General features: G+C 32.3%; 16 protein-coding genes across 30 annotated transcripts; 9 read left to right on the plus strand and 7 right to left on the minus strand.

Annotated features, from left to right (window-relative positions):
- The first annotated feature begins 18,222 nt into the window (after nucleotides 1-18,222).
- On the plus strand, nucleotides 18,223-61,282 carry LOC140052679 (kelch-like ECH-associated protein 1). 4 transcript variants are annotated; one of them, XM_072098360.1, is made up of 5 exons: nucleotides 18,223-18,288; nucleotides 55,325-56,756; nucleotides 56,868-57,073; nucleotides 59,062-59,238; nucleotides 59,658-61,282. In XM_072098360.1, the coding sequence occupies exons 2-5, from the start codon at nucleotides 55,396-55,398 to the stop codon at nucleotides 59,846-59,848; spliced, it is 1,935 nt and encodes a 644-aa protein (XP_071954461.1). In that variant the 5' UTR covers nucleotides 18,223-18,288; nucleotides 55,325-55,395; the 3' UTR covers nucleotides 59,849-61,282. The 4 variants fall into 4 exon arrangements, with proteins under 4 accessions (XP_071954461.1, XP_071954459.1, XP_071954460.1 ...); XM_072098358.1 differs by lacking the exon at nucleotides 18,223-18,288 and adding an exon at nucleotides 33,213-33,512; XM_072098359.1 differs by lacking the exon at nucleotides 18,223-18,288 and adding an exon at nucleotides 46,768-47,056.
- A 1,198-nt stretch (nucleotides 61,283-62,480) lies between these two features.
- Nucleotides 62,481-72,879, minus strand: LOC140051531 (uncharacterized). Of its 2 annotated transcripts, none has more exons than XM_072096775.1 (9): nucleotides 72,744-72,879; nucleotides 72,084-72,165; nucleotides 71,321-71,493; nucleotides 70,404-70,681; nucleotides 69,267-69,411; nucleotides 67,938-68,038; nucleotides 67,524-67,645; nucleotides 67,242-67,376; nucleotides 62,481-63,363 (listed from the first exon to the last, which is right to left on the minus strand). In XM_072096775.1, exons 1-9 carry the CDS (start codon nucleotides 72,813-72,815, stop codon nucleotides 63,221-63,223), a joined length of 1,251 nt encoding a protein of 416 aa, XP_071952876.1. In that variant the 5' UTR covers nucleotides 72,816-72,879; the 3' UTR covers nucleotides 62,481-63,220. The 2 variants fall into 2 exon arrangements, with proteins under 2 accessions (XP_071952876.1, XP_071952877.1); XM_072096776.1 differs by lacking the exon at nucleotides 62,481-63,363 and adding an exon at nucleotides 65,025-65,207.
- Nucleotides 72,880-73,760: 881 nt separating this feature from the next.
- Nucleotides 73,761-79,261, plus strand: LOC140051227 (uncharacterized). Its single transcript, XM_072096362.1, has 4 exons — nucleotides 73,761-73,882; nucleotides 74,756-75,442; nucleotides 76,098-77,935; nucleotides 78,259-79,261. Exons 1-4 carry the CDS (start codon nucleotides 73,819-73,821, stop codon nucleotides 78,484-78,486), a joined length of 2,817 nt encoding a protein of 938 aa, XP_071952463.1. The 5' UTR covers nucleotides 73,761-73,818; the 3' UTR covers nucleotides 78,487-79,261.
- A 909-nt stretch (nucleotides 79,262-80,170) lies between these two features.
- LOC140051996 (delta(24)-sterol reductase-like) lies at nucleotides 80,171-87,147 on the plus strand. 3 transcript variants are annotated; one of them, XM_072097365.1, is made up of 9 exons: nucleotides 80,171-80,453; nucleotides 80,767-81,038; nucleotides 81,662-81,923; nucleotides 82,621-82,739; nucleotides 83,241-83,510; nucleotides 84,178-84,318; nucleotides 84,606-84,803; nucleotides 84,970-85,148; nucleotides 85,635-87,147. In XM_072097365.1, the coding sequence occupies exons 2-9, from the start codon at nucleotides 80,799-80,801 to the stop codon at nucleotides 85,786-85,788; spliced, it is 1,563 nt and encodes a 520-aa protein (XP_071953466.1). In that variant the 5' UTR covers nucleotides 80,171-80,453; nucleotides 80,767-80,798; the 3' UTR covers nucleotides 85,789-87,147. The 3 variants fall into 3 exon arrangements, with proteins under 3 accessions (XP_071953466.1, XP_071953464.1, XP_071953465.1); XM_072097363.1 differs by lacking the exon at nucleotides 83,241-83,510; XM_072097364.1 differs by lacking the exons at nucleotides 80,171-80,453; nucleotides 83,241-83,510 and having other exon boundaries at nucleotides 80,699-81,038.
- Nucleotides 87,148-88,534: 1,387 nt separating this feature from the next.
- LOC140052032 (uncharacterized) lies at nucleotides 88,535-95,638 on the plus strand. Its single transcript, XM_072097403.1, has 3 exons — nucleotides 88,535-88,642; nucleotides 93,940-94,099; nucleotides 94,398-95,638. The coding sequence occupies exons 1-3, from the start codon at nucleotides 88,561-88,563 to the stop codon at nucleotides 95,191-95,193; spliced, it is 1,038 nt and encodes a 345-aa protein (XP_071953504.1). The 5' UTR covers nucleotides 88,535-88,560; the 3' UTR covers nucleotides 95,194-95,638.
- Nucleotides 95,639-97,594: 1,956 nt separating this feature from the next.
- Nucleotides 97,595-128,995, minus strand: LOC140051938 (serine/threonine-protein kinase PLK2-like). 2 transcript variants are annotated; one of them, XM_072097289.1, is made up of 14 exons: nucleotides 128,750-128,995; nucleotides 125,488-125,646; nucleotides 115,495-115,602; nucleotides 109,144-109,260; nucleotides 105,854-106,071; nucleotides 105,145-105,240; nucleotides 104,247-104,649; nucleotides 103,654-103,753; nucleotides 102,994-103,083; nucleotides 102,056-102,224; nucleotides 101,685-101,814; nucleotides 101,154-101,198; nucleotides 99,668-99,817; nucleotides 97,595-99,516 (listed from the first exon to the last, which is right to left on the minus strand). In XM_072097289.1, the coding sequence occupies exons 2-14, from the start codon at nucleotides 125,581-125,583 to the stop codon at nucleotides 99,310-99,312; spliced, it is 1,929 nt and encodes a 642-aa protein (XP_071953390.1). In that variant the 5' UTR covers nucleotides 125,584-125,646; nucleotides 128,750-128,995; the 3' UTR covers nucleotides 97,595-99,309. The 2 variants fall into 2 exon arrangements, with proteins under 2 accessions (XP_071953390.1, XP_071953391.1); XM_072097290.1 differs by lacking the exon at nucleotides 101,154-101,198.
- A 4,281-nt stretch (nucleotides 128,996-133,276) lies between these two features.
- On the minus strand, nucleotides 133,277-141,736 carry LOC140051993 (uncharacterized). The gene is made up of 15 exons (XM_072097355.1): nucleotides 141,672-141,736; nucleotides 140,991-141,065; nucleotides 140,468-140,515; nucleotides 140,082-140,160; nucleotides 139,273-139,474; nucleotides 138,573-138,682; nucleotides 138,118-138,257; nucleotides 137,937-138,003; nucleotides 137,045-137,205; nucleotides 136,674-136,790; nucleotides 136,136-136,228; nucleotides 135,832-135,913; nucleotides 134,120-135,212; nucleotides 133,896-133,983; nucleotides 133,277-133,731 (listed from the first exon to the last, which is right to left on the minus strand). The coding sequence occupies exons 2-15, from the start codon at nucleotides 141,060-141,062 to the stop codon at nucleotides 133,684-133,686; spliced, it is 2,400 nt and encodes a 799-aa protein (XP_071953456.1). The 5' UTR covers nucleotides 141,063-141,065; nucleotides 141,672-141,736; the 3' UTR covers nucleotides 133,277-133,683.
- LOC140051995 (E3 ubiquitin-protein ligase RNF220-like) lies at nucleotides 140,725-207,597 on the minus strand. Of its 4 annotated transcripts, XM_072097360.1 has the most exons (13): nucleotides 206,998-207,108; nucleotides 203,030-203,678; nucleotides 191,066-191,192; nucleotides 190,274-190,313; nucleotides 188,926-189,043; nucleotides 186,766-186,896; nucleotides 183,161-183,284; nucleotides 179,227-179,407; nucleotides 177,805-177,863; nucleotides 176,890-177,068; nucleotides 176,616-176,690; nucleotides 175,742-175,857; nucleotides 140,725-140,734 (listed from the first exon to the last, which is right to left on the minus strand). In XM_072097360.1, exons 1-12 carry the CDS (start codon nucleotides 207,019-207,021, stop codon nucleotides 175,786-175,788), a joined length of 1,779 nt encoding a protein of 592 aa, XP_071953461.1. In that variant the 5' UTR covers nucleotides 207,022-207,108; the 3' UTR covers nucleotides 140,725-140,734; nucleotides 175,742-175,785. The 4 variants fall into 4 exon arrangements, with proteins under 4 accessions (XP_071953461.1, XP_071953462.1, XP_071953463.1 ...); XM_072097361.1 differs by lacking the exons at nucleotides 140,725-140,734; nucleotides 206,998-207,108 and adding an exon at nucleotides 207,522-207,597 and having other exon boundaries at nucleotides 173,463-175,857; XM_072097362.1 differs by lacking the exons at nucleotides 140,725-140,734; nucleotides 206,998-207,108 and adding an exon at nucleotides 207,461-207,576 and having other exon boundaries at nucleotides 173,463-175,857.
- LOC140051510 (uncharacterized) lies at nucleotides 142,066-146,419 on the plus strand. The gene is made up of 9 exons (XM_072096751.1): nucleotides 142,066-142,107; nucleotides 142,378-142,452; nucleotides 142,662-142,767; nucleotides 143,248-143,316; nucleotides 143,568-143,632; nucleotides 143,754-143,856; nucleotides 144,429-144,556; nucleotides 145,076-145,171; nucleotides 145,523-146,419. The coding sequence occupies exons 2-9, from the start codon at nucleotides 142,387-142,389 to the stop codon at nucleotides 145,637-145,639; spliced, it is 750 nt and encodes a 249-aa protein (XP_071952852.1). The 5' UTR covers nucleotides 142,066-142,107; nucleotides 142,378-142,386; the 3' UTR covers nucleotides 145,640-146,419.
- LOC140051512 (uncharacterized) lies at nucleotides 146,375-148,664 on the minus strand. The gene is made up of 4 exons (XM_072096752.1): nucleotides 148,579-148,664; nucleotides 147,907-148,089; nucleotides 147,450-147,534; nucleotides 146,375-146,653 (listed from the first exon to the last, which is right to left on the minus strand). Exons 1-4 carry the CDS (start codon nucleotides 148,598-148,600, stop codon nucleotides 146,473-146,475), a joined length of 471 nt encoding a protein of 156 aa, XP_071952853.1. The 5' UTR covers nucleotides 148,601-148,664; the 3' UTR covers nucleotides 146,375-146,472.
- LOC140052105 (TM2 domain-containing protein 1-like) lies at nucleotides 148,698-151,652 on the plus strand. Its single transcript, XM_072097511.1, has 6 exons — nucleotides 148,698-148,737; nucleotides 149,355-149,485; nucleotides 149,732-149,808; nucleotides 150,252-150,351; nucleotides 150,968-151,133; nucleotides 151,453-151,652. Exons 2-6 carry the CDS (start codon nucleotides 149,388-149,390, stop codon nucleotides 151,579-151,581), a joined length of 570 nt encoding a protein of 189 aa, XP_071953612.1. The 5' UTR covers nucleotides 148,698-148,737; nucleotides 149,355-149,387; the 3' UTR covers nucleotides 151,582-151,652.
- Nucleotides 151,984-155,996, minus strand: LOC140052103 (tRNA:m(4)X modification enzyme TRM13 homolog). Its single transcript, XM_072097510.1, has 9 exons — nucleotides 155,812-155,996; nucleotides 155,411-155,477; nucleotides 155,042-155,101; nucleotides 154,788-154,857; nucleotides 154,469-154,654; nucleotides 154,080-154,168; nucleotides 153,448-153,595; nucleotides 152,534-152,963; nucleotides 151,984-152,167 (listed from the first exon to the last, which is right to left on the minus strand). The coding sequence occupies exons 1-9, from the start codon at nucleotides 155,994-155,996 to the stop codon at nucleotides 151,984-151,986; spliced, it is 1,419 nt and encodes a 472-aa protein (XP_071953611.1).
- On the plus strand, nucleotides 157,157-172,490 carry LOC140051583 (uncharacterized). Of its 3 annotated transcripts, none has more exons than XM_072096839.1 (12): nucleotides 157,157-157,384; nucleotides 158,882-159,048; nucleotides 163,599-163,747; nucleotides 164,118-164,219; nucleotides 164,490-164,612; nucleotides 165,810-165,845; nucleotides 166,819-166,977; nucleotides 167,387-167,575; nucleotides 168,295-168,426; nucleotides 168,634-168,883; nucleotides 169,424-169,651; nucleotides 170,038-172,490. In XM_072096839.1, exons 1-12 carry the CDS (start codon nucleotides 157,209-157,211, stop codon nucleotides 170,277-170,279), a joined length of 1,953 nt encoding a protein of 650 aa, XP_071952940.1. In that variant the 5' UTR covers nucleotides 157,157-157,208; the 3' UTR covers nucleotides 170,280-172,490. The 3 variants fall into 3 exon arrangements, with proteins under 3 accessions (XP_071952940.1, XP_071952942.1, XP_071952941.1); XM_072096840.1 differs by lacking the exons at nucleotides 157,157-157,384; nucleotides 158,882-159,048 and adding exons at nucleotides 161,024-161,378; nucleotides 161,924-162,063 and having other exon boundaries at nucleotides 170,038-172,489; XM_072096841.1 differs by lacking the exon at nucleotides 165,810-165,845 and having other exon boundaries at nucleotides 170,038-172,489.
- A 62-nt stretch (nucleotides 207,598-207,659) lies between the features above and the next one.
- On the plus strand, nucleotides 207,660-221,463 carry LOC140051994 (CAP-Gly domain-containing linker protein 4-like). Of its 2 annotated transcripts, XM_072097356.1 has the most exons (12): nucleotides 207,660-207,751; nucleotides 208,335-208,594; nucleotides 212,649-212,904; nucleotides 214,358-214,704; nucleotides 216,284-216,419; nucleotides 216,893-216,982; nucleotides 218,263-218,394; nucleotides 218,923-219,051; nucleotides 219,342-219,465; nucleotides 219,847-219,926; nucleotides 220,200-220,275; nucleotides 221,032-221,463. In XM_072097356.1, exons 2-12 carry the CDS (start codon nucleotides 208,340-208,342, stop codon nucleotides 221,315-221,317), a joined length of 1,911 nt encoding a protein of 636 aa, XP_071953457.1. In that variant the 5' UTR covers nucleotides 207,660-207,751; nucleotides 208,335-208,339; the 3' UTR covers nucleotides 221,318-221,463. The 2 variants fall into 2 exon arrangements, with proteins under 2 accessions (XP_071953457.1, XP_071953459.1); XM_072097358.1 differs by lacking the exon at nucleotides 216,893-216,982.
- Nucleotides 221,464-225,124: 3,661 nt separating this feature from the next.
- On the minus strand, nucleotides 225,125-230,568 carry LOC140051997 (glyoxylate reductase/hydroxypyruvate reductase-like). 2 transcript variants are annotated; one of them, XM_072097366.1, is made up of 8 exons: nucleotides 230,409-230,568; nucleotides 229,805-229,935; nucleotides 229,439-229,511; nucleotides 229,232-229,348; nucleotides 228,834-229,024; nucleotides 228,196-228,331; nucleotides 225,903-226,033; nucleotides 225,125-225,703 (listed from the first exon to the last, which is right to left on the minus strand). In XM_072097366.1, the coding sequence occupies exons 1-8, from the start codon at nucleotides 230,471-230,473 to the stop codon at nucleotides 225,582-225,584; spliced, it is 966 nt and encodes a 321-aa protein (XP_071953467.1). In that variant the 5' UTR covers nucleotides 230,474-230,568; the 3' UTR covers nucleotides 225,125-225,581. The 2 variants fall into 2 exon arrangements, with proteins under 2 accessions (XP_071953467.1, XP_071953468.1); XM_072097367.1 differs by having other exon boundaries at nucleotides 230,500-230,566.
- Nucleotides 230,569-230,865: 297 nt separating this feature from the next.
- LOC140051517 (prefoldin subunit 1-like) lies at nucleotides 230,866-233,503 on the plus strand. Its single transcript, XM_072096761.1, has 4 exons — nucleotides 230,866-230,991; nucleotides 231,605-231,771; nucleotides 232,157-232,241; nucleotides 232,775-233,503. Exons 1-4 carry the CDS (start codon nucleotides 230,965-230,967, stop codon nucleotides 232,862-232,864), a joined length of 369 nt encoding a protein of 122 aa, XP_071952862.1. The 5' UTR covers nucleotides 230,866-230,964; the 3' UTR covers nucleotides 232,865-233,503.
- Nucleotides 233,504-241,928: the final 8,425 nt, after the last annotated feature.

Here is a 241,928-nt window from a genome sequence, read left to right on the forward strand (position 1 = left end):
GTAATTAGTTAGAGGGCAGACTCCATCCCAAGTAAGCTAAAAACGAAAGCCAACGTAGAGAGGAACCATCCAAGATGGCTGCATCACATCAGCCAATCAGAATACCCCAGTTTAAAACCGAACCCCTACTCAGTCATGAACCAATCTGCCTCTAGTACCCACATGTTGCGCAAATCAACCCAAGCATATTTAATCTTTATATGAAATTATTTCTTTTATTGCCTTTAAAAATACAATTAATTAAAAAAATCTTGCTATTTGTTTGATTCTTTATGATATTTTTAATTAATATGCTAATAATATATATTTTGAAAAGATATTGTAACCATTTTGAAGTTGTTCCATCTCATTTTCTTTTCTTTTCGCCTAGTCAGTACTCTATCATATTGACTGACAATCTTTTTTTTTTTTCAATGGTATCATTTTTGGCATTTATACCTTACTGAATATTTTCTCGCAATAAACATGCAAAAAAATTATGTGTAGAATGAAAACTTCATCATGACTCATGAAATAGATAGATAGGTCGTTTATATTTATATTCTTGGATGGCTCCCAAGCTTAGCAACTTTTATAAAAAAAAAATGTATTATTGGAAAAATATTACTTCAAAGGTAACACAAGTTTATAAACATTGAACATGTGAAACGATGTAACAATTAGTTAGGTTCTTCAGGTCTTCATATGTTCTTGTATGTGCTAGTATAATATGCACTTTCTCATTTTTTATGTCTGCCTTCAAGGTATAATAAATATATAATTTACAATAAAACAGTTATTTCATTTCATTTATTTTGTCTCCATAAAAATACAAAAAAACATGGACAAAGAACAAAAAACCATCACACAAAACCAGGCAGAGACAGGATTCCTAAAAAGCGAACTTAAACACTATCTAGTAGGTCTCCTATTGCGCTGATTGTATAAAAAACATTTAGAATAAAATTTTTAAATGCATATAATACGTCAAAATAAATTAAAATATAAATTGCAATATCACTAAAAATCGTCAATACATAGCAAAATCCTACTTAAAATATATTTTATATATAAAAGTCTTAATACCTGTATTTAAAATAATGAATCTGTTATTTGCAAATCCTGTTGTGAGAAATGGAATTCACTATAAGATGAGATCATCTCTGTACTATACAATTTTTCACAAAAGCCCTGATGTAGCAATGTAGACAACTAAAATATTGATGAAATGGTAGGCATACTTTTGTGGGTATAGTCTGAGGACCTTTTGTCACTTGTTCAGATTTAGGATGTGTTTAGTCTTTGTCTTGAATTGATATAAACTAATTTTTTAATACTGTATATTTCTTGAAGGTTTGCATGGCAAAATCAATATGAATTGACATAAAGTTTGTGGTACATCACGTGTATAAAGTTCTTATAAAAACTGTTGAGTTTCTCGACGTTTCGATTAATATAGGCCTACTTCAATCGTCCTCATACTTATTTTTTTTAAACAAAGCGAACAAAAATGAGTTTGGTGAAAACATCACTTCACACTATGCATTTTTCTTTTCCACTAAACTCTGTAAATGTCACAGTTTTTTATAGGACTTTTTGTGCTGAAAACTTTCAACAGGTTTACTAGTATTTCAATTATTATTTTTTATGTCTTCAAACATTTATTCTGGTCCTATTTTCAGAAATAAGATTTCTCTATAAAACATGTTTAAGTTAAAACTGTTATTCAGAAGTATCTGTACACTACATTCTGATACCCACTACAGCTAGATTAAAAAAAAGTTAATTACATTATGTGCATTCTTAACATGTTAATGTATTCATGTAGTTGATGGGGTGAATGTCTTGTTGGTTAATATAACAATTCTTATTTTGTTTGTAATTTATATTGGCAGCTTGTATATAGGAAATAGGATTTGTAGAAGGAAGTTTTCCAACATCAATGCAACACGGCCTGGCTTGCGTCAATGTAGCGTCGTCGGTGTAACAAGACGCTTTGTAACAACACGCCAATAATCCAACATGTGTTTACAATAAGCGTAGCATTATCGGAATTTCCCGACATTTTATAGCATTAAGATCTAAACGCATCGCTAAGCCGGCTAATGAAAGGAAACATCGCAAAATGTTTAACATTTGTTACGATATTGTTACTGTGACAGAATTTTTTCAGTTTTAATATTTAATGTGTAAAATGTAGATTAAAATACATTTTGTAGCAATAGATGCATTCAATATGAAATAGCGTGACCTACTGTACGTTTGGTCCGATAAAGTAAAGTAAAGTAAAGATAGATTTGATGTGGCTTGTTGCATGAAATCTGGACCAAAGATGAAGAAAGTTTATTCTATATTATATAGCTAGCTCTTTACACTAGATGTACTGTATTATGATTGCTTTATCCCTGCCCTGTATTTTTATTTGTAATTGTATTGTAAGTTAACATGCTGGAATGGTGTTTGGCGCAGTGTGTTGTACGCTGGACTACTGATCGTAAGATCGCAGTTCGAATCCACCTCTGCCGCATTGCTTGTATACTTACGTTTGCCTCTCTCCACCCAGGTGTATAAATGGGTACCCGGTTTATAGATCAAGACACAACTTTGAGCTGATTACTAGCTGCATTATGGACGTATGTTTCCAGACGTGTTTAATGCAAAAATGACTGGGGTAATAATGTTCAGCGCTTAGAGGTTTCACAACATAAAACCAGGATATTGTTATTGTTAATGAATATAAACAAATGAAACATTAAACTACAGTTAATCAAGTTATTTTTCAGAAGATCATGGTATTGGAATAGCTAATATATAAACAATAAATAAGAATTATATTTTATTTACTTCTTGATTGAAGGTTCACATAGAAGATCACGTTATTCTGAATGTGAACCTAGCTAGCTATTGGCTTAGAAACGAATCGGCTATCTGACTAATGAAAGGAAGCACCCCAAAATGTTTTACATTTGTAGTTGATTATACATCAATAATAATTGATTTTCTTGTTTTTCGTGGTATCTTTCAACAGATGCATGATGAGTTTAGTTGAATTTGATGTTTTAAGTGACTGCTAATTGTGAATACTTCCTATTGTTGCGATGATTTTACTATGCAAAAGTATTGAATTTAAGAAGAAAACATAAGATAATTCTGTTTTATTGTCAGTCATTACCTAATATGGTCATTTGAATGTTTTTCCACCTTGTTGCATCTCAGTATTTGTCAGTACATGGAAAATCTATTTTTAATTTGATTTTGTTAATTGTATATTGCTGTGTAACACTGCCTTTGTTATTATAACGCCATTCTTTCAGGTTTTTCTAAACAGTGGAAAAACCGTGGGTTATTAGGCAGTGGGTTATTAGGCAGATCCAAGGGGGAAAAAATAGGACTTTGGATAAAGTTTAGCACTCAGCACCATTTTAAAATCCTGGGCCTTCCTTATTTAAAAATAGTGGATTTGCCACAGTTGGTAAATGTAGGCATATTATCCATTTTAACCAGATTTTTTTGTTTCAATCAGAATTGTGGGTTTCGCAGCTGGCCTCATACAATCACACCGTCAATCGAAGTTTGGTGCAGGTCAGGGTCTTGAACAGTTGGTAGGCACCTTTTGCACTGCATGCTCCGTCGATTAATACTGATTTTTTATAGGTGTTGGTACTGAAAATACACCCACATGTGTCCAATTAGAAAACATGTTGGCGAAAAATAATCAAGTCACTCTTCCAGGTGTGTATGTATGAGTCGGCTGTATGTACATCTCCCAGAAGCTTTATATCGTAATGATGCGAATAGGAACCTTACGTCGAAATTATGGAATTAGTCTGTAGTAATTAAGTACATCGTTCCACTAGCAGGATAATGATTGTCAGTGTAGGAACGTCTAATGAGCATGGATAGGTGAACTGCCTTTGGGGGGTTCAAACTTTCACTGATCTGGAAGAGTGAACTTGGAGATATCCGGGGATTCAGTCAACGAAAAAAAAAGAAATCTACAAATGAATATTAATTATGTTCAGAAGCCTCATTTCTTAAAGCCAATTTGACGTCCTAGAGATTTCAATCAATTAAAATTGCCTTGTGTGGTATTTGTTTTATCCATACTAAACAGAATAACAAATTGAATGAATTGTTATTTTATTCTTATATCTATAAAAAGATTTTGCTTCATTATTTCTTACATTTGCTCTTCAAGTTTGACATAAATTTCATACATCTAAGCTATTTTTCATTCTAATCGGCCACAAGTGTTGCCAAGACCTAACTAACCTACAGACACTCCAGTTTGTGCTCCCAAAATCTGCTTAAATTCCACTTAACTAGTTATTTGAAATTTGTCCTGTTTCTGCTTCCACGAAAACAGCCCCAGATTCTTTCTCAATATAGAAAATACATTCTAAAACTCTGTTCAGCCAAATGTCTGAAAGTAGACTGTCATCTCCAAAATTTAGCATTAAAATCAGTGAATCTTAATCAGACAGTATTTTGAAAATCTGCATGATGAAATGTTCTGTGACCTCTCGCTTATTTCAATGTTCATATTTTTTGACATGTGAAAGAGATAACAAAATAAATGTATGTATTGTTCTTTTCATAGTGAATTTGTCATACAGTATTTGGCCCAGGCGGCAGTCTCTGTCTTCTGTAAAAATTATTTCATTGATGGATTAACTTAAATTAGGAGGATGTTGGCATGAATCCCATGATTATTATACCCAGTGACTATTTTGACAACAAGATTTGAGTTTTTAATCTAAATAACACTTGAAAATGTCATTGTCTGGCGACTATTGTATGCCATTAGTACAAATTACAATTCATGTTGTTTCCAGCAGTGAATGATAGAAGAAGAACATACATGTTGTCTGTTTAAGACTGTCATAAAACTGTTGATTGATTGACAGGAATGATTGTGTATTATAAAGCAGTATGGCGTAATGGCAATGGGTGTTGTACTAGCATTGAGAGGCATGGGTTCGAGACCTGTCTGTGCCATCATTGCTTGTGTGTCCTTTGGCAAGATTTATCTTATCGCTTTTTACTTTGGATGGGGGATGTAAAGCTGTTGGTCCTATTTACAATGATTGACAGGAATGAATGTGTATTCATATAAAGCGTAATGGCAATGGATATTGGACTAGCATGTGAGAGGCATGGGTTCGAGACCTGGCTGTACCATCATTGCTTAGGTGTCTTGGTTTTTCTTCATTCTTATTTCTGTGTCCTTTTGCAAGATTTACCTACTTCATTCTTATTGCTTCATACTTTGGATGGGACGTAAAGCTGTTCGTCCTGTTTACTTAAACTTGGTACAGTATTCAAAAAGAGTAGGGAATCTTTCGGTGTGGTTGTCATGGTCCTGTACTGGTCCCTCTGGGAGAACAGTTTTGTACTAAATAGTTTTTTTAAAGACGTGCTTTTGGAATCAAAACAAAATCCAATATGTATGATTATTGACACTTGTAAATGAATAAATAATTATTTTATAATTTTAGGATGTAAAAGGCTATGATCTTGTTACGCATGTTTCTTGAAGACATTATAAAACGACGCTACAAATAGAATCATTGAGCTGTAGATCAGAAAAATCAATAAAACGATTATGACAGTAAAGGTGAAAGACAGTAAAACCTATCACACTATAACATGGTTTGTATTTCGTTATACATGTTATCATTGATTGATATCAGCTTTTTATAGGATAGTCATAATTACTACGCATGTCCCCAATTCCGCTGTTGTATGCCCTCAATTACAAAGACCCCGGGGAAAATGTTGAAGTCATCGTCGGCTACATAGGTACTGCATGCACATGATTTGATGCTTATAGTGTCCCAGAGGTCATATTTTGTTTTATATGTAACAATCGGCTCGTGTTGCGTTCATTAAAATGAACATGGTTCATACCAGGTACCGATTTGTTCTTGGAGATCAGTCAACCCCCCGTTGGAACATGGTTCATTTTACTACTTGTTATCTTTCCTTCCTAATCATGATGATTTAACAATATCATATTAATTCAGTGTAATAAAAATACTTCATTATATAAACGTTTGTTAATGAATCAAATCCAGTTTGATACTAAAGCTCTGTCTACATTATCAAACTAGTTTGACAATAAAAGTGTGATGTGCCCAAATATGGCAGTGATATGCTTAAATATGGTAGTGATATGACATCATTATATGAGCCCATCACATTTTTTATCACATAAAGTTTGATACTGTGTTTACAGAGCTTAACATAAAACGCTGGGAATTATTGGATAAGGGTTGATCAAATGTGACATAAAATTTTAAATCCTGGTAATTATAATCAGATTGTATTCTCCTTCTCAATCTTGCCCTAAACATTTAATAGTGTAGAATTAAAAATAGCCTTGGTTAGTTTTAATTGTTTTTTTAATTTTAAATAATTTGATAATACATAGAAATTAAAATAGCTTTCCATTCTCTTCACAGATTGACTGTTTATGCATGAATATCTATAATTTCTTAATAACCAACATCTGAATTAGTTGTTGGTGAAAACTAGTATTTTTCATTGTTTTTTACACATAAAATCAAATTACTAAAAACTAAATTTATCGAGAGTCAACCTGTGGTTTCAGACTTTTAGGAAGTAGCGTTTAAATCTCTTAAGTTAAACGAATTAATTAATTTGAGTTGTTTTCGCCGACTTGTTAAATTACGTTATTAACCATGATCACCTTTGTCAATAATAGAGGTTAAATGGAACCACTGTCCTAGTTCAATGCCCTAGAAAAAAAACAAAGTCATTTGATCAAATAAAAAAATACTAAAATACATTTATTTATTTTTCATTTTGCATCTTAATGCTATTGATTCCTTTATTTCATTACCATACTTTTTTTATTCAATTTTGAGCAATTTTTTTTTGTGCTGATAATTTAAAGTTCATTTAAAAATGTAAGCACATTGTTGTCTATGGTGTAAATTTAGTGCCCAACACATTAGTGGAAAACACTACTGTATAAATGGTGAAAATGATTTTATTTATTTTTGTTTTTATTTTTACTGCCATTTGGACAACTGATAAATTATATAGTTGATTTTAATTATATAAATTTTAACCTAGTAAATGCCCTCTTCAACCTGCTTGTTGACATTATTCCACATATTGTGACAAATGATGAAACCTCATCTCTGTCAGCAAAAACTGATTTGGATGACATCCAAACATGTAGGGAGGTGATTTCTTGGTCGAATAATTTTCCGCAGTTGTCGCCCAGCTGGTTTTGATGAGTGTTCGCACACAGTGACACGCTGCTTACCAGATAAACTGCTTTTGCTGATTATATTTGAAAATGCTTACAAGCTTTTGGTTGTATATTATTTCTGAGATACTCCCAAGTTTCATATCCCTCCCTTGACTCCCCTGTAGCGGCAAAAAGACCTTGATTTGGTGATGTAAGTTTATTCAGGTGACAGACTGCTCTACCTAAACTGTTTTTGACGCGTCTTCTCAAAGCTATGCTTTAGTGAGAGCTAAATGATATACAGTAATAATTTAAAAGATATAGGACTAGAATGTGATGAACATTGGTTCGAGACATGTCTGTGCCACCATATTGCCACGTCTTAGGCAAGGTTCCTTTCTCTTTTTGTCGTCCTTCGTATTGGGTGTAAAGATGTTGGTCCCATGTACATACAATACAAAGCACAATAAAAAGAACTTGTTACACTATTCAAAAAGAATAGGGGATCATCTCCTGTTGTGCTGATCATAGTTGGAGCGGCAGTATAGATAACTTAATCCAAATTAATATTCAAATTTACCACAGATTAATATTGTATCTCTATTTTCATGTAACTATTAATTACTGATGTTATTTTGGAGTTTGTAATCTTTTTTCCAATTTTCTACAGTTATTTTGAATGTTCACAAGTACACACATTTAATAAATCACTCACCATGTAAATGTGATTTTTTTAAAACTTTTTTTTAATAGTTTTGTTATTGCCTTTCATACTAAACTTTACAATCTTCATCAACCTACATAAGAATCATATGACATAATTCTCAACCTACACTTAAAACTAGTTCAAAATACAAGTTATTTGTGGTTTGCGAGAATTAACTAGGTTATCCTGACACAGTATGGATAATGTAATTCAATTCAATAATGAAGCTATTGCATCCAGCATATCTCCCACATTTGAGCTGGGTCATGTGTCCCCATATTAAAATTATTTGCTGTTGATATTTTGCATTTAAACATGTCTTGTTTTTACAGAGAAATAACAGTTTTGGATTATGAGGCTGGGAAATAACATCTATTGTAAGATTTGTACGTTTTTTTCTTTTTATTTGGTTTCCCTTCATCAAACCTTCATTAAGTTCTGTCTGTAACATATTATTTTTTTTGTTTACACCTGAAAGTATCCTTGCCATTCGATTGGTTAAATACACATCACATGCCATTCGGTAGTTCTGCCTAATGTAAAAGTGATAATTATCGTGAAAATTCCATGTGAAGCTTTTTTACAATTAGAAACGAATTTAGGGAAAAAGACTTGAAAGATTAAATGTCCTATTTAACCTGGCTCCACCTCATTAAATAAATAGTCAACTTATGAAATATTTTTACTATTCAACTCATAAAAATTCATTATTTTTACTTTCACATGATGTAATTTTTAGTAACATGTAATAATTTAATATTTCAGGATCACGTTTGACTCAATGTTTTTAGATTTGAGAAATTGAATTTCATGTCTACATTTTGCTGTCTGGTTTAGTGAACCCAAAAATTGATGGTAAGTTTTCATAATGTCCGCTCAAATTCCATAAATCCCTCTGGTAAATTCCGCCCTATAGTAATGTCCCAAATGAAATTTACCTATTCTGTTAAATTACGTCAGCAATTTCGGGCAATATCCATTGCACACCTGGTAAAAATATCTGCCAATTTACCTGCTGAACTCTAGTAACGCTGCAGGGGGTGAATTTGCAGCTTTTCCCGTCACCTATATTAAAAGTATACTAAGTTCAACTCTTTCATTAATTTATTCGTGACCACTTGGGAATACAGGTGAGTTCATCTATTGTTATTAATTTATTCATAGACACCTGGGATTACAAAGTTATAATTTTTTTTATTAATTTATTCATATTGACCTTTTGTCTAGGTGAGTTGCAAATTTTTTAATCAATTTTTTTATCAGGCATTTTTTAACACCGATGATTTGCATATTTATATTAATTTATTGTAAGTCACCTGTGAAATTCCATCATTTTTCATAACTTTTTATTTGTAACTTTATTGTTATCATCAGTGGTAAATTAATTATCTGGGGTTTTTCCCAATTTAATTGATATTGTTTAGTCTGTATAAAAAATACTGTCTGAACTCAACTCATGAAGATTGGGAACATCTATGTAACTGGGTCTATAGTATTAATTTCCTAAATAATAACTTAGAAGAAAAAAGAACTGTTTACTCTTCTGAACTTTTTTCTTACTGACCGTGCCCCCCCCCCCCCCCCCCCTTCAAGACAAGTATACGCTTATTATTTTGTACGATTATTATTTTAATAATTTTTTTATTTGTAACTGTTGTTATATTATCAGTCTTAACTTTACTTAGAGTTTTCCACAATTTAATTGACATTGTTTAATCTGTGAATAACTTAACTGTCTTAATTTATATTGTTTATTCTGTAAAAAATACTGTCTAAAAATGGAAGATAAATCATGAAGATTGGAAACATCTATAGTATTAATTTCCTAAATAACCTGGAAGAACAGTTTTTTTCATCTTTGGCACTTCTTCCTTTAATACTGACAATACCACACCCTTATCCCCTGGTTCTTAAGCTCTGTCTGCACTATCAAACAAAAAAACGTGATGTGCCCATATATGGACATGATGATGTCATATCACTATCATATTTGGGCACATTTTTTTTTTATCAAACTAGCTTGATAGTGTAGACAGAGCTTTAGAGTATGTTGATTTCAAGATCATATTGGGATTTGAACTTATTACCTACAGTCTTGATAATATACCATTTTAGCTAAACTAGTGAGCCCAAGATTGTCTTTCACCTGTACTCACTTGTTAAAAGCAGGTGATGGTAACTAATTTATTCGTACCTTACCTTTTCAGGTGAGTTGCAGTTTTTTGTTTGTTGATCCCCAGTCTCATGGGAGAGCTTGTACATTTCTCTCGTCATTGTTGACTGCTTGTAAACCTAATTTGTTAAAACTTGATATGCTTTGTTTTGCCAGACAGCTACCTTTGTTACCTGTCTAGATATTCAATTTGTTGGTAATACATTTGTTACTTATTTTTGTCTTTGAAATATTTTTTATTTGTCAGAAAAGTATGACATACTTTACGGGCTGGCATTTTCCATCTTTTTTCTTAAGTCGAAATAGTTTTAATTTCTTCATACTGAGGCTTTATTTTTCAAAATTAATTCAAGTTATTGTCAGAAAATGGAATTCATCATCTAAAAGTTAAACAAGAACAAATTTGAATTTGAACTTAAGCAAATTTATTGAATTGAAAACAAAATTATGATAGCTTTTTTGGCTAAGCATGTTTGATATTAAATCTAACCCATGGTTTTCAAAAAAAGAATTTAATGACAGTGTAAAGTTGACACAACATAGAGTAATATCTAGGTCTACTGGACTATCTGAAGTTTAGTTATGAAGCGCATGCTTAGTTAATCATATTTTTATGGCCAGGAATATGTTGAATTTGAACATAAGATAAAAGGATCACAATAAAACATATAAATACAGAATGAAACAATTATAAAGAAACACAAAAAAATAAGTTTACTCTTACATAATTATTCTAAATTAACAGTATAAGCTATAAGCAATAAGCTATTATTTCAGCAACACTACCAATATAAAATTTCAAGGAAGACCGAGAACCACCCTACCAATAACTCTCAGCAACGACCTACTCACCCTTTATAAGCATAACACAGACATTAAGTATCCCGGACAATTGAAAACCAAGAAAGACATGAAACAACTTAAAGAACTAGCCACTGAAAGATCAGACTGGAAGAAACTGGTAAAAGAGATTTACGAAGCAGCGGAAAGGCAGTAATAATAATATAATAATAACAGTATAATTTGGACACATCTTAGTTAAAAACAATACTTTGGGGGTTTTTTCCTGTTTCTTTCACATTTTTTTTATTATCTATTTTGGATTCTTTTGATACAATAGGCCTGATTTGGATAATAAAAATATTAACATAAAATATAATAAAATAAATAATCAATAATCATAAAATATTAACTCATTTAAAAATTTTGCCTTTTTGTGTGTTTTCACTCTTTTATAACAGCATATTGTTCATATTAATCTAAATGTAATCTGCTAATTAGGAACCAGGGGGACTGAATGACCCAAAATAATACAGCATCTGACATTCCTTTTAAAAAAGGTATGATAATGCAAATTTGAACATATGGAATTAAGACTGCGTCAACTTATTACAGTGCTATTAACATTATGTGTAGGCTGGCATATTTCCTAAGATAAGAAAACAAAATCTCCACGATGTAGGCTTCATATGGATTTTGAATTTGGTATGCTGCCAAGTTCCGCAGGGGGTTGACTGCAATATGCAGGGGGAGAAGTTTGTTTTTCCTGGATAGGTTGCATTGCAATATGATTTGGTAGGCCTACAGATGGAATTCAACATTGTGTGTGTGCATGTTACTTACTTTAACAGTATAACTCTGTGTAATGTATCTATACATAAAGTTATTTTTGTACAGTGTTTTTACCAGGGATGGCAAAAGCTTGCAACAACTGGTCTCCCTTGGGGGACTGGGTGCTAAAAATGTTTGAATACACCTGGAGACTCGTGCTTTAAATTGATACAGATATGAAGATGATTCAGTGTGTTTTCTCAACATGTTCAATATAAAGTGTAAAATGTAATATAAATATCGCTGCAAAAAAACAAAACAAATAGATTTCTTAAAGGTTGTACGAATATTCCAAATCTGAAAGAAGTCTTTCTATATATTAGTATTAATCACTATTATAAAACATAATGTTGAATCTATGCTCACATCCTACAAAATTATGCTTGTATTCTATTCATGTGCAAGGGTAAGACTGAATCACAATCAGAGAGTTTAATATTCTAGATAACAATTTGACTTAATGTTCATGCAAAATTGTTGGAAAACATGACATGCCATACTTACTGGAGCTGAACTCGTTTAAAAACTAAACATTTATTGATGGCGCTTGTAAACTGATCCTAAAGCCCTGTCTATAACTTTATGTGACAAACAAATGTGATGTACCCATATATGGACATAATGATGTTATATCACTACCATATGTGATTATATCACTACCATTTTTGGGCAAGCCACACTTGTTTGGTCAAACTAGTTTAATAGTGTAGACAATGTGAAAAGAAACAATTGCTCCTAGAGGCAGTCTAAGAGTACCAGATTAATGTACAATAACAATACAAGAGTTATACATCAATGAAGTGGCGTGCTCATCAACACAGAAACTGCAATTGTCGAAAAAAAATATATTTTTGTATAAATGATTAAAACTATGCTTTGTATCTTACCTTATATCAAACAGTGCCCTCAATGTTGGGTTTAGAACTTGAGAGTCTAAAGAAGATTCTATGAAAGAATTGTTTTGGAGAAAACGTGAAGATAAAAAGATATATATTAGAATGTGATAAATAAAATAATGAGTCAATGTGTACAAAAATTAAGTTTATTCTCTCAGGGGTAGGGATTGCATTTTCAGTGATGGGGCGTCCTGTATTTAATCTGATTAGTATGAAGGTCAAAAAAGTAATGACAATTAGAAAAAAATTATCTGGTCATATGACCCCATGTATTGGATGATCTTGTAAAAAATACACATATGCCAATCATTCTGTGACCTAGTTAATACAATGGGTTGCTTGCTGAACTAACATGAAAAACGATGATCGAGTATCTCGATACACAGTCGTTGTGTTCTGCATGTCACGTGCCTCACATACCGAGCTGTTTACGATAATCCCTGAAACGTTGTCAATTGCCCATGTAACGGATTATCGGCGCTAATTTTGTGCTGACAGTGTTTTGAGATTGTTTAGCGCTATCCACCTGCCCCGAGCCTTCCTATAAACTTGTTCTTATCTGTGAATCAGTCAGGTTTTTTTTTTCACGCTTCGACAAGTGGAACATGCTTTATTTCCTGTATCACACATTTGATCTAGTTTTATATTATCTCAAATTTAAAATGTTTAAACTTTGGTTGTTGTTAACCACTACGCTTCCTTCAAAGTGTGTATGTAGTTTGTTGCTTTGGAAAGAAATAGTCCATTTAATTAACGATTAAATTGACCTAACTTTGAGTCCGACATTGTATAATAGAATACGCTTTTTCTCACTCAACCTCCTGTGAGTTTTGTCCCGAACAATTTGGCTATTACTTTATTTTATGCATGTGTTTTTTTGGTCTTGTTTAAAAAAATAGTATGGTATGTGTGCATAGTATGTATAATACACTAGTTACATTTTAGATAGTCAAACAATTATTTCAACTTTTTAACTTTGAATATATATACCCAACTAACTTCTACTTCTGATTGGTCAGATGTTTGCCCTACTGTGATGTGTACTCCATACTAAGTACCATATGAGAATACAGTGGTGTAGCCACAATAAATAAAGTGGTGCGGTTTTTCGCAATTTCTGTTCAAGCTACTGGGTTGTCAAAGGCCTGTGTGAAAAAGTGGTCAGGTTGGAACTTTGCCAACTGTACTGGTGGCTACGGCCCTGGAATACTTGCGAAAATCAGTAAATTTTGGGTGATTCTCGATAGCTACTTTGTAGTAATATACAATTACTTCTTGTTTGCTACTACTGTACTAGCATTTTAAAGTTACATTGTTTGTTTACTTTTTTGCCATGTTTCACTTTCTCTTTTTTCAAAAGACCCCCAATAAAATGACAATAATTGTACTTACCTTATTATATATAATTGTGATGCTTTTCTTCCTTATATCTATATTTTTTAATTTATACTAACAAATATCTTTTTTATTAATATAATAATAATAATATATCAAAAATTTATTAAATAATATTCATCGCATAATATGCAATCTACGATAATTTAATTATTTGATATAACAAATTTATTAAATACATAACATCATTGGAATAAAAAGAACAAATCACATATCTACACATAATCATAACATCGTATACTCTATCTCTAACAATTTATTCAATCTTCTATCGACTAAAGCCGAAGTATAGTCGTTATCTCGGGACCGTTCTATGGCCACCACCAGGTAGGCTTACTTCATTAAGGCTTCTATGAATGGATGTACTGGTTGGGAGCAGGAACGCTAGTAGACCAAACCCAGTACCGTTTTGATTACGATCAATCGGGAAATTACCTCATGACGTTGAAACTAATAAAGTTCAGGAACAAATGAAAGAGAAACATAAAAGACTAAAAACTTTCTTTTACATTTTGACATAATTTTTCTTGAACTTCTTACATTTTAACACGAAAATAGATTTCCTCATTAGCAAGATTATATATCATTTTGTGTTCCTAAATTTCTATTGTATTAGTATGTTGGAATATGATTATTTGAAGGAAACTTTTGTTACAATGAAATAGTATACAAATAATGAATGTTTATGAGTGCAATGGTACAAATAATGGCACGAGGTGAATGATGAAAGGTTATATCAACGAGGCAAAGCCGAGTTGATATAACCTTTCATCATTCACCAAGTGCCATTATTTGTACCATTACACGAATACAAAACATTCATTATTTGTTTTATATAACATCTAAATAACAAACAAAAATGTTTCAAAAAGTACTATTTAACGATCGTTGAATAGTGCGTACTATTGCACGCCATGTGACCCACATTCGTCCAATCAAATGACAGGAATTTATATAGGTGTTATATAAACATAATTATATAGCACACATTAAAAATTATGCATTCTAGTACAAATTAAAAATGGTTAAAACAATTATTTTGATAGTATAATGAATTTCCTCCTGTTTAAATTTTACTTTATACAAAAATTGTAATTCTTTGACTGTACAAATTTCACTAAAACTTGTTACAGAAATCCTGAATACATACATTCCTACATACATACAAAATTTAATTCAAACATGTTTTTAAACATTCATTTCAAGGAAATTTGATGTTATATCCACAAAACAATATTTTAAACAATATATTTGTAGAAATTTGATTACAATTTATTTTGAAATGTCATGAATTATTATAAATTAAAGAACAGACAATTAAATTCATTTCTTAAGTTTACCGTAGTGTGTTTTACGCTGAACAAAGAGCAATCATTTAGTACATCTGTGGTTTTCTATATTTCAATTTCTGTTCTCCATTGATAAAAAATATTAATGTCAATCTTTGAAGACAGTTGAACAGAATTAATAATTTCATTACAACTTTGCAGTCTGCAGTCATCATCTAATAACTCGATAAATTTTCATCATGACTTCATGCAATTTTTTCCAAAATCATAGTCATAGTTTTTTTCTATTTTTATGTCATGTTTAATTGTTCAAAAACTAATTTTCTACTTATTTTTACATTTTTCTTAGCAAATGTTCAATACTGTTAGTACATCTACTTTAACTTTCAAAGTAAGAAAAGTTATAGCTTAAAATAACAGGCTCCTGGGTTCAAGTCCTGCCTGATTCAAGAATTTCCATATACTCATCTAAAACAAAGATTCAAAAAAATATAGTATTAATAAATTAAACAAAGTGACTTCTGGAAATATAGTCTTCAGGAATTAATTTCCAAGTCATCTTTCAATAAACTTTTATTTTGCTGGCGGCAGTTTTGCGATTGTGGCAAGGAAATTGGCATTAGATATGTTGGTCTGTGATTAGTTCTTGCCTCTACTTATCAAAAACAACCTGAGGGAGAGTTGAGTGGAGGAACTTATTATGACCTTTGACATTTTGGTCACGTTTTCTCCTAAATATGATCCAGTAAATCCTGTATGTAATCTTGAGATTGAGCTCATTTTCAGACATCAGTAATAAGGTTGGATGACAGTGTAGTCTTCTCTGCTGTCACAGATTGTTATGTCTTACTTTATCGATAAATTATCATAGGTTAAAACCCCACCTAGTGGCTGTACGTTGATGTTGGTGCCTTCTATCCAGGCCCCACCATCAATTCAATGTGACAAAATAGAATGTTGCCTTGTTTCTGTTTTTTAGTTTTTTTTAATGTTGTTAAACTACATATTTCTGATCAGTAGTTTTTATACTAGAGTCTGGTTTACCAAACATGGTTCATCAACTTGCTTAAAAAGTTTTCAAATATGTGTAAATTTCTTTTCCTTCAATCTTAGATGACAAAGTCAAATTCTTAAGATGAAAATAACTATTTAATAAATGATGAATAAATCCAAAGTTTTCACTTTTTCTTCAAAAGATTGATAAAATGCCAGCCCTGGTGTTTAGGTTACTAGAGAATTTTATGGATACTTTATCATTTTTGTTATCATCATCTACAGTGATAAAAATCATTTACTTGGAAATATTGAGGAACATTTTTAGTAATTCCATCTTCTTTATTTTGCATTTTGTACATACAGAAACTCTCTGCAACTTAATTATAATTTGCTTCCTAACTTATCATAATCACTGCGACAAGACTTGATCTGTTTCTCGAATGATGGTTAATGCCGTCTGCCATGACAAACTTGGCAATCTGCCTCTACAATGAGTGTGTAGAAATTTACAAACAGCAGTTTAATTTTTCATTAGAAAAATGCTTATACGTCAGTTTTAGTAGAATTTTATATTTTAAAGGATTCTTGGAAAAGAAAAGAATAAATCATTTTGTTAAAAAAAATAAACTTGGAAAATGGAAGTATTGGAAAAACACACAACTCGAGTTTTTGAAAGTTAGCCATCCTTTTGTCTGGGTTAGTCCAGTGGGTTATGTAGTGTTCTACAGTAGGCCTACCTACAACTGTAGTCTGTCAAAATAAAAGTATTAAGTTTGATGTCATAGTCTTGGCTATATACTGTTTGCAATATAATATTGCTATGTTTTTACCTGCAGTCTCAATCCAAACTCACCTTATTATTCATCAACCTTTCTTATTATGTATCAACATTTCTTAAATGATTTGTTTGGATCTGTGCTATCCTGAATACTAAAAAAAAGTATGGCACTCCTACGTATTGATTTATTATTGTCATATTGATGTGCAACAAAATATTATATCTTTTTTTGTCTTTTGTATGGTTTCATTAAAATGTATGAAGTATAGTCATGTGGCCCACTCACAGTTTAATATGATACCCTTTTTTCTTGAAAGTATTTTGATTTCAGAATTTCTTTAGATCACATGTACTTCTTATGCTTTCATTAATATTTATGAAATGTTAGCCAGGCACCCTTGTATTTTATTATGTTTTATTAATATATGATTGTATGAGTATATAAGCAATGGTTGAAAAGTTATGTCCTTTCTAACTTTATAGACCACATGTTTATACTTCTTGTTTTGTCATGTATTATTCATAAAAGGCTAATAAAACATCCAATTGAATCTTACTATTCAGTTTACATACAAATTGAGATATAAAGTAGTTTCTCAGAATTAAACTTTTTTTTTTATATTTAATTCTATCTACTTTCACTTTTGGAAAGTTCAGTTAATATTTCACAGTGTGGCAGGTGTCATGATCTGTGGCCTGGTCAAAATCATTCGTTTGAGATTCATGTGCCAATAACCCAGATCTACACAAATGTTTGTCCTGGACCCAACTTCCGCATATCCTGTTAGTAGAACTAATTACTCCGCCTGGCTACAAGCATTTATTCTGTTACAACACAGCAACTTGCTCTTCCATGGCTTGTCTCCTATGGAATACAACCTGCATTCCTTCACAAACTAAAAGCACTCTTAATTTACGATTCGTTAAAGAGAAATATTATCTTCCTAACTTCAGGAAACGTCTAGAAAAGATAATCTGGAAAAGTTAGGAGCGTATTTCAGACAACTCTGCTTCAACTGAAGTAAAGTAATAACTTGTAGGTAGTGCGAATTCCCTGGTTTAATGTTTAAAGTTCAGATTTATACAAATGTGACCGCAGACAAGAAAATGAACATTACTCATACTGACCGTAATTTATTACAATATTAGATTTCTTGTAGATGATTGCACTTGTAGACAGTCAGTCAATATGTTGCTACTTGTCAGATTCTATTCAAACAAGATGAAGACCATTTATTATCAGGTAAGATTCATTTTATACTAAAGATGCTTGCAATTTCGTTGACAAAGCTACTATAAATAGTTTAAAGAAATGTTCAATTTAGTTTGCATTCATTTATTCAAGTAGTACAGTACATACTACAGGAGAATCAATAGTGTACATAGTAGTACCCCACTGTGTCAAAGTTCAAAGTAGTTTAGTGTAAATACAGCACCCAGTTTTAAAAACTTATGGTGTGATTGGTACAATTACTGTAAACGTCTGTTATAATCTTGATTAGAAGCATGCAAAAAAAGGATTAAAAATATTGGTACTGTATAGAACATTACAGAATGATAGCCACTCAAAAGGAGATGCGCACTCTTCCAAAACCGGGCATCCTGATGTCTGGTTCTAGGAAGTCCAAAGTTGCTTTGTTATGTGAACTATAAAAGCACCCCATTTCCTACCCCATTGCTTCATAAAGTTATGTTGTAGCAATGAATTAAAAGTGAAAATTGGTTATCTTTCACCAACCATACCGCCCTAAAAAACTGCTGTTGCATACTATACTATATTGGATTGTAGCTTAGCAAGGTGCTGAACTATTCAAAAATCACTTGAAAATTATATTACAGTTTTGTGTCTTTGTTTATAGTGCTATTAAATATTTCCATCTGTGATTCAAAGTTAACAGCCCTTTATGCAACTACATGTGACTTTTGCGCATTTGTTAAATTCCACTTTATTTTTAGCCTATCATTTTTTATTATCTAGACAATTTATGGTTTTGCTTGACTTGAATTCTTCTCCAGATATATAAAGTTGAAAATTTAAAAAATATTTTCTAACTCATGCCATCTGAAAGATTAATAACCATACATAACACATTTATCAATTGAAAATTCTGTCACTATTAGCCAATGACATCAAATCATGTTGATGTTCTTTGGAACACACTCATCTATCTTAAACCTCTGTCACCATAAATGGGACTTATCTAGACTATTATTCATTGACATAAAATCAAGTTGAAACTCTCTCAGACATATGAAAAACACTATGGAACATACACTATTTATTTATCTAGAATATTATCTAATAAAAAAAAATTATGTCATGGAACTTCTATGAAATGCCTGGCATACTCTATGAAACTTGTAACCATACATGGAACATTTTCAAACATATGGAACACACTCATCCATGTTAAACCTATGTCAAACCTATGTCACCATATATGGAACATACACTATTTATATCTAGAATATTATCTAATCAAAATCATGTCACGGAACTTCTATAAAATGCCTGGCATACTCTATGAAACTTAATTATAACCATACATGAAACGAATTGTGGAATGTCTTCATTTTAAGCTCTGTCAACACTATCAAACTAGTTTGACAAAAAAGTATGATGTGCCCAAATATGGTAGTGATATGATGACATTGTGTCCATATATGGGCACATCACATTTGTTGTGACATAAAGTTTGATAGTGTAGATAGAGTTTTAGTTTACTTCCTAAAATGTGTCTACTATGCATTTCACTCCCCTCTGAAACTTGAGTAAAATACACGCGGAATGTTTTTTCTATATTATTTGTCCATTCACGTAAGTCCTTAACATTTTGACTACTTCATCTCCGTGTGTAATTATGACAGAGCATCCTGTATGTGACAAGTACCCATAAATCTGTATGTGCTGAATATTGGCCTTGATATACTAATTAGCATAAAAATTGTTAATTACTAATTATGCTGATGACAAAAGCTTTTGTTATGTGATTAATGATTACAGTACATTTTTTGATTGTCACGGCTTAAAATAATTTAAAACAATGCAATAATATTGCTGACTAAATCAGCATAGCTTTTGCAACCTCACACAATTTGTTGTAGTCACAGAAGCTATCATGGCACCTATTTATGTGAGCATGTGTAGATACTCTATTGATTTCATAGTTTTAAAGTTTATGTTTCATGTTTAGGTTATAGTTTCTGGTTTTTACATATTGCAATTAGACATTAACTATGAACTATACTATTAACTGAATTATAATTTAGATTTTGTTTGGTAATACAATTTCTCGTTATTGTCCATAATTTTATTATTATATATGCAGTAATTCTGTCAAGGTCTGTCAAACTAGAACAGCCAAATTAGATTTTTCTACATATTTTTCAATTTATAAATGGCTGGCACATTTCCCAATTTACAGATTTAAAATATATTGTAATTTAAATGCAGAATAATTGCTTAACAATTTGTTCCATCCTCATAATTATGCTAAAAAAAGAAACATTTTTCTCAGTTTGTATGTTTGTATTTCGTTTAATCAAGATGTATTTATGGTTTAATGCAAATTATTTGGAAACAATCTAATTCTGTAATTTCCCTGAATAAAAGGTTATCCAAAAATTCTGGGAAACAAGTTTATTTGATGTATAAATAAATTGAAAATTTGTATTGACAAGTCGAGAGTACGGTAATTTACTTTGTAGCCTTTGGATAATGGCTTTAGATATTTGGATACAATACATTTATTGCTTTAAAACAAATACAATCATCCACATTGAGGACCCAATAAATTGTCCTAATAATAGCTGGGGTGCCCTCTGAATAGTTGTTGGCCATAGAGTTTAAACATATAATCTTTCCTTCATTTAGGATGAAATGTCCCCTTAATAGAGGATGGCCCTGAATAAGGGTCCCCTGAATACGGGTGTCTCAAAGGAAGGGTTCTACTATGTAAAATATCAATATTCACATTGACAACTTGACAAAATGTTGTATAATCATACAACCATTGGCAGTTGGTCCGTGGAGATTAGTAACACTTGCTTTTTCACACTTATTAAATCGGACCTTTCAACCTCACGTTGTCCAAACCATTCCCATGGTAATGTTACGATGTACTGTAACATTCAACATATAACTGGTGAATATTTATTGACACAGACAAAAGTTTGAGAATTACCAACTGTGCGAAAATCCCTGTAAACCTTAATTGACTGCTAATTGTGGCAAACAGGTGACGTTTCACGGCCTTGACGGCTCTCATACGCGGTAAAGAAATCTCTAAAACGTACGCTGCAACATAGAACATATGAACAGAGATGAAATCCAAGATTATGGACCAGATTTTCTTGGGTTTGTCAGCAATTTGTATTGAAAATTGGACATGATTATGCAAACTATTACTTGACACTTCTCGCCGGAACAGGAAATGAACGACACCGCAGTCAATTAGCCGCAAAACACCTTCACCGAACAATCACTTTTGTTCGACAACGTTTTTCGTGTCACTAGTAATCAATGACATGCGTATGCTAGCCTGTATAGTTGACTCACTGCCATTATTTGTTACCTGACCCTAAATCTTTTTGACGTGGGGCATGAGGGAGACGGCTGGACCATCTGTAATTGTTATCCCTTGGCGGATATTTCAAATCAGATAATGTGGCTGCATATGAAATTGATACTTCTTATTCGTAAGGATGATGGCTAATATGTCTTATCGGTCTTGATATGGCTGGTCAGTTGTTGATGTAATACACATATTATGCATCCATCACAATTCAACTTTACAACTGTATTCAATTGATGGTTAAATTAATAATATAATATATAAGTAATATTTTTTTAAAGTTATGAAATCAGATGTCAACACATTTCAAGTATTACCAATACTATACATGTTTGTTGTCTTAATACATCATGTTTTAACCATCGAGGTATAAAATTAGAATTTTATACCGCCATATTTTAACATTTTGATATATTAAGTGTTGTTGCAGCTATGAAGACCTATACTAATAAACTGTACCTGCAACAGCAAAGTAGATGACTTTAATCTATAAAGGTGGTGATAGCTTTAGTTGCAGAGATTTATGAAGGTGATAATAACCTATTGCAGTGACATGGTAACAGACTTGAATCAATGGAGGTTACAATATCTTAGTTGCAATGTTAACAGTTTTGAATCTATCAAGGCATTCATAACTACGTGTTGGCAGAGCAGACATTTTGAATCTATGAAGGTGATAATAACCCAACTTTCAGCATCAGGTCGACAGTTTGTACATTAACCAATGTGCTTGATTACTAGTGACAAGTTAGGTTACCTTTAACACATTGTAGGCCAGGATTTTATTAATCACACACAGCTATATTGTCCCTTGGCACAGACTATAGTGACAACAGTAAAATTGAGGATAATGACAGTACGCTGTATAAATTAGATCATGTTTGTTGTATCCTAGGCCTCAACATCAAACACTATAGTTGGCCTCTTTATAGTGTTTCTGCTTAATCAGCTTATTAATGTTTTTCATACGCATATAGGCCTGATCATGTGGTCATACTAAAGTCTGATTGATTACATTTTCACTTGTTGAAAATAAGTGATAAAATCATTTGTATATAATTCTGCCTACGTACAGTCTGTTAAAACTTTGTGTGCAATTTTCTTTTTATTGATACAGATAGAGATCCAAATCAATTTGAAATTGCAACGATCAGCATCTTTACATGCAATAGTTATACCAAACAATGCAAAAACAATTTAAGCAACTTTTAAAAACTCACCTCTTTGACAAACACTTCCATTTTCAATATTCAAAAATAGATTCCAGTAATTGATTTTTTAAATCTTGTTTTCGGTTTGTTTTATTATTAAACAATTAGCTTTAATCTGAAGAGCGTAGTGGCTTTATGTAGTGTTTACAAATTAATTATATTATTTTTATGCTACTCTGAATTTTACTCACATAGAGGAAAGCATTTCTCTCTCATTTGGTACAGTATTATGCAAACTATAGTAATGCAAACAGGATCTAGAATGGTGTACAACAGATACAAACAGATACAGCTACTTTGCCCATGGAGGTATAAAAGCCTCCTCACCCACCAATACAAGTAGCTTATTTATACACTCCTCTTTTGTTGTGTCTTCTTACCTCCTAAATTTGAAAGAGCAACAAGTTCATCCTAGGCTGAAAACCTTCGTTGTTGATAGTTGTTCCATAGCCGAATAAACTGCTTAAATCTCCCTCAGTGACAACCATCAGGTTAATCAACATCATGGCTTCATTCATGCTGCCAATTATCATTCTAATTTTCTGCAGTTGCAACATGCAGTCCTGAGTCAACTGATATTATATTTAGAATAACGTGTAGAACATATTTTTGTGAATGTCATGATGTACACAGTTTTTTCTGTTCTATTTTTATTTACTCAATTATATTCCTACAGTGAAGAATGACTATATTGTATGTTTCCTCCATGTTGTGACCATGTTTCCTCCATGTTGTGACCATGTTTCCTCCATGTTGTGACCATGTCTCCTCAATGTTGTTACTATATTATTTCCTCCATGCTACGATCACATTTCCTCCATGTTGTGACCATGTTTCCTCCATGTTGTGACCATGTTTCCTCCATGTTGAGACCATGTTTCCTCCATGTTGAGACCATGTTTCCTCCATGTTGTGACCATGTCTCCTCAATGTTGTTACTATATTTCCTCCATGCTACGATCACATTTCCTCCATGTTGTGACCATGTTTCCTCCATGTTGTGACCATGTTTCCTCCATGTTGTCACTATATTTTCATTCACTTCCTTACCACCAGTGCTCAACAGTAACTTTTGTATTGTCATTTTTTGCATGTATTGAAATAGATTTGAAGTTTTGTAGTCTCATTCTGGGAGTAACTGACCTAATTAAAAATTGTAGGATTTTTATATTTATAACAAAATATCCATTTTTAAATTAATCTATGTACTCTTAACTCTGTGGGATCTGTTTCTGCTGCGAGCAAGCTGTGTGACCTGGAGTCAACTACCGTAAAATCTTTAAACATTAGCTGAGCACATTTGACGTTTAATGTTTTTTGTTGACGAGAGCCCACCGATTTGGCTGGTTTTTTTTTAAACACAATCAATTTTCTTTCCAAATAACTATGGGGCAGTTTTCAAATGTACAGTGGTTTCAAACCTTCACATCATAATTTCTGTAATTTTGATACTCCATGTATGTGGATACAGTAGAAAAAAATATATGTATATTACAAACAATCAAAACAATTTTCGCTTGTAATGTATTCTTTAAATGGATCTCTTAAAAATTGTTTTCTTAATACATCATAGAGGACAGATGTAAACCAGTCCTAGTGCCCCTCACTAAAGGTTGGACATTGCTATCAAATTACAATCTAACCAAGAAGTGATGATATCAGTTGTAGGAATCAGATTGTCAAGAAAGGTTATGGAAAGGTATTACCCCATCTCTTTAAAGTGAAATGCTAGCGTCCTCTCACTACACATAAATTACTCTCAGGTTTTTTCATGAATAGACATTTTATGAATGTCATTGCCCTTCAACATTATCTCTATATTTTATTCATTACGCCTATGTGATCATCGACCTATAACCATCACTTTAATAGGCTATCATTACTCATATCACCCTTAGAAGGACAACAATAATTTGTGAGTACATGTCATAAATGTGAAAACAATATTCACATCATTCATCATGAGTTTGATAAAAAAAAAATTCCTTTAAAAAATCATCAAGAAATAAATATTTGTATATTCTTTTCTTTAATCTAATACCAGGTTCAAAAATCTTAAGATACTGTATGTAATTGTACTGTAATGTAAGATATTGTAACAAATAATGTTTACCTTGGTAAATGAATAAGTTTAAAACATTTCCATGTTGCCTTCATCGGAGTAACACAGTGGTAACTGCGGGTATCTTTATAAAGAGGTTTTTACACTGTGTAAAGCTCTGTCTTCAAACTTTATGTGACAACAAAATGTGATGTGCCCATATACGGACATGATGATGTCATCACTACCATATTTGGGCACATCACACTTTTTTTGTCAAACTAGTTTGATATTTGTAGACAGAGCTTGACAATATTATTAAACCATCACAAACTGAAGTAAAAGCATTTTAACTTAGTAAGATTATTCCATGAGATTGATGTAGAACATTGTTACGTTTGTGTCAAGGACTGATCCACTGAGCGTTCCCGTGAATGAAATGATAAACTACTACTACGGTATTTTTTTATAATATAAAATACTTTAATTTTAAAATCTTATTAATATTTATGATAGGGCTTCCCTGTGTTTACATCTGAATCAAACTGGTTTGACAAATCAAGTTTTTCACTTAAGCACTATCTTGACCTAAGCAGAATTACTGATAAATGCCAGTCCAGGTAAATGTTCTATTTACTGTAAATTTATTTATTCAAAAAAATTATTTTATTTACATAGGAAATGGTTTTATATTATTCATAGAAAATAGTAATCTAATATAAAGAAAATACAGGAAATGTTTGATTTCAGGAAAAGGGTGGAACCACTACAATGTTGTTATAAATGGAAAAAAAATCATGTACATAAAATGTTGTGTAAATCTTAAACCTAAGGATGTAATAGGGACCATGACAACGTTGTTCTACTGCAGTTACTGCAGATACCTAAACTAAATTTAAAAAAAACACTCTTTAAATAGTAGTGGTTAGGAACTTCTAGAAAGTCTGGTTTGTTTTTTTCCACTAGTCCAATTTCTGGAGAAAGACAACAGTTTATGAAATTATTCAGCAAACATTTTGGGCAATATACACACTATATTGCAATGACTGCCTCAAGCTTCTATATTTATTTAAAAACTTTTCTAAAATCTGTTATATAAGATTAAAATAGTGTAGTCTAATGTAGTTAATGCAGTAATTGCAGTATAATAGTTTATTACATGATCACTTAGTTAAATGATGAATTGAAAAATTGTATATACACATTGCCAGAACCATACTTAAATGTAATTGATTTGCAACTGTGTTTACTATGATGTGATCTTGTGTCATGAAGAAAGATAAAATCAAAATGTAATCATGAATAATAGAGCAATGGCATTAGTGGCATTAAATAATTTATAATAATTAAAGGAATATGGTTCAAACTTTTGCAAAATTAAGCAGCCTGGAGCTAACCCCAAAAAAACCTCTTTAAATAGTAGAGAAGTGGTTAGGAATTTCTAGAAAGTCTGGTTTGGTTATTTTCCACATTAGTGGAAAAATGAGCGAGTCATATGGCCGAGCGGTTAAGGCAGGGGCGCCGTTTACCGTACCTAAAGAGCCAATAACAACATCGGCAAGGGTTCGAGGCCGACTCGCTCCTAGTTCTGGTGGTGGAACAAGTCTTCTCGGATAAGGACTATAAACCGTAGGTCCAGTGTACACAGTTATAACCTGTGTGTACTTTAAAGAACCCAGTTCATTATTCGAAAAAGAGTAGGGGGTTACCCCGGTGAACTGGTTCACACAATAGCCCCTGTATCAGGGGGATTACCACCTATCTGATAGGACAGTGATTAATTCACTATTGGTAATCCTTGGCCACATTGCCTAAAGACATAAAATTAAAAAAAATAAAAGTCCAGTTTCTGGAGAAAGACAACAAACAGACTATTTCTTGTGTCATGATAATTAAAAACAATATGGATCGAGTATGCTAATTCTAAATTATTAAAATTGTTACTTGATCCATAGATCTATTGTAAATCTTGTTAACTATTTTCTTCTTGATGTAGAATATTAAACTTTATCAATTGAGATAAATTACATATTTAAATTTCTAAAGCCCTGTCTACACTATCAAAATTTATGTGACAATGTGATGTGCCCATATGTGGACATGATGATGTCATATCACTATCATATTTGGGTATATCACTTTTTTTAGCAAACATCATGACAATAAAACAAATAGGAAAAGACTTATCATTAACATTTTGACACATTTGCTGTTACATCAGCAGACTTAAAATTACTCTCGCTGGAAATGACATCAAATTTTAAAAATGAAAAAAAAAAAGAGTTTGAAACTTTGGCGTCATGGAGTAATGCTTTTCTTTATTATCGGCCACACTGTTTTAATCAGTCGTTTCCTGAAACACAAGAAATTGCAATTGTTGTTCAATTAACTAATTAAGTTTCTGAAATGCCTTAGTCACTTGCATGTTAATTACAATCTCTTAATTCTCAGTTGAGAATGTAATGTATCCCCTTGTGGCATAGCAACCCCTTCATTCTCACTTTCTATTGTTTTTCTCAACTTTTCAATGCCTTTTTTTTGGAACAGTTTTTCAAAGCTGTTTCAGTTTAACGTTTTGCAAATCACATTAATAAAATTTGTTTTGAGTTTGGCTGTTTGATAAAAAAAAAGAAATACTGTAAATGTAATGAAATTAAAATAATAATGAACATTATTAATTCATAATTGTTTATATATTTATTCTATTATTTTTAAATAAAATGTTTAAAACAATTTATAATCAATAACTTTATTATAACACTATCAATGTGAGTTTTCTGTCTTGTATTTGTTTAAATGTTATTTTGAATCTTTATTATAGTATCTTCTTGCATCTCATGCAATGTTTTAAATATTTTCTTTTTGTATTTAAGAACCAAAATGGAAATAAGTTTTTTTCTTAAACGTTCTTCTTTACCCAATACAAGTTTCAGTTGATTATTTTCAACCATTCTTTACTTTTGGGGTTTTCCCTCTTCTAAAGAGATGATAGAAATGAATGATTCTTAATTGATTAATTGACATCTGAGAGTATGCTAACTATGTGATTTCTATCTGGTTCATTTTGTATATCATGCTGTTCAATATTAGTTCTGCCAAGCTGTAAAAGATATATTTAATGGTTATATTGCATGATTAGCTTTTTATAAACATTTTTTAATTTTGTGCAACGCAAATCTTGTGACTTTCAGACATTTATAACTCTGCGGTCAAAATCCAAGTGCCACCCTATTTAATTGCTTTTGACATTGATTGAAGTTAAGCATCGGATTATTGAACAAAAGTTCAATTTAGAACAGACAGTAGGTGTACGCTTTGTATTTGTTGAATATTTATTTTGTTAAAAACTTAGACAGTCATTATTTGAACATATGAATTAAGCATTCTCTCTATTCAACAACTCATTAACATTCATTATTTGTATACTGATGTTTGGAAAAAGTATGTTTACCTCTAGCATGCAGTGTTTTCATGTTTCCACTTCATTTTACACAATGTTATCTTAATTATTTATTAAGTAAACAAATTATTAGGCAATCGTCCTGTCCTGCTTATACATTTAACAAACAATAGGGAACAACGAACTTTGGCATCTATTATTTACGTAAAACTATTTTTATGTGATTAACATCAAGAAGAATGAGGTCCTGCTTAATTTAGAACTGGTGGTAGGCGGAAAACAAGATGACAAACAGAAATTAAAGCACAATTGCACGTTTTAGAATTTTTAAACTGACATGTAATTTTGTTTTAATCTTCCATTTATCTTATCTCTTCTTTTTAATTTCTAATAATAATAATAGTTCATTCTTATATAGCGCATATATAAGCAAGCTCTCAATGCGCTGTGCATAAATTAAAATAGACAAGAAGTGGCAGTAATTTAAATTAATGAAAACCTTGAAAAGGAAAGAAAATCTATGGGGTCTTGAAAGAGTTTAGAGTAGTACACTGTCTGATTGAAATTGGTAGGGAATTCCACAGTGTTTGGAGATGCCACAGCAAAGCTCTTCAACCAATGTAAATGTCCTAGTCTAGTTTAATTACAATGAAGTTATTGACACTAGTACCTCTTCTGGTGTATTTTTGATTATGACTCAATAGATGTGTTATGCGAAGACTGTTGTACTTTATCTATCTCCCTCTTTCTTGAGACTTGAGGCCTGTTCAGACCTACTGTACAGAGTTATGCTTTCATATGATATGCAGCATGAACTCCAAAGGTTGAACCAGGAAAATATTGGAGGAAACCATTTCTTACGACACTTAACTTTTTGTATATTACTATTGCATATCCGATGGCGTTTATCATTACCAAACATGTTGAGTTTTTTTTAGTAATAAAGGAAAGGAAATAGACGAATTAATAATCAATTCAATTTGATAACTACTATGTTACTGTACTATTCAACATCAGGATACATATTCTCATAATGTCATCCTTTTTCCCCCAAACTTGTTGTACCTTTACAAATGATTGTTACTTGACGTCACCATCGTTCTATAGGAAGCTGAATTGGGAAATAACCTGTGTAATTTTAGATTTGGTACAACCATGTGAAATAATTAAAGTTTCATATTGTGTTATAGTTAAGAAAAAAACAGGATATAAGTATGAAAATAATTGAGGTAGAACGCAAATATTAGTGCTTTGATGGAAATAAGGAAATACTTCTTTATAGAATCCTTTTTTCCTTTTCATTTGTTACAGTATATCTATTTTTAGTATTCTTTAATTCTACATACGGTAACCACAGAATAAAATTCCTAAAACTATAATAAGCATTTGAGGATGTATTGTCCAGCTTATCCCTAGACTTTTTTTTCCACCATAACTTTTGTCAAGCTTGCTAGAGCATGCATATAAAGTAATTAGGCATTATTACACCTTATGGTCTTAATGGTTAGAACCCCCTTCACCAGCTAGAGCTAGTATGAAGTCTGGCACTATTACAGTACTGTATTACACTCTAGCCATGTCCAAATGACCCATGTTGACGTACTTAGTATGAAGTCTGGCACTATTACAGTACTGTATTACACTCTAGCCATGTCCAAATGACCCATCTAGACGTACTTAGTATGAAGTCTGGCACTATTACAGTACTGTATTACACTCTAGCCATGTCCAAATGACCCATCTAGACGTACTTAGTATGAAGTCTGGCACTATTACAGTACTGTATTACACTCTAGCCATGTCCAAATGACCCATCTAGACGTACTTAGTATGAAGTCTGGCACTATTACAGTACTGTATTACACTCTAGCCATGTCCAAATGACCCATCTAGACGTACTTAGTATGAAGTCTGGCACTATTACAGTACTGTATTACACTCTAGCCATGTCCAAATGACCCATCTAGACGTACTTAGTATGAAGTCTGGCACTATTACAGTACTGTATTACACTCTAGCCATGTCCAAATGACCCATCTAGACGTACTTAGTATGAAGTCTGGCACTATTACAGTACTGTATTACACTCTAGCCATGTCCAAATGACCCATGTTGACGTACTTAGTATGAAGTCTGGCACTATTACAGTACTGTATTACACTCTAGCCATGTCCAAATGACCCATCTAGACGTACTTAGTATGAAGTCTGGCACTATTACAGTACTGTATTACACTCTAGCCATGTCCAAATGACCCATGTTGACGTACTTAGTATGAAGTCTGGCACTATTACAGTACTGTATTACACTCTAGCCATGTCCAAATGACCCATCTAGACGTACTTAGTATGAAGTCTGGCACTATTACAGTACTGTATTACACTCTAGCCATGTCCAAATGACCCATCTAGACGTACTTAGTATGAAGTCAGGTACTGTTACAATGTTACTGTACACTCTAGCCAGGTCCAAATGACCAGCAAATCCTCCTTCCCCATCTATACCTACAGTAGTATGAAGTCCGGTACTTTTACAGTGTTACTGTACACTCTGGCCAGGTCCAAATGACCAGCAAATCGTCCTTCCCCATCTATACCTACAGTAGTATGAAGTCCGGTACTTTTACAGTGTTACTGTACACTCTAGCCAGGTCCAAATGACCAGCAAATCGTCCTTCCCCATCTAGACCTACAGTAGTATGAAGTCAGGTACTGTTACAGTGTTACTGTACACTCTGGCCAGGTCCAAATGACCAGCAAATCGTCCTTCCCCATCTAGACCTACAGTAGTATGAAGTCAGGTACTGTTACAGTGTTACTGTACACTCTAGCCAGGTCCAAATGACCAGCAAATCGTCCTTCCCCATCTAGACCTACAGTAGTATGAAGTCAGGTACTGTTACAGTGGTACTGGACACTCTAGCAATTAGGTCTCAATGATTATTTGGTAATTCCTCCATGACATATACTATGCTGTCAGAGTACAGTTACTGTAAGATATGCCACAACGGTGATTTTGTCAAACTAGTTTGACAAAAAAAATGTGATGTGCCCAAATATGGTAGTGATATGCCCAAAGATGGTAGTGATATGACATCATCGTGTCAATATATGGGCACATTTTTTTGTCACATAAAATTTGATAGTGTAGACAGAGCTTAAGTGTAGTTTAGTTTTTAGGGAACATCCTGGTTATTAGACATGAAAATTAAACTTAAAATGACGATAGCAAGAAGGAAATAAACCTAGATTGTTTAATTCATTTATTCCTTTCGATTCTTCTATTGATATCTTATTTAAATCTAAAATTTGTTTGAGTGCTTTCAATTGTTCTTATTGTTGTTCTTGTCATTTCCTCTTGTATGTATTCCATTGAGTGAGATCCTTGCTTTTAATGTGAATGAAATACATACAAAAGTACTATGCATCAGTATGTTCTAAAATAAATGCATGTTCAAATTTCCTTAAAATTTATTGAGTTACAGTATGTACTAATTTGAATCGTTTTTTCAAATTATACATTCAATAATTAATGCAAAATGTATAACTGTCAACCGCAGAAATACAGTTATCATCAAATCCAACCTGAAGCATACACCATAGAGATATTATAGTGAACTATAATATCTCTATGCATACACCCACTGTTTAAAAAAAAATAGCTTTAAAATGTTAGTGTTGGTTTAATTCTTAAAAGTTGGTCTACTTTAATAATGTACATTTCATTTGCCAGACAATGTGTACATAGTACATTAAAGTTCAAAAATCAGACCATTAAATTTATATATTTCCTACTGTAGTGTAGGTGCTATGTGGTTTACATCTTTAGCATTAGTCAAGGGAAATGATCACCTTCTATGGTTTAAAAAAAAAGTTGTTTGCTAAACGGAAAGTACTTCGGTGGTTGATATCATCACTTTAGAAAGTTTAATAATGCTTTTCAAACAGCAGACTTTTTTGTGTGTTGCAGACTTGTTGGCAGAGGAATGTTTTTTCATATGCAAAAGCCGGTTTAGTTTACAAGTCCTTATTTTATTTAAAAAGTACCTTTAGGATTTTATTCCAGCTTTGTGACCTATATGCATCCTTCTAAAATTATGTATTGGTTATTATTTAAAAGGAAAAGAAAATGTACTTGTTGTTAGAAATGTAACTTTGTTACGTGAGTAGCTCCTCATATAATATTTCCAAATTAAAATGCTTTCGCACACTGGTTTGTCAGGGTATAATGTAAAGTTCTCTCTACACTATCACACTTTTTGTGACAAAAAAATGTGATGTGCCCATATATGGACATGATGATGTCATATCACTACCATAATTGGGTATATCACTACCATATTTGTGCACATCACACTTTTTTGTCAAAGATATTGTAGACAGAGCTAGGTATACATAACCATGGAGTAAGGAACTCCATGACATAACCCATGGAGGTAATTTTACCTCCATGCATTGCATAACCACTGTATCTCTGAGGCTTGTACTGACTTTTTCCCGAGAATATACATCAATGTAAACATGAACAAAATTATTTATGTTAAAAGAAAAAAAATACCAATAAAGAATAAATTTTTTTTAAATTTTGCGATTTAATTTAAATTAATCACTCATATAAAGTTGATTAATTAGTAGTTAAATCCAGATTATATTTCACCTTCTTACCATATATAATTTAATCAATTACTTTAACAATAAACATTGACATAATAATTAGACGGAATACTTGTATTATTTGACAGAACACTTAACTTTTATGAATGGATTTAACAGACATGCTCACTTACAATAGATGTCCCCATCTTATAATGGAACAGTCCTCTAGCAACAACACAATAGGTTAGATTCAGTAGCAAATGATGACTATGCATAATTTCTGCTTTGAAGGTCACTGCAGTCACCCTGTTTGTGTTCTCATGCTAGCCACTAAGTGTGGGCACTTAAACTCAACAAAATATTGAAATTGTTATAGAATTCTTCACTTTCTGTTTTCAACTAATCTTCTTCACCCACTATCAGCTGTTTATAGACGACCAGAGACATCAAGAACGATTTGTAGTACTGAGTATAAACTCGCGTTCACTGTAGCATTGTATTGGATATCTTAAAAGCATAGCTGATTTGTCTTGGTATATTTGTGTTGTAATATAATATGATGGAATTTATAGACAAATGAACATGAATTTAAGCATTAAAGATGTTCGTTTACATAGAAACAAGACAGACTTTATGACAGATGCTGGTAAGTATAATTATGTATGGATTGCTAATATGTTGATTTGAACTCATGAATGATATTATTGTGAGTCATAAATGGTCTTTCCCTATTGCTATTACTGTTCTAGTATTTTTGCTATGGCGTGGTGTTAACTGTAGCATGGTATTTTCTTAGGAAAGGATGTGGTAATATTTCATAGTATAGTGAGAACCCAGGTTGTGAAATCGTAATTGGTTAAAATCAATTGTTCCTGGTATCAATGAATATTTAATTAAATCAATTGAAGGAAGACTAGCTCATTATTGTGGTTTAGGACGTGTCGTTGGGCTTAATATAAATATACCTGTAGTAACATATTTTCTATTCATAATGCACTCAATAGATACAAGACCGGCTATATTAGTTAATCATTATCCATACAGGTATTTATAATTATTCATTGCTAATGACCACTCTCACTGTTTTATATGATGGCCAAGTTAGATCGGTCATTTATCGGTTTTATTTTTGTCACAATAAAATCTCATGGTATTTTCTAGATGGTAGTTTAGTAAAAACAATATTATCAAAGGCGTAGCTGATCTATTCATAAGAAAACAAGGCTTCCTTTAATGTGTAGTCCTAACAGGCTCTTTGGGCCTGTTTCTGCTGCATAGAAAATAACCGGTTAAAATCGGTGTGAATAAATTAAAATCGGTGTGAATAAATTAACTCCATTTTCTTGGCAGCAGAAACAGGACAAATTTGGGGTAACCGGTTAAAAGGCAGCGCAAAATAACCGGTTAAAAACACCAATTTAAATCGGTGTTAGAACGCCGTTTAACCGGTTATCGCTGAGCAATTCTTAGCTGCAACACTAAATAACGGTTATTTGATTGACAGTTGTGACCCCGGGTCAGATACTACCGTCGCATACGATGTGTGTTTTCCTCGTGGTTTTGACAGTTGAACGAAGAAGTGAACATGTATGTGGATGAATGAAATCACAAGATATGTTATTCAGTTGTGGGGGGAGAGAAAGTACGGGGAAGGATGGAAGGCAATAGAAAAGAATCACAGATAATAAATAAGAGCATTTTTGCGAAAGTAAAATAGAAATTTGGGGTGGAGTTAAGCAATTTGAGGCGTTATTAGGTACACGCTCGCGAAGGGAATAAACACCAAAACGGAAAAAAAAGGGACTCAGAATGTTGCAAATACCTACCAAACGAGAGTAGATAATGGTTAATTAATTATGAAAACCCAAATTTTATAGCAAAAATCATCCGAATTTATGTTATAAACGATGAATTTAGCAACAAAAACTTAATCCAAACGAGCGTATTTATGGCACGGCCTTAGTGCCTTTCATAGGAGAACAATGAACAATCTTACTTTGATCGTTTTACATATAATTTGTTTAGAAAAACATCACATCGACCAAAAACAAAGGTTATCAGAGCCTTTGATAATATATTAAATATGATTTTATTAAGCATAGAAATGTGTTATTATTTATGTTAGTACATAAATATACGAAACAATGTTTAATACTCATTATTCTATTAAAGGCACTATGTGCGTGCGATAGGCCTATTCTATGACTTGGATACTCTCGTTTGATTTAAGTTTTTGTGGCTAAACTCGTCGTTTTTAACATAAATTCGGACGATTTTTGCTATAAAAGTTGGGGTTTCATAATTAATTAACAATATATCTACTCTCGTTTGGTAGGTATTGCAACATTCTGAGTCTCGTTTTTGTTTCCGTTTGGTTTTTTGTAGGACCGGGCTCGCGAAAGACAACAGTCGTTCACGTGGGAAGGGCCTTTGTTGAGGAATTAGGCTAGATAAAAATTATCCTAGGCGATCGGGCGCTGCACGACCCTCCCCGTGTTATTGAAGGCGCCATGAGAATTAATTTTATTAACGATGGTAAGTAGGCTTTACAAAAAACAAAACTTGTAGACAACATTTTATTATGTTAACATGTTTAAGATGGCGATATCACACACGTGTGTACTGACGTCGATGTAAACAAACAGCCAACTTACTACTTCCGTCTGAGTGTATTGCATTTTGGGTAATGATGACGTTTTGCTCGACGACCACCCATAGATTTAACCGGTTATTTCGGAGCACAAATTGAGCAGAAACGCGGTCTTGTTATTGTTATCTATTTTTAATCTATTTTAAAATAACCGGTTAAATTGCGTTATGCAGCAGAAACAGACCCTTTGTCTTAGCTAGGCTACCACGAAATTACTGGAATTTCGCACCTAAATTTTGAGGGTTGCTGACAAGAACTAATATGGCCATATACTGTATGCCATCTGTAAAGAAAGAGTCTGATACGTGCTGTGATAGAAATGGCTTTAGGGTGTCCGTTATAATTTTTACATTGTCTTACTAGGGCGCAACACAAGGACAAAGCGACAGCTACAGTAGTTTAGTGATCTGTTGCAGTGAGTGGCCAAGCGGTTAAGACAGTGGAACCGTAATACCATATTAACATTGGCAAGGGTAGCCTCACTCACTCCATGGTTCTGGTGATAAAACAAGTTTTTTCGGATAAGGACTATAAACCGTAGGTCCAGTGTACACATCTAACTCATGTGCACTTTAAAGAATCTACAGCAGTACATCTTTTGAGACGAGTAGGGGTTACCCCAATGTACTAGTATACACACAGCCACTGTCACTCATCAAGAGGGCCCCTTGATTTTCAGCATACGCTGTTTAGGGTAACCCTATAAATAAGGTGTAATAAAAAAAAATTTAAAAAATAAATTTATTGTATGAAAATATTTCTAAAAATTGTTAACTGTTGTTAAATCTCGATCTCACACCTCCCGCCCCCTCCCCCTCTGCTTATGTCAATTCTCTCACTTTATTATTCAAATTTTATAGATTGAACACTTCTATTTCTACACTAAAATCATTTTGCGGTTTACCACCATTTAACGGCTAATGATTAATCCTATAAATTGGAGTAATCACATTAGATTTTATTGTATCAAGAGGTTCCGTTTTTATTCAGTAATATTTTAAAACTGACCTTGCACAATAGATAGATGTCTGTTGTCATCATAGATACACAGCTGACCTACTTTTTCCTTATTATAATTAACTAACTTTTCACCTTTGACCCATCATGTCAGCAATACACCGTGACATGATGGATACAGTGCACTTTAAATATCTTTATATAATAATTTATGGTAAAAAATATGTTCAAACCTAAAACTTTTCTGAATACAGTTAACATTGTTATACTTTTTATCTAAAACGTAGGGGGAATAAATTTGATTATACATATTACATCCAAAAAAATAAATGCCTCCCTTGAATAAACGCTTCCCTCGAATAAACACCTCCCTAAAAAACTCTCTAACATTAAATAAAATCCCTGGGGTGTTTATTCGAATAAATACGTTATTTTATTTGTTATTTCTCAGGGAAATCATTCACATGTTTAACAATCCCATTGTATTTTCATTTCCAATAGTGCATGTCATTTACATATATTTGTTGAGCATAAGGAAAGTGATTTAGCATACAATACTGAACTTGTCAATATGGCACACAGTTTACTTTATGATAATAAGATGAATAATGTTGCATAGTAACAATTGTTACCATCCCTATTATTTATACCTGTATTGAATTTATACCAAAATAATAAATAACAAAATCTAAGTATAGGTATATAATGCATAACATGTAAGTTGCTTCTGTTTCAAAGAAATCGGAGTCTAAAAAGCACATGGAAAACCACCATTTTCACTTGAAAGTACAGTAGCAGTAGTAGTAATAGTAGTAGTAGTACAGTAGGTCCGTCGTTTCTACAGAACATACAACAAACTAATAGACGCCAACCGTACAAATTAAAATCTGATAAGTTAGATTTTTTTTTTTTCATTGTTTATTTCCGGAAAAAAGAATACAGAGTACAACATTCTCCATTAAATGTCTACATTATTATAAATATAAAGAAAAACAATTATAGCCTGGATTGACCTGAAAATATTTCAAAAACATACTGTAGGCCTATAATACTATCCTACATATTCATTAATCTATATCCAGATGTACATTGCATTGCAACTGCGACATGCATAACTTTTTTTGGATCACAGATTATTAACCTATGAAGTCAGAATTACATGCTGTGATTGGATGCTGTTGTTGAAGGTGGCCTATCCAGTTTCAGTGAATACCCGGATGGTTAAGGGCCCTCGATAAAACATAATGTACTGTACATTAATCATATTAAATATTCAAAGGTATAATATTAACTAAAAAATGATAAATAAACTTTGAGGTTGAAGTAGATGGTTGAAACTACTGTACAGTACAGTAAAGTCAATGTTAATTTGGAATTTTATTCAAGTACATACAGTACTCTAGTGTGTTTCTTCACTCCTACCTCAACACAGTTTTGATGGTGTGGACACATTGATTGACCTGACCTAGTTAGGTCATCTGTCCTTGCAAATCAAAACTCCCTATTATTGCTTTAATATTCAAGGAACCATTTTGAACGACTCTTTTAAATTGCAGTATACAGTACTAGTATTACGGTCTGCTGAAAGTCATGTGCAGAAGTAGAAATGTTTTGTAATGTTGTCTTTAAAAAGTCATTTAATATTGAAATCAGACATATGGCAGTACGCACTTGAAAGAGACTGTATTGATGGAGCAGCGTACTATGAACTGGTACTATACTTATGATGATGTTTTAAGTATCATCCTGTAGCACTTGAGTACAGAAACTAAAAGTGTGGTATACATGTACTGTATGCATTCCCGACGACGACTAAACTGCACATGGTTTATAGGTTCATGGAACTCTACGTACACTACCGTACACGAGTCAGTAACTTTTATGTTCGATAGGGCTTGTTATGTTTTTTTGGAGGGGGTTGTTTGCAGTGTTAAGCAAATTACCCAAGCCTAAACGGTACTACTGTAAACTACTGCATTCAGCTCTTTGTCTTTCTTTGTAATTTGGTTACCATCTTTTCTCAAACACCCAGGTTCTCTCCACAGTACTCCCATTTGCAAAGGATTATCAGTTGTTTGCTGTCCAGTACAGTACCTGTGATTGTGAGTTCACAAACAAAATAGACTTTGATTATTAAACACTACATACTGTATCGTTGATACCTGTACAATCATGCTGAAATAAGTTATTCTCCTAATATCAATTTATGACACATCTGTTTAACTACAGACCTTAATTGCTTTTTATGTTTACCAGTTCAGTAAAGTTTGTAGCATATTAGTTTGAACTATCGACTGTTTAAATACAGTATGTTAGGATTTCTTATCATAGATAAATAAAGCATTCACAGCTTATATCCAGACTAATCTGGATTTAGTTTAGACCATGAAGTCTTACGAAATGTACATGAACAAATTCTAGAAATAAGCGCAGTCATTTAAGTACGTTAGTGGTGAACTTAGACCTTGAAAGCTCTTCATGTTTGGTATTGGGCACTAGTTTTGAATCACTTTCATTTTTATAAGCATGTTCCAATGAGATGAAAAGTTGTTGGTCCTGTGCTGTATGAGCAATTTCCACTTTTAAAAACGCAACCCTTTCAAATTCACTAAAGTCTAATAGAAGTTCTCTCTTTGTGTATATGCTGCGAATACTCTAGATAAAATTACTTGAGTTCATCCCAATCCCAGATCTTATACAAACCCTTCAGGACCCAACAAAGGGTCCCCTACAGTAATATCAGGAGATTCCCCTGAATAGAAAGTTAGACATAAAGTATTTTCAATCATTAATTTAATAGGAAAGTGTCAGACTCAGATTTGACAGGAAAATATCTGAAAGGTATTATAACTCTCTTCAAGAGTCATACAGTGAATGATAAATATGCTGTTAATATTCAGGTAGAATTTGTCCTTTAATGTGCAATACCACTCGATTTAGGAAATCATTTGTCCACAACTCTAATTCATGTTTCCGACTCAACATTTCAAAGATAGTTGTTTTTTTTTATTCCTTCAGTAAATATAACTTGTTTACTTTATAGTTTTAATGTATTGTATTGATATTGTTTAATGTTTTATATATTGTATGTGTTTTTAAGCATCAAGGAAAACCAATTTCATGTTCGCCTTGTTGTGTAAAGATTTATCATATCTTATATTTCAGGAAAATTAATACAGTATTTTCAGATCCTTCTGCCTTCAAATTACTAATTGTCCCTGACTAATGTATTCAATATTGTATAATTTAACCATGACCGAATTTTAACTCTATTGCATGCCCACTCCTTTCTTTCTATCCACTTTCACACTATCTTTCTCGCCCACATTATTTTTTATGAATCCTTAGGAAAATGTCTTTCCTGAAAAATGACCACATCAACAATTTAAAGTGCTTATTTGTGTTTATTTTCCTCACCATTGTGGTTACTTGTCTTTCTTTAATTGTACTTAAAACTTGTCCTTGGTATTAATTCTATACTTAACAGTACTGTACTGTTGTTTACTTTATAGTCATTTACTGAAGGAGAGCAAAGAAATTAGTATGTTCAGTTCCAGATTCTTCTAACTTTTTAGAAAGGATTTGGAACCAATTATTTTCAGTTCAACTTTTTTTTTGTACACACAGTTTAATGAATTTTAAATTAACATCTAAAGTTCCATAAAATGGAAGAGTTGGCCATTTTATTGTACAGTAGCATTCAAATCTGTAGATTGACACTGGTATTAACATAATCATCAAGCTAGAGTACTTAAACCTCCTTGTTCAATAAATTCATTTTTTCTTCAACATTTCCCTATAGTACTAAAGTAACAAATGCTTTGTTATTCTATCTACTATATAGTACAGTAGGGAGTACCCTCACTTTTTTCTGTTTGCATATCATGTGGTAGGATGTCATAATGTGGTAACCCATAAAAGCAGAAAATTGTCATGAGCTAGGCTATTTTAGTAAGCTTATTTACTTTATTGATGGACAAGTATTACATACAGATATACAGTAGCATACCCTCTTTCAGATGAGACGTTGAGCCGTTGGTCCCATGTGCTACGTGGCTCATGTGCACCTTAAAGAATGCAGTACAGTCTTTGATTGTCTCCCGGTGTACTGCCCGATTCACCAGCAGAAGGATCCTACTGGTCTACAGACGTACATTAGTGGGCTATCCTTGGTGTGTATCAATTCTGCTGCCTTTGTGTGTACAGTTTTAAAACAACTGGAAAAGGGGAAGGGGTTCAAAGCTTTGAAACTTAGTTAGTTAGTTGTCTATTTAAATAGCTCTAATTATAAAGACTGCTCAATACTGTGTTATGAATATAAATGAATGATAATAGTATACAGTAACCTTAAACATATTTATTCATATTTATAACCACAAATTTATATGTGCTACCTGTAATCAATGTGGCAAGAATAAAAGAATTAGTAAAGTTTAAAAAGTAGCTTATTAAACTCATGGGATATTTAAAGATTTAAAATGAACAATAGAAGGGATATATCCTGAACGGTACCTATATTATGATAATCTAAAAAAATGGTTGATACAGTACAACTTAATAGAATGATTTAAACTGCAATGCTGTCCAAAAACTGTCATTCAACAATTGTGGACCAACAACAAATGTCTTTAGGAAAGGTTCTGATACCCTCTCTTTTTTACTTAATGCAATTTTCTGCAAGTAAGCACTTTTTCTAGGCTAATGTCATGATACAATAATTACCCTATATTCCTCTATGACTGATAGATTTGATCTTATATGCTTTAAGGCTAACAAAGAAAATATGACAAATAGTGTATTGGATCACTGACTACAAAATGGTTTGACCCGATCATACAGTAATAACAAATTTCCTGATAGGGTGTTGATGACTTGCTTGAATAAGGCCGCTAATTAGCAACGCTTCGTTTAACAGCTGACTTTTTTTATGTACAGGATTCGTATTGACTCGTCCTTTGAGAGTCGGAAGAACGAAAACATACGCCGCGAGGTGTGTTTGATTCGTTGATATCGCTGGGTGGTTATTGTCTAGTACCTGTATCATCATGTGGTTGCGAGGTTGGTTTACCCCTCATGCTGCTGACAAGTGTTGTACATTAAATTCAGGATGTGTGGCCCAGATAAATCTTGTTCTGTGTCAACTGGTCCATATTGATTATCAAACCCTGGTTATGTCATGTATTTTTTTTTTTAGCAAGTAAGTAAATAAAATTTAATAATTATACATCATTCAAAGTTTAATTTTATTTATTAATCATTTTTTTGGATAGGATACAATGTTTGTATCCTGCCATTTGTTTACCAGGTGTATGATACTGTATAGCACTACCATCATTTCTTAAATTAAAATATTTAGTAGGACATAAAAATAGGTCATTTGGATGTGTAATGAACGAAGGTTAGCTTTGCCAACTATTAAATCAATAATTTTATATTAATAATTTTATGCTATGCTAGGGAGCTATTCAGACCTGTTAATTGGTTATTATACTTTACTACTTGTATGCTAGAGGCTGTTCAGACCTACTAGTACTATTGATGTTAATGGATCATATTGTACACAGTGTACAGCTATATCACTGGAGATCTGAACTTAAGTGGGATTAGTGTAAACCATTCAAGTATATTATGAAATTTTAAGGTACCAGCATACAACACTAATATTGTATATACGAAAGGCTCCTTTTGGCTTCTTAAAAACTACAAACCACACCCCTGTCATACCATCTGCAGATGATTCTAAACATGTTTGTTGTTGAATTCGACACATTAGTTAAAATATAACCTCACTAATTACATAAAACCATATTAAATTCAGTTTATGAACATTTCAATGCAATGTTTGTAATAGATTATTTAAAATATTTGATTCCAATTGAAATACTGTAAGTTTCTAAAACTCTGACTACACTACTGTAGTTTGACAAATAAAGTAAGATGTGCCCAAATGGTAGTGATATGACATCATCATGTTCATATATGGGCACATCACATGTTTGTTGTCACATAATATTTGATAGTGTGGACAGAGCTTAGCTGTTTAGGCTTATCCTGTTCGGCCTATCTTTAATGGTTTTTTTATTTTATTTTCCATATAAATTCAAATGTAAAATATACAAGGAAATACCGGTTATTTATCAGTTTGTTTGAGGCATGAATACATAATAAGCTTATTTTACAAGGTAAATACAGACAAGAATACCTTTTGAGGCTTTTATTTTTGGCGGACACAATTTAGTGTACATACTGTAACTGCCCAATAGTACAGTACTGTCTATTGTTATAGTGTTTTATATTCATGAAATGGTACAAATACAAGATGAAAATTTGTTATACTTTCACTTAATGAAGTTTATGTACCATTTCACTCATATAAATTCATTACTTGTATACTGTACAGTACTGTAGGACCTTATACAATAGGTTCTATTTTCTTTGGGACTACATTAAAGTGTCCCAATTATAGGGTTGTTCCCTGAATACGATTTGACTTTATAGCATTAAAACATATATTTCCCCATGTTAGTTTCACAGGAAAGTGTCCCCTTGGTAGAAGTGTCTTCTGAATAGGTAATCTAATGTATATCCACAACAAAAATTGTTTCCATTCATATAAATTATGAAACGTTTCTTTTGTCGGTTTATGTTGAATATATTTATATACACAAATGAGATTTTTCAAATGCTAAATTCTGTCAGTTGATAAAGAAAATAAAAAAAAGTTTTAACGAACAATAGACCATCCAATTTATGAAGTCAATTTCAAGATCAGAAAAGAAGCTTTTAAGAAACATGAAAAGCCATGGAACAATAGACCATCCAATTTATGAAGTCAATTTCAAGATCAGAAAAGAAGCTTTTAAGAAACATAAAAAGCCATGGAATTACATGGCACTAAATAAAGAAACTTGCACTATTGTTAGGTCAATGTCTTATATATTATAATTATTAGGAAGTTGTTGGTTCTAGTCATTGATGGTGCTTGACTTTTAATTCAATGATTATTACCCAGAAAATTCAAGGATTGATGATTGTTCATTAACAATTGACTTTTCAGTTATTATTAATGCATGATAATTTTGTACAATTATCCTATTGTTATTAAGTGTAACAGAAGTGTGATAGTATAAAAGAAAGCTAACACAAATAATTTGTATTAAATATCAAATGTATTAAGCTCTGTCTACACTATCAAACTTTATGCAACAAAAATATATATGGACATGATGATGTCATATTACTACCATATTTGGGCACATCACATTTTTTTGTCAAAATATAGTTTCATAATGTTGACAGAGCTTTAGGCTTGGTTCTTACTTGGACGCAACCCAAAGACATAAGCACGCTGTAATTAATTTGACCAATCATGATGCAATGGATTTTCTAAACTGTTGCTTGTGATAGGTCTACTCCCTGGCGTTGCGCCTACTTCGTTGCGTTTCATAAAAGTGGGATTGTTTTTTTAAAGTACAATTAAGTCATAGAATACACGATTTACATAGGTACAGTACATTAGGATGTTTTAAGTACATTTTGAGTAAAAATTAATTTGCTGGTAAGGTTTTATAAAACTACAGCACAAACTGCACTGGTTTCAAAGAAAACCATTTAGATTTTGTTATTTATTTTTTCAAAATGCTTCCCTCTACAAAGTACAATTTATTAATGTTAATGGTATTACTGTACATCTGTATGGTCTGTACCATTCTACTATACACCATTCAGCCTATTGGACTGAAGAGAAAATACTTCCTCTAAAATGTATAATTAATAATTTTTATAATGGTGGTAAAAATGTGTAAAGTATACTGCCTTCAATGTGTGTGATTTGACACGTAAACCAATATTAGGAAAATTGGATAATGATAAATCATTGAGGTATTAGATATACATCAATAGATCTAAGCCTACTCAAATATAAAAACATTGTTAATCAGTAAATCTACTTGTAGTTTTTATCAACAGACGTCATCGGTGTGTCGCCAGCAAACCTCGACGTTTTAATCTTTACCTTGCCATTGTACGTCATTGTTTACTAATTTTATATTTGTTTAAGCTTGTAAAATACAATACTATATCAAGCAAATATGAAATTGCTCAGCTCATTTCAAAGGAACATAAACACAACATAAATTTAATGATCAAAATTTATGACAATACTACTTTATTATTATTATTTATTCAGGCAAAAGATACATTTCCAAAATATAATACAAATTAACAAACACAAGCAATGAGAAAATATAAAATCATAGTCACAAGCTGCCAGGAAAGCACAAAAGCAGCCTAAACCACTGATACCAATTAGGTGTGTACCTCTTTAGTTTATTTTTAAATCCTAATTTATGTATTTAGTGGTAAACATAAACAATTTATTGCATCACTTTCTGGGTTTTCCAACTTGGCATAAATTCCGTCAGACTACAATTATATATTCTGCTTCACTAAACAAATTTGATATCAATGCAGCATGTGGTTTGACCATCTTTTACTTATCACTTTTAATCAATTATATAAAAGCATTGTCACCCACACACATCAACACCCTCTTTTACAGTACAGTATACAGTATTGTTCCAAAAAATAAGTGTACTATCATATCATAGTTTTTAGAAAGGTTAATTTAAAAGAGCTACACACAGGTGCATGTAATTTACCAACTGAAATTACAATGACTCCCTGTTAAATTATAATTTATACTGATACTGCCTTAAAAGATTTGAATATCTCACTTGATAAATCACTGCGTAGTGGAAAACAGGCTTAAAAGACGATAGAAAGGTATTTTTCGGCGTAACCCCTTCTAGAGTTCAATGACATTCAACTATTTAGATTTAGGGGTGTGGTTTGCGTCATGTGAACAATTCTCAGAAACCATGCAGACATTGGCGCCTCCCGAAAGACTTCCACAAGATTTGAAAGTTTCCAGTAAGGGGAATCATCCCTATGACCTAAAAAGGTCATGTGTTGAATCTGTTAGCTATGGACCAGTCATGAAAGTAAAGGCATGATATTGATAAAGAAAACCTATATTCTATCATACCTCCTCTCCTTCATGCAGAGTTATGACAAATTTCAGATAGAATAAAAACTGTACGCTTAAAGTGCATTCACATTTAGGCTTGTTTACAAAAGGAGTAGGTACATTATCACAGTGTATATTGACCCAACAAAACATTCCTATTTAGGCAACGGTGTTGGGCTAAAGCTGTCCTAACCCTTGTACTTAATAAAGACAATGGTGAGTAAATTATGAATATAGGTGTTCATAACAGTTTTCCAAAATGACTGCTGGCTGAAATTATGAAACATGGACACATCATGGACACACCAATCCAAGGGTCCTGGGTTCAAGTTCTGTAACATGTCAGGATTTTTACAAATGACAAATTACAACTCCATCCAATAACTTGTAACTTTATTTATGTATAGCATCGTGTGTATGTTTGTCTTGTGAACAGGACTGCCACCTTTAAGAAGGATAGTGAATAAATTCGACAATTTGCCTAAAATATATTTTTTAAAAACAAACAAAATAACATTTTACCAATGTACAGTATCAAAATTTTAGATTTCCATCAGGTTGATGTCACCATTAATGCTTTATTTCTGGATTAATCATTACATGACCCTGATTACAATCATGTACTATCAATTGGAGTAAGATTTGGTAAAATATTTCCTTATATGTAAAAAAAACATTTTCATGTATAAAAACATTAGCAGTGTCCTGAAATTTTTACTTATCATTGTGCAGGAAATTTAATAGATCTTGGGTGGAAATAAACATGTGTTTTGACATTAGAATGTGTGAAGTACGTATAATGACCCAAGTTCTTAATACGGTTTGTGGTGAAAGATTAATCAATGTAATAATATTGAGGCAAGTAACTCAGACAACAAAGAAAACATGCATCAAGAAGCATTAGAAGGTCATAAATTTTAATATTAATTCATTAAGATACAGTACTTGAAAGTCACGATGAAGAGAAACGATCGTTTTTTACAAATGCTTTTATTGCATCCTACTTTTAAATAATGTTTATAAACGATAAAAATAGTTTGTAGGAAATTTAGAGATTATAATGACTCGGCAAAAATCATGATCATTAAACTTGGCAGGTACTGTTATTACCATACCAGGTTGTTTACTATTATCGTTTTTTATTTACCTTTTGTACAGATTTTGGTTTTAGCTACATTGGAAGCATAAATGTGACTTAAATTTATTTGTAACAATACCATGTGATAAGCCACAAGGAGGGTTAAAATAACTCCTTTGTGATGTCACTGGTATTAACTACCACAAATAATATTATATAGTGCAACACACTGTATATTGGTTTAGTAGAAACTGTTTAGTCATTTTGCTTTTGGACTATTCCATTATTTTGACAGATATAATGAGCAAGTCTGACTAGGTCTATGACAGTGCAGGATATATCTTTGGTGTTACTAAACAGTAAAAGTTCTTTAAAAAAGGACTTTAAAGAAGACAGATTTTATTTTGGACTGGTGCAGACCTTTTTCTGTTTTTGGATTGTATTACAGAGGAAGGAAATAATTGCCTAATTTTTAAGGTAAATGAAGCTGAGAAAAATATGTCACACTGTACATGTGAAATGTTTGAATAGTAGGTCATTATATTGTATTAGATGTCAACTTATTTATATTTCAAAGTTGATATAACTGAATATTAATATTTATTATTGTGTGTCTACTATTTTTTGCTCATTGGTTGAAATTTATGTCACTGTCTAATTTAAATGTTCAAACAAATTTTTAGTAATAATTTTATTAGGGTTCTTTGTCAATAAGACACCAATTGTATTAATATATTACATAATAGCTTTAGCCTCAATGATACAGCAAAATAATTAAATGACCCACAATAATTAAAATCTTGACCCGTAACTAGGACACAAAGAAGACACTGTATTCATTATCATAGGTAAGTTTACTATTATATGTACATGTACACTACTCACATTGACTTCTGACCTGCTACCAGATAATCAATGTAACAAATTAGTAGTTTCTGTCTATTTTTAGAAAATTATTAAATACCAAATAACTAGTTTTATTTTAGCATTTTGCTTCACTAAATAACTGGTATGTTTGTTGTCAGTGGTAAAAGTTATTGAATATTGAATACACCAAACCTTTTTTAAGCCTTGTCTACACTATCAAACTGTATGTGACAAAAAATGTGATGTGCCCATGGACATGATGATGTCATATCACTACCATATGTGGGCATATCACTACCATATTTTGGCACATCACACTTTATTTGTCAAACTAGTTTGATAGTGTAGACAGAGCTTTACAAATAACCATTCGTTTGCATTGCAGCTGAGGAGTTGCATTAGTATAAAAGTTCTATAAAAGATCTCTTTCCAACACAAAATTGATATGTTTTTAACGATTATTCACTTTTCAAAAAGTTTAGATACCAGTAAATTAGATTTCTATTATGTCCTCCTCACAGCAGAAACAAAACATTTTGTCACGCCTTCATTCAATCTACTCAAATGTATGTACAAAGTTGATATCCATCAACACTCCTTAATCATTTGCTTCCTTTTGTCAAATCGACAAAAATGTTATAATTTAATATAAATATACTAAATATAGATATGTAATTGTATAATAATGAATTGAAAGTGATGCCTCATGGCCACTGTTTTTATAAAACAAACAAATTTTATGAATTATGTTTTTTAATATCTTAAACTTTAAAATGTTATAATTTTAAATATTTTATATTTGATGTTTAAATTGTGATGTAATCCATCTCCTTTCCACATGAAGGATAAAATATATATTATAACCAATGAATTAATTGTGTCCAAAATGAGATTTAACGAATACAAAATATTCTAATAGACTATTTCATTCAGATATAGAAAAATATACAAAATATAGCTAAGGGATATTTAAACAAATTGTTGTTTTTGTACTTTACTGATTAAATTAAACAAGTCACTTTGTCGGTGTTACAATATTTGAATAACACTAATATAGTAAATTGAATGATTTCTGAACTGAAATAAAGGTAAATATGATAATTAATAGCATTAGGTAAATGCTAATTACACAATTTATGAAGATGAGTCTGCAGAATTATAGATTTTTTTTATAAAACAGATATTATTAAAACCAACTGACCATATAGAAATACACAAATCATTGTCAACCACGTCACTATAAAAATCACTGACAAGAAAAATTGTCTATCTGATAAATGAATAATATACTGTAATAATGATATAAGTCTATTTATGCTCCAATATGGAAGTGGTATTATTCGTATACAGCCACCATTGGGCTGTTTTTCTAGACATTCTGGTATCCTGAATGTGTTTTTAAATGGAAAAAAAAAAATGTTGGCTCATTTTGAGGCTGGTTGTTAGACTTTCCAATTTTCAGATAGTTGTGAGAGAATCTATCTAGAGTGAAATCTTTAGTTGTTAGACTTAGGTGAAATACTTATTTAAGAGGAATATGTCTGTGATTGGTGATATGACCGCATTGGCCATATTTACCATCACACATAAGTGAGATATTTCCCTTAACAATTAAATAATTACCGTAAGTGTTTAAGTCAATACATATTTAAGAATTTTTAAAGTATAAGGGTTAAGTATTTCCCATAACCTAGTGTTAAATAGTGAATAGTATTGGAAGATTTAACTGCTTGATAGAGGAATAATTCTGTACAGTGCCTTTAATGAAAACTAATTAATGGGACATAATTTCAATGTACAGCGCTTTTGATGATGGTTTCATTCTAAAAATAAAAGCACTACAGTATATCAAAATTGTAATGAAAACTTGGCACTGTCTCACAAAACAGGACAATAGAGCTATAATTTTAATACCCAAATAACCAATGCAGTGTGTTGGAATGCGCACCCATGATCAATGGAATAACAGTCAATTGTTTCTAAATTAGGAAATATTGAAGCACTGAATTGGTCAATGTAGTTAGCCCTGTAATCATTCTGTACTAGGTCAATGTAAACAAAGGTATCTTTCGTTCCTTTTGATTGTTACCGATCATCTGGTGTTGCGTAAGCTGGAATCGACAGTGTGTTGGTAGATGACAGAAGTGACTAAGCATATTTACAAGGTTGACAAACTTTCCTATGTTTACCAATCAATAGTACTACACATTAAGCAGGTATACTATTGCAGTTTGTTCTGATGACCTACAAGATTGTCAAGCAGGACTTGTTAAAAAGAAACAGGATACTTGATTAGAAATAATTAAAAAGATAGTATTTAATGATGATTATTACAGTATAATGATGATTAATAATTACAGTATTAATATAAAGTTGATTCTCTATCAGAAATAGTCAATTTATGACATCATTAAGTTGTTAATCTATCAGAAATGGCAGTATTGATATAAAGTCGATCCTCTATCAGAAATGGTCAATTTATGACATACCCATGTACAATTATACATTATGTTGATAATCTATTAGAAATAATTAATTTACAACATGATTGATAGTAAGTCGATTCTATCATGAATAACGATTCTATCATGAATTATCAATTCTATCATGAATTATCAATTCTATCAGGAATTATCAATTCTATCAGGAATTATCAATTCTATCAGGAATTATCAATTCACATACAGTTTCAGTCGATATAATCAATATAAATAACAGCATGCTCTCTGTATTTAGTAATACAGTATTAGTTAATTATCAATTCACAACATACATAAAAATACAGTAAGTATATACTCTAACCAAAATGATCAATTTCCATACAGTATTTTAAAAATAAGTACAGTATTATTATCAATGTACAGTACATTTAATTATTCAGTAAAGTTGTTTCTATTTCTATTAGGAATTTCTGATTTCAGTTAATTTGTATCATTTCTTTGAAATTTCAAGATTGTTGTTTAAACACAAAATCGTAATACCATTGTATACCATTGGTCTTTTTAAAAGTATTGTATCACTGATTGGAATATTAATGCTTTCATCAAATTACTATTAACATAAAAATATATTATCATTCATTATCTCTGGAAACATACTCTAAATTCCAGTAAGCACCATGAAATGTAAACATTGCAAGCATCACCAATTGCATGGTAGCTAGTAGCAAAGACTAATTACAAGTTCCAAGATCATAACTGAATATGAACATTTGGAAACGCAATCAATGCTGAACACAAAACATGTGTACGTCATCCTGATAAACATTGACGTTCTCAAAGAAGGCCATATTTAGTGAGTTCATATACTACAGAACGTTGCTATGTTGTTGTTAGTGGTTGTATAGTAAATTTACTCATGTGTTATGAACAGTGACGTTATGCACAGCCTGAAAGAAAATTCATTTTTGTCACGCTATGATTAGCGTATTCAAAATAATAATAATACTACTACTACGGTATTGTGATTTTGATGAAGGTGGTTGTGAGGTAAATACCCCTTGTTTTATGGTGTTAGAAAATATGGTTAGTAGAAAATATATATGTCTTTATGTAAAACAACTCGCTGGTTGAATTATCAATATTTTGACCTGGCGCCTGCGAGTCTCTAATTGGCATTTTACCAATCAATTAGTCAATCAAAATAACATTATTTCTGTTTTGTTTAATAATACAATGTGGTAGCACGTTTTGTACTGCAACACTTTATCTCAGCACTGTGACTTTTGTATTAGACCTTTTGTACTGCAGTAACTATGATAGTTCAAGACTTTTATTGTATTAGACCAGAAATATAATTTTTGAACTTACTACTATTACTATATTACTACTCTTTTTTTATAGTTCTAACTAAATTTATATTCCAGTTCCACACATATCTATAGTAGGTACACTATGTGGACAACAACTGCTCCCCTTAATGTCATTTCTATTCATCCGTAATTTTATTCACAAATTTTTATGAAATTTTGAACAATTTATTTGAGGAGTAGCTGACTCATTTGAGGTACAGCGATGTATTTTGCTTAAGCTGCCCCTGCCTAGCATTTTTTCATCTTTGTTGTTTAAAAAAAAAAATATATTGTATTGATTCTATGCTGGTCAAATAAATAAACGAAACGAACATGTGCTCTTTTCTATCTTAGGGTATGTTCAGACTCACGGAGTTACGGTGGAGTTATGTACGCGGCGTACATATTTTTGTGTCTGAACCATGCCGCGGATTAGCGTTAGGGAGCTGTTACTCCGCGCCAGTGGCGTTAATAACTCCAGCGGGAGAGGGTAGATTTCATAAGGCTAATCCATTGATGCATCAGTGATTTCAACCTCCGGTCAACGTCAGCCAATGAAAAGACACGACCGCAATTAGCAGCAGTCTATTCGCGAGGTTTTTTTTAATAGCAAAACAATATAGCTATTCATCGAGCTAGCCTAGATCAACAGCAACATTCGAATTAAAATGAAACGTGTTACATGGAAAAGTACAGAAGTGGCTGATTTGATTTCATTATGGGGCAGCCCTGAATTTATAGACAAGATAGAAATTAGGAACTGGAAAGCTAGCGCCGGCAACAAGATGGCTGTTTTTAAAGAAATTGCATCTAAACTGCAAAATTCTTCCTGACGAAGTTGGCGTCGGCGACATGATTTCACAAAATTAATTAAAATCATACAAATAATGGCAAAGTCATTGTCCGTGTAATAATTATGTTCGAAATTACTATCTTCTGTAAGGATTTGCAAAAAAATCGGCAAAAGAACCATTACATTTGAAGGTAACATTGTATTATATTGCTAGGCCTAGCTAGTGTTGTAAACTTTCGCGCGTGTCACTCTCAGCTCTCTGTTGTGTTGTTGTTGTGTATGTATCCCATCGGCCGTTTCGGTATGACGGAACTTCCGCTTTAAACGCAAGACGTTTGGAATGCTAATCGTTGTGTCTGAACACCTTGACTTTTAACGCCACGGATTACCGTACGCCTTGCGTAGATAACTCCACCGTAACTCCGTGAGTCTGAACATACCCTAAGACAGTGACCGTCGGGCCCTACACATCCCAAAAAGTGTGTTGTATTTTATAAAGTGCACATGGACAGGTGTGTTGTTTACTAGACCAATGGCTTCAGTCCTTATCTCAAGCAAATTGTTCAAATACTACAACCATAACAATGGAGAGCATTACAACCTGTTTTGTGTCTGTTATTTACAGCGCCTGTCTTAACCATATCAACTCGCTATCGGCTAGAGCATAATTGATTTCGTATACAATGGGAGGAACTAGAGCTCAGTTTAATAACCTACTCCCTAATATTGTGTAGTTTATGAGGAAATAATTAGATCTACTTTTGTAGTAATGTAATATTTATAGGCCTTATGTAATGAAGTAAGCACAGGATTTGAACTTCGTATAAAGTGACGGTACAAACTTAAAATGCTTTTTTTAAAACTTTCTGTACATCCGTGTCAACTATTTTTGGTGGAAAATATAGCAGTACTTTAAACTAGAACAGAAACAAACGCTGGTTGGTATTTTACCTTGTGTAAAATTCCCTTTTTTTCATGTGTATAGCACGTACTGTGTGTACGCTTCATGAAATAATGTTGTTGGTTGTAAATGACATGCATACCTAGGGTAGACCGGAATGACGCTCTTGGCTGGATTAAGTAGGTGAAACTATAGTTGTATGGTTTAAGCAGTTGTCCCTATTTCACTGTCCTTGCCTAAGTATATTACAAGACGATATCGTCTAGACAATATACGTAGCTATCTCAAGGGGTTAACAAGTTGCTGGCTGCAACGGAAATTTCACTCGCTATCTTTGACACAGCATGTCTTTATAATGAGGATTGAAGACGCATCAGCATCTACTTTTCACGTACGCCCAGTGTTTATATTATAAGATATACACTAAATCATTTGAGATCCAACAAATATTGATGATAAATTATCGACTTTTTAAAATGAAAACTAGATTAAAAAATATTGATTGATGACGTTAGAATATCCATATTCTTGATATCCATAATTTGATACCAGCCACTTTAAAATTTCTTTCCATGGGTGTTTAGTTATTAGCTTGTCTAGTATTACAATACAACAAATTTAAAGCATTTATTGTAATGTTACAGGTGAAGGGAACATTGCTTGTATGTTAATTCAAAATGAATGCAACATGTTTTTATTTCAATCAATTTTCTATGATTTTATCATAATTGTAGTGTTAACATTTTTAATTGTAATTATAGTTACAATTTTATAATAAATTTATTGTACAGTACGCAAATGTAGGATTACCCTATAGATGCAATCATTTGGAAGAAAATAACATTTACAAAATAAACAGATGCGAAATAAATTTGTGAATTTTGTCAATTTCAATTAATTGTATAAAAGTATACAGTACAGTTTTTGTAACTGTCGTCGTTTGAACATTGTCTAAAAACCAAAAACCACTGGAAAGCATAAAGTACATTTAAGGAGTATCGGATATTAATATAAAATGACCGCCGACACAACATGCACTTAGAAAAAAAAAATCTTTTTTTCTCTGCTTACTCAGATTGTGGACGTTAACGAATGAATTTCCTTATATGAGCAGTCTAATCATTACGATCTTCCTCTTTCCTCTTATTTTCACAGTCTGCACCGTCACTTTATGATCACTACGACAGTTGATCAGCTTGTCGATGACGCTGCAGAGATCCTTAGCGCGTCGTCCAATCAAAACAGTACGTTCCCAGCCAAGGTGCAAACAAAATTGTGCCAGTCATTTTACTAAGCTGTATTGATGTGTACTATTTTTAGGGTAGTGATTCGATGATGATTTAGCATTGTATATGTTGTAGTGTGTAGTTGAGATTGGCCCAGGTTGGGTAGCTGGCTTACTGAGCCTGCGTTTTGAGGGTCATTCAACCGGAGGGGTCAAGGAGGAAAATGGGCGGATTAGATTACAGGTCAGGAATTGTCACTTTTTGCTAATTGTCTGAACGCTTGAATTATAACGCGTGTTCGCAACAACACTCATTGTTGTATCTGACAGTGTGCTGAACAGATCGTAGTAACTTTTAGTAAACTTTGTGGATGTTAACATGTTTGCTTGTTAATCAGGATTTTATCTTGTGTGGTACGTATGTACAATCACTCTCAGTATTCAACTATTTATTTATTGATAATTATTATTTCAATTAATAAGATTTTAATTACATTTTTTTTCCACAGCATTTATATTTTATTTTCCAGATAATTTTAAACCTCATTCATTCATTTGTGCTTTTTTTGTGTGTTTGTTTAAATTGTACAAAATTTAATTTACTATCAAATATAAATGTATTATTTATAAAATGTTATGTTTTTATCTATCTTGTTGTGTATGGAATATGGTAAACCATATCATCTGTGTAAACACATGTATTCATTCATTTTTATTCAATATTTCTTTGAAAGACTGTGACTGAATTATTTAATAACAGAGGAATTTTATTTGCCTTCATGCAGAATCATAATATGAATAAATTTTCTTGCGAATGCCTGATAAGCATGCGGTTAAATACTGTATACATCTGTGCTTTAGTTTTATTACTCAGCATTATATGCTATCATCAGCTTTAGTTATTGTGTTGAAGAAAACTTGATGATAGACAATCAGCAGTTTGTTGCTAACTTCCTACTACAATGAAGTAGGCTCGTTTCACATACTTCAAATGTAATAACTATATCACATGTTTTAAATGTGAAATAGAAACTATGTACTGTAAAGAGCGAAAGTTTTATGTAAACTTATACTATGATTTTAGAAATGTTTTTGCTTTTAAAATTGTATTTATATCAAATGAATTGTCATATCACATTTATTTATTGTTTGTGGTTTTTGTTATACAGGCAGCGTCTTCCCGTAATTTAGCCAGCATTTGTCATAAGTCTGTCATCTGTGGATCCACAAAAGCATTTTGATGCCAGCAACTGTGTGTAACTGTTTCGTTGGAAACTCGTCGCTTGGTGATGCGGCTGAAGCTTGTCATTGCGGTCCAGACAAGATGGCAAACCCAACCCCGATACGTTCTAAAAAGGACGTCATACCTTGCACCCCGACCGGGGATCAAGAGGAGAAATCGCAAACCGAAGATATCACATTTCGAAAGGCTTGCAACGGCTCTGTAATATTTAAAAGCAACAGACATCCAAACAGTGCATTCAAGCAATTGAATGAACTTCGACAGTCTAAAACATTATGCGATGTGACATTAGTGGTGGAGACTGTAAAATTCCATGCACATAAATGTGTTCTTGCAGCATCAAGCCTCTACTTCAAAGCGATGTTTACTGGTGGATTTGATGAATGCGAGAAAAAAAACATTGAGTTAAAAGATATCCACCCGTGTTGTTTTTCACAGATTGTTGACTTTATGTACACCTCTGAAATCACGATAACGGAATGCAATGTTTTGGAGTTGCTTCCAAAAGCTATTATGTTCCATCTGAAGGACATTATCGATGCATGTAGCATGTTTCTAGAACAAGAACTCGATCCAAGTAACGCAATTGGTATTTCACTATATGCACAACAACATGGTCTCATGGACTTGCAAAAAACAGCTCAGGAGTTTGTCTGCAGGAATTTTACTAAAGTCAGTGAAAGCGATGAATTTCTTAATCTTAACTCACGGGAGATTGTAACGTTAATCAAATACGACAAACTGAATGTATGGTGCGAATCTGAAGTATATAACGCATGCATTCGTTGGGTGAGGCACGATGAAGGAAAACGTAAAGCATGTTTTGACAAACTATTAGGAGGTGGAATTCGTTGTGAACACCTCACACCAGACTTTCTCAGAGAACAATTAGAAAAATGTGACATTCTCCATTCTGAACCAAAATGCAAAGACATTCTTTCAAAATACTTTAAAGAGTTAACTTTACATAAAGCACCACCAAGACCGAAGAGAAACCCAATTGCAGCTTGCGTAATATATACGGCTGGCGGGTATTTGCGACAATCGTTAACAAATATGGAGTGTTATTGTCCAGAGGATGATCGTTGGTACAGGTTAGCATATCTTCCAGAACCGCGTAGTGGTCTTAGTGCTGCAACGATACATGGATTTTTTTATGCCGTCGGTGGTCGAAATAATACGTCAGAAGCAAACACGGACTCAAATCGTTTAGATGTTTATAATCCATTAACAAATCAATGGCATAGTAGAGCCCCAATGTCAGTACCAAGGAATCGTGTTGGTGTAGCCGTACTCGACGGGCAATTGTACGCTGTTGGTGGTTCGCAAGGCTGTCATCAACATAACTCTGTTGAAAGGTAAATTTACCAAAAACTATTCACTTATAAATTATAAATAATAATTCTATGTTTATACTTAAATACTGTTAGTTTAGTTTTTAGATAAACATATGTATTTGTTCACTATAGGTATGATCCTGACCTGAATAGGTGGGAAAACATAGCATCTATGAGGACAAAGCGACTTGGAGTTGTCTGTGCAATTGTAAATCGTCTCTTGTACGCCGTAGGAGGATATGACGGCCAAGAAAGACTGTCTAGCGTAGAGTGTTACCATCCAGAAAATGATGAGTGGATCACTGTTTCACCAATGAACACGAAGAGAAGTGGTGCTGGTAAGTGTTTCTGTTTTTGGTTTGTGGATATAAATGCTGCAGGGTGACATTGAATGGGAATTTCTAAAACTTGTAAAATTTTATGAAAACTGAAAGGAGGAAGTGCAATTTTGAAGCATCAGAGAATACAAATTTGAATTACTTTGTAATTTATTAAAAGTAAACATTTGGGAGGTGTAGATATTAAGTGATGGCTTCAATTCAAGTCAATTTTCTTGCAGTATGTAGAATTAAAAATTGTGGTTTATAATATAAATGCCCTTTAGGCATTTTAAATATGTTGATAAAGCCTTCATAAGAGGAAAGATCACTATGACCCAAGTATTTTGTTGTCTTTCTAAAACGGAATTACTTAATTATGTTCGTTTCTTGAACAAGATTACGACTGGCTTACTATCAACTTTATTGAAAAATTGCTGACACATCGTATCACCAGCTAACTTGCTCTGTTTAATTTGCGAAGTGTCAAAGATTGCTTTAAACCAAGTCACCGTAAAAAACCTAATTTGAACAACTTTATTCTAACCAGCAAACCAAATTCATGTCTATGATATTCCACGGCGGCCAATTTGTTATAATTTTCACAATAATATCAATTTTAGGTCATTCAAACAAAAATTGCCAGAAATAATTTGACCCAATTTTTAATCTATAATCAGTTTGTTATTTTTGGAAACTTTTTTTATAGAAGTGATTCATTTTCTGCCTTAGTGGCCCAGTTGTGATTGTCCCAAAAATTAATGACTTGTTATATATATATTTATTTGATATTTGACAAATCAAACTAAGCCTATTTCGTGTAATCTCACTAATACTAATTCATTAAAGCGATTTGTAAATAGTCGTTTACCAGCATGTCAGTATAATCAAATTGCATGATTGTGCAGAAATTGTTCCTGGCATGTCTAAGCACCGGAAATTTACAATTTTGGTTAGATAATAGAGTTAATAATGATGTGGATAAAAACATTATTACGTCTTTTGTTAAAGAAACAATCTCTTTTAGACAGTTTATAACAAGTTTCAGATGTATGTCAATAATATTTAGATCTTTTATAACGTCAAGTGATGTAAAAGATATTTACAGCAAAAAGTTCTGGAAAAAATTAAATTAAAAAATCTATTAAACAATTGCTCTCTGACACCTTGTCAAATTCATGTCTCATTAGCAGTAATGAGAAAAGTTAGAATAAAGCTCTGAAAAAGGACAAATTTAAATAAAAAAGTAAAAACCATTTTAAAACACCCTTATTTTTATAAGTTAAATTACAGTTACAATACTTATGGCAAACAAAATATTGAATTTTAAAATGTAACACAGACAGAGTTTTTAGAATTTGTTTAATATTTCTCTGAGATGTTTGAATTGCTATCAATTGAAGAACGTAGGCTAGCTGACACACACGGGAGCAAGCAAACTGATTGAATTTCTTATGATTTCCTTTTCTGAAGAGCCTTCCTATAGGCAATGATTGAGTGTATGTTACTAATATAATATTGTACTATTATCTGAGGCTTTAACTTCTGTCACAAGTTTGCTATTAAATAGTACACAACTCTGGACATTGTTAACAAAAATATTACAACATTTTAACAGCAAATTAAAGAAATCTCGGTTAAATTAATTCAGAGTATTAATTATAATTTTAAAAGAGCATGAAAATAAACACTCGATAAAAACCACAATATTTTTAAACAGGATATTTGATGATTAACTGACAAAAAGAGGAAGTATAAACTGTTAATTGATTAAAGTATTGTTATTTTACGTTCTTTATAAGAATAAGGAAACCGATATCCATAAGATATGACTAAATTTCATTTGTCATTTTAAGTCATACAACACAAATCCATCTAAAATTTTTCATTTTTTTTGGTCAACATAAATATTGTTTATTCAGTCCTTAATAAATATATTAATTGTTTTAAGAAAAGTAAATAAATATAATAAAATGAATTAATAATTTTATTTATTTTTCTTCTTTCAGGAGTGACAAGTCTTGGCGATTATATTTTTGCCGTTGGTGGATATGATGGTGTTAATCAATTGAACAGTGTAGAACGATACGATGTAAAAAAAGATACATGGGAATTTATTGCACCAATGAACTCGAGGCGTAGCGCCCTCAGTGTAGATGTGGTTGGCGGAAAGCTATATGCTTTAGGTATGTTTTTATTATTGTAGTAATGTTTTGATAACATAATGATTTAAGTATGACTTATTCCAGTATTGTTTAAATAAAGTATTTGAAGTAAATACATTAAATCTATAAATCCTAGCTCTTTTAAATTCTGTAAATTCTTGTGGTGAAAATCTTACAAAGTGCAGATAATGAATCTAGCAAAGTCATTCACGGATGACAACATTTAAAAAGAAAGTTTTTATTGAAAGTTAGTGCTAATTAGATGTTACTCATTTCAGTATGATTTCTAAACCAAACTTTCTAAACTTTAGAGAGGACCGTTCACTTTCATATTATGTATCTATGGCAAAAAAAAGTATACTAGATATTAACCTACTTGCCTTAAAATTATGTAAACATATACATGGTCACTTATCAACGATTTTAATTTATTTTCATAGGTGGTTACGATGGGCAAGAGTTTTTGAGCTCAGTTGAATGCTACGATCCTGAAACCAGTAGATGGACGATTGTTACGAATATGACATCAGGACGTAGCGGAGCGGGCGTTGCAGTTGGTATGGAGCCTTGTCGGACTGGTTTATGCGGAGTCCGTCGTAATGCAGCTCAAGTGATGACAAACGCATCATAACAATGGGCTTTTTTGTTTGCTTCTAGACATCTTTAGACATCTTTTGATCGTACACTGCTGCTTGTGAAATCTACATGCATTAGTAAACTTAATTCGCACTATATAATAATAACACTGCAAAACAGACAATTTAATAGTTCTCCTAATAAATTTTAAAATAACCTCAAATTGAAAAGTGTTGTTTCGATCATGCAATGGTCTTTTGTTTTGGAAGAAATTATATTAAAATCACTTACCGTTGCGATTTTTACTATTTTTCAAATCATTGGTTATTTTATTTTTAATTGGGAAAATCAACAATTTCTTAACAGTTAATATTAGGTATCTTTGCAGAAAAGTGTTGAAATTATATTTGTTTTTTTGTTCCAAAATTATGCAATATTTAAAAAAGTTTATTTAAAAAATGCTATTTAGTATGCCGTATACCTTGATAAAAAAGCACTCTTCCATGCGGAAGGGTTTTAATGATTTAAAATTTGTTTGACTGCCGCCCTCTAGGAGTTTGTTATAATATTGTTTGAAGGTGTGATCTCAGTTTAGTCTTGAGTTTTAGTATCATATGAGGAAGGAAATGAAAGTGTTTTTTAGACAGTCTAAAAAACTAATATTATTACTATAGTCAAATTAAAATATACAAGGCCTTTAAAAGGTTTTCAGATTACATTTACAGTGTACTATATTCTCTAGCAGTACAAAACACAATATAATATACAACTCTACTCTAATTCAATCCGTTAATTAACTATTAGTGAACTATACCCCTTTAATACCATCAGCAGTCATAAGTACATTTGTAATTGGTTTCTTAAATGTTTAATTAATAATATGAAAGTGGTGTTTGCCAGACTTGCCAATCTGTTTTTGGTGATTAATAATGAATATGTTTATAATTATGTATGTTTAATTTACGTTAATTCTGCTTTGCTTGCTGATTTAAGAAATCAAAATGATTGTGTTGTTTTCTAGTACCATTGTACAAGATGGCAATAAACAATATTTGTTTCTATACGATGACAGGTTGTGCTTAATTTAATTGATAGTTTTGTTTAGAAGCATTGTGATAAAAAAAAAAGTAAAAGTATAAAAACATGTACTGCCAATATTTGAGCAGGAGGATGTGGTGCTTGAACTGGTATATTATTTATATAACATATATATAAATATCTATATATATATTTCTTGATTTTGTTATGGATGATATCAAGATGTGTTGAACGATGCAACCAATTTTAAGATGAGTTGGTGTTAGGGGTGTAGATAAAATGTGTATGTAATTGTTGTTAAATAATCCTAAAATGTAATATTTTGTACATTATAACCTTACAAGAGCTTTGTTGAGCTCAATATAAAAGCTCTTCCATGTTTGAAAATTCATATTATGTAAGTTATCTTTCCAGTGATGTTTAATCAAATAAAAAATGCAATTTAAAATGATCCTCTTTGCTTTGTATGTATTGTGATGACTCTGAAATAATGCTTGACGACGATGATTTCAGTGGGAACAGAGTTTAGAAAACTTGAATGCTTCTTAATAAAATACTTAATTTAAATGGTTTTTATGCTTGACTCCGATGATTACTGTGGGGACAGAGCTTAGAAAACTTGAATGCTTCTTAATAAAATACTTAATTTAAATGGTTTTTATGCTTGACTACGATGATTACAGTGGGGACAGAGCTTAGAAAACTTGAATGCTTCTTAATAAAATACTTAATTTAAATGGTTTTTATGCTTGACTCCGATGAATAAAGTGGGGAGTTTAGAAAAAGTTGAAAGCTTCTTAATAAAATAACTTAAATGGTTTTTCCCTAAGATGTACTAAAGAAAAAGGTTCCTGACTAATGTTTATTTTGCTTAATCCAAGACAGATGAATAAAGAAGATGAAACAACAACAAAGAAAGTGGCTTTGGTATGTATTATATTAAAGTACACTGCTAAAATGAAATAGAAAAATGTATAGAATATCACATTATTGGTGTACAAAATGAGCTCATATCATATTTATTTATTAATATCAAAGTTAACATCAAAATAACTGAATTCTGAGCTTGTAACCCAGTGGCCGTATTCATCAACCATACTGTGAGATATTTCTCTTAATACTTAATATTTTAAAGTATTTTCCTATGGTGAACACAGCCACTGGAATACAATGCATCCACTTTACAGGCCTCATGTATTAATATTACTGTATTACTATTTTATGATTTTTTAACAATTCCCTGAGCTATAGCTCAGGTTTTTGTTTAAAAATAAGCAAATGTCGATCCTCTTGTAATTTGATACAAATTGGTTGTACGACACCATACCTGTATACAAGTCCATGCACAATATTAGCACATAATAAATTCTGAACAGTCCATATTTTGGGTGATTTTTTTTTAATCACTGAGCTATATATGCTGATGTTTTTTTTAACACTCTTGTATATCGATACAACTTGGATGCATGACACCATAGAATGATGAAAGCACAGAGATGATATATCCCATAATAATTAAATTTTGAAATGTTTATAAACCTATCAAGTTGGATTTATACACATGCTCACTTTTTTCAGACTAAACAAAAAACGATAAAACAACTGTTACACAAACTATTAATTTAATATAGTAGCCATATAAATACATATAAACTTTTTGATAAAAAAAAAACATCTAAGTCTAATGCATATTTCCAATGCAAAAAATATAGTTACTGATCAGTACTACATTGTGAACATTACCAATTATCACTTTTAAAATCATCATAAAGTGCATATCTCATTTACATACAACATGGCTAAAGCTGTCTACACTACTAAACTAGTTTGACAAAAAAAAGTATAATGTGGCAAAATATGGTAGTGATATGCCCAAATATGGTAGTGAAATGACATCATCATGTCCATATATGGGTACATCACATTTTTTGTCACATAAAGTTTGATAGTGTAGTCAAGGCTTTATCACGTTTTGAAACACCGGTTCTCGTCGGATCATAGAAGTTAAGCAACGTTGGGCCTGGTTAGAGCTTGCATCTGGGAATATATATGGAGCTGGGGTCCAAATCAGCATTGCTGACTCCTATGGCAGCCCCTGCATCTAGTATCTGCCTCAGACGTATTGGCCCATGCTTTTCCTCTGGTCAAGGTGGGCACTGGACGAGAGAAGCCCTTGATCAATGTTAGGACCAATCAAGGTGCTTTAAACAGTCCTGGCTTTGTTTGTATCAAACCTGTTAGTGGCAGTAATTATCGCTGTTGGTTTTGATTGAATAAAATAAAATAAGATAAAGACACATGTTCCAGTTCAACAGTAAAGTAAACAGACATTACTAGCAACAAGTAGATCACAAATGGGGACTGCAAACCAAAAGCAAGATGTCACTACTCAGAATAAGTCATCTTCAATGTCAAGTGACGTAAGTGATGGAGAACTAAGAAGATCATCATCATCATCATCCTCCTCAACACCATCTGGAAGATCTGAACCATCTGGTAGATCTGAAAGGGAGCTAAGAGACAGGGTATCTTCTGAAAGAATAAGAGTAAATAAATGGTTTATTTAAATGATCTATAAAGGACCATGTGATTGTAGTCTGGTTGGATGAATGAAATTAGAAAATAAGAACAAAATTAAGATGATGAAGATGTGATACATTTAAAACCAAGTCTTTTGGGTTTGGTAGGCCAACATCTTAACTACTAAAATCTATATAATATGTTAAATTTTAAAACTACAATAGACAATATCATTACCTAATATGGAAACATAAAATGACATGCCCAAAAGAAAGTAAAATTAAGATATCTTAAAAAGGAATACGTACAAGGACCTAAAATAACATCTTTTTTTTTTATATCATATCCGATAAACAAAAATTATCATGACAATGTTAATTACCATCTACATTGAGAAAGTGAACTATAAAAGAATAACAACACACAACGAATAAATCTGTTTATTCATTATGATCATCCATATTATTCTTAGGGAAAAAAATCTTTCTTTTGTGACCCATCTAAAAATGCTACAGGGAAAAGCGTGCCTAATTATGTTCCCAATTATGTCTCAAATTTTAATTAGCAATTGATGTCACAAACATTGCATCCTCCTCTTGGGATCGACGGAGGTGAACAGAATGATACATGAAACTCTCTAGAGTAAGGAAGTTCGCTAATTACGAACAAATCACGACATCTAGGGTAGATTATGTAAGTCATGTAACTCACGGCATGAACCGTGTTAAACAATAATTTGCATCATTAAACACAAATCACATGACATGCTAAATTGTATGATTAAATAGAATAGAGCTTTGAGGATAAAGCAAATATTTAACTATATTCTATTTTTATATTAACAATTATAAGTTAAAAAACCAAAGCATAAACAAGACCAGAAACAATTAATATATGTTTGCATTTGTAGGTTTGTTACGTTTTTTAAAGACCTTTATTAAAGACCTGATTAAGCGATGGGTTAAGAAAGGGGAATGACCAGTGGCGTAACGACTATGAGCGCTCACTGGCTAAACCCAGGCAGGGCCCCAGCCAGAGCTTAGAAGTGTGCGAAAGAAAAAACTTGTATTAAAATATGTCGAAAAAGTCTCAAAACGTCCGAGGTCTCCTACGGTTCCTAAACCATGGGGCCTTAGGCCTCTGCATTACGCCACTGGGAATGACCTCTCCAAAATCCAAAAAAGTATTATGATAACTCTATTATAAAGTATTACTACTGTATCTACCATTTTACATTTGTAGGTTTTAGCTTTTCTATTGTTTTTTATTCATATGTTGTCATATGTTCCCCTCTCTACATCATGTAAAGCTCTGTCTACACTATCAAACTTTATGCGACAACACAAATGTGATGTGCCCATATACAGTATAGACATAATGATGTCATATTACTACCATATTTGGGCATATGACTACCATATTTGGGCACATCGTTTTGGGCTTCATGAGATTGCTTTCTGTTTACTTTTTAACTGAATATGTACAGTATTTTATAAATGTTTTGGAAAACATTTTAAAATGTATAACAAATATAACAATCTATATTTGCAGAACAGGACTTTTATTATCATGTAATATGAATAGTTGACAATTAAAAATCCATGTACATCAAAATTAATTAATCAATAAAACAAAGTCATCTAATTAAAATGTACAGAAAAAGTGTAAAACCAAAACCATCTTACAAGTCCCTAACATGTCAAGGATGACTTTCCAAACTCTATCAGCCACAAGATAAAAATCTGATGTTCATTATTTTTTGACACTATCATCTTGTCCCCGATTTCCTTCTCAATTTTTTCCATTTGTAATTTTAACAATAACATCTGCTTGAAACGGGTTCGCGACCTCAGATACTGAAAGCAAAAATCTGATTGCTCATCATTTTTTTAAAAGAACAATAGAGAATGGAAGATGAGACAACTCTTTGCAGTTTTCAATTTCATATGGTTATGTTTCGATACTCTACAACTAATGACATGTCTCTGTCATTCAGGGTTTGTCACTAATTAATTGCCAGGATGTTTCAAACTTTATCAAAAATGATAACAGACAAATCAGGGCATAAGGGCATGAGTTTATTAGGTCTGAATCTGATACAGCATTCTAGATGTTAATTCATTTATTAAAAAAAAATTTGTTGCACATTCAACCTCATGTTTATGGTGACCATATAAATTAGATTTCAGGGGACACCCCTATTAGGGGGACAATTTTTGTGTGCCACGGGGAAACACTTTGTTGGGTTGTGGTGTAATTTCCCCTTAATGGAGTTCTTACTGTAATTGATATCAATCAATTTATTGTAAAGTTTATCACCGGCACACAGTGGTACTTCTAATAGAGAGACACCATCGTCAGCATGATTAATGATATATTATAACTGTAAAGTGTAGGGAAGATGTTTTTAAGTTTAGTTTAACTTCAGATTGCAAAACATCTTTTTGTTTGTCACTATGTGGGTGATGTGTAAGGGAAGGGGTGACAAATAGATTGTTTTGATGCCTTAAAATGAATATTTTTTTTGTTTTATGTTATGTTGACTCTGCAAAATAAGACTTGATACGTGATAGGGGATGGGGTGGGAGAGGGATGGATTCCCATGTATTCTAGTGGTACAACGGTTGTTTTATAAAGTATTTACTGAACTATGCAGAACTTAATAGTTACAGTCAACTTGCAACTCCGCATGACTTTAAAACCATTTTGCCTCCTCGTGTGAAAACACACTTCCCTTTCTGACACATCGTGACAGATGAGTGATAGCTATAGTCTTATCTAAGATTTAGCAATTAAATTTTCATCTATTTTTGTGTAAATCTAATGAAAAATACAATGACAAGCAAATATAAAATAATGCAATTCCCCAGAAGAAATTACATCCAATTGTGATCTGGCAATTTTTTTTTTTGGCACTATAATCCTTTTTTGTTTGATATAACCACAATTTTATTTCACAAAAAACAAAAGCGTAAAAAATAATCATGTAGCGACTTTTCTCGCTTAGCGTCTGGCATGGGATGACCTCGATAAGTCTAGTAATCTTTTTCAATAAGGAATTCATGTTTAGGTAATCGCAGTGCTTAAGTTTGTCTGAAAATTTGTTTGACCTTTTAGAGTACATGCACTGAATTTGAGAGATATTTGGTAATATTTTGAATAGCTTTCATAGCTGTAATACACCTTAATGCTGTAGTTCTGTAACTAATTATCACAATCACCTCTGAAAGATGTGTTGTAGTATGGTAAACAAGTGTAGGCCTACATTTTTACCAAGTTTATTTTATTGCTGTACTCTTTTTTTAAAAACTCAATGACATATACATTTACACTAACAATGAACTTTTCCATGTATGTTTGTTTATATAGTGTGCTCCCTATACTGTACAAAGCTTTTATTTTGAGTCTGTTTTGTTTTAACCCGCTTGCACATTACTAAAGACATTCTTTTCTTTTCATTGACTTAATTTTACAAACTAATTGTTAATTAATGTAAACCTTATTGTATGTGTGTATTACTGTAAAGTAACCCAAAAAACCTGATGGGGTAAACCACAATAGCAGAGATATTACTGTACCTTTATAGGTCCATGATATAATATTGAACCTCAAATCAGAAACTTGTTTAAAATGTCAACAATAAACTATAGAGGGTGCTCTTGTGAAAAGACTTGTTTGGTACAGTATTTTATATCAAGAAAGATAATCGCACTGCTATACCCAGCACAAATGTTTTAATAATATATTTAACTGCTAATATGAATTTCTTGTAACATGTTAGAATCCTGAGTAACTAAAGTTTCACACATATAAACATTTAAGATGGGAGGTAATATAAATATTTTAAAAAGCAGGTTTTTTTTGTGAGTGACCATTGTTGTGCTACTAACCTGTTTTGATTGCTCTATGGACATTGATTGCATTGGACATTAGAACTGGACTCTTGTCCATGTCAATACTTGTATCGTTATCACTGTCTTCGATTGATGAACCAGAAAATAGATCTTTTTCTCGTTGTCTTGTTCCTAAAAATTAAAAAAAAAATGATAAAGTAATCTTGTTTAGACTTCCGAAATTAAAAAGATAAAAGAAAAAAATACAATAACAGGTAGTCTAGAAGAGTTATTTGCTATAGTATTTATGAACATATATTTAAGTATATTATGCTATACCATGTTGCTTTGTTTTTCTGTGTGTTTTCTTGTTTCTTTTTGTATTTTTTAAGCTACTTGTGAAACTGTGACTTCCACTTTCTAATTTGCTTATGGAATCTTGCAAGCGCTCCATCTCCGACCTATGAAAGCAAATGAAAATAATGGTATGAATTAAGATTCAAAGATTCTATAAAGCTATCATACCACTCAATTTATTCAACAGTACTGCAAACAAATTTTTAATAGAAAACAACTAAAAAGAAAAACAAAATTAGAATGAAAGAAACAATTAACACTGTAATTGAAGATTCATAATAATATATTTTAAATTTACATGATTTTTATGACTAAAAAAAAAACACCTTGTCAGTTGGTTGCTTTCTAAAGAAACTTCAAAGTTTATGAGCTAGCATTAGTTTTGATAAACTTTACCTTATTTGGTTTATTTCTTGTTTTGCTTGTTGTTTTTCTCTTGTAGTTTGGCCTAGCTCACGTATATGTCTCTGTCCTGATGCTGATATCTCAGATACGCCCTACAAAAGGAATTTGTGGAGATATTATGGGGAGAAGGGAGGCACATATTCAGATTATGATGTACATATCTTTGTCAGCAGTTTTATACGGCTATATAGTAATATTTATTATCCTGACCATAAGTCACCTATTATGTTTTGGTTTCATTCAATAAACAATACAGTATATTGATTATTAATGAATAATTATTTAAAATATGAAAACAATTAAAATTACTTGAATATGTACAGTACTTAAATATTAAATAAGTACAGTACAATCTTTATATTTATATGAAAGAGTTGAGTGTAGTGTCAAATCGAGTGTAGTGTCAAGTTGAGGGGCCAAGCGGTTAAATGGCAGGGGTGCTGCAAACCGTAACAATACGATCGGCACAGGTTCAAGTCACTCCTTGACTATTATTGCTCAGGTGGTAGAACAAGTCTTCTCGGATAAGGACTTAAAACTGGAGACCCAGTATACTAATCTGGCTTGTATGTATCTTTCTGAAGAGTAGGGGGTTAACCCTGGTGTACTGGTCCATTCAGTCCCTGTCATTGTGGACAGACGTTTGGTGGCAACACTCGACACAAAGGGAACCTTAGAGAAGAAAGTTATTGTATGTGCTGTCCACTGTGCGCAATTCAGCTCAGTAGGCTGCGAGTCAGAGGTTATTCTCCCATTTACAAAGGTAAATCACATATACTGTAGTATATAACACTTTGGATCCATGTACATTTAAAGAAAAGGTGTGAAGAAAAATGTGTACAATATTATGCTCAAGAAAATGTTTTATTTTATAAACAGTTTATTAAGAATTGATTAATGTTGATTCAATGCAAGTTACATAAAACTTCATACCAGCAAATTCAATTCATATCATAATAAAACTCTTAATTTTTTCTTCATGTAATACTGATACCAAATCAAATACTCTTCAATATAATTTGACACCATCTAGCCATCAGAATTGGTATACTGTATATTGTAAATATTCAGAATTAAAAGGTGTTTACAAATGGAATTCTAAAATTGTTTGAAATGGTATGATGATCGTCATCATAACCAACTACGAACATTGAACATCAAAAAGGTAAGAAAAAGATAACTGAATATTAATACTGTTAACATAAGTTTATTTTAAATAATAAATGTCCTTGCAATGATCCTAGGAAAGAAAGAAACTACAAAAGCTAATTAAATTTAGAATAAAATATACTAAAAGTTTAAATGATAAATGAACTTTACCCTTTCAACTCTGTCAATTCGTCGCATCACTTCCTTGTTGTCCCCAGCTTGACCTGAGAGGTCAATCTCAATCTTAATAAGACGAGTTCGTAAACTCTCTATGTCTCTTCTTATTGTGTTTGAATCTTCTTGTTGATAACGTTTACTAAAAAAGACAAAACATTGTTTTAGATTTTGTAGATTGTAACAGCGTTATGTTGGTACATCACAGCTAATACTAGTATAGTAAAGCCCCTCATGAACATGAACAATTCTTTTATTTTATGTCTTTGGCACATGTGGCCATGGATTACCTTTAGTGAGTTAATCACTGTCCTATCAGATAGGCTGTAATCCCCTGATACAGGGGCTATTTTGTGAACCAGTTCACCAGGGTAACCCCCTACTCATCTCAAATGATGAACTGGGTTCTTTTAAAGTGCACACAGGTTTAACTGTGTACACTGTTTTTAAAAATTTTGTTTTACATGATTATTTATTTCAGAATTATCGTGTAATGTTTCTTTCATATTAATTAATGTAATAATCTCAACCACTTATTTCATATCAACAATTTAGGGTTTAGTGTAAATATTTCCCTCAAGGGTAATTAATGTTGATTGTTTGGCGTCTACGGATTAAAATGAATGTTATCATTAGTATCAATGTGTAATTTCATAACATAATGGCGTCATCCTTCAACATACAGAACAATGTGAATATGTATTAAAATGGTTAAAATACTGTATTTAGTCTACATGATTTAAATATTGCGCATATATCCACTACATGTGTTTACTAATTTATTATCCATTACTAGTTTCAATTAAATTACAATATTAAATTATGATGGCTGGACAAATAAAATTTGGTTAAAAAAACAATGTAAGGTAGCTTACCAAATGGAACTATATTTTGTAGCAATGTAAAAACAACATAAGTTTTACTGTACAAAGACTATTTCTATACTGTTAGTAATTAATCGGCCAGAAAGCAATATAAAAATTAAGGTCATTATCATCAATTTATATCACAAAAGATAATAACAAACACCTTCAATTAACTTCAAAGCCTATTAATGATACCTGAAACCTAAATTAGTGAAGCAGCTTTCATTAGCTGTTCCCATAGGAGCAACTGAATTGATGATCAACTAACCAGTCAGTAACATCTCTCATTAGGTTCATAGCAATATCATCATTGACTGCTACCGTATCTTTACTCTGCATTTTCACTTGTGTTTGAAGGTCTCCAAGTTCAAACTTCATTTCTCGTTGTAAGTTTTGCAACTTCATTTCGGTTTCTAGGTCAACACCTTTTTCCGCTAGACGTCGATTCACCATTGAAAGGTCGCTTTGTAACTGTTTAACCTGGTTGTTGGAACGTTCACGGTCATTTTCAAGCGATTTAACCTGCAATGCTAATGTCTGGATCATCTACAATGAAAACCAAATATTCAAAGGCTGGTATCTTTATTTTCTATTTCTATGGAACCACTTGCGTGACGGAGAAAGTAAAGTGTGGTAATAGGTCACATCTTAACACAGTTCTCCCCAAATATCAAGTGGTCTTTAGATTACAGTTAGCTATTTGAGAAAAACAATGCATTGTAAATTTCATTTAAATGGGGTCATTAAATTGCTCTATAAATTAAAAAGAAATATTTTATTATTGCTGTCAATATTGCATTTTTCATTGACCTATGTCAAAGGTCAAATGCTCAAAAAGTGCAATTCAGTGACCCCTAAAGTAAACCCCACATATACGGGCCTCATGTCCTGGGACAGTAAATTACCCCATATGGGATACAGGCCACGTCTTCAAAGGGTTAAGTTTTAAACAGAAAGGTGTAAATTGTAATTGTTTAAATTCATTAAAATATTTAATGCCCAATATGGGAATCGAATACATAACATGAGAAAAATATGTCAGAGCAGGACAAACATCTGATCAATTAACTTACAGTAGCTCTGTCTCTCTCGCAAGTATTTATACAACTATCATGAGAAAAAAAGGTCATTTTTATATTAAATGTCTCCAAATTTTTACAATTTATTCTGTTATCCACCACCAACCTTGTTTTGGTTTTCAATTTTTTCACTAAGCAACGCAACTAATCCAGGAGTGTTGTCTGTTAAATTTAAACCATCAGTCGGCCGGTAACTTGTGAGCGATGAGTTTAGATGAGCATCGATGTAGTTTGATGGAGAGGATGGACTATATGGATCACGCCTTCCACGATAAGATCCTAATAATCAAAACAAAATGACTATTATTAATAATACAGTCACCCCTCCAAATAATGGACTCTCTGAAAACCAGAAACTATTCCAGACTTCTTGTGTTTTCCAAAAGTTTTAAATTATTTAAACACATTAAAAAATTATATACTATAGTTATACACATACTGTAATATGCCAGCTTATGGATGTCTGCTGGTATCGGGAGAATTGACTGTATCTGCCGGTTTTTAACCGTTATGCAAAATAATCAGTTTAGCATTTCTCGCACTTAAACCGGTTACACAACCGGTTCTGTCAATCAGGCACTGCATGCTTTAGAATACTGTACTAGATTGCAATTAGGAGTCAAGTATTTATATGTATGTACATACTTATTTCATACAACACAATATTACATAAAACAAAAATATGTACAAATGGATGAGGATGAGCAAATAAAAGGCAATTTAATGCTAAATAAACTATCTTTTGAAGTTTCTTTACAGCAAATGTGCAAAATATAGAGTTGTTACTGTATCCAAGGTTTAAAACCTCTATGCTGTATAAATTATACGCATTCAACAATCCCTTGTCCCTTGATGTATTATTACTTTACCTGACGAGTGTTGAGGCTTGGACCGTCGACTTTCTTTAAACGAATTGTATACACCATGATGAGATGAACTATCCAAACGATTCTAATACAACAAAATAAACAATTAATTAATAAACAATTACGTTCTCGGCTTGGAATCAGGTTTCTCAGCCTACTGTAGGGCTACGCAAATGATTATTTATATTTTTTTTAATAATATACTTCCATAACTCCTCCACACTTTTGCCTAGCTAGTAGGCTAGTACATAGTACGTAGGAAACAGACAGTTTCGCACCTAAATAAAATAAACTGGGCATAGGCCTAAGTAAGACTTCACGGTCACTCACCATCATCACAGCGCGGCGTGTGAATGTGAATTGGTGAATGTTTTTAAATTGGGTAAGGTCGAGAGATTGTGGTGCAGTAACACCACCAGGCCTCCTAGCTCTTTTTAGGCCTAGGTAGTAGTAGTAGTAGACCTAGTCCATCTGTCATTTGCTTAGGCCTGGGCCCTAGCTACCTAGGCTAGTAGCTACCCAGCAGAGTGAAGAGAGGGTAGAACAAGACTAGGGTAGAGGCCTCTATTTCTAGGCCTAGAAATAGAGGCCTAGCCTAGCTAGTTTAGTTAGTAGCTAGGCCTAGGCTAGATAAATACAGTCGTGTAGTCTTCAACGACATACTCTAACTTTGCTTAAGTTTGCCTCCGTCTCTCTGACTATATCTGAAAATCTATTCTCCCATTCTCTTGGCATATTTAATGATCAAAACTTCAATTCTCTCACACGAAAGTGAAGCGTTATGTTGCGAAGGTAATGAAAATCGGTGATAAAAATAATAAACGGTAATCGACTATAGAGGGCGCAGGGTTAAAATAAGGTTCAGAGCCATCAAATATTATTTGATATATCGCATAATATATATAGATATGTCATCAGGTAAAGTAAACAGATTGAAAACACAACAAATTTATTAAAATTTCTCACAGGGTGATGATAGAGATGACTATATAGGCCTAGTCTTCTTGAATTAACAAGCCTATGGTGAGAACAAAATATAAATTTATCTTAAAGATAAAATATTTAAAAATATCATAATTTAAAATAGTAAAGATCGATATACAATATATATATATGGCTCTGATAGGGTTCAGTTTCAGAACTATGTAGTAATTGTATTCATTAGGCTTAGATGGTATATTGACATAAAATGCAAAATTTAGATCCATTGAGCGAAGAATGTTACCTAAGCGAAGTTTGTGGGTCCGAGTAGTTCCACACGATACTTTTTTTTTTCAAAAAGCTCAGGGTATCCAGTAGGCTCCTATCTTAACCAAGATAACCCACAACATAGGACTTTTCGTAAATAATATCATCACTAAATATGCAAAGTATAATAACCAAGATAACTACAATATATAAATTGTTGTAAATAATTGCTTAATATGCAAAGTATCATTTTATTTTCACTCGATGCTTTTATTAAACGGATGTAGTAATTAGACTGGTATTAAACGTCCATGAAGGTTAAAGTATCTCAATATATATCACTAAGTTTAATACTTGATAATGGGTTTCATGGAGTTTTATGAATAATTCATGTCTTTTTCATTAAAATAGTTTAATAAATACGTGATTGCTTGTCCTTTTAATTACTTGACAGTATATTAAACGTAGGTACATAAATTTAATACATTTATTCATTTTATCACTCAATGAGCGTCGATGAGACTGAAGCTGATCATCAAAAGTCATCAACATGAAGTGGTGGATTTTCTTCTGTTGTTTTGTTTTTCTCATAGACTTTGGAAATTCACAAAACGGTAAGCCCAATACCAATGTTTATCTTCAACTTTTAGAGCAACTTTTAAAATTTGTTTGAAATAAAAACTTCTCGGTGCTACATGGTTTTGTGGTGCTATAAAGATAACCGTAAGATTACCGTTTTTTTATTTTATACTTCTAATTTCACTACTAATCCCGTCAACTGCGTAGGCTTAATTACAAGTATTTTCTGGAAAAATTGATTGTTCTTTGGATTTATTTACTTTATATTATGCTTTAAATATACATAAATCAGAGTGAATTACAACTTTTAGCACTAGAAAGGTTCTATAACCATCACTTTTAAAAAAGGACTTTTATTGTACGTGCTAGTTCTGTTGAACCACTGTCGGAAGAGGTTACGATAAATGCATGTTTTATATTTGATAGATATTTGAAAGGAAGAAGAATGCCATTTGACCATTTTACTTATTGGTCTATTTCGCTATAAATATTGTTTTCATATTTAAAAGACAAACAATATAAATATGATTTGGAATTTAAAAGTCTTACTAAATGTCCAGTGGGTGTTCTTAATAAATCGTGGAAAAAGAAAAGCATGGATTAATCTTCCAATATAACAAGTTAATTAAACAATTTTTTTTTAATGTAATCTTTTTATTTAATTTTCTCCATTTTTCCTGTTTACTGGACAATTGTTAGCTATTTTTTCCTCTTTGCAATGTTTTTGTATACCTTTTTAAAAATGTTATTTGATTCACTGTGATGGAAAGTTATCACACAAAGCACCGTATAAATAAACGTTTTTATCAATAATTGTCTTATTGCTTATAGAAATACAATGTTCTTTGAATTCTAAATTACTTAATGCAAAGTAAAAATAATGTCGTAAGATGATTTAACTTTTACAGTTTCAAGAGAATTCCCGCCTCAAGTACTTGAAGAAAAATATTTGAACTCTTGCAGAAATCGCTGTCAGACATCTTCGACGTTTAGTGAGTGCGCCTGTGATGATTCGTGCCTATTCTATGGCGACTGTTGCAGAGACTATTTATACTACTGTGGCGATGATTACAAATTCAAGACAATGGAATCGTCTTTCAAAAATCAACTCGCAATTTCAGCAGATCCAACAAAACCTCGATGGAATTGTGTCAATGATCCCGAGGGCATTCAGCCATCTTTTGAAGGAATATTAGTCGTAGTCACTTGCCCGCCGATTTGGACTATTGAAGACATCAGACGGAAATGCGAAGAAGGAAGACTTTACGTAGCAACGGAAGATTTGGTATATGATTCCAGAGGTTATGTGTACGTAAACCAATTCTGTGCCATTTGTAATATGGATACTGCATTTAGGAGCAACAGTACGCTGAACATTAATGGCACATTTAACAGCCTATTAAACACGACAGAGTTTGTGGTTGAAGGAATCAGCGCAGAAGCTACCCAGTTGCGGCAATGCCCTTTATTTCTTGACGATACTTGTCTTCCGAACCATCCAGACAGTGTGGTGGTGTTTGGTTGTACTGCTTTTTTGGAAGGTTTCTTATGGTATAAAAATTACATGTGTGAACAATGTAATGCATTTGTTATAGGTAAATCATAAATAATATTTGACAGATATTTTAAACCCGAAAGTACTCTTTAATAATGCCATTTGACCAGTTTACTTATTGGTCTATTTCATTATTAATATTATTTTGATATTTAAAAGACAAGCAATATAAATGATTTGGAATTTAACAAAGGCTGCAGTCGCGTGCGCAAATTTGAGTTAGTGTTTACCGACCGACCGACCTACCGACAAACTGACCGACATTGTAAGCTACAGAGTCGCGTTGCACGACGCGACTAAAAACCTTACTAAATGCCGAGTGGGTGTTTTCACTAAATCGTGCAAAAGGCCTGGATTAATCTTCCAAACAATATAACAAGTTTAAACAAAAAAAAACTTATTTATTTTTCTCCATTTTTAGTCGCGTGTTAGTCGCGTGCAAACGCGACTCTAATAGCTCTCTATGTTGGTCGGTTGGTCGGTCGATCGGTAAACACTAACACAAATTTGCGCACGCGACTGCAGTCATGTATGGCCTTGTTCCAATTATGTCATCTGTTATCCACTGTGTATGGAAAGTTATCACATAAAGCACAGAAATAAATCACTTGTATATTGCTTAGAAAAATACAATATGTTTTTAAAATTCTAAATCAAGTAAAAATAATGTCGTAGGATGATTTTAAATTTTACAGATTCAAGAGAATTCCCGCCTCAAGTAATTGAGGAAAGAATTAGGAACTCTTGCAGAAATCGCTGTCAGACATCTTCGACCTTTGTAAGTGAGTGCGCATGTGATGATTTGTGTCTATTCTATGGCGACTGTTGCAGAGACTACTTATACTGCTGTGGTAATGATTACAAATTCAAGACAATGGAATCGTCTTTCAAAAAACAACTCGCAATTTCAGCAGATACAACAAAACCTCGATGGAATTGTGTCAATGATCCCGAAGGCATTCAACCTTCGTTTGAAGGAATATTAGTCGTAGTCACTTGCCCGCCGATTTGGACTATTGAAGACATCAGACGGAAATGCGAAGAAGGAAGACTTAACGTAGCAACGGAAGATTTGGTATATGATTCCAGAGGTTATGTGTACGTCAACCAATTCTGTGCCATTTGTAATATGGATACTACGTCCAGTAGCAACAGTACGCTGAACATTAATGGCACATTTAACAGCTTATTAAACACGACAGAGTTTGTGGTTGAAGGAATCATCACAGAAGCTATCCAGTTGCGGCAGTGCCCTTTATTTCTTGATGATACTTGTCTTCCGAACCATCCAGACAGTCTGGTGGTGTTTGGTTGTACTGCTTTTTTGGAAGGCTTCTTTAGTAACAATGGAGCGTATAAAAATTACATGTGTGAACAGTGTAATATATTATTGATTACAAGTGAATCAGTATGGCGTGATGATACAACTAATAGTATTATTGGTTGGTCGCCGCCAATAATTGAAATATTTTACTTACCACCGAAATTAGAAATAATTGAAGTGCAAAAGTGTAATGTAAATGAGTTTTATGACGACAGTATTCAACGATGTCAGAATTGTGAAAATGGAACAATCATTACAGAGTCTGAATACCTTTCTGCTCAAAATGCATTGGACATCACACTACTTGTAGACTCACGTGACGACGATGGCAGTGGTTATAATTCTGTAACCAGCAGAGAAGAACCAAGAGATAGTAACGATGGCAGAGCACCATCTTCTGCCGACACATTTGTTTGCATCACATCTTGTAATGTCATTGAACAAGATGGTACAGAGAATCAACCTACTGAAGACGACGGTTGGATTACCTTGTCAACAAACGGTTCAAAACTTTCGTGCCGCATTTTAAAGAACGATCTTGTTAATGTGACAACTGGACGTCTGTTTTCATATGACAGCACGATGACTGTTCTGAACATATTAGTTTGTGTAATATCATTAATAGCGCTATTTGTGTCCATTTTAACTTTATGTTGTTTTCGTTCATTACTTAATCTACCCGGTATCTGTCGTCTTTGCCTCATGATATCAATTTTCTTTGCACAGTTTATAATGCTAACTATTGCCTACATAACTAAACCACGACAACTCTGTACTGGGACAGCCGTTGTAATGCACTTCTTCTGGCTAGCCCTTTTTTCATGGAGCAATGTTCTAGCATTTGATTTAGCACGAGTGTTTGGAACTCAGTCATCAAGACCTAGTACGTCGAAGAAACGACGTCTGCTTGGCTTGTATGTGCTTTATGGCTGGGGACTTCCTCTGATCATTGCAACATTGTCCACCGGCCTTCATTTTAGCGGTAAATTTGATTTTAGTTACGGAGGAGAGACATTTTGTTGGTTTTCGGATAGACACTCACTCCTACTCGGCTTTGGTATTCCCGTATCAATTTGTATTGCTTTGAATTGTGTTTTATATTTGATAACTGTTGTCGGAATTTGGAAGGTTCACAGAGTTACCGAATTTGCTGTTCAAGAGAATCAAAGAAGAAACAAACGAAAGGATGAACTCAAACTATATATTAAGGTACGTATACATAATTATTGTATTTTTGTTGATTGAACAAATGCGTTGTTTGATAGCCTTGATTGAACGCATTCAAATTTTAGGGACCAACTGACTGACTGCCTTGATGCCTTGGTTGCTAAATGTAGACTTAAACAGACAACTTATTGACTTGACGTAGTCGACTATCGTGGACATTGTCTTTCTGGAAATTCTTAACAAAGTCTGCGTCTGTATATAGAAAATAGAATAAAAAATAGATGAATAAAATTAAATTGAAAAATATAGAGAAGGAATTGATACTGCTACATATTGTGATATTCAAATTTCATTCATTAATTCAGTTATCTATTTTAATGGGAGTGACGTGGAGTTTGGTATTCATCACTGTATATACCGATGAACCTGTTCTCTGGTACATCTTCATAATCCTCAACGGACTACAAGGATTTTTTATATTTATTGCGTTCACGTGTAATCATCAAACGCTGGCTATGTGGAGAGGGGCGTATACTACACACATTGCATCACATTCAAGTTCTCGACAGTTGACGAAAAGCACGTCAGTATAAACTCGAGTTCTCGACAGTTGACGAAAAGTACGCTGAACAAGTTTCTATTTTCTTTGAAGAAAATTCTAGTTATAAATTAATTATGAATTGAAATAACAAACTATAGGACATGTTGACAATACACACTCTTTCTGTTGATAGCTTTGTTGTACCCAGAGATTAATGTCGTTACCATTGTTGTTGATTTATTGTCTTATTCAGCATAGGCCTAACTTATTGAAACACTAAAATACAACAAACAACTTTCCTTATTAATGACAAATTTTTGCGTTGTGTTTAGTTTTGTATTTTTTTTTTTTTTTGTAAAAACATTTGTTGCGAAAATTAATTTAAAAATGAATAAATCTAATTTTGTTCTATATATTATACGTTATGTATGTTTGATTTGACGTTATTTTTCCGCCGGTAAACACATTTGCGTTCAATGCTGCTAACGTCAATGGGTTCTCCCGAACCATAAAAGCCTGAACAACATCGCTATGAGTGTAATTTGGGATGGACCTCTTTATATTGTTCTTTCTGTTATTCCAATGTTCATTGTAAAAGTTCCCACCGCCGGTACATTAAAGTTCGCAGTTTTTCAGTCAAGTTAATGCAAAAGGCATTAGCCGTTGACATGAATAACACCAATTGTTAGTTGTCACTTGGGGCTACTGTCTCGGGCAACTTACAGGATAGAGTTGCTGTTATTGCTGTTTTAACATTCTATACACATATGCGGACAATGTCCAACAACTTTTATTCGTATGGCTTTTCACATGAATACATTTTTTACCCCTCCTATTTGGTGTCCCCCGGGAAAATTTACAGGATATGACCCGGCAGCAATATTGATTATTGAATCTTATTCATATATCTACATAATCAGCCCATCAAATCTTTTATAGCTGTTCACATGAATACATTCTCTGGGCGCCCGGTCTAAGTTGGTAGGTTATTAAATCAACGTCCTTAAAGGGGATTCCCCACTTGTATATTAACAACGAACTATGCGTCAAAAGCATCCATTGCTCCGTCGTCGATTCCCAATTGTGTGTCGCCGGACTCGCCGCACGCCACATAGGGAAAAACTGTAGATGTAAAATGTAATCATTGTTGTAGATTCTACAAAACTAAGAACATTTCACATATAGATAAGTGTATAATTGATAAAAAGTTTCAGTATCGTATCGTAGTATTAATTTTTGTTTCGCGACCCATAGGTTGCGGAACAGCGAGTTAAAGTCTAGGTCGTACGGCAAAACATTGTGTTTGAACACATTAATAACAATCTCTCTCATAATGAGTTTAGATAACGTTCATATGAGCTCATTGAATAATTAGCATCCTGTGTATATGACCGTAACAGTTGGCCAGACAAATGTGATAAGTAAGAAAAAACAATTACTATGAATATGATCTATTCATTGCAATAATTCGGACAGAAACAATGTCATGTTTACTAATAATCTTGCGTTCCGGCGGACCAGTTATTTTTTTATTTGATTATAACTATAAAAATAATTTATATAACTACGGATAACATATTCAACAACGCCGTTGGATATTCGTCCACCCCAGTTAAAGTTTTTGAGTATGGATAAATTATAAAACATGCATGCCTGCCTGCATACATGACATTGACGCGCAACTTAGTGCGCATGGGACTATTCCATTATTAATTTAGGAACATATCATGTGGACATTGTCACAAATATCAAAGAACCGTGCATGAACTATTGTGCAAGAAATTATTTTGCACGTTTGGTTCTAAAAAGTATGCATATCATTTCAAGTATCCAAATTCAATATTGATACGATGAAATTAGCAGGTTAATATAATATGCTTAGTTGGTACTAGAAAAGACTAAGTTAATTTAAGCACCTGACTAGACGGAAATATCGCCGTTCGAAGACTTGAACAGGTTCTGTGAGTATCTCCTACTAAGGCAACTTGTAGTTGTGGCAGGATCGTCTATATATTATTGGTAAATATGTATATATTACTTACTAAAACCCTAGAAAACTCCTAGGCCTTTGGACTTAACCCAACATCATAAATGTTTGGAATGCTCCAGGGTTTAGTAATCTCAGTCAGGCAGGTCATTGCAGTAAACATTGTGGATAGCTGACCTAGGCCTAGCCAATATCAATATCTCTTTATTAAACAATAAATATTTTCTATCCCAAAATGTTGCATATTTAGTTAAAATTGAACCAGAATCTACTTTTATTATTATTACTTTAAGATGCTCACTTTTGTAAATTTTGATTTTTGTTCATTCAACCTGTTTTTTTAAGCACTGACCAGTATAGGACACATATATGGTCAAATGATGGAAACCATGCTTCTAGAAATATTAGGTACAGTCATTATTCTTGGCGTAATATGGGTGAATGTAAAAGGATTGGAACATGTGCTAATCCACCAACGATGGATCTTTGTCTGCCTCTTCCTCCTACCAATGTCTGTCATCTTTGATGCTTTTTACTTTGCTCGTAATTGGTTAATCTTCAAAATAAACAGCGCACCTAAAATGCATTTACAGAAGGTTAAGAAAGTTCAAAATCAGGTATCGGAGTACGAAAATTTATAATTCATTTTTATACCATACCAGTAGGCCTATTATTTGTATGTCTATTTTCAAAAGGCCTATTCATTCAACAGAAAAAAAAATATTTGATGATTTTACAATAAGATCTACAGAATAGTTAGTTTAAAAATGTTTCCTAAATATTGGCATTATATTTTGCTGGTATTGGTATTATATTGATTGGATATCAAATGTATTACTTAACTTAATTTAAAGGTTAAGAAAGTTCAAAATCAGGTATCGGAGTACGAAAATTGATAATTAATTTTTATATCATACCAGTACATTATTTGTATGTCTATTTTCAAAAGGCCTATTCAACAGAAAAACAATCTTTGATGATTTTACAATAATAGATCTACAGAATAGTTATTTTTAATGTTTCCCAAATTTTGGCATTTATATTTTGCTGGTATTGGTATTATTATATTGATTGGATATCAAATGTATTACTTTACTTTTACTTTGATAGGTTTCTGTACATTTGTTTTGCTAAACCTCTCTATTAATAATTTGAAAATCATGCAGTCAGAAAGGTCAGATAAAATTTATTACAATAAAAATATGTAATTCATTTGCATTCATTTACAAACTGTTTTCAGGTAAAAGAATGGAAAGATGGAGGGCGCCAGATTAAAATGTGCACTGCTCGCCCTGGTTGGCAGACGGTCAGTCCTCGTGTTGGACGCTACAAAAATACGCACTTTAACATACATATCAACTTAATGGACATATTGGAAGTGGACACAAATAGGCGAGTTGTAACAGTTGAACCACTGGTCACTATGGGTCAGATTTCAGCCACTTTAAATCCTCTTGGATGGACGTTGCCAGTGTTGCCAGAGTTGGATGATCTCACTGTTGGTAGGCCTATGGTAATTTTTCTTGTTTTAAAAACCCTGCAGTCTTAATCCATCGGGCATGTTTAGACTAAGTTACCAACCGTCTTCCACCATGCAGGATGCTCCTACATTTTTTTTAAATATGAAAAATATGCAAAAACATAAGTGATCACTATTTGTCACAAATTTAGCACTATGTATGAGTGAAAATTGATCATTTTAAAGGAAATGTATTTAAAATTATGTTATGATTCTTTGCGTACCTGGTAGCCCATCTATCCCCCAAATTGTGGAGTCTGTCGCCATGCAGTTAGGTATTTCTGCCATTCACTCAAACATGAATATAATATAAGTTGAATCACGGCTACCACCAGTCATCTCTGCAATTATGGTAAGGAAAGATAAAGTCGAAACGACCGTGTTGCCCATCTCCATTTCTTTAGTGTTTGGGCCAGACTCCACTATGTGGTTTATGTTTGTTATGTTTCCTGCACAAACGAGTGTGATTTACCTTCCCAGTACTTTTTACATACCGGTACCCATTTCTATCACCTGGGTGAGGAGGAATAATGTGGATAATGAATCTTGCTCAGGGACTCAACACTGCAGTGACCAGGCTGGGGCTTGAACTGGCAACCTCTTGATTGCAAGTCCAATGCTCTAACTACTGCACCACAGTATGTTAAAATACTACAGTATAACTGTACTTTCTCCTGTAGGTGGACTTATAATGGGTGTAGGTATTGAGTCATCATCTCATAAGCATGGGCTATTTCAGCATACCTGCCTGGCCTATGAAATCATCCTTGCAGATGGAAGTGTTGTTAATTGCTCTAAGGTGAGTCAGGAGCAGATCCAGGGGGTTGCACCTTTGACAGCTAAAATAAAATTATAAATTACTTTTGGATATATTTTGACACACTATTAATATTTTATGTTAGGGCTCCCCTGAAAAATCCTAGATCTGCCTCTGTGATACCATATAATATGCTAGCCATAATTCCATTTATGGTCAATGCATCTCATATTTGGTAAGTGTATTCCATGATAATTTTATTAATTTCTTTATTAGTCATAAAAAAAACTTTAAAAACACATGTACATTGTCTGAGAAGGCAAAAAATGACCACAGTTGAAGTTAAAAGGTTGTCTCTCCAGGCCGTTCACTCCGTAATCATTCAATGGTATTTACACAATGATCAGAGATTCTCCATTTTGTATCGTGCACTACCAAATATAAAAATGATTCCTTATCGAGAAATATAAAATGAATGGAAGTGTTTTGTAGCACAATACAGCAAGACCTCAATTTTTACTCAATCTTTACTCAATCTCACAGGATGAGAACCCAGACCTGTTTTATTCCATTCCATGGTCCCATGGCACGTTGGGCTTTCTTGTGGCTGCAGAAATCCAGATAGTTCCTGCGAAGCGCTACGTAAAAATTGAGTACCAACCAGCTCATAATCTCAAAGAGATTGTTGACGTGTTTACGAGAGAGATAATGCTAGATGATGGGAACGCTTTTGTAGAGGGCCTGCTTTTCTCGGAGCAACAAGCAGTTATCATGACAGCTAATATGACAAACAACGTTGAGGATGATGGGAAGGTAACTTACGTAAAAGTATTTACAATAAAAATTCTAAACGGTATATTGGTAGTCAAGATGGTTTGATAGAATAAAAACTGTAATTGGACAACCTACAATTATAATATATCAACTTACTGAAGATGGGGTGAGTGGCCAAGCTGTTAAGACAGTGGAACCATAATACCTTGGCATATTAACATCGGCAAAGGTTCGAGCCTCACTCGTTCCATGGTTCTGGTAGTCGAGTCTTTTCGGATAAGGACTATAAACCATAGGTCCAGTGTACACATCTCGCTCGTGTGCACTTTAAAGAACCTAGTACATCTTTCGAGACGAGTAGTGTACTAGTATACACACAGCCACTGTCGCTCATCAAGAGGGCCCCTTGATTGTCAGCATACGCTGTTTAGGGTAACCCTATAAAGAAGGTGTAATAAAAAAAATTAAAACAACTTGGCGATCCGTCATTGTAGTAATGAGCCGTCAGCCATGACGAAATCAAATGATTGGTAGACCTAATATCATAAAAGCATTTTTTGCATAGTATTTTCTTTTTTTCAATCTTTTTTATTATTATACAGTAAATAACCATGTACAATATAAACTGAAATATAACTCTGACTTTTAAATGCAATAATATAATAATAAAGATTCATAATCTTACTTAAATTTAATTTTCTTTTAGGTGAATGAAATTGGACAATTCTGGAAGCCATGGTTTTTCAAACACGTTGAGCAATATTTGGAGACTGGCCCTGGTGTAGAGTATATACCATTACGGCATTATTATCATAGACACACTAGGAGTATATTTTGGGAACTTCAGGTAAGATTAATAAATTAACAAATAAGTTTCGCGCTCCCATTATTATTCCCAATTTTTTTTTTAAATGGTCGTATTCAGTAAAGAAGTGAGAGAGTTTTACATGATTGTGTGAAAGTAATAATTAGGCCATTAAAATTTAAGATTGTGTGTTGATCAATGCTAGCATTATTTTTGCCATTAAAGCAAAAAAACAAAAAATTACTTTCTTATTTATTTAGCTAGGTGATACAATCTTTAGCAGAGTCCAGTCACTTATTTTGCATATTATTATCATTTTTTTTCTGCAGAACATAATACCCTTTGGAAACAACCCAATCTTCCGATACCTATTTGGTTGGATGGTTCCTCCCAAGATATCACTAATGAAACTCACACAAACTGAAACGATGAGAGCCCTCTATGAAAAAAAACATGTGATTCAAGATATGTTAGTACCATTGAATGTTATGAAAGAGGCTTTGAAAACATTTGACAAAGAAGTAAATGTAAGTCATTGCATCCTTGTTTCATGAAATATGTAATTTGTAGAGAGACAAAAGGGGGCGTTCGGGGAAGGTAGACGATCAATACGGTATTTAAATTTAATTGAATACTGAAATACAAGCAGAAATGTCAAAGAAATAATAACGTTCTTATGTTTCTATTCTTTAGTTGTATCCACTATGGATGTGTCCAATGCTTCTACCAAGTCATCCTGGAATGGTACATCCAGATGGTGTTGAGGATCAGATGTACCTGGATATCGGAGCCTATGGAACACCTCACAAAGAAGGTTTTCACTATAAGGACACCACTCGTAGACTTGAACAATTTGTTCGCAATGTCAAAGGGTAAGAAATGTTGCTAGATTCAACTAATTTTGATGAACATAAACTTCAGTGGTGTAAAGGTATGAACGCCAGGCTAGTGAGCTGGAGGTTGTGGGTTCGAGTCCCACCCGAGAATTACTTGAATTTTTTCGCAAGTCGCAAGTCAAATGTACTTAGAATAAAGTAAAAAATTAGGTCAGAGTAGGGCAAAACATCTGACCCAAAGCTACTCCAAAGTAGTTAAATACAATTACAACCCATAAACTTTGTCTTATACAGTAGCTCTTTATTGTGGTACCGGTAGTACAATCATTTGTCTTCTAAACCGTCATGCTCAATGTTAGATGCGAAAGCTCACTAATAATTCTCTCCATTATCAAACACCTGAACCTAATCCTCCACACGCTAAACAAATGCACCAAACAAGACATGTTCTGACAAGCAATCATAGCTTAAATGCACTTTAAAGTTCATATTCATATTCATTCATATGTTTACATATTACAGGTTTCAAATGCTGTATGCAGATACATACATGACAGCTGAGGAGTTCAAGGAGATGTTTGATCACGCTCTTTACGACAAGTTGCGATCGCAGCTGAAATGCAATGAAGCATTTCCAGATGTCTATAGCAAAGTTTGTAAAGCAGCAAGATTATAAAATAACATTTGTGATTGAAATATTAAACATGAATGTATTCTTGTGAGAATGTAGGTAATTTGGATATGCTGACACTAAGTATGATATCTATTGGTGTATGAAGCTTAAAGTCCATCATCCCTGGATAACTTAGCCATTATCCTTCTTAGAATCTAGCCTTCATGGGCTGTAGTGACCTGGCAAATTTGCAGGGTACAGACCGCTACTTTTTTAGTGTAGTGATCGTTCAGATATAAACAAAGAATTTTAGGAGAGCTACTTTGGTGCAAAAATTGATTGTTAACTAGTGAAATTCGGTTTTCATGATTGGCTGACTCGATTTGAAGATGTTTTTATTCTCTGGCGGCAGTTGCATGCTCCGTCCGTGTGCTTACAAATTTTGTAAACACAGCCTGTATGCCTGATTTTTTAATTTGACTTTTTTGTGGAATGTTGGTTGATTGGACTGTTAGGTGCTATAATAATTAATGGTATTATTGTATTACATAGAGTATGATTGACAGCTAATAAAGGGTAGGGAAGTTATTTTTGACTAAGTGTTAACATCACAATGAAGCCATTGTTTAGCTATCTACCATAGTATATCCATGGAGAAATATTTCTCCATGGTATATCCATGGAGGAATTTTGATAAAGTTAGTTATATTTAATATTTAATAATTCCATCATGGTATAGCGTAGCATGTCATGATGCAAAGCCATATTTTTAAATTTTTATTAACCAAATTATTTATATATTAGAATAGATATATTAGAGGATATATAAATTTACTTTAATTAACCAAGTATGCATGTCACGTAATAATAAATTAATTTATGAATGTACTTTCATCTAGGCCTAAATGATTATTGTTTTTCATATATTATTCATGACGCTAATAAATACAGTAAACAATAGGCCTACCCATACAGAAATACCACTCATCACATCGCACTTCCCTAGAATGTACTTGTAAAGTAAAGTTGAATTTACTAAATTATATAATTCTTCAATTAGGCCTATATTCAATTTTATTTGCAGATATGATATTGCAGTACATATTAATATATGTAACCAAAAGTATTCAGTGTGCCTAGTACGTGCCATATTTTTGGGGATTTTATTTGTTTTACATGAGCTTGTTGTGTTACACAGTAAAATCTCTCTTCTTTTGTACACAAATTTTGTAAATAGAGAGGCATTTTAAAAAGCTATAAAAAATAAACGGTGTGGTAGAAAATGTTATCAGATGACTAAATATAGTTAATATAACTTGAATTTTACATTTCTGGTATTTTTATTCAACTTCAGATTTTTATTTTCATGCTATAGCAAAAATTATCCACTGTATATCCACCATCTTTTTTCACCTTCTAGGGAGTCACCAGACATGTTTATTACATTAGGTTAAACTACCTAACTATTGAGAAAAAGTCTTCTTGGTTTTTATGGCAGAATTTTTACAAATTTGTATTTGACCATATTAAGGGAAATTCATGTTTTTTTCGTCTTGATTTCTGTTACAAATATTTGATTTATGTACAATTAGCCAGATATTATATTTAAAATGCATACCTGTACCTGGCTTTAAACACTCTGCACCCAACTCGACTTATGTATTTTTTTCTGCAATAAATTATACAGCACTATAAAAAAAACACAAGCGAATTTAAATCTCCGATCATAATGTATTGATTACTGGTGGATCTGCATCTGCGGTGGCTACCACGGTCTTGTTCCGTCACGCTGCGCTCCTCGCTATGGTGTTTTAAAAATCTGTTTGAGAGCTAAATTTTGAACATTTTGTAATTTATGTTGTCTCAGTTTTCTTGACACCAACAACATTGATAATTATTATTTAAAAACCCGATGGTTTGAGAAATAATTTGGGTAACAGTTTTCATTTAAACTGTAGACAACTCACAAAGTATAAGTAAAAGAGACAGAATGCATTGTTACGAAATACTAACAATGTACTGGTTCTAAGAGTTGGTGTATAACAATCTAGGGTCTTATCTATAGTTCTAAGTAAAACAAAGGTGTGAATTCGTAAAACCAGGGAAGAGTTAAATTACAACTCTTCCCTGGTAAAACAACCGCGGAAGGGTAGACACCTTCCATCGAGTTATCTCTTAAAAACAATTTTCCAACCCTTCCTTCCTGGTTTGGAGCACAGTATAGGTAAGCAAGAATATTCAATGTGTACAAACAATTTTTGAACTCTACGATTTCTTAATATTTTCTACTGCTGTTCGTTAGTGGTTTTAATTAAGTTTGTTACGTTAATGGTTGATGAAGTTTGCATTCTGTTACGTTAGTAGTTAAACTGTTGTTACGTTAGTGGTTAATGGATTGTTACATTAATGGTTGATTTTTGTTACGTTAAGGGTTAATTTTTGTTACGTTAGTGGTTGATTTTTGTTATCACCTGTAATCACCTGTCTTGTCGGGCTGGTAAGTAGACCATACATTTCTGTATGGTACATGTCATGTCCTCCCAATTTCTTCAAGTCATCACTGCATGGTTTTTTTTTAAAGTTTTTTTTTAGAGGTTAATGTTAAATGAGTGGTTGATTGTTACGTTAGTGAGTGATACAGGGCCTACCTTTCAGACATTGGGTAATGATCGTGGGCAAGAAGACTATTCGATTTATCCCGCCCCTTTCTTATTTTAAGGCTCCGCCCATTGCCCTGAAATGAAGACTTTTACGACGAGCTCGAGTGTATATAAACAGATGACAGAGCAGAATATATCATTTCTACTTCTGATCCTCTTAAGAAGACACATCTGAATGGCCTTCAGTAAGATGATTCTCCACTCATGGTTAGTGTTACTTCTCTGTGTTGCATGTAATCTGCACACCTCTGGAGCTGGTAAGTTTGAACGTAGTTAAGAATTAGTTAACCACTATAATTATAGGGTATTGAGTCAAGCATGATGACTCGTTTCAATAACTTACAGATTTTGAAAATCTCGGAAATTGCATTTTTATGACTAGAGAAATAATCTCAGTAGGCCTACCATTACTAATTTTAAAGGTTTAAACACGGACCACACCAAGGTGATAATTACGCTCTTTTCAAATCCATCACTATGTTTAAAGAAAGTATAATAGGCTATAAATGCCCAGTAAAATTGACATTTCGCGCTCGCCACTGTTGATATTTTTGCTGGCTTCCTCCTCTTTGTCAACAAGGAGCCGTGCCCTTGAAAAATTACAAACCTCTCTCTGAGTGACAAATGGGCACTGGTTTGATGCGATATGTTTTTTTTCTAAGTTCGTAAAATTCTTAGGCCTCAATGTCCTTTTAAAATTACACTCATCAAAATCTTAGTACCGTCACTATGTTGAGCAAGTAAAGGCCAACTCAGACAGCGTCGTACGACGAGGCCCGACGACTCTCAAGTTGGTCTTAAAACGCCAAAAATTAAATGGCACCTCTAGTTGGCCGGAAATGACACTCTAATAATAGCGCGATCGCAATTGGCACAACGATCGTAGCCAGCTACTTTTTCCGCCGGTAAACACATTTGCGGTGAATGCTAACGTCAAGGGGTTCTCCCGAACCATAAAGACCTGAACAACATCGCTATGAGTGTAATTTGGGATCGACCTGTTTATATTGTTCTTTCCCAGCTAGCAAATTGGCGTCGGCATGCGTCGGCAGACGTCGATAAAGTCGCGGGCAAATTATCGACGTTGTTACAACGTTACGAAAACGTTTACCATAAGTCGTGAATTTAATGGTTGTTAGTCTAACGTCTTGCCGACGTCGTATTTCCGTTGAAAATGTGCCGACAAATGTGCCTTGCGATAACATAAATCCAACGTCTGTTTGACGTCGTTATCATTGGTTGGCACAACGTCTGCAAACGTCAACATACTATAGTCGTTGTCAAAATTCAAACGTTGTCGCAACGTTTGAAATTTGACATTTTTTTTTTTTTTTTAATTTTCAATCGTTCTTTAATACATCGGAATACAAAAAAAGCAGACATCAAACAGAGTAAAAATAAAAAAATTATACATAATCAATTCTCCTATATAAAAACCCTCTTATAAACTTATGGAAATACAGTTGTGCACGTCAAGTCAGCATATAGAGTGATACAAATATATGTTATAGAAGATTATCCCAGGCACTCCACTCTTCCCATTCTTCGGCTCTATTATTAATCAAACATCTAAACTTTTTAATTGTAAAGTAATATTTTACAAATCTTATGAGGCCGGTGGGTGAGAGGAGGCCCGAAAACTTACTTCTATATATATAAAACTTTAGTATTGACAAAAGTAAATTAATCCTATTGGATGGTGTATTACTCAAAAGAAGTTCACTTTCCAATACAAATATGCGAATATCTAGATTTCGAGAACACCATTGAAAAAAAAAAAATTGCTTATCCATCTACTGATATTACAGAATAAATGATAAACTGTTTCTCTTTTAATGTTACAAAAGGAGCAGTTCTTCGTCAATGTACTTAGTAATCTTAAGGTAAACTTTAGTTGTGAGGATACTGTAGTTAAGTCTATATTGGAACCATCGTAATTTTATGTTGTGGGTCACATTAAAAGTTGCAACATTAATTCCTTCCCATTCATGTTCCGAGATTTTACCCCACTTTTGTTTAGCTTTACAGTTAAAGTCTTTGTTTTGAATAAACTTATTATAGAAAGCTTTACATCATGTTTGGGGTTTGGTTATTGGTTCAAGTATGGGTAAATTTATTGGGTTTTGTAATTTAGTATTTATTTCTGTACCCAAAGAAGGGTATTTAGTTGCATAAATTGGTTATCCGCACTTGGCGGATAACCCCTTGTTATTGTCAGGATCTTTTTTTTTTTTTTTTTTTTTTTTTTTTTTCTTTATTCTTCTTTTTTTCCACGAATTTTGTCCGCAGCATATCTCTATCTTCTGGCTACCATAAGATAGTGTAAATTTTTCATAACATTGAACTATAGCTGTAGATGTGCAGCCAAGATTTTGGACAATTTTGGAGTGGCGCAGCGTAAGTTACGCGCGATTTTATGAATTTCAATGATTGATCATAGATTAAAAACCAAAAGTCATTTTGTATTGAAACTTGGTGAACATTTAAGTCATATCATGCGCAAACTTTCTATGGATTAAAAATGGCATGTTTCACATAAAGTTACGAGCGCACGCGCGTTTAAAATTTCAAAATGCGTAAAATCAATTTCTAATCAACTTTCTACGCGTTTCAGGTCATTTTGAGCATTTCAAAAATTCCCACACATGCGCAATTTTTTACGCGCGCGTGCGCACTTAGCGCAGAAGCCTCTTTTTTTTGCTTGATTTTTGTTTTTTCAGCCTTTTCTAGTAAATTTACCAATTTTCAATCAATTTCGACTTCAAATCACGTCATACGAGCACGTAGAATTGAACAATTTGCGCGCGTTTTTGATGAAAAAGTTCAAAAATTCGTGAAAATTATGCCTTTTTTTAAAAAGTCATAGATTCTAAACTCCGAGATGAAAATTTTTAAAATTTCAGATTCTGGAAGTAGATGAGTTATAGATATCAAAGCATGCTTCGATATGGCTAACCGGACATTGTGACGTCATCGTATGGCCACTCGAATATAAAATATAGGATTTTTGTCTCTTTCGCATAGCTCATCACATTTAATAGAGCGCATCTCCACTTATCCGTATTCCATTTCCCTCCATTTTGTTATATTATCTAGGCCAATCAATTATCTTTCGCATAATCTACCATTTTTTAAATTGTGATGACATCATCATGTCCAAAAGCGTCAATAACTTTGGTCACTTATTTTCACCTATTCTGCACTGTATGTAGTACGTATACAGTATATAGTGTATACCGTATATACTCAGACGTGACGAAAAATAGAGAGCGCACTGAAATTGTTGCAATGCCTTAATCGTTTTTCTGCGCGCAATATTCTAACGTATGACGTGCACGTGGCCTTTGCACTGCGGATAACCTAACTCGTCCGTAGTGACGAGTTCAAATCTAGTTAATCCTTAGTATTTAAGGAAATTTTTTTTTTTCAACTTATAGTGTGTTTTGAAGTTTTCATAACTAAGCAAGGTTCCTCTATCCGAGATTAAATCATTTATGAACCTTACGCCACACTAATAATAATTGGTGTAAAAAATTGGAAAGTTATTGATTAGAATCGAATCATTCAACCATATTGGTTCTTTTAGTACATTATAGTTTGTAGATGCCGTTGAATTATGAATAGCAATAAACTAGGACCATGAATGGAGAACATCTCTCCAGAAAAAATTGTTCATATTTTTCGACAGCCTGTGAATCATGCATGAGCCGTATTCAAAGATTGATTCAGTTTTTTTACCATAGCATATTTTGTTAAAAATACATTGAGATTTCCAGTGTTGTTACGAATTCTTCGCATCCAACTAATCTTAACTGCCTTTATGTAACTTCGCTCGCTCCCCCTCTAGGAAGAAGTGTAGACGATGGTTCTCGGAATGATAATGACCCGTGTAAAAAGGACGTTCTCCTTGTACGTTTTCTGTCGGTTACCATTATTGAAAATGTTTGACATTCGTAAAACTAAACCTACTCTTTTTCACAGTGTCTTAGGTGATTAATAACATTTTAAAGTAGGCCTATATAGTGTGAATATTGTTTGGTAGGGCCCTTATAGGGCTGAGGTGGGGAGGTGGAGTTCATTTGAGGGAAGTGCTTATTCAAGGGATTTGTTTAACTTTTTAGTTTTAATAAATGGTAACATTTATAATCAAATAAAATCCTCTAATAGATATAGGAAAAGTGGTAAAAAAAGAATAACAAATGCTTGGTAAATTGTAGATAACAGTGTGATGAATTCGACTACAAATAGTATCATTGTGTTACTATAAATATATTTATAATACAATATTGTGTGTATAAATGTGGATGGGCGTTTATTAGATAGTTGGGTTTGGGTGCGGGTGGGGGGGGGGGGGAGGGAGCGCGATTATTATTCAAAGTTATGTTTTATTTGGGAAGGCGTTTATTAAAATAAATGTCAAATGCTTGGTAAATTGTATATAACAGTGCGATGAATTCTACTACAAAATAGTATCATTGTGTTACTATAAATATAATACAATATTGTGTGTATAATTGTGGATGGGATCGATGTGGTTATGTTTTTATGGTGCGGAATCAAAAATTACGTGGTCTACGCACGATTTAACGAAATCACGTTTGTAATCATGCTTCACAAGCATGAATCACAATTAAAATAAAATTTGGTACTCATAAATTTCAGGTCATATTTCATCATATGGAAATACAATTACGTGCGTAGCGCATATAACGCACGTTTAAAATTGTCAAAACTGACAAATTTATTTTAGATGAAATTAGAGTACGTTTCAGGCAATTTTAAGCGTTTAAAAAAATGCCATTAGTGCGCAGTTTTTTCCACGCGCACTGCGCGTTAAACCTTAATATGCACTCTTTTTGCCCGATTTCTGTTTTACAACATTTCTTTAATAATATTATCAAGAATCTCCATGTAGGAATATTTCTCTTTCCAGCCCTTGGTTTTCTCTTCTTGCCACCTCTTCAGATAATCTATAAGATTTCCTTTTTCCATTTTTGAACAAACTTTCCGTTAGAACGAATATTAACATGCATCTCCCAAATAATTTGACACTAAAATTATTTCATTTAATCTAAGCGTTGCAAAGATATGACCATTTTGTTTTCAATTGGTCAAAACATTCAAATTGAGGTCAGAGGTCAAAGATGAATTTTAGAAATTTGGGTTTGGGAAAACATGGATTTTTATAACCAGCATGATTCAAATATTCATAAAACACAATGTTTACACTTTCCCCATGATCTGCACACGAAGGCACTTTTTTTGACACAGGGATCTGGACTAGTGTATAAAAATGCAAAAAGCACGTTAAACATCATCTGATACCGTAATTCCCGAGGGAAGGCGCTTTTATAAATTGAAAGTAGCCCTACCTCTAAAACCTAAAATAAAGTTAGGCTACTGTAAAATGTGTTTGAAGAGTGGACGGGCGAGTGATTGGCCGGTAACTTGAATAAGTGCACAGGTAAACATTAAACAATCATGATAAAAACTAAAAATGAAATGAATGTGTGTGTAATTTCAATATCTTCTTTTATTTTTGTCACATTAAAAGATACTGTTGATGTATTCGTGGGTTCGGCGTGGAAACAAACTATGGGACTTTGTAAAGGATCGCATTACCAGGTATTTGCTGGGGATTTTAATGGAGATGGCAGTCAAGACGTGCTCTGTCACAACACCAAAACTGGCTCCAAAGAGATATATTACTCACGGTAAAAAACAAACACCGTCCAAATACATTTCAAACAACAAATAATAAATGTGGATCTACTGAGCACATAATGCGTAAATCCTTTATGCGCTTCGCATTTAAAATAACAAGTTTTCAGTAATAAAAAAATAGATTAATCGATATTAAAAATACCTTACAAAATCGTATATACATACCCAAACCAGATTTAACACAAAATGAATGTGTGATTTACTCGATAAAGCATTAATCTTGGAAATGTATAGGCCAAGCTGATATCACATTATTTAGTTAAATGTAAGAACTATTCTTTTTTAAAGGAGCGATGGATCTTTGATTGCCGAGCGTGCATGGAAAAAATATATGCAATGGTGCTACCACAACGGGGCTCAACTTTTTGTAGGTGATTTTAACGGTGACGGTCGCACAGATATGCTGTGTCATGATAGTAGGGGTTACAAAAAGGTTTCTCTAGCTCAGCCTGGAGGTGTGTTCTTGGGTACATCTTGGGAGAGAAATGTAGGTTGGTGTTTAGATGATGGTGATATTCTTGTCGCCGACTTCAACGCAGACGGCCGAGACGATATGCTGTGTCAGCGCAACCGTGACGGCTACAAATGGATATCATATGCCAACCAAGACGGCAGCTTTTCAGGTACTAATTGGTATCGAGATATGGGTTGGTGTACGGGCACAAACGGCCACCTTTTCACGGGAGATTTTAACGGAGATCGTAGAGCTGACCTTCTCTGCCATGACCATAATAACGGGTATAAGTGGGTAGCATTAGCGACAACGAGCGGCACATTTACTACAACATCATGGGAAGGAAATTTGGGATGGTGCTACCACCGTGGCGCAGAGATCTTCATCGGCGATTTCAATAAAGATAAACGTGACGATATGATTTGCACTGATGGCGCTGGTAAAAAATGGATAGCCTACTCTGGAGTAGATGGTTCCTTTACTGGAACAGATTGGAAGCGAGAGATGAACTGGTGTACGTCTGGTAATAAGTTCTTAATTGCCGATGTGAATGGAGATGGTGGAGATGATATGGTGTGTCATATCCCATCCAACGGCTATAAATACATAGCATTTAATCAAACTCCATAAAAATAGATTGATATTTGTAATTATATACTAATTAATTTCTAACAACTTTTTTTTAATAGGCCTATTTGAATGTTAATCTTTGATAACATGTTTTCTGCTTTTAATGGAAAGGTTTATACCTTATTATTCTTAGTATATTGCTTAATCTTCTCATACGATTTTCTATTTCTATTTTGATATTGTAATTGTTTTTATCAAATAAATGAATGAATTAAAGAATAGATATTTAGAAACTTTTGTATGTGTTAAGATAATGAATCTTCGCATTATTATACTGTTCGTCCGCCGTGTGATGACACGAATTCCTAGTCGCAAAATCGCATTTGTGTGTAACTAAGGCAATCTAACAACAGGACTGAAAAATAAAAATACAAACATATCATAAATTGTGGTGAAAAAAATTAAGTACTATACCTATTAATTAAGTACTCTACCTATTAATTAAGTACTCTACCTATTAATTAAGTACTCTACCTATTAATTAAGTACTCTACCTATTAATTAAGTACTCTACCTATTAATTAAGTACTCTACCTATTAATTAAGTACTCTACCTATTAATTAAGTACTCTACCTATTAATTAAGTACTCTACCTATTAATTAAGTACTCTACCTATTAATTAAGTACTATACCTATTAATTAAGTACTATACCTATTAATTAAGTACTATACCTATTAACTAAGTACTATACCTATTAACTAAGTACTATACCTATTAACTAAGTACTATACCTATTAATTAAGTACTATACCTATTAATTAAGCACTATACCTATTAATTAAGCACTATACCTATTAATTAAGCACTATACCTATTAATTAAGCACTATACCTATTAATTAAGCACTATACCTATTAATTAAGCACTAAACCTATTAATTAAGCACTATACCTATTAATTAAGCACTATACCTATTAATTAAGCACTATACCTATTAATTAAGCACTATACCTATTAATTAAGCACTATACCTATTAATTAAGCACTATACCTATTAATTAAGCACTATACCTATTAATTAAGCACTATACCTATTAATTAAGTACTATTCCTATTAATTAAGTACTATACCTATTAATTAAGTACTATACCTATTAATTAAGTACTCTACCTATTAATTAAGTACTCTACCTATTAATTAAGTACTATATCTATTAATTAAGTACTAAACCTATTAATTAAGTCATATACCTATTAATTAAGTACTATACCTATTAATTAAGTACTATACCTATTAAACCTTCATGACACATTGGACTTTTAAAAGTACCAAAATAAAATAATGAAACGTATGGTGCCAGAGAATTCGATACAAAACTATTATGAATTTGTCGCAGCCAATCATAGAATCAAAGGACTTTTACGAGTTCCTATCTTGATAAGGCAAGCTCGTCGTTCTGTTGTTAGATTGCCTTTGTCATAATATTTCAGAGTAAAAACATAAAAATATCTACAAACGTAACTAAATAAGAGAGACAATGCGTCCGTTCAGTATAAATATTTTTAAAACTTTTCAAATTGTTTTAAATAAACTTTTTCATCAACTGTGCAGTGCATTGAGGTTTTAATGTAATGCGCTCTGTAAAATAAATAAATAAAATGTTAACATTATTATAATAAAATCATCGATACGAAGGTTGACCCGCCGTCTAGTACGATTTTCTCCCGCTTTCTTTGCTAAGCGGTGTAAGGTGACGGGACGTTTTGACAAACACCACTTCGCCGACAGACAACTGGTACACAAACTATTTGCTGACTGGACGTTTCACCGACCGAACCTTTCGCCTACCGGTCATTTTCATCGACAGGACATTCCACTGACAGGAAATTCTGCCGACAACCATTTAACTGGTCGCAAAAATGTACACACATTTACGTTGGTAATTGATCATATTGTACTAACATGTATGGTTCTCCTTTATGGTCTAATCGTTTTAAAAAAGATATCAACCGACTTAAAGTTTGTTATAATGATGCTTTCCGGATGTTGTTGGAACAAACCAGATTTGTTTGTGGAAAACAATATTCCATCATTTTATGAATATTTGAGGATTTCGACTTTCCGATTTCTTACAAGAATAATGAAAAGCGAAAACAGAATGTTAATTTGTATATATAAATATTTGTTAATGGATTCAAACATGTACTACAAATGGAGAGAGGCATTATATACCAATAGATAAAAGTTTTGGTCCTCTCTCCTTCATCTTTTTTTTTTAATGTATTATACCATATGGACAATTGTCTGAAATAAAAGTTGAATTGAATTGAATCCCAATTTCAACGTTCCGCCGGCCTTCTGAACGGTTCTAACTATGTATCATTTTTTTGTGGAAGAAAAATCACCTGGAAAAATACAAAAATACAAATGTAAATAAAAATGGAACAAACATTTGATATTGCAGTAAATTTTAATGAGAACCAAAAGTATTCTTAACTTGTTGGTCCTCCTTTCATATCAATGGTGAACAATTTGTACAGAACTCTCACAAAATTTTTTAGAGAAAAAGTATATTGAGAATAAGATTACTCATAATTATAATGGTACTATCAAATGGAGTTGGATAGCCGAGTGGTTAGGACACTTGACTGTCATACAGATAGACCCGGGTTCAATTCCCGACAACTCCCAGTCCACTCAGCTGTAAATGAGTACCTGGTTGAAAATACTAGGGAGAAAAGGCGGCGTGGAAAGGAACTACCCTACCCTACCACATAATGCCGAGGCTTAGTACAATGAGCTCCTAACAGCTCATTCCCCTACGTTCAGAGAACACAGGACTCGCCTTTACCTTTTACTATCAAATGACGATTCTGGGATTGGATACATACGGTAAGTAGTGTACCCAATATACTGATTGTAATGACCTCCAGGAAGGATATTAAGGGCAATCTAATTTATAGGATGGGAAACTATATCACAAAAACAAATATTCACACATTTTTTAACACAGTATATATTTTATACATAATTGTTTTAAACAAACATATTTTTTACACTTGCATTTCTATGAAAATTTATTACAAACATTTGTTGTTCTTTAGGTTCATTTTACTGTTTCATCATATTATTTTTGTTCATCTTCCATGATTGCTTGATTTGATTATATTTACTATTTACTGGTATCTACAAATACCACAATGTGATGACATAGGGAAGACATTTATGAATGTCCATGCTCAACAATATCATGAGAATTTTTTTAGGGAGTGTGTTTTACAAAACGTTCTTTAGCAGTGTCAGTTTTAAAGCCATTTACAAAAATAATATACAAAATATACAAAAATTGAAATGCAACTTAATACATACAAATTAATAAACACAAAGAAACAAAAAAAAGTAACATATTCCACAATTTTTAAAGCTATATAATAAACAAAATAATATATAGCTTCATTCAATAAATTCTTGATAATTCATTTAAACTTTCGTAATAATACTGTGAAATGAAATGCCCATATTTGGCAATTTAAATGTATAGTAGCACGGCACACACATTAATGGCATATAGTTATTTTCCTGAGGTAAGATTGAGGGTGCTATAGTAGAGTACATGACTGTATATTTTAGCAACAAAAGAGCCATATTTTTTTCATTGTAGGACTACATTTTTTGAAATTTTGTCAATTATTTTTTTTTATTGTTTACACCAGAGACGATGAAAAACATTTGTTTTCTGCATTTTTCGTAGAATGCAAATAATTTCTTCCCTTCTGGATATCAGCCCCTGGCTGCTATAGCAACAAAGGTGGATTTGACCAATCACAAACATGTATTACAACCACTGAAAATTTGATGATTTCAGGCCGATTAGTTTGACCAGGGAGGTATAAAAATATAAAAATACCTCCCTGGTTTGACCCTCTAGTTGGCTTCTTCAAATCTTGTACTTCATTATTAATTATTATTAAGAATGATCACATTTCCCAAACAAATTAATTCTACACTTTATCTTCTTCATTTTATACTGGTCTAATATTAATATATTAAATTAATATGCAAATTAATATGCAAATTGTATGCAAATTATTCAGAACGAAAAAGGGAAGTTTGGGCAGCATTGAAACATCAGTCTTTGCACAATTTATTTCGTCTTATCTCGTACAAGAGAGTCACTCCTCTTCGGAAGTTGCTGACAATTTATCGAGTACCTCTCGCATATAGACAAGACGGGAAGAAAGTTCAGCACTACATCCGTGGTGCGCAACGTGTAGTAGACGATAAGTACTTGAAATACGATCTTGGTTGATGTATGTCAACAGATGATCACTGTTGTTATAGCTGAGGATTACTTTAGTATGATCCTCAAAGAAATTTAGCTGTAAAATAAAACAATAAATAAAAATTTTTTAAATTATAAATTATTATATAGTGAAAATGAGATTAATTAAAGTACTAATAAGATACTTATCTAAATAGAGACAGTATTTTTGAAATACAAAATAATAAATCCATTTTTGCTTGCCATACCTGGAATGTTCCATTGCTAAGATACATTGCTATTGCCTTATCAGTCCTATACCATTTCACCAAATAAGGTTGTAATGTCGGAGTTGGACTTGGCGATGGTGCTTTACGTTTAGGAATAGGTGACATCGCATCCCATACCAAATCTCCACCCTGGATAAAATTAAAAAAAAGAAATATTGTCAAATTATTTTTGATTGAATATAAATTCAATACAGTAATCATTACCAACCACCGACCAGCTACACCAACAGTAGTATCGTCTTCAGCACAACCACTTGAGGGAGCTTTTGATTTGCTATGGCCGACGACCTAGAAACAACTTAGGACATTTCAATTCATTGCGAGCATGCAAGGAATCTGGGATGTGCTTCCTCGTTTTATTCTTCAACACAGTTTTGTTTTTTTCTAGTTCCACTACTAATGATCTTCCTCATATATTATAACCAATTTCATTCATATCATTACTGTAAAGCATATTCATAAATAATTTCTACGTAACAAACATCAATATTTATTACAAAGCTAGTTTCTATCTAATATTCCTTATAGCATCGTAATACTGAACTAATAAATATTGATTACTAAAAATCACATTAAAGTAGCATGCAATAAAAGCCTGTAATAGATGTGATAAAATACAATACTCAGAAAGTATGAAACCATTATAATAAAAAATGTTTTAGACCATTAAATATATCGCGAATGTGAATATGACAAATGAGATCGATTTACTATACTGACATGTGTAAAACCACCACCAACTATAAAACCAACCCAGAGGTCCATGATACAAATAAGCAAAATACATGTATTGAAATTGTTGAATAGGCCAACAGTGTTTTGTTAGCCTAATAACAGTCAACTCCCCCAATACCAGAGACCGTGAAATGCCTAATATGTCAGTAACTAATACAGTATCCTGAATGTGTTTTTAATGTTAAAAAATAAAGAATTTGAGACCTTATATATGAGAAAATGTATATGTATCATATCGCAAGAAGATTTATATAATACCATTCTGTGCCCAGTTCTACCACACATCATGAGGCGGTAACATGTAAAATGCATCTGATGATGTGATGTAAATGACCCCAAAAGGCTGTGGCAGGGCCTTATATAGTGCTGAGGCAAGGCGAGCACACCATAACATCTTTTGTGAAGGACCCTAATGATTAGCTTCGGCTGGATGGACCACCCTCGTAAAATATTGTTGAAATAAAAAATAAATAAAAATAAAGTTTTCTGCTAATGTGTGTGAATTTTGATAAAATAAATATGTGTATTTTCTTTTATGATGGTGGTATGCATAAATATATATTTTAATAAATTAAGAACAAAATTGAAAGCAAAATTAAAGCAATTGTCTAAATTTTGCCATAAGTGAATAAGTGAATACCATGCATAATACACATAAGCAATAATAAAGAAACAAGCATTTCATGCAATACACATATGAACATGCAACCCCCAACAAAATGGTATAGACCTTTGCATCCTGTGGTGTCATTACTGTAATGCCAGTCTCTGGACCCTTCCATGATGCAAAAAAGGGGTGAATGGAAACGAATACAAATTAATACTTGCGTGGTTAGTTATATGATTCAAATAATGTAAAGGGTTTTGTTTCATTTAAATAATACAATTAATTATCATTCAGGGTGTTATTCATTCAGAAATAAACATTATTTTGCAAACATTATGGCAAAGAAAATATGTATCATGATTTTTCAACAATTATGCATGAGATAAAAGCCAAAACTTTTGTAAAAAGATTAAGCAAATTAATTAAGAAACTATGTTCGTTTAAAATAAGTTGTCAAAGGTTATACAAGTTATCAAATCACTAATTTCATGTTAATTGTATATTAAATATTGGTATACAAGCCAACCCCCTTTCTCACTCTCTTTCTCTCCCAACTCACCCTGTACAGTAGATCAAATAGTAAAACTTAACAACCATTTGTTAATGCTGCAAGGTCCGCTACGTTCACTAATTGTCGTTATTAATAAACTTTACCTTTACTAGGTGTTCATCCATGTATGTGGAGAAGTAGTCGAGTAGCGTGACTTTCTTGGATAGACGTGGAGGAATAGCTGACATCTTGAACGTGTGTACTCTGTGATCGTTTGATAAATATTGCACTGAACTAAAAAAACAAAGAAAAGGGCTTTACTTAACCTAATAAGTACTATTTAATCAGAGTCAGTCAAATGTTTTGCCCTACTCTGATGTGCAATTAATTCATGGGAGGCACTAGAACTAGTGGCCTGCAGATTACCAGCCTGGCATTCATACCTCGACCACCAAGCTTGTACTGAAGACTAGGGTTAATCAAACCTTATTTGAGAAACAATGTGGACGCAAATTTCAAAGTTAACTGTACTTACATGCGATCAGGATGAAAACATATTCTTGACTTATCATTGAATATAACGCCAACACTCTTATCTGAAAGTTGGTGACCGAAGCCATACTTGTTTGAGTAGTCAACCCATTTTGGCACCCATAGCACCTCATCACCAATAGCCTTATACCTAGGTGTGTGCAAGTACTCTTCTGTTTCATCAAAATAAAAAAAGTTTAGTTAAATATACGATCATAATCAGAGTTACCTACACAACTGTACCTTGCCATTTGAATGGTTAATTTTGTATCATGGGTCGCTGTTAGTTCTAATAAATAGGAAACTGATATTTAATGGCGATGCTAGATGGTTCTATTGTATGTTCAGATTTTATAATAATTTTGAAAATTTTGTGAGGCTGTTGGCTTGAAAAAACCGGCCTAGCCTTTAAAAAAAATTTTCACTTAATCATGAAACACTTATTTCCAAAAAATGGTGACAAAAATAAACATAAATATATATATATATCACAAAAACAATAATAACAGTAAAAATGATTCATGGTAGTGGCAACGGACTAATTTATTTAATAAAAGTATTTTGTTATAAACCAAACACGATTTGTATTTGTTAAAATACTACTCAGCTCTGTCTCATTAAATAGAACAGTTTACTCCTAATTCAACTCTTAAACATTCATTATTTGTAAATTTTAATTAGTAGACCAGTTTTATGGACTGACAGATGTCACTTTTATTTTTCCATGTAAAATTCCTAACAATTTTAAGGGAACACTACTATAAACTCAGTTGAACTTCAACTTTTTCTTTGATTGAAACTCATAAAGAAATGTCATCGATACAGACATTTCAATTATGTAATAGTTGAAGTTTCAGAATCAATTTCAGTATAGTTGATTGACTAAATTTTTAAAGTAGAATATCTTCTCAGATTTTCCTGTACAATGTGTAACAGACTAACCAGTTGGCATATGGCGTAGACAGGTCCGAAGCATCTCACTAACTTCAACAATAGAAATGGAGTAGTTAGTCTCGGGAACAGGTGAACTACCTAAAGTCATAAATGAGAACAACATTCAATACTAAAAAGGATATAGCAATTAAATATAACTAATTAACCATAAAGTTAAAAACTAATTAGTTGCATTTTAAATACAGTATAACCTCTATTAGGGGACACATTGAGGACCAAACAAAGTGTTCCTTTAACAGGGGTGCCCTGAACATTTTTAATTTTTAAGTCGCCAAGGATTACCAATAGTAAACTAATCACTGTCCTATCAGTGATTAGTACTCCAATTGATACAGGGGCTATTTTGTGAACCAGTTTACCAGGGTAACACCTACTCGTCTCGAATGATGAACTGGGTCCTTTAAAGTGCACATGGGTTATAACTGTGTACACTGGACCTACGGTTTATAGTTGTTCCATCACCCAAAATATGTGTTGGCTGTAGTGTTAAAACATATTCCCGTTCGTTTTTGCGAAAGTGTCCCTCTTAACAGAAGTTTTCTGAATAGAGGGTTCTGCTGTTATAGGACAATAATGGTGTGGTTTATAGTGGTGAGGATGACTATTAATCTTGGGTGAAAATTGAAGATAATGAAGGTAGATTCTCACTAGATTTTTCACGGACTGCATCCATGCTGACAGACCTGTTTGTAGGAATTGTTACGTGAAGTTTGGGACGTAACCTTGGAGTAGTGCTGGTACCAGACACCTACAAAGATAAGATGTTAAGTTAGTTAAATGAAAAAACCATTAGGGATCCTCAGAATTCAGAATATTCATTGTAAATATTATTATCTCTTGTGAGTATTCAATCCATCAAAAAAAAACAAAAACTAATGGATAGGCACTTTTCATAATTATTCTTATTGAATTCTTCAAAATAATAACAATATCAGCTTCCAAGTTGGTGAAAGTTGATTAGAGGTTTAGATTTCATAGTAGTCTCTCTGGAGCTACTTTATGAGCACTAGTAACAGTACATAAGAAATTCAAATCATAAAATATCAAACCGTATTTATTCGAATAAATGTCATGCTTTGAATAAACGCCTCCCTCGAATAAACGCTCCCATACAACATCATTTGGAATAGCCACACAATATTCATATTATATATGATCTACATTTTATTAAGCATTTTGATTTTTATTCGAATAAATACAGTACTATAAACAAGTGTACCAAATGCGCAAACTATTCTTACCAGGTGGCTATTTTTTTCACGTGCTGCCCTCATTTCAGTCATGGCAGCTTCCATATTGTCATGTTTCATTGTACTTTCTCGTCGCAACCTACAGAACTCGTTGCGCACAATTTCACCGGAACTATCACTCATCAGAACCTTGGTGGTAGGAAAATGAGGCGCGGTCGAAAACACTGTTGGTGACAGCACCTCAGGTGTGTATCCACTCACAAAGAAGTCGTGAAGAAGAATTTCTTCTAATGACGGTCGGTCTTCAGGTTCAGAGGTCAGCAGTAAAGCGATGATATCCTTGGAGTCATATGAAAGCGTGTCGGGGAATGTGTACTTATTGTGTTTGATCCGTGTGTATGTTTCTTTTAGACTGGTGGTTTCAAACGGCGGCCTACCTACAAGCATCGTGTAACTGAAAAAGATCATGTACAGTATGCATTGTAAATGAATTAAAAGTAAAACTCCTTTCGATCTCAATATAAAAATTCTGTTGCAATTTATTTATTATTTATTTGTTCTAGGTCCATTGGTATGGACTATAAATCTCTGTCTACACTATTAAACTAGTTTGACAAAAAAAAAACAAAAAAGTGTTTTTTGCTCAAATATGTTAGAGATATGATATCATGGTGTCCATATATGGACACATCACATTTTTTTGTCACATAAAGTTTGATAGTATCAAAGTTATTGTCTTAGTTATCTGAAGTTATCTATTAATTATTTTCATGGGTGTATTTTTATCACATTTACATCTACCACTAATAGTACATACAAATACATATACAGTTTTATACGTCCTCAAGACAATTAATGGCTCATAAAACTACAGTCCTAAAGAACATTTACACAGATATAGAAACACTTGTACTAACTACTAACTAACATAAGTTCCTTCTAAACTTACAACACACAGCCTAAAGCCCAGACATCTGCCTCAAAACTGTGACCAATCTTTCCCAGTACCTCAGGAGCTATATAGTTTGGTGTTCCACACATCGTCCTATATATAAAAAAAAAAAAAAATTGAAGTAAATAATAAATATATTTTAAATGTTATGGATTGATTCATTTAATATTTACAATGTCTATTACATCAATCACCATAGAGATTGCATAATAAAATTTTAATTATTTATTGCTATGTCACACTCATAGCTTGTGTTAGAAAATATGACCCATGAACAATATTGTGAAAAATTAAAATATAGCTTTAAAGGTTTAATTTATTCTAGTTGAAAGAATAAAATATGTAGAAGTAATCGGATGGGTATAACAATTTATTTAATCATTACGTATTTTATGTACAGTATCATTGTGATGTAAAGAATATATTTAAGAAATTGGTATTGATGACGGTTGTGTGTTGAGAATGCTCCCACTTGATCAGGAAAAAATGACTGGGGTAATAATGTTCAGCGCTTAGAGGTTTCACAACATTAGGTGCTATAGAAATCCAGGATATTATTATTATTATCTGATAGGCGTTTAATACAATTTTATATTGTAGTTGTAGCTCTCTTCTTGGTCTCTCTGAATATACAGTATAGAAGGTAAAAGAAAGGAATTTGGTAACAATAGCATCTGTAAAAAACCTTAACATTAAATTTACTTACCGTTTCCTATCACCATTAAATTCTAATTTTGCAGCCAGGCCAAAATCTCCTATTTTTACTTCCATATTATCCGTCAAAAACATGTTTCCTAGTTTAAGATCACGGTGAATAACGCTACAACTGTGCATATAGCGCAGACCCTCAATAACTTGCTTCATAAAATATCGCACCTCTGACTCGGTTAATGTTTTACGCAGCTTTAACATGTGCAGTAGAGACTGTAAGAAGAAAAATTGTAAAAAATAAACAATGTATAAAAGAAATATTATATAACAAACTGATTTCATAAAACAAATACATGTTTATTTATATTAAAACCAATAGATGCACTGATTATGTTTAAGTAACATAGTATAAAACTGACTCCAAATAACAAGAGGCAAGCCATGCTTCAACGTTTCGATAGTCTTTATTTGATCTTCATCAGGAATGATAACTGTCTGACTTTGGAATTATTTATTTCTGATGATGATCAAATAAATATTGAAACGTTGAATCATGGCTTGCTTTTCGTTATTTGGAGTCAGTTTTATACTATGTTATTTATTCATATTAGTTATAATGCATGAATTATTAACATTTTTTCCATAAATAATAATTGTATTGTAATTTAAATTATTAATAAAAACAAATTGTATTGTTTGTTATTACCAATAATAACCCTTACCTATAGTTTCACATTGAACTACTAAGAAAATATATTCAGTAGTTTGCAACGATATACTTGGAGAAAGTCAACTGTCCACATAATGTATTATTTTCTATGAGCACAGTTGATGTTTACAGTGATGTAGCCACAAGAAATAAAGTGGTGCGGTTTTCGCCAGAAAAGGGAACAATCTCTGTTCAAGCCACTGGGTTGTCAATGGCCTCTGTGAAAAAGCGGGTCAAGTTGAAACCTTACCAACCGTACTGGTGGCTACAGCCCGGGTTTATCTAACTGGTTCTGATAAGGTGTGCATGGTCGAACACAGTTAAACTTGGAATTACTAGATGGCACGCTCGCTTCGCTCGCGTACCATCTAGGTCGTGCCCACAGATGGTTCTCGAATACACAGTATTTCCAGCGAGAAAAAGATGGAGATTTCAAATGTACGTACCGCAGGACTATAATACATTGTCGTTTACAGAAACGAATAAATATACACAATGATTTATGTAGTCAACCAAAATTAGCACCCTGGGAATTACTTCCGAGAGAGAAACAAATTTTTTTATTTGGACTCATTTAAACAAACCCAATTTGTGTTTTGTATGTAACATTAAGGGTTGAGGGATGGGGGAAGAAGATAGGTACAAAGAGGAAACATTTTAAAATATATTCTTATCCACTCAGTAACGAAATATTGTTTTTAATGTTTTATAGGCCTATAAATAATATACCACTAAATACAGTAAAACATTTACGATTTAATACGGTACTTTGTTAAAACTCTCACTGTCATAGTCGATTGAAATAGTAAAGTACATGTAACGATACACCACTACGACGTTTATATATTTTTAAATTATTAATTAATACAAACGTTGAGAAGCAACTGTCAGTAATAATAACGTTTATTTATTTGTATATTATATGTTTATAATCTAACAGTAGGGCCTACCCACACTCACAGTAATAAAGTTTATTACCTCCGCCAAGTAGGTTATGTTTTCACCCCTGTATGTTTGTGTGTGTGTTTGTGTGTGTGTTTGTGTGTTTGTGTGTGTGTCTGTGAACAGCCTGGAGGCCACAGTTTTTATCCCATTCTAACCAAATTTGGACACAATGATCTATGCCCAAAAAGCTCGGACGAGTTCGAATTTGAGGGGGAAAGGTCATAGGTCAAGGTCACAACTAACAAAAAACTATTTTACTGTCTAGAGACCACAGTTTTGATCCGATTCTCACCAAACTTAGCCACAATGATCAATGACACATCATATAATTGTGGTTACATTTTGAAGGGTCTGGGTCAAAGATCAAGGTCCACCAAAAAAAAAAAATAAAAAATAAAAAAATAATTAAAAAAAAAAACCCTCAGTGGGGCTTGAACCAGCGACCTCAACTGTGAGAGGCTGGATACATAACCATTACACCACACTGTCATCCACAACTTTGTAGTGTGCAGTTAACATATTTACACTTAGAACTATAATAAAAAAAAAATGTTTAAAAAAAATATTCAGGGGGCATTTTATGTAGAGGAATTTTACAGTAGGCGGAGGTTTGTACTCTCGGAGTACCCTCTAGTTTGTATATATTTTTATATTACATCTAACAGTACCAACACTCACAGTAAGAAATTTGCGATTCAAATTGCGATCAAAAGTGGTTAATACCTTAACAGTATTGTACAGCATTGCAATACTATTTATGTTTATTCTCCAAGGGGGCCCATAAATCTAAATCTATACCTCTATGGTTAAACCAAATAATTTGGAATGGTTATTTGTATATTATATGTTTATAATCTAACAGTAGGGCCTACCCACACTCACAGTAATAAAGTTTATTTGTATATATTTTTATATTACATCTAACAGTACCAACACTCACAGTAAGACATTTGCGATTCAAATTGCGATCAAAAGTGGTTAATACCTTAACAGTATTGTACAGCATTGCAATACTATTTATGTTTATTCTCCAAGGAGGCCCATAAATCTAAATCTATACCTGTATGGTTAAACCAAATAATTTGGAATGTTCCATTCATCACAAATCAATACATTTGTAAAAACGTATATTAAATGTATCAAAATAGTATTTTTTAAAGAAAATCGGCCTGTCTTCAACATTATGATGCTGTACTCGAACTGTTCAACCGGTTTTCAGCTATTAAAAACAATTATCGTAGGAGGAGATAGAAAAATGCGAAGCCTCCTCGCATTTTTGTGGCGGGTATTTTTCAAGATGGACATCGATTAGACAGTGTATCGGAAAACACCCCTATTTGGGGCAAATCTTTGAACCTAAATTCGTTTTAATCGTCAATAACTAATTATCTAACTTAATTTAATTAGTAAACAGGGTTACATCAGGTGGTTAAAATCAGTACCGAAAGTACGAACCAACTTTACATACCATCGAGTAAGAATTCTAAAAGTAAGGCGCGATTTACCGAATTTTGCCCTTACGTAAATTTATATATAGATTATGTAATATGTCATGTCCTTGTGATATCAGTACTGTAGTAGTTGGTTTTAATCCTGATATCTTATAATATGAAACTAAAATTGAAAAATTAAATTGGATGTGCGATTTACCAATAAAAACAACTGAATATTTTCAATCTTAAGTACTGTACCTTTTTATTGCATAATTCCAGAATGACATAAACATTTTCATCGTCTTCAAAGTGTTTATGAAAACCGACAACATTCCTATGGTCAAGTTGTGAGTGGATATGAATTTCACGTTGCATCTGAAAACAAATATATTGATAATATATTGTACTATCTAGAATTAATATTTTATTTCTGTATGATGCTTGCCAATATTTACATTAATTGCCAATAAAAATATATACACACGACACATGTGACAGAAATTATTGTACAATTTACAAATACAATATCCACTTGGGATAACATTAACAAAATCATAATATTCAACTTCAATTAATTTTGTTTATTTATTCGGCTAGCAACACATTACAATACATCATAAGCAAAATACATGGCTGTGAAGATCTGTCTACACTATCAAACATTATATGACATAAACATTTGATGTGCCCATATACAGTATGGATATGATGATGTCATATCACTACTATATTTGAGCATATTACTACCATATTTAGGCACATAACACTTTTTTATTTGATTTGATTTGAATTTATTCGGAAGTACACAAATATACATTACAATTGGTAAACAAGAACAATTAAAACATACGGTAGTCTTCCATGGATAACCCAAAAAAGCCGGTAAATATCATTCCGGCTTATTTCCATTGGGGTCCATTTGTTAAACTAGTTTGATGGTGTACACAGAGCTTTACTCAGATATCTCTTTATTGCTACTCATGCCATTGTGCCAATCTGATTTAAAAATTTCATTGTACAGTTTATAATAAATGCTTATAATAATAATTATTGTACAATACAATAGAACCAAGTAGATTATTAATAGAATTTATTCAATAAACAATATTAGACGCATATAAGCAGATTAAAATTGACTCGTTAACCGTCAAACTGGCTGTCGAATTGGAATATGTAAATAAGAATGCCATCTTTACGGCGCCATCTAATCGTAGCAATTACAAAGGTGTAAATATGTTGATAATCCGACTGGAAAAAGCTTTATTCCCTTGGGAAGTGTAGATTGTGATGAGAAGACTGTGTTGGATGGACAGCTTACATGTTATGAACATCACAAAAATGTTCAGCAGGGTGTGTTCATTGAATTTCTTAATGCTCAATGATTGAGGGAAAAAGATGTATTGTTATTTCCCAAAATATGAAAAATAGAGATAAAATAAAGAATAAAAATAGTCCATTATGTATTTTCTATTTTTTTTTTATGAACAAAAATTCAAAAAAACCAAAACACATATACTGTATATTTATTCATAAAATCTGGTTGACTTTTTTTTCTCTAAATTACGGTTTTATCAGGTAAAAACTGAAAGTTGTTTTCTTATCTAATTTTTGGTCTAAGTGAAAAACTACTTTATGACACTAAAATGGCTTAATAGATATTTTGGCAACATTTCACTACTATGAAAAACATTTTAAAATGGCTTTTTTATGATATTTAATTTGTATGCAATAAAAAAATCTAAATTTATAGTACTGTATGATGGATAAAATGACACTAATAATAATAATAATCAGATTTCAATTAATGTGTAAAAAACAGACATTAAAAGTAACACAATTCAAATGAGATGTTTTTAAGATGTTAATGACATTCAAACAGCCTGAGGCAATGGAACTTTAAACAACAAATGCGATAGACCTAGATGTGCAAGTCATGTAGTGAAGGAAAAATGATGGTCACTGTACACATTGCATACGGTAATAAACTTGATATGCTAATGACAGAACGACGAATATGACTTCCTGAAAATGTAATTGAACTTAGAGAGAGAGAATAGTAACTTGCTTATCTTCATAATGTAATTTTATTTAGTAAATCCTTCCTTTTAAAAATGAATGTGACACTTATTGGGAATATATAAGAAATATTGTCATGAAGATTGTTGGAGTATTGTGGGTCACTTGATGTTCAATACTCTATTCAATGCAACATCAAAAGTGCATTTTTGAAAGTACACATTTTAACCCTGCGCATTTATTCTTGTTATCAATTGCGAACTTAAAATAAAAATACTTGTTTATTAGTATTCTATCCAGTTCATATTTAACTATAGTTAGTATTGTATTACCAATAATAAACTATTAAAATAACATATCTCCGAATGATTAATAAATTTCTGTAAAATATGCATAATTTATTACGTACATAATTTTAACACATTCTAAAATCAAAAACTAAAATTACTATAACCTAAATAGTATAGATGTAGCTCAAGATTAAAGTGTTTCTGTAATGTGTATAATTTTATCATAAATTATTTTTTTAAACCAAAAATTAAAATTACCATTACTAATAAAACAGAATATACTAAAGTATATTTTTTTCTTTATGAGAAGCTGTAAACATAATGTTTTGAATACAGTAAACGAAAAATCAAAATGCTGTACTGTACTAATATTAGACTAGAGTTAGCTTCTATTAAAACAGTATTCCTTGAAATTGTTTCGTTAGTTTGTTTGTTTGTTTACAAACAAAGATCAGTTTCATGATCTTTTTTGTGGTTTTAGCATTTATACAGTTTATAGAAAAGAAAATACATTTGTCAAGAAATTGTTATTTTTCCATTCTTTTTTTTTAAACATGCTGATTGAGTCCAAAAATATGTGATAAATTAAAAGAACCAGAAATAATGAATAAACCGTTTTTTTGATGATTGACCTTTATTGTTAATAAACTAGAATGTCTACTATATTGAAATTCAAAGTAGCAGGTCTATAAACAAACACACTAGAAAAAATAAAAATTATAAGTTGCCAAATATATACAATATTTATAAAATCAATTATCCAATACAAACAAATATTAAAAATATCTTAAATATTTACAATATTAACAAAGTATTGAATTACCATCCAAATTTGCCATAAATATTATGTACAGTAGGTGAATTACGAATTAATGTAAACAGAAGACACTTTGCGTGACAATAATACAGCAGTAAAATATGTCGTTAATACCTTGTGGTTGTGTTTTTCTCAAAGTATTACATAAATCTTAGGCGGCGGAATGTAATATCTTTGTGGAATTATTAATGAATTATGGTACTAGATTTAATTTTGACACAAATATGTATTCTGTAAAAATAAATTTTATCTTAAATCATAAATTCATCATATCTCTAAATCTTTGTTCATACAGGGTTGTGTGACTGTGTATTGCCATAAATTTATAAGGTTGGTTCAAATGAGATAGTAGCAACAAATCTTTGACCAATCGCCAAACTAATGAAAATTTGGATATCTGTTGCTTGTAATTGGTCAAACCGTTTGCATTGTATACTACGGTATACTGTATCCCCGCATTTCATCCTAATAGAAATCAAGCTGTATTGTCAACTATGCTAAGTAGTTTTATTTTCTAGGTACATATGAGAACTAGTAGTAGAAGTATGCAGATTAAATTAGCATGGTATGAACTTTCACTCGAATAATTACTATACGTTAAAGCTGCTTTCAAATAGCGCCTGGATTCAATCCGGGGTTTTCGACCTCTTTGATCAAGCATCCTCTCTGTTAACACGATCACATTAAGTTGAAGTGTCCTGCGAAAACTATGATGGAAAATGGGTTCAGTGGTAAAGCATAGGATCGTTCACACCAAATTCGTACAATTTGAATCTGTACCGGATTCGGACTCCAAATTCGCAGCGAATTTTTTTCTTTTATCCAATCAGCAGTGAGCATGAATGACCTCGTTTGACAATGGATAACCAAATTCGTGCTTGATGTAAAAGCACGCTCAAAGCTCACAATATTTTTCTCAGGGCGTCAAACCAATTTGGGGGCGATGTGAAAGTAGCTTTATTATGATAATATAGCCAAACTATTCAATAGCCTGTAAGATCAGCATAATAGCTTATAGTAGCTTAGTGGTTGCTTAACACCAGTTGACAATCTCTACAAAGTTTAGCTAACAACAAAAGAAGTAGATCTCTATTGAATCACTTTGTTGTTTACAACCTTTTTAATTGCAACCAAAGTGTAGGTGGAAGTACTGCACCATCAAAGGTGGTCTCATCTTTCTCACGATAGCAAAATGTGTCAAAATTATTAAAGTCATTGAATAGGGATATAAACAGGATTTAGTGGATATTCTTTGCCCTCTGCCAAATAAACTAATGTGATCAACATTGACAGTTTGTCCATTTCAAAATATTGTTATGTGCTGTATAGACAGAGCTTTAGTTTTGCATTATTCATCCTCAAATAAGGAAATTTGGATTAGGCCCTCAAATGGACGTTACTTATAAAAATTGCTCAGTATAATTTTATTTATATTGTACTGTATTACTGTATCCTTACAGTATTCTAATAATAATTCTAGTAATCTAAATTTGACAGAAAAGCCTCAATCAAACACACTCACATGTACCTCTCCCAGGCATGTTTGTTGATAGTATGCTGGTAATCATTTTGACTGGCTTGGGAATAATGCCAAAAGAAGCACATTCAAATGTTTCAAATAGTGTTAGAGGTTTTAACCAGTACAATATTAATTCTTGTTGTCTCTATCAAACTACACTGTTTATGCTGACACTATTTGAAACACGTACTGTATCTGTACTGTACTGGTTACTTTTTTGTGCTACCCTGAATTTATTCCTGTACTGTTTTTTAATGTTATTTTGTTTTAAGTTGAATTCGAATAAAGAAATGGAATTAAAATGAAACTATATATATAGTATTTGGTAAATATTGTGGAAAATTAAATTCTTAATTCTCTATGTGTGATCCTCACAAAAAAAATCAAACAGAAGGTTCAGTGTTTGAATCTCATAGATTTTCTCATTGTTAATGTTATGTTTCAAATTAATTAATATTCAGTATATCACCTGGTGGTTTAGAATTTGTTCAATACAGGAATGGTTCGGCACACACCACAAGACAGTTCTTTTGCTATTCCTCTACATTCCTATACATCTATAAAGGTATTGTATACTGTGTATGTAAATTATACAGACACTGTAGTAAATACAACTTATAAATTAATTTAATATTTTGCATTGTTCTAAAACTTGAAGTTCAGTTGACACTTCTTAATACAAAAGGAAAAATTATAAATTATTTTGTGTTTGATAATAGATTTTTTCAGACTTTATTTTCCTATATCAAGTGTTTTCAAGTGGACTGTAGCCTAGGCCTAAATCACTTTCATGATGTAAGTTTTACTATCATTTTGTGATCATATAAAGAAAACATCCGCCTCTGGAAGCATATTTATTGCTTAATTATAAGCAAATAAAAAAGTAATAAGAAATCTTGTATTGGGTACAATGAACTTAAAATTCGGTAAAGCGTGCAGTATAGTGCTATCCATTACAAGTAAATCACTAGGCCCATGCTGAGTTATTGTAGTAAACTTGAAGGTTTGTTTATCCTACTAATGAATGGTGCTTTAACGATCCACTAGATTGGGCTACAGATGAGTGACCAACTTGAATAAACCAATCACAAACTTACTCTCATATTACAGCATCCTTTCTATGATATTTCACCTGTAATTTATTAGTAATTCAAGTAAATTTTCTAAGGTCAAACACTTTATGTACCAGCTTTTTTTTTGTATCTTTATTTAATGTTAATCTTTATTTCAAAACTCAAGAAATATATTACCATTTTTTTTTATTGGTACTTTGTTTTGAAAGAAATAAATGTTAACTTGAATTTAATTAAATGGAATATACTGTAGTACTAATAGTATTCAGATAAAAATAATATTTAATTTATAAACAAATTTTGCTGTCAAAAATAAATATAATTTCAAATTAAAATTGTTATACAGATAATTAAAATAATATCTTTTTGATTTTCCATTTCAATTCAATGTGGTCCTTATTGCTCCTAAAAGTTTTTTTTTTCTCATAATTACAATTTTAAACAGCAAACAAAGCCTTGTTTAAAAGCTTGAAAAACAAATTAGTGTAAATTGGAGAATATCTTGTCTAATTATTGTGTGTGGTCTTAAATGTAGTTATTTTAATTAGAAAGTAGTGCAAATTAAATTGTCTAATTAGGATAGCAACATTCAAAAACAATGAAATAATAGCTTGTTGAAAAGCAATTTAGTTTGTAGCGATCATGCCTACAGTACTACTACTATTACTACTACAATCTAAGCTTAAATTATTTTTGAAATTCTTTTGTTAAGAGTATAATATGAATGAAACAGAAAATTGATATCATAAAGGTTATTGTCCAGAAATATAAAAGAAAAAGTACAGTCACATCAATCCAATTTAAGTATATTAAATCAGAAATGTGAACTTGTACTATTATATATAATGCAATGAAGATAAGCAATTTGGGAGATGTACAATTGATTTTTCTCACCTTTTCCCATTGACTTGGTTTCGCAATCCTGGCTTTGGAAACTATTTTGCCTGCGTATAATTTGCCAGTACTCATCTCGCAAAGCTCGTAACATCTTGCAAAACCACCCTGTTTAGATGATAGATAGATAATAATAATTAATTGAAAAACCACTTTTTATTTATTATATAATATTTATACACATTTTAAATACTTTAAAGTGGTTTAATTAAAATATTTTACTTAAATAATCCAATATAAAATTCACTGTATCCATAAAATCTAAATGAAATATAAATTACTTTATCTTATCTTACTTCTTTCTTTCCTTGTTTTTAAAATGTGTTTATTATATCAATTTGCAAACATTTCAAAAAACAGCAATATAGAAATCTATATTGATATATTTCCTGGTTACTGGCTTAAAGCTGAGTATTAATTTTGTACGAGATCGTTACTATAGTTGTAAATAATTTATACAATCTGGATAGATGAATATGGATAAATCGTTAAGTATGAAAACAACAACCTATACATAGTAGGGCCTATACTGTTTAATGATTTATATTATTAATAAATGACATTAATATGCAATATGTTTCCAATATTTCTAAGAACTACAATATTTTAAATGTCAAATTATCAATATCCACACATTTTTATATTTATATTTTCAAACAATTATTGTAAATGAGTGCCCAAGTTCAACTAAATGATTCTCTAATGAAACGTTTTTCGTCACTCAGACATTACGCTTTCCATGATTTGTTTCCATATTTTTCTGTTTTAGGCAGGATTGTTTGTTATTGTACTATAGTCTACATTTTTTCCTTTTAAATCGTTTTATTGGTTTATCCAGTTTTATTTTGGTCTTCCTGGTGATCTTTTTACTTTGTTTTTAGTTTCCTTCATTGCTTGTTTAATTAGCATTCATATCATCCGGTATCTAATCAGTGTTCATACTATTTTGATCTTTTTCATTTAAATCTTTTACTCCATTCTTCTTGTTTTGTTATTTTGTATATTTTCACATTACTCCACTCTATCTAAATTATTATTCATTATCTTTCGCAACATCTACTACAGTATACTGTCCTTCCTAAATGGTTGCCATTTTTATTATATACTATTTGTTATGTTTTATTGAAATAAAGATATGTCATATATACTGTACATTTGACACTTGTTTTAGTATCCTAAAAGAATACTGACGTCAAATGATGACTGCACTATATATAATAAATAATTGTTTTCTTTTCTTCTAGCTATAAAATGTAATATCTATATCTTAACACCTAATATAAGTACAATTTGAATAGCAAAGTCAACAATTCATACTGTGGTCGCATCTCATTGAATGGTAGACGTATGCTGATCTAATTTCAATGATATTGATTGAGTTTGTAGTCTCCAATGATCTACCTCTTCAAGGCAATAATAACATATCTTAAAGAATTTATATTGGAAAATATATTAGTAAATAGAGCATTGTGTTATTACAATCCTATTATAAGATGAACAGCTATCTTAGTTATACTGTACAATCAGGTATAATGATGCCTGAGAATGATGATCAGTCGAATGCAATTACCCAAACAGAGGCCTTTCCCCTGTGTTTACTCTACTGGCATACTACAGTAATAGAGTCCCTGAACAGTGAATTGAAATGGCAAAAACTATTTATTTTTAATGTATTTTTTTTAATGTGACCACATTTCTGTTAAGTAGACGCAAATCTTTAAAATGCTGAGCATAATTGGCCTATCTTTTGCATTGCAATCTAGTATCATAATTGGCCTATCTTTTGCATTGCAATCTAGTATTATAATTGGCCTATCTTTTGCATTGCAATCTAGTATCATAATTGGCCTATCTTTTGCATTGCAATCTAGTATCATAATTGGCCTATCTTTTGCATTGCAATCTAGTATCATAATTGGCCTATCTTTTGCATTGCAATCTAGTATCATAATTGGCCTATCTTTTGCATTGCAATCTAGTATTATAATTGGCCTATCTTTTGCATTGCAATCTAGTATCATAATTGGCCTATCTTTTGCATTGCAATCTAGTATCATAATTGGCCTATCTTTTGCATTGCAATCTAGTATCATAATTGGCCTATCTTTTGCATTGCAATCTAGTATTTTTAATAGCCTTTTTCAACTGGGGTCCCTGGGTTCAGCCAGTGAGCATTCATTGCCACCGAGGGTCACTCTTATGTAAACAATCGATTATCATTTATGTTTTGATAAAATAAGTTGGGCATAATAAATATATATATATATATATATGGGTCACACTGTTATCATTGTATGGTTAGGACTTGAGAACTATTGATAATGACATTACAAAGTTCTTTTTTTAATGATCTGTAACTATCCAACTTACTGTACAGTATATTCATATTATTAATTATCAGAAATTCATTTTATTTTTGTATTTTATCAGTAGCGTTAACCTTGGAGATGTTATTAGAAAAGTATAAACATAAATAAATCTATAAAATATGTATTGCTATTAATAATTTGAAAAAAAAAATGTAATTTTTCTAGGTAAACTAGCTAAGAGGGAACTTTATAAAGTAAAAATAATTTACAGCTTTGACCTTCTTTTCTATAACCAAAGTCAAAATGTATATTTCAATCTACAAATTTAAGAATTAAATTTAAAATTGTTGTAATATTAGACCTGGAAATACATTAATACATGTACCTAGAGGTTCAAATAGTAATATGTTGACCTTTACAATAATCAATAAAAATATTCTCCCAGAGAGAATAAGTGTTTCAATCCAGGAATCTGTTTGGTTGCACTTGCCAATAGTGTGACAAGTCTTCTACTACTTCTTATTAATATGACACAAAACGATGTTGTATTTGTATCAAATTTAGGTATGTACTTGTAATATATAGCACGTCCCATTGGAGTTGTTGCCTATATTAATTAGCATAGTCTCTGAATATACAACAATATCTTTTGCAATAACAAATCACTCGGGGCTTAAGTTTGTCTATAAAAATAAAGGTTAATGTGAAATAAGGAAGACTAGGAGATTTGTAAAGCTTTTGTGATTTACATTCTGCTTAATAATTCAAGGAGATGCCTAAATAAATGCTTGTTCTGATACTAATTATAAGAATGATTGGTGGTATTTTTTTGTCAGAATATTTTAGTGTTTGTAGAAAAAACAATAATGTTAGTCATGTGCAGTCTCATCAATTACGATTAAGTATTGCTAACAAGGATTCAAGTAGAGTGGCCGAGAGGTTAAATCAGGGCACTGTGATGGAACAAGTCTTCTAAAAATTGGAGGTCCGGAATATATTTATGCATGTGTACACTTAAAAGAACTCAGTGCATCTTTCGGAGAGATTAAGGGGTTACCCCACTCGCCCTGCTGTATCGATCCATTTGAGCCCCTGTCGCTTATGACCTTAATTGAGAAAATTCGGAGTATATGCCCTCAACGGACCCCACAGCAGCCACAGTGTAGCACCTACCATGTCACAAAGGTTTTTGTACCACAAGAAATTCATTACAAGACATGTAAATATCTTCCTAGACAGCAATATACATATACCGGTGTTGCATAATATTATGATAAATTTATTTGCTATCATTCACAACCAATATCATCATATGTACATAAATTTCCATCATATCAATAATCTTAAAAAATTAATACCTTATGCAAACAGACTAATAGAGAATCGGATGAAAGTGACTTCACATTTAAGCTAATTATGTGCACTGACTTTGAGAGAGACGCTATAGCAGCAGTACAGTAGGTTAAAGTATACACCTGGTAAAATACTACATGACTCATGCCGTATGATAATCACCGGTGAGCCTATGACCGTAAGCCGGTAATCGAACGATTCTAATGCATAGCACGCGCTATCAAAATCATATGTAAATACAGGTCGTAGGGGATCTCTCTTAGAATTTGTTATAATGCTTTAAGACTGCAATGACATTCATTGATATGATAATTTGAAGGAAATTAAATAGCAAATTTTTATAACTTATCTTTTATGTAATAATGACTCAATTTAAAAGCACTTTGCTTAAAAATTGTTCATCTAATTTTCCTGCAATTTAATTTCAATTAAAGTTAGATAATACTATTAAGATGTCAAAGAATTTTTGTATGAGTTAAATATTATATTATATACCGTACTGTATTATTTCATAGCGATTTATGTTAATTCTCAATGCAATTGATAATATAATAATGTTACAAATAATAATACAATTTACAAAGAAAAGGTAATAGCCTAAAAGAGTGATTGAAATAGATTAAAATCTAAAATTTTCTTAAGAGATTAATTAATTTTAAAGTAAAATTTTACAACTTTTATATTAAAACAATCTTATCAAATATGTTATAAGATTTTTTTATATTTTGCTATTTATTGTTGTCTATTTTTACTGATATTGTAATCAGATTTTATTAGAATATTTTTTACCAAATGTATATACAAATTGTTATATTATAAATGTTTGTTTGGTGGAATAGGACACCTACAGTACTAGATAATTTTAGGAATCCTGTCAGTCTGTCTGGTTGTGTTGTATTTTTCTTGTTTTTTGTCCTTGTTTTCCATTATTGTATTGTATTATTTTCATGTATTGTTTTGAGGCAAAACAACTGAAATGAAAATGAAACCGTGAACATCAAAATCTTAATAAACGTCATGTCATCTCATTACATTAACACATACAACTTTTTTAATAACTTGCTCCAATGTCAACAACCTTACGCCAACACCGGGAATTAATTATTGTAAATCCCCAAATTAATCCCATTGTGTAAACTTAATTAGCAAACAGCTTAGTATACAATTAATTTTTAAGTTTTTAAACTTGTAGGAAAGTTCAACACTCCCATGCACTGACTCCCACCAGTGCTTGATTACACCTATTGTTATGTAACAAAGTATGACAGTTGATTCTAAACAATACTGAATATAAATGGTAGGTTTTAATCTTTTGCACTACCAGGAACCAAAGTATTAAGTTTCTTACTTACTGTATCTGGAGCATGGTCATTGTTTAGAAGAACAGTGATTTAAAAACCCTGGGATTATAATATCATTGAAATATTAACTAATTGGGTATGGATTTTGTTTTATGTATACATTAACAAGTATTATTTATACTATGGTTCTGTACTACTGTACGCTTTCCCCTAATTACAGGAAAAATAGTACTTTAATAAAAAAAAAAACGTTTTTATATTGTGTTTTAAATTGTATTGTTTCTAAGCTCAGGAAAACAAATATTATGTATGTTATATTATGTGACAATAAATTGAATCTTGAAACTTTGAAACAAACTCATATGTTATGTTATTAAACAAATGTGGTTACTGCATGAATTGAATAAAAATAATTTTGACATGGTTCCTAATTAAAGAATAAAAAATCTATGCTTTCTAAACTAAGTTTAATGAGAGGTATCCCCAGTAGTTTGAACCTAAGATGATGACACTAATAAGCACCAAGCTACCGTGCCACTAATAATACCAATACAAGTATTTCTTTATATGTTAAAATCAATATATCCTTGACATAAATCATTGCATGTACAAAATCCCTGTACTGTTCTATGGGAGACAGAATGGCAACAGAGAAATGAGAAATTTCATAATCATCTTAGGGTAAATCTCAGTTTGTATGTATGGCGCGCAGTCAGTGCGCTACAAATCACATTTCTATTAGGGATAATTAAGTAAATCAGAGTGGATGACTGCATCATTAATCATATCAACTGGATTTGTACATTTTGAAACATTGAAATAAAAGGAACATTTACTGTTTATTATTATCAGATGGAATATTTGTACGCTGTAGATGTAACATTTTTGGGAAACTCTTCATTTAATAGAAATGTGATTTATTCTTATTTTTCCACTTAAATTTATACTTCTATTTTATATTTATTTATCGTATTGACTCGTTGGTGCTGTCCGAGTTGAATCCAAATGAAACAAGCCGTCTTGAGATAGCGTCGGGCATAGGTTTTTTGTCGTCGGGAGAACATTAAACATGTTTTATAGTATGACGCTGTCTGAGTTGGTCTTTAGATTAACAAGTGCACTCACTGTAGAAGTATTTTACTTAGAATAAAAAAAAAAGCATCTATATAAATAATATTAATAGTAATATACTTTCAAAACCAAATTTGCTTATGAGACAATAGAATAGAAGATAGCATGTTATTATACATCCTGACAAACCCTTCCTGAACAAATGTTGTTTTAGTTGTATCATCATAATGTGTGACTTGTTGATTTAACATTTCCTCAACACCCTAAAGTGTCATGTCAATCTGTATAAGTAAAGTGGTTTGGATTATAACCCTGGAACTATATAGTTAAGTCGAAGATGCTCTCCAGGTGGAATGTCATCCTGAGATGAGTAGTAGTAATTAGTCTTGTTTATTTTAATTCATTTATATGTAATTTTTTACTTTCTATGGACCAGATTTTCCGAAATAAAAGATTGAATGAATAAATGAATACAAAAAGAATAGGACTGCAAATAATTTCTTTGAAATATAGACCTGTCTTTATACAGTAAGTAAGCGTTACCACCCAGGGCAGAGAAGCTTAGGAACAGATTATTAAAGGTCTTGAGAATTGTTTTATAATATTCCCTCAACAACAATCTCACTTTCTTTGATGATTTTTCATTTATACCCCTGGCAACCCCAGCAAGCCATACCACCCAGGGCAGTGGCGAAATACCACCCAGGGCAGTGGCGAAATACCACCCAGGGCAGTGGCTTACTGGTGAGAGTGGATTAGATAGGTTAAGCTTAAGTTAATCTTATTCTTGTGGGTTTTTATTACCAATAGAGAAGTAATTATTACTGGACATGAAGTAAAGAAAATTGTACTGTGATTTATGGTCAATGAATTTTGAATAAGACATATTTGGACTTCCTGGATTAAGCTGTACAATGGTAACGGATGGCCTGGAGTAAACTGTACACAATAAGTGCAAAACAAGGTTATATAAAGGTCAGATATTACAATATGGACAAACCGCACAGATTGGATAACAATTAATTGTAATATTACACTTGTATTCTATTCAATACAATAATTAATATTTATTTCAGTTGTCTTTTAAAAAAAAGTTAGAGTAGCTTCCTAAAATGACTGAAGTTTGTTGGTCAACATGCTTACTGTAGTATGGACTCACAGACCAACAGTAGGTCCAACTTTTCCCATTTCCAAGCCCACCGTAAAATGATTTATTTTTGGTAGATCAAGAACCAAGATCAGAAAACAAGCCTGGAATCATCTTCAAACCACTGCTCTTTAAATTAATTAAATATGGGTTGAAACTTTTGATGTAAAACCCCAATTAAAGGGGACAGCTTTGGGACTTACAGTATGTGTCCACTTATTGAGGATTAACAGTACAGTAGTGTTAAAACATTTTGCTTATTATTCATTTTACATAAAAATATCTCCCTGAATAAGGGAGTTAAATACTACAGTATACAGCCTTGTTCTTCTAAACTATTGTAATACTCAGTGGCACAACGGCTATGAGCGCCCACTGTCTAAACCAGGGGCCCCTGAGCAATGCCCAGAAGAAAAAAACAGACATTAAAATATGTCGAAAAAGGCTAAAAACGACTGAGGCTTCCAGCGTTGTTCCTAAATCAGGAATCACTGATTATAATGTAGGATTATTGGTTAAAATTGTTTCCAAATCGCAACATGACAATACTACAGTACTGTATGTGTGATGTAGTGTTATCCATTGAAATCACCTTCTCTAGACCTCAAGACTTAAGAACATTCAACATTTCAATCAACCTGGTAGATTAAAGTCCCTGGATGGATAAACATTAATGTCTGTGATGATCATGTTGAAATAATAATGTATAAAACTTTTTACAAAAAGTGAATCTAATGTAATGATGACTATTCAAAGAATCTATGGATGTACAACTACGGTATAAACTATTCTACTAATTCTACCTAAGAATTCAAGACAAGTTTGTTATTATGAGGTAAAATTAGTAAATTGCAGGCATAGTTCATGGACTATACCATTTGTGGAGATGGGGATACAATGAAAATGTCTACTTTTCGAGTTATATCTCGCTCTTGGAGGAGCAAGGGCTATTGTTGGTTTATCCAGGTAAGCTAGGCACGAAATAGACAATAAATGTTTATGAATTGAATAGGGAGAATATTTTAATATAATATAATTTAAAACTATTTGATTTAACACACCTACTGTTAGGAGTTCTAAAGTGCCAATTAAACCACCACGTCTATATATCTTAAATCAAAAGCCTTGTCTACAATATCAAACTTTATGTGACAAAAAAATGTGATGTGCCCATGGACATGATGATGTCATATCACATGTGATCTGAAATCAACCAATCTAAAAAAAGTTTTAAAGACTTAACCGCTCTCTTTTTTCATCATAATAAGACTGTTGACAATGATGATGTCATTGTTTATGCATGTAGGCTACAGTAAGTAAGCTAATTACCCATCATACACAAATATTATTTACCTGGTTCTGCCATAAACCTGTAATTTAATGACTTATCTTGCTTACTAATGGAACAATCATTCTTATTTGAGATTAAGATATTTAAGTTTCTTAATTAAAGAAAGTAAAAGTGCAGGGTGGTGTTACTAATTATAGCATTAATGGTGAGACCAATAAGATTTTGAAAGACTAATTAACCTTCATTTTGATTAAATAATTACATTTCTAGGTATTTATATCTGTTAATCACATGCTTATTTATTTTGAATGTTAATGTATTGCCCTGAGAACTATTGATTTCTACAAAATTATTTTGATTATCTATTCTGTAATTTTATTCTGTATTTTGACAGAAAAGGGGGAAAAATAATGGTAATTATTATAAATGCTTTGGATTTCTTTACTAAAAATATTGTATTAGTCTTCAGAGATAGAATGTTCTAAGGAATGTGAACAAAATGTTGAATGGACGACGGTCAGGGGGTGTGTTGTGTGAATGGCCGACGGTCAGGGGGTGTGTTGTGTGAATGGCTGACGGTCAGGAGGTGTGTTGTGTGAATGGACGACGGTCAGGGGGTGTGTTGTGTGGATGTCCGGTGGAGGAAGAGAAACACTTTTTGTGATGAGATTCTCGGTACTGTATATATAATTTGTCCAGTATCATAGCTATTTCTGTAATATACCGTCACGTATGTATCAAGATTCAAGATTCAAGATTCAAGAAATTTTATTTGTCCATAAAAATGGAAATTCACTTTGCTTGGTAGATTAAAACAACAGTATTGCAACCATTTAAAAACGTGCAGTATTAAACAGATTAAAAATACAAGATAAAAAGTAAAAAATACTGTTAAAAATGTAAAACTATTAAAAATTGCATTAACGTCTTACATTAGAATTAAAAATATGAATGCTATTTACAACGAAGGATTTTCTAGTTCTACAAAGATTTGCTCTTGGAGGTCGTAGCCTAATGCCTGATCTATTTAAGTTATAACAGTAATGTAACGGATGAGTGGGGTCTTTCATAATATTGTTTACTTTTTTTAGAATACTCTTTTCATAGATAAATGAACAAGGCGTTAGATCAGCTTTAATAATACGTTGTGCAATTATACGTGGTCTCTCAATATTTTTCTTATCATTTTCAGTAAAGTTACCATAAAAACATCCAATGCTAAAAGATAAAATACTTTGAATAATACTTTGATAAAATAGAATTAAAATAGTGTTATCAACTCTAATTTGCTTGAGTTTTCTGAGAAAGTAGAGCCTTTGAGATGCCTTCTTGGGAATCATGAGAGAGTTTGACTCCCATTTTAATTACATGCCTGTATCATAAGCTATAAGCCTAACCTAACCTTAACATAATACAGGCTCCACATGTCATATGTGTGACACACTGTATGACAGAATTTGCATTTACAGAAAATGTGTTGATCCTGCGGAAAAAACCGCTTGATTGTCGAAATAAACCTACCTTTCCAAGAAGACGCCCTTTCTTGTATTTTTCTCCCGACTCGGGATTGATCACAATATCACCAACGATTGGTTGCGGCTTCTTCTCCGACCCCATAACTTTATGAAATGATCTTGAAAAATGTATAATTTACAAAGAACCAATCATTGCACAGGTATTCTATAAGGAAAAAAAAACAATACTGCTAATTAGTAACAATAAATATTGATTATATTTAATAAAAATTAATTATCTTCAAAAATATAAGTATTGACAATTAATTAATTAATAATAAAACAAATTTGAATATTACAAATAATTAATTAATAATAAAACAAATTTGAATATTACGAAAGACATTACAATAAACTAATGTAGAGCAGCACCTTAACCAACAAATTGAATTATAGTTGTTTTGTATTGTTCATAACATCCACTAACCTACCCATGTCTACACTGTTCAGTGAGTGAGACTATGTCTGGTTTCATATTGAGTTTTTTATGTCTTATTAAAAAATGAAACTCATTCTAGAAAATAGAACTTGTGTAATGACCACATGCTGGGTATTGACTTTAACGCCTTAAAATTACAACAATCTCCGAATGATGCAAATACAGTAATAAAGTTCTTATAGATACCATAAGATTTATATACAGTACAAAAGGACATTCAAGCAATGAGAGTAAAGCTCTGTCTACACTATCAAACTAGTAAAAAAAGTGTGATGTGCCCAAATATGGTAGTATACTTAAATATAGTAGTGATATGACATCATTATGTCCATATGGGTACATCACATTTGTTTTCACATGAAGTATGATAGTGTAGACAGCGCTTAAAGCACCTTGCCTAGAAATCTCTCGAACCTGACTTATGCTACTCCTATTCCTTAACATTAACAGGTAAATCGCTCGCCCACATTTTGAGAACAATTCAGTGAACATAAACAAGTAAATCAGCACACTCAAATAACGAGGAATATAATTTAAATACGAAACATCATACCTTTACAAATATACACATTTAAATATCAAGAAAAAATTGTTAATATGTTTAAAGCACTCTTAGCTCAATACATTTTGAGATTATCTTACAGCTCAATTTCTGGGCTGGTCTAGACAACACATCAGGGTGCATCAAATGGCCGACGTTATTAACCGCTAAATTACAGCTCATCATGATTGTTTTAGGCCAGCGGGCAATAAGCTAATGATAGTGTTATTACCAATAAATTGTGAAATATTTTCCAGGCTTCAGGGCTCAATCTATGACGTTAGTAAAATAAGAATCCGGTTTGTATACCAAGAAGCCTTAACACTAAATTAATAAAACATTAATATGTTTACAATACCTATTTGTTTGCATTAACCATTAATATGCATAAAAATAATAGCAGTATCATCTCACAGTAACAAAATGGAACCTCAATGGAAACTAATCTTCTGTCTAGGAGTAATTTGGTCGGTCGTCCTAAATCTATTGAGTTTATTGTAGTTTTACTGTAATTATATTAACTTCATATGTTTGTAGATTATAAATATTATAAAAACAAACAAATTCAATTTTCTAGAAAACTAACTGAATCCTATTTATTATTACAATTTTCTTGGAATTTATAATAAACAATTACTTCATAGTTTTCACTTTTCTCAACTTGTGAATTTCTGAAATTAATTATTTTATTAGCTTCAATTAATCCATAAAACCGGACCGGACAAGTCCAGTTTATAGATTAAATTAATGAATGATACATTTTAGTTTACAGTTAGCATTAAATTTATATCAATATAAATCATAGAATGTTCAGGTGGGACATTTAAAAGAATAAATATTTGTATTTATTTAGGCTTACTGTCACAGCTTTCGAATTCCTATATGTCATATGTATATGTCATAATATGAAAATTGTACAAGACTATCCTATATATTAATTTCATGCTTGAATGATTACCTAATAAAGGTATTGTACAGGTAAATCCTACAATAATCAAATTTTCAAGGTTTTTATAACAATAGATTAGAAAAACAAATTTAACCACAAAGTTTTTAAAATAAGATCGATATTGTGATCCAACGCTATAAAACACCTTTTAAAGAATTATAAATTGTATGTACGGAAATTAAAATAACAATTTCTCTGAATTTCATAGATGATCAGTGAGTAACTGAGTCAGAATCTGATATGCAAATCTAATAACACAAACATCAAGGTCTATTATCATTACACTTTAAATAGGAGTCACAAAAGTACAACCAATAGACTACAGTATAATCTATTTTCTACTTTAATCTAAACTGTGTAGCAAAGTAGAAATGACAATGGACTGCTTTACATAACAAGCATATTATGTGTGGAAAGTGATTTCAAATATTATTCTCCTAAAATTCATGCATTTGCATCTCAATAAAATTTGTCTTTTTCCTTCTACATGTATGGGAACTTTGGATCATTTCAATATTTTGGATCTGCTATTGATGCCCCCTAGGACCCCCAGCGATGTAAAGCCATTTTTGGGGATTTAGAGGCTATGGTACCATGCAAATGATTTTTTTTTTGGTTCGCTTTTGTCTGTGTTTGTGATTGATAGTATAGTATAGTACTGATGCTCACTATAACTAGTTCACACAGACACTATCGAGGATAGATGAGGGAGGGACCCCTAGAATTGGAAGCACTGACATGACGTGATTCTTAAGCTTGACAATGACAAGTTTGAATAACTCAGCGTTTGTCATTGGTCAACTAACCAAGCATTAGAGAATAAGATGCACTATATAGTTGAAAAGTATAACATTAAGTCCACAGCGACATGAGAAAGCATATTAAGCGATCTTTCTCGGTTTTCTTGGTTCTCTCCCGAGTGTTCAAATGAATTATTGCAAACGGAAGATCACACATCACATGCGCAGCCGGTTCTTGATGCTGCCACATAAAAAATTTACAGAAGCTGATTTCTTAATGTAAAATTTATTTTGACTTGACTCTGATTTTTTTTGCAGTTTTTTTATTATGTTTTCTCGTAAAATATACTGGAAAACAGGCTTTATTAGTGTACATATTACATACAAGCAAGAAATAAGAATCTAACTTTACCTCAAATAAAATAAATGTTTAGGCCTACCTTGAGAAACAGGAAACAAGCTATAACATAAGATAATATATTACAGTAGCTGCAGCAAGGATGATAGGTAGGACCTACCAACCAACCAAAACAACCTGCTCTGCTGCTGCAAACAATCCAGGGTTCATTCAAGCACACTTGTCAAACACGGTAAACTCACCTCATCTGCCTTTCCAAATTCATGCATCCTCAAGCTGAAAAATGAACTTGTTGTATAACTGTGAGGAGTTAGCTTTAAATAATCACAATCTACAGCAAACAAACTAGTATAGTCAGCCCGAATTTAGCCGTTTTACTGCTTTAGGAGCTGTAGTTTGCTTATACCAGTCCCAGCCTGGAGCCGGGTAAATACAATAGAGACTAAGCACAGCACTTTCTGCCTTGGAATTATGTGTGCGATTCGCAGCAGCTAGCTAGCAGACTATCATCACAGAGCGAGGTCAAGGTTTATAAGCCCCAAGACAAGCCAAACGATTGGCTGATTTACTCAAAACTCTTAACCAATCATGGGCCTTTTAAATTTATTTATGAATATGAGTATGAAAAATACTGGTTTTGTACAATATAGATTTGTGTTCAATCATTCCTTTATTCGTTATTATTGCTATAAAAACAGCCTTGGTGCCTATTATACTACCTCTGATCCATTGTTTCCAGGCCCCTTGGTGCCTATTATACTGCCTCTGATCCATTGTTTCCAGGCCCCTTGGTGCCTATTATACTGCCTCTGATCCATTGTTTCCAGGCCCCTTGGTGCCTATTATACTGCCTCTGATCCATTGTTTCCAGGCCCCTTGGTACCTATTATACTACCTCTGATCCATTGTTTCCAGGCCCCTTGGTGCCTATTATACTACCTCTGATCCATTGTTTCCAGGCCCCTTGGTGCCTATTATACTGCCTCTGATCCATTGTTTCCAGGCCCCTTGGTGCCTATTATACTGCCTCTGATCCATTGTTTCCAGGCCCCTTGGTACCTATTATACTACCTCTGATCCATTGTTTCCAGGCCCCTTGGTGCCTATTATACTGCCTCTGATCCATTGTTTCCAGGCCCCTTGGTGCCTATTATACTGCCTCTGATCCATTGTTTCCAGGCCCCTTGGTGCCTATTATACTGCCTCTGATCCATTGTTTCCAGGCCCCTTGGTGCCTATTATACTGCCTCTGATCCATTGTTTCCAGGCCCCTTGGTGCCTATTATACTGCCTCTGATCCATTGTTTCCAGGCCCCTTGGTACCTATTATACTACCTCTGATCCATTGTTTCCAGGCCCCTTGGTGCCTATTATACTACCTCTGATCCATTGTTTCCAGGCCCCTTGGTGCCTATTATACTGCCTCTGATCCATTGTTTCCAGGCCCCTTGGTGCCTATTATACTGCCTCTGATCCATTGTTTCCAGGCCCCTTGGTGCCTATTATACTGCCTCTGATCCATTGTTTCCAGGCCCCTTGGTGCCTATTATACTGCCTCTGATCCATTGTTTCCAGGCCCCTTGGTGCCTATTATACTGCCTCTGATCCATTGTTTCCAGGCCCCTTGGTGCCTATTATACTGCCTCTGATCCATTGTTTCCAGGCCCCTTGGTGCCTATTATACTGCCTCTGATCCATTGTTTCCAGGCCCCTTGGTGCCTATTATACTACCTCTGATCCATTGTTTCCAGGCCCCTTGGTGCCTATTATACTGCCTCTGATCCATTGTTTCCAGGCCCCTTGGTGCCTATTATACTGCCTCTGATCCATTGTTTCCAGGCCCCTTGGTGCCTATTATACTGCCTCTGATCCATTGTTTCCAGGCCCCTTGGTGCCTATTATACTACCTCTGATCCATTGTTTCCAGGCCCCTTGGTGCCTATTATACTACCTCTGATCCATTGTTTCCAGGCCCCTTGGTGCCTATTATACTGCCTCTGATCCATTGTTTCCAGGCCCCTTGGTGCCTATTATACTGCCTCTGATCCATTGTTTCCAGGCCCCTTGGTGCCTATTATACTGCCTCTGATCCATTGTTTCCAGGCCCCTTGGTGCCTATTATACTGCCTCTGATCCATTGTTTCCAGGCCCCTTGGTGCCTATTATACTGCCTCTGATCCATTGTTTCCAGGCCCCTTGGTGCCTATTATACTGCCTCTGATCCATTGTTTCCAGGCCCCTTGGTGCCTATTATACTACCTCTGATCCATTGTTTCCAGGCCCCTTGGTACCTATTATACTGCCTCTGATCCATTGTTTCCAGGCCCCTTGGTGCCTATTATACTGCCTCTGATCCATTGTTTCCAGGCCCCTTGGTGCCTATTATACTGCCTCTGATCCATTGTTTCCAGGCCCCTTGGTGCCTATTATACTGCCTCTGATCCATTGTTTCCAGGCCCCTTGGTGCCTATTATACTGCCTCTGATCCATTGTTTCCAGGCCCCTTGGTGCCTATTATACTACCTCTGATCCATTGTTTCCAGGCCCCTTGGTGCCTATTATACTGCCTCTGATCCATTGTTTCCAGGCCCCTTGGTGCCTATTATACTGCCTCTGATCCATTGTTTCCAGGCCCCTTGGTGCCTATTATACTGCCTCTGATCCATTGTTTCCAGGCCCCTTGGTGCCTATTATACTACCTCTGATCCATTGTTTCCAGGCCCCTTGGTGCCTATTATACTACCTCTGATCCATTGTTTCCAGGCCCCTTGGTGCCTATTATACTGCCTCTGATCCATTGTTTCCAGGCCCCTTGGTGCCTATTATACTGCCTCTGATCCATTGTTTCCAGGCCCCTTGGTGCCTATTATACTGCCTCTGATCCATTGTTTCCAGGCCCCTTGGTGCCTATTATACTGCCTCTGATCCATTGTTTCCAGGCCCCTTGGTGCCTATTATACTGCCTCTGATCCATTGTTTCCAGGCCCCTTGGTGCCTATTATACTACCTCTGATCCATTGTTTCCAGGCCCCTTGGTACCTATTATACTGCCTCTGATCCATTGTTTCCAGGCCCCTTGGTGCCTATTATACTGCCTCTGATCCATTGTTTCCAGGCCCCTTGGTGCCTATTATACTGCCTCTGATCCATTGTTTCCAGGCCCCTTGGTGCCTATTATACTGCCTCTGATCCATTGTTTCCAGGCCCCTTGGTGCCTATTATACTGCCTCTGATCCATTGTTTCCAGGCCCCTTGGTGCCTATTATACTGCCTCTGATCCATTGTTTCCAGGCCCCTTGGTGCCTATTATACTGCCTCTGATCCATTGTTTCCAGGCCCCTTGGTGCCTATTATACTGCCTCTGATCCATTGTTTCCAGGCCCCTTGGTGCCTATTATACTGCCTCTGATCCATTGTTTCCAGGCCCCTTGGTGCCTATTATACTACCTCTGATCCATTGTTTCCAGGCCCCTTGGTGCCTATTATACTACCTCTGATCCATTGTTTCCAGGCCCCTTGGTGCCTATTATACTGCCTCTGATCCATTGTTTCCAGGCCCCTTGGTGCCTATTATACTGCCTCTGATCCATTGTTTCCAGGCCCCTTGGTGCCTATTATACTGCCTCTGATCCATTGTTTCCAGGCCCCTTGGTGCCTATTATACTGCCTCTGATCCATTGTTTCCAGGCCCCTTGGTGCCTATTATACTGCCTCTGATCCATTGTTTCCAGGCCCCTTGGTGCCTATTATACTGCCTCTGATCCATTGTTTCCAGGCCCCTTGGTGCCTATTATACTGCCTCTGATCCATTGTTTCCAGGCCCCTTGGTGCCTATTATACTGCCTCTGATCCATTGTTTCCAGGCCCCTTGGTGCCTATTATACTGCCTCTGATCCATTGTTTCCAGGCCCCTTGGTGCCTATTATACTGCCTCTGATCCATTGTTTCCAGGCCCCTTGGTGCCTATTATACTGCCTCTGATCCATTGTTTCCAGGCCCCTTGGTGCCTATTATACTGCCTCTGATCCATTGTTTCCAGGCCCCTTGGTGCCTATTATACTGCCTCTGATCCATTGTTTCCAGGCCCCTTGGTGCCTATTATACTGCCTCTGATCCATTGTTTCCAGGCCCCTTGGTGCCTATTATACTGCCTCTGATCCATTGTTTCCAGGCCCCTTGGTGCCTATTATACTACCTCTGATCCATTGTTTCCAGGCCCCTTGGTGCCTATTATACTGCCTCTGATCCATTGTTTCCAGGCCCCTTGGTGCCTATTATACTGCCTCTGATCCATTGTTTCCAGGCCCCTTGGTGCCTATTATACTGCCTCTGATCCATTGTTTCCAGGCCCCTTGGTACCTATTATACTGCCTCTGATCCATTGTTTCCAGGCCCCTTGGTGCCTATTATACTGCCTCTGATCCATTGTTTCCAGGCCCCTTGGTGCCTATTATACTGCCTCTGATCCATTGTTTCCAGGCCCCTTGGTGCCTATTATACTGCCTCTGATCCATTGTTTCCAGGCCCCTTGGTACCTATTATACTGCCTCTGATCCATTGTTTCCAGGCCCCTTGGTGCCTATTATACTGCCTCTGATCCATTGTTTCCAGGCCCCTTGGTGCCTATTATACTACCTCTGATCCATAGTTTCCAGGCCCCTATATGGACTTTAGTCTTTAATAAAATATTTAATAAGAATTGAATAAAATAGGCTATGTAGTGGGTCTTTTAAAATAAAATGCTTTTTCTTTTCCATTGCATGTTCTTTAATTTCTGATACATATAGTCACATAATAAGTAGAATAACACCAAATCAGACAAGAAGTAAAGTTATAATATTTTAAATAAATGTAAAATATACAGTAAATATTTTTATACAGTAGTTTTTTTTTTATATAACACTTTTCTTTTTTAAATTATATAATATAATTACAGTGCATACACTTTAAACTTTTATATTTATAATTAGTAAAGTTCATAATTTGTATTGTTGGACATTTTGTGCAAACAAAAAGTACAACTCTATTTTATTGTGCATTTGACAATACACACAAACCCTAATGGAATACTGTATGTCAATTTATCCATGCGCACTAATAAACAATATATATTTATCTTTTTTTACTGGAGATAATCTCGCCATAGAGTATGCTATACAGTATACTTCATCATCAATTATTTTCCAACATGTGCTGTTAGTGCAAAGAATCCTTCATCTGTTCCCTATTTCCGAGTGGTTAAAAATAAAATAAAAATGAAGATTAATTCATAAATATATTTAATTAATTTCATTTTACAATTAACAATTTCAGTAAGTATTACTTAATATATGGCAAGTTACACTTGTCATGTTTGAGAGATATGGCACTTTAATTACAGTATCTTACTTTTTGCCTTGAAGCTGCTAGAGGTGTGCTCCCTTGGTGGATAATGTTTTTATTTTGTTTGGAAGAACAATCACCACTTGTGCTTTGCCTGAAACAACAATGAATCTTATATAAACTTGGTACAATCTTTACATCCAAGTATATACTTTGACACATCAGCCTAAACTAACTGAGCACTGTCTATAAATTGTATTTAATTTGTATTTTCAATTACTGTACTATACCTTTTGATTAGGTCACTTAGATTACTCTTTGGAGATGGTGTACTGGTGGCGGAGATCTCCAATTCTTCAACCCTTGGAAGAGATACAGTTATCTTTTGTGCTTGAACAGCTCCAGCAGAAGATGGATGATTCTGGGTTTCAACTTCAAAGGGAATCGGTGAAACAGCTGGTGAGAGTATAAGAGATTGTAGATTGGTAGATTTCTCCTGGAATGCAGGTAAGCCCGTCTGAAGTTTAGCCAATCTTAACTGAGCTTCAGCATGCTCCTGAGAAAGTGCCTGCATTTTGCGGTTGATGTCCAACTGTGCTTCCGAGACTTTTGTTACTTCTTTTAAAGTTGTTTGAAGGATTGGAAAAATTCCATGATCATATTTGATTTGCTGATAATGACCTGACATTGATTCTGGATGGTTTATAGTTGTAGCGAATGATGTAGGCTTGGTAGAAAAATTTGAGACGTCAAAAGAATTTGATCTAGTGTTTTGTGTACGAGCGTTAAATGCTGCAATATTTTGTGTGGGAACTTTAGCATTTGGAATATCTGTATTGTATATACCATCCCCTGCATACTGTGGTTGATTAAACTGTACATCATCGTTTTCAGGAAGATTCCCGTGGAGATGTCTCATACCTTGTGGTTTTGACAGTATGCTTCTGTCCTTTTGCCGTGGTGGTGACAACATCAGAGCAGTCATTGATGGTTGGACATGACTAAGACTACCAACGTATGACAGATGTGATTTCTCAGGTAAGGATGGAATTGGTGGATCTGGAATAATTCCCGAAGGAACTCCATCTGCATGACTATGAGAAAGGTTATCTTGTGAAGAACTAAATAGTTCTCTTTGATTAGCTGTCACGCCATCTCCAGACCTTTCTGGTGCAGCTGTGGGCAAACCATCCATGCTTTTCTTGTTTGGCAAAGAAGGTTGCTGTTCTTGATCGCCTGGTCTATTCATCACTCGCCTGGTGTCTTCTGTCTTGTATGGAAAAGAATGTTGGTGGTTTGAGTCTTGCAGACTCTCTTGTTGTCTACCTATTTCCATCGTCATGCCATTTGCATTTTGTGGTTGTACATGTTGCTCATGCAGCCCTGATGGAAGTGAAATCAACAAAATAACCATTGAAAATGAAATAAAACTTCATTAAAAAAACAATTACAAAACAAATTGTACACAATATGATTTAAAACCAAAAGGGTGATGATCTATAAGTTTTTAACAGTTATTTTATTTTATTTAATCGAAACCAACAGCGATAATTACCACCACTAACAGATTTGATACAAACAAAGCCAGGACTGTTTAAAGCACCTTGATTGGTCCTAACATTGATCAAGGGCTTCTCTCGTCCAGTGCCCACCTTGCGGGAGGAAAGGCATAGGCCAATACGTCTGAGGCAGATACTAGATGCAGGGGCTGCCATAAGAGCCAACAATGCTAATTTCAAATGCCTAACGGGACCCTAGCTCCATATACAGGACCCGGTATTCCTACTAGATATTAGATGGTCTCCCATCCAAGCTCTAACCAGGCCCAACGTTGCTTAACTTCGGTGTATTACCTATATACACTAAAGTAGGTAAAAGCACATTATAAAGTTTTCATTTCCGCAACCAAAACATATTATATTACTGCACTTATTATTCAATTTAATTATCTTCAGCATATTTTTCAAAAATAAAAATGAATTAAAAATAAATAGATAATTACTTGTTGAAATTTGATGAACCTGTTGGTTAGTTGCAGCCTGTGAAGTCAATTGAAGCAACAAATCTTTCATATTCATAGCATCCTAAAAAGAAAGAAATTGTGTTATTTTCATTTCTTGTACAGTATTAGTTTCTATATCACACACAGGGTGGTTGAAATAAGCCCTTTTTGTTATTATTGTGCATTGTATAAATATATTGTACGTCTGTTTTGCAATATAAAGGGAATGTTTAATATATGTTACCGCATCATACTTATTATTTTAATTATTTTAAATTGTACTTGAAATAATTAATTTATTTACTTCTGTAAGGGCATCAATAAGAGATTGTTGTTGCTGCAACTGTTCTTGCAGTTTAATTCTATGATTCTGTTCTTCCTTTAGATAAACATCATGCTACAAAGAAATTAAGAAATTAACTGTAATTCATAATCAGGTTCATTTAACAACGGAGGAGGAGGGAGGGAGGCTGGAGTTGTAGTTGTAATATTTATAAAATGTAATATTGTTATAATATGTTAGGAGTAACAACGAAACATGTTTGCAAAAAAATGTTCATGAGCAGGGTTCAGAGGAAGAAAACAGGCATTAAAATTTGTTTTTCCGGTTTGGAAATCAATAAATTTCTATTGAAAGTGTAACAAATAAATGAATAAAACCTTTAATGCTATGAAATTAGTAATATTACCAAGCCTGTAGACAGGATTTATATTAGGGTTATTTTTTCCACAATGGGGACAAAAATGATTATTAGCTAGGCCTATTTAAAATGACTTCCACTACTGGAAAAAAAGGAGTTCATTCAAACCATACTAACACCCCTGACTATGGGCTTGATTACCTGCGTTATGCAGTTGTCTAGTCTCTTGATGCTGTTCAACAGTGTTGTGGTGTATCCTTTACTTTGTGATGTACCAACATGTCTATCAGATGCAAATACATCTCCACCCTGCATAACCTTATCAAAAAAGATATAAAATATATTGACCCTATCACTTATCATGCTACACTGCGGCTCTATATGACCCGCAAAATGATTTCTTAATTACAAAACTGGCCCATACTAGAAAAATGTTGAAGACTTATCTAGATAGTGAAAGTTGCTTGACCAAGGCAATATAAAACCATACTGCTGTACACCTGTAAACACATTAGTATTTTCTGTGAGAACAAAATTTTAATTTTAAAATCTTAATTTTTTTAAATACTAACCTTTCTGATGTCAATTCTATTTGTTTCTGCCTCTGTTTCTTCCTGATCAATCCTCTTTCTACTTTTTTTCTTCACCTTTGTGGTGTCATTAATGGCCAGGTGTGGCATCTCAACAGATGTATCAAATGATACATCAGATGCACTAGCTGTTTGCTTAGCATCTGGTAAAATATTGTAAACAATAGATATATAAAAATTAAAATAAAAAAAACTAAATAAAAAGTTAGATTTAATTCCTCAATAAAAAAAATGATAATTTTAGGTATCTCCCTTGTGAACTGCAAATCATTAATGATGGGGTGATTATTCTGGAACCTCCCATTAGCAATCTTTCGTTTTAAAAACTTGCAGCTGTCAAGTTGAAAAGTCATTTTGCGCAAGCTCAGAAACACACACAGAATGACTCTAAAGGCCCATTTACACTAGGACGATAACGATCGACGATAAATAGACAAATGTGCATTTTTCATACATAAAACAAAATAAATTAGAAAGGTTTTCGTTCTAGAACTATAGGATAATCATTTATGCTGTCTTTGATAAAAATAATATTTTTAAAATTCCAATCAAATGACGTCATGATAAATAAAAACAATAAAATCGTTGTATTGTCACGATATTATTGCTCTTACTAATCATGACGTCATTTGATTGGACGTGTGAAAATATCATTTTCATCAAAGGAAGCATAGATGGTTATTCTATAGTTCTAGAATGAAAAGTTTTTATATTTCTTTTGTTTTATGTATGAAAAATGCACATTTGTCTATTTATCGTCGATCGTTATCGTCCTAGTGTAAATGGGCCTTTAGAGTCAATAGACTTAATATATATATGTTACAACAAAAGGTCACTGTTTTAATAAAAATTCTACTTTATATTATTAACTCACCATGAGTTTTTCTCATGTTGCCATGATCATGTAGAATTTTGTTTCTTGGTCCTCTCTCGGGACGCATCTACAAAATTGTTAACCAAATAAAAAACCTGATAAGATATCTTTATTATCACGTTTTCAGTTATTTATATACATTAGCTAAAAACAAATATACTAATCATTAAACATCCATTACCTGTATATCTGGTTTTGATGGCTTTTGTTGCTGTGAGGCAATGAATCTGTGAAATCTGTTCATGTCAACAACACTCTGTGGAAAGTTCAAAGGAACGTTCTCTTTCTCCTCATCTGAAGATGCTTGCTCCATCGTGGAATCTAATAATAAATTAACACATTTTTTCTGGTTTAAAGTTTATGTAATGACTCACTCGCTATCTACTTTGCGGGTTACTACTAAAAAGTTAATTTTTAGATATACCAGTTCATACACCTATCCACCAGTAGTAGGAAAAATTATTTTATTTAAATTCATTTACACCACAATCTGTGTTAGATCCATCAATTGGACAGTAGATTCAAAACCAAATATATTAGGGGAATATCTAGAATGTTGGGAGCAGGAGCTTGGTGGTTTGAAGGCACTTGGGTAGAGGAGTTATGGGCAGGGGGGAATAGTTCTAATAGATATACCTTGACTTGAACTTGTGACATCATTGAGAGCGTAGCGATCCATGATAGTATCACTGAGAGCAGAAAGTTGACTTTCTGAGTGTGGTCGCATGTATACTGGTCCCTGTAGACTGAATAAAAAGAAAACAAATAAAAACAACTCATATTGAAGTGATTCAAGTAAACCTTGTTAACTAAATACTGAACCCTGCAATCTGTATTATAATAATTAGAGTTTAGATCTGAAGACAGTTTTCCCAAGTTTCTAGAAATTTGTGGGTTTTCAAGCAAAAACCAACACGTCATTTTATTTAATTAAAACTGCTTGCACTGTTTCCAACAATGTCATCTACATATCTTCAACAAATGTTTTTATCTGGTTCATATGAAAACTATCTGTATTTAATTCTTTACGTTAAACCATTCATGAATACGTAGGTTACTAATAGGGGGCACTGCTCTACAACTAGCAAACCTACAGTACTCCTAGCAACCACTAACATCTAGTCATTGCCAGATGAAGATTTGTTGAAAACAATTCGAAACGACACACGTACGTATTCATGAATGGTTTAACGTACAAAATTATATACAGATAGTCCTCTACATACATTCACAATTATTAAAGATACAACATTCTATTACATTCAATCAAATTTGAAAACTATTAAAAATCAAACAATATTGAAAAAAAACTTAATAAAGGAAAAACCAACACTACCTTTGCTGAACGTTAGACGGCTGAGGGGCAAGGGTGACATTTGGAAACGCTTCACGTCTATGAGGGTCATCCGCAAACAGATCTTTTACAACAGACATGACACGATCTGTGTGGGCAACAACATCACTTAGTTGCGTTTGATCGTACAGAATCTCGCGAATAAATGCGCTCTTGGAGGAGTCATCCAAACTACTGGCATTTGCTGAAAAAAGACAAGCGTATTACTGTATTATTATATATGTTTTTTAATTTATCTTTATTTTTATTTTATTCTATATATCATTTGTATTAAAATAAAAAACATACTACATATATATGTACTGTATTGTTGTATATCCTTTATTGGTTATAAAGATAAAAGAAGCCGATGCATGTTTTTTTTTTAATCTGTATTTTATTATTATTATTATTATTTATTTTTTATACTGGGTAGCCTCTTCAATCAGGTAAAAGACTGTTCTCTCAGAGGGCCCAGTGTGTATAAATATATGAAGAGTTTGTGACAGTGGCTGTATGTTAACTGTTACACCAGGGTAACCCCCCTACTCGTCTCGAAAGATGTACTAGGTTCTTTTAAGTGCACATGAGCCAGATGTGTACACTGGACCTACGGTTTATAGTCCTTATCCAAGAAGATTCGTTCTACCATTAGAATAATGTAGCGAGTGAGCCTCGAACCCTTGCCAATGTTATGGCTACGTATTACTGTTCCACTGTCTTAACCGCCCGGCCACTCATTCGTATACAAAACGGTATTTTGGCCTTTGGAATTAAGTACAACCTAACATAACATGACGCCAAGGCATTACCTCTTCTAAGTGATCTCTCTGTCTGTTCTTTCTTAACTGCTTCCAAATTACTTGACCTATGAACCTGTTTTCTTCTAGCCTATTACACAATATAAACATGTTACATTAATTCATTTCAAGATTCTAAAAAATTTATGTATATTTTAGAGTAGTAAATACTAGTACTGTATCACCAGCATTAACAAATCCATCCGGCAATTTAATTAATTAACTCTTTTCGAGCAATTAAAATGTTACTGTTTATAGCTCATTGAGGCTTTTGCAATATAAGGCTGGATTATCAATCATTATTAAACAGTGTTTATGTCTCAGAATAAAACATACTTAAAGCATCTTTTCTTTCTCATATAATTATTAAATGATACTTTTTATATACAGTATCTTACCTGTTCTTCTGGGCTCATTTTATGAACAGTGAGATCTGAAACAGTGGCCTGAAAATAAATATAAAAACAGTATAAACGATAACAACATTTATTAACATTTATTTAGTTAGAATGTTCAATTAAATGTTCAATAGCCAACAATAACTATCAAATGCTTATTTTTAGTAATTTTTTAGGGATCTTGTGATTTGCGACGATCGACAACCAATCAAGATCAGGTCAATCAATGTATCGTCAATCGTCAACTGGACCATCAAACCTGTGTCAAGGCGAGAAGTGAGGACACACGTCTCAATATTTTCGCATATGCACACAAACATGACATAGTTTGGTTGTATTTAGTTATGAAAAAACATAATATAAACATATTTCTCCAATTTTGAGGGCTCACATTTTTATTCAACAGCAATAATAGAAAAAAATATAAAGGGCTAAGATTAGAAGTATGATTTTTTATCAAATATTAGACAAACATTTATTAAACAATACTGTAAAAATAAATGATATAAAAAATGGCACTAACATCCCATTCTGGTTTCTTGGTTCTCTTCTTATGTTTTAAACTTGATTTTTTATTGATTCTTTGAAAAGACATCTTCTATATTGAAATTGAACATTTTTGTTATTTTTCTTTTGAATCATATAAATACAAAAAGCACAATAGATTAGGACGACACAATAACCCTTGTGCAATTTCAAATTGCATAAGTAACTTTTTACGTTGTTGTGGGATAAATAGGATCGTTATTATTCTACAGAAATCTTTTCAAGTACAGAAAATTGAAAAAAAAAATCCACTCCACTCTAGTAGGAGATTTATGCGCAAGACTTTAAATTGAGTAGAGTTAGTAAAGACCTCTTATAGCCCACAAACTGCCCAGGCCTCCTTGCTAGCTAGGCCTAGTAAGCACACACTACTCATCAATAGTCTCCTAGGCGTAGTCTGTACTAGGCCTAGATAGGCCCTGTCTGTAGTAGTGTAGGCTTAGTAGGGTATCCTGGCCCTGTAGAAGCCTGTCTGTGTACTGTGTGTGTGTAGCATGCAGTAGTAGGGGGAGTAGGCTACTAGGCTAGGTAGGCCTAGGGCCTACTACTCTAGGCCTAGCTAGCTAGGCCTATCCTAGATTATAACATTAAACCAAAAATACGAATGATATTACTAATTCATATAATTCAGTTAGGGACAATGCCTAAATAATATTACTTTTGTTTAATACATAACATAATAAACATAAAACAACAACAGATTTGTCTCCGCGACGACGATGATTTTCAGGTTTCGCGGGTTTCGCGTTGCCAGGTACATCACATTATTTGAAATAAATATATTCTATGAATCTATGGCACTACTTCATTCAAACATGGATTAAAGAATATTCTTTAATCCATGATTCAAAGCACAATTTTAAAATCTTAGGCCTAGTTAATATTTAAACAGTACAAAAATAGGTTCACTTTTTGAAATTACTAATATGTAGTATTTTATATTGAGTTTTTATTTTCATTATAAATAAAATGCTTCTGGAAATAAAAATTGATTAAAATAGCGCGCCCTCAACGGAAAACTTTAATAGAAAACTTTTTTCCTTTTTTTTTTGGTGTTCCTAATAATAAAATTATCAGCAAAAGAGTAAAATTAGGTAACTTTTGAATTACTACTATTATTATTAAGTTTATTTTGTAGGCTAGTATACTATACTATATGCTACTACACTCATTGCATGGTCTCCCAAATAGAGAGGCCTATTATTTATTTATATTTTATAAGCCTCTCTAGCCTAGCTAGGGCCGGCCTATAGGGTAGGCTAACTGCATTATCCCACCCCACACCATGCACCTGGCTAGCCCTCTATTTATGGCCCTGCTGCATGCTGTGCTGATTTATCATCAGCCTGAACTAATTTTTTTAGCATTACAGTATGTCCCTATTAAGAAGAAATGTAAATCTTGATGAACTCGTACAAGACATTCACAACTGGCAAAAGGTAGTTTATGATTTATGAATGAATTGAATGTTTTTGAAGGCAGTCATAGAATTAAAACACATAATTTCTTCATATAATAATTATTGTCAGAGTTTGTAAAGAAATGAGTGATACAAAGCAGTCATTAAAATTAAAACATGATTTCTTCATATTATATATTATAATTATTAGGCCTAGGCCTATATACTAACATTTTATTTTTTTTATAGCAAATAGATGAGTTATGGGAAACTAATCAAAGGTATGAACTAGACATTAAGTCAATGAGACGGCAATGTGAAACATGTGAAACGAAGGAGAAGAACGCAATTAAAGGTTTGTGTTCACAATAAATAAAACAATCAAGTTGGAAAAAAATGTATTTACCATAGATAGGATATAACAATAAAGTTACTCTGCACTCTGATTTAAACATTACAAAAAAAAACATAGATAAATAAATGAATGACAAAAAAAAAACATATATAAATATAGCACTTCTAACTTCTCTATACTACTAACACTAATAAAATGTACATCTTCTAGATTTAGATTCATAAATGAAGTTAAATGTTTACTTTTACAAAAACATTAATATTATCGCTTGTTTACTTTATTTCTTTTATATATTTGTTTCTTTCTTATTGAATTATTGTTGTTAGATAAAAATTTATTTTGACTAATTTATTTTTTGTGACAGGACCCAAAACTTGATTAGAGAAAGCTATTTTTTTACTCCTTTTTACATATTGTACTGTTTGTATGTATGATGTGAATAAAGTTAAAAGTTAATCAGTATTTCTTTTTTATTATTAGATGCAAGTGAGATGCATACGTTGGTGGATAAACTTCAAGATATCCTGACAACAAGATGTCATATAGAAGGTACAGTACTACAGTGTAAACTAGTGCTACTAATGTGTTTTATACAAAACTTGTTTGTACACTATTTCAATGCAATACAGTTTTAATACTTTAGTATGTGTAGTTTAGTGTTGTACATTGAACAGATGAGGAGAATATTTCAAAATTTAATGGTATTGCAAAATGTTTGCTACAGCTTTTTTTTAACATTTAACTGTATTGTCTGATAGGTTAAGCATCTTCGTTTAAACATTTTAATATTAATTTTAAAGTTCAGAATAGAACATTAAAAGATCAGATTGAGGATTTGAAGAACACAATAGCAAGGCAGAACAAGGTACCTTTATCTTGTTTTAATTTTAACAAATTCTTTATACTTTCAATATTAAGCCTGTTGTTTGGTTAAATTTTGATTTATTCTTTCTTTTAAATATGTTGTCCACTACTGTATTTTAAAGGAAAATAAAGAAAACGAGGATAAATGGAAAAAAGAAAGACAAGATATGATTGACAAGCATACAGAGGAAGTAGCCAGTGTAATCCAGGATGGCCAAATAGAAAGTAGGTGTATATCTCCTATAAAGTTGGATGGTGGATGCCATAAACTATCACTTAATCATCTATTACTAAATAAATACCGTATTTAATAAAAATAAACTCCCCAGGGCGTTTATTGTTCGGGAGGGTTTTTAGGGAGGCGTTTATTCGAGGGAGGCGTTTATTTTTTTTAATGTAATATGGTAAAATGTGTTATAATCAAATAATTTCTCCCTAAATATGAAAAAAATGACAACAACATCAATATGTATTAAAAAGTGATACAATTAAGTACAAAATCTATTAAAATACTTGGTAAATTGTAGATCATAGAAGTCAATGAATTCTACTACTGTGCAAATAGAAAAGTGTTTTAATACAATATTGCGTGTAGTGGGGGCGTTTATTTGAAGAAAAAAATAAAAGCTCCCGTTTATTCCAAAGGATGTTCTATGGGGTGGGGGACCTTTATTCGAATAAATACAGTATGTGTCAGAACATACACCTAGACATAACGAACCAAAAATTATACATCCACCATCAAGTAGGACTGATAGACATGTTTTTAGAGTAATGCTTTGTGTATTTATTTCTAGTGCAAAAAGAAGTTTGTATCCTTGAGAGAAAATTAGATGAAAAGACACAAAGTGTGAAATCACTTCAGAAACAAATGGCAGATGCAGAAAAAGCCAAACATACAGAGATTGTAAAACTCAAATTAGAGGTTAAACTGCAGACTGTTGGAAGCTTGATGTTAATTCTAAAGCTCTGTCTACACTATCAAACTAGTGTGATGTGCCCAAATATGGTGGTGATATGCCCAAATATGGTAGTAATATGACATCATCATGTCCATATATTGGCACATCACATTTTTTGTCACATAAAGTTTGATAGAGTAGACAGAGCAACACTACTTCTCAACAAGCAACTAATTCTAAGCTCTACCCCATTCTTGCCATCCTATATTCAATGCAAAATCTAATATAATTGTTGAAGCATATTATGTAATGTGAATTAACCCGGTTTTAATCTCCACATGTGACTCAATCTCTGCTCCTTTTGAGAATTATAATAATGCTATTACCTCAGTGCACCAGACTTTGTCAGTACAGTTGTTGGTTACATCACACTTGTCAACAACACCACATAATTGACCCCCGAACCCATGCATACTGAATAAATAAAACAGTAATAATTAAATGCTAATTCAAAGTTATTTGAAGGGAACTTTGTTTTGCAGTATGATGCAAAAATGTCCAAACTACAGAAACAGGCAACGAAATCACAGCAAGTTGGCAACAGAAACGCCTCTAGCAACAGTGACATCTTTAGACAGGTCTCATTTCTTATAGAATTTATTTAACTGTTAGAAATTATTTTGTGTAACTTATTTAAATTGTAAAAATTTATAGAACTTCTTTTTCTATTTTGCTATTACCCATGCCCATGGTTTAAGGAAACTATCTAATGATAGATGCCTTGGGTGCTTTTATCATTTTTCTACATATTTTAATACCCTTTTTTCTTTCTTTGGTTTTTACCAGTAAGTGCTCATACATAGCCGTTTTTCAAATTACCAAACTACAGTACTGTATTATGTAAATCTGGGTACCTAAAAAATATGAAATGAAATGCGTTTAGAAATATGACAAATAATTTATTCATTTTTTATTTTATGTTTTTGTAGAAACTTAAATTTGCAAAGGAAGCATCGGAAAAAGAAATCTGCACATTAAAAAGAACAATCAGCGACTTGGAAAGAAAATTGATCAATCAGCAAGCATCAAAAAGAAAGAAGTTTTAGACAAATATTGGATTTAAATTCTTCAAACAATCACTATAATATAAGTAAAGATTTAGGTTTTCAGAATACAGCATGTACTGTATTTAATATTTTGATTTCTCATATTTTAATAAATATATATTTTTTTTCTTTTGAGCCCAAATTCAACTTGTTAAATACATGGATAACACCACCATATTGGAAGAACTCCTACCAGGAGCGAGGAATGATAAAATGGCGGGCTCAATTGCCGATGTTTTTTTATTCTATAAATATTTCATTAATAGTATTACTGCCATTTTAATTTATGATTTTTAAATTACTGAATGTGATTGTGCAATTTCTTTATTTTTTAGGCTTAAATTTGTAAATATCTTTATAAATGTATATAAAAATTCTCTTATAATTTTTACCTAATTAATTCACACTTAAATTGCATTAATTTGTTAGTTTTTTGTGTGTATGTAATCTACTTTTTGCTTCTGTTTGATTTTTGTGTCAAAGATGATTATTAAACTTCAATTTATGATTATAAATTGCTATAAAATTATTTGTATTCTTGGAAAACTTCTAAGAGACTACTGTGACTTAAGATTTCAGAAATGTTAATGTTAACAAAATTATACTACAGTAATTCATACCAGGGAAGAGTTAAATTCATATTTTGAAAATGACAGCATCACACAAGGACACAAGTATTTTGGAGTATGTTTCCTATTACAGTACAATGATTTTAAAACGTACAAACAAAACTCGTCATTTTTTATCATTATTTTATTTGAAAATTTCAGTAGAAAAAATAGACCAAAACTCCAGAATGTTGTTGATTTAAATAAAAGCACTTGTGTATAAGCCTATTCATCACTGTCGGAATGTTTTCTTTTTTTTTTTTTGTATCTTTTATGTTTTGATCGATCTTTACTTTTGTGCTTGGATTTCTTGTGTCTGTGACTTGATCGACGTTGATCTGACTCGGAATCACTGTCATCATCCGTTGAACTTTCTGAGGAATGTGGACTACGAGAACGTGAACGTCTGACAAAAAAATAAAAATACTGTTTATTAGTTACATTTCAATGTAAAATCTAGAATAGTAAGTAAAGAAAATTCCCTGGTGGAGACAATTTATATTGCTGATGATGACAAGCAAACTGAAACTCTCAACTTCCCAGAACCTCCATAATGTAATTGCAGTAGTAGGAAGTAATATTATCAATCAACCTTTATTTTCCATCATAAAACATAATCTAAAAAATAACGATAATGGAGAACATACAACAAAGACAATATCTACTACCTTTTTATACTGTATAATGAAAACACATATAAACATTGAAAAAAAGCAATTTTAACAAAAAGCGTGAACTATGATACAATATAATATTAAGGGGACAGATTTAGGACAACAAAAAAGTGTCACCTTAATAGGGATCGTCACATACTGTAAAACAAAACAATTTCGCGCACATTAAATTAAACAAACGAGTGATTGAAATTCGCGAAAGTTTCATGCCACGAATAATTTTAGAGTGTTCAGTAGGCCTATGTACCTTACATATTAGTGTCTTTATAACACAAAGGTTGCGCAATCCATACACGATCTTATTACAGTATTTACTTGTAATTTTATTTTTAATTCGCGAAAGTTTTATGTCACGAAAATGGCCGATGTAACCAATTCGCAAAAGTTTCTGGTTTTACAAATATGGGTTGGCGGTAGTGTAAAAAAGTATTGCCCCTTGTTTATTTTATAAAAAGTATCCAAAAGGTTTGTTCTACTGTATATTTATAACATGACCAAATAACCCATTCATTGTTTTTCTTGGTTTACCTTTTACTGTGTTCTTTCTTCTTTTTTGATTTCTTATGTTTTTCTCTTGATTTGTGTTTAGATTCTTTCTTCTTTTCTTTTTTATCTGTATAAAAAAAATACATATTTAAACAATTACACTTTTTTGCATTTTTATTTTAAAATATAGTTATTTTTCTTTTACATTGCATATTGAAGCTACAAAAAAAAAAATGTGATATGCCCCATATATGGACATGATGTCATATCATTGCCATATTTGGGTATATCACTACCATATTTGGGTATATCACACTTTATTCAAACTAGTCTGACAGAGTTTAATAGATAAATTAATTAACAAAGAAGATTGTTAAGCTTTAATGTGCCGCTGTCAAACAAACCAATAGGAAACAGTTAATAATATCCATATCACTGGCTTAAGTGAGTCAAACCAACCATCCAATAGACAATCAACAGTTTGTCTTCCAATACTTACGTTTTTCTACGACTGGCTTAAGTGGCGTTTGATAATCCTCTTCACTGCTCTCACTACTAGTACTGCTGATATCTAACGTAACATTCTTTTCTGGGTCAACTTGCAGAAAATTACGACATTGAAATGTCAAGTGGCCAACATAACCACATTTCTTACAGGCTATTCGGGAATTATCTTTGTTTGCTGTAGAGGGTAGAGGGCGACATTATGAATATAAACAAAAATTATACAAATCTGTTTTCGGTTTGTTTTCAGTTGTTTTCGGTAATTATTATTAATAATAATATTATAGACTGACCGAAAATATAATTATATAAGAAATAAGTACATTTGATTGCAGTGAATTGATAGTACAGGCACAAGAATAGGCCTAGCTAGGCTAATACTAGTAGTAGCACCCGGCCCGGGCCCCTTGCCTCCTTTCTAGCTAGACTCTAGTTAGCCTAGGCTAGGCCTAACCCCGCCCCCTTAGTTTAGTTAGCCTAGGCCTACGTACGGTTAGACTAGCCTACGGCCGGCCTACTAGTAGTAGTACTACTACTACGTAGCTAGGCTAGGCCTAGTTTAGTTAGCCTACCACAGCCCATTACCTAGGCCTAGATAACTATGGTAACAGGTAAAGCATTAAGTACTAGATAAGCAGGCGGGATGGAATTTAGTAAATTATCTTACCCGGTTTTCCCAAAACATTCATTTTTTTTTTTTAATTCAGTTTCAGATTTTTGCGTTTTTAATTTTGATGGTAATTTTTCTTTTCGACGCTGGTGGCGTTTGTTGTGGCAGCTTAAGAGAGAGGGCGCCGCGCCATTACAGAGAAAAAAAACAACAACAGTAAAATTGTTTCCTATAATTTTAAAAAACTGTTATTATAGGCCTAATTAGGCTAAGGATATTTGTAAAATTAGGTAGTTTCTTAGTGTTTAGTCTAAATAGGTAGGATTAATAGGCCCTATGCCTTATATAGTAGCCTTACTACAGAGTACTATATTGGGCCTACTAGAGGTAGTAGCTAGCTAGAGTAGAGGAGGTAGTTAGTTTTAGTAGGCTAGCAGGGCCTAGGCCTATATGCTAATGGTAGCAGTACTGTAGGCCTACAGTACTAGAGTAGTACTAAGCCTATGCTATGGCCTAGTAGTAGGATTTTCGGTACAATCCAAATTATGCAAGAAGAATACAATTTCAAATTGCGCAAGAAAGAAAAGCTGTTCTGCAATTTATACTTATCGTGTGAATACAAAATAATTAAGAACGTACTTGAATAAAGCGGAATCCCATCGCATTTCACTTGCCGGGCCAATCTCACTTTGCCTTTGCAACATAGACTGCAATGTATAGAATGACCCCTCAAGTAGTAGATTCCCGATTCTATTTTGGATACCAAAATGAATGAGACTGATTTTAAATGCGACTGATCGCAAACATGAAGTCTCTTGTGTTTTTTTTCTCAGATTTGATGTATTGGTGAAGTACTAAATAATATAATGGAAATCCTGTACATCTTACTATTCTTGGTGCAGCATGTAATATTATGTTCATGTGAAGACCAACCACTACAGTGCAGTCAACTTCAAGTTGGACAATATCCTTTAGTATTGTACTTATGGAGTACTATATTGCATAAGTAAAGGTTTTTGTGTCTATAAGTTAAGCAAAAAACATTTACCAGTTTACTAACTATAATTGTCTTCTAAGTCATTCTTACAGTTACTGTTTTCTTATTTTTATAATTTCTAATCTGTAAGAAATGATATGTAAAATAACAAATAATCATAAATTATAGCATAGAGCCATCTTCTTTTCAGTAATCCTTAAATTGAATATGTACGTATAAATGCAAAGAGCCTGAGATTGATGATTACAGGCAGTCTGCTGTAAACTGTGATGTATCGAGGAAGGTCAAAGGTGACTATATAATATCGACTTTGTGCTAGCAGCAATAATAAAAACCCTACTTCATTGTAATCACTTTTGGAGAGAGGCTGCTGTAGATGCAGGACTCTCCATCTAAGTGCAAAACTTATACTGGGTATATATTCATAAACTACTACCATATATTCAGGTCTAATCCCACCCTCTACTTTATGTCTGATTTCACAAACAGGCATCACCGGGTATAGTCCCAGTATTGACATGATCTGGATGTAGGCCTCTCTCTATCCAGTTCAGATGAGTTTTACCAATCATTTTTTCGATGAAACAGGCTCTCCCTGGATATAGTCCCACTCCCTAAGTTGGCCCAATTTTGTGTTCTAGGGGGTGGGATTATACCAGAGGATATACGATATTTGAAAACCTAAAACTGTTTAGTAAAATTTATGCAAGAATATCAACATTTTGTTTTGTAGTTGAATGTATGCCTGTAGCAAATATCACATGTGATGACGTCATGTACAATGGGACAACAGTTAGCAATAGCATAGTGAAAGAAGTGGACTGTAGATACACGTAAGCAAAGAACTTGTAACACAAGAATCTCCTGTTCTTCAATTTGCATTCAAAACACAGTATCGGAAGTACAGGGTTAAAAGGTCAAACTGGGCGACGCCATTTCACAGCAGGAAGTCAAAACTATTAATTCCCATAGAGGGCTCAGTCAATTATTCTATCCCCTCTACAGTATAGCAAAGATTTTGCCTTTCTAAATTGGTGAGGGCGTGCTACTTCATGGCTCACAATGCTCTATTCTATCCTACAATGCCTTTCGAAATTGTTACACGCTTTGGACGAACAGGAGATTCTTGTGTTATAAGTTCTTTGACGCAAGTCAAATATACTATGGCCAACAACCCCTATTAAAGGGACACGTTGTTGGGTCCCAAAGGTGTCCCCTAATAGGGGTCTCCTGTAATTATGCATAACAGTTACTATACTTGAAGGTAGTTTATATTATAGCTCTGTCTACACTATCAAACTTTATGTGACAAAAAAATGTGATGTGCCCGCATATGTACATGATGATGTCATATCACTACCATATTTGGGGATATCACACTTTTTTGATAGTGTAGACAGAGCCTTAATGTAAAAATATAGTAAAGACACATTATATAACATTTTTCAGAACCCAATATTCTTACACAACATCTTTGCTACTGTCAATATTCCTCGGCATGTTTGGTGTGGACAGGATGTATCTTGGCTATCCAGCTCTTGGGCTTCTCAAGTTCTGTACTTTAGGATTTCTATTCGTTGGCCAGTTTTTAGATATCATCTTAATTGCAACACAGGTAAGTTCTTCTCCCCCGGTTTTTAGGGAATCCTATTTTGTTGTGCTTATTAATACGTCTGTGGTTTTGTTAAACTACAAAATCATTTAAAATGGTATTGCTGTGATAAACATATTCTCCTTATATTAATTGTGTATAAATGTGTGTGGTTATTGGCTCATATAATTGGTTGTTATGATCTGATAGTATTTATTGTCAATTAAACAACAAGGTAAAAATGATATTTGATTGGTTGAATTTAAGCAATTAGACAATACAATATATAGAAGTAGATCTTTATATCTTTGGATATCTGATTTCTGTATTTCTTTTTTTTTAGGTAGTTAAACCAGCAGATGGTTCAGACTATATTATCAGTTACTATGGACCAATGCTAAACAAGATGGAAATTAATAACAATACGTATATTTATATATATGCCACCACCAACGGCAAATTATGTGGATGAATTATGACAGAGGCAATTATACCAGCCATCTTAATTTTGTATAAATTTATTTAGATAATATCCGGTTGTTATAGACATTTTAAAGAAGTTTTCCAACATACATTTTCAATAATAATTATTTAATAAATCTATTAGAATTAAAATACATATTTTGATATATAGACCTACTGTATACGGAGAAAATCCTTTTGAGACGTTTATTTTTCATATCCAATAGCATGTGGAGAATTAATTGAAATATCGGGAGACTTGAGAGGTCTACTCTAACAAAGACTATTGTTCTCTAGACCTCTGTCCACACTATCAAACTTTATGTGACAAAAAAAATGTGATGATGTCATATCACTACCATATTTTGGCACATCACATGTCTAGTTTAATAGTGTAGACAGAGCTTAAGATTCATGTTTTGACACTTTTGCTTGCGATAAACACAACGTTCTCCAAAGATATTTCTTGCTGTATATAGTAAACCAAGTCTACATTAAATCCATGACCCTGCATGTACTTGACCCGACCTAGGTCAATGAGGCGTTTACACTGCCTTCCAATTTCAGCTCTTTCCTCAGCATTCATCCCGTCTGACCTGTGTAGTATAAAAATTATTGTTGTTATTCTTATGTTACTAAATATTGCAAAGGATTTGGATATATTTAAACAATTTAGCATGTGCTTAATAAAATAATTGGGGGATTTTTTTGGCTATAATTTTATCAACAGCATACAAATTTAAAAACAATTTTATCTAGATTCAGTGTTGAGCGTTTTAGTTAGCCAATCAGCTCAAACAATTACCCATTACTGTAGTAAACAAAATATTTTTCAAAGAAAGAATATATATTATGGAGTTTTGACCCAGTTGCAGCTCAGGTCATAATTTGTTTGTATATATTATGTAATATTTTTACAAATAAATTAAAAAGAAAACATTCACAATGTTTGAGTTTCTTACTTGCTCATTGGTTGTTTAGAGTTTAGAGATGTCTGTGCAGTTTCAGATGTGTTACCCTGATTGTGTGATTCAGTATCATTTACTAAATGATCAGACTCGTCATTTTTTTTTGTTCCACAAACAGCCCAACTAGTTAATCTGGTCATGACCCTAAATTCCTCTGGACTAAAGCCCATCTCCTTGAAGAACTCTTTCCCGACGTAGTTTTTCCAGTTGCACCGATGATGGCAACATAAAGCAAAGACAGTTCCAGACACTTGTCTTTTATCTGGTGTGTCTTTGGAAGAAGCACATAGCCGTTTGGCTATAGGTTCGTTGACCTCTTGGTCATTAACTTTGACATTCTCTTCCTTTGGTATATCACGTTTTGATTCAGATGTACTTCCATTATTATCTGTGTTAAAAGTAATTAAACATCGCAGCGCAAGATCTGAAATTGAATCGTTATATTAGTGAGTTAAAAAGAGATTCCTTCGATTCTCTGGAAAAAACACAATCTTGACATGACAATTACTACATGAAATTACAACTATTTTGAGAAATGTTTAATCTTTTCCATTTTAGTATATTGAGTCAAAAATGACTGGCAAAATCTGTCCTACAGTAAATAATACTCAAATTAAACAGTCCTAGGAGGCCTTGACATACTGTAAACTTAAAGCTCTGTGTATCAATCTAGTTTGACAAAACAAAAAAAAAAGTGCCCAAATATGCCGGGTAGTGATATGTCATCATGGCCATATATGGGCACATCTTATTTTGTTGTTACATAAAGTTTGATAGTGTAGACAGAGTTGTAGACTGTGTAAAAGTTAAATTGGACACATTCAGAAGCAATGCTTGCATCATCCGTAGGTCTTTCTATATATTTAACCTATGACCTTCTATATATTCTATTTATAAAGCTCCAATACCTGTTGCTGCACCACACAGATGCTTGCTGATGCCAACAATTGGTTGACTTTTGTCCTTGATCCCTGGAACTGACGCTAGGTCAAGGTCACTAATATCGAGGTTTAGACGCTCAAACTTCGGCCCATGATTACGATGGTAACAATCCAACTGAAATTATATAAATATTTACAGTAACTATAGAATACATATACAGTATTTCATTAAATTGTGAATATTTACTATTCCAATCACTGTGGTATTGGAACAACTACTAGCTACCTGGAAAGTAAATTCCTAATTCCCAGGTACCGGTAGCCAAATTTATACTTTGCTCAGCATACTACTTGGGAACCAAGGTTTTTTCATATTTACTATTATAATCACTGTGGTATTTGAACAACTACTAGCTACCTGGAAAGTAATGAGTACGCTGTACGTTTCTGCGAGTACGGTTTACGTTTCTGCGAGTACGTTGTATATTTCCACGAATATATTGTATGTTTGTAATTGTATTTTTGGCGGTGATTGCCTTCCATATACCGGTACCCAAATTTATACTTTGCTCAACATACTACTTGGGAACCAAGGTTTTTTCAATAATTTTTGGTCAATAAATATTACGATCATTGCAATAAAACGGTAACTGACTGACCTTTCTACGGTTGTGACCTCTATCTATCAAAATGAACTTTACATCTGTTGAATCGGAGAGAGCTTTCTGTAACCAATGAGACAACTGACCTGAGACAATGTTCAATTTAAAAGAAATGACAAGGATATAAAGTGTGTTAGGATATAAAGTCCATTGATAAAATAACAAACTGAAAAAGTAAAAAATTAACCATGTATCTTCAGGGTAGCATAACACATGCATAAAAATGGCATATGAAATTTAATCTTTCCATTTTTCTTTGTTATATTACAGCATTAAATACAATTTTTGCGTTTGCATCAAAACCTTTTAATACAACTATATGTTTTAGTTCAAAATTATGATAATTGTACTAGATTTATCAAATACAACTATAAAGTAGATCTTACCTCTACCTGCTCCAAATTCAATAAAACAGGTATTATTTTTAAGAAACTTTTTCTTTTTAAGGTGTCCCAGCAAAGAAGATTGCTGTAATAGATGTTTCCGTGCAGATATTCCATTCATAGAATTATCTAATTCCTCACGGAAAACTTCATGATCCAAAACTTCATCTCGCAACATAATCTTTGCATCTAAAATTATTGAAATTGACAGTAATCAATATGTAAAAAAAACACGGATAAGCAAAAACATACAATTTTTTGTGCAATTAGTGTACATTTAATTTAAAAGTTCACATTTACAATACAATAATATTAGGTATACCTTTGTGACATTTCTTCACTTTGAAAATGATGGAGTTTAAATGGTCCTGATCCATTGACGAGATCGATACCTTTAAAAATAAAAGTGATATTGAACATTTTCTCAGAAAAAATGGTAGTAAAATAAAAAAAAACATGCATCTTTTTTTTATTTTCACAAAGACTATAGAGGACACTTTTTAGCATGAATCGTAATTTAATATAAATTAATTATCTTTTCTAGTAATTATCAAAATTTGAATATGAAAATAATACCTCACTTTGTTCCAATGCATCATCACCAGAACCAGCATTTATGTCTTTTTTATAATATACCTGAAAAACATATTTAAATACTAATTGCAATAATAAAAATATTATAAATAATATGGAGTACAGTTTAAAAAAATCGTATTCCAAGAACATTAAATATTAATTTGTTTAATATAAACATGGAGGAAAAAAATCCTCCATGATATAAAGAAAATTCACAATACAGTCAGTCAACTATTTCATTGCCTTAAAACTATTTTAAAACATAACATTTAAATAATATAATTTATAAATAATAATAAATACAACAGCCTATCTAAATGAAATTGAATTGTAATATAAAAACAAAACAGCAACAACTTTTAAACTTACATAGTTTTGTTTAACTTTCGCATTGCACTTTTTGAGATGTTTCTGGAGCTGGTCTTCGTATATTGTACTAAATATTTAACATAAATTATAAATATCCTAGACTAGAGTAGGGTTAGGCTAATAGTAGTAGTAGGGTAGGCCTCTAGCATTCTTCAATATTATTTTATAAAAAAAATTATTTTCTATTTTAAATTATGTTATTAGATAACATAGTTTTTTTAAATTATAAATTGAACCTGTACACTTTTAAACTGCAATAAATAAACTGAGTTGAAAAATGTCGCGGCTAGGCCTACAACACACATAATTCAATTGCGCACTCCAGGCGACGAGGAGGGGCATCATCACACCAACCACGCAGTATGACGAGTGGATGGGCTTTTAGGCCTAGCCCTACTTACTGTTTGTGGTCGACAGGACAGGGAATTCGTTTTCTGTCACTGAATTCTATTACATTTGACGAAAATAATATATGTTCACCACAGTAGTTTTTTCCTATGCCCGGAATAAGCTTACAGTATCGTTTTTTCCTTTCTACAAAATATTGACATCGTCGTTCTTCGCCAGCTTCAATGGGCGCAGCCATTTTGTATTCTAGTTTGTATTTTGTTTGTTTGGTGGCGCCATTTATACTCTAGTTGCCGTTTTTATGCGTTATTTACCTCCCTCCGCCAAGGAGGTATAATGTATGTATCTCTATGATGTAATTTACCTCCGCCAAAAGGAGGTATAATGTAATTGACCTCCGCCAAGGAGGTATAATGTAATTTACCTCCGCCAAGGAGGTATAATGTAATTTACCTCCGCCAAGGAGGTATATGTAATCGGTCGCGCGTGTTTGTCTGTTTGTTTTTTTAGCAGGATTAGGCCTACTCAAAAAAGTAATTACAAGATCTTTACCAAAATGACAGATAAAAATAGATATGTGGTCACTGGACCATTCCATTAAATTTTGGGACCATGGTCCCAATTTTGGACCACTTTTTAGTATACTTTTCAGACCTTCTAGTGTTAAAAGATAGGACAAACTTTTTCAAAAGCCGGTGAGCAGTCTTAAAGTAACAAGTAAACTAAAATTGCATTTTCTCGAGAACTACTTGTCCAAAAAACTTCATTTTCGTACAAGTGGCAAGAGTTATAATTTGTGATTTGATGCCAATTTTAAAACATAATTTGATTTAATGTGCACCTTTTTTGATGCGAGTAGTTTAAAAACCTATTTCTTTTCAAATCCCACTTGTTTGATTTTCGCGTTGCTGTTCTATTGTTAATCAACTGAAGCTATTGTTAATTGAAAGGGTTCTTACATAACCATTACACAAAACTCGCATACACATGCTTGTAGTGAAATTAGCCTAAATCACAAACAGCATTAATACACACACAAATATATATATTAATATATCCAATCAGACAGTACTGTTCCGATCTTATTAGATCTCGTCAGTGCAGCTCAGGTTTCGAAAAATATATATATATATATTTTTTCCCGAAGAAATCTTATGTAGGAGAATTTTACAGTAGGCGGAGGTATGCATTCTCTAGTTTTAATTAAAAATAATAATAGATATATAAATATTTCAAAATGTTGAAATGTTAGTGTCATGTGCTTTGGTGTGATGTTGAACAACTGTGTTTAAAATCAATGAGATGGTGATTAGAATCATTTAAATAACAAAAGAAAGACAAATCAATATTTGAAAATATTTTCCAATCTGTTTCAATGTAATTCGAGAGAGATCACGTAAGTAACTAAATACAACTGGTAAACACACAGGCGTATTTAAATAGAAAAATAATGTCCAGAGGAACGACTTACGGAACTGCTCCCCATTCTCAGTCCGTCGACATGGAAGATAGAGAAGCTGGGAAACAACTTCTGCCGACTAATGCCATGGGTAGCGATGACTCGGATGACTTGCAGGAGTTTTCGTTGCCTCCACCCAGGAAAAGTGCTGTTCGGCATAATAGAAAGTAAGTTACTTTTGGGTTAGTTTTGATAATGATGACGAAGGCGATGAAATATTTTTTATGAGATGATGGAGTGGAGTGATCTAGTTTGGAAACAATACGACTGAAAAAAAATCTGAAAATGTTTTTACTTAACCTATAACCTAACCCTAACCGTTGTCGAAGACCACCACACAATTCTATTCAACACTTGTACCTACTTAGGCCTACCCCAAAAAAAGTGTTGCGCGTGTAACATTTTTCTTCGTCTGGGGCTTTTATGGAAGTAAGTATGATAAGTTTAAGTGGAGAGATCACCTCTCGCTAAACGACGAACACGTTTTCAATTCATAATAAGACACGCACGTTGGTACAGAATTCCATTTTATTGAATTAAGATCACACGACAAATTTTTAAACCAAAGGTATGTTTCATTTTCTATTTGTGAGTGGGCTCTTGCACCGGTATACCTGCCTATCATGCAAAAAGTTTGTTTGTATATAGGCCTAATAGAATTTTAAAAGGCATGTTAAATCTTCATTCAAATGATATGTTTATGAGCCTATTATTAGTAATCAATTTGTCTAATGTATAGTACGGACTAAGAACATCAAAATCGGATTTCTCGTACAAGGCCTACTATTTCGGTGGTGGTGTTGGGCCAATACATTCAAATTAAGTACCAAAATAATCAGATATTAGCCTACACGTCCATTTTGTTTAGACCGATTTTTCACAAGTGCATTCACGATGTGCAACAGGTGTCAGTTATAGATTGTTTTATCGATTGTGACGTCTCTGTTGAGTAATAGGCCTGGCAGACCACCACCTATTTAATTGATATTGTTGTGTAATAAAGGATAAAAGTAAAATCACCACAACCGATTGCTGCTAAGCACGCACGTTGAGCTTAATATTGAATCACTAACCACACCGCCCGAAGCGCGCAGCGTGTCAATTGTTGTGCGATTCGTCGTCGCGAGATGGATTCAATTTGGGATATGAACAAAAAAATCAGAACTTTAAAACCTCAAATAATCTGTCATTCCAAACAATATCTGTTTCAGTTTCGGTTTTGGCTCTGAAAAAAACCTCTCATATGCTCTGTAGCTCTGTCTACACTATCAAACTTGTGACAAAAAAATATGTGATGTGCCCATAATGGACATGATGATGTCATATCACTACCATATTTTGTGCATATCACTTTCATATTTGAATTACCTTGAAATTAAGGCTAAAGCAAATTGCTTATTCGCCTCTCTGGAATTACATATTTGGGCACATCACGTTTTTTTTGTTTTAGAATAATAATCCTTAGCAACAACTTTGATACATTAATAGTCTCACTCTCTTAAGTTAGAACGAGCGTTGAGAAATAAGCCCGCTTTAAAGATTGTAGGAATTTTGAGATGACGTCATCATAAGTGGGAAAATAATATTGTGGAGTAGAATAAATGCACTGATTTCAAAGTCATGAAACAACAATGATTTTTTTTTATCCTTTTGTTTTTTTCCAGAAAACTGTCGAGTCGAGCGGTTGGGGATGACATTTCATCATTCAATGTTGTTGTTGCCTTAAAATTCATGTTGGTTGTCTTTATGCTAACGTGTATGTGTGGATTGTGTATAATATCACTGAGTCTGAAAACTGAAATCGAGAGTTTGAAGAGCAAGGTTGATAACTGTAAGTATACACTTCTTAAAGCTAAAAGTTAGCCCACCGTAGCGACGCAACGTAACGCAACCTACGCAACGTAAAGCGTGGTTCCCACTAGCGACGCAACACAAAGACGTAACGCAACGCAAGTGAATGGTAAACGATGGTTTATTCGCTTGTCTCTAACTTTGCTTGTCATTGGGTAAAACGCTTGCGTTGCGTTTACGTCCTTGCGCTACGTTCTAGTGGGAACCAAGCTTTAGAAAATGCTCTTCCAATAATTGTGTTTGCCCCGCCTGCGTGAAATCAAATCTGCGATGCAGTGCAGAACTATTGCGTCGTCGGTTCCCACTTGTAATTCGCAATACAACACGACGCTGTTACGTTGCGTTCTAGTGGGGAACCACGCTTAGGCATACGAACCTCAGGATAGATATCATTCACAGCACAAGTTTAACATCCATGTATTCAATAATAAATATATTATATATTGTGAATGAACAAACTAACATTAATATTGATACCGTAACTATAAATTGAAGACATTGTTTCGACATTTGCATTGTATGTAAATTGTGATTAGGCCTACATAGTTTGTTATCTTAATTTTTGTAGGCTGCCTTGAATAAATTGAATATTACAAGAACACAGACTCCGATTGTATCCGAATAATAATAAAAAATATGTAGGTCTACAACAAAAACAAAGTAAAACATTATATCAGTTAAAGTAACAAACTTATAATAAACTAAATTGGCATAATGACAATGATAAAAGTCACAGTTAATTGGTGGTCTAATGACAATGATAAAAAGTCACAGTTTAATCATAGAGGATTTTTATACCTCCATGGTTTAATATTGAATTTAGGCCTAGCTGATAAGTCTACCACTAGGCTATATAAACAGGCTTAAAGTCACAACGGAATCGAAACAATCAAACCCTGAAACCATTAGAATTAATATAGGCCCTACCTACTAAGTAGGTCTCTGTAATAAATTACCATTCCTTAACATATACAGTAACATCTAAGAAAGTATCTACATGAACATTCTAGAATAAGATGTTTTGATTTAAGAAACCATGTATAATTAATATAAGAACAATCAGGAACATTCCAGAAGTGCTAAGGAAGTATAAGGAATGATCTTATAGAAGGGTGAACATATTGTATATAAGGGGAAGTATGAGAATTGTAAGAAAGGGAGAAGGATTTTTTGATTGAAGCATTTATTTTTTTGAAGAAGGTTGGATATTAGATTGTAAAAGTTCTTGTGAAGCTGTTTAAAGTGCTTACTGGATTCAAGATTCAAGATTCAAGATTCAAGAAATTTTATTTGTCCATAAAAATGGAAATTCACTTTGCTTGGTAGATTAAAACAACAATATTGCAACAATTTAAAACGTGCAGTATTATAACAGATTGGATTGTTGAAAGTTGAAGTTGATTGGAATTAATGCTTTGTTTTTGAGTTATTTTACAACTTTTTGGATTTTGTGTGTATACTTTTAGAGTTCCTAAAGTATTTTCAACCGCTCGGAAACATATGTAAAGCCTAAAGGGAGTTCGTGACAGTCTCCCATAAACGGTAGCACACTTGCCACGTGGTTATATTGCTATGATAACTAAAAAGTTAAGTTCATGTACTGTAAAAGAGACTTATCCATGTTCATGTAGGGTGTTTATTCATCATCAGCTACAATTTTGCTTTTTTTTTTTGCATATAAGAGTCAATAAAAATACAATGTTTAAAATGGTGTTTTACATTCAACTTATGCAACTACTTTAAAGATATAATATAGTAGGTTTTATTTATGTTTTCTGAGAGGTGGTGAGAAGGATGGTGAAGGATGAAAAGTGGAATATTCCAAAATACCTTTTCTCATGTATAACAAGGATTCACATTGGTTGGAATTTTCGCTGTGCCGAGCATTATCGAATCAAATTCACTGTATTGTAATTCATGTGAGGGTATACATCATCAGTATTCCGTATCTGACGTCTAAACATGGCAGAAGAAATTACAGATTATACGAAAGAATCGTTTGAAAAAGCAGTAAACTAAGCAAAGAATAAATACTGATTTTCTACAAGTTTTTTTAAGTTATTAAGACGCAACCCTGGATCATCAAAGCAAGTCAAATGGGTTCTCAAAGCCTGTTAAAAAGATGAAAAAACGGAAGGAACTGGACGCCCTTGTCACAAACGGATCCCGTACAAAACTGTCCAACAACAAGAAGAAAACTATGCCTTCTCACAAAGAAGAAGGGCACGAATTGCTCCTAAATATAGAATCTGACAGCGGGTCATCGCTGGACTTAGATTTCTCTCCACCTAAAAGAACATTTGTTAGGAAGTAAGAGACGTGTTATTTAAAATGTCATTTGTTATAGAAAGAGTATTCAACAAGAAGAAGTCTTCTTTTGCCGGGACCAGGTGACTCGGCGGCGGATCGAGTACTACTGAGAGACGCTAGCCTAGGCATAGCTTAGCTAGCGATCCGACTAGTCTACTAGTTCTAGCCTACCCCAAGTCCCGCGGTAGGCCTCGTAGGCGCCAATAACAACATTTGTTGTTATCATTTCCTCACCTAGCCTAGTATGCCTAGCTAGGCCTAGGCCCTAGGCCTATCTTTTATTTTTGTATGAAATGAATATATTTTTGTCATTTATTTGTTTGTTGGCTTCATCCGCCCACACTTTATAAAACTGTGTTTTAAAAAATGTGATAAAATTATGTTTAAATATGCGCCCCAGATAATATAACTTATAAGTGGGCTTGAATATAATAAGATTCCCTATATTTGATGTGTAATGGAAATCTGAAGTTCAATTTGTATGTAAAAGCAGATCTTATATATTGTACTATGATGATAAACGTTTTCTTTTACTCTACCACCAGACCTAATGTTTGCAACATTTGTCTATCTGGCTGTGTCTTAGTTTTACTTGTTGCTTCACTTATAATGTCTATTGCACTCCTTTGGATGAACTTTGATCTGAAAAATGATGTAGATGGTCTAAGGCAAAGACTGGAGCTTGGTATGTTTTGCAACTCTCTAGACTCTATGTGGTCGTTGAATAATGTGTTTGTAACTGTAATAGCCAGCATGAGGCAGACATCGCACTTGCCTATGTTTATGAATCAAATGAATATTGGTTGTTAGCTTTAAGTTATCCTCCCACACTTTAAAATCAAATTCATCAGTAGGTGTTTTGTTTTATAATGAAAAATGTATGTTAGAAGCTTTTTTAAAACCATAACTAGTACCGGTAATAATATTTTAAAGGATAAAATGGAAAAAATATAATAATGGTGAAGAAAACATATTTTTTACTATATTCCAAATTCAAACTTCCTACTAACTAAAAACACTAAATATACTTGCTCAATTTAAATATTATTCTTCAACATGTTTATGTTTGATTTGGGTACTGTATATACCTGTTATATAAGGTCACATACAAGGTCATGCTGTTTATGTCTGAAACAACACATGTAATTTGTCAAAAGAAAGATAAATGTGCACGTTATTTGAAATACGATATAAAGTAAAATGTATTATATAAGGTAAAGTAATAATTTTAAGTTTTAATTGATAATTAATATACATTATTATTATTTGTAGTTAGTGGTTTAAACTTAATATAACTTATTATATATTGTTTAAACTTACTGTATATATTGTTTAAACTTATTATATATTGTTTAAACTTATTTACAGTATTATAGTTTAACTGTAGGAAAGACCATTTAAAATAATGTTTAATGTAATATCTCGTACAGTAGGCTTACTTAGATTTCTCATAAAACAAAATTGAAACATTTCAGTTCTTTTATTGCTATTATAAAATAAGAGCAATAAAAAGCTCAGAATCATATTTAATGTTACAATTGTTTGTACAGTATATACATTGAATTTGAATGGTAAATGCATTATAGCATACAAAAGTGATTCTGTGACTCATTGAGTTTGTATTACTATACAATTTATACAATAAGTGTTTTCAGTTTTATAGGTAAATGTATAATTTAAGTGAATCTTTATCAACTACTAAATTATGCATTAATTAATGTTTATTTTGAATAATTAATTATACTATTGTAATAATTCACCATGGTCCAGGCATACCATGATCTATATTTTATCATGGTATACACTTACCATATTGCGGCCACCGGTGATCCGTTTAAAATAGGGAAACCAAGCATATCCAGGAATGTACTATAAAGCTCTGTCTACCCTATCAAACTAGTTTGACAACAAAAGTGTGATGTATCTAAATATGGTAGTGATATGCCCAAATATGGTAGTGATATTACATCCCTATGTCCATATTTGGGACATTATTGTCACATAAAGTTAGTGATAGTGTAGACCAGGCTTAATGTTTATGAAAGTACATTTTTTGTTGTCATCAAACATGGGGGACAAGGCATATCTCTCCTTCCTACAACTACAAGATCTGTGCATATTTAGTGCATGCAGAAATAAAATGATAAACTGCATGTTTTTAGGGATACTGGTGAAAATATAATAATGCAAATAGTTATGATATTTTATTTTATTATTTAGTTGAGAAAGAAAGCAGCACATCCAAATCACAGCTAGATTCGTCAGGCGCATTAATTAATGGACTGGAGAAGAACATTAATGATAGTCGGAATAAATTAAAAGAGAATGTTGAGAGGCTGGACATGAAATTGGTAGAAGTTAACAATAAGGTTGGTCCTTTTTCCTTTAATTCTACGAAGTAAATCAATCTTCTTTTTTTAAAAATCTCTTTTGGTTCATAGAAAGTAAAATTATATAAATGAATTCAAAATAAAAAAAGACTATACTGATTACCACTACTCATCTCAGGATGGCATTCAACCTGGAGAGCATCTTTAACTTATATAAGACGTTGTCTATAATCGTTGAGACTAAAACATTTTTTACTTGAATTGAGTCTACACATCTGGCCATAACCGGTTAGTGGCGGTTTCATCACTGTTGGTTGTGAACAAAATAAAATAAAAATATCGATTTTCTATTAAATTGTTTAGCTTGGGATTATTATTGTTATATAATATATATATTTTTGTATTGTAGATAGTAGAACTTAATACTACATCACTAGCATTGAAGAATAAAGTACAAGCATTGCTGACACCGAAACAAGCAGTAGCTGCTGATGACCCACAATTGCAGAAGGTAGAAACTTTTTTTTTTTTTGGATTGCTTGCATTTTGAAATGAGAAGTCTAAAAACCTGAATAAAACGCCTTTTTGTGATATTTAGTTATCACCAGATTTTAGATCGAAGTGTCACATCACTTTCGTACGGTATAATGACGAGCATTCATTGCCTGAATGGCAGCTGGATAAAAGCTGTTACAAAACATTTGTACAAGTAATGATGGACCGGTAACATCTACCGCTACGTAAAACCACAAATACTTTTTTTTTATGTGTATTATTGTAGGTTGTTGCTGGTTTGGGTAGTGAAGTTGAAGAATTGAAAGGTACAGTACAAGTTGTACAGAGTAGTCAAAAACAGCAACATGAAGACATTCAGTCCCTGAGCAAGAATGTAGCAGATCTGCAGGTAAGATGATTGCATAAGCCGTACCAAAACTACCATATCTAATGTCTATAAAAATGGATGTGGCTATCTCCGCGCTCAACCATTCGTGTATAAAGTTTTATATGGGCATGGTCGACTGTAGATGTAATTTAGTATTTTCTATTTGTACGGATGGCCGTGCTCGATAGTCAAAAATTTGAGGTGGTGGCAATCATTGGTCCTTATAACCAATGTTAACCTATCTGTAAGGTTGATCATGCTTAAATCGGTCGTATAATAGGGAACTAGATGCCCAGTCAACTGTGCCAATAGAAATGTTTACATTAGACACACGGTCTACCATACCGATAGAAAATAGTAAATTATAATGGCCAGTTTCTATAACCACACTGAATATTCTGGAAGTGGTTATAAAAGAATGTGAGAAGAAACATGGTCATGAATATAACTGCATGCCTCTATGCTATGATTACATACTTAACATTATATATTCATAGATAATTTGCATGTTAATCGACTATTTACTTTTCTTAACTATATAGTCAAGAAAGATAAAATTGAATTAATATACCTCCTTGTATATTTCATGTTGCATACTAAATATATGATGTAATGTGGCATAAAATAATGCAAACATTGTGAAAAATGTCCTTGTTGTACATATAAGTGGAATTGTTAATTGGTGGTTAAAGTCTTCATATGGCCAGTTGAATTAAAAAAGTTGTATGGCTTTAAAGATATTACTGCATCTTTTAAAAAAATAGCGGGGTTACCCGGTATACCGCTCCATTTCCGCCCTTGTTTAAAAAAAAGAAAGAAAGCCGTTTGGTGGAAGCTCAACACAAAGGGAAGCTTGGGGAGATGAAAGTTGTTCTTCACACCTGTGCCAAATTCAGCCCATTTAAGACACAGATTATTTCCCCACATTTAAATGCTTGGCTACCAACTTTGTTTGACAAAAATGTGTGATGTGCCTAAATATGGTAGTGATGTGCCTAAATATGGTAGTAACATGACATCATCGTGTCCATATATGGGTACATCACATTTGTTGATCATATAGTTAGAGCTTAAGACTTTGTTTATGTACTGTACACAGTCTTCTGTGTGTATGTTCTAATGTAGAACATTAATTACTTTTGTTTATTACCAGTCTTTGGTAATACTCTTTAAAATCACAATCACCAATCACAGCTGACCAATTGATTGCATCCCTAGGTTAATGAAACTTTCTTGAACCAGTCAACCATAGCGGTAAGAAGTAGAATTAACAAATTATGAAAACTCTTAATTTGACATTTAATTTCTCAACCTTATCTTTTTGAATTCTATAAAATGCATGATAAAATGTCTCTTGGAAGAGTTGTGTAAAACTGTTGGGTTTTCTATGTTTTTTTTCTGTTTAAGTTTTTACTGTATTAATAATTTAAATTTAATTAATTATTTTGATGATGTCTCTCGGATAAAATCATTTTCTTATTCTTACTGCATGTTTTTGTAGACTGGTAGATTACATTATTTTACAGTAAAGATTACTCTATTACTCGGACTGGTGAATGGGTTAGGAAAATGTATGTGTTATTCATGCCTATTCAGGATTCTTTTTTGAAGTTTTGTTCCTCTTCATAAAGATGTAACTCAGAAACTGAACAAAATACTTGGCAAATGGAGGGCGGGCTATTTAATATTTTGTCCCGTATTTTACAGATTACTTTTCTTTTATGTGAAGCGCATAGAGGCTTTTGCATTATGCGCTTAAAAAGTGTATTATTATTATAATCTTTAATAAGCAGCAATATATCGATTTTCCTGAAAGAAAGGTTATGCATATAAATTTAAAGTATGATGATGTACTCGGAAAATGCATTTGAAGAATTTTTCTTTGTATAAAAATCAAGAATAGAAACATGGAGTTAACAGTCCTATTAAAAGATTACTATAATAAATTATGAAAACTAAAGTCAGTACAAAGGCACATGCAATAGTATTAGTAGTAATATTAATTAATCTGTTATACTTTTATCTTCTCGGATAAGTACTATAAACCATAGGTCCAGTGTACAAATTTAGCTCATGTGTTCTTTCGAGATGAGTAGGGGCTGACCCCGGTGTACTAGTACATCAAAGCCCACTGATCATAACTGGCCCCTCTGGGAGACCAGTCTTTGACTGAACAGTTTAAATAAATAACTAAATGAATGATAACAAACAAACCTTTTGATTTCAGAGTACTGTAGCATCCATGACTCAGGCATCACATGAACAAGGAACCTCAGCACCGCCTCTGGTGCACCCATCAGCTATACCTGCTTCTAATGCCAGTGTTACCAAGGCTTCTAACAACACCCAACAGCCTGATGCAGTTGTTGCAGATTATTTTGAGCAGGTTAGTAGAATTACATTTATAATATGTTTTCCTTTAGATTGTCATTGTTTGTATAATGTAGTATTAACATTAGCAAGGATTCAAGGGTCACTTGCTCCATGGTTCTGGACGAGTCTTCTCGGATAAGGACTATGAACTGTAGGTCCAGTGCACACAAAATGCCATGTGTACTTTAAGACCTAGTACATCTTTCGAGACGAGTACTAGCTCACATAGCCAGTAGTTTTCAGCATTAACATAAGGGAGCATTAGGGAAGAAGAATGTTGTTGAAAAGGTGTAACATCCAATTCCATTAGTGCTATTGTTATATATGGCGCTATATACTGTATATCGCCATTATTATTATTATTACATATGATTTTACAAGATTTATCAATTAAATAATTAATTATACTTTTATTTTTGCAGGAATTAAGAAAATTGTCCAGTGTTATAGGCGCATTAAATGCATCGTTATTTACCGTTGAGCAACAGCAGACAGACTTCTCAGAGCGGTTGAACCTTATTTCAAGCAGTATCCCATTGGGAGTACAAACTGCTAACAGTACTGTGAATTTGATAGACATACTGAAACTGCAATCAGATGTTAAATCACTGGTAATGTTAATTATATCATCATTAATAGCTGCATTAGAAATGCTAGCATTTAAGTTATTCATTTTTGATTCATCTTTTTTTTTTTCGGAATACCATGATTACACAGTCTATTTCGTGCCTGCTTACCTGGATAAACCGACAATATACCCCACTCTCTCCGATAGGGGTGCTAAACGGATTTTCCTTTTTTCGTAATTGTATCCTATCTTCGGATAGTGAGGGCTATATTGTTGGTTTATCCAGGTAAGCAGCACTCATAGACTACCAACACCACTGTTGGTTTGTGTAATATATCCATACCATATAAAGAAGGTTAACATAAGAAATCACTGTACACACTTAAAAAAAAGAGTTGAGGTTGTACAGGATAACAGACAAAATATATATATAAAGTCAACTCAAGGCATTCCACTGTATATGCATTCTTGATGCATTAAAGAACCTGGCGATTAGTGGCCATGATCAAAGAATTAACACTTGCGTTCACACAATTTTTTAATGAACTCATCAAATGATGCATGTATTTAACTTGTCTAGTAAAATATGGTTCCCAGTTGACTTCCAATGCCTCTACTATTTATTACTGTATTATTACACTAATATTTGTGTGACACATGTGTGATAATAACTGTTGTGCACATGGAGGTAATGGTTACCCATTTGTTTCCAATTCCCTTTCCTATTATTACACTCACAGATATTGTTTTTTAATTTCTTAGATGGCCCATGTTGGTAATGAAAACAGCAGTTTATCAACTGGTGATTCCAATGCCCATGATGTTATGATGATGCATGCTCAGATTGCTGTGCTACAGTTAACAGTGGATACTTTGACGGACAAAGTGAAGCAGGTATGTGACTATATGTTTAAACACTCCCTGTCTGAACAATAATCCTTGTAGAATATTTGAGAGGATGTAGTTTTCACACAAAGTGACAAAATAACTGTATGTGTCTTGCAGTTAAACACTTCCAGTCTGAACAATCATTCTTATGTAGAATATTTGAGATGATGTACTTTTCACACAAAGTAACACAATATAATTTGTTTCTTGCAGTTAAACACTCCCAGTCTGAACAATAATCTACTGAACATGAATACAACGCTAGGCATTCAGACAATCATGACCAATTCATTGAACCATTTTAAAGAAGAGAATATCCAGAATCTAAACGATGTAAAGTTTACCCTCAGTCAAGTACAAATGAAAACAGAGAATCACCAAGAATCTATTGATGCTCTGCAGCGCCAACTACAAGACATGCATAGACTTTTGTTAGATATTATTAACAATTCAAATACCCCAGGTTAGTATACAAATAATGTTTATGATTTGAATTATTGGAAGATTATTTCATGAGTTTACCATTAAATAGGATGTGAGGCTTTCAATCAGTGAAATATCCTCACCATTCATTAAATGTAAAAAAATGTGTTTATAACATGCTTACTGTTTTTAACCAATTAATATCCACCATTTCCAACTTAAATAAATGTCGAAGAAAGGGTAAGCTCTGTCTACACTATCAAACTTTATGTGACAAAAAAAATGTGATGTTCCCATATATGGACATGATGATGTCATATCACTACCATATTTGGGCATATCACTACCATATTTGGACACATCAAATTAGTTTGATAGTGTAGACAGAGCTCAAAACTGTTGTACTGCAACTTTTTATTACTGCAAACTATTATCAAAAATAAACTGGCATTGGGTAAAAAAATTAGGTTTCAACCATTTTTTGTTTCACTTAAAGAAATACTAGCCCCCTGTGGCTAGTACAAAGCACATTGGACGGCCGGTCTATGAACTCAACACATTGTTTCATTGTCTTACACAGTTTCAGTAACAAATAAAACCATTGTTACATCAGCCCCACCACCAGTGAATCCAACAAACGCAGTAACACCAACCATGCAGCCTCCTACTGAAAGTCTGCCTGGCGCTACAGAACTTGGAGATACACTGTACCCAACAACACCAACGCAGGCTGTGAATGACACGTTTCAAGACTTGTTGCCACCACCTTATGGCTATCTTGAACTGCCAGGGGTTAATAGTATTGAAGGTAAAGGGTTTACAGAATATTTATTTTATACTAACTCATGGTATCTTTTATTTCCAAAAAATATGGAAATGCTAATGTTAACCCATAATAATTCTTTTCTAAAAATATGTAGTGTGTGAAAGAATTTAAAACAAAATTTAAAAACCTTGATAATAGAATTATGCAGAGCAAGGCTATCAGCTAGCCATATGCAAAGAATACATTGGAACCTCTATTATGGGACATCTTTCAGCCCAACAAAATATCCTCTTAACAAGGGTTGGCTATAGTGTTTAAATGCTAGAAAGTGTCCCCTGAATGGGGGGAACCAGAAGAGGGGCTCTACTGTGTTTGTTTAATTTTACTGTATCAAAAAACATTATTTTGAATGATTGTTTTTAATTTAGATGTAAAAGCTCGCTTCAGAATCTGGAATATGGAACGAGGATATGTAACATTTGAAGAAATGGAAAATTTCTTAGGACCAGGTTTTAAAGGAACATCTCAGCTTGAGCAGTTTGACTACGATCGCAATTCACAGTTGAATGAAGAAGAAATTGTGGAAGCTTTTGGTTTTCAGGATGTGCACAACCGAAGGAGATTTCAAGAAGGCCCTCCAATCACCACCCCAGCGCCAGGTGGTGTATAGAATTTAAGACAATCCAGAATCACTCAGTGATTTACATATTTTAACGAGATCACCACAATCCAGTGGTGTATAGATGTCTAGGTTCACTCCCTCTAGTCACCAAGTGATGTATAGACTTTACGTTGACTAGGTCCAGCCATTACAGAGTAATCTAGTTATGTATAGACTTTACTTTAACTAGGTCTAGTCACTACAAAATCACCCAGTGATGTATAGACTTTAAGTTGACTAGGTCATGTCACCAGAATAATCCAGTGATGTATAGACTTTAAGTTGACTAGTGATGTATAAGTTATATATGGTACAATTTTTTTTTATGGAAAACAATATTGGATATTTGTTTAAATTCTCTAGACTGCCATTGGACAGTTGAGTTTATTTTTAATTAAAAATACCCGATTCTTTCAAAGTAAATTGGATTTATCAAGCGATGAACAAAAATTATGGAGTGTTATATTATTATAGTACTGTAGTAATATAATTGATTAAGAAAACAAATTGAATATAGGTTCCAAATTAGTCTCCATTAAGAAATAATTTGTGAGTGATACTTTCATTAATCTTATTATTTATTTATATAAAAAAAACACATAAATTTAAGATATTAATTTTCATGAGATTAATCATTTTAGTTGATATGTATTTGTCGCTCATTGTATAGTGTATATAGAAAGAAGTAACTGAAGATTCCCGACAGATTTGAACATTAAATCTAATGTTCATATAAAATTATCTGTACGAGACATTAAAATGTGAATGTGGCTAAAGCTTGGTTCCCATTTGGATGTAACGAATTGACGTGCAATCACAAGCGACATTTCGAATGATCCACCTTTACTAACGCACTTGAAAGAAAAAGTCGTACAAATAACAGGAATGGCCATGATGTTATATTACCAGTATTAATATTAATATATGATTATTAGAACAATATTTTCATACATGATATTATATGAATGATACACATTGTGTTGGGTATTTCTTTTTGTTGCACTAGTATTCTGGACAACTAGTTTTTATAACGGTAAACACACTTGTGTACCACTAACCAATAGTTTTTTGTAATCAAAATCGGTAAAGTTATTATTTATGTTATGTACATCATATTTATTTTCATTGTATTTAAGTTTCAGAGTCAGTTGTGCGAGACATTAGGTATTTTTCAGCTAACATACAAACCAATAAAGCGTAAAAAAACATTTGAGCATGCTCATTAACTAATTGGCATTGTGATAGTTTCCAAATTTCTGAACAATGATGATTAGTGACATGCATAATGTAGTTGTTTATGATTGGTAGACTTCAATGCTGAATGGTCCAATAGAATTGTCCCTATTATATCATGACGGGAAAACCCTTATTTGGTGTGTACTAGTATACTGTGTGGTTTGTCTGAATATTAGAGAAACAACGTATCACCTTTTGTACTTGTAAATTCTTAGTTTAGGTCAGTACTAATATTAGGGTTCAGGTGTAGTGCCAAATGGTCATTAAGGGAAGGGGGAGGTGGCTATCAAGGTAAATACATTGTAAGTATTTAAGTATATCCAAATATATCCATTTTGACTGTGTAAAGGGAAAATTCTTAGTACGGATAAAAAAGCAGTTAAGAACAAGGTATACAAAAAATCTCCCGGTTTGAAAATTGGATTATATTAATCACAATATATCCTGTATATAACTTTTTGATATTGTAAGGATTAAAAATGCATTTGTATTTAATGCTGGCCCCCTGCTGCGAAACACCACGTCTTGAGTTTGTTGAAAACACAAAGTTATTCATTCTTGTAAATTGTCAAACTTGCTAATTAAATCTATGCACATTTAGTTAACAGTAGTTTTGCTTAGAGTATTCAACAAGTTATTTTTAGAATATGATGTAATGCTTTAGGACATTCTATCCTTGCTTAAATAGAAATAATATAGTATATTTCTGTAAGTTGTTTTCTTTTAATTTTAAAAGTCTAACGTAATCTAGCCTAATCCTGGTTGCAGAAACAATGGTGAACTATAAAATATATTTGTATTAAATTTCTTTGGTTTAATTATATTGTTTTAACCTTGCTATTCATATACCTTCCTACAACTCGTGTTATTTTTCGTTGGTAATTTCTGTCCAATAGATGTAGAGAAAATGCTATTTTAAATATGTACATTGTTTGAATTTTATCAGTCAGCAATAAAGTGTTAATAACAGTTTTAAAAATTGAAATGTTTTGTGGTGTTATTGATAAAGATGATTAATCAATTTGATACAGATTATTTCAATGGTAAATAAAGTAATTAGGCAAATGTTTACTGTATTGTAAACACTAGTAACATTAATAGTGGAGATTGAGGCGCTCAAGAAGTGGAAAGGTGCATAATACTTTAGTAAAGATGGGAATGCCAACTGACCAGTTTGCTGTCATACCACTGAGGCTTCCCGGTAGCAATTTTTTTTTCTTGTAGGTAAAAATGATGCAAACATGAATTATTCATTATTTTCTATGTGAAGGAATTACAAGATAGCTACCTACTTCCTAAATATAACATAACACTCTAAATAATCTCTTACCAAAAAGAAACTGCTCACAGGATTCGACCCAGTACATCGCCATGCAAACCCACAGTCTAAGCCATTCGACTACACAGAACACTCGACAGAAAGCGTTTGCATTAGCGAATTGTAGTCGGTCATACCTTAAGCTCTGTCTACACTATCAAACTAGTGTGATGTGCCCAAATATGGTAGTGATATGACATCATCACATTTTTTGTCACATAAAGTTTGATAGTGTGGACAGAGCTTAATGCACATTTAATAAGGTAGCAGAATATAACTAATGAATAATTCATGTTTTCTGCATCACTTACCTAAGAAATATATATTATGAAGACTCAATTAAAGTGCAAATATTTATAGTCTCAACGATTATAGGCAACGTCTTATATAAGTCAAAGATGCTTCCCAGGATCGGAGGAATGCCATCCTGTGATGAGAACTAGTAGCAGTCTTGTTTATTTTTAATTCATTTATATGTAATTTTACTTTCTATGGACCAGAGATTCCGAAATAAAAGATTGAATATTAGCTTCCTGATATGGTCAAATTTGCAACTCTTCTCTTCATCCTAATTGAAAACTGTGGAAACATAATATGTCAAGAAAGAAAAACATTCTGATAACACAACATTGTTCAGATTCAGCTTTGTTTATTGTTGCTACAATTTATAGGTGTTAAGAATTAATCCAAAGGTAAATTGATTAGGTTATACCACAAATTATCTATAAAAACTACAGGAATTATGATGAATTACATTCAATGAAGAGAGTCCTACGTCTAAACAGAATGTCAGGCAGATTATATCCCCCAAATTGGTACTTTACTATTACATTGTGTGTTTGTGTGCCCTTACACATACATTGCATATGGAAATAAGTTTCTCTATATCAAAACCTTTAAATATTCTATATTTAATCACCATGAAATAGACATTCTGCTCAACTTGCTCAAAATGGATCCGTGGTTATTTGCCAGATGGACTCATTTGAATTCCTTATGAAACGGAATCGGATTGTCAGGGGCAGATCTAGGGAGAACATTAGGGACACACGCTTGCCTGCTTCAGTGACAGTTAAAATGAAAGTATTACCTACTTTTGATATCTATTATTAGATATTATAAAATATGTTAGTGCTCCCCAGTTTAAAAAGTATTTCTAGATATGCCTCTGAATGTTACACAACCATATGATTACTGAAAGGACTTCGTTCATCCACAATGTCTACCATAGACCTAGGCAAAGGTAAAGGTGAGTCCTGTGTTCTCTGAACGTAGGGGAATGAGCTGTTAGGAGCTCATTGTACTAAGCCTTGGCATTATGTGGTAGGGTGGCCAGTTCCTTTCCACGCCGCCTTTTTTCTCCCTAGTATTTTCAACCAGGTACTCATTTACAGCTGAGTGGACTGGGAGTTGTCGGGAATTGAACCCGGGTCTATCTGTATGACAGTCAAGTGTCCTAACCACTTGGCTATCCAACTCCTCCTACCTAGGTAGGTATGCAAATAAGTGCTCGCTTTTTTGGACAAATTCTATGCAAGTCACCATAGAGCAACAGTACTAGAAACCAGTGTGGCAGTAAAGGTAAAGTGTTTTAGAAGTTAACTCTGCCTGACATACTGATGAGAATTGAGAAATAGACACAGACATGAATTTTTTCTAACTAGAATGAATACTATTTATAGTTGTCAAAATGCTTATTAAATTCAAAAAGAAATACTGTACTTAAAATTGGAAAATTTACATTGCTATGAATTGCATTCTTTAAAATTGCCATCCATCAAATGCACAAATAAAAACAATAAACATAAAATTATTTAAATTAATAAAAGCAATTTAAAATAACTGTATCAAAAAATGACTTCCATGAATGTATTTGAATTGCAAAACAAAAACTATTTTCTTGATTCAATGTTTTTTATATATCTTCAGGCAGAAATTTATATTGCTACTGTATTTACATTTTTTACATATAAACTGGTATAATAGAGAAACACTTTGTGTGTGTCATTTTCAACACATTTCAACTGCATCCTTGCACATAGAGGAGGAGGAGGAGGAGCTGTAAACGCATTTTAAAGCCTACAAAATTGTTGATGTTACTCAATTCCGGCCCCAAAATTGTTACCCAAATTCGACCCCAGAATTTGATAAAATCTAAGGTCGGGATAGATTTATGCAATTGAGCCTTTAATTTTTTTTTAGTAGAAATTGCATGCATGAGCGAATTTTCAATAGCAGTCTCTATTTTTGTTTAGATTTTGGCCAAATAGAACAGCTATATAAATATTTATATCATTAACACAAATCAGCTAAAAAAAAAGGCGGATTATTCAATTAATTGCTTAGGCAACATACATTTGGGCCTTATTCCAAGATAGATACAATTATTATCTAAAAAATACTTTGTTAACCTTTTTTTGAATTTATTCATGTATTTAAGAACAAGATTTTACCCAGTTCTGTAGTCTGTAGCTGCGACTGTTTGAAGGCAGTTATAAATTCCTTGACATTCCTACAGCATTTTTAGTAGAATCGGTTTATACTAGTCCTATCATGTACATACTTCAGTATTGATAATCACACAACAAAAAAATCAAATCAGTTACAACTGTTCCAATTTTGTCAAGGAAAAGGAATGCAATTATTACCATCAGGTAGCTTCTGTACATACAGGTACATTATAAATTACAGATTTTATTCAGATGAGCCCAAAAGAATGTGTCCACATTGTTGCATCACAAGGCGTGTTGGTATCGTAGACTAAGCCTAAATATCATAATACTGGAAAAACAAAATGTACTACTGTAGATGCCGATTTAAAAAGTTCTAGGTCTACTAGGTTTCAAATAAAATCTCAATATTTTCAGCTCATTTTTATGTTACATTTTTATATTCAGTTCCACATGATTGCGTTCCTGTAGACTGCGCTAGCACATCAAGGTGACGACGATCTTTAGATCTCTACAGGTATATCTTGCGTAGCTGGGCTGGAGCTGTGATCATGTTGCACTGGGGACATAACTTCTTTGCACCCTACAAAATATAAATTTTACATAAAATAATATAGTAAAGGAACAAGTTTATTATTTACTACATGGTTTTGAACAGGGTAATCGGTGTGGTTTTGGTTTGAATGTATGAATAAAATTTTAATTTAAATATTTTATTTATACTGAGCGACCTCAAAACTGGTCTCCCAGAGGGCCCAGTTATGATCAGTGGCTGTGATGTACTAGTACACAAGGGTAACCCCCTACTCGTCTCGAAAGATGTATTAGGTTATTTAAAGCGCAGATAACTAAATTTTTATATATAGTATTATATTTTATCATTCCCATATCATTAATTTACATTGTAATTGTATTTTTCAAAGTTGTATTGTAATATATAGTTGTATTTTTATATATTTTAACTAATTTTTTTATAATGTAATGCAAACTTTTTATATACCATATTAAATAAATAAAATTTAAAGAAAAATTAAACTAATACAATATTTACTTACACAAGAAAATAGTATCAACAACAATAGTTATTGATACAGATGGGTGTTAAATACACATACATGTTAAAGTTTTGTCTACACTATCAAACTAGTTTGACAAAATAAGTGTGATATGCACAAATATGGTAGTAATATGACATGATCATGTCCATATATGGGCACATCACATTTTGTTGTCACTTTAAATGTGATAGTGTAGACAGAGCTTTATATTCGATATCTATAATTTTGGTTTTTATCTAACAGATTTATAAAATACTAAATACTAAAGAGGTACATGACTTACTAAGGTTCGCAGCCAGCATTCTTGGCAGTGGACATGCCAACATTGGACAGACACCAGAGGCGTTGTGTAACCCTCCTAGAAAAAGAAAAATAGACGGTAAAGCTATTAAATACACAATCGATGCACAATTATTACAACAGCAACACTACCATTATTATTATATAAAATAAAGTTTGCAGTCTAAAAAAAGAAAAAAGGAAATAAAGTCAAGTTGAGAATGTTTGGAAACACATGGTGTACCACAAGTCTTACTTTACTAGTGTTATCAACTTACCATGCATATAAGACATTTCATAGACTCTTTCTTGTTTTCTTTCATATCTTGTAGTTGACATTTTAAGGATTCAATCAATGTATTTGCACTTGGAGGAATGCAAGAGCTGCTGCAGACCCCATCTTCACCATCACCGCTATCTCTTACTATCTTATCTGCTTCTGATGAAGACTCTGGTGCTAAAAATATATTTTAAAATGTTATCTCTGAAACCATCAATAGGATAGGAATCAAGATTAAGAAAGAAAAAGTTCATGAGAATGTTTCATATAGTTGTAAGGCTTAAGAATATTTTTTCTTCATTTCCCAATTACTTTTAGTAGGGAAAAGAAAGGCTTTTGTTATTAGGCAAACTAGAGGATAACAAACAATACTCAACCTACTGTGTAAATTATGACCCTATATTGTATGTGCTTAAATATTTTTGAACCATCATTAACATAGCTAGTTGTCCTCAAGATGGGGTGTGTAGCTGTCGTAGATAATGCCAAGGATGTGGAGTAGAGAGTGTTAACAAAGCCACTGCTTAGTTCACATGCAAAGACGTAGGCCATCAAACCGTACGTGTGAACATACCCTAATAGTATTTACGTGTTAAGCTCTGTCTACACTATCAAACTAATTTAACAAAAAAATGTGTGATGTGTCCAAATATGGTAGGGATATGCTTAAATATGGTAGTGATATGACATCATCATGTCCATATATGGGCACATCACATAAAGTTTGATAGTGTAGACAGAGCTTACCACTAAAGGAAAGCTGCTACACACTTTTCCTAAGGAAATTACTTACTTCTGTAAGTAATTGTTTTTTCTGATTAGCATTAAGTTTCCTATGTCTTTATCTTCTTCCTATTATACTTCCAATATCTATTAATTACCAATTATCGTTACAATAAAAAATACAACTCACCTGGTTGTTCCCACTTGCTCTTTTCCAAGGAAGGAGACCGTGAACTAGACGCCTCACCCCTGTAACAAATGTTTACAAATTATTAACTTTCTCTAAAGCCTGGTTTCCATAAAATCGCTACACGACAGAGCGTAGCGATTCTATGGAAACGCTAGAATTTATCGGGGATCTAGTACGCGAGTGCTAAATATTCTTTGGTACGCGTATTACGATTCATCGCCGACAAAATCGGCAAAGTTGAACATGGTTGAACTTTGCCAATTTGACTGCGATGAATCGGGGAGAATTCCCGATTGCGTCGGCGACATCTGCGCGTGTAGCGATTTTAATGGAAACGCTGTAGCGATTTTAATGGAAACCAGGCTTTAACTACACTAAATTCTTCAACTAAATATGGTATTCTTCAACAATTCAAGTAAATATGAATTATCAGCAGTAGAAATTGAATTATAAACCAGATTCATCAAGGACATTTTATTTTATTAAAAAATTAGACAGTTATTAAGGAAAACTAGACATTTTGTGCTTTTAGCCCAAAAATATGTCTGGTAGTTTTGAAAGAGTTCAATGCATTTTCTTTATTCTTATAAATCAGAGAATTTTTATGACAATGGATAGCTTATTATTTAAAATTTCATTTCTTTTCAATATTTTTTTTCATTAATTTCTTTTCTATCTCTAAAATTAGATGAAAAAAATTCTAAAAGATAATCATAAAATACAGCATTAAAATTAAATAGATTTACAAAATATGTGGGAATACCACCACATGTGACTATAAATATAGCATATTTTCTTTTTGTTGTAAACAGCATTGATTTTTTATACGCACTAAACAAATTAAAATCATTTTTATATTCAGGCAATAAATCAAACGTACTACATAATATTTTGCAATGCTGCTTAAAATTAATTTTGTAAAACTAACATAAAAATCTGATTCTTCATTATTTTTTTATTTGGTGAATTTAATTCACTCCAGGGACGTATGTTAGTTATATAGGCGGATGTCAGTTGGTACGGAGTATTGTTTGATTTTACGAGCAAATAAAACCATAACCATATTTATATAGATTTTCGCATATGCTACGAAGGATGGAGAGAACATTATCAAATTTACTTTGTTAATAAATAACAGTGGTGTGCATATTTAATATTTTTATACATTTTATAAAATACATAATAATAACTGTATCATTATTCAGATCATTAAAATTAGTCATAAACATATGTTTTGATTTGTAAGAGTACGTTTATAATAGTTCTATGAACTTTCATGGTATTTAATATAAAAGTTGCACGTGATATCAAAAATTATTATTAAATTAAAATTAAATAACAATGAAAGCACTCCGAAAAAAAGCACTGCAACAACTATGCTTATTCATCATGCGGTAGCTACTTCATCTGAAGGATACTTACGTAAGGAGGGCACCTCTGATGGCCTGTCTCTGGCGTTCCTCCGATGGCTCATCTGATGAGCATGGTATTATGTCAGCCTCTGTGAACTGTGCTTGTCCATACTCAGCCGTATCATCTCCGTCCACATTCAAGTTCACGTCTATGTCTTCTTCTGTGTATGTTCTTCTCTGGAAACCTGTACCTATGGGAAATACAGATTGCGCAATAATTTAATGATACTTTAACGTCTAAACCAATACAAGATAAAACACTTTGGATGACCAGCAAAATGGAATATTTAATAAAGAAACTGACAGATGTCTTACGCTATGGCTACACTATCAAACTAGTCTGACAAAAAAGTGTGATGTGGCCATATATGGTAGTGATATGGCCAAATATGGTAGTAATAAGACATCACCATGTCCATATATGGGCACATTACAATTTGTTGTCACATAAAGTTTGACAGAGCTTTAGTAAAAGACACTAGTTATTAATAACTCTAAAAACAGTGAAGTATATAAATATCAATACCATTGATTTCACAAACATTTCACAACTCAATGTAAAAATAAATATAGGAAATGTTCTTAAAAGCTAGTTGAAAGTTGATCAATTTGATTCTGAGTAATTTTAAACTTTATTATATATTATTTATATTTTAAACTAATACATAATGTCAATATATATATCAGACGAAGGAAGGAAAAATAAAAAAAAGTTGAATATATTTGGATGTGTTATGGATGTTGCAGTACTGTATCTGTTTTTATGTTGTAAAAATTGGGTTTTTTTAAATCGTTTTAAACATTCACTTATAAGTTGTAAGAAATTATATTTATGTTTGTTTCTGAATGAAGGAAATAAAATGTTATTTTGATTGATTGATTTGATTAAGTCTGAATAAAAAAAAAGAAAAAAAAATACAACATAGTAACTTTATATGGATAAACAACTTAATAGATCTACGCTCGCAGACTCATAAATATGATTGTTGAATTATTGGTGGCGTAAAGGGCGAAGAATAACGTAACATTGTAATTAACATTCCATAAATTATTAGTTGTTTCGGGATTGAGCATCCATTACCGACGATTAAGACGTTTGACAGATTAAGTCAACGTAGGTGTTATGGTAATCCTTACATTAGCAAGATTCTCAATCTAGAATTAGAAGATGATTAGACCGTTTTAGTTACCAATTTTATCTTTTATCTATCGGGTAATTATAATCGTAAAAAGAAGAACAGTGCCATCAATGTTTGAATTTTAATAACCACTCGAGTAAAAGTATATTTCAGAAAAAAAATATGGAAAAGGGGGCAAAACTTGACACCAAGATGAATACATGGTATATAATATTTATTCAATAAATTAAATGTTAACTATATTATAAAACAGGATTGAACAGAAAAACAAAATGTTGCACTGTACATGACATGATAATTTGCCCTAGGTGTTAAAAAAAATAAAAATCAAGATTGTGTTGATAGTTTGCCAACAGGCACAATGTCAGTAATAACTATATCAAAGTGGACTGCATCTTTCGCAATAAAAACATAAATTGATTTAGCAGTCCCGACATAGTATTTACAGACTATCCACTAAGCATATTAAAAAAACAATTTTTTCCACTCTGGCATGATTTTAAAATTTATTATACATGAGCATTTAGCAAATAATTTTCAGAGAACTACAAGTAGTACTGTACAAATTAAGAGAGAACGTGCCCTTGTGTAATATACATAGTTCAAATTATTGAACCAATTACATGATCATAAAAACATTTAAACACTTTGAATTAAGTAGTACACATAATGTATGTATTGCTAAAACCTACAGTTGACGTTCATTGTATTTTTTCAAAATCAAGATCTCTTTCTTTTTTATTTAAAAATAAGTTCAACAGCAAACACATGCTTAAACCATGGACCTATAAATATAAATTAGTATATATTTATAGGTCCATGCTTAAACTATAGGACGCGAAGCAAAGAAAACAATGCATGCTATTATCAAAGCCTTGTTTAGTTTCACGTACGGAAATGGCGTCAAATTCTTTTTGCAATTTGTGGTTCCAATATTTCAATCCAATTAAATTTTAATGTAACTTTATAATCATTTTTTGCTAAAACTAATACCAGCAAAATGTTTTTCTTATAAAATAGACGAAACAAAACTAATAAGGTTGGTGTATTACAATCTTTGTTTCTGTCATGTATTTTAGTACGATTCAAATTCACGTCTAATAAAAAATCAATATTTGTATAGAACTTTTGTATCAACAAATGTAATTCTGAAATAGCTATAAAAATGAATGAAAAACAAAATCATCAAAATTATGGATACAAACAATTCTATCTTTGTATGTTTTTTTAATATTTTTTGTGAGTATCAGTAGCTGGATCTCAATGGAGATACAAATAAAATACAGTAGGCAAAAATCTAAAGTAAATGATAAAGTAAAACAGTGTACGAATACCGCAGTACCGCAATAATACATAAACAGCAGTGTGATATCACATGTGATATCACATGCCTAATCACTTCTATTAAAAATCTAATAAAAAACTAAATAATAAACTTAAAATTATAAAGAAAAATAATTTGTTTCAGACACACTGAGATTGTATCATGTTGAAATCGAGTATTTTAATTGCTTTGGATGTTCGTTAGTTAAGATCCATTAAGTTCTTTGTCTAACTCATTAAGGCAGGTTAGAAATCAACGATCTCAATGTGTTAACTGCTTAGATCATTCTGTCACTACCAACAATGTATCTATAAATTTTGTTTTCAAGCTGTTGTTTTAGTCACATACTAAAGAAGGTATTTCTTTGTAACAATAAGCTTATGATTGCTATATTCATTTTATATGCTTTGATGAATGGGATGTATTTTAAAATTGTTATTACAAGTTATCTTATGACGCACTGTCTCTGCTGAATTCCACGAAATATTTAAGTAAACAAATCAACATAATTTATCAACTTTTCAAATTGAAAAAAAAAAGATATTTTAAGCTCTGTCTACACTATCAAATTAGTTTAAAAAAATGTGATGTGCCCAAATATGGTAGTGATATGACATCATCATGTCCATATATGGGCACATCACATTCTGTTGTCACATAAAGTTTGATAGTGTAGATAGTCGATTAATTAATACACTACATATTTTATTTTATAACTAAAGGATAGAAGCATAGAATCTAAATAGGTCTAAATTAAAATAAATAATTGATTAAGTCTGTGAATTTCAAATCCAATTGTCAATAATATTATCAAATATTTAGACAATTTGCACTTTATACCAATACTAAATACAGTACAATAATTGTTTGAATAAGTTATAATCCAGTACACATTATACAGTATTGTGTTTGTTAAACAGCAGCTGTATATTAAATACAATATTAGGCCTATTACCAAGAATAGGCCTAATTAAACTTCAATTGATTTAAAATTACAATGATTTATTCTAGAGGATCATTGAACTTCATAAAGATGGAAATTTAATTGGAACATACTACATTACTACAGCCTGCAGCATGGTAGTAGCCCTAATTCTAAGTCTGTCCATACCATGTATATTTTACTCCTTACCTTGTAGTAGCCCTAATTCTAGTCTGACCACACCATGAATATTCTACTCCTTACCTTTAAATCCAGCCTGCATCATGGTAGTAGCCCTAATTCTAGTCTGTCCACACCATGTTTATTTACTCCTTACCTTTAAATCCAGCCTGCAGCATGGTAGTAGCCCTAATTCTAGTCTGTCCACACCATGTTTATTCTACTCCTTACCTTTAAATCCAGCCTGCAGCATGGTAGTAGCCCTAATTCTAGTCTGTCCACACCATGTTTATTCTACTCCTTACCTTTAAATCCAGCCTGCATTATGGTAGTAGCCCTAATTCTAGTCTGTTCACACCATGTTTATTCTACTCCTTACCTTTAAATCCAGCCTGCAGCATGGTAGTAGCCCTAATTCTAGTCTGTCCACACCATGTATATTCTTCGTACTCTTCACCCTCCACGTCAACGGTCATATTCTCATTTGTTGGTAAAATATGATGCTGTAAAAAAAAAAAACAAAACAAAGGTTACTACATTTAATAAATGCAACATATTATTATATAATTTGCCATTTCTTTGCATAGTTTGGCAGCTAAACAAATAGGTTAAAAATACAAATTATTTTTAAAAATTGGCCTTTATTGGTTGTTTTGTTAAGATTTTTAGAAGATTTATAAAATATGTAATGTAATGCGACATTTATATACAATTTCTTGTAGATGTTGTAATTGCAGATCAAAATTTGTAATAATTAATTTGTAACTGTTTAGTTTTTCCTTGCCTTTAAAGCTCTGTCTACACTTTATCAAACTTTATGTGACAAAAAAATGTGATGTGCTCATACATATGGACATGATGAGGTCATATCACTGCCATATTTGAGCATATCACTACCATGTTTGGGAACATCACACTTTTCATTTATCAAAGTAGTTTGATAGTGTAGACAAGGCAATTGGCAGAAATGTTAAAAAAATGAATACAATGTTCTCACAATATAAATATGGAGTTTTACATGTTACTATTCAAATACATCACTTGAAATAGTTTGGATTATAATAATGTTCATGAAGTTATTTCAAACCCACGCATGTTTTACTGCCACATACTAATTGCACATTTTGCAGTTTATCTCTAAGTGGTAAAAATGTCCCATAATAAAAATCTAGTGAGTCCCGCTGGAGTTTTTTTCAATGTTACTTCATCCTTAAATATACATTTGCTTTTCTTTCCTGACTTTTAATGTGTTTGCGAGACCTTTGTACTTTAAATGTCGGTAATCTCTGAGTGAAATTGTATAATCGTAAAAAATCAAAATAGAGTAACATCTAAAACAAGTTATTCAATACATGCACTCCCCGAGCAAAGAGCATCTTCGGCTATATCCACATTTCAAATGGTTTATAAAAACATTTAACTGGCCTGCAATTGGCTTAATAAATCTTCCTTTTCCATTTACAGATAAAAGACTTCCTAAGAGATTACTGGAAGATCTTAAGACAAGGCCGAAAAACAAGTACGGAGGTCTTTAATGGATCATGTTATCTGTGTTCGATGCAGTTATATGCCGAGTCCTGCTGATTGCGAGTGGTAAACACACCACTACGTAAAACAAAGACAAGTACTCATCCTCAGGGTTGTTTTATAAGAATGTTATCAACATTATTGCTTTCAATAATAAGCCAGACAAGGTTGTTTACAACGAGATGAAGCGTTTGTTTTTTTTTATACAATTAGCGGTAACTTAAAGTACTTCAGTTACGAACACGATAGTAATATAAAACGTACATTCCCACTACTTGGAACCTGTATCGTTTGCCGTAGGCAGGTAGATTTTCGCGAGATTAGCAACTGTTGTTGACTAGTGTAATGTCGGCGATAAGTAATAAATCTTAGAACAAGAAACAGAATGCTACTAAGCGATTTACTTAATCATTTCATTAGCACAAAAACTAAGCACTGAAAACTCGTAAATAACTCTCTAATGCTCTTTCAACTCTCAACTTTCAAAAAATATTTTTAACTGTTACATAAAAGTCAGTTAAACACTTTATTTTTATAATTATTAATTTATCTATCGCTGAAAAATGTTGAAGTAAATAGTTATTAGTCAAAATTTACTGCTGCATATAATATTCGTACAGTAAAATCCTAAATTAAGGATTTTTTGGCAAAAAAAGAGTAAAATTTGCAAAATTAATAAAATTAAAAAATGCATAGTTACAGAGACTTTAAACTGGATGTCAGTGTACACATCTGGCTAGTGTGCACTTTAAAGAACCCAGTACCCAGTACATCTTTCGGTAGAATATGGTGGTTATTTGGGCGTCCATCCCCGGTCCCGGACATATGAATGCGTGCTGTTTGGGGAGATGAAAGCTTAGTGTGCTTTATTATAAATATGAATATATCGCTTTGATCAGTTTATTATTTATACACTTTTAGCAAATAATAGCATGATACTGTGGGTCCACATTCAAAATAAATAAAATTGAGTTTATGTATATATTTTAAAACTAAAAATCATTGTACTATTTTATATGTTATTGTAATACTAAAAATGTTTATTATACTTTTTGTAAACAAAAGATGGGTGAGAGTACAGAAATCAGATTTTGGACACTATATAAAAAAAAACCAGTCAATACAACTTGGACATTTCATCACAACAATCTTAGATGATAAAAAAGTAATGGGAAAAAAAATTTACCTTGAGACGATTTGCAGTAAAGTGTCTGCAATTACAATTTTGATGGAACGACTTAAAAAGTGTGCCAAAAATGACAAATATCAGTCACTTTGCATCATCCGCTGACTGCTAATGTTCTTGTTTAAATCTTATGATCAAATACTTTAAAAGTTCCTTCACTTGCATTAAGAAGGCAACAACTTTAGCAATATAAAGGCTAAGTAAGATTCAAGAAACCAATCAACCACTACTAAAACTACATGACAAATATATTACAGAAACCAAGCGGAATTTTTACAGAGTTAAATCACTTCACGGTAAGATTCACATACACTAATGATCATCTTGGAACGGTGAGAGCACCGAAAAAAGGTCAACGGTAATGCAAAATAATCTTTTTTCGCAAGTAAGGTTGTAAATATGAATTCCGACTGTGAGCTTATTTGCAAAAAAAGTAAAGCAAGTCAGACGGAGATTCATTAGCTGTAAATAACGCGACTACTTCGTTATGAATCCGTAAAACGAGTTACAATTCAGTAAGTCTTAAAAAATTTATGAATTGCTAAGTAAATCACAAATTGTAGCAAGTCACAGAGCTTCTCTTTTTATTACGTGAAGACTAAAACGTTTTTATAGAATTTATATAACAGTCTTTAAAAATGGTTATAAAATATTTTTATTGAAAAATATTACAGCAAAAAGAAATCTGTAAACAAGTATCAACTAAAGTTTTTATATATAAATTATTAATAATTTTGTGTTAAAGATACATTGTCCTCGTGAAAAGAATTTTTTTAAACATTTTTTTTTAATGTGCCATTTTGATGTTATGTTCCATAATAGTTATTCACTTTGACAAAAATTGGATCGAAAAAAGAGCAACAAATAGTCAGTCAAACTGGCTGGCAGCAAATGGGTTTTTTGTTGAATTTAACTGTTTGTTTTGTCTTTTTATAAGTGAAAACATTTTTTTTTTTTTTAGCAGAAAGGATTAACTTTATTAAAACTACAAAATGACCTGAGTTTCAAAATCTGGTTAATCTTTATTTTTACATTTGATAACATTAGATAACATTCCCGAGACACTTGTCGATTTTTTGCTTTTGTCAAATTAGATCAGAGGTAGACAGGCATCGAGGATATTAAAGTAAAATCTAGTAAAGTTGCTAGATAAAAAACAACTTAGCAGAGTGACAAACATCAGATTAGCCCGTTGTTTTAATTAGTATAGTAGTATTAACCTCATTTTTCAATTTCAATTATTCTTATTAAAAACTGATCAAGTAAATTACCTTTCGTAGACATATCTCCGCATGATGGTTTCTCTCCTCGGGGGATCCTTCAAGAACTTCATCACAAATAGGACAATGAGTTAGATCACCGTCATCACTACGGCGCCCCCTTCGACTTCGGCCTACACGTGCTGTGAAATTCAAATAATGTATTAACCGAGAATGCGTGATATAGCAATTCAAGTTTTCTTTTCATTTAATTAGTCATCAACTAATAAAGTGGTAATCCATGTAGGGCCAAACATCATTTTTGAAAAATTGATTATAATATAATATAAAAACAATTAATAGCAATGTCAGTCTTACTGTAGTTATTGTATATTGCAGTCTAAAGGTATGTTCCTAAATCATTATAATTCAATACCAACCAGCATTAATTTCTTACTAATTGGATTCCAAATTTGACATTAACTTTCTTAAATTAAACTTAATTCAGAGAAACAAAACGGTTGAACTACAAAAATCAAGGAAAATGGCAACATAATAATGACAGTAGCAGTCGCACGTCAAAGTTGATTAAAATACAACGTTTTTTGTTCTCTTCTTCTTAAATCTATATTGTTTTGGCCTTATGACGTTAGCTCAACACATTTACAGTGCTAATTGGTTTTAGAGACAACAGTCATTTTAACACCTGCTGACGAATAAATCAAATACACCAGCGAATTTGCTTTCCTCGCAAATTAAAAACTTCAGCAAAAATTCATAAACCCTTGTATTCTATTGTCAGATTAGATCTTTTTTTACAGAATATAGTGTTTTAGGATTTTAACCCATCACTTTGATTATATTGAGAGACAGAAAAGAAACAGTTATAAAATAATGTTATCAATCTGTAATATTCAATTGTAAATTCTATTTGATAATTTTGTGATTTCTCTACTGTTTTATTTTTTATTTATTTTATTAATATTTAGTGAGGGTGACCCTAAACAGCATATGCTGACAATCAAGGGGGGCCGGGCCCTCATTGGCCATTGTCAGGGATCAGCTTCGAGACTCAGGCATTCCCTGTTGGGACGTCAATGTCGTCCTAGCCGCTCATATGCATCCCCCCTTCGAGCCCCTAAGTAGGGCATCGCTTTACAACCTGTCTCTCAAAACACATTATAAAAAAACATATATGTTGTATTTAATATTGTTTAAATGTTGCATGTAGCAAATTGTATATATTTATAATTAATTAATTATTTCATTTAGTCAAATGGCCATAGATTGTTTCAGTTTCCAGAAATACAGGTGGCAAACTATACAAGACATCTGGATCTGATTTGTAGGGATGAACTACCATATTACTGAAAGTATGTAATGTATACATTTATCAGATTAATTAAACTTTCAAAACTATATAAATCATTCATAATATAAAATAATAAATATTATGATGATAAATTAATCCTTTATTAATATTGATGTCTGTATGGTGTTATTGCATAGAGAAGGTATAAAATGGGTTGAAACATGTCGGCTGAATAGAAGGCTAGTCAATTTAATACAATGAAATCAATAGATAAATAGTGATTACTAGTTTGCTGGGAGGCAGGCACATAAAGCATTTTATGACATCGGTAGCAGTAGATGATAAATCATGTTTAAAGTCCACAAGTATACAGCATTAATCTTTAAATAAGTCCTCTCTGATAGCAAACCTATCGTCAATCCATAATGATTGAATACCGTGACAATGTTTCCAACAATATCAAATTAACTACTAATTCAACTATAACCATATTTTTTTAATTTATGAAAGTAGATATTTAAGACAGACAGGTCTTTAAAATTGATATCCCGTCTGTCTGTTTATCCTGCTCAAATGCTGCCCTCACAAGTCATTATTAGCTAAATCATAAATGTTTTATTTTATTGAACTCTGTTTCATGAGGGTAGCCTATCCAACAAAACTGATCTTAGGGGCCTTCAACAACACAATACAGAAATACATATCATAAAAAAATAATTTAACTTAATGTTCACAATTGAAATACTGCATTGACATTAGAATACACAAAGTAAAAATTATTTTTGGTGTGCTGATGTTTGTCAGTTTGTTAGCGACATAAACCAAAAGGACATTAAGTAAATATACAAAATATAACATAAATATAACATAAAATAAATGTAATTATTTTAAAATACAAACAATATAATTATTTTTCTTACCATTTAGTCTTGATTGTCGATTTGCCTTAATTTTCAGGTAAGTTTCAAATCTAGTTTCATGATTATCCGAAGATGATGGGTTTTCTTTGTTTCTCCGCGAAGACGGACCCTGTGACCCCTGCGACAGTAAAAAGTATACATTACAGACCTCACTGCACTAATAAAATATCTTTATAATATTCTATTTTAAAATTGTTTAAAACTTGCATTTAAATAATATTTTTATTTTACACAAAAGTTTGCATATTAATTATTGGTTATTCTTAATATTGTTTAATTTTTTATTAAAGTATAATTTTATTACAATTTTGTGCTATTTTTATGAAACATAACTGAATGTAATGACATGGCTAACCAGTATTCCTATTCAAGGGACAATGCGATTAAGGGGACAGTTTGGTCCCCTAATAGAATGTGATCAATATAATAATACATTGAAGAAATAACAAGTTAAATTACGTCTTTATAAGGTGTTCGTAAGTAGGCACGATATAGACTACTGTATATACACATTTAGAAGATTTACCATCACAACAAAATAGAGAAAAACATTTGTTTAAAAAGAGATGACCAAATCACTAAAAATGTCAAGATGTATTGCCTCTCAAAAACAAGAAATAAAATAAGACTTTCTCTTAGAATAGACCATTTAAGTTTTTGAAAACAATTTTCCCTATAAAATGAGAAAATAAACAACAACAACCAAAAACCCATTGGCAGGCAGGATGGTAGACTATTTTTTTGATTTAAATTTTTTTAGGTAAATAACTTTTTTTTTAAAATAATTTTTTGTTAAGGTCAATAAACTATTATGTGAAAATGTCATATTTAACAAAAAAATATAAATAATCAAACAACATTTTTCAGAACAATACATCTTTAAGAATGGACTATTTAGATGAAGTAGTGTTCATTTTTGTTACTGTTTGTATAAATTTGGCAGTCAAAATATAAATTTTTCATATTAAATCTTTGATAAATTGTATCGATAATTATTTCTATTAAATCATAAAACATTAAAAAAATAAAAAATGTTCTATGTTCCCTTTGTTGAACTATCAAGTCACTTGTGGCAAAATTCCGATAAAAGGGTAAAATATGTTTCTTTAGTTTTTACAACAAACAGCTTGAAGACGTTTCATTAAAAAAGTCAACATTACGTTAATACCATATTTAAGATCAGATTACTTGTTTTTATATTGTGATTATTATAGGTAAGAAATACATATAAATAATAGTTGAAGCGGACTCGGATGACATTAAATATATGAGGCTTTATCCCCGGTAATCTAGAAACATTTGAATGAGAGGTGATATGATTACAAGAGTAATTCCAACGTTTTCCTACCTTCCTGCTACCTGAACTGTCTCTTGATCGCCTTCCAGATCTAACAAATATAAATGTACAACTTCATATGTTTTTAGCAATGATCATATCGATATAATTAGATAAATTATAATTGAGAATTTTAAACTAAATAATTGAGCAATATATAAGGTTAAAATTAAGGTTAATAAAACCAAGATACAGTTTTTTTTTCATTCAAAATATGTAAATATCAAAGAAAATGCAATGTTTTCGCTTATATATTAAATCCTCTTAATGTAAATACATTTTATTAGGAATTATCGAAATATCATATTCTGTATTTAAATAATAATGTATTTTAATACGCTTTTGAAACATCATCAATGTATCGCTTTTCTTGAAAATCATGCATGGTCTGTTGGTATATGAGTCTCATTAGGTCACTTCCGCTAAAGACGGTTTTTGAAATTTGTTAAGAACCATTAATGCCAAAATACTGAAATCTGTGGATTTTGCTGTTATTACCATACAAGTCGAATATATAGTTTAACTGGTTGTTATTCTTCAAAAAGAGCTATATAGAAGACGTCGATCTCGTAAATTAAAGTGATCTTTGTGAACTTTTCAGCTAGGCCTATTAAGCCTACGCTGTTGGATAACGTAGCAACCGGTAACCAGGGACGCTCTGCCCGGACGCTCTGGTCAATCACCACAACCAGGCTCCAGTGTCTTGACATTGTCTTCAGGATAACTTGGAAATTGCAAAAATAAAAAAAAACATACTAGCAAATATACTTGGCATTTAATTTGCAAATAAATATATTGACAAACCTTGTCATTTTATTCAGTCTTTCAATTTCTTGCGTCAAATGAGCTTGTAGTTCTCCTGGTCTAACGGTAACACCACACACAAGGCAACACATCTGACCATCCAATGAATAACTACATTTTCTTTTCCCTGTACAAACAAACAAAAAAATATTAGAAGCTGTTGTCGGTTAAAGAAAGAAAAACTAAATTTTACATATTCATTGTTATGAAAAAATAAAAAATGTCCATATGTTTTGCTACTGCTATTCCAAATTTAAGAATAACTAAAAAATCATAATTGTTTAAAAATATCATTATTACAATTACACGTTAATATTTAAATTGGAATTAAAGTTAATATTGTTTTAAACAGAAGTAATTATTCATTTTTCAGTCTATTCTTACAATGCAATTTTATATAGAAATTCTTTGTTAATACACTGCAGTTAAAAATATATAAACAATGTTGATATAAATAATAAATTTGTACTACAGGTATATACACATTTAAAAAAATAAAAATGGTTATGTATCTTTAAACTATATCAATATCAGCCATCCAGTTAAATTAGATAAAAAATTCTATTCAAGAGCCTTTAAAATTTTGATTACTTTTCACTTAGCGCCTTTCTCCAATAGACAATAATATCCGAAATTCAGACATTTAATTTATTTATAATCACAATGATTTTACTTAGAAATTGTGTGTGTGTGTGTCAACTGCAGGAACTTTAAGAAGAAATATTGTGTTCTAGTTCTTCGCTAATACTTATTATCATTAACACTGCTTACTGTTTTTCTTTTAATCCGTGGCATTCTTTAAATCGTCTCCTGGTATTTAGATTTCTGATTTACGGTGAATTTTAAGTGCTTTAGAATTATCGATGATACACTAATGATAAGATGCTGTATGATGTATAGGCGTTAGCACTAATGCCAAGTTTGTTTCTGTACAAATTTAATTTTGACTGGCTATTTCAATTTGTAATCACTAATGGTGCGTTGTAGGTGTCGGTAGTTGACAGCGATTATCATGATTTTGATAATTATTTATCAGCATTGTTTTGCTCTAATTGGTGGAATAGTGTACTAAGTATCGGATTATGATTGCATAGATAGTAAACTCCATTCAACAGTTGTAAAACCACAGTAATTGAGGGAAACCGGCGTTAGATGTTATCTTTTGGAAAATATACAACCACAAACCATGTGTTGAGCATAATGGAAATCCAATTACTTAAGATAAGAAAACATAACTTTATTAACATATTTTACATTAAAATGAAATTAATGTAACAAGAATTGATAATTTCAAATGTTTTTTTAATTTATTTTATGAACAAAACATTTAAAAACTCAAACTTTTATCTTTTAAATCAAATTCTCTAGAGCGTTACTAATTTTACAAAACAATCATGTTTATAAAATCATAATTGAAATGTCTCTTGAATAAGAAGCACATCCAATCAAAATATACTGCAAAATTTAACATTAAAAAAATATCTGTATATACCTTTGTGTATGTGATATTTAATAGTGCAGTACGTTAATTCAGAGTAATATCAGTAAGTTTGTATCTTTATTCTTGATATACAATTTATTAGTTCACTTTCTATATTTCTTATACCCTATTTTAATTGTACAGTTGAGACTAATAGAAAAACATATTCTTTTATCACTATGAAATATGTGGAAAGGTGTTCACCATTTAGTGTCTTATTTCAACAAACAAACAAGTCTAGGTAATAGTATTAAAATGAGGGATAAGGGAGTAATGAATGACTAAAACATTATAATGAAAATGGCCAACAAAATTGAATAAGCTAAATCTGAATAAGAGAATTTTTATACAAAGAAAATATTGTTAGTGTTAAACTATTATTATATAAAAACATACTTTTAGCATGTGGAATGGCTACCGGCAGATTAGAGCGATTGATTTTTATGTGAAAGTTTCAGCAATTATTTTAAACTAGATACTGTACCGGTATATTTTATTTTTTATTTAATTATTTCTTTGTATGTTCTAGCTTTTTTGTTATATAAAAACTTACTTTATTCGCAAGTGAAATGGGCTACCGGCAGAAATTGATATTTATGTGAAATTTGTAATTATTTTAAAGACATTTTAAACAATCATTTTAAAACTAGATATATCTTATTATTTCATTATTTTTGTTTGTATGTTCTAGCTTTATTGTTGGAGTGGCACGTCTTATCAATGACAGAAGCTTTTGGCTTCTTTTGCTCAGGCTTTGGCAAAATAAAGTTGTTATTTATTGCTTGCTGAATTAAAAATGGATAATTACATTACTACAAAACAATTAAATTTTAGTATGTTAATAGTATATAAACACATTAGGCATAGAAAGTTAATTCTTATTCCTTATAATTTATATAGAAATAATGTTCCTTTGTATCTTATTTTAATTAAAGAGAACTATTTTCATTTAATAGAAATAATAATTCATAGAAAATCTAGAAATTAGCAAGAAAGCAATCATTACTGAACATAATGCAGTTATTTTGAAAAACCACTCATGTTTTCCTTTTTTGGAATTTCAAGCAAAAATGTAAATTCTGCAATATAAAAATGATAAACTATAAAATCCTCTAAAAATTTAATTATTAATTGAAAGGATTTAGATAAATGTTGGTAACAATGGTCATCTTAATCTCTGTCCATACACAGCGCTTTTAAAGTGCATCTAACCACAACTACTCCATGGATGTAACCGGTGAGAACTTTCTCTAACTATTTCATCTGTTGAGTTTGCTGTATTCACAAAAAAAAAACCATCAATATAAGGCCTTTTGAAATCTAATTAACAGCATACAAATTCGTTCATTAAAACACAATACAGCATAGATTTGCCATGTCTACTTGACTGATTACTCTATTGAAAAGCTGATTGCTCTGATTGTTAGCTTAATAAATTTGTATTGTTCCATGGTCAATAGACCGTGAAAACAAATATATCTTGCTTTATTTCGCTCTCAAATCAATTTTCATAATTCATTGATATCAAGAAATTAATAAGTAATGTCAATGTAATTAGATTCTGTAATCATAGTTTTGAATTTCAATTTCATTGCTACAAATTAGATAATTGTTTGTTCCCTGGAGGAGCTCGGGAATGCGGGAAGAACTGTATCTCGTCATAATTTTTAATTTCAATGCAATTGATATTGTTGAATCTATTTGCATTACAATAACTTTAAAATGCAGTAATACATGTGATTATTTAACTAATTAAAATACTAAAATTAACAAGAAAGATTTCTGTTCTGTTCTGAACTCTGAAAACTATACTTAACTTATACTAACAGAAAATACTCAAAAACAGATATTTGTCTTGTTTTTCTCTCTTGGGGCTATTCGGTCATTTATTCATTCACTATCCAATCACAGTTGAAATAATAAATATTTTTTTAAAGTTTGACTCTAACTTTGAAGGAGATGATTGAACTATATTATAATATTTTGATTCCTATTTTCTTCAAACCAATTCTTCCAAATATTATGTGGCAGTATGCATGTTTCTTTAGAAAAATTTCTTAAAGGGTTTTATTGACTTTTACTCAAACAAGAAAATATCTAGCCAAAATAAAAATAATAATTGGTTAATTCTAACAATTTGTGTTTAAATGTTATTTTTTTTTATACTAAAACTCCATTTGATAGTGATCTACACACTAAACTAAGTAATATTCTAAAATTACGCTACACAACACACGGCGCAAATTCATTAAAGAAATGTCCGGCAAGGCGGCAATACTTTGCAACTCGAACGGATATGATTCCCGTAATAGACCAAATCCTTAATTTTCTTATTAACCCACAAAATGATTTGTTTATTTTTCATTAAGACTAAAATTGAAAACCAAAGACAGTATCTATAATGTCAGTTGATAAAATGGCAGAGAATTAGAAATTGCTCCGTGTAAAATTAATGTTTTATATCCGATTGCCTTGTAGGAAATATATTTTGTTTAAAGTTACAAAATACAAAAAATAAAAATATTATTATACAAAATTAATTAAAGTTATATTTAATAAAATGATAGATTATTTATACTATGAATTGCTAATTTAAAGTAATTCATTTGAAATAATACAAATTATATAAATTAGTTTAATACAAAATGAAAAAAAAAAGTATATTTTTATTATATAAATTACTGGATACATTACTATTGAATTGTTAATTTGCAAGTTCAGTATTATTATATAAAATAAAAATAAATTTAAAATTGGTAGTATATTTGTTAATTGAAGAAAATCTAAGTATAAAATGATAAAAAGAATAACTCCTAAAAACGATAATAAAATACATTTAAAAAAAAATAAATGAAACAATAATCTGTACAATTTTAAAAATGTATTTATATTAGTAAAATGCATACACAGCTTCCTAGCAGTCAAGCTAAATATAATATACCTACAGGAATTTCTGTATACGTGACTAAGTCGAGAAGAATGCTACTTTTTTTGGTTTATTCGCAGACATTTTTAGAGAGCGTTTCTTGCATTTTCGTCATAATCCTGCTAATAATAATGTAAGAATTGAGACAGTTTGTCATTTGTTTCTCAAATAAAATCTTTTGTTTCAAATTTGTGACAGTTATATGTATCATATAATACCTGAAAGTTGATTAGCTGTTGAAACTTTAAGGGATAGAAAACAATTGGAAAATATCTAACTGTACTTTTATGTCAGTGAAAGATATTCCCCCCTGAAAAAATATATTTTTAAATTAATTTTAATTTAACATACTTATTCACCTTGACCATGGAGGATTCCTCTATGTCTACCAAAAATTGGATCGAAGAAAAGATGTTTATCTGTAAACTATAGTTTAAAGCAACAAAAGCGGAAATTGTCATGGACAATTGGTTTTTGGTAAAACTTTTGTAAGTTTTTATAAGTGAAATTTTGTAAGAAGTGCTGTATCTGCAAATACGGTACCATAATACAGCACCTTATATGCGTTACATGTGATGTCTGTATCGTATGCCTATGATATTGAAAAAATTCAGATACAATAGAAAGAATTGGCTGACTCTTTTTCCAAACTACTTTTAGGTTTTACTCTTCAGACAATCTGATAACATCTTTTTAGAAAACAAAAAATTTTTAATTTCTAATCACGCTTTTTAATCTTTTGATGACAAGTATTATTGACCGATATTACAGTATGAATATATGATGTGGTAAAATAGACTAAAATATCGAACACAAAACAAATGAATTTTCAGTTAATCGATAATTTATTTAGCGTCAGCTGGCGACCCTGCATTGGTGGAAGGTGGAACCTTTGATTGTGTGTGGGATTGTTTGTCCTGATTAGCTTAGTTTTATCTAAAGAGAGGCGACATGGGATGACTGCTAATAATGAGTAATTAAATATTGGCTGGCTTTAGGCCTGCTGGTAAACACCACCTGTGAATGGAGCACTCTGTCTCAAGCTCTCAATAATGTGCTATTGAATTTGTGGGGTTTAATAATAACACTGGTCTTGGGTTCATCCAAATTAAGATCATTTTTTTATAAGATCTACAAACCTGGGAAAGAGTTAAATTAACCCTTCACTGCTATAAACCATGTCTTATAGTAAACTATTTCTAACCAAATATTTAACTCCAAAAGAAAAACATCAACGTTTTGTATAGTAGTATTGTAGGCTATATTTTTGTATTTATTTATGTATATTTTTTTTTAACATAGTTCATCCGTTTTCCATATATGTTTTTTATAATGTTTATATGAGGCCCATTGATTGTCAGCATATGCTCTTTAGGGTTACCTTAATTAAATAAGGTTTAATTAAAATTTTAAAAAGTGAATTGAATTGAAAATAATAAAATAAAATTTCTAAATCCTAAATATATGGTAGTATTGATAATACATATTTTTATTTTTGAAATAATTGCAGATTTTCTACTTGAATTTATGACTAAATAAATAATGTAGTACAGAAAATTTTATAAAATGATTTACTTTAACATTAGACAATATGTATTTTATTTTAAAAAAAAATAAAAAAAAGAAGCAATAATTATTAACAACACTGATACTACAATGATGGTTCTGATTTTTCAGTTCAGCTGTAAATACAGAAAAAGATAGTGCTTTCTATTTAGACAATTAAACCATTCTGTAAAGTGAATATCCAAATAAAATTTAATCATAAATTGTATCAGTCAGTTTGAAGCTAAAGTCTTTGTTTTCACTGATTATATAGTGCTTATTTGACAAAGTTACAAGAAAATGATTGATATTGTAAAATATTCTTCTTTCTAAACATATTTCAAATTGTGTCTATAAATTTAATAACTTATTCTATGACATAGCCACGTCTTAACAAATGCTTAAGTCACTAGTATTTTTACACAACTGAAAACATTCAAAAGTAAAAGTCATTTTTCATGCTAGCTATGAAATGCTGGATCAATAACATTTGTTGTGACGATAAACATGAAATTCTCATATTTCATCCAATACTCCGACATAAAAATAATGAAATCTTTGTAAGTGTTACGTTTTACCGAACAAATCTGCCAGAGGGGAGACGTGTTGAGCAGTAAAGAAACAGCTACAAATTATGAATTTATCCAGTGCTACACGTGGCCATTATGAGCCAGGATTAGTTAAATGAAAAGCTAATTCCCTAAAACAACTTATTCTACTTCCAATAATTGCTTGCTATACTCTAGTGCATCGTTATAGTAACGATCAAGAAAATCTAACCATATTTTCTAGCCTGGGGCTTGCATTAATGTCGCCTACTAGATGACAAATGTTAGCCGTCTTAAACCTCAATAACTGTCAAGAACCACTTTGGACTAACAGCTTCTTTAAAAGTGGGTTATTAACTCTACACCGCATTGAAGCATTCGATATCTCATAATTGAATCGTGCAAAGTTGCATCGTAATTTCTTTAGCTGACAAGTGTTGATGCTTGCGCCCCGAAGATCAAGAGCTCAGTTTACGAGAGAAGCGAGTCCTGGGGAGGTGTGAAGAATACGTAAATGGAACACTTTAAATCTTACTCAAAATTTATACTCCGAAGACTCCATGAATCAAATCGTGTACAGCCGATTTTATGGTGTATTCAGAGTTCTGTAAAAGGCATATTCTTATTGCCTAATTGCCTCTCGTTCAACCGTTAAAGTGAGGTATTTATTGGTGCAATGAAAGCTTTGACTAGATTCAATTTCACAGCGATATATTTTTGACGAGAAGCATAGCAGACTGTTGTTAAAAAAAAAGAGAAGACTATGATAAAGAGGACTTGCAAAAAGACAATTTGTTCTTAAAAGCTTTTTCTTTTCGTTTAATTACTCAACTTCTTGGAAAATATACTGTAAGATAACTAGATTATTATTTTTAATTACAGTTACTAATTTTAGTTTAAGAAACTATTTTTTCAATAATTGAAATAATTAATTCTATTTTGACTTATATACAGTATTTGTAAATGAAATATCATTTGTTTTTAACTGTATTTTAAATTATATACTGTAGGTATTTTGTACAGTATTGTTAATTCTTTCATTTTCTATACCTAGTTAAGCTAGTCAAAATTAACCTAAGTACTGTACATAAAATAATACATTCTACAATCTTAATGAGATTTATACTTCCCAAACTTAATTATTATTGAAAACTTGTGGAAAATCTTGTACACTACAGTATTTAATTCAAAGCCAGATAAAGAAACTTGTAAACTAACCTTAATACTTATTGTTGAAATAAGTGGAAGAAAAATGTATTAGTTAAGTAGATGATTATACTTGAAGAGAAAACAAAGAAAGGGTTAAGTACCTATGTAATTACTTAATTAGGTGGATAAAAGAAGCTTTTGTTATACTTAACACCAGAGCAATACTCAAAGTCAATAGCAATTAGAAAGTACATTAAAATGCACTTTGCTACATCATTTCAAGTGTCTAAGAATGTCAAATCCCTGAAACAGATTGTAACAATGTATGTTATTAGGTATATTTCTAGCAAATGGATTTCACCTTGCAGAGTAAACTAACATGCTAAAATCACACTTCTAACAAACAGACTTCGATTGAAACAATAGATTATGCCTTTTCGATTATCGCATATTAAAGATCTGAGTGAAGAAAAGCGTTGTTTTTAGTGTTAAATTTCACGCTGATTTCATTAGATTGTCCCATGGGTGGGCTAAATCATATTTAACAGTTGTATGTTTGCTTGCTGTTAATCGCCGGTTTACTATTTCTGACAGAAGTAACTAAAGGGAAGATCGTTAGAACACTCAACAACTACAGTTAAGTTGTTAATGTGCGGTTTTTACAGCAATAAACGTTCCTAATATGGAGCACATTACAAGCGCATTAACCAGGAAAATGGCCAATTAAGAATTTATTCACAAGTTTTGCAAATAAAAAAAGTTTAACAAACTTAACAATGACAATGATGACTGCTATGATGATTATGATATTAATAAAGATTCTTCTATTCTTCAAGTATTTGATTATTTAATTAATTTAAACCAATGAATTATTAATTAATATAAAGTAACAAAAAAGAAACACAAAAAAACAGATACATACTGCTGTCATATTAGTAAAATAATGCCAAGTGGAAATAAAAATATTATGATAATGAAATTAATTTATAATGTTACATGATGATAGTACTTTTAAATATCATTTTATATTATACAGTAAATCATTTTATTGAAAAGAAATAATATGTTGATTTGATTGAAATACAGTAGGAGTTTAACGGTACACCTACTGTAACTTGAGAGATGAGAAGAAACTTAAGCATTTTTGTTGTCAGTTTTATTAAATAAAGCAATAGGGCTTAAATTTCCTTTTTTTTAATTAAAAATGTATTAATTAATAATGATGAGAACCAAATGTAATGTAGTACAATAGCTATTTGTAAGAGTAATGTTAGTAACCATAGTTTGGTAAATGTTACTGAATAAAAGTAAATGCTATAAAAAAAATAGAAAGAATGAAAACCAGAAAAATAAAATTTGAAAATATGCACACATCACAATATTTGTGACTGTGAGTGACATCCATAATCAGATGTATGTGAAAATCCTGAAAAGCACTTGATAAGGTAATTTACAGGTAATTTTCAAACACATATCTCACATGAATTGAAGTCAAAACAGCTAGCCGAGTCAATTCCACATTAACATACTTATGAGTTCATTCGACGCGGGCGCTCACAGACGCGAAACAACATGTTTAGCATGTTTAGGATTACGCTGAAGATGTTACTCACTCGTGGGCCCATCCCAACCAAACTTTTATGGATTGCCTAAATACCTCATACAATTACAACTCACTCTTCCGTTAATACCTCAACTCCTCGGGGGCATATTAAAATGATGCGTTACTTAAGAGAAAATACTCGACACTGATACAAATATTGTTGACTTTGATGGCAAAGTCGGCGTTAATTTGCATAGTAATTACCTCATCACAACGACTGTAATAAGTGGCTTTAGGGAGTTATTAAAGCATGAAATTGGCTGTCGTAGTTTATTTTTACCTTAGGTTCTCCTGAAAATTACAACAAAACTTCTTGAAATTGCTGATCTATCGATGTCCGAAATGACAGATGGGTTTTTCGATCATAAATCATTGTAGCAAGTTTGATTTTATTTCGTTTTTATGAAGCTGCCGGTAACAGCAACCCACTTTAAACAATACCAATTATTTTACCAATGAATTTATCATCGAGGCCACAAAACACATTTTTTTTCTAGGTGTATTATATTATTATCCAAAATGAAATGTCGTAAAGTAGAACAATATTTCAAAATGTGCTGTTTTTGTTTCACAAAACAGATTAAATGAAACTGAGGCAAATAAAACAATAAAATTATTTTTTAAATAAAAACCATGCTGCCATACTGAATATATTTATTTTGTTTTCACGCTTTGAAACTATCATGAGCACAGACTGAATGAGTGTTTAAAAAAAAGCAGCATATTTGCATGTTTAACTAATTAATTAGGAAAAAACACCATTTTTTTGTTACCCTAACAAATAAGAAGAAACATTTATCTTTGTTTATTTAAGATAACATACCTTACCAAGTGAGTACTACATGATTCAGCAACTTTACGGTTTGTTGTGTTTTTTAGGTTTGCAGAGTTTAGCAATTTACTTGGACAAAAATGTTCTCAATTGTCAATTTAAAAACATACAAAAATGAGTAAAATAGTGTGAAATTGGATAATTCTTCATAACCATTAAAATCTATCTTATTATTAGTAATACGTTTTGTGAATTTAAGAATTACTGGTACTTTTGAATAAAAAAAGTATAAAAGATGACATGAATATTAATTAATTGGAAAGGCATGAACACAAAAACCTTAGGATTTACTTAAAAAACATATAAAAAAATTTAGAATATTCTATATTCATTGAAAATATTCAAAATATAAAGTCATCCACACATCAGTAAAATCCATAAGATGTTAGATGATTGTGAAGGACTCAAAAATACTTGCGGACTTATTTGCTATAAAATGATAACTACTGTAAATCGAAAATCAATTCAATTACTTATTAACTGACTGCAATAAAAAACATCTCAATAATATTGTACATTATAATTTAATTGTGTCTTCGGTTTTGAGATAAATTTTAATAGTGTTGTATAACTTCTTCTTTAACTAGCTATCATTTAATATCTTATTTTAATTAACACTTTATATTTTATTTTTGAAAAGTAGGTAATGTAATAAAGGCCGAAACTTGATAAGCGAAAGCTTTTTTTTTTGGTCTTTTGTCCAAAGTTTTGATTAGGCCTATATGTATGAGAAAGAACAAAAAAGAAAGACAATAAAGATTATTATTATAAACTATTATAAAATAATAATATATAGTTCAAAATGCAGAGCGCCTCCACTCTAAGGGATGAACAATCAATAGAAATTGTAAAAAAAAGGGGAGCAAAAGATTAATGTTAAAGGTGCAAATTAAAAAAAAATGGGATTTGAGGGGTTGTTTGAATGTGGCGAGTGATTCAGCATTCAGTTCTTTGTGGCTCTTTGAGGTATCCTCTGTATAGGGGTTAGATGTGGTGTTCAAACATATTTCCCCTTCTTCGTTACATGGAAAAGTGTCCCCTGAATTGCTGTGAATATGGGTGAATTTTCTTACTCTTCGAGGAGAATAGGGCAGTTTTTGGTTTATCCAGGTAAGCTAGGCACGAAATAACAATTTTACTCTTCTATGGTTCTACATTAGCTCTAAACTGTTCAATTTATTCAGCGATTAAAAGGTCATCAAATGGGATGCAGTGATTGTTTCCTTGGACTATTAAAATGATCTCTTCTCTTTCTACCAAAAGCCATCCAATTCTTTCAGCAATTAATTAGCCATATCATTTCAAGGTTAATTGGCTCTTCATTCAATTCTTGATTTATAATTTATTAACACTTTATCAAGTGTGTTGAGTGTTGTGCTCTATTGTTAATAGTTTATGCTTATCTCATTTTTAATAGGTGTTTTTTTAAGCGAGTGAGAGATGATAATAGTGGTATAACTGTTTATTGTAGGCCTATACATTAGTCAATTTTGATATGAGTAAAACATTTACTAAAGTTTTGATAAATTACTAATTGTTATGCAAAAAGAAGGTACAGTACATAACACAGTAATATAGGAAGTATTTCTGTTATATTTAAAAATTAAAAAATACTTACTTTGAATTGTGTAAACAACATTTATATTGTTCTTTACACTTACGTAATTGGTAAGGAGCTATGAAATTGGTAATTTATACTTACTGTACCTCTTCTACTATGTATGACTCCAGTGCACATGCTTACTCATACAGGAAAATACAATGTGCATATGAACATTGATACAAAGATACTGTAGTTCAAAGTTAAGCCTACAGTAGGTATGACTGCTGATACAAAAAAAAAATAGTGGATATGAAAATAAAAATGTTAATAGTTCTTACTTCTTAAATGTCTCCCTTCTTCAGGGGTAGATCTGTCAGTCATTTCACTTTCAATACCATGGCTTCTTTCTGTTGATTCATACGAACAAGGGGTTCCCCCTCTTTCAGAAAAGTCACTATCTTCAATTTCATGTTTCACATCTAAATCATGCCTTATTGAGCCTTCAGTCCCTTTTTCTGAATTGTCTGTGGAGCAGGTCTGAACACTGCTCCAATCTTCTGAATTAACGGCTTTGCCATTTTCAGTTTTACGCTGTTTTGCTGGAACAAATGCAGAATGATGGTAAAAACCTTCCTGATCTTCCGAGACCTGGAACGGCCGGAATGCACCGGCTCCGATTGGATTCATAATTCTATGCCCTTCTTCAACATTCGGTCTCATCGCAGGGTGCGGAAAAACTTGTGGGTTGTTGAAAACCGGTAGGCTGTTTGGACCATGATATAGAGGATGCATTGGATACGAACTTAACCCTTTTTCGTCGGCCTTCTGTCGTGATTGGCGCGATGACCTTCGTGTACCCGACTGGGCAGCATCTTCAGCGGTCGATCCTAACACAACAAGTCTTGGATTTGCAATTTGTGGTGGAATGAAAGCCGAGTTTTCCATGAATATAAAATTTGGAGGCCGAGAAAACCGTGCCAGGAAATTCTGAAAAATCAAATAAAATAAAAAATCAATTTGTATTTGCAATTAAATATCAATATTAATTACTTTCCTTTTTTATTTAAATTCCTTCAGTTGACTTGTATTTTCAGTATAAAACACAGTAAAGATTAAATGGTCCAGCTTAAAATAGCAATAACAAATGACATAAAAAGCACTGTGTAATATACGATGTTAAAAATAAAATTGAAAAGATACAGTAAAAATGTAATTTAAAGTCAGTTAAATACCAATAATACGTATAAAAAAAATTCAATATCATGTAAAACCGAAATTAGTAGTTTTTAAATATAAATTGTTATTTAAATATTAATAATTTGAATTGCTGCCAAGCAGAACCAACTGTATAAAATCAAATACTGGATTAATTTACAAACACAAAAAAATCAATTGAACTTGATTCAATTATTGATTAATATTGATTTTCTTCTCACAAATAACTATTTCAAACAAAAGAATTTCACAAATAAAATACTCATCACCAAAAAGAGAATCATAGTTTTAATCCATAAACTAAAACAGTTGTATATTATAGATTTTAGCAACTCTAGCCCCAATAGATAATCTAGAAACAAATGATGATGGAGACACGACTAGCATGGGAAATTCTGATTATTGCAACAAACGATTGTTGCAATGAAGATCGAATGATCACGCCAATTCATTTCAGTTCACTTAATTCACACTGTACAATTATCTAAAATAGCATCAACTCGCACGTTTTACAATTGACTTGTAACAAAAATCAAAGAATGGATAGTCAATGTATTTTGTTAACTAAAAAGAACAATAATAATATAACACACGACCTACTTTAAAACAATTTGAATCGTATGAAACTGATTTTTTTCTGTGAGAATATTTTAAACAAGCTATGGGAAATTGCTGACTTTTGTTAAAGTGAGCAGCATTTATGAATTTATAATTGACTACAGTAAACCAAAAAGCTGAATTGTAGTATTATACAATAACACAACTTAAATAGTATTAAATAAAATACATTTATAAACAATTACTAAATGGCAAAATAGTTTTACATTAGTTAGTGAAATAATTATTCTTGTTTAATTCAAATTATTTTTATTTGTTCCTTCACAAATTCATTGCTAGTTTATACTGTATATATAAAAACAACAATTTGTTCAATTTTCTTGTTTTCAAAAGTGAATAACTTTATTGAAGTTCTATAAAATGTTCTACTTTATAGTAATAGTTCAAAATTTGATTTAATTCACATTAATTTTCATGTTTTGTAAAAAAATACATTTTTATTTAGAATATGTTCATAATTACAAATTTAAAAACATCAACCAAATTTAATTAATTAATTAAAATGTACACTTTTATGTTCTTTTCATTTCAAGAAAAATATATTATGAATAATTATTAAATGTACTGCACTGTACCATAGTTTTGTATCATGAATTCCAATCTCATATTCTCAAGTATGGAATACTGTGTTAATGTAATGAAGAATTAAATCTTCACTATCGTGTTAATCAGTATTTTGCTCAATTAGTACTAAAAATGAATTATCAATGTAATTGATATCTAATTGCATGTGTTTATCAATAAGTGGAAAATTATCTATTAGATAAGAATAATTACAATTCTTTGATTAATAATTAAATATTTATCAGTGACCAACATGTGTTAATTAGCTATTATGCAGTAACTGGTTCACAGGATTACAGTACAGTACTGTATATCTAAACACAAATGCTCAGTGCTGTTTATTCATATTTTTATTATTCATAATTCAGTCTCATCTCAGCATAAACAATACTGTACAAGATTTTTTTTAAAAGAAGAAAACAAGGAATGTTGAGTTTTTAGTAACAAGTTTACTATAAACCACTAATGGTAATTATTACAATGATGTTCTCTTTTTTTTTCTTTTTCAAAATAAAAATACATTTCAATACAAATATACTGCTGACTTCCAAAATAGTTCATAATAACATTATTACAATAATTTACTTCATTTATTTATTTATTCGTAACTGACATACATTCACCTTTAATACAGATGTACTGCTGACTTCTAAAATGGTTCAGTAACAACAATTAAAATAACTTTATTACATTTTACTTTATTTATTTATTTATTTATTTATTCGTAACTGACATACACTTTTTTTTACAAGTGTACTGCTGACTTCCAAAATGGTTCAGTAACAACAATTAAAATAACTTTACATTTTACTTTATTTATTTATTCGTAACTGACATACACTTTTTATACAAATGTATTGATACCTTCCAAACTCAAAAAAACAAATCTTATAAATTAATCAAAACACTTCCAAAAAACGAAAACAAATTAAATTAACATAATGTATTTAAAATACATTTGTGGTAAAAGATGCTGTAGTCAAATTGGTTTTAGTAATTTCTAAAGTAAAGATTTGAAAATACAGTATACTGTAGCTCTGTAAAAACAGACTTTATTAAAACGGTTGAAAAAGGAGTTGGAAATACAGTATGTTATGAAAGTTTTCCATATTAAATTCTGTAGACAGTACAGTACTTTGTTTTAAAAAACTATTAAGATTAAGAGAATCATTCCAAATTTTTCATTTATTGTTATAGCGATCAGATAAATCTTTTACTATAATATTTTTTTTCACAAATTTTTGTTATTAGTTTGTACGTCAAACCTATACATTTTTTCAAATTTAGGGGAGAAAACAAAGATTCACTTACAAAAAAAATAATACTAAAGACAGTACAAGTAGGTGCATAATAAAAAAAAAATGTTTTTCTTTCTTTTTTTATAAAATATTTGTTTTAAAAATATATTAATTTAATGTTAAAAAATAAATAGTGTATTTGTACTCAGTTGTGTATAAATAATTTTGTTTTTCAATATGAGACTGGATCGCAAACATTATTTTTGTTAATTTAAAAACTCTGTAATATAATATATACTGTAATTTTCATAACAAAATTGAGATCAAATAAAATATAGAATATATTAAAAATGTATTTTTAAAATCTACATTCTAATACTGTATTTGTTAGCTCACAGCAATCATATATGGTAAGGAATATTGGAAAACAAATTTGTTGTGCAATTAGCTATAGTATACTGTATTTCAGATCAAAGCCGAAAAAGAAATAATCCAATACTGTACTTCATTAAATGTGTATATTATAATCCAACTTTATTAACAGAAATAAAAAGCGTATCAGTTAATACTTACATCGAAAACGCAAAACAGTAATAATATTATTGTGAATAAAAACATTAAAAAAAATTAAAAGTTAAATTATAAAAAAAAGAAACATTTTATTTACTTACCATCATTTGAAAATTTGGATTCATTTTGTCAATTATTAAATAAACTCTTGTCCGACAAAAAAAGATTAAATTTCAAACCGATAATTTCTTATACATGCATTTCGTGCCGTCTCGCGGCGTAGAATGATGATATGAACAGCGAAAGATAGAGTTGATGCAGTCGAAAAATGTTGAGCAAATTCTATCAACTGTGTTTATATCAATGATTTCATTGGTTAAAACAGAAACTATGAGCTTTTAAAGCAACTAAACTATCTATTGGAGTTAAACAACCAATGATATGGCTCATAGAATAATTAATCATTCAACTGTGACAAGCAAAACAGAAAATCTTTTTTACATTTCAGACTTGACCTTCGACCTGGTAGGACTATAATTTCCGGGAGAAGTACACAACGGTAGATCTCAAAACTTAATAAGCAAAAGATATTCTTACTATTGGGCCATTGTTATAAATACTCACCTTTTAGGTAAACTAAACTTAAGAGAAATGCATCTCATTACCTGAAATAAGAAATACTTACAAGATGCCGGAAATTTACATGGGATAATATAGGGCTCTCTGACAGTCGTATTTATTTACTGGATGAGAGAGTGTACCTTATGAATATGTAAATGATATTGTCTATACAGCAGAGGGCGCTAATCATAATTACAAATGGCAGTTTTTGCGCTAACTGTTTTTAATCGGCAGAGAATCAAACAGCTGTGTAATAATTAATATCAGTCTTTTTCAATATAGCTTCTAGTAACGGTAAGTACATGGTTAGGTCAATGATATTTATTTGTAAAATGGCTATCTATTAATTTTACATTATCATTGTTTTTATTGGCATCATTTCATGAAATAAGCTAGGCCTTCTTTCACCCAATTGAACAGTTAAAATGTGAGGGACGTTAGAGGTATCTTGCCTGCTGTGTTTTGAGTTCGTGCTAGCTATACTCTCTCAGACCTGGCCTAGAAGAATATTTGGAAATTACCGGTGTTTGTGTTTTTAATGCACATGCTACAGTATAGTCAAGTTTATAATAATATAATATTACAATTACTTAGCTTTTTTTTTAGATTAAATTGATTATTTTTATTTGTTTAAAAGAAAAGGATGAAAATGATGCACAACATCACTGCATCAGTCAATAAACAATCACATCTTTCTACTACACTAGTAGTAGTAGTACCATGGAGCTATACATTACTAGGCCTAGTAATAGTACTAGCTAGCCTTGGCCTACTGTAAAATATTTACGTCATATCTGTTAAGTGTTATGTTGTACAGTTATTGTAAGTGTTTAAATTCTACAAATTAATGTGCGGTTTAATGATTTATTGTTCTTAGTGAAAATGACGTTAGATGAAGAGATAGCAACCATGACGTCAAATTCTACTGCAAAACCCAGAGGACCCATGATCCATAGGGTGATGGAAGCACCTATCTGCCAACAGTGCCAACGACTTGACCTCTCGTTCTTTGATCCAAATTGTCCAGGATGTCATTCAATTCTTGTTGACCCAAACACAGAAGTTGCCGAGATATTTGCCATTATCCGACAATGGGTACCACAAGTTCAACAGAATATACACTTGTTTGGTGAAGAGGTATTTCTTTCTTTGATTCTTTCGTACTGTACAAAGAACATGCAAAATAAAACAGATATTCATGCCCGTATAACACATAAAAGTTTGAAAAAAGAAATGTACAAGGAAGTGTACATGGGACCGTTTGATAAATTAAAAAAAAAATAATAATAATTTTAATCAATTCAAATTCCAGATAAAAAATTATTTTAAAATGGCTGAAATTGGTCAAAAAATTATTTATTAAAAAACAAGTAAAACACTGAAATAAAAGTAAAAACAATCAAATTGGTAATTATAGTTATAATCTTTCCATTGGAAGAAGAGTTTCTAAGGTCAAGGGTTAAATCCTGACCGAGAGCCAGGGTTTTATCTGATAAATATTTCTTCTCCATCTATAAGGACGAAATGGACAAGTCTACTTTTATTCGTTTATTTGTTTGTTGTTTTTAGTTTCAAGGTGTAATTTCACTCTTCCCTAGTATTTTTCATGGTTTGTGCTTTATAAATCTTATTATTATTTTATTATTATTACGATAGAGATATTTTTTTCCATCCTCTCATTGGTGAGTTACTTGCTGGATAGGAAAACATTTTAAAAATGCATTTTGCTATCGTTGTCGTTTTTTTCTGTTCTCTTTGATAAAAATACTTATTCATAGTTGCCCCATTTAACAGTTAAATATTATGCTCGTTTATAAATATGAAGCAATTTTCTTTACCTTATTTCTTCCATAAAACACTTTTAATGTAAGTTCACATCCTCTTTGTGCCCTTGGACATGTTGACACATGTCCGTCATATTCATATAGCACGTTAGATTGCCCGTCCATCATGTTCAGAACGCTAGTTATATTGCCCACTTATAATTATACGTACTTACCGAGCAATCTTACCTGTCTACAGAGAAAACTAAGATAGCTTTTTCCAAAGACAAATAAACCATGCTGTTTCTTAGCTTACTTATCTGGCAATTCCAATAGGAAATAACAGGCATTATTTGGACAAGTAAACGAAAAATAAAATATCACATTGGGAGTTGAAAAGTTACGTTTTTAGCATGCTTGTGTGACCGTCATATATTGTATTTTAGATTTTTATACAAAAATTGAAATCCGCAAGTAAAGCTATGATTATGATTTGTAGGCAGATTTTGTTTAATATTATTATTTTTTATGATTAACGTCCTTTTGAGACATTATTTTATTTATGTGGATTAGTGTGGATTGCTTCTCAACTACACCCCTATGGCAGTTCCTGGATTTTTTTTTACTGAAACTATAAAAATATTTTATATTGAAAAAGGAAATACACTAGTTTCAATTTTTACATTCTACATTTGAAAAACATATTTATTATTTAAAATTACAAAATATGATTTAATATTATTAAATTAGTTAAATTTGGATTAGCAAATAACTGCTGATCAATATAGATTGAGAGCAGAGAAACTATATTTTTTTATTGCGTTTTTTGGCTTTTGGCCTATACCATGTGGTAATAATAATATTCGTTCTTAGTCTTATATAGCGCTTATTGTACAATGCTTCTAAGCGCTTAACATTATTACCCCAGTAATATAACAGCGTAGATCTAACTGGTTCCCATTTATACACCTGGGTGGAGAGAGGCAAATGTAAAGTAAAGTATCTTGCCTAAGAATACAAGCAATGCGACGAGAGTTCGGATTCAAACTCATGATCTCACAATCAGTAATTCAACACACTGCCCCACACGCCCTTATGAATGTAGCAATAACATATTTTTCTGTAGCATGACTACACTGGCAAAAATGTTCCCTGACTTTAAATAGCAATATTTAAATATACCACTGACTATGTAGACATTTTACACATTTTGTCAAGAATTTATTGCTTTTCTGTACCATCTGTTTGGATATTTTACTTGGCATATTGTGTTCAGAATTCAATGTTCAAAAAATGTTTGATGTCATTTTATGTTTCATATCATGTAATTTGAATATGAAAATCAGTGTTCGCAATATCACTGGTCCACCAGCCAATGACCAGTTAAATATAATGGCGGACCAGTTAAATAGTAAAATATGTTATTTATTACTGTTCTGTTCTGAAATTTAACAATAATATAACACAGGCATACCAGTTACCTATAAAAAGTGAATACAGATCTAGACAGTCAGAATATTCATGGAGGAAGTAATACATAATGTGGTCAATATACTGTACATAAATTCACTGTTCAAGCACTATATTACTACAGTAAAATGTGTGACAGCAGCATAACACAGGAGGGGAGACCCCTGTTTTAGCCTCCAATGCTGGGTACTGTAATTGCATTGGACTACTCATGCTTACAGTAGGCAGTATAAAGTATAGCTTTTCATCTTATACATGTAGTAGAGTATAAAATGCCCTATTTACTCGTACTGTATATATTTTCCAATATAAATTCATTAAGATATGTTATTATTGCCTTGAAGAGGTAGATCATTGGAGACTACCAACTCAATCAATATCATTCAAACATGGAGGAAATAATATAATATATATAATATATTATTTTTCCCATGGAATATTCAACTAAGATTTAGAAACTTAATAATATAAACAAAAGTGTTGAATTGAATGTATTATATATTAGTAATAGTAGTTGTATATTTGATAATCATAATTTATTTTTTATAAACCAAATACAAATTCATTTTACAACAAATGATAAGCGGCCACTTCACTGTCCTCTTCAGTTATTTCATTGTTAACACTTCTTCAGAATGAGTGATTATATTATTTATTGGTGAGGTGTGATTCATTATTGATATGGATTTACACACGGCTTTGACATGACTAATCTCTATTCAATGTTGATAGTTTGCTGATAATCAATAAAATTGTGTACAAATAAAATTGATTGATTCCACAAATATGTGTATAGTATTATAATGCATTATTTTAGATACGCTTTCTATTAAGTTAGTACTGTGGTTAATTGTAAAACATTTGATTTATTCAGATTTATTCAGTATGGAAATTTCCCAGTTGCCAAAAATATCCAGCCTTTTTTCAAATCATAAACGGTTTTTTTCTTCAGTATTTAAATTAAAATGAAGTGAGTTTAAAACTTTTAGCAATAACATTTACACAAGTGTATGTGGAGGTACACACCAAATTGGTGACAGTGGCTTAAGCTGCTTTTGTGCAGCTTAAGCAGCGAGTGACTATGATTTTATATTTTCTTCTTGCGTTGTGTTTTAATTTGTTGATTTGTGTCACTGTGTTACATTTTGTAAAATGTATCTTTTGCCTGAATAAATAATAATAATAATAAGTTTGAGGCTTGTGCATATGTGCTTATAACCTTTGTATTGTAAAATGCTATGTTTCAGCCTTCCCGGCTATTTGTGGCATTGTTCGTCTTTTTAACACCTGAATTATTAGGCTCTCATTGTTTTAAAGACAGAGGTCCAGTACACACATATGAATCTTGTCCACTTTTGAAGAACCCAGCACATCTTTCGTGATGGGTAGAAGTATTGTCCTTGTTCAATTTAACCCCTACAGCTGTTCTTGAGATCTACTGTTCCTACCTGTAGTATTAAGCTGCTTTTACATCGCACCTGGATTCGATCCGGTGCCTTGTGAAAAACATTGTGGAAAATGCCAAATTCGTACGATTTGAATCCGTTCCAAATTCGTAGCGTTGGATCAAGAAGGCATTTGTTTTCTGAAATCGTTCAATTCTTTTTTTTGTCCAATATCAGCAATGAGCATAAATGACCTTGCTTGACAAAGGATAAACAAATGGTTGATGTGAAAGCACGCTCAATGCTTGTGATATTTTTCTTAGAGTGTCGGACCGAATCTGGGCGCGATGTGAAAGTAGCTTTAGTCTGTTTATATCACCGGGAATCATGGTGGCCAACACAAATATAAAAAATGAGAACATAAATTGATAATAATTATCTTGCAACATCTACAGTACAAATTACATGTTTCTTACTAATAGAACTAACCTTAAATCTCACTTTTAAAAAATGTTCATCATTGTGTTTTTCATATTCCTTTATAAAAATAGTTTATTTACTTTTTTTATTTAGATCCTTAAACGTGGCGCTAACCATGATGACCGCGATGGACTGACAGACATGACACTTCTCCAGTATACATGCAAGTCAGGAGCTGCTGGGGTCGGCGATGTCACAAACTCTGTACGATTTGTCACACAGTTACTAAGCAAAGGTGCAGATGTCTCAATAAGATGCCATTGGACACACATGACCGCACTTCATTACGCAGTTTACTTTGATGTGACACCTATTATATTATTACTACTAAAAGCATCTAATTTAAAAGGTAAATTGACTTGTTGTTTTACGTAAAGGTGTTAACGTGATATTCTTTAAGATTTCAGATAATCTATCATTAGATATATCTTGTAAACAATCTTTCTAGTGTTTACTTACTCAACTTTTATAAATATCATTTAATTCTCCCATGACACTCATTGGGTGATCAAATATTATATAGTTTTCTAGAAATTCTTATATTTTGAATGTGTTTTTAACGGTAAAAATGAATGTGGGACCTTTTGTCTGGTTTTAGGGGAGATTTTCCGGTTTTTTTTTCCATAGAGTCCGGTGGGAATGAATTGTATCAGTCATCGTGTTGTATAAAACCAACAAATTAATTCCTGACTTTTTATATTTTCTATAATTCCATTTTCAATTCAAATTGAAGTAATTGTATTAGATTTCTAGATGTTTTTTTTTGAAGAATTAACTGTTAAAATGTGTAGTTAGAAATCCAGGTTGGATGTAAGATGCTTCGATACTAGCAAACCGGCCCACATGAGGCGTATCGCAATTATGGTTTTATTTCTATCGCGATCTATTTGCCAGTAATAAATCGCTGTCAAGCTGTTTTCCCTTTCCTGTCCAGTATACTATCATTTTTAGCATGCCTCGACACTGTCAGACTTAGCATAATAAGGACAATAATAAGGTTTGTGCAAGTCTGCTATTACTCGCCACGCAATGCTGTTATATGAGCAGTCCCACGTGCATGCTCTAACCGCCAGTAATGCATAATACAGTTAGTCCGCCAGGAATCACATTATGGACATTTCAACGCATCAACCACTCATTCTCAACTACTCTACATTCACGACTGTGTCCATCAGCGGAGAGTTTGACCCTTGTTGACCTTTTCGGATAATCTGTTGAGAATGTTGTCATTAATTCTTCGCAACATTAAGTTGATCGGCGAGTTTTAAGGCGACAATTTGTTAGCTTTTGCTTAATTGTCTGTTTCTTTTAAGCCAGAATACAAAATTTTGCCGCAGATGCTTCTTTTATTTGTTGTGAATTTCATATTTGTTCTTCAGTTGAGAGTCTTTTTATTCAAAATTTTTTTCAAATCTATTCAATTAGTACTAAAAATTGTTGCCTAACCATAACACTGCATCAATTGAAAAACACAGTTAGTCAGTCAGTTATTTTTTTTTTATTTTAACTGATTTTATGTTAATGACATAAGAATTTGAAATAAAAATGCAGTAGACTGTTTTATCGAAAATCATTAATGAATGTAATTTATACTAATCAAAGATCTTCTCCAAGCGAGGGCTATGCATAGGTTGTTGTGTGTGTGATTAATAGATGTAAATTTTTTAAATTTAAAAAGCAATAAAAGAAAAAAAACAGTTTTTCTTGGATCGGTCATGATTGGGAAAAACAATTTTTTTAGGTCTTATTACAGAAATATTGAATTGCTTAATTTATTTTAAATTTATATGTTATATTTGTAGATGTTGATAGCCGATGTCGTGAGTATAACAATGGTACGTGTCTCCACATAGCAGCTAGCAATTGTTGTTTTGAAGCGTCAAAATGCTTATTGCAACACGGGGCAATCGCTACTCTCAAAGATGACCTTGGTCGTACCCCGATCGAGTGCATTCCCGACCCAGATTCTCTCAACGACAACAAAGAACTCGTGAATAATGCTATGCGGTTGATACACATGTTACAGACTGAGCCAGAATTCAGCATTCCAAGGTACACGTTAGCGTCGTATGAGAGTGTGCCAAGTAAGGTACTTCTAGCTTCACTGGGGCTCAGCATTGGGGATAAGGTCACCGTTGGAGGTTCCAAGGTAAATATGTCAATTACATTATTTTAATTATTTAAATTTTAATGATTTTTAGTGACACCGTGAAAGCTTTTTTAAGGCATACTATATTTCCACATCCACATATGAATGTTTATTAATGTATTTCTATTTATTTATTTCATTTTAGTCATTGACACTTGCTACAATACCAGTTTAAAATTGCCTAAATTGTCATGCCTTTTATTGGAAGGAGAAAAAAAAAACACACCAATGTTTATGATCTATGGCAACTGGCATACAAATTAAGTCTCTCACCTAGGAATTGATTTTCAGTAAATTTCTTTATTGTATGTTTGATAATCTACAATCTGGTCTAAACCTCTATTATTGATAAAGTGCCTGTTCCAATAAAATAATACATACTTTATTAATATAAATTTACACAAAATTTTGCAATAAAATTTGACTAAACAACTTGTACTAATTGGAATAATTTATAAACAATAATATTCAAAATAGATATAAATAGTAATTATTGTGAAGGCTGATGTAGATATATCATTTTTTATCATTTATCATTCTACGTCTTTGCCATTCCATTTTGAATGTTAAACCTCTCTTCTTCTTAATTAGTTTCTTTTCCAGTTAGTTTCATGTTTTTCTTGTGGAATTATGAGTCAAGGTTTTGTGTAAAGCATTAATAAATTATAAAATAATATTTTTATTGCTGATTAATCGGTTATTTTTTATTTTGTAATCTTTATTTCTATGTGTCCTTGTAAATGTTGGCTTCTTATCAATGTAGCGATGAAATAAACTATCATATGTATGGGTTTTTTTGGTGGGTTTTTTTCAGCAAAATTTTTCAAATTCTAAATTCACACAGAATTTTCTAAAAACATACTGTATTTCTTAAGGGAACATTTATTGGGTCCTGAAATTGTCTCCTTTAGAGGACCACGCTCATTTTCAACCAATTATGTAGACAAAATAACATACTACTGTGACCTTGGTGAAATATTCTGGCTAAATTCACATAATTGTACAAATGTTAAAAGTATTTAATGTGAGTGCCTGTCTGTAATAAAAAAATATCTTGTGATAGTTTTAAAACTGCGAATTTGTTTTATAGCCTATAAAGTATTTTGAACTCCTTCGTCTGATGTCACTAGGAATTATTAGAAATAAGAAGAGTTTTATATCCTAATTTCATTGTTTATTAAATGTATTTAATGTTGCTTGTATAGTTTTATTTTTTAAATATTTGCATATTATGAGGGTGTATCAATTTGATCTGTGGTGCGCATGTGTACAATTGAGGGACTAGTGCTGTTCCGCCATACAACGCCGAAAATGTTATCCAATCGAGTTTGAACAATGCCATGGAAGCCCCAGTGGTCTGATGGTTAGGATGTCTGTGCATAACAAGCAGAAGGTTCCAGGTTCAAATCTTGGTTGGGTTAAATTTTTGTCACAGATTTTCTTATCTTTATCTTTTCAAATTAATTAAATTTCAGTATATATTATCACTTTTAGAATTTATTCTGTGCCTGTTAACTTATATATACAGTATATATTATTTTATAAATTAATGAATTTGCAATTTGTTTTTATTTTTTAGATTGGTATTTTGCGATATTGTGGAACAACACAGTTTGCTCCAGGTGTGTGGGCTGGAATTGAATTACCAGATCCTGAGGGAAAGAACGATGGAAGTGTCGGAGGAATAGCATACTTCTCATGTCCTGTCAAACATGGTAAATGTGACATAGTTGAATTATAACATTATATGCACATTAATAATTTATAAATTTCATTTTATACAAATATATACGCCTTGTCCCACCTCCCATTAGCGGCCAAATAGTAAGGTACAATAAACAAATAACATTTGCATTTTAATAATGGAAATAATTAGTTTAACAAAACTACAGTAGTATAGGCAATTAATTTTGCTTAAAAATGACATAATTTGCATATTTTATATTTCTTTCTTGCCTTTATTTTCATAGAAGCAATATAAAAAAAGCAGAAATATCTGACACCCATTTTCCATTGGTTATTTTTTGCTACCGATTGCATGAAAATATAAACAACCATACAGTACACAAAATAAAAAGATGCCTATAAAATGCCTATTCAATAATCCTGATTCTTGCTGCACTATTTATCTTTGCATGTAAATTAAATATGTTTTTCCTGTGAAACTATTTACCAACTTGTTTTTCAGGAATCTTTGTGCCTAAGTGGAGGATTGATAAAGTAAATAAATCATCTAAAATCCCTAGGTTGAAACCCTCACCGCCCAAAGCCAAGTCAGGTGACAAAATAAACACAAATGTCTTCTCATTTTGAATGAGTTTTACTCGGGAAAATGTTTTGATTTTATTCAACCAAATCACTTACGATATTAAATCTCTTTCTAACCTCATATTTAATTTTTCTTTTTGTTCAATGTACAGTGTATTGTTGCATACTTCAAGTTATGATATTTTTACATTTTTTAATTTCCATTTTTGTTTTGGTTTAAATGTGTTACATTGGTTAGAATTTCTTTTTGTGGGTTATCAGAATTTTATTTCAAAGTTTCACAGTAATACAGTAATAGTATTAATTGTAGGCCTACACACAATTCAAATAGCTACAGGGGAAATCCCTCCTTTAGTACACCCCTATTAGTGGACACTTTTCTTTGAAATAAATGAGAGGACATATTATGAAAAACCGGCAACACTCATATTAAAGTGATAGTTTGTTGGGTCCCAAAGGTGTCCACTTTTCAGGAGATCCCATACTTATTATCAACCAATACATATAAACAATACTACTGTTGGTTAATTTCATTTAAAGTTTTCATTTTAAAACAAATTATGTTATTAGGTTCAAATTATTAACATTTCAAGTTCATGTATAATATTTGATTTACCTGATAATCAGACTTCATAATGCATTTTTTACCTCATATAACTGAATGTAAATAATAGTCTAACAGGAAAATACAATAACTAAATCATTATAACTTTCAATACATAGTAAAACATACAATACTTATAATATTTCATAATAATATGTAATTTCTAACATCAAAACACAATAAATTCATTATAATTTTACTATACCATCATTAACTTTATTAATTATATCTGAATAATATAATCATGAATAATATTTGTTAATAAGCATTTATTATTTAAATGTTAATGTATTGTTGTTTCCTATTTCGGTACTGCCTTGAGGGTATTGTACAGGGAAAATGTCTCATATAATAATGGGTTTTTTTTGTGTAAGGGAATCTTTTAATATTCTCTTTTAGCACCTTGTTAATTATGTTTAAAATAATCTGATATTTGTACAGACAATACAGTATACTAATATAAAATGTCTATGTGGTAAAGGTACTGTACATATAGTTATAGCAATATCCTATTAAAAAGAACTAATTTTAGTATTTCTTTTTTAAGTTTCTTTTAAATTCCTCTTAATAAATTTGTTATAACGGTGAAATCTTTTCAAGATAATAATGTTTTATAATCTCAGATTTGTTTTAATGTGCTATTTTATTGTTATTATTCAATATTTATCCTGATGTATTTGCTGTAGGTGTGTTTGCCCCAATGAGTAAGGTGGTTAAGCCAGGAACCCCAACCAAGTCAACTACACCAAGGTCTAATAGTGCTACCATCAACTATGGAGGAGTAGATGTCTCAAAAGTAGCCTCCAAAATTGATACAGGTAACTTTCAATTTTAGCCTACTTTCGTCTTATTAATTTGATGCAGACTAAAGCTCTGTCAAACTAGTTTGACAAAAAAAAAGAGTGATGTGCCCAAATATGGTAGTGATATACCCAAATACAGTAGTGATATATCATCATGTCCATATATGGGCACATCACAATTTTGTTGTCACATAAAGTTTGATAGTGTAGACAGAGCTTTACTACTACAATGCACATATCATTCAGATGCGGCGGAAAGAAAGTTCAGAGGTCACAAATTATTAATGAATTTAAAAACTTTTTGCATGCATTATTGCCTCGCAACTTTCCACAAAATCTCATCTCATATTTTAGTACAGTTTAATATTTAATCTCATATTTTATTACAGTTTATTATTCAATCTTTATTTAAAAACATTAAGTTGTTCTTACTGATACATTCAAACTGTTTTCTAGATGTGGCATGTTTATCTCATATAGCATTACATATAAAATGTTTTTATCCGGCACTTAACTTTTAAGACTGTGTTTTACCTTCTCTAGGTCGTAAAAATCGTTCTCCATCTATGTCAAGTTCGTATGCAGAAGAGATCGATGTTGGCGAACGTGTTATTGTTGCCGGTCAAAGGGTAGGAATTGTGCGATTTTGTGGAGAAACCATGTTTGCGCCAGGTAATGTGTTTGCTACGTATTAATTAAAGTCACCAGATGTTATTATTAGTTATTTCTGCTTGATCACAATTTAATGTTGTTTTCTTCAACTACATTTTGATATTCAAGATTTTAATTTCCCTATAGTATATTAAATTATTTTTGTTTTAATTGTAAATAATGGATATCTAACAGTGACGTAAGGCATTGTCTGTTAACAGAAAAAATACAAATTTATATAAACATACAGTAGACCCTCTCCTTTCATACATTGTTCAAGGACCCTTTTTAAAGAAAAATGTATTTTTCAGGGGTATGGTATGGAATCGAATTAGATAAAGCACTCGGTAAGAATGATGGTTCAGTCTCAGGGGAGAGGTACTTTCATTGTAAGCCCAAGTATGGTGTCTTTGCTCCACCTTCAAGGGTTACAAGGTAAGACATGTAGGAGTGGAGTTGTGGCTTGGTGGTTATGATGCTCTGCTACCAATCCAAGGGTCCTGAGTTCAAGTCCTATCCTATGTCAGGATAAATATAAATAAATAAAATAAATAATATCATATACATTGGTTTATACCAGTTTATACCAAAGAGGTAATATTATAATTAATTAGAGAAGAACCACACGATATGGCGGTATCGGCCAATGTAACTCCCCTCGGTAATTACAGTAATGCCAACTCGGTCAGGCACTTCTTGGCCTTTATACAACGTTTGTGTATCGTGTGATCTTCAGTTATCTGTAATTGTTTTTTAAGCTATGTAATTGATTTTGTTAGTTCAAGTTTATTAACAATTGCTTTTTGTTTTCTATAGAATGAATGGATCATTGGCAGGCTCAGTAGAATCTCTTCCATATGCCACCAGTGACTTCAACACAACCTACCCAAACACAAGTAAATATTGTTGTAATAATTAAACTTTGTGTCACTTTTATTTATATTCATACATGGGTTAGGGTTCAAGTTAGGTCAAACAGGTAACATTTATTTGGATTGTGGTAATACACCACCCCTTAATACACTTCTACCAGTGGATAAAATCTGCTAGCAGACAATCATTTATACCTTCTTCTGCTATTAATTAAACCTCAGTTCATAAACCTTAATTTCAAAGATGTTCTGTTTTAATTTACTGCTATTTTCAAATGCATTTTGTTCTTCATTAAGGTTTGCGTAGAGGTGTCAGTTCACATCTAAACACAAGTTTAAGGAGTTTAAGCACCAAGTCATCCAAGCTCTCAAGGTAATACTGTTTATATTATTATATTATTATTTATTTTCTTAAAGCTGAGGTACAGGCATACATTTTAAATTTATTATCTGGTAAATTGTACATAATGAAATATTTGTAACAGAAATCAAGACAAAAACAATTTACCTTAAAATCATCAAATACAAAATTTGGAAAAATTCTGCTATAAAAACAAGGAAGACTTTTTTTTAAATAGTTAGGTAGTTTACCCTAATGTATAACATGTAACGTGACTCCCTAGAAAGTGAAAAAAGATGCTGGGTATATGGTGGATACTTTTTGCTATAGCATGAAGATAAAACTCTGAAGTTGAATAAAATATGGGAAACTACAGATTGATAATTATTAGAATGTATGATCAATAGACATTTTTTTCCACACCTGGCCTTTAGATAACAATAATTTTAAGAATATTAATCTTTTTTTTTATTTCAGATAAATATCCATAGAGAGAGAACATAATATATACATAGCAAAAATAAATATAATTTTACTGTAATTATTTTAATAACTATTATACACCATAAAGGTTTACAAATATTTTAGAAACAGGTAAGAAGCATCAATACAGATATACTTCTACTGTATCTGTAGATTTTCTGTAATTGAACAAATCATACCATTTCCATTAATTAAAAATTCTTTCAGGGTCATTTTATTTTCAGAAATCTGAATTGTATAAATTATTAATTAGTGTAATCATAATAGTAATCTTGTTGACATTGTAATGTGTTGTTGTTCACTCAGGTCACGACAAGCGAGTCTTGAAAAACAACTATCAATTAATGAAGATTTTAAATTGTCCGTTGGACTCAGCGTGCTCGTCAACAATGAAATTGGCGTGATTCGTTTCATCGGTCCTACAGATTTTGCTGAAGGCCTCTGGCTGGGTGTGGAGTTACGAACGTCTAAGGGTAAAAATGACGGCTCCGTCCAAGGCAAGCGTTACTTCACCTGTAAACCAAACTACGGGTTGCTGGTTCGGCCTAGCCGTGTCACTGTTAGAGGTATCAAGGGAGATAAACTACTTTAATAGGCCAGCTGTATCTTTCTCAAGAATAGTCAATTTTGTATATACAGTATTTGAAATGATTTGAAATATCAAATTTCACATTTATGATAGCCATACGCTACAGTATTTAAAAAATAATAATTACATTCATTATTGAATTTTGTTAATTTGTTTTTGGATTTTTTTTTCTACAAATACAAAACTATACATTCCAATTTTGTTTATATTAAACTATGGTTAAACTGATATAGGGACTTATGAGGTTGATAATAAAGGTTTATTTATTTGATTATTTTTCTGATTTTTTTATTTCTAAATTAAAGAAATAATCATATTATTTGAATGGTAGTAGGTCTACTAGTAAACGTATATCTATGTACTGAAATACACAGTTTGATACAGTAGTATAGTGGTGTTATAATAAATAAGTTTGTACATTATGCACTATAAAACTAGAAACATATGGTGCATCCATATTATTTAATAAAATGTCAAATATTTTTTAATTTGACTAATTTTGTCTTTACAATATATGGTTATCATGGTATATTCAAGAAATTCTGTTTTAAATATCTTCCGTTTTATCCTCAATCCAGAAGACAAAATTGTTACCGAAATATCAGTGTTTTTTATCCATTTTTGTGCTAAATATGTACTATTGCTGCAAGAATATGCATTTTGCTGTTTTCTACTTTCTGTTTAACCCTTGACCTCATCATCTTTACTAAATTTAATTAAGTTTAAATTGTCTCACCATATATAGTAGTCAAGGTTCTAGAAGGCAATTTGACTTAATATTTTGGTAAAAAGACATTTTGGCACATATGGCGTTTCATATGTATAATTATTGAGCCGACTAGTGGCAGACGCTGTCAAAAATTGTATCTCTTTTTATATATTTATTATTATTATTACTGTTGAACACAGCCATCTTCCAGGGTTATTAAGATTAAAATGTTTTTTCTAATTGATGTCGCATACAGAAGCTTATTGGTGTGTAGGCGGCTATTAGTCTTTAACACATAACAATAAAAAATTTATCTACAAATGTAAGAAACAATCCAACTATAAATGGAAAGACTAGAGACAAAATCCAATTAATTATCCTATATACAATCTGGACTCATAATAGTTAGTTGTGCTTGCGTAAGCCAATAATAGCCTGTACAATATAATGTCCCAAAACAAGTGTTGTGCTTAACTATATAGCCCAAGTGTGTATCTTTTAATGCAATGATATATCTAAGTAGTATCAAATTTGACAGATGTATTAATTCATTGTAATACTATATAATACAGTATATATGTATATTTAGATAGTAAATATAACTTACTATATAGAGCTATAAAAATGTCATTGCTCTTGACAAATTTCATTGCAAATTTATTTTATTATATCTGTTTGTGTCTATGCAAACTAGCAATTTGTTAGTAGGTTGAGAATTTCAAAACTACTGTTATTAATGGTTTTAAATTTGAAAAAAAAAAGAAGTTAATTTTAGTCTAGCAAAAGTACTTGATGTGCCAATTTTTGTAAATCTTTTTGTAGAATTATGAAATTTACAAAAAAAAAATGTGTTAATTGCTAGTTGAGTAGCTCCTTTTTCTAGTTAGACCTTGTACGCATAGAAAATGTTTGTTAGTGGATAAAAAAGGAAATCCACCCTGAAAATATTATAATCACAATACAATATCATCCTAGACCCTGTCATTCGTGCAAAGACTAATGCACATAGTACTGTGGTACAGTACCTATTTGACACAAAGGGACCATTAGTAGAGATGTTGTATATGTAACATCTAGTCCACTGCTCTTTGAGTTAGATGCTATTACTGTAAAAAAAAGAAGAAAAGAAATTAAAGCACTCAGAAACTGAGTGAAGTACTTGGCAAAATATAGCCACAGAGGGCGCATGTTGATATTTCGGCCCATGTTAAAAGAATACAAATTTTTTCTTTTTTTTCTTTGTGAAGTTATTAATGAACCAATTTTCTTGAATCTATCTTCAGTTTACAGTACAACAAACTGAACACCCTTGGGTTGGGTCAAAATGTCTGAGTTTACAGAAAGTCTGGCTTATTTTAAAATTCAGTTTTACATTGTAAGAATTCAGAACCTTGGAACAGTAAGATGTTGCTTCTGACAAGAGTTTTTTTTGTATTCAGAGAGTCCAGGTAGAGAAAACAAGTAGTTAGCGTTATGTAAAGATATGCTAGTAAAATGTTAACTATAGCCATTATGTCCAGCTGCTAAGGCATGACAATGTATACAAATATCGGATAATTTTAAATATTTAAAAGTATAATATGCAAAAAATAGGGTAATTTATATTCGTATACTCATGCGTATTTGATCATATGTGATTTTAAACACATGATACATTATTCAGTCGTTTTGTAATTTGATACTTCTCACCCAATGATAATGCAAATATGCTTGTCAGTTTAATTTGCCCATTACAAAGCAAATTACCCAATTGTTAAATTCAGAGACATAATAGTGCTTTTCTTTTTCTAAATTGCCGTATAAGAACAAAATAAGTATGATGAGATAGTAACTATATTTTTATTACAGATGGGACAATATCTTATAACCTCTTGTTTGTAAATTTCTAATATGCTAATTTTTTACAGTTTATAATCTTATTCAAATGTTCCAACTACCGGTACTTACTATTAAATATTTATATTCTTCATATTTTTATGAAATTATTTCATTTTACTGAGTAACCTCTTCATACAAGACCTTCCAAAGGGAACAGTACATGGCCTTGATCAGCACAGAAAGATCTACTATTTTAGTAGTGTTCATCGTGCACATATGAAATGTATGTACACAGAACGGCTTTACATCATATGGCAGACATGCCTCGAACCATTGCCTCTCATATTCTAGTTAAATATTCCTTAGGCAAGATGCTTTACTCTCATTTCCCCGTCCTTTGGATGGGATGTAAAGCCGTTGGTACTGTGTACATAGTGTACGTTAAAGAACTTGGTATACTATTTGCAAAGAGTAGGGGTAGTCTCCCAGTGTGCTGATCTGGTAGGCGCTGCACTGCTGGCTGCTGTGGGTCCGTGGAAGGCCTAATCCTAATTTCTTGAGGACAAATATAAATACCTTTACCTTTACCATACATCTTAAAATAAATACCTTGCATTACTCCTTGTTAAAAAATGTATACGTTACACAATTTTCTCAAACAATGTGTGGACAGCACATATTAGAGTATTAGGTAATAACATTTCTAAAATCATATTTTTACAGTAAATATTTAAATACTGCAATTACACTGACACTGACAGAGACAATCACTTGGGTGATAATATTCATTGTTAAATAAATGTTTTACTCTAATCATTTTCAAATGTAGACTTAGTATAAATGTATCAACTTCATTTAAAGGTGTATACATATTTATAACATTTATATTCCATTGGTTATCTTATACACTGCTACAATGCAAATGTGCATAACACCTTGGTAATGAGAATATTAGACTATAATGCATAAATTGAATGGTGCTTACATTTCTTAAATTATCTTGAATGTGATAGGTATCCTTTCTTTTATTATTGACATAAATGTAAAAATATGTATTTGGATATTCTACACTTTAAAACTTCCTTGCATCATATATTGCAAGAATTTACAATGGTTGCCTGGTTATCAATTCCAAAATAAGACATAATTTATTATTGTTCATTTCAATCATATTATTTACACTCTGGCAAAGTTTTCATATTATTTGTACAAACAATAACATTTTACCTAATCTGGTAGCAAATGGTATAAATATCTACATTTTTTTTTAATTTTACATATGCAGTTTGATACTATTTAAGGGTTATGTGCAATTTAGTTTGATGTGATTGGAGAAACTTATGCATGTTTATTTGGGCCAACTTTTGTAAAGTGTGTGATGGAAATATTTAATTATGTTATGTTTGAATCTGTTATTAATTGGTTATAAATAGAAAAATGAATTTGTTGTTGTGTGGCTTGCAAATAAACTCTACATGACAATTCAAAATAATGACTCTTTCTTTATTTTATTTGATTGTTTATTCATTTTAAATTACATTTAGTTAAACTTGTATGATTGCAACATAAAATTTTAATAATTACAGTATATGATAACGCTATATTTTTTAACTGTATATCTAGTCCAGCCACATCACACTCTGCAGGCAGTATCTTCACTGCCTCTATAAAATGATATATTTTAACTGTTATGTCTAGTCCAGCCTCTGCAGGCAGTATATTCACTGCCTCTATAAAATGCTATATTTTAACTTGGTGAGGCATGGGTGCTCCCTCTATACCAGCGACAAGGTTCTCCGCTGCCAATATCGTCATTGTCTCCCTTGTATCATCGGTTGCACTACCAATATGGGGAAGAATAACTGAAAAAGATCAATAAAAAGTGGGTAAAAAGATGAATAAAAGTTGGATTACAAAAGCTACTACAGGTACTGCTGTTGTAAATGAATAATTAATTTGATCAGTGAATCAGCATTTATAGTACCCACTGCACTCTTGATATAAACTACAATATCTGCACATATGTGCCTGATGAAAAAAGCAAATTGCAGTTTTACATACCACAGTTACGAAGACTAAGAAGTTGATGGTCAGTTGGAAGGGGCTCAGGAGTGGTCACATCCAGACCAGCTGCTTTGATTTCACCTGTCTTCAATGCTTTGTATAAATCATCTTGTTGGACAACACCACCTCTGAAACAAACGCAATTTAAAAAATGTTTTATATTGTAATACTATTTTGTTGATTCTTTGAGGTGAGTTGAATACTCTTACAGTGTTTTTTAACCTTAAACATTACAAATAGTTATACAACCATACATGCCAATATCTAAAGGTAAAAAAACAGGAAGTGGTGTTTTAGGTTTTTAGGTCGCCCTCTATCTATTATCGAGAGCTAAGGAGTGCAGTGTGTGACATCACAAGTGGTATTGCGTGGTGGCTATGTGAGGAAAATTCCCTTTCCGATCAAATTATGACCGCAGATGGCTTAAATATCGTAAATTTGCTTGTGTGTAAACATTTTTGTTATATTTTAATGCAGAAAACAACACATATACATCCAAATTCAGTTATCTTTGTAATCCACGAGAAAATGTGGAAAACCCGGAGCAAAATGTTAGGCCGGGAGATGAGTCTAGAATATGGGAGACTCCCAGCCAAAACAGGAGTGTTGGTATGTATGATACAACGCATATATACTTAAAGGGGGGTTCCGGGTTTAAAATGAATAGTAAAAAATGTAAAATATATTTGTTTGTCTCTTGAACGGTAAAAGTTTCAATTTATATAAGCGCCCAGTGAAGCAGAACGAAGGCTGTGAAATGAGGCCAGATTACAAGTGCAGCTACGGCAAAATCACACTGTGGTTACAGAATACGAAATTCGTGAAATGGTCAATCTTCCGACGACTCGTTATCATTAACCATATCAATTACTTTTGTAAAATTATACTTATCTTATGTAATTTTAGTCGGTCTTCCCATTTATAAAATCAATTTTCTATGAAAATCCATCAAAACAGTGAAATATTAGATAAGTTTGCACTTTACGTTTGCCGATTTTCGCACTGACTTAGGGAAAGCCTTCAAAATCAATGAAGCGTAACGTATACAATCCTGCACCACCTGCTGAGCGAGGAGAGCGAGACGACGATACACGTGCTCTCTCTGCCCATGCCTGGCATCGTCACGTGATAAGCAGATACAGTATACAATACCAAACTGGTCGGGTCGAGTATACCCCGTCTATATCACAACATGAACGATGTACAGTATTTGATTGAAGGTCGACTCAACCTACCGGAATGGTATAGATAATATAGCTCGAATGAGAGAGTTGGAATATTTGTAAACATAAGTACAGTATTGCTAATTTTAACAAGAGTGTAGCCTATAGTAAAAGGCCTGGTAGTATCAATTCGCATAGGGTCTACTACATTAGCTAGCTCAATTTTTAACTGGGCCGGATCGGCTAGGCTAGGCTAGCTAGGTCTCCTTCCTATCCTACTACCGGTCTACTTGCTTGATGCAGTATCCGCTTTTTTGGAGAGTAAACTAACTAGGCCTACTTATTAGACGTGCGGACGGCGATCGGACCTTGTTTTGCCTCAATATTTACAGCCGATTTTTGTAGAACGTTTTAGGTTTAGGCCTAGATTGTTTAGGAGTTTGGTTGATAGGATGGGTTTGGAATCCACTGAGTTTTGTTATTTATGGGCCAATCGTTTAGTAATAGGCTAGCTAGGCCCATGAATGATGGCCCCAATGCAATGTTTTAACGTAGCCATCGTGGCATGGAATCCCTAGTCAGAAATGGCTCTCACCCCGGCATGAATAAAATGATTTAGGCTAGGCCTAGCCTACTAGTACGTGAAGCCGATATACGATCTGTACTATTAATTCGAGGTATAAAAATAGTATAATTTATGACTCCGTAATCTGTACTAAATTTTGTATTTCATTAAATGTCAAATAAATATATGCTACTACTGTTATTATTACACTTTAGGCCTAGCTTAGCAAATCTACAAAAAAAATGTATTTCACAATGATCGGGTGGTCATCGTTTGACAGAGGAGAGAGAACATAACGTACAAGCTTGACGTCGCGAGTTTGGAATCCACTGATGACGTGATTTTGTGAATATCTCATGAATATTAATGAGCTTCCCTAAGCTGCTGAAAAACAGACTTTCCATGAATTTACCCTAAAATGTATATGAAATTTAATTTTTTTAATTTCTCGTTATTACTTCTTCATTCTGACATGTCTATATTGTTATAATATTTTTTATTTAATAAATAAACGATATTTAAAAGCAATTTTAAACCCAGAATCCCCCTTTAACTTCATTACCTGCTTGTGTTAATTAAGATAGCTGAGGATTTCATCTTTTCAAAGGCTTTTGAGTTGAACATTTCTTTGGTGTCTGAATTCAAAGCACAGGATACAACCACAAAGTCACTCTCTTCCAGCAGTTGCTCAAATGATACTGCAAATTTAATTTTGAAAGAGTTATTTTTAAGATCTCATGATGTAACATTTGTTGCAGTACTCGTACAATAAGCCCATTTTAAAAATTGTTTTTACACCATTCAATAGCAAATACATGACTCTTCAATTACAGTAATATGAAAAAAAAATATATGGACATGATGATGTCATACCACTACCATTATGGGCACATCACACTTTTTTGTCAAAGTAGTTTGGTAGTGTATACCGAGCTTAAAACCTGAGTCTATAAGGACTAGTGGTGCTGTATTGGTCATTAGAGAAAAAATACTGGAATTTTGATAGGATTTGAACCAAACACCCTGGGATTACAATTATTTGTTACTCAATTTTCACTTATTTTCCTCCTTCCTCCATCTTATATTTGTCTGTCTGTCTGTCCACTCAACCAAAACTTACATTCATCAACAATCTATATATTCATTCATTTAAATTCATATTGCTTTTTAATTTTTAATGTATTAAAAAACCCATCTCACCAAGTTCTGCAGCTATAAGGGGTGCGTGTTGGCTTGGAGTTCGATTGTTATACAAGAATCTCTTAACACCAAATGGTTTTAGTCTATTTGCTACAGCTAGGCCGATCCTTCCTAGGCCTACGATACCAACAGTGCTACCAGACAACCCTAAACCACACATCCAGTATGGTTTCCAAGTCCCCCATCCACCACTAAAATATATAAAAACTTAACAAATAAAATACGACTGTAGTTTCTGTCTGGCTGTCTGTCTTTTGTGGTTGAAAACTAAAATATGTTTAACATCTTAATTTTTTTAACCAAAATCAAAATAGATAAATGCAATTTATAATTGATGTTAAAATAATGTACGAAATAATTGAACACAGAAAATGTAAAATAATATTACATTCTATGACCTTTTCACTTCATTAACTCCTTCAACTATTCTCCGTGAAGCTGCTAGTAAGAGGGCGACAGTCAGCTCAGCTGTGGCGTCTGTAAGAACATCTGGAGTGTAGCCTACTGTAATGTTTCTGAAAAATTATAAAATCACCTGTTTTGGTAAAAAGTTTTAACTGAACGAATGATAGAGAAAAAGAATACATTTTGTGTGTTTTTCTTACCTTTGTTTGCACATAGATAAATCAATGTGATCATACCCAACGGACATGGTACTAATTGTTTTCAAAGTACTACCTACGGAAAGAAAACATAAATTATAAAATTGAAAAAAAATTGACATACAAATAGAACTCCCTATTAAGGGGACAATATATGTTTTAACAATATGCCAATACCTATTAGTCGGAGTAGGTACTTCAGTACGTCAGTACTTCTTTTAAAGGAAAATTTTGTTGGGTAACAAAGGACATGTCCCTTTTAATAGGTTTTTTTTACTGTCTTGTGTATTACTATATTTTCTGATGTTTAACATGTTTCACTGATTTTGGTGTTTAGCAAAAAAAATTGCGTATTTTCTTTGTCATTACCTGCAGCTTCTATTACTTTTGCATCAATTTTATCTGACAGTACACAGTATATACCGTCACATCCCACAATCTTCTTTAACAGTTCGTCCCTTGGCACTGGTTCATCACTGTCCCACATGGAGACATTGTATCTATAAACAATTACAAAAAAAAACAGTACATGTATTGCAAAATAATTAGTAGGCTGCATATCCAAAACAAAATGATATTGATGATCAATGTTTATTGTTGTTTATTTATTTTAAAAAAATTGTTGACAGTGTGGAGGCCAGATAGCAACATAGCCATTAAGGCTGGTGACTAATTTAGCAGCCTCCCCCTTAACTAATCTGAATTATATACAAACAAATTTACTAAAAAGTAAAGTATTAGCGTTTAGTTGGACAATTATAGCAATCTCTTTAAATCATAGTAGTATTCATAGCAGTGTTAAATAATAATATAATAAACGTATCAAATTAATTTGATTGGCGTTTGAAACAAATGATTTGAGGTGCAACTTGACAATCAAATTAAAAAATCAGTGCGAACCGACCAGAGTAAACATGGAAAAAAACACTGTAGGCCTAGAAGCCTATCCACCCAGCCCAGATAAGCGTGTTACCTATTTTTTAGAATATCTAAACCTTTTTGAGATATTCTCCTAGTTACATATATGTTTCTGGCCATATTTAATTATATAAATTAGGTTGTACTAATCGGAGACAGGTGTACACTGTTCACAATGTTCTCCACTTCTAGCTATCCGTCGTTCCGGTCGTTGTCAACTCTTATCTCTCTCCTCGATGTTGTTGGACGATTTGTACCTTCCTCGTTGTATGGGCGCTTCCATTTTGTCGACTGCTTTACATATTGAATTATCAAACTTTCATTGTAGACACGCAAATATAATTATTTTATTTTAAATATATTTAAATCATATAAAAAAATTAAATTTATTAAAAAAATATTAAAATAAAAATTATTAGTATAATATTATTTGGATAGAATAGGAAATACATAAGCGTTAATTTAAATATTGTACGCCTTTTTCTAAAATTGTTTAAAATAGTAGAGGGCGCGCTAACATTTTTGGACAGTACTGTTTTATTTTTCGCAAATTTAGCTCTTTAAATTCATGTTGTTGTCGTTTTCTACGAGCTTATAACTATAAAAACACAATGAATGTTGATCTAGAACTTAAAAAGGTAAGTATTGTTGACCATGGCAATTGTATTGAGACCAGGGAGACGTATATAGTCTAGGCCTAGCCTATACTATATACTACTACTAGCTAGGGGCCCCTAGTCTAGGCCCTCTAGCTAGGCTAGGCCTACTACAAAGGCCTACTGTACAGTAGAATACCGGCCGGCCTCCAGCCTGGCCTTCAGGCTTGCTCCACACAAGCTACTCTTTACCTAAAAAGCCTACAATGGAAATAAGTTAGACCTTTGGTTGGTTACTTTTTTTTGTGTTACCCTGAATTCATTCTTTGTATTTTATATGTTGTGTTTTTGTGAATTTGAATAAAGAAAAAAAAAAAAAAAATACCGCAATGAAAACATAACATTCAACATTTAATGCTAAATTAAATGTAGGCCTAATTAATAATTATTAATATTAATTATTATTGAAAAATTAAATGTTGATTTATTTTCAGTCACATTCAACATACAGCGGTGCACGGAAAATCCGCCACTAACAGCAATATATATATATAGGCCTATATATATAACAAAGTAGCCTGAAATATTTAAAAAATATTATTATAACAAATTTTATTGAAATTCAATTTCACAAACACTTTATTTTTTCACTTAGGCTTTCCAGGAGCTACAAGTAAAGATGTTAGAAACAACCCAACAGGTTAAAGTAGCAGACACACAGATTGAGTACCAAAAACGATCGCAGCAACATGCCAAGCTGACCAGCTCAGAAATTGGAAAGTACCCACAAGAAACAAGGGTCTATGAAGGTGTTGGCAGGATGTAAGTTTACGAATAACTGTTGAAAACTATTAAAAATAAACTTTCTAAAATCAATAAACCTTAAAAACAAGAAATTGTTACCAGTTATTGAATTGTTAAGCTATTTATACAAAAAAGTGTTATTTGCTGAAATATGGTAATGATATGACATCATCATGTACATAGAGGCACATCACATTTTTTTGTCACATAAAGTTTGATAGTGTAGACAGAGCTTTAGATTCTAAGGCTCTGTTTACACTACAAACTAGTTTGACAAAAAAAGTGTGATGTAACCAAATATGGTAGTGATATGACATCAGCATGTCCATATATGAGCACATCACATTTTCAATAAAGTTGATAGTGTGGACAGAGCTTTAGATTGTTGATATTATATTTACAGGTTTATTTTGCAAGATATTCCAAATATTCAAAGTTTACTGTCAGAACGAGTGAAGAAATCTGAAACTAAAATCAAAGAATTAGAAGTAAGTAATATTGGATTTATATTTCAGATTTTACTATTTATTTTGTCGTCAATTCAGTATGAACATATTTTAAGTATGTTCATGCATTTTAGGATATCATATCTAATCCACTGGAAGTAAGTCCAGATTAGATTGATATCCTCCTAAAATTAATATTACCTGGATGAATGAGAATATGCATATCTGTATTCATATATATTTCTAAAGGAAAAAAACTGAAAAACAAAAAAAAATCAAAACGATTAAGTAAAACAGCCAGGAAAGTTAGCAGAGCTTTCTAAAATTTTATAAGAAATCAAATATTAAAATATGAACATGAATAATAACTACTATCTATAACTATCAAAAAACATTAAAGGATAAGTCACAATTTAAAAGAATTTTTAAATTTTCTCCTTTTGTCTGCCAAGGTTGACGTTTGTTTTTCAAAGACTAAGAAATAATGAAAGTAATAAATATAGTAGTTGTCTTTCAGTTTGTTTTTCCTATTTTCTTTTCTCCAATATTATAATTATGGTATTTTATTTTTTAAGTCAAAGAAAACGTACCTTGAGCGTACATTAAAGGAAAGTGAGGACAACTTACGTGAGATGGTAGCATCAAAACAAGCAACATTAAAATGAACAAACTACGTTAAGAGGCAGTATCGCGATAAAGAGGGCGCTATATTCAGCTATGTGGGGATGAGGGCGCTACAGTAGAAAAACTATAAATGTGAGGTGCAATTGTAAATGAATTGTAGAAATACAGTGAAGAAAGCTTATTTTTTGTGTAAACGCAACGCAATGGTCTTGCATGCATACACCCTAAACAAAATCCAGACTTATTACTATTATTTGGATGTTGATGGTCAATAAATTGATTAATTACTATGGGTTTGTAAATTGTAGTCAATTAAACTGTTTTCACTATTTATTATTATTAAGATTAATAAATAAAAGGCATGTAAATGGTAATTGTTATAGTTTCTTGAAACAAAACCTGTCCAAATATTTTTAGGAATAATTATAAAAAAATTCACTTGAATACCGTATATGTTCACCATTCCAAGGTTCATTTTTAACCTACTCCTCCGATAAAGTAAAAGCCTGTTCTAGAGCTTGGTTTCCACGAGTAATTTGACCAATCATGACGCGATGGAACACTCGAACTGTCAGGTTGTTGCATTGCGTTCTAGTTGGAACCAAGCTTAATAGTGTAAAAGTACCAAAATCGGACATAGATTTTTACGATGTTTGCTTGTTTTGTAGAATAAAGTCTTGCTACAGCATCAAGTACTGTATCTGGTTTTTTTTTGCTACTCTATGCCAAGATGTTAAAGCGACAATACAACAAGCGACGCAACACAAGGCCGCAACGCAAGTGAAGTGACCAATCACAAGTGATGGCTTATTCGCTTGTCATTGGTTAAAACGCCTGCGTTGCGTTTACGTCCTTGCGTTACGTTCTAGTGGGAACCAAGCTTTACGTTGCGTAGATTGCGTTACGTTGCGTCGCTAGTGGGAACCAAGCTTTAACACATTAAGAACGTGCCGATTAAAATATCTTATTTTAAAAGCAGCATTATTAATTTTAATTTAAAAAAAAAGAACAACAAACTAATACTTTGCCTAAATACCTTTAAAAAAAATACCATCAACTATATCAATAACATCTATTCAATTAGTATTCACTGCCCTACATCTTTGGTATCATGCTAGCGAATAGAAAAAAAACGACACGCTCTACACGCCGCGTCAGTGTACGCATTTTGAAAAGTTCAATAATAGATAGGCCTAAATGTAACTAGAAAACAGTGTATCTAGACTAAACTCCTTTTAGTCTAGATAATATTGACGTTTCGCCCGCATCAAATAATCCATTTACAAATTTACAAGTATGACACTATATAGTCTATAAAAACTATATTATATAACGGAAGTAGAAAAAAGCAGGTGTTTAACGGAAAGAAAGACAATTTACGCTGACAGTGTTCTAACGATGCGTTGTACCGTATACCGTGGCGCATCTTCCAAACCACCCAACTTAAGCTTGGTTCCGACTAGGACGCAGCGCAAGGATGTAAGTAGCTGAACCAATCACAAGCGATGGATTATCCGAACTGTCGCCGGTCATTGGTCAATTTGCTTGCGTCCTATTGGGAACCAATCTTAACGCGTGCACACCCGGCTCCGTACAAACTAACCAATACGTCCAAACATAACGTTAATGTTAGTGTAATGTTGAAATTATTGGGGTGCATGTGCATATTTTCAAACTTTTCACTTCACTATAGATGGATCGTACACATTAAGCAGCAAATCCGGCCCAGTAACTGTAATTCTTTTACATCATTCATCCCAAGATGAAGCACCTCACCACACCCAAACCAGCTAACGCCTTGCGTTATGGAGCCATATTTGATTTCGTTAAAAGTAAAGAATGGAATGAATAACTGACCTTGTTTAGTTTTAGCTAGCCTACTCTAGGCTCATTTGTTACAATGAATGAACCAGCTGAGTTGACAATGCCGTAACAAATCCATCCTTGTCAGCAGTCTGGATACCGATTGTGTCGCTTCTTCACATTGTTGTGACGTGTACACGTGTGCGGAAATGTCTTGAGCGTGTTTACACGGGACACATACACACTGCACACGCCGCGCATGCCCCCTTCTATAAGAGCTTTTTGTTAGCATCGATTGTGAGCTATTGGTAGCCTAGTAGTTCAATGAACTAAAAAAGGGGTGTTTTGGGGACCAACCGCTACCCGATAACCTTTAGAATCCCATCGTGGGATTTCCACCATAGTTTTTGAAACTACAAGTGTTTATACTGCTCGATAGGGAACCACTTCCCCTGAGACTACTTTTTGGTTGGGACGGGTCCTTGTTTAATCATACTAAAAATGAAGCTTCCATCTCTATCAAATAGCATAGAACCACTTCCCTGACAACCTTTAGCTAGTACTGGTTTTGTACCCTCTATACACCGTCAAAAGCCTCCTGAATCCGTCCTTTTTGTAATTAAAATAGGGACACAACATAATTACAAATCACAATTATTTAAAAATTCATTTTTCTTTATTTTCAGAAACAAAATGTTAATGCTCAACTAATTAGTTTTTCTTAAACCTATTAATTATTGAATCCACGGGTTAACTCCCCTACTATACAAAGACAAAATAAATTTGTCATTGAACGGCATCATGATTCCTACTTAAAATGTTGAAATTAGGCAACCGGTATATTTAAGGGCTCAATCTCTATTCTCCGTTTATGTTTTTTTAAAATTCAACTTCTATTTGTGTATTGCATTGTTCTATCGTAGTGGTATAACATTCTTAATGTGTCCTCACAGTGTCTAGGACCATGTCCATTTCTAGAACATGACAAACAAATAGACCTAAATGTCTTAACGTTCGTCGCTTTTAAACTAATCGCACAACGAACGTAACAAAAACAAACGTACGTAACGTCTAATTCAGTTCGTTTCCCATTAACTTGTAACATCATATTTACTGGTATGGTATTTCTTTTATACACATTTTCTAAAATAACAGGGTATTCTACAAACGATGTCACGTGGGTTGTTATAGATCAAACACGACCACAGCTACTGCGTATTAATTCTATATTTTAGTAGAATTTGTCTGTTGTAAATAAATGATGGCGGGTGGTGATTCAAATCTATTCTCTACAAGTTAAATTGTACTTTTTGTACATTTACAAACGAATACGAGGCAGACGGACGTAAGAGACAAAGGATTGACTTACGATGTGGGTCATGACTTTTGATGAGAAGAAAAACGGTGGTTTTGTGAGCCAACGAAGAGGTTAAATGCCCAATTATGATTCAACGTGATACAACGTATTGTTACGGGCGATTATGTCCCTGACACGCATCCTGTTGGTAAAGCTTGGTTCTCACTAGGAGGCAACGCAATGACGTAATGCAACGCGAAGTGATTTGACCAATCAATAACAATGGATTATTCGAACAGCGTGTGAATGATCAACGCGCTTGCGTTGCGTCTCTCTATTGGGAACCCAGTGTAATATTTAATGGATATGACTACAGAGCTTATATCAATTAAAGTAAGAGTAGATATTTGTCCGACACAAAACACATTTCGCCTCGTTTCATAATTCAGGAGAAAGTGTGAGGTCGTTGACGATACGTCACGACCGTGAGCCCGTGTCCATCACTTGACCATCACACCTACGAAGACGATTCTGCACAGTTGTTAGCAGTTGCAATTTGCTTCCCCCTCACAACACCTTACTGGCGCGTGTGACTGCCTAGCTAGTGTTCTAATACACCTGTGTATTATGCAGATGTGCATGCAAAGTTTGCATTCTATATCTTTAATACGTAAACACTCATTTGTTTCATTCAAAAGATCGGACCACTCGTTCTTTGTCTCCGAATAGTGTAACGCTGCCTTGACCGTCAGACATTTAAATCATATTCAATACATATTTCAGAATGGGTTTTGTGTAAAAGGAACAAGGATTCTTTGTGACCTGGTGCCAGCCACGCGCACCCATTCGTCATGACGTGTGTCGACACGTGACACGTTCTATGGCCTGGATCCATTTCTTGATCCAGTATGATTTAGACCTGCAATATAATCATGATGTCATCTATCATGTATTCTGTTTTTCGATCAGTTAAGTACTTACTGTTTAGAATATGATACAGTGTGTAAAGCATTTAACTTTTAAGGCAGCAGTACTATTTGGTATTTTAGTAAATAGTGGACTTAACACGATATTACTAAGACTTTTTTCATTCTAGGTAAAAATTAATAAAGAAACATTATTTTAAAACAGTACACGTACGTGCATAAGCCTATATGGCTATATTCAATAACATGAAACAACTAAATAAAACAAAAATTTTGTCAAATAGATAATAAGAGAAATATAAACTGAGTTTATTATGGTAAATTTAATTATTAATTTACGTAATAAGATCAGCTTAACATATATAAGAACCAATGTAGTTTAGAAAATAAATGAATCGCACTTTCATTTGCAATGAACAACAGCCGTTTTATCATAACGTTATATTTGACTAAACTAATGTTGGCCTCCTACGGCATTCATTCAATAAGTGGTACGGTACAGTCAAATTATTAAACAATAATTTTATGAAATAATAATAAAGGTAGATATATATACTCTCAATTTTCTTTCTTTCACAAACATTTTTATTTGTGATGGTTTGTAATCTGCAAGATAGTTGAGTGGATGTGTTTCTTTACGTATTAATTTTTATTGTTACACATTTTATATTATTTATTTTTATATTATTTTGTACATATTGTTTTCATCCTGCTGCTATTCCTATACAGTATTTAGAATAGAAACCTTTATTTATTGAATAATTAAGAATTCACTGTATAATTTAAAAATATCTTTTTCCGGACCTAATATCTCTTATAACTTTAAAATAATATTAGGGGGGTTACATTGAGATTATTTATATAATATATACAATAATACATATACATTTGTCTTTCTCAATTTTTTGTTTATTAGTTATGATAAAATCAAGACGTGTGATCACCATCATTTTACCGTCGCTTTAGTATCTCTAGGTCGTGGTTAGTCCAGCGTATGTATTTACAGTGTCGTATTTAGCTATGATAAAATCAAGACGTGTGATCACCATCATTTTCCCGTCGCTTTAGTATCTCTAGGTCGTGGTTAGTTCAACGTATGTATTCACAGTGTCGCATTAAGTTATGATATAATCAAGACTTGTGATCACCATCATTTTCCCGCCGCTTTAGTATCTCTAGGTCGTGGTTAGTCCAGCGTATGTATTCACAGTGTCGCATTAAGCTATGATAAAATCAAGACGTGTGATCACCATCATTTTCCCGTCGCTTTAGTATCTCTAGGTCGTGGTTAGTTCAACGTATGTATTCACAGTGTCGCATTAAGCTATGATAAAATCAAGACGTGTGATCACCATCATTTTCCCGCTGCTTTAGTATCTCTAGGTCGTGGTTAGTCCAGCGTATGTATTTACAGTGTCGCATTAAGCTATGATATAATCAAGACGTGTGATCACCATCATTTTCCCGTCGCTTTAGTATCTCTAGGTCGTGGTTAGTCCAGCGTATGTATTTACAGTGTCGTATTTAGCTATGATATAATCAAGACGTGTGATCACCATCATTTTCCCGTCGCTTCAGTATCTCTAGGTCGTGGTTAGTCCAGCGTATGTATTTACAGTGTCGCATTAAGTTATGATATAATCAAGACGTGTGATCACCATCATTTTCTAGTCACTTTAGTATCTCTAGGTCGTGGTTAGTCCAGCGTATGCATTCACAGTGTCGCATTAAGCTATGATATAATCAAGATGTGTGATCACTATCATTTTCCAGTCGCTTTAGTATCTCTAGGTCGTGGTTAGTCCAGCGTATGTATTTACAATGTCGCATTGACAGAAATAGAGGCGAAATTTGTACGTCATCCTTTAGAGTGATTTGCTGTTTTTGTGGCTTTCTTGTTTTATTCCAGTCTACACATTTGGTAACAAATGGATTATTGAGCGGAGGAAGCATTTCTGGCAGGAGACCTATACCGCGAGTTGAACTTCGTCGTCTGCGAGGACGTCGTGGTTGCACATCTTCTGTAGTGTTCTCTTTGGTGCTGTGAATATTGATGGGTAATTCCTTGTCTAGAATGCTCGCAACTTTATACTTTAACTGCGCGTCTGTTAAGCGACCATGCACCCTTTCTCCAGTCACAGTTTCTTCATAGAAACTTCCATTTGGCAATGTTCTTATAACAATTTCAATTCGAATGTAATCTTCTTTGTTTAACTTTGGGTTATTTATTTCAGAATGTAACACTTTTTTTATCTTAGCTTCATCTTCTTCAGATATTGTATTCATTTTAAGATCGTGTTTATCTGTGATTGCTTTAGGCATTGGACTGTCTGGACGTTTCTCAACTGGAGCAGACGACACTTGGGGAATTTTCTTACGTTTAAATTTTCTTTTTGATCTCAACATTTTACCCAGAATTCTCCATGGTGCGTTTACTTGAGAAGTTTCATTTCTCATTGCTTCCTTCTTCAATTTACTGACCACAATATCCATATTGGTAGATGTTTCTCCTAATTCTGTTTCAATTTTTACCCCTGGAGCAAATTCTCTCACTTCTTCCAAATGATCATCGTCTGCGAATGTGACGCGTTTATTTGGTCCATGACTGCTTCCGGGTCGTGTTGGTTGACCGCTAAGAGTACCGATAGATTTCAGACGTTTAATAAGTTCATCACAATCATACGAACCTGAAACTGTATCAACGTTTGTTTCTTCTGTTTCCTCGGCAATGGAAGACAGTGGAGATGACGATTGATAGGCGCTATCTTCATCTTCGCTTTCAAGTTCGTTTATTGTGTCCAGTTCATTATCAGACGCATTTTTGTCGTCAATAAACTGCGAGTCTACAGCAAGGTGGATATTGATGCCTTTTCTCTTTCCATTCGTCCTTTTCATTTTCTTCTTCTTAAGTCTATTCTTAAGACGTCTCTGTATAGATTTAGTATCGCTCTTTTCTGAGTCGTTCGTCTTATTTGATGTTTTAACTATAGATTCCTCGATCTTAAATACAGTCTCACGAGGGTTTCGTGTGACATCCTTATTAAATGGAGGCGCGAGTATTGGCAGACGATATCTGGTTGTTTTATGATCCATAGATTTCTCATGATTGTTACTGTAATCGTCTTTTACATTGTTAACAAGATTGTTATAGTTACTTTCGTAATTTAAAGTTTTTGCTATGTTCTTAACGTCTAAAGTCGGTACACTATAGCCTGCACATAGTTTAAATAAAGATCTATTCCTTAAGTTATCTTGGATGATTTCTCTCCCAACCTGCTGTCTTGGTCTGTTGTATTCAGATCGCCTGAATGGCCGTTCACCTAAGGCACGAGGATAACAAAATCGACGCTTTGCATCGTAAATATCAAGATCATCAAAGATCTCACTGCCAACCGAATTAGATCTTCTAACATTAGACAAAGTTACAATATCGTTACCACCTCTTTCTTGTGCCGAATGTTCTCGTGTGTAATATATTTTCGGTAGACGATTGCTTGTTGTCTTCGTGTTACGGATTTTGTTGAAAAACTCATTTTTGAAATCACAGTTAATAACTGGTATTCGTCGTACATACATATCATGATTTTGATATAAGGATACAGGCATCTTTCCTTCTTGCAGTAACCTACGTTAGGCCTAACGTCTTTTCTTTCCTCGTGTATCTTCGCTAATAAAAACGTAGACACGAAAATAACATAATTTACATGTTTACGAATATAGTAACATGGCAACTTATATACTTATAAATCTGTGTTATAAACACTGACTTTCTGATATAGAGATGTACAATAATTGGTCAACAGTGGTCAGCCATTGTGTGGTTGATTGGCGCTACTTAATCAGGACCCCATAAGACGTATCTACGGCATGTGCTCATTGTTAGCGATTGGAGTTGTTCACGCCTAGGCCAACATGAAAGCTGGTAACATAATATTTTACATAACGGATATAAGCTAATGGTACATACATTGCGTAATAAAATGATTAAGTATTTAGTTTTAACATTAAATGATGATTCGATGCTCGTCGGATGTGTGACACAAACACCATTTATTTCAGCTACATTTTTAATACATAAGCTATAACATACATACATTACATGATATTCTATATCACAAATTCTATACTTATTGTAATAGAGATAACGATTTTGGTAGACTCAACAGGGAAGAGTGAACTTACATTAATTAATTTCACTCTTCCTTGGACTCACATATTGTTAAAAATTAACATGACAGAATAAATACTACAAACTAAGGTTTACAGTATAATATCCTGCTTTTTACGGCTCAGCAATGGATGCAAACTGAGGATTTTTACTCCGACATTTTTAATGTACACGTCCGTATTACCAGTTTGTGGTCCATGGGCTTTTGTATTATTTTGTATTGTTTTATTATGTAATTATGTATATTAGTTAATGAGCTTTGTATCTGTAATGCTGTATATATGTACATTTTGATTACGAAATAAAGAATGAATGAAATTAATTACGCGTTTCCAAAAGGAAGTAAAGTACAGTTCTTTTATTATCCATATCATTTTAAAGAGATATTAGTACGTGATGTGTTTTATTACTCTTACAAGGCATGAGTTCTCTATCTAATTATATATTAAATTAAATCATCAATGCCGGTTTCATTGAAAGCTCTATGTATATATTTTCATTTCAATAAATACTCGTTTTGAAACATCTGTGTATTGATGTCCGCTAATCATGTATACAGTAGGAATTATTTATATCCTTTATTATTATTATTATTATTTTCCTATTCATAATTGTGTGTGAAATTATTAAAAATCGGGATTATAATAAACCTTAGCAGAATCAGCTAAAGCTCTGTCTACACTATCAAACTAGTTTGACCCAAAAATTGTGATGTGCCAAATATGTATTTATATGACATCATCATGTCCATATTATGTATACAAATTACGTATGAGTAGGGCAAATGTCTCCCTAATTTGAATTAAGTTTGAGTTTATTTTAATTCTTTATTAGTATCGTGCAAACGCGACTTTACATCTCACTATGTCGGTCTGTTGGTCGGTTGGTTGGTCGGTCGGTAAACACTAACT

The sequence above is a fragment of the Antedon mediterranea genome, chromosome 6 (assembly GCF_964355755.1).
Source record: "Antedon mediterranea chromosome 6, ecAntMedi1.1, whole genome shotgun sequence".
Lineage (NCBI taxonomy): Eukaryota > Metazoa > Echinodermata > Crinoidea > Comatulida > Antedonidae > Antedon > Antedon mediterranea.

What these genes read in the sequence shown, in the direction of transcription:
- LOC140052679 (XM_072098360.1), top strand. Translation starts at nt 55,396, where the DNA reads ATGCCAGCAACTGTGTGTAACTGTTTCGTTGGAAACTCGTCGCTTGGT. An exon ending in CAACATAACTCTGTTGAAAG is followed by an intron (nt 56,757 to 56,867) that starts GTAAATTTACCA and finishes TGTTCACTATAG; the next exon opens with GTATGATCCTGACCTGAATA. An exon ending in CGGAAAGCTATATGCTTTAG is followed by an intron (nt 59,239 to 59,657) that starts GTATGTTTTTAT and finishes TTATTTTCATAG; the next exon opens with GTGGTTACGATGGGCAAGAG.
- LOC140051531 (XM_072096775.1), bottom strand. Translation starts at nt 72,815, where the DNA reads ATGCCAAGAGAATGGGAGAATAGATTTTCAGATATAGTCAGAGAGACG. An exon ending in AAATTGAAAACCAAAACAAG is followed by an intron (nt 70,682 to 71,320) that starts GTTGGTGGTGGA and finishes TTTTCATTGTAG; the next exon opens with ATGATCCAGACATTAGCATT. An exon ending in CAGAAAAACAAAGCAACATG is followed by an intron (nt 67,377 to 67,523) that starts GTATAGCATAAT and finishes TTTAATTTTTAG; the next exon opens with GAACAAGACAACGAGAAAAA.
- LOC140051227 (XM_072096362.1), top strand. Translation starts at nt 73,819, where the DNA reads ATGAAGTGGTGGATTTTCTTCTGTTGTTTTGTTTTTCTCATAGACTTT. An exon ending in CTTTGGAAATTCACAAAACG is followed by an intron (nt 73,883 to 74,755) that starts GTAAGCCCAATA and finishes TAACTTTTACAG; the next exon opens with TTTCAAGAGAATTCCCGCCT. An exon ending in AACTCAAACTATATATTAAG is followed by an intron (nt 77,936 to 78,258) that starts GTACGTATACAT and finishes TCATTAATTCAG; the next exon opens with TTATCTATTTTAATGGGAGT.
- LOC140051996 (XM_072097365.1), top strand. Translation starts at nt 80,799, where the DNA reads ATGATGGAAACCATGCTTCTAGAAATATTAGGTACAGTCATTATTCTT. An exon ending in ACGTTGAGGATGATGGGAAG is followed by an intron (nt 83,511 to 84,177) that starts GTAACTTACGTA and finishes ATTTTCTTTTAG; the next exon opens with GTGAATGAAATTGGACAATT. An exon ending in GTATATTTTGGGAACTTCAG is followed by an intron (nt 84,319 to 84,605) that starts GTAAGATTAATA and finishes TTTTTTCTGCAG; the next exon opens with AACATAATACCCTTTGGAAA.
- LOC140052032 (XM_072097403.1), top strand. Translation starts at nt 88,561, where the DNA reads ATGGCCTTCAGTAAGATGATTCTCCACTCATGGTTAGTGTTACTTCTC. An exon ending in TCTGCACACCTCTGGAGCTG is followed by an intron (nt 88,643 to 93,939) that starts GTAAGTTTGAAC and finishes TCACATTAAAAG; the next exon opens with ATACTGTTGATGTATTCGTG. An exon ending in AAAGAGATATATTACTCACG is followed by an intron (nt 94,100 to 94,397) that starts GTAAAAAACAAA and finishes TCTTTTTTAAAG; the next exon opens with GAGCGATGGATCTTTGATTG.
- LOC140051938 (XM_072097289.1), bottom strand. Translation starts at nt 125,583, where the DNA reads ATGGGGTCGGAGAAGAAGCCGCAACCAATCGTTGGTGATATTGTGATC. An exon ending in TGGGCTTTAGGCTGTGTGTT is followed by an intron (nt 104,650 to 105,144) that starts GTAAGTTTAGAA and finishes GATCTTTTTCAG; the next exon opens with TTACACGATGCTTGTAGGTA. An exon ending in TGCAGTCCGTGAAAAATCTA is followed by an intron (nt 103,084 to 103,653) that starts GTGAGAATCTAC and finishes TTATGACTTTAG; the next exon opens with GTAGTTCACCTGTTCCCGAG.
- LOC140051993 (XM_072097355.1), bottom strand. Translation starts at nt 141,062, where the DNA reads ATGTCTTTTCAAAGAATCAATAAAAAATCAAGTTTAAAACATAAGAAG. An exon ending in AGAGAGATCACTTAGAAGAG is followed by an intron (nt 139,475 to 140,081) that starts GTAATGCCTTGG and finishes GTCTTTTTTCAG; the next exon opens with CAAATGCCAGTAGTTTGGAT. An exon ending in CTAAGTGACCTAATCAAAAG is followed by an intron (nt 133,984 to 134,119) that starts GTATAGTACAGT and finishes TTGTTGTTTCAG; the next exon opens with GCAAAGCACAAGTGGTGATT.
- LOC140051510 (XM_072096751.1), top strand. Translation starts at nt 142,387, where the DNA reads ATGTCCCTATTAAGAAGAAATGTAAATCTTGATGAACTCGTACAAGAC. An exon ending in AACAAGATGTCATATAGAAG is followed by an intron (nt 143,317 to 143,567) that starts GTACAGTACTAC and finishes TTAATTTTAAAG; the next exon opens with TTCAGAATAGAACATTAAAA. An exon ending in ACAGTGACATCTTTAGACAG is followed by an intron (nt 145,172 to 145,522) that starts GTCTCATTTCTT and finishes ATGTTTTTGTAG; the next exon opens with AAACTTAAATTTGCAAAGGA.
- LOC140051512 (XM_072096752.1), bottom strand. Translation starts at nt 148,600, where the DNA reads ATGAATGTTTTGGGAAAACCGG. An exon ending in TAAGCCAGTCGTAGAAAAAC is followed by an intron (nt 147,535 to 147,906) that starts GTAAGTATTGGA and finishes TTTTTTATACAG; the next exon opens with ATAAAAAAGAAAAGAAGAAA. An exon ending in AAGAAAGAACACAGTAAAAG is followed by an intron (nt 146,654 to 147,449) that starts GTAAACCAAGAA and finishes TTTTTTTGTCAG; the next exon opens with ACGTTCACGTTCTCGTAGTC.
- LOC140052105 (XM_072097511.1), top strand. Translation starts at nt 149,388, where the DNA reads ATGGAAATCCTGTACATCTTACTATTCTTGGTGCAGCATGTAATATTA. An exon ending in TGTATCGAGGAAGGTCAAAG is followed by an intron (nt 149,809 to 150,251) that starts GTGACTATATAA and finishes TTTGTTTTGTAG; the next exon opens with TTGAATGTATGCCTGTAGCA. An exon ending in GAAGTGGACTGTAGATACAC is followed by an intron (nt 150,352 to 150,967) that starts GTAAGCAAAGAA and finishes AACATTTTTCAG; the next exon opens with AACCCAATATTCTTACACAA.
- LOC140052103 (XM_072097510.1), bottom strand. Translation starts at nt 155,996, where the DNA reads ATGGCTGCGCCCATTGAAGCTGGCGAAGAACGACGATGTCAATATTTT. An exon ending in ATGCATTGGAACAAAGTGAG is followed by an intron (nt 154,858 to 155,041) that starts GTATTATTTTCA and finishes TTATTTTTAAAG; the next exon opens with GTATCGATCTCGTCAATGGA. An exon ending in GAGGTCACAACCGTAGAAAG is followed by an intron (nt 153,596 to 154,079) that starts GTCAGTCAGTTA and finishes ATATAATTTCAG; the next exon opens with TTGGATTGTTACCATCGTAA.
- LOC140051583 (XM_072096839.1), top strand. Translation starts at nt 157,209, where the DNA reads ATGTCCAGAGGAACGACTTACGGAACTGCTCCCCATTCTCAGTCCGTC. An exon ending in GCTGTTCGGCATAATAGAAA is followed by an intron (nt 157,385 to 158,881) that starts GTAAGTTACTTT and finishes GTTTTTTTCCAG; the next exon opens with AAAACTGTCGAGTCGAGCGG. An exon ending in AGGGGTTAATAGTATTGAAG is followed by an intron (nt 169,652 to 170,037) that starts GTAAAGGGTTTA and finishes TTTTTAATTTAG; the next exon opens with ATGTAAAAGCTCGCTTCAGA.
- LOC140051995 (XM_072097360.1), bottom strand. Translation starts at nt 207,021, where the DNA reads ATGAATCCAAATTTTCAAATGATG. An exon ending in ATCAGAGGTGCCCTCCTTAC is followed by an intron (nt 177,864 to 179,226) that starts GTAAGTATCCTT and finishes CATTTGTTACAG; the next exon opens with GGGTGAGGCGTCTAGTTCAC. An exon ending in GAGCAAGTGGGAACAACCAG is followed by an intron (nt 177,069 to 177,804) that starts GTGAGTTGTATT and finishes ATATATTTTTAG; the next exon opens with CACCAGAGTCTTCATCAGAA.
- LOC140051994 (XM_072097356.1), top strand. Translation starts at nt 208,340, where the DNA reads ATGACGTTAGATGAAGAGATAGCAACCATGACGTCAAATTCTACTGCA. An exon ending in AAAAGCATCTAATTTAAAAG is followed by an intron (nt 212,905 to 214,357) that starts GTAAATTGACTT and finishes TTATATTTGTAG; the next exon opens with ATGTTGATAGCCGATGTCGT. An exon ending in CTCATGTCCTGTCAAACATG is followed by an intron (nt 216,420 to 216,892) that starts GTAAATGTGACA and finishes CTTGTTTTTCAG; the next exon opens with GAATCTTTGTGCCTAAGTGG.
- LOC140051997 (XM_072097366.1), bottom strand. Translation starts at nt 230,473, where the DNA reads ATGGCCAGAAACATATATGTAACTAGGAGAATATCTCAAAAAGGTTTA. An exon ending in AAAAGTAATAGAAGCTGCAG is followed by an intron (nt 229,512 to 229,804) that starts GTAATGACAAAG and finishes TTCTTTCCGTAG; the next exon opens with GTAGTACTTTGAAAACAATT. An exon ending in TTATCTATGTGCAAACAAAG is followed by an intron (nt 229,349 to 229,438) that starts GTAAGAAAAACA and finishes ATAATTTTTCAG; the next exon opens with AAACATTACAGTAGGCTACA.
- LOC140051517 (XM_072096761.1), top strand. Translation starts at nt 230,965, where the DNA reads ATGAATGTTGATCTAGAACTTAAAAAG. An exon ending in TATGAAGGTGTTGGCAGGAT is followed by an intron (nt 231,772 to 232,156) that starts GTAAGTTTACGA and finishes TTATATTTACAG; the next exon opens with GTTTATTTTGCAAGATATTC. An exon ending in CTAAAATCAAAGAATTAGAA is followed by an intron (nt 232,242 to 232,774) that starts GTAAGTAATATT and finishes TTATTTTTTAAG; the next exon opens with TCAAAGAAAACGTACCTTGA.